The 259275-nt window shown below is 37.6% G+C and overlaps 1 protein-coding gene and 1 pseudogene across 3 annotated transcripts; one reads left to right on the top strand and one right to left on the bottom strand.

The window, feature by feature from the left end:
- Positions 1–22198: 22198 nt before the first annotated feature.
- LOC117394757 (myelin basic protein-like) lies at positions 22199–112407 on the top strand (annotated as a pseudogene).
- A 7783-nt stretch (positions 112408–120190) lies between these two features.
- Positions 120191–240885, bottom strand: LOC117394814 (zinc finger protein 236-like). 3 transcript variants are annotated; one of them, XM_033993414.3, is made up of 32 exons: positions 240696–240885; positions 237602–237744; positions 236856–237020; positions 232399–232577; positions 231423–231553; positions 229296–229468; positions 221404–221526; positions 220893–221075; positions 207005–207221; positions 203504–203776; positions 196254–196457; positions 194311–194449; positions 190670–190930; positions 189627–189868; positions 187457–187558; positions 183073–183215; positions 182462–182565; positions 164968–165119; positions 164033–164215; positions 162950–163229; positions 152795–152898; positions 150134–150505; positions 148550–148698; positions 147993–148236; positions 145974–146153; positions 140357–140515; positions 139843–140015; positions 137167–137301; positions 136666–136863; positions 124739–124868; positions 122847–123029; positions 120191–121660 (listed from the first exon to the last, which is right to left on the bottom strand). In XM_033993414.3, exons 1-32 carry the CDS (start codon positions 240745–240747, stop codon positions 121530–121532), a joined length of 5607 nt encoding a protein of 1868 aa, XP_033849305.3. In that variant the 5' UTR covers positions 240748–240885; the 3' UTR covers positions 120191–121529. The 3 variants fall into 3 exon arrangements, with proteins under 3 accessions (XP_033849305.3, XP_033849306.3, XP_033849308.3); XM_033993415.3 differs by having other exon boundaries at positions 122853–123029; XM_033993417.3 differs by having other exon boundaries at positions 137224–137301.
- Positions 240886–259275: the final 18390 nt, after the last annotated feature.

The following is a 259275-nucleotide window of genomic DNA, read 5'->3' as shown; positions in this document are numbered from 1 at the left end:
TTTCCTAGATAAATATTTCAAAATTCACAGATTATATAATTATGCAATTCACCAACAACAAAGGCACAGTACACATGATCAGGTGTGTATGGATTCATGACAAAATAAAGCTTTCAAATTTGAAAAATATTAGGTTTTGCTTTTCTTAATCTTTGCCCATTGTCTACTCTGTGCCATTTGGAGTATTATACTGTTTATTGTTTAAGACAGTATTTCGGAGTAGTGCTTGTAAGGGTAGTAGTAGGCAAACCACCCTTAAAACTGCATAATGGATAGTCTCTCAAAACCTACAATATTGTAGCATGCACGAGGGTAGGGGTCAGGACTGGTAGGCGATGCAATCTAAACATGAGGACATAAGCCAGATATCTGCTCCTGCAAGAGAGCCAGATCTTTTCTACAGCAGTCTCTGTGATATTTTTCAAGACGGGAGGTCCCAGGTTCGTCACAATATAAAAGAAACTATAATAATGTACTTGTCCAAACACATTTGGTACAGCCATCAAATTTTCCAATAATATGAATTATAGGCATTTTAAATGGGATACTGTATATTCCTACCCACATGCTAGCACATTATTTTTCCAATAACTCCATCCATGGGCTTATTATCTAAACCAGGTGTTTTCAACCTTTTTTTGAAACTGTACCCCTTCTGTTGGGAGGTTTCAGCTCAAGTATCCCTTTAATATTTCCACTCACTGAATGGTACCACGGTTGCAAAAAAGGCAGAATAATCTGATTAACACATTTCTTTTCTTCCATTTATTTAAAATGTAATTTATGTCACAACTGTTTGGGACTGACAAACTGCTGGTTTAGGACAGAATACTAAACAATAGGCTTAATTCTTAAAACATTTAATTACACGTCTTTGGATTCACAAAATTAAGACAGTATTTGGGAATCTTTGGAAACACTCGTATTCGCTTTCTATTTGACAAAATTATAAATAATCCAAAATATTCTGCACTGTAAATTTACTGTTACCATTTACTTCCCATCCCAGCATAATTATGTGTGCCATTTAAAATGTTTACAACATCAAAAACATTAACGGTCTCAAGATAAAACTGTAGTAACTAACAATGATTAAACTTTTTTTATTAAAGCCAACATAAAAATGATCCAAAGAGATTCGGTATAACTTTCTGTCGATTTGCACTTTCTGTAGACTCATTTGTAGTTTATTACTTCGTTTTTTCTTTTCTAAGTAAGAAATGTATCCATTTCAAACACCGAAAACAATATTCGATCAGCCTCTATTGCTGTTACTAAAATATTATTATTATTATTATTTATTTCTTAGCAGACGCCCTTATCCAGGACGACTTACAATCGTAAGCAAATACATTTCAAGTGTTACAATACAATTTATAAGCCGTGCCTTATAAATACAACAAAAAACGTCAAGGTATGACAATTGTGATTATTGTTTATGTTTACCGGAACATTTATGCAAAAAAAAATGCATAAAGATTGTGCTTCACTGATTAGTATTCAATTACACGACAAGTTCAAAACAGCAAAGTCCGTGAGCAGCACAGAGCGCTCTCCATAGGCAGAATCGCCAGACTCCTGCTTCACCCAGACTATATCAGAGTGGAAATCCACACAATACTAGTCATGAATACAAGTGGAAAATACGTAAGGGATAGATTATGTGTTTCCTTTTCAAGTACAAAATGTAACCATTACCAAATAGGTATTAACCCCTTTAAGACCCGAAACCTGAATAAATATATCAAAGTTGCTCGCAAAGCCTGTGATGTAGTCATGGCTCGCCCCCGAGGGCATAAAATGACAGCGTTCAACACCATTTTTCATTTATTTGTTACTTTTTCTGCTTAAAATTTTTTGCATTAATTGTGTTTACACAAATTATATGTGATATTTAAAACAATCGCTGTATTAGTTTTATTAATTACGTGTATTTGTTCACTGCAGCCTGTTTTTTCTTACGTCCTGCTGCAGCTAGTGGCTACAGTCACTCCTGTCGGCTGACTTTGTGCTATCCCCCAGGGCTACAATAGCTCCGGCTGGAGTTATTTTGTTCTTGTTTTGGCTTCAGACAAAACTTAAAAGACGGTTTGTATATTATTATTTTTTTATTTAGCAGACACCTTTATCCAAGGCGACTTACAGAGACTAGGGTGTGTGAACTATGCATCAGCTGCAGAGTCACTTACAATTATGTCTCACCTGAAAGACGGAGCACAAGGAGGTTAAGTGACTTCCTCAGGGTCACACAATGATTCACTGGCTGAGGTGGGATTTGAACCGGGGACCTCCTGGTTACAAGACCGTTTCTTTAACCACTGGACCACACAGCCTCCTAGTCATATCAGTTTTTTTCAGTTTTCATAGAGACTAAGCGCAGGCCTTTGCAACGTGTGCTGCAGCACACATACAGTGAGAGCAGCTGCTGGGCTCAGCAATGCTGAGTAGGACTAAGAGGCTGCTTGGGCTGCTTTGGCTTGCAATCTCTGCCACAGCATCTTAATGCCGTTTTGGTGAGAGCTCTGCATCACCATGACGAGAGCTGTTAGTCTTTCTAACAGGCAGGCTTCCCTCAGTCTCGTGTGGGTACTAACTGAGTGGTCAGTAACTTTCACAGGTGGGCATCCTTGTACATTGCTACCCACAGTAACTGTGAGTCCGAGTGAATCCATCCAAGGTCACCGACCAGTTCCGTTCCTAACCAGGTACCATACCGTACTGAACCGGGACAGAGGGTACTGTACCGTACCAACTACAGTCACCGAACCGGTACTGAACCGACCCGATACCATCCTGGTTCCAACCCCGTACCGTACTGTACTGTACTGTACTGACCTGGTGCTACAAGCACTGAACCGGTACTGAACCGACCTATACCGTCCCGGTTCTGACCACGTACCATACCATACTGTTGGTACCGTACCATAACGACCCAGTGCTACAGGCACCGAACTGACCCCATATCGTCCCGGTTCCGTCTGTCCCTTTGGGGTCCCAGGGGGCTACTAGCACAGATTAGCAGCAGATGATGCACTTTCCATAGCTGACTCTGAGGAGGTGCCTGAACAGGAGCTGACATTCCTGTTTGAGGACATGGAATCAGACAGCACGACCCCTGTGGTTAAGCTCTCCCTGTCGGCAGAGCTTCTGCCATTGATCAAGAGGGCCACTGCAGTCTTGCAGGTGCCCTGGCCTACAGAAGATGATGCTAGGCAGTCAATCTTCGATGACGAGCCTGCCGCATCTTCCGTGTCCCCCGTAGTGAGATTCAGTCATCCTGGGGCCACCAGGCTACAGCTCCTGCTGTTTCCCGGTCTATGGACACACTATATAGGGTGCAGGATGCTGACAGCTCTGCATCACCAGTGGAAGCTTTATTGCTGTGTTGGTACAGGCTGTAATTTTGCGCTCCTGTCCAAGGACGCTATTTGCCCCAACAAGCAGTGCCGAGACTTGGAGGTGATCCTTAAGTGTGCCTATTCAGCCAGTGAGTTCGTTGCACGGCTGGGCAACTTTAACAGCATTCTGATAGTCACATTTGCTCAGTCACATTTGCTGAGGTCCCTCTCTGACAACCACAGGCCATCACCACAACAACTGGATGAGTTGCGCCTGATCAATAAGAACCTGTTCCGTCTCTCTAAACCGGATGGGCAGGCGGTGGGTAGAAACCTGCCTGCGCTGGTAGCTACACGCAGGCAGTTTTGACTTTCTGAGGCACGCATGCCTGATGGGGACAAAGCCCTGCTGTTGGATGTCCCTATTACACCGGGGCACACCTTTGGTCCCACAGTGGACGAGATGCTGCAGCGCTCTCACCGTGTGTGGGAATCCACACACGGTGAGAGCGCAAGCCAGCAAGAGCCTCAGGCCAAGCCACAAGGTGAGCAGCGGCCCTAGGAGTTTGCTGCCACAGGCCCAGGGCCCCTTCTCAGGGAGCCATCTGGAGTATTGGTGTCAGTGCACCACAGACATCTGGGTGCCTACTACCATTGAAACCGGCTACTATCTGCAGTTCAAGCACGGTCCCCCTCCCTTTCAGGGCATGACTCCAACATCAGTCAAAGACCAGAAAGGCGCCGCAGTGGTGTCTCAGGAGGTAGCAGCTGTGCAGTTGGTGTTTACCTAAAATCCAGCAAAACAAAACATAACAGTACAAAGAACTTTCATGTTATGTCTGGTAAAATATCACTCTCATGCACAACTGGAGAAGTGACTTGATAAAGGATGTGAAATGCAGAAGCAATTAGCTGTTCTAACACGTTACTGATAATAACGTTACTCATATCACTCCTAAAGTCCAACTTCCACTGCCTCAAAGTGGCAGGAAGGTGACAACGGTTTCTCAAGATGAAGCACAGCGGGGTCCCCTGACTGTGGCAGGTTCAACCATGCTGTGAAAGCTTGAGTAACAAACTCGGCCAAAGTGGAAGGGGCACGCGTGGTGAGTTATGGCCAGTCCCCCCCCCCCCCAATGATGAAAGCACAGACAAAAACATGGCCCTCTTTCCCCCGAGGCTGGATTGCCGCCGATCAAGGCAACCGCCAGTTAGGCATGAAGGCAGAGGGTGCTAAGAATCACCGGGTTATGATTTTAGGCTGCCACAGAACACTGACCCTGGCCACATACAACTGTAGAGCTCTTTCAGTTGAATCAGGACTTCAAGAGTTGGAAGAAGAACTTGGAAGAATCAAGTGGGACATCGTAGGACTAAGCAAAGTATGGCGAAAAGATGAAGGACTACAAGAGTGGACATTTTCTCTTCTACCGAGGCACTACAGATGGACGAACAGGAGGCGGATTCATTGTCCACAAGAGAATCAAGAATAACATAGTAGAGACTGACAATGCATCAGAGAGGTCCGCAAGACTGATAGTGAAAGTTTCAAGAAGTATGAACTTCAGGTTATCCAAGTATATGCACCAACAACAAGCTATTCAGATGAAGAAGTTGATTTTTATGAAGTATAAGAACTACACGAAAATGGGAAGAGCCACTATAAGTTCATCATCGGTGACTTCAACGCCAAAATAGGAGCCCAGCAAGAAGACGAGAATTCGGTTGGCAAATTTGGTGACAGGAACAAGAGAGGCCACAGACTAGTCGAATTTGCAGAGAACAAGGACTTATTCATCATGCACACCTTCTTCCAGAAGAAACTCATCAGGAAATGGACATGGAGAGGACCCAACGGAGTGAAGAATGAAATTGACTACATACTCACCAACAAGAAGCACACTGTACAAGATGTCTCAGTACTAAACAATTTTAACACAGGAAGTGACCACAGACTTGTAAGTTGCAAAATACACCTAAGCACAGCACTGGAAAGAGCGAAACTCGTGATGACGAAATCCAACACAATCAACATAGAAATGCTCCAGAAGCAAAGCCTGGTGTTTCAACTGGAACTGAAGAATAGATTCAGTGCTTTTCAAGATCTGCAAAAAGATGAAGCAATCGAGGTAAACAAAATCTATGAGGAAGTGACGCAAGTAATTGCAGAAACAGCAAAAAACAACGCCTGAACACAGAGTACAAAATGTGACCAGAAGATCCCGCAAGAGACCTCATGAAGAAAAGAAGGGAAATGAAACAAACAGCAGCTCTGAAGTCAAAGATTGAATACATTGAGCTCTTCAAGACATTAAGAAAGCACATTACTGAGGATATACAGTCGTTCAATTGTAGGTTGGTAGAGAAAACTATTGAAAACAACCGAAGCATGAAGAAAGCAAAACAAAGACTAATTGCCGTCACCTTGTTCTGGACATTGAGACTGCAAACACGCGTGTGATCACGGACTCACACCATACTCTCTATTCGTGCTCATTGGAAAAGAAAATAATGTTTATTTGTTTATTTGTTCAATCTATCTGTTCAACTCTACCACCTCCACACCAGCTGCAATACTTGCGCAATTGCACCTCAGACTGTTGGGCCCTCCTGCCTTTCGAGGGATCACAGTTACAGAAGAAGTGAAAGCATTTCTTCTCAAACAAGCCATCGACCTCATAGAACGCACCTCTGAAGAGGAGGGGTTCTACTCAAGATACTTTCTAGTGCCAAAAAAGGACAGTGGCCTTTGCCCCATCCTAGACCTGAGGCAGCTCAACAGGTTCTTGAGGGAGGTCCCGTACACAGGAGATCGTGATGGAGCATCTGGCGAGACTGGGTCTCACCCTCAACAAGGCCAAAAGCCAATTAATACCGGTGCAAAGTACGGTTTTCTTGGGTCTCCAGCTGGATTCCCTTACAATGCGAGCCTACCTGTTGGCCACCATTCACAACTGTCTAACTCTGTTTCAACAGGGAAACTACTGATTCTGATGGCCACAGCTTCATCAGCCATCCAGCTAGGGTTACTCCACATGCGCCTGATTCAAGCGTGGCTCATTGCCTTCCGGCTACACCCCAAACGTGACAGACAACGTTGGCTGACCGTGTCTCACGTATGGTGGGTAGCCCTGTGCTGGTGGAGGCAAGCCTTTCACTTGCACAAAAGCGCAAAAATGGGAGTGATCCACAGTCGTCAGGTGGTGACGACAGATGCAACCAACTCAGGTTAGAGTGCGGTCTGGGCAGGCAGAGGAGTCCATGGGTCCTGGTCGGGTCGCTGGACATCCCTGCACATAACTGCGCTGGAACTGCTAGCGGTTCACCTCGCTCGCCAGCCAGCATTTCCTCCCAGTACTCCAGAGGAGACATGTCCTTGTCCACACGGACAACATGTCTGTAGTAGCATATGTCAACCGCCAAGGAGAACTTCGGTCCCCAGGGCCTTTTGGCTATTGACCTGGGCGAAAAGGAACCTGTTATCCCTCCGGGCTGTTCATCTCCCTGGAGTGGTGAATTGGGCGGCGGACCTCCTCTCGAGGGAGGGTCATCCGTCAGAATGGCGACTCCACCCTCAGGTGGTAGAGCGCATTTGGGAACGTTTCGGGAAGGCCAGAGTCGATCTCTTTACCGTGGCAGAGACGACTCACTACCCCCTATGGTTCTCCCTCCACCACTGCGGCGGTCCACTAGATGCAGTCGTTAGTACACTGAAGAATGCTAGGGCCTCCTCCACAAGGTCGTTGTACACCTATAAATGGAGATATTTCCAAAATTGGTGTATGGCCAGAGGTCATTACCCCATTTATTGCCCTATAGCAATCACAGTTTCTGCAAGAATTGCTAGAGGAGGGTATTTCCCCCTCTACGCTGAAAGTGTACGTAGCAGCCATATCTGCATGCCATGTCCCCATTGACTCAGTGTCCCCGGGTGCGCATATACTAGCGACCCGTTTTCTAAAGGGTGCTCGGAGGTTACGTCCTCCTAGAAAGGACGTACTTCCCGAATGGAGTCTAGACATGGTTTTGGAGGCTATCACTAAGGCCCAGTTCGCGCCTATACATTCCATAGAGTTGAAATATCTCTCTATGAAGACAGCCTTTTTGTTAGCCATCACCTCCGCTAAGCGGGTTAGTGAGCTACAGGCTCTGTTAGTGCACAGCTCCAGTTTAGTGGTAGCGAGACGTCCCTCATCTGCTGTCCGCTCATGCTCCCTCGTGACGGCTTTGATATACTTTCCCAAAATAATTGGTTGTTGGTTGTGTTTGAATTGAAAGGAAACGATAGGAAAATATTCAACAGTTCTTGTTCAATTGTATATTAGTGAAGATTTTTGTACATAAAGGTTGTCATGCTTTCATATATTTTTACTTTCAAATTAAAAAATATATTGTAACGACCCAGACAGTTGCTTTGTTGCAGGACTTGTTGTCTGTTCAGTTTGTCTTGTCTGTCTATGTTACATGTAGTGTAAGGGGAATGGGACGAGTCACGCTGATAGTGAATGGGGAGAATGTGTGTTGTTGTTTATGGGGGTTGCAGAGCATTTGAGAATTCAACACTATCTCCTTTTCTTTGACATACATTAGTTGCTTAAACGATTTCCACTATCTTATTTAATACTGTTTAGTACTGATCTGTACAGTCTACTTTGTCCCCAGCATTTGAATAATGCTAAAGTCAATGAACATATGCACGTGATGTAAACAGTCCAAGTTGCAGTCACGTGACTTTAATTTATATGGCGGATTACTGCTGAACATATGTAGCACCCGGGATGGGATAAACCAGGCAGAATACCAGAAGGAAAATATAAACTAGACAACACTACAATGTCGGGCAATGAACATTGTTTTATTAATTACAGGTGGTAAACTATACTTAACAAACAGGGCACATCTAGAATACACAGTCACAGCAAGCAGTTTGCACTGCCCGTTAATTAAAACAATAACTAAACACAGAATTACAATTTAAAACTAAAGGGCAGTGCAGCTCAATATCTGCACGGAGATGTAGCTCACCGAGAAAAAACAGCAATAAAACCAATACAGCCCGTCTCCAGCACTCCTCTAAAACTCCAATGCCTTTTAAAATACTAGTTTAAAAACACATACATGACTAAATGGAGACCAAAAACACTGGCAGGGAGCTACGTCTTTAAATTCGGTGGCTTTTTCTTTCCTATTTATCTTTCTACCACCTGTCGAATCAGAGAGCCCCGCACCAGACAAGTGGGAGAGAGCACAGCTAGGGGTGTTGCACCAGGAGAAGCTCAGAGAGGGAGTGGGATGAGGTCATCCAGGTGGTCATTGAGTCACTGCCAGAGAGTCCCGCACCGCTGGAGGGAAAGTACCCTGTGCCGCCAAGGAGGGAGCGTCCTATGCTGCCTTCTTGACCCTCTGCCTTCCAGGACGTGGCCTGTCCCTCACAGAGCCGGTTTCCTGGTTTCTCTGGACTAGTCTGCTGGTTGTTGAAGCAGAACAACTCATTCTCCAGGCAACTTCTGTCACAGAACTTCTGCGCCTTCTCGCTATTCTCCCTGATTCAACCGCTCCAGCTGTATTTATGTATCACCGCCTGCTGACTAAACCCTGTGACGATGTAATGCCAACACAATCACATCCACCACCTAGATAATTATTAGTGCACTCCCAGGTCAGCTGATGTGTTCCTACACTAATCGAGCCTCACCAGTTGAGAACTAGCTAAAACCGAGCTGCCCAAAACGACTGTAAACACTATAAGGGGGTACCCCCTTGGCATGTTACAATATTGTATTACCACCTTTATGTCTTAAACATTGTCTCTGTATCTGTACTATGTTTTTGTTAGATATGAATTAGTGGTATTTTTGAATTCTCAGTAATTTTCGTGTGCTTGTTTTTGGTCGAACAGTTAGAAATAAGTATTTAATTGCTTTTTGCAAGGAAAAGAAAGTCTGACTCATAAAAACAGAAAGAAAGTAGCAGGTAGGTTATGTGTAGCCACGTGTACACTGTAACATTTTTACACTGACGTATGTATCATCCACATATAAAGTAAATGTGGAATATTTAAGAATATCACACATGTCAATTATATATAGATGCAAAAAAATAATGGACCAAGAATTGAACCTTGAGGAATCCATTGCAGACAATATATAATTTAGTACACTTGTCATGGCAGTAACTTTGTTATGCAAGGAAGACTGCTGCGGTACCAGTAATAAAATTCATAATCTGTCTTTGAATTCATTTTCTCAGTATTTTTGACATTACAGGCAATAAGGAAATTGGACGATAATTATTTTCATCAGTAGCAGAGCCAAATTTAAAGACAGGTTTAACATCTACTTGTTTCCATCTGTTTGGAAATGGACTACTCAGTAAAGTAGCATTAAAAGTGCTTGTTAAGGGGAATTTAAGAATGTCAATTCCGTATTTCAACAGAAGAATATTGCAGTCATCTCAGGGGCCTACCTTTGAATTACTAATAAACATTAGTTGCATTTTTACATTCTTGGGAGAAAACAACCTAAATGAGAATTCCTTATTGCAGTTTTATTTACCTAACTACAGGTGGTAACATGTTTTCAGGGATAAGTTATTCAAAAGAAAAATAACATGCATAAAATATTGATTTAAAAGGTTTGCAATGTTGTCCTTATCATCACACTTAATACCATTTATAAGAACTTATTTTGGAAATTCATGTTTCAGGGCTCCTTGAAGATTTTTATAATACGTTTCCAAAAATTCAGATTTATGATTTCTAAATTTTATATATTTAATCCAGTCTGATTAACAAGAGGATAATTTAGCTTTATCCCATGCACAATCTCTAAGTTTACAAAGAACTGCAATATCAGAATTATACCAGTGGGAGATGATCCATTTATTCTTCTAGATTTCAAAAAAAGGACCACATATCATCAACTGTAGGAATCAGATCCAGACAAGCCCAATCAACCTGAAGAAGGTCAGCTAGGAATGCCTGAATATGGACATTTTTAAAGGATCTGTATCTTATAGTCCTTGGTGGTAGTTTTACTCCAGGTACCTTCCTAATACTAAAATGAATACAATGATCACTCAACAAATTTGCAATTACCCCTGTGGAGGCATAGTAAGAGGGATTATTGGTAAAAATAAGGTAACTTGTGCTAGCAGATTTATTATTTTTAGTACAGCAGTCTCCGTGTATAGGAACACCTCCTAAGAGAACACTTCGCTTAAGGCAGGGGTCTCCAACCCTGGTCCTGGAGACCTACAGAGTCTTCTGGTTTTCGTTTCAGCCGAGCTCTCAGTTACTTAATTGCACCAATTATTGACCAATTAGTCAAGATTAACAGGTTTTCTAGATCTTTAGCCATTGATGACACAGACACCAGCAACTCCCCCAGACATTGGCAACAGACCACGGGCAGCAGCACAAAAGTTCTGCACAGTCTCTCCTCCAGGAATTGGCAACAGAGTACACAGGCAGTGGCCCCAGACCTCCCATACAGCAGCCCCACCAAAATCAAAACAGGCACCAGGCACAACCCATAGACACAGGCCCTAGAAAACCCAGCAGGATCCCAATTCTCCAAAAAAATCCCAATTCTCCAAAAAAAGGCACCTCATTGATCTCACCAGAGGCTCCTGATAGTTGATTAAATAAGCCATTGTATCATCCAGCAACCTGGTCAAGAGGTATTCAGCTGGAGAAAACAGCTTGAACTTTCAATAAATGTTTGTATTTTAGTTTTTAGGTTCTGTAATTACTTAATTTAGTAGCATCTTTGTTTGAAGTACCTTGGTATAATATGTGGCATAATGTTTTCCGAACAGGATTGATATTGTATTTTGTTTTAGATTCCACAGTATAAAAAACATATATGTATATATATATACCATTTTAAGGTATATGAGCCACAAGACAACATCAGGACAATTAACAGGAATACTGTAAAGAATATGATGTAAAATTTTAAAAGGTAAAAATAACTTAAGAAGCCAGAATTCTTTCTCTGACACAGACTGTATAATGAGGGTTGGCATTCCCAGGTGGGAAGAAAGGAAAAGTGAAGGGGTGAAGGGCCCCATGAGGTCCAAGTAAAATGAAATGTTACCAGAGAATATGTACCTGGTCTTGTTTTTTAAGAAAAATGAAGTGGTTCCTGACTTTGAATGCTGTGACAACGTGACCATCGAAAACTGCTGTTCTGCTCAAGAACCAATGCCTGACCATGGGATAATATTGTCACCTTATCCAGGGCGATTTACAGTCGTAAACAAAAATACATTTCAAGAATCACAGTACAAGTATTAATACAATTAAGAGCAAGATAAAATATAATGACTTCGGTTCTAGCAAGTACAAGTTTATGACAAAATACGATTCAACGGAACAAATGAATCCATGCAGACTGACTACATATTATTATTATTTTCTCTGTTTTCTAAAGCCAAGTGCAGGAATGAAGGTCAAAGTTTGCACATGTGCAGTACGCTATCAGAATAAGTTTTCCTAAAAGTACGTTTACATGATATACATTTGTTTCGTTTTTGGAATTGAATCGGAAATTTCTAGGAGCTGTTTTCCGAAAACTGACCTAAGGAATATTCCGATACATTTTCCAAAAACTGTGTTTACATGACTTTTGATATCGGAATTCTTATGCTCATGTAAACAGAAATTGGCTAACCAATTCTCCTTTTCCAAAATACACAAACACCCGCTGGCAACCCCAGTAGTACTTTCGGTCTCACAGACTTCTCCTGATTCTAACTCCTTAGATTAGATCCTGCATATCAAAGGTTCTACACATAATCGTGGCCATACTTTAGATCTGGTCATTTCTCGTGGTTTAGCTGTTAAGAACGTCATAACGCTAGATCTTACTATTTCTGATCATCTTGCCATTCTTTTTTTGAGGTGAATCTACCAGTATTTACAAAGGCTGTACATTTAAATTCTGGGTAATGAATTATTCAACTGCTGTTAAACTTTCTGATATATTGAGCTCATTACCACTCTCTGAATCCTCATCAGTAGATGAGCTGGTTAATACCTACAACACCACCTTGACTGGTATCTTAGGTACTGTAGCACCAATCAAAACTCGGAGAGTGTCTTTTAAAAAAACCTCAGCGTGGTTTAATGATACAACACGTAAGATGAAATATGTGTGTCGTAAACTAGAATGTAGATGGCGGCAATCTAAACCGCATGTTCATTACATTGCATGGAAGGGCCACCTGGTTAAATATAGGAAGGTTCTGGCGTTGGTTAGATCATCATATTATTCTAATTTAATTGAAACAAATAAAAAAATAATCCTAGATTTCTTTTTGCTACCCTATATAAATTAATTAATCCTTCTCCTAATAGTCCTACCATTGACATTGGCTCCTCTCTCACAGCTGCAATGACTTCTTATATTTCTTTAAAAAAATAAAATACTAGACATCAGAAATGAGATTCCACAGACACCTATTAAGGAGGACTCCAGAACAATTTTACCAACTAGACCTATTAAGACTACTATTGTGGCTTTTTCTTTGATCACCTTACAGGAACTGACAGAGCTACTGTAGTTCAACATGTGAGAGCTACTACATGCTCGCCTGATCCTATTCCTACAAAACTATTAAAATATGTTCTTGGTGTTATTAATACCTACAACCATTTAAAAATTATAAATGGTTCACTTTTCTCCAGTATAGATCCCTCAGCACTTAAGGTAGCTGTGGTGATGCCTATGCTTAAGAAACACAATTTGCACCCTAAAGTCCACAATAATTATAGACCAATTATAGACCATATTTCCATATTAGGTAAGTTGCTAAAGTATTTTTTTACCATTTGAGAAATATAGCTAAATTTAGACCAATTATTTCTGTATCCGATGCTGAGAGACTAATGCATGCCTTTATTTAATCTAGAATTGATTATTGTAATGCACTTTTTTCTGGTATCCCAAAACGTGTGGTATCCCGCTTGCAGCTTGTTCAGAATACCACCACTAGAATTCTAACTAAATCCAGGAAAAGAGAACATATTACCCCTGTTCTGGCCTCTTTACACTGACTCTGTGTGCAGTATAGAATTGATTTTAAGATTATGCTGTTAACTTACAAGGCCCTGAAGGGATTAGCACCTAGTTATTTACAGGGAATCACAGGATGCGGGGCTGCTGGTTATTCCTAGGTCAACAAAAGCAACACGGGAGGTAAGGCTTTTTCTTGTAGAGCTCCTAAATTATGTTACAGTTTTCAAGTCAAGACTAAAAACACACTTTTATAAAATGGCTTTCTTATCTTAGTGGGTCTCAATGTAACTTTAAAATTGCTGATTTTGTATTATTATATGTATACTGTTATTTAAATGGTCTGATTGTGGCAATTGTATGTGTGACATGCTATACAAATGTATTGTGGTTCTTTTTTTCTGCTATGTACTGTACAGTGCTTTGCAATACTTTTGTATAAAAAGCGCTATATAAAGCAATAAATAAATACATAAATAAATAAATACTCGGACGGCAGCCCAGCTCGAACCTTATAGCCTCAGGCCTGCCCCCACCTAAGCGCAGGACTAAAGCCCCACTTTTGCAGCCAAACATCTATCCACTCAAACTCCCCCAGGCACACGCTCACGCACCCCAGGATTCAACCACTACTTGCACGCTCCCCTAAAAGCTCCCCCTCCCCATGAAACACACCAACACAACTAACCACTCCCCCCCTCTATCTAACACAACACCCCCTATTTACAATACCCTCTCCCACAGTCCAAACAACCCTGTCAGGCTTTTTTACCAATGCTTTTGTCATCCATCTTTTTTTTCAGTTTACTCGCAGTTCTTTTTGTTTGACTGACAGCATTTATTTTCTGCAATACTGATTTCCAAATGATGTCTCTCCTTGATTGGCTGTGTTTTGTTCCTTGATCTTCAAATATAATTTATTTTGCTAAATGCAATTCAGCTGTAGCAGCATGCATGTTTCAATGTAAGTGCTGAAAGCTGGACCAAGACAAAACAGAGCATAAAGCAAAGCAAAACGTCTTGAAAAATATGCCACACAATTACTCTAGTAATTATCATTATATCAGTTTTTTAGTGCCTTGTCTGGGTAGTTTTGTCTTGGTCCATAAGCATTTTAATTTATTAAAAAATATATGAAAAGAAAGTAATCATGTGGTATAGTTTTCAAGACGGTTTTGGGCCATTTTGTCTTGGTCTAGCTGTCACCCACTCCCTGTTTTAATATACATAACAAATTATATAACTTGTAGTGTGAAATTGTAATCACTTTAAGTAAAACGGATTGTTTCTCTGCATCAACACGTAAGGAAATAAATAATATTTTTATTCTCACTAAACAAATGATTAGTCACAGAAAATCATACACATAATGTAATAATACATTTCATATTACTGTTGCTTGAAAGTAACAGAAATACAACTCGAAAGAAAAAAAGCTTTCTAAGTAACTAATGTAACACACTTATTAGAACATGAATGTTAAAACATGCTCCCTTATCGAGCTATTTTTAGTTCAAGCAAATTATTGTTTTGTGTTCCTCTAGCTCCAGCAATTATCAGGAAAGCGTTATTAGCAAGAGACCTGAAAGGTGAAGTTGGTTGAACATTAATATATCTCTCAGGCTAATGGAAAATTACCATAATTTGATTTTCTGTATTAAAAATTATGGTACATTTTTCCAAATATCCCTTTATTGCAAATTACTTTTCTTGTAAGATCATGGCACCTCTGAGGATCAGGAGAGAACAGCCGTTTAATCTTTGTAAGAGCAGCAAAATGACACCCACATACAAAGATATCATTAAGTTGTAATAATCTAAATGCATAAGGTGTAAGGTTATGGTGACAGTGAAATACTTTTCGTCAGACAGGCAGTTCAATTTCTTAATGCATTTTTAGACCAGCACAGTTGAGCAAGTACTATTACTGTTCAATGGAGGGGAAGATGAAAGATGATCTCATCCAGCCACGTCAAGTCTCACCCGCTCAATGTGAGACTTACTATTTTGCATGTTATCTCACTCTCGTAAGCACAGCCTTGCTTAGCTCACACATAAAAAAACCCCCACAAAAAACATTTATTTATTTATTTTTATAAGTTACTTGGAAAATATGTCATACAAACCTCATTGCACAATATGAACACAACAGTGTAATCCTAAAGGTTAACAAACAATGAAGTACCTGTATATGGGTGTTTTATACTAAATCCAATTTTGCCGTGTGAGAGTATTCAAAATCCTGTGTAACTGAATAAAAAAATGTTCACAAAAATAAAATAAAAATCTGCCTTGGACAGGAGCGAGTGCTGCAGCTGCTGCCCTGTGTTGCTTCACATGTGCTGTTACTCCCATTATATCCATTTGTTATATAACGTCCAGTTTTGAAAGAAATGCATGTTAGAGTAAAAGTGTATTTCTACTTTGTAACATTATATAGGGTACTATACTTGGTTAAAGAAATATCTGTTTGCAAGCCATGCTTTCAGTTAGTGTTGCACTTGCTTAGTCATTTCACCTGGAAGATGAAATTGTCCCCACCCCTTCAATGGCTTTCCCTATTGACTTCCATGCTTTTAGCCATTAACATGCTTTGACCCAGAAGACACTTCTGAGGTGAAATAACCCAGGAAGTGCAATCAGATAACCAGAGAATAAGGCATAGAAACTAAAATCTCCCTTTAACCTAAAGTAGTACCAGTGCTGTTTGCTAAAGTTTCTTTCACAGAGCCAGAGACCCACACCGCAGTAGCTATAGGAACTGCGGCTGGTGAATAAGAACCCGCTCCGTATATCAAAATTCAACGGGCAGGCAGTGGGCAGGAACCTTGCTGTGTTAATAGCCGCAAGACGTCAGCGCTGGCTGCCCCAAACGCATATCATGGATGGGGACAAGGCACCATTGCTGGATTCTCCCATTACTCCAGGACACACTTTTGGTCCTGCGGTAGATAATATGCTGCAGCACTCTCATCGGGCGTGGGAGTCTACAAAGGAACTGGTGCGCCTGCTTCCCAAGCGACCTCCTCCAGTACGTAGACCAGCTCCAAACTGGTGGCCAAGGTTCCAGCAGCCTCAGAGACCGGCTCAGCCAGCTCCTGCTAAGCCAGAGAAGGTTTTCACAATCGACCCATGGCTGCGCAAAGGGGAACCTTCAATAAGTTCTGCCGTCAAGTGCAAATGCAAAAGCCTCAGGCTAAGCCTCAAGCAAAACAGCAGTAGTACTCAGCAGATGCCTGGGGTGTAGTTTGTAGTTAAGGTCTCCACACACTGGACACGATGTGATTTGTCCGCCGATAAAATGGTATTTCCACTGCAACACTACCTTTCACACCAGTGGCGATGTCATGGCAAATTTGTCGTCCCCTCCCACTCCATAAAAATATATTAACAAACGTTATTAAGACACATCAAAACAACCAGCACTATTGGTGTGTCTGTATGAGACAAAATTAGTTAAAATGTATGTCAAATTAGGTTCGGGTTTTTCAATATAATATTACAAATAATAACTCAGTTACGCGTAAATACGTAAACATACACACATCTATTATATATATAGTAATTCAACCATATTTTATGTTTTATTTGTTTTACTGTAAAGGTTATACAATACAATACAGTACAAATACATTTTTATATAGCACCCTTCACGCCATGGCATCCCAGAGCGCTGTAAAGTTAAAAAACAAAACAAAATAGCTCATGCATACACTTCAGTTACAACCAATTATTTAAAAGCACATTAGATTTAAAATAATCCACTGTTCCAACCTGCCTAATCGTAATTGGAATAGAGTTCAACAACGAGAAACACCCGCCAGGGGATGCCTGCCTTGCACTGCCCAAGGATGCCAGCCTTGCACCGCCCAAGGATGCCTGCCTTGCACCGCCCAAGGATGCCATGTCTGGATCGCCAGGGGTTGCCTGCTGCTCTGCATCGCCTGGGGCTGCCTGCTGCTCTGTATCACCTGGGGTTGCTGAAGGTCCCGCTTCGCCTGGGGTTGCTGAAGGTCCCGCTTCGCCTGGGGTTGCTGAAGGTCCCGCTTCGCCTGGGGGTGCTGAAGGTCCCGCTTCGTCTGGGGTTGCTGAAGGTCCCGCTTCGCCTGGGGGTGCTGAAGGTCCCGCTTCGCCTGGGGGTGCTGAAGGTCCCGCTTCACCTGGGGTGGCTATGTCCTTTGCTTCTCAGGGTCGCTGAGGGTCCTGCTTTGCTTGGGGCTGCTGAGGGTCCTGCTTCGCTTGGGGTCGCTGAGGGTCCTGCTTCGCTTGGGGTCGCTGAGGGTTCTGCTTTGCTTGGGGCTGCTGAGGATCCTGCTTCGCTTGGGGTCGCTGAGGGTCCTGCTTCCCTTGGGGTCGCTGCCTGCTCTGCTTCACCTGGGGTCACTGCCTGCTCTGCTTCGCCTGGGGTTGCTGCCTGCTCTTCTTTGCCTGGGGTCGCTGCTTGCTCTGCTTCGTCTGGGGTCGCTGCCTGCTCAGCTTCGCTTGGGGTCGCTGCCTGCTCTGCTTTGCCTGGGGTCGCTGCCGGCTCCGCTTCGCTTTGGGGAAGCCCCATCCACAGTAATTTAAAAACCTTGTGCAGAAGGTGACCATCTCCCGAGGTTAATTAGTTGTGCAATTGTTGCTAAATCGGGAGATGGTCACCTGTATACAAACCTGCAGCTCTCTGCACTCCGGGTGGTGGGTGTTCGGCGGAGGAACGGGAGTGAGAGAGGAGAAATTTGAAACGAAAAGAATAGGAACAGTGACAGCAATCTGCCCAGCCTGACTTATTCGGTTTTGTGTTTGTGTTTTTGTTTAAATATTTATTTTGCTCTGTGAGCAGTGTATTGTGTTTAAACATTTATTTTATTTTTGTTATTTAAAAATAAAACGGCGCAAGCGCCATTGCACCATATCTGCAGTGCCTGTATTTTCTTTCCTGCTTCTGGCCTGACGTCACCACTCATCATTGCTGTCGCAAGATGCCATTCCTATTTTTTTCGCATAGTTTCTGTGTCACTTCAGTGTCGCCCATCACATCGGAGGCAGTGTAAACGTCTTGTATCAAGAATACATGTTTTCTTTTTTTTGTTGTGGTGCAGTGTGTCATCCGACACATTCGCTTGTCACATCATGTCTGGTGTGTAGAGGCCTTTAGGGTAGACATCTGGAGCTCATTGTAAATCATTTTAAGTCATTGAAAGGTGCTCAAAAACTAAATAGAACCAGAGTTATGTGCTCCAACTGACAAGCACAGTACAAGTTCAGATCTGCAATATTTTGATCAAGCTGCCATTTGTCAGTTGTACAAGAGTAGAAACCGGTTATTAAGGCACTACAATAGTCTAAGCAGGATACCACAAACATTGAATATGATCTCAATAGTAGCAGGAAGAGATTCAGATCATACACCACTATTTATCTGGGGCTTTGTGTAATTTCATATGTTGAAACAAATAAAATGTACTTTGTAGATCCACTATACATTCTATAAAGCAAGCCAACTTAAAAGTTCATCCATTTGGATACTTTTCTTCTATCTTCTCATTTTGTAATTTCTTCTTTGTTTTGCCTTTCTTTGTACTTTTGTTTGGTCAATGTTATATTTATTTTTGTTCATTGCCTACTTTACTGTTACATTATTTTAGTATAAATGCAAAAAATAGACAAAATAAGTGAGGTGAATTATTTTTCTCTCTGATGCATTGCAAGTAATGACAGACTGTGATTCTAGGGACCAATCACTCACAATTCATAGAAAACATTTTGTGAATTAAAAAAAGGACTGGTAGGAATCTTAACTTTCTACCTAACTGTTCACTTCATGTAGATATGATATATCAGTATTATTATGTTGAATACTGTCACAAATTTGAAATGAGCTAGTGGCAATAATCCCAAATTTGGAATAGTAATGTGAAAGTAAATTACATTAACAATTTAATATTAGAGTAGGCCTTATACTGCCACCATTACTATATCTCCCTGTCTGATACTTGACGGTATAGGGAGGACTGGGCATTTAACAATATACCAAAATGTATATGAATCCACCAATGACTTGTTTCTTGAATAGAACCTAATATCCCATATGATCTACTACTTTTGAAATGTTTGTGTTATCCTTGACAAGAACAACAGCATCTTCACATTGAGAAGATGGAGTTAAGTGCTGATAATGCTGTTGAGTGGAACAGGAAAGGAATCAATCCTCATATGGTTGAGTCATAGTTTGTGTGGAAATAATGCTGCTTGAAGCAAATCCTCAGTTCGCTTTGGCTTCAGTCCAATGGGAAGATTTCAGTGAGTTGTAACTCAGAAATACATTTCTGCTGACATTTCTTCTTGAATAAACACAATCTTTTTATTGGGCATTCAATTTTATTTAAGGTCAGACACCATTGTACTTTTATCCTCAGATAAAGAACAAGGATCACAGAAAGAGAGTTTATAAAATTTGAGTTTTTCAAAAAATACTATTTTATGTTTAGGTTATTTTTATTCTCAGAAATTAAAGCCTCATTCGCAAAATCAGGTGTCCTTAGCAGTGCAAAGTGAAAACAGCTGTATGGAGTAATTATCATTATTATGAAGTAATAATTATTTTCTTTAAGGTGACGGAGAAACTATCTGAAATATTAAAAACAAACATTGCTGCACATGAATCTGAAGGCAAAAATCCATGTCAGTGTTCGCCATAAATTACACAGTTGATAAATATTATAAATAATTATCATAACACGTTTTGCCTTGCACCAATTTACCACATTGCCAGAATTTGAGCGAAAGAATTTGGCGAGATCTATGGACAATGGAATAGAGCAAGATCAGTTTCCTCATCAGGTCAACATATGATGTTCTCCCATCACCACAGAACCTTAATCTATGAGTAGGAGAGGATCCATGGTGTCCTTTGTGTTCATAGCTACATTAAGACACATTTTGACAGGATGTAAGATGGGTCTCAGCCACGGACAGTTTACTTGGCGTCATGACCAGGTGCTGCGATGTTTGGCCTTAGCATTGGAAGACAAGCGCACCATGACCAAAAGGTTAACACCAATTCCAGCAACATGAAGAACAACATTCCTCCGTCCAAGGGAGCAACCACCAAGAAAAGGTATTAAAGCCAAAACTCGTCTAGGACAACTGGAAGTTGCTAGAGACTAGAAAATGTTGGCAGTTGTTGGACAACGGCTTATTTTCCCACCTGCAATTGCCACCACTAACCTTCAACCTGATATTGTCTTGTGGTCTGGATCAGCACGCCTTGTTCACCTGGTAGAGTTAACAGTGCCATGGGAGGATGCTGTGGATGAGGCGTATGAAAGGAAGAAACTTCGGTACGCTCAACTAACTGCTGAAGCGGAACAGCGAGGCTGGAGAGTCCAGGTTTACCCAGTGGAGGTGGGTTGTCGAGGATTTGTGGCACACTCCATAACCCGGTTTCTCAGAGACATCGGATTCAGTGGTCAAGAGTTGCGACGCATAGTGAAGAACTTATCTGGAGCAGCAGAGAGGAACAGCAACTGGCTCTGGTTGAGACGAAAAGATTCTGGTTGGAGACCTCAAGCACAGTAAAAAAAAATCAAAAAAACGTTGATGTAAAGGAAGGTAAGTAAGCTGTGCTTAGTTGAGTGGGAGATGGAGGGGGGTGATGCTGGAACGCCAGAATCACTGTCGAGCCCTCTTAAGGTGTCATGGGCTAGTCGACGAAACACCAAGGATGGAAGGTGCCTACTTGAAGATTCCAGAGAAGTACCCTACTCAGCTCAATCCAGACGGTTGTCATGCTGATGCGCCAGGGAGGCAAAATAGGCTGATCCCTAGAGCCAGCATTACACTTCAGCCATCAACACCATGCAGAAGGATATCAACATCTTCAGATGGAAGGAAACGCAGATAGGTCACATTAGTTTACAGTAAAAGTCCAATATCAGCATGAAGTTTTAACACCTACTCTCATGTAATGGAAATCATCTTGTAGCATGGCCAGGTCCTGTTGTAGGTGTGTACCCAGGGTCTGGGAAGTATGGGTATGATTTAATAGAATACTATGGAGTAAAATGGCCAAGTACACCATTACTAGTAGTAGTGCCTGGTACATAATACATTTGAGGGGTATTTAGCCCCTATTGTGCATTGTTTGACTTTGACCTTTTTGGATCATTTTTTCATAGCACAGTTGTTTTTTAATACCATTTTTTTTTATAACAACATCCTTTTATTTTAGGATATCTTGAAACAAAACTCCCTCTCTACAGTAGTTACTGCATTGTGCAATATTTCTTAATGCTTGTCATTTAAGGTTTAACAAGTGTCATATTACAGAACATGACTGAGTGATACAAGCAGAGGATACAAAGCTTAGTATTTTCAGCTTCTTTGTTTATGGTGAATTGGTTCAAACTGATCAGTTATTTTGTAAGGCTTATTTAGTATTCATAAATGTATCGTATACCAATATGTATACATTTTTTTAAGTATTTATTGATTGGCACTCAAATTGTCTCAATTTTTAAAATGTTTACACCCCGCTGTGCATTTGAGTACCTGCACTTTTTTTGTTCACCCCTGTATATCATAATTAAACCACAGATATGCGTGTGTGTGTTTATGTATTTACGCGTAACTCAGTTATTATTTGTAATATATTGAAAAACCCGAAACTAATTTGAATACTTTTGAACTCATTTTGTCACATACAGACACACCAATAGAGTTGGGTGTTTTGACGCGTATTAATAAAGTTTGTTAACATTCTTTTATAACGGGTGGGGCGGGGTGAAATTTGCCATGACATCCGCACACACTATTTTCTCGTCTCTTTGCGTTCAGCCCCACCCCACTCAAGTTAAACCCTCCCTTTACCTTAATAACACAGGAAGCTGCAAGGCACGATCATACAGAAAAAAAACAAAAAAACAAAAACGAAACTACAACTGGTAAAGCGACAGATATTAGTATTTATGTTTGCAGTCTTTAAATTGAAGACGTTGCTGAAGTGACAGGCAAGAAGAAATCGAAATTATTGCCTTTCTTCTCTGGTTGATGCATTCCTTGATTCGATCGAAAATAACCTGGGTAGGTACCAATCAGGTCGAATGTACTAGGAAATGCTTCGCTTTAGGTTGCTAATGTATCCTATGTATGGCAAATGCAGAAGTTATTCTCTTGTGTAGCATGAACACAGTGATTTATGTGTATTCGTCTACTCTAAAACGTGCATTTTGAGTTTAGCTAGGTTCACCAACTGGTCGTGTTTTCTTTTTTTTCAGGTACAGTTCCGTACACAATAAAACATATATTGCAGTGATTGCCAATGTGATAACAAACTGTGTTGAATAATGTATGTTTTAAGTGTTGTTTTTTACTTTTCAAAACTGGTATTTTTTTAACACTTATTGCAGTGTCAAAGATGGGTGGAGTTGTTGTTTTTTTATTAAACTAGCCGTAGCATGTTGTCAGTTTCACAACCTTCTGTACTGTTGTGTCACGCACGCCAGCAGCCTGGTTGCACTTCCTTGTAACGTGTGCATTATGATGTGACAAATACACTACCTTTTTATTTATTTTATTGTATTAGGAAAAACTAACTAATGTGATTTTAATTTACACAAGAAATAGAAAGTGTCAAGTGAATACACAGCAGCAGCTTCCGGTTTGATGTCATGGCGTAGGCTATGTTGAGTATAATAATGCTTAATTTGTGCAATTATGTAACTACTTGTTTTTAACATTTTTATAACTGATTCAGGTCACGCGCTGCATAGCTTACCTCTGAGAGGCAGGTCAGAGAGGGAGCTGTAACTATGGATTTTCAAGTGTCCTATACAAAAGCAAACAACATTTCAGTGAAAGTAAGCATTTTAATGTGTTCGGTTTGAGGAATGACATGCGTGTTGCATTACTATTTTCACCGTGACTGAGACAGCAGCTAGGAAGTCTTCTACTGGTAGTAAGTTCCAGTGCAGCAAAAGCAGTACATGTGTGACCAAGGGAGTCATAAAATATTAACCACAATTACTGTACATAAGTATATGTAATATTAGAAATACAGGCGATATGCACAGTAAATCAGCAGTCTGAGTGTAGATACACCCAAATCTGCTGTGAAGTTTACAACTAGGTTTTACATCTTTTTACAGTACTAGGAATATAACCTGGATTATATCGACCACATATTTTAGGTGAATCTTGTGTTAACACCTGATAGATGGTTAATGTAATCCAAGGGGATTTTCTCGTACGGTCAATTTCTCCAAAAAAAACAAACAAGCTGTGGTTTATCCTGGCAGGGTCTAAATTCAAGACAAATTCTCACTTTAAGGGCAATATGTCAATTGGACATACAGTACATCATCATAGTACTGGTGTAAAATGTGTCTAAAATAAACCAGTAAGTGGTTCTTGTTAAACCAATACAATATTTGTGCAATAGTTTGAGTAAAGTCAGTGTAACTATTTTTTAATTTTTTAATTTTATTTTTTTTAGCATTTTTAGAACTGTAGTTCATGCTGATTCAGCTCACTCACTGCATAGCTTACCTGAGGCAGGCCTGAGAGGGAGCTGTAACTATTGCTCTCAGGTACAATATCCGATACAAAAACAAACAACATTTCAGTAAAATTATGCATTTATGGACACAGTGTTTGGTTTGAGGAATGGCATGTGTGTTGCATTACTATTTTCTATTTGCACTGTGAGACAGCAGCTAGGAAGTCTTGGAAAAAAAATGTTTGTAGGAAACATGCCAATCCTGTAAAAGAATGCACAGACACCCTCAGGTACAGTATGTATCTTCAGCTAAGGTGTCATGTTTCCTAGTGGCACCTCCTACTGGTAGTATGTTCCAATTCTGCAGAAGCATACATATGCTTTTAGTGTGGTTTTGATAACCTTGAATTCTGTATTCTAAGTTGTGACCAATGGATTCATAAAACATTAACCATATAATTACTGTACTGTACAGCCGTCTGAATGTTGATTAGGGATGTCACAGTATCAAATTTTGACGGGATTTGTAATCCGTTTTGAAATGGCTATTTAAAGAAATACACTCAAGTCAAGTAATTTTTTAAAAGAAAAATAACTTTAATTTAAAGTTTTGAAACAAATACAACACACTGATACTACAGTTCTATCAGGCACTACCTAACTGCCTGCTTTTTTATTTCAAATTACTGTGAAGAAACACCAAAATATTAATTTTCTGTGCACAGTCTGGAACGATAGGGGGAAAGGATGTGACTACTGTAACTGAATACCCTCTTCATCTTTATCAGTTTGGACGGCATCCTTTTAGTAAAGACAGGGGTTTTCAACTGGGGGTATTACATATTCTCTAAACCACAATGTACAATTTTTATCTTTGTTTAGCAGCTGAAAGTCATCAGCTAATGAAAAAAAAACCACACAGAATCTATCACATCCACATTTTCCACCTGTATGCATGTACGGTTTCGATTGCGTGGATTTCCACTCTGATGTATAGGTGTCTGGCGATTGTGCCTGGAGAGTTGTCTGTACTGCTCATGATCTTTGCTGTTTTCAACTTGTCGTATCAGTGAAGCACAGTGTTTCTGCGTTTTTTAGAAGTATAAATGCTCTGGTAAACATAAATAGTCATCATACTTTTACAGGTTTTGTTTATTACCATGGCTGCATTTTATTAACAGCAATAGCGACTGGTTGAATATGTGTTTGGTGTTTGATACATTTCTTACTTGCAATAGAAAAACAAAGGAAAACACAAGTCAGAAAACACAAAGCGACATAAAGTTATACAGAGTCCCTTTGGATCATTTTTAGTTAGTAATTAATTATAGTTTTATCTTGAGGTTAATGTTTTTGATACTGTAAACATTTTAAACTGCACACACATATATATATATATATATATATATATATATATATATATATATATATATATATATATATGCTGAGGTGGGAAGTAAATAGTAACATGATAAACATTTACAGTGCAGATTATTTTGTATTATTTATAATGACTTTTCCCAATAGAAAGCGAAAGTTTCCTAAATACTACCTTTTAATTATTTGCATCAAAGTTTTAAGAATGAAGCCTTTGGTTTTCTGTCTCGGCAATTTGTCAGTCCCAGACTGTTGTGTAAAATTATATATTAAATAAACGGGGAATGAAATGTGTTAACCAGATTATTCTGCCTTTTATTGCAACTGTGGTACCATTCATTGAGTGAAAATTGTAAAGGGTACATGAGCTGAAACCTCCCGACCGAAAGGGTGCAGTTTCAAAAAAAGGTCGAAAACCCCTGAGTTGAGAAGCAAAGTGTTACCTAGCAATAGCCAATCAAGTGCGTTTTAAGACATGCAGTGCCCGCCCACTGATCTCTCAGCAGAGTGCAAAGCTTAATGATGAGAAGACGTAACCTGCATGTTAACAGCCACGAACACAAAGGAAAGAAGAAAAGTTAAGGTGGGTATGACACCGTTGCAGTTAAGCAGCATCTAGGGGACTTTAAAAAAAAAAAATGGGAATACTATACAATTGTATTCATTTTTTAATACATAAAACCAAAATCCCTACAACACTATCAACTCGAGGAGACGGCAACATCTTTACTATACCATTTAAAATAAAAAATAATACAAATGTCTGTAGCATCTTAGACTTGGTTATATAGTAGTAAATGTAGACTCTTTGATTCTCTGCATTGGTGTGTGCTTACTGCGTTTCTCTTGACCGATACGATAGATAATAGCCACTGTTACTACTTTGGTTTGGTAACTTAATAGGAAGGCAGTGATGAAAAGTTATAGTGCCTTGTTCTTGCTGATATGTTGGAGTATTTGTGTTTCATTTACTGACAGTCACATTTGCTAGCGATCATTGTTCAGTAGGGCGGTTTGTATTAAATATGACGTCACTTATTTAGTAGCCTACCCGGATAATCTCATGCATGGCAGTTTTCAGAACATGATGTCAGTGTTCAATAGTTCGTTCTAATGAACACAGTGGCTCACCGATGGACAAACAGTGAATAAAAAAACGCACCCATATCACCTTAAACCGTGTGAACTCGGTAATTTTGGTATAGAAACATGGTTGCGGTTTCAAAACCATGGCAGTTTATACCGCGGTTTACTGTAAAACCGGTATACCGTGAAAGCCCTAATCTGCAATGAAGTATACACTTGTCATTTGGCAATAAAAGCGTTGTAGTGTCTCTGACTTTTTAGCCACTGAACTCACTGGTATGGATTAGGTAAGCATGCAGGCCTTGATCATTATGTATTTATGTATTTTTATTAATTATTTAATATCATCATGTAACCCCCTTGAACAGTATACTGTACACATAAAATACATGAGAATTCAGTAAACATGTCTGCTTTGCAGAATATTGATACAACTGGGTTAAAATGTAGAAAATGATTATTGTAATAGAAATTGTTTTAACTTATCATGAAGAGAGAGTCTTAGTGGACACACTGAAGGCTCTGTAAAATCTTCCAATGCCAATGTTTCCTCTAAATAATACATACAAAAAACAACAACAAAAAAGACTGCCTTAGTAAAGTTTGGTTTCAGTGTTTCAGAGGCACCATGTGCCACAAGAGGAATAATACATTTTTGAGATCCAAATTGTAAATTTTCTTTATTTTAGATTGTTTTTGGAATAGAACATTCTTTCCGAGATTGAAAGGTAATGTTCTCTCAATGGGTAAAAGATGATTTCCTTAAAATGGAAAATGCATATACCCAGGTGGATTCTGTAGAAGCAGGCTCTGTACCTGTCCAAATGGAGTAAGTTGTATACTGTAATGACTTTATAAAATGAAAAACTCTTCTGCATTGTTAACTTAGGACTTTAAATATATGCTATAAATCACAGCACTCACTGAAGTGTCTGCCGTTTCTATACTTTGCTGATTTACTGAATAGGAAAAGTGCCTGGAGTAATTCTCTAGTTACTTCTGATTCCTGGAAGGAAAATAACTGCTGATTACTTTTACAGTGGGGGCCATTGTCCTTCAAATCAAATTCCCTACACCAGTGATTCATTGCTGCATTGACTGAGCTTGACAATAACATATCCAATGCATTTCTAGCAGTTAAAAGATGGCCTTGGCTTTAATTGGGAACAAATGGCAAATGTGAACAATCAAGTGACTCTAGCCTTTACCATTATCAATGACAGTTTAAAAAAAATGTTAACTGTCTTATCCAGGCAGGGTATGAGCCAATCGACCCCTGGGTTTGGGAGGTTTTACTGGGTTATTTTTTTCTCTCCTTAGGTCTGCTTTGTACTGTACAACTTGCATTAATTAATTTCTGAGGCCACAGCAGCACCCTAGTAGCCTCCCAGCAACTCCTCTCTAATCAGATGTTACCTTAATTGGCGCCGCTATCCAGTTTTTAATGAGCACAGCTTATGCTGCTTGCATTCTGATTCCTCATGCTGCTTTTGTTTCTGTTAGCTGCTATTTGCCAGCATTAAAATCGCCAACAAAAGACTACCCGAATACACAAACAGCAACGTGACTGACTGCCGAGAAAAAATGAACAAAGATGTCTGCCTGAATACACAAGCAGCAATGAGACTTACTGCTGAGAAAAGTCGAACCAAAACGTTACTGCCCGATCTCGAATCATCCGTGACATACAGGCAGCCATCCAAAGAGTCATTAGCTTCCTGAGGAATTCAAAGAAGCTTTTACAAATTAACAAACAGCACCAGCTCAGACAGATCAGAAATGCTGATCAAACCCCCTTATTTTTCGACATGCCAAGCTATACCACAGTTTACAAATTGTGAGAAAAACAGGTGTGAGTAATCTCATATGCATATGTTATGTTCTGTTAGTTGGTATTGTGCATACCATTCTGACTTTGGTGTTTGCAATGCAATCATTGCTGTTGTGGTTGCTGGGTTACATGTTGCCTGATGTAGTGAAGTGTTGTGTCGTGCTTGCTGTTGGGATGTGGGATGTCGTAAGTGAGTGAGGGGTGTGTGTACGACAGAGACGCCATCTTAAGTACTATACAGTACACAGCACAATAAAGGAGCTCTGTGGTTAATCTACAACAACACTTTCAACAACTGTGTCAGTTTTGTAGGATACAACAGCATAACTGAGGTTGTATCTTTGTAAATGCATATTTATTTGATGTTTGTTTTTTTTTCCCCTCAAATTGAGGGTGGTAAATTTGGGCTGCGTCTTAAATTCGAAGGAATACGGTAATAACTGTACGTTGATTTGTCGAACTTTCATTCTGATCAGATTTCATTTTTGCATGCGCCACAAATCTCTGCCCATTTTATTTTGTGTCAGTGCTCATTGGTTAATCAACGAGAGAAGACTTTAGTAGTGTGACATGAAAACAGCGATATGGAGTAATGTTATTTACTTTAGTGTGGAGAAACTATTTGAATATTCTAACGAACATTGCTGCATATAAATTCGAAGATAAAAATACATATCTATGTCCGCTATAAATGACATAGTTGATGGATATAAGTTTTGCCTTGCATCGATTTGCCACCTTGTCAGAATTTGCGCTACAGTTTAAAAAATGTGATGTGTGGGATTAACATAAAAAACAGTATCAACAAATGATAGAGGACACAGATGCAGCTATGTCTCTCGAAAATAGTTCACATTTTCCAAACATTGGCCCAACTTGCAAGGTAAATGTTACATATAGTAATCAACTTTTAGTTTTGTTGTGATCCTATATTCTGTTATGAGGAGAGTAATAAACGAAAACGGTGTTAAAGTTAAATTTGACAGTTTTCACTTGAGTGTACAACTAAAAGAGGCATAGGTAAACCTCAGTAACGCTATTTCTATAGAAAGGTGTATTTTGCAACTTTGTTTATTGCGAAGAAACTGAAATGACCAAACAAACCACAAAAAATGTGATGTCTACTCATGTACTGTTTCTGCCTGAAACACACAAGAAAAACAACTACTGTGTGACATTCGTTGCTTTTATAGTTAATTCATATCATTTTATGATACAACATTGCAAATGGTAATACGTTGTTTAGCTCAAAATCGTGCCGCATGTGATTGGAACAGGAAAGTAAAAATAAGTTGTTGTATTTATTTAACTTTAAATATGTTAGTAATGTACTTTAGCTTAGATATTGTGTACATTTCTAACAATTTATATGATTGACTAACCTATTAAAATTGACCTGTTGTCAGAGAAAAAAATAAAATATGAAAGAAAAGAAGTGAAACACCTGATTTTTGTCTCTAGTTTATTTTTAGATGGGCCTGGGAATTAAGATCTAGTACAGAGTTGAGAGGGGCTGCTGTATTTATTTATTTTTTAACGAGAAACACTTTAGCTTTATTATAGAAATAAATGAAAACATGTTTTCGAAAAAAAAAGTTTGATAAACACTGCTGTAGTTCCTGATTATACAGTAGCTTTATTTTGTTACAGCAGTGGTGGGGATGTACATTATTATTATTATTATTATTATTATTATTATTATTATTATTATTTATTTCTTACCAGACACCCTTACCCAGGGCGACTTACAGTTGTATATAAAAAATACATATCAAGAATTGCAGTACAATTAAGTGCAAGATACAAAATACAATGACTTCAGTCCTAATAAGAGCAAAATGTCCCTGTTTTAATTGTCAGGGACGTCAAAAATAGACGGTTTTAGATTTTTCAGCCATCTGCTTCCTTTGGGTTGTTGTGCAGGGTTTTAGGCCAGAAAAATAAGTATTTTAAGACCATATTAGAGTGGTAATGCTAGGATGGTCAAATCAGTTAACATGCAATCTTTTTCTTGACACACATTTTTAAATACATTTTAAATACATTTGTTATATAATCTGGAAAAGCTAGAGTGCAGTGCGTACAGTGTACTGAGCAGTACAGGAGAAACACAGTGTTTCTAATTTAGGTAATTCTCAGTTGGCCAGGCAGTTCAGCTGCATAAGGCACTTGTATGTTAACCAGAGTCTAGATGCTGGTCCTCAGTTAAAAAATTGTTAATGTTCCTATATTTTGAACGTCGGTTTAACAATAAGCTACACCTTAATCATAAGGCATTTGGGGAAGAGGGACTGTTTTCACTATTGTATTAATAAAAAACACGTGCTGTGTAACTATGCCTCAAAAATTAAAATAATTTTATGTTGCAACAAAGCTGGAAACTGTACTGATCGTTTGAAAAGAAGGAGTAACGCAGGCATATCTCTCTCCTGAATATAGGTTATCAAAAACCACTTTTTTGGCTTGTTAAGCAACCATGCAGCAAAGCAAAATTGTTTAAAGAAAAAAACAAAAACAAAATAGAGGATCTGATGAACTTTTCGTGAGTGTGTGTTTAAGCCAAGAGCATTTAGATGTAACAGTCGATCGTTTTTCTTTGTAACACAGCTTGGAGTAAAGTTGTTTAGTTTTCCCTATGTTCTGTTTGCAATTATACTTGCAACTCCACTACAAAATAAAACTTGATTGGAACGGAGAAATGCCTCCATATACAGTGTGTGTGTGTGAGAGAGAAAGAAAGAGAGAGAGGGGAGAGAGATAGTTTTCATCCCCCAATGTGTGAAAATATACACACGTTGGGGATTTAACTGTTGACGACAACTTTGTTGTCAACACTTTGTGCTTAAGCACTTGTTTATTTCTTTCTAAATAAAACTCGATTTCTACCCAAATATTTATTTATTATTTCTTGATTATATATAAAAAAATCCTAGCTGGCTGAGGAAAATCACACCAAAATAAGAGACTTCTACAGATGAGGAAAACCTATGGTCTTCCATCAACAAACCAGAAATAGAACAGTAGACTGTCATGCATTGCCTGAATACTGTTGTTACACTGTAATTGTATTATATTAATTTATGCACTTAAAACAAAATGATATGATCAGTTTCTATTCCTGTGGCTTTTAGTGTTTTGTTTCATGTAATCAGCTAACATGTTATTTTGATTATTAGCCCCCTATGTTTAAAAAGCTGAAACAGCATAGAAACATACAACTTTGCTCACACAGTTCTAAACTATTCTTCACGTGTCTTCCTGCGACAGTTTAATTTGTGCAGGACTTCCTTTATAAAACCACTGCACTATTTGTTGATCCTATCAGGGATTGAAGACTTTGTTGCAGCTGGTTGTTGATCCTATCGGGGGTTGAAGACTTTGTTGCAGAGAGGAGAGCTTTCCAATGGACACCTCAACAGATTGAGTTCCAACCAGCTTACCAAGAGTTTAAGTTGCATTTTCCTCTCATGGAACTAAGTTAAATAATTGTAACACATTGTGACAGAGCGGTTGCAGTACTGACGTCACGGACCAGGAAGAAACAATACAAAAACAAAGGCACAGGTAGGTAGGGGAAACGAGACGCGTTTGCGCTCGGGTTTTAATAATAAATCAAACAATAAACAAAACACTCTATAACAAACAAAAGGGCTCGATGGCCAAAAATACATAAAGAAACAAATACCGAGTGGTACAGCGGTAGCAGTTGCTTCGGATGTATGATCTCGCTCTAAACCGTCCTCCCGTCTCTAACTCAAAGGAAAATCTCCCCCCATTACCCTGGAGCTCGTTCTTTTAAGCTGTGGCTGGAGCCTTAATTAATTATCAATAAAACAATTACCTTATTGAGGCTCCAGCCACATTCACACAGGTTTTTTAAATTTAAACAAAACGAACAATAAAAAAAACACGGCTTTCCTACCGTCAAATACAAATATAATAATAATAATACGAAATATACAAATAATAATACAGGGACGAGGTGTACCCTATCACACACATTCACATAGAATTTAATGATTACTTGTTTAGTATGCACAGCTTGTGTGTGAAATAACTTTTTAGTGAAACTTGATGAAGTTAACTATAAGTAATTTACCTCATATTGTTGCATGAATAACTCCTTTTAAAGTAAACTTGCTATATTGTTAAACAGCATACTGTTAGTATGCTTAGCATGATCTATTCTAAGATGCACCATTTTAGTTTAGGCTGTGTGTGTTTGTATTAGCAAGCTACTAGCTACATCACAGCTGCTGTGCTGCTGTGAGTGTGTGTGTGTGTGTGTTTGAGTGTAAGCAGTGTCATATTTCACTGGCTCTACTAGCTGCTTAACACAGTGTGAAAGCTGTGACTTGTGTTTTATGTTTAGACTAAGAGATTGACTTTCTGACTTGTGTGATTTCTGTTTAATATTTGTGTACTTAATAAAATACTACTACTGATTAAACATTCCTTGTGTCTTGCCAAGTTCCCTCCTATAATATCCATGCAATTGTAACCTGATGAAGGAGAGCATGGTAAGTCCTTATTCTTCATAACTGCAGCCAGTATTGTCAGTGCATCGTACCCAGTTTCAGGAGTTCTTAATAATCATAGATACTATACCTTTTGACAAGCTCAGAAGCCTTTGTCATGTTTACAGACCTGTGTTAATCCCCTACTATTTGCTACAGTGCTGAGTACTGAAGGAACATTATTAAACCAGTGATTGCACAGTCGCTGTTACACCGGGTTCTCCCCAGGAATTCTGTACAGCCGGGCGGCAGAACATTGTAGCTGGGAACACTTTTAATGGAAAAATAAACTTGCCTTACCTCATATATAGGGCATATTTCAGGGCAGCAGTGTGGAGTAGTGGTTAGGGCTCTGGACTCTTGACCGAAGGGTTGTGGGTTCAATCCCCAGTGGGGGACACTGCTGTTGTACCCTTGAGCAAGGTACTTTACCTAGATTGCTCCAGTAAAAACCCAACTGTATAAATGGGTAATTGTATGTAAAATAATATGATATCTGTATAATGTGAAATAATGTATAATGTGATATCTTGTAACAATTGTAAGTCGCCCTGGATAAGGGCGTCTGCTAAGAAATAAATAATAATAATAATATATAATACGACATAAGAATTTGAATAATGTGTTGCCTTTCTTGACTTTATCTGGTTGCGCTTTTTTATATTATACATTTTCTTTTTCATTACTGTTTTTTATTTTGGTAAATTACCATGCTTATTTAGGCACTCTATGATTTGACTGGGGAAAGATAACGTAGGGTTATTGGAGTTCACAAAAAAAATCGGTAAGCTTTTCACTTCCTTTTTAGCTTAATTATTGATTATTATTTAAATTGTTTTCTTTATGTTAAGTTTTCAGGGCATTTTGTTAATGCACGTCTATTTTTGTTTTTCGCTGTTCTACATTTTTTTAATGCAACTGTTCATTTTAACAATTTTTGTTTAACACAACAGTACTCAGCTGACAAGTGTTAAGCTGATATCCCATCATGCCTTTCTTCTTTACGGCGTACAGCCTCTATATATGAACCTCCAATATCTCTCACAAGCACTTGGGTACATATTGTTACGATATCACAACAAAATGAATACGTTTTTTTTTTCTTTTTTTGGTGCATATGTATAACTATTATGTACTAATATATGCTCTTACAGTACAATAATATGACAAAAAATCGACCGAATGATAATACCCGAAAATAATCTTAATATTTTTTTTAATAAAGTAGCCAGCACAAATATAGTTTAGCGATCTCAGTTAACGCAGGCAGGCGCATCACACGGGGCAAGGCAATCCACACACAGGCGGAGGGCATGCGCGAACCCGGGACCTCTCGCACTAAGCATAGCGCCGATATCGCTGTACAAAAGAGCCGGCTCCTTAGCAAGGAGCGTATATCGAGCTTATGTCTTTGTGATTACGTCACCTACCAGCCTTGCTGCTGCCTTCCCCCGCGCATGCTACAATAGTACTGGACAGTGGATTGCGCCTATGACTGGCTTATTTTGACCCCCTGCATTCAATGTCACTATTTTTGCTTTGAAAATAATTGGTTATTTTTTTAGCAGTCATTTTAACGTTTTAGCCTCTCGAAGTGCTTAACACTGAAAATCCGCCCGTTCAACTCTCTGATTGGTTAAATGTTGTGTCAAGACGTAACACAGCAGTCATGTGGTTCCAAGATTTTTATTTTCACCCCAAAACACGCAACTGATCTAGTCTGCTAGAAGCGAAATCAATCCTTATTGTTAAAGGCACAGTAGCATCTGCAAGACGGGCAGATCAGTTTTTTTCAGCCGGGCAGCTCGCCTGGGGAGAAACCTGTTACAGTATGTACAGATTTGCCCCTGGTGTGTATGTTTGTGCACATGTACTGTATAAACAATTATACAACATTCCTTTCTGGTTCTTTGCCAGCTTGTACAGCTTCAGTACTCTGCAGGTGGAATGATTATTGTTTTTCGAGTTTAAATGGATGTGTTAAAGTGAAATCTTATTTAATATGTATTATCATCACTTTGTAGATTTCACATTTTTCTATATGAAAGATGTAAATATTATGGCAAACCTGTTTTTTTTTTGTTTTTTTTTAATAGTGTTATTTTATAGCAATTAGCGAACAACAAATTATTGTAAGCCTTTACATATTATTGGGGTGACCTGAAAGTGTATCGTTGATATATTTGCCAGGAGTGATCATTCAATTTTCTCAACTAAAAACCATTTAAAGTAAATTTACCTTTTCCATCAGACCTGAGACAAATAGACAAATATATTTATATTTGAGATTTACTTTATAAATATGAAATATTTCAGTATTTTGCCCGCAGTCAATTAATTATTGGTCCAACGTTTTCAAATCATTTCACATTTTATACAAATAACACTCAAAAGTTGAATGAATCTCATTGGAACCCTATATTCAAACAAGTAATGTATCGTTGATCAGCTTTAACAGAGTAATTATCAGACGATAACAGAATGGTTTAACTCCTCACTGTATAGCTCATGTCTCTTCACCTGGGTAATTGGTTGACTTTGAATTTAATAGTCTCTAATAACTAACAGTCTCCTCATTGAAAACCTTCTCAAACATCTTTATTACAAGTCAGTCAAGGGGACTTGGTATATATAAGCTGCTTCTCTTCAGTTCAAGTTCAAGTTACTCACACAATACTTGCTTAAGTCACCAACATGTTATTTCTTAGATCTAGGGCTGCTTTGCATTTCATTGTACCAGACAGTGTCTTGGATAAATTCAAAGCCACTTGTAAATATTGTAAACAAGAAGTTGGCATCTCAATGAAATCTCCCTCAAACCTCCTAGTGCATCACAGGCGAAGTGCTTGTTACACACTATTCTTGAGGGTCTTTAAAACACACAGTGGAAAATAATAGGCCATACTGAACATTTTTATAAATATATTTGAATATTTATAAATAATCACAACAATATTATTTTAAATATTTAATTATTTAGAATCATATAAAATACATTTGAAATAATTAAATACAATCTATATTTATCCCAGGTCTGTTTACCATACTGTATGACTCATTTAAATAGGTTATTAGGAGACATACAAAACGATTACACTACATGGTAAGATTCACTGGAAATATTTTAGCCGTATGTACTTTGACATACCCAGCATTTGCCCCATTTAATGTAACTAACCGAGTTGCTTCAGTACCATGTGGACACAATGGTCTAGATTCTAAAAGCTATTCGATCCATAGAATAATTGTTTCAAAAAGGAGAGGGGCACACAACAAACAAACCTCAAATAAACAGCTCATTTACCCATGAAGTACAACATTACATTTTCTTTGAAAAAATCAGAACTAGCTGTATTTATGTAATTTGATAAATTACATTTTGCGTTTAACACAATTATAGTAAGTTATCATAACAATATAGTTGGATACAATTAAAAAAAACAAAAAAAAAACAGGTAGATGCCAATTAAATAGGCTCCACAAATTACGAAGTAGCTTGTCCTCAAATGAGGACAAAGGCACTTAATGGGTTAATACTGGGGCTTGCCCGACGTCTTAAGCTGTTTTTGTTTGAGGAATGTAATTTGGTTTTTTTTTCCCCCATGTAGACGATTATTCTTTTCATGCATAACACTAATGCACTTTAAGCAACTTCCTGACAAATAGCAGTCTAATATCTTCAAAATATATAGAGAGAGATCATTTTAGAGGTTTGTCCATATCTGTTTGTAAAAGGTTGCATGAATCCTTGCCTCTCCATCCACTTTCTTCACTTTTCTGGTATGCCTCCAAAATACCAGACTCCCAAATAAACAAGGGCGCAAATACAGTGATACAGTCAATACTGCTGTTACTTACACTCGGTTTGTGGGATGGGACTTTTGAGATGTTTCCCCTAGGAAATCAGCGCTGTAACTCAGACTGGTAGGCAACCACTTATCAAGTGACTGCTGGTATCACAACAATGTTTAAAACTTTTGGAATGTAATGTTTAAAACCTTTATGTAAGAGGCAAAAAATAATGAAATAATGATCTTTGAAGAATTAATGGCATCTGCAGTGACAGATTAACTTTGGTGTCTTGTATCATCTTTTATCCAATGTATCTTCCCTTAGGCACATCATTCTTTAAGAATTACTATAGATTATGGTTAATCTGTAATTGCTAGTTGACAGTGAGAGTGCTTCAGTCAGTACCATAGGACTGTAATGACTATACAGTAGTCACCTGCTAAGAGAATACCCCTCGGGAAGCAAGCAAAGTGTTCTTCTAGCCAAAGTGTTCTCTAAGATGGAGTTAGCTACCAGACACAATATGAATCAATCAATAAATAAATATGTATTACTTGTCATGACGCATGTGCATCAACATGTGAAATGAACAGAATAAGTAAAAGCAATAGGCAAGTGTATGTTAATAAACTATAATAATAAAGTAACAGACAAACTAATGTTAATAAACTAACTGTCAAACTAAATCCACAGAGCACCCCTACACACATCACAAAATGCAGCAGCAACATACAAGACATGCACATTATTTAACAGAATGTTGAAGCTACTCACCAGAATGGGAAACACCAAATTGCATTTTGACTTGTGTCTGATTACAGGTTTTTTTTCCAAGAGCTCGAACAATTTCCAACTTTTTGTAGCAAGAGAAACAGCAACACATTTTGCTGTTTGTTTACATACCATTTTGTAGCAATGAGGTGCACTCATGGAAATCAGAATACAAAACAAGTCAATGGTATCATGGTGGTTCTGGAAAGATTGAACAAACCAATCGGTGTGCCTCAAGACACTCTCGCGATGACAAGTTGCTTTTGAAAAGACTGAATAAACCATTTTAATTTAAGCTTGATGAGTTACAAAATTGGTGCCAAGAGTTATCAGGTGCTATTGGTGCCAATAAGGTGTTCCTTTAAACAAAGTTCCTGTTCCTTTAACAGGAGCATTTACAATGGGAAAAATCTTTTTTACCACAAGGGTGTTCCCTTAGGCAAAGTGTTCCTATACGTGGAGACCAAGGTTCTTTTGGGAGATCATTTGAACTATAGAATTATAGGTATTTATGCATTGTAATGATATTATGATATTTCAGTTCCTTAGAGACCAATTAATTTAATGTTTTTAGCCGGGGATAAAAATGTTTTGGAAAGTTAATTTGGAACAAATAAACATATAGGCCTGTGGCAAAGTGGCTGCTGATTGAAAACAGGTGCAGAGGTGATGCAGTGCAGAAATAATCACAAGCCAGGAAACTATAATCCGTTTTGGAAAAGGGGTCTTTATTTTGTAATTCCCGGTCTGGCGACCAAACAATAAACCTCTGGCAATACAGACCAATGTGTAAAGCACGGACGTAACAATAATAAATGGTTTGCAGTCCAAATAATAAACAAATATCCGCCCCACAATAATACAGTACACGGTCACTAGTCCGGTTGCGTGCAGTAGTGCTCGTGGTGGGTGATAACAATTATAAAGTGACTGTGGTGTGGTGTTGTTCCGGGTAGTGCTGGCCCAAGACGACAGCTCCAGATACGTGCTAGCCGTCTAGTGATTCACAAGACAAAAGACAATTACTAACAGCAACAACAAACACAAAACACTCACAAATCCTTTTTCTCTTTTCCGTGTTTCTCCCGGTCCTTCCCGTTTCGCTCTCGCTAAAAACCAGGCCGAAGGAGTAGATTGCGATTCTCTGGCCCCTTTTATGCTATCACGCATGACCCCTTGGTAAACGAGTGCAGCTGTCTCTACAATCTGCAGCTGCTATGTCATTTCACTTCCGGGTCAATACGTTCCTGCAACGGAGTCTCGCCTTCTTCCAGGCTGACCGACTTCCCGGCCCTGGGAAAGAACTGTCAGACCAGCCCGTCCAAAGAACTCTACTTTCGCTGCTTAGCGCCCTCACAGGCCGGGAGGGAGATTTACAACCAAGATTCATTATATTTCTGTCACAAGGCCTACAAATGCTACAAACTACTGTACATTACACCATATTTGAAGTTAACGACATTTTTTTGGAACCAAAAGTATCATACTGTTGTGAGAGGTTACTTTCCGATGTAAAATGTTCTGCGTTTAAGAGCTCCAGCTAATCAATAAATAAAAAATGTGTCAGTAATTTGTAGACAAACTATGCTACAATTCTTAATATATACTGTAATAATGCATACTGATATCTGCAGCCCTTACACAAGGTACTGTAACACATCATCACATCTGCACTGTGCTTTGCAAAGTATAACAGGAATGACCTACATTAGTTTAACCGTGTTTAGGAAGTCACACTAGGCCTGCACCCAGATTTTTTAGCAATAAATGGCCAATTACTGCATGTCCAACTCTTGATAATAAGCCTACTTATTCATTCTGTGATAAGTGCAATCAGTTTAGAGTATATTTAGCAGGGGCCTGATCGCTGGCACCTGCTCATTTCAATAATATTGGGTGCATGACTAGTCTAATTAGTAGGAACCAAATTTGTACCTACTGATAAATGTTTATTCATATTGCATCTACTGTTGTTGTTAGAACAGAGTAAGTATTCCATTACCTTTACCCCAGTGCTCGAATTATGGGACAAAAAGTAGGGGGGCCCTAAAATGTGAGATCAAATCAGACTTCACAAGGATATACAAACTCCAGTATGTAAATCACAATATTCTAGGACACAAAAGGCTATTATCAGAAAATAAACATATTTGTCATGTTTGTTGGATTTATTTATTTATGGTTTTTTTTTTTTTGCTTTCAAAGAAACAAAGTCCACAGCAACAAGATTTCTAGCCTTCCTGGTGATAAGCAAGGGGGCCAAAACAAGGCCCCCCAGGCACCTTTTGAATAAGACAGAAGTACGATATCCCTTAAAATAAGTGAACTCCCATATTATGAGCACTGCTTGATCCGCAGGTCAAAGTATTCTTACTGTGAGTGTTGCAGATAACAATACAGGAGAGCAGTGTAAAGGTAAACATTACCACTCCACTACCATATTTCTTTTCTTTTTGTTTTGTAAGGCAGGCCATCTTTAACATAAGGTGTGGTAAAGGCACTTTTAACATTTCAATGTACAAACTTCTTTATCAAGAAACTGTGTTTTTCTTTTTTCTTTTGCAGCCTTGTTCTGCAGAATGGGTAGTCATGTAGGAAAACATGAAGCACAAAATGAAGTGTCTGAAAAGGTAAGAACTTACTGCTTTTTTATCTGATGATCACATCATTTATATGTACTTTATGTATTTTTGTTTGCGATCCATTTTTGTTCTCTGCTGATGGTCTCTGCTGATGGGCAAATTCTTGATTCTGTTGACAAAGCTGCCCTTCAATTACAAATCCTCACGCTCCAAAGTTCAGATGTCTTGAAGGCAACATTTAGGGAAGTGGGACTGGGCTCATTACGCTGACCAGTATGAGAATAGTTAGAATTTAGCCATCTTTCTATTAACAATGCTTGGATCAACTTATCTGTGTAAATCAGGTTTTTCAACAATTAACATTATAAAAAAAAACTTCACTGTAATCTGCTTACAGATGAGCATCTCCAGCAAATTCTTCTTTTTTTTTTTTTTTTACAATTTAATTGTGCAGATTTTTTTTATATATATGAATTAAAATCAACCAATAGAAGATCTGCATTTTCTCCGTGGCAGTCCAATCGTAAGTGAGCGGAGGCGGGACATAAACAGTTGATGGTCTTGAGTAGGTTTAACCAATGGGAGAGTCAAAGATCTGCCCCTGGTTTTGCAGCTGACCAATCATTATTGAGCAGAGGCGGGGCCAAAGTATGCTATGGAGGGCTGTGTAAGAATAGCTGTATTTAGCATGATATTGCTAATATTATAGAGACCGTTATTGAGAACTTCGAAGTAAGATTTAGAATGGCTTTTTACAAATTTAACCCTTTCAGGACCAAGCATTTTTCAGTGTAATGCTCCCCCAGGACCAGGTGTTTTTTGGCTGTAGTTGACTCTCTTCCTATAAAAATTAACTAAAAATATATTTTTTACAGTAGCATTTTGGAAATGTTGTCCTTTTTTCAGAACACTCTGGGGAATATTATAAAGTACTTCAGAAACCATACAATCATTTTTGAAGTATTTTTATTATGTATTCTGCTTAGAGATACATGTATAAAAACGTGTTATTCTATGACCCGTGGGACCTTACAATACTTCCTGAAGGTTTTATTGAAAAATATTGATGTTTTATTAACAAATTTTGTTTACGTAATATGCATTATACAAATCAAAAGATCAAATTTTGCATGTGAGTGACATGTAATGTGTGATTTATAGTATTCACACATTGTCAAACAGTTTCTGTTAATAGGAAGAAAAAGAAAAAAAAACACAGTGCGTGAACCTGTCTGACGAACCTTCAAAGGTTTAAAACAGTTTTCGAATCCCTGGCTAGCGAAAACGAACCTTCGGACACAGCCCTAATTATAACTGCCTTGATTTTGCACCAATCTTCATTGGGGCAGGCAGGGTGTCCTCTGCTCACCGCGCACCAGCGACCCCTGTAGTCTGGCCGGGCGTCTGCGGGCTTGACTGTAAGCTGCCCAGAGCTGTGTTGTCCTCCGACGCTGTAGCTCTGAGGTGGCTGCATGGTGAGTCTGCAGTGTGAAAAGAATCGGTCAGCTGACGGCACACGCTTCGGAGGACAGCATATGTTGGTCAGCGCGGGAGTGGTAGTGGTGAGCTGAGCCTAAAAATAATTGGATATTCTAAATTGGGAGAAAATAATACAAATAATTGGCGACTACTAAATTAAAAAAATAATTAAATAAATAATGCAGCAGCTGCGCTAGATTAATTATGAATACCTGTACAGAAGCAATATTCAAGACATGGACAAAATTATTTAACAGAATGTTGACGCAACTCACCAGAACGGAAAACACCAAATTGCTCGGCGACTTGCATCTGATTCAGGTTTTTTTCAAGAGCTTGAACAATTTCCAACTTTTTGTAGCAAGAGAAACAGCAGTGCATTTTGCCGTTTGTTTACATGCCATTTTGTAACAATGAGCTGCACTTGTGGAAATCGGAAGAAAAAAACGAGGCAATGGTAAGATTCTGGAAAGATTCGAATAAACCAATCAGTGTGCTTTAAGACACTCTCATGATGACAAGTCACTTTTGATAAGACTGAATAATGCTTATGAGGACCCTCTGTACTGTATGTGCATGCTAAGGTGTCCAGTGCAGCTGTAAATTAGTTTTGTAATGTATAAGCTGCAGTACAGCCACTAGTAGAGTCACAATCACCAGTCCTCACTCAGATTCAAACCTAGGCCTTCGAATGCAGTACCTCCATTAATATACACACTTTTCGAAATGTTAGAAGAAGACAACATATGCGCATAATCTTCTGTTGGGATTCTGATGAATTAACAAAGCGCCTTGTAATTTATTTGTGAAAGGAAGTCTTATTTGGTTGCAGCAGCTTCTAAATTGAAAACGTTATCAATGTTTAATAATAAAGGAGAGTCATTAAGGGAAGAAAGATTTGATGTCAGTACACAAACAAACTCGTAGAGAACTCATAAAACCACACGATGCAAAGAATGTGTTTAAGTTCTTTTAATGTGTAACCTTGTTTTCAATAGTCTGGTTAAATAAGTATGGCTTCCAATTGAATTTGTTTTTGTAAAAATGTAATTGGTTTTGCATGTTGTGGTGTTCAAAGCCTGTTTTGAAGAGGTGGTGGTTACATTTTGCAGAAGCAGGTGTTTACAGTAGAGTCATTTTTGACTTGTAAGCCAAGATGTGTATCAGGTGTTAAATTTTGTAAAACAAAACTTGCCACCTCCAAAGTGCCCGCAGACACTTGTTTTTGTTTCAGGGCATGTGACTAAAGCACCCTTCTGCCTCATGCTCATGCTTAAAGCAGTCTACCACAGGATGCACACACCCCTAGCCCCCACCACCTCACAAAAGTCACCTACACCACTTACACCTTTTTAAATATCTTTCAAAATGAGTGAAAGTTAAGGCTGAAAGATTTTATCATTGCTTTGGTCACTATTTTTTTTTCTATATCATTTTTTTCTAGTATTTTGTTATTTAACAACATTAGCTATTGGTCTTTGGTCTTAACCCTGATGACATCTTTTAGCGAGCTGATAACTGGCAAGAGTTGAATGAACATAACAATCACTTTTACAGTCAATCATTTATCTCTTTCACCAGCTCTTTTACAAGAATGACACTGTCTGAACCAGCCTGACCAACTGAAAACCAACTGGCTCTGACTAGGATAGACAAGTGTTAGTCATTGCTGGGATTTACAAAAGGCTTCTTTTAATAAGAACACAGTATAGACTAGTGCCTCCTTTTTTACCACTGATGCATTTTTAAAAACAGCTGAACAATTTTCACCAAAATTAACAGCAGTAATTAACGGTACATTTGGAGATGTGGAATATTCAGTAGTAAACAGAAGTAGTACATGGCTGAAAACTACTAAATATATTAAAATGACACCGGATAACAAAATATAAATAGCAGAGGACTGTAGTCAGATTTTACATTCTAGAGTTGTGGAGATAATCTGATGTTCGGTTTGCGTCCACGATGCGACAAATCAAAAGCCATTTGTGTTCAGATTTATTTTTAAATCAGCTGCAACACCGCAGCGCTCCATTGCTGTAGAACTTAACCTTAATTCAGCCCAGACACAGAGGAGAAAAAAACGTGCACAGGAGTGACCATCGATAGTAAAACAATTGAATGCATGAAAGGATTGATACATAATCCCAGCCTTAGTACAATGGGTCCCATGGTAGGCACAGTCACTGATACCGCAGTGCACAGAGGGTTACCAGTCAGTTACTGTGGAAAACTTTTTTTAAAAACATGCGTCAACTACACTTGTGAAAAATCCCTCAAATACCACCAGGTGGTGCGTTTTGCTTTAACTTTTTTAAATACTATGTAATATAATATATTGGTGGGAGAAAGAAATAGGTACAATTAAATTAAACCTAAATATAACATAAAAGCAACATCAGATTTAGTGTTACTTATATTGGCTAATATTTATTATGTTAATACTATACTGTATGTTACATTGCTGCAATACCTATCGTGAGGTCAGCGCTGTGTTATTATTATTATTATTATTATTATTATTATTATTATTATTTATTTCTTAGCAGACGCCCTTATCCAGGGCGACTTACAATCGTAAGCAAATACATGTTGTAACATATAACAATGCGCAAGCCTACAGCAGTAAAGCTCATTATTTTATTATTATTATCACGTTCGTTTGCCTTAAATAGCTAAGCTAGAGCAAAATGTGAGGTTCCGGAGAGGTGTGGTGAGGAGATTCTATAGTCTTCTTGTTAAGTAGCCATAACAGTTTTTCAAGTTCAAATTTCATGCTGTGGTTTCGTCCGTTTTTGTATTTGTACGCAATGATCTGCCTAACCCTGCATCCAGTGTATATATGCTATGATCTTGTTTTTGTGAACTTTTGAATTGAGATATGGCCTACAGTAAAATATATATCAAAGTTAGTATACTACAACTACAACTACAATGACTAATAATAATATGCAAATATTAATCCCTCTCATCATTAGTTTCCTGATCAATTTATTTCAAATATGACAAAAAGGAAACAAAATAATCTCTGTTAGCCCTTTATCATCAAGCCGTTATTGTTTCTTTTTGAATGTCTATCTGGGCAAAGTGTATACATTCTCATTTTATTGTATTATTACTTTTGTATTCCGTTGTATCTAAATATAGGTGTGCTATATTAAATGCATCATAAACTGCTGATGCTATAAAATTGGTCACAAACAAAAAAGCAATTTTGAGCCCTTTTATAACTGGTTTTGTAAAAACACTTTTATTTTCCTTTACCAAAACATAATGCACTTTGGAATATAGACACACATGGTTGGGAATAAAACTTATTGTGTGGAGGAATTAAAGATGATGAGCTACTCTTCTCGGCATTCCATGGGGAGCAGATGGGGGATTGTATACTTTCTGGGCTCATGGGTCAGACTGGGATGGGCGAGGTACTATATATGTTTTATTTTACCTGGGTTAGGCTGGGGTGGGCGAGGTACTGTATATATGTTTTATTTTACCTGGGTCAGACTGGGGTGGGCGAGGTACTATATATGTTTTATTTTACCTGGGTCAGGCTGGGGTGGGGGAGGTGCTGTATATATGTTTTATTTTACCTGGGTCAGACTGGGGTGGGCGAGGTACTATATATGTTTTATTTTACCTGGGTCAGGCTGGGGTGGGTGAGGTACTGTATATATGTTTTATTTTACCTGGGTCAGGCTGGGGTGGGTGAGGTACTGTATATATGTTTTATTTTACCTGGGTCAGGCTGGGGTGGGGGAGGTGCTGTATATATGTTTTATTTTACCTGGGTCAGGCTGGGGTGGGCGAGGTGCTGTATATATGTTTTATTTTACCTGGGTCAGGCTGGGGTGGGGGAGGTGCTGTATATATGTTTTATTTTACCTGGGTCAGACTGGGGTGGGCGAGGTACTATATATGTTTTATTTTACCTGGGTTAGGCTGGGGTGGGCGAGGTACTGTATATATGTTTTATTTTACCTGGGTCAGGCTGGGGTGGGGGAGGTGCTGTATATATGTTTTATTTTACCTGGGTCAGGCTGGGGTGGGGGAGGTGTTGTATATATGTTTTATTTTACCTGGGTCAGGCTGTGGTGGGCGAGGTACTGTATATGTTTTATTTTACCTGGGTTAGGCTGTGGTGGGCGAGGTACTATATATGTTTTATTTTACCTGGGTCAGGCTGGGGTGGGGGAGGTGTTGTATATATGTTTTATTTTACCTGGGTCAGGCTGTGATGGGGAATGGTTTCGGTACTTGTATATCTGAATAGAAATGGTTAAAAAGTACTGCACTGGTCATTACATAATACAGATTTGTATGCAATTTGTATATAAGTTTATTCTTTTGTGTATTGCAACATTGTACCAGCCATTGTCATTTTAAAATGTTGCATCCGATTTGAATTGAAACATTGTATTTCAACCACGGTATCTCTAATTGTTATCTGACACAAAAAAGGGTATTACAGTACTCTGGTTTGAAAAGAGGCTGTTAATGGCACAGAAATTAAAAGACACCACGGAATAACAGAGAAGCAGCTGTGTGTTATACATTTTATAAAGCAATACAAAACGTTTGTGCAAATTGGCATCCACATTTACAGTATTTAGCTTCCCAAAACAACACATAACTAATCACATTCTTTCTCTTGGCTACAATGTATTCTACCGTAGATAAGAATAGTAGCTAGTGCAACATAAGGTACCAAATAAAACAGATGGTAACCTATGCTAGTGTTTATTTTCTGTATGTTGGGAATGGAGCAACGCCCAAATATTTTACACACACACACACACACACACATACATATATGTTTTGTGTGTGTGTGTGTGTGTGTGTTACAAACGTTTTGTAATGTATAAGCTGCAGTACTGCCACTATTAAGTCACAATCACCAGTCCTTACTCAGATTCAAACCTACGCCTTTGAATGCAGTACCTCCATTAATTTGAACACTTTTCGAAATGTTAGAAGAAGACAACATATGTGTATAATCTTCTGAATTAACAAAGCGTCTTGTGTGGTCCAGTGGTTAATGAAAGGGGCTTGTAACCAGGAGGTCCCCGGTTCAAATCCCACCCTGAGCAAGTCACTTAACCTCCTTGTGGTCCGTCTTTCAGGTGAGACGTAATTGTAAGTGACTCTGCAGCTGATGTATAGTTTACACACCCTAGTCTCTGTAAGTCGCCTTGGATAAAGGCGTCTACTAAATAAACAAATAATAATTTATTCGTGAAAGGAAGGCTCATTGGTTGCAGCAGCTTCTAAATTGAAAACATTATCAATGTTTAATAATGAAGGAGAGTCATAAGGGAAGAAAGATTTGATGTCAGTACACAAACAAACCCGTAGAGAACTCATAAAACCACACGATGCAAAGAATGTGTTTAAGTTATTTTAATGTGCAACCTTGTTTCAATAGTCTGGTTCATTTTTAAATAAGTATGGCTTCCAATTGAATTTGTTTTTGTAAAAATGTAATTGGTTTTGCATGTTGTGGTGTTCAAAGCCTGTTTTGAAGAGGTGGTGGTTACATTTTGCGGAAGCAGATGTTACAGTAGAGTCATTTTTGACTTGTAAGTCAAGATGTGTCAATTTATACAACAAACACTTCAAAGGTTAATAAAGTATCTCAAACACTGTATATAATAATGAAAACCAAGAACAATTGTCAAATATTTGCCATTTTATTTATATAAATGTCTTTTGTCTCATTAATCCTCACCCCAAATTAGATTTGGTAAAATCAATAAATACATAAATAAATAGTTCCATGAAACAAAGGCTAAACTTGCAAAAATAGCCACTGTTACTGTATGAAAGTTCCTAATTCCAGTTATACACATAGAAACTCATTGAGATTACTTACAGACAATACGCTTCAGGTATGTGAACTGCACAGCAATAACAGGTAAGATTACTGTTCAAAATCACACCACCTTGCAATCTAAAATAATACAAATAGTGAGGATTTTAAACTACAGATTAATGACATCTCTAACATTTTAAAAGTGCATTTCCCATGAATGTAAATAATAATAAAAAGGTATTACAAACTTGTAACAGTGGGATACATTTTACAGGAAACAGTGTAATTGAAATGGCCATATAAGCAACACAAATTTAAATATTTTAAATTGTTTATAAACCATATGGAGCTGTAGAACTTAACGGGAGATTAAATATATATTTGACAGTGCCTGGATCGCTTGCAAATACTTACTTGCATGAATAGACAACAATTTAACTCTCTGAACCATTCAGCTCGATAGAAGTCTTTACTAATGAGCAGTATTAATCTTTACTAATGAGTAGTATGAAACTTGGTGAAAAGAATTGCATCTGTTGATTTGAATACTTGCATAAATAGTATAAAGTACAGTACAATTTAGAGTTGTTATCATGTTGCACCAATTGCTGACCAAAAGGAAACGTTGTTTTTCAGATACTGGGATTTATTGAAAAGCTGTCTGACGCAGGAAGTATTGGTTTTACAGTTCAAGCTGCACCGTACGATAACAAGATATACCGTGACGTGCCTCGAGGTACCGCGGCTTTACCGTGGTACTGGGGAGATTTTCCATGGGACCCACTGTACAATATCTAGATGTTGTACATCATGATACCTAGCACATTTATTTTTTTTATAAATAAATAAAAAGATTGTCAGCATTAAATAAAGTGGATTAAAAAAAAATACAGATACTACTGTGAAGGATAAAGTGGTCCATTTTCCTTGGTACCCAGATGAATGGTGCTATTATAGGAATTACTGGTACAGTGTGTAACTAAATACCCTATTACTGTCCAGATCTCCATGCAGCAGTAATGAAATCAAGATTGCATACAGATAGAGAACAAGCCTTAACGTTAGGTCATGTTAATAGAAACCAAATTCTCTGGGGTCTGAAAACAATACACAAACAGATGTTACATGGGGAAAAAAATTCAAGTTACTGTGTTTCCAGTAATCAAACTTGGAGGTTCCAGTAAGATACAGTCCCATGTTGGCCTAGACCTTTCTTTAACTGGTAACTACAGTTCACCAACAAAAGTTAATTAAGTACTATCCATGGGTCATTTATTTGGTCTAAGAAACAGACAAATGAAATCCATTTAACAAAAAGTCACACTTTTAGCAAAAGAAAACACCTTTGAAATATTTCATTGCTCAGATGTAATTTGGACACATGTGATGGGCACATTGCAGACAGATGGGATTTTTGCACAAGGAGCAGGCAGTGTTGTAATCAAGTCACAAAAATGGGGACTTGAGTCGAATCGAATCACTGGGGGGTCAAGTCGAGTCTTTGACATGCCAAGCTCGACAGAGTTTGGTCGAGTTGAGTCACATATATATATATATATATATTTATATATATATATAGTCACATATGCAAAATACCCCAGCAATGCAAATGAAAGTGTTTTTTTGTAACACGATGACAAAATCCACACAATTCTTCTTAAAAATTCATTGAAAACAGTACAGTACCATCCTCAACCTCCTTTCATCTGGCAATGTTGATTGTGCCTATTCCCAAAATCATGCTGCTGTGGCCTGGTCTGCCCATTTTCATTTTTATGAATGTATTCATTAAAAAAGCAAAGTGTTTTTAACCAAAGTAACTCTAAAACATCTATCCAGGATGCAAATCCTGATGTATTAAATTAGTCAAACATGTCTATGAGCTGATTAACTCAATTTGGGAATTCTGGAAAACAAAGATGACTGTGCAACAGCCTCAATGATCATCTGTACCGTGTGCTATAGTGCAAGTGACTGTAGAGTACAGGAATGTAAAAAAAAGTACTGTTATTAAAGCTCCAGACTGGGTTGTTCGTGTGTTCATTTCTTGCACAATGCATTATTAAGTTAAATTTTGTGTACAAAACATTTTTATAAGTTTATAAGCTTTTACATGAGTTTGGATTCACAAGTGGTAGTTTGGATTTTAGCAAAATATGGCTCTTTTGCCAGTTCTATTTTGTTTTCTAAAACAATTATTTTTTTTAAACATAGTATAACGTTAGATCAATATATATTAAATCAGACAAAAATCGGCAGAAACCAGCCCAGCAAGATCATCACCATACAACTGGCGCTGACTTGACATGAAACAGCTAGAGGGCAGGGATGCAAAATGTTATTTTTTTTTACAAAACACTGCATTAAGAGACTTAGGGCCATATTTACTATTATCAGGATGGTGAGTATTTGGTTAAATGCGTTGTATCTTTCTGTATTTTGCTACCCTGCTGGATGTGCAGTGAGCGGGTGCGTGTAGCAATAGAGCACTGAGCATTTGTAATAGCGAGCCACCTGATGGGTGGGGGGTTCACTTTGCTTACCGTAGTTCCGTGACTGATCATACTAATTCCCTGTGAAGAAGGGGGTTAGTTAAAAAAAGTAAAATAAAAGACTGTTTCAAAGGTGGACCCACAACAGCAACATGAACAACAACAGCAGCATGTAAAAACAATAGTGGCACTTTCATTAGTGCCTGTGTGCACTGCAATAAAACCTTTATAACTGTTCTATTGTTTAATACTATTTCTAAGGCTAGCCTGTATCATTATTGAAAGAGCTCTGTCAATTTTCATTAGTCATTTTGGTACAAACAAGTTGACAGTCAATGTGACGGCCACAGATACTGTTCACTGTAATTCAATGAAACGGCGACACTTGGTGCTGATTCAGAGTACTGCAATGGAGCTGGTCTCTTCTGATACCATACAATGCTAAATAGCTGTATATAACCTGGTATATTCCAGTGGTTCCGGAACTGTTAACTTGCAGGACTTGATTGCTTGCACCGTGCGGCAAAATGCTGGGACTTGGTGCTGGTGTCTATACGGGGGTCACCAGGGACTGTTTACGTGAACCCCATGCAGCAGGGCTCTGATTGCGTGAGGAACGTGGTAATCTATTACATTGTTAGTTAAAGGTCAGTAGGCACGGATTGGCCAAGCCTCACGTAACTTGTAGCTTTGTGTTTCTATATCTGTGTCTGGGGGGATTAAAGAGGTGTGTGGATTCAGAGAGTGGAGAATCACGTGCTGTGAGCTGTGTTACTTGCTGTGAACCTGCTGCTGCAAAAGAGCCTGACAGCTATTGACCTGTGCTTCTGTGACTGTATTTTTTAATATGATCTACAACTGTACATCTTATACTTATTATTATTGTTAGTTTACATTTTGTTTCAGTTATTTATATATTTTTCTATTTATCCAAGAATGTATATAAAAACAGTATAAACCATGGTATCAGCAATAATTGATTCTTTTTCCATTACATTTCAAGAGGCAATAAACCTTTGATCAATTGCATACTGTTTATCAAATCTAACCTTAGTGATTTTGAGAAAAGATAGTGGCCACCACTTCCTTGATTTTACTATGTACTGTATACCATGACACTTGACTTCCAGTATTGCATTTCAAACCAAAAACTCTCAATACCTTCATCTGCTGTTGTCGTAATGGAGAGGTTTTTGAGGCTTTTAGATATTACTGAATCATGCACTGATTTCTGAAACAAAGAATACATAAATCACTGACTCCCATCAGAAATGCAATTTATTTCAAGTGATATACAAGGTAATGCTAAAAAATACACAATCATGTTCTACAGAGGTTGACACTACCTGTAACATATAACCAATTGCTGCAGATGGTGTGCTTTGTAACAAATAATAAAGGTTATTTGTCAATATAAAAGCAATCTTTTTTTTTCCCAATTGAAAATGTTCATCTTTATGGGGACAGTATAGCAGGATCATTTGCCCAGCGATGAACCCAAGAAAACATATACAAGTCTTTACTGGTTATTTACCCCAAATTACATATAATGTGTTAATAATGAATTGCCTCAGGCCTACTCTGGAGGAACCACCCTATTACCTTTCATTTATAAACCCAAACTTGTCAGCTCCAGGAAATTATCTTGAGTGACAATAACTAGTACAGGCACATTCAGTAAAGAACGTGAAAAAGTGAATGTACAGGTTAAAATTATTTGTATGAAACTTGGAGTGTATGGAAATATAGCCAAATCCAATAGGAGAGTGTATGATACAAGTTTGATGATGTAAAATCAAGCTGGTGTGGGAGGTGTATTTTCAGCGTAGTAATGACTTGGCTTCTGTACTGATGTAACCCATGATATTAGCAATTATGAAAAGTTTGTGACAGGCAGTGTAAGTCAGTGTCTAGTGATTGGATTTAAAAAGTAACAGCCCTGTAATTAATGCAAGCCTCAACATACATCTCTCAAATAAGGAGATCAGTTATTTAGCAGCACCATTTTAGAAACACATACCATTTTAAGAGAGTTTATTTTCCATCACATATTAAAAGCTCTTATTTAGAGTGAATCTACCCCTGTATTTTCAGAACATCACTTACAGACCATAGATTATGCAGTACCTGCAGTCCTAAAATTAAGGCATCAGTACGCAATGGTACCCACAGGTGTAGATCCTTGCTACCTGACCCGAGCCCAACGGGACCCAACAATAAGTGTCGGGTTCGGGTTGGATGTAGTTTGTATAATGTAGTTTGGGCTTGGGTCGGGTCCTGCAGGCTTGTCTGTAAGCTGTAAGCTGCCCAGAACTGCGTTGTCCTCTGACGCTGTAGCTCTGAGGTGGCTGCATGGTGAGTCTGCAGTGTGAAAAAAAGTGGTCGGCTGACAGCACACGCTTCGGAGGACAGCATGTGTTCGTCTTTGCCTCTCCCGAGTCAGCGTAGGGGTGGTAGCGATGAGCTGAGCCTAAAAATAATTGGCTGTGCCAAATTGAGAGAAAATAATAAAATAATTACAGATTGCTAAATTAAAAATAAATAAATAAATAGATTGCCTAAAGAAATGACCATGATGGGGAACTGGTAAATCCTGGTTGGTCAGGGGGAAAAAAAAAGGTCCAACTGTACTAGCTGGAAAAGTGACAAGTAGCAATAAATATTTCAACTCACAAAGGTGCTTTAATGTTTTTTAAAAATCCAGGATTTTATCAGGTTTTTACTGGAAGCCCCACATGATAACATTGACTGCTAGCTAGTAGAAATGTATCCATGGTTACTGTAACTCACAGTATCAAGACTGCTGGTTGCCATGTGCAGTAGGTGAGGCCTTAAGATACTTTAGCTGGCCTTAAGCCAGTAGGGCTTCAGAAACACAGTGGGAGACATCAGTGTTAGCTGTATACCTTTCAGTAAAACATATCATTAATGTGTATGAATTAGGCACTGATGTTTCATCTTTTCATATCTAAATGAAAATAGAGGAGTTAAGGCATGGAAAATCCTCTGCCGGTGAAATAGAGAAATATGTAGCTTTGGATTAACTGCAGTGTAGAAACACATGGAATGTGGGCAGATAAATACTGTGGAGGGTGTATATTTTCAGGAGGGGCTATATCTTTAGAACAACCCAGTGCCCTGCTGTTTCACAGTTCTGTGTCTTTAAGTATTAGTCCACACAGATGTTTAGTACTCTTCTAGAACAGCCTGGTTCACTTCCCTGGATTCTGCAGTCCTATTTCTGACTTGCACTCTTGTTCTGTTTCTTTACATAACTAACATTCATTAGACTAATCTCTACATACAACTGTCATTCACTAGTGGCTGGTTTTTAAAATGAATTTATACTTGTTTTCAGATTGGACAATAAAGATTGTCAAAATATTACATCAGTTACACAAGTCTATTCCTTAAGAATTCTGGAACTTTTTAATTAATTGATAGTGCTTATGGATGAATTTTCTACCATACTGGAAGTATTTATGTGCCCCGAGCCACAGGCGAGAGGAAACTGCTGAGTTTTTATTTATTTTTTATGACTGGATTAACCTGGCTCTGTTATTGTTTTATTATTATTATTATTATTATTATTATTATTATTATTATTATTATTATTATTATTATTTCTGTCCTTGTTTGTTGAGTACCCTTAAAAATCATATACAAACCACAAACATCATTTATATTGCAAGAAAGGAAATGTATTTTTTTTTTAAGTAGCCTTTTAACTTAATTTGCCGTACATTGTTAGTGAATTGAAACGTCAAGCAGCTAGTTAAGCGAGCAGTCTGTGGAGTCTGAGCTTGTTATTACTGAAAAAGGAATGATAGATTGCATGCCATTCACAAATTGAGCAGTAATGAATTTTAAATACATTTATCATGTGTTTTTTTTTAAAATTTGCTAATAACAGTTTAGACATACCTTTACATAAAAGATAGCATAACTAACTGTACATTATTAGTTATACAGTTAGACTCAGTCTTGGGTCAGTGTTTAGAATTCTTCCTAACTCTTGCCTTTTATTCAGGTTGAATCAGAAGAACCAGGACCAAGCCAAACATCTGAACCAGAATTGGCTGATGATAATGAAGTGTTTGGTATGTAATACAATTGTGCTTTAAAAACTGATACCAATATTACATTGCACTGCAAATCCTTACCAAAGCATAAGTGTAGATACTTTACTACACTTTACTGATTGCAATGGAGTCGTTCCGGGTACTTGCAACTATGAGCTCCCCCTAATATGGTCGCCTTCCGGTTTCCACCTACCGTGTAGGCGGCTCATCGAGGAGGCAGCATACCACCATCCTTACACAGCGCCCTTTCTGGTTGGGAGGGAGATTTACAACATTGATCCTTTCTCTCTTTATCACATTACCTAATGAGCAAATTACATTAGTGCTAGGTTTTAAATTGTGAATTACAGAAAAAAAAAATTGACAGAGGACTGTGAATTATTAACCTATGGGGAAAATATTGGAGGTAGGTGACATTTATAGATGGCAATTAAACACCCGGATTCATGGTGTGAATGTATAAGTTTTTTCTTCCAAGTACATTGTTCTGACCTGAACAGTTCACAAAAACAGCCACATAGGAATAAAAGGATCAACCATAAATAGGATATCTCCAAGAAACAGCTGTAAAAAAATTATTTTAAAAAAAGGCATCTACAAAAAAGGATCAGCCTTATAAAGATGTGATCTTGAAATAGACAAATTAAACAAGACACAATTGTGACTAATTTGGACCTCCATTTTTATGTGTTCACTAGTTTTTAAAAGGTTAGTACCAGCTGTGTCTTGTTCAAGGTTAACCATATACAACTCACCCTTACAATCTATCACTGTACCTTTATATTTGTAACAAAGGGCATGTACAGTGCCTATAGAAAGTCTGCACCCCCTTTCAAAATGTTCACCTTTTGTTGCCTTATAGCCTGGAATTAAAATACATTAAAATAGTTTTTTTTTAATTTATCTACACATCCTACCCAACAACTTCCAAGTGAAAAAAAAAAATTCTAGAAAATTGTAGAAAATTAATTAACCCTTTGCGGTCCATTTATTAATCGCGCGTCAGGCACGCCAGGAATAATTAATTTTCACACGCGCAGTTAATTTTATACGCGCTGTTTAAAAGTATTTTTTTTCACAGTCAAACGGGTTTAAATGGCCCTGCATATCAACAAAGCACACACTAGGCATCTCCAGCCCCTCCCCAGCCTTTTGTTTGCTATAGCGTTCAGCTGTGTAAGAAATAAATAATAATAATAATAATAGTCGTACATACCGATCGATCATCTCCAGATCACTCGTTTTATCACCAAACTCCTCAATAATGCGATCAAAGTCATTATTTTATTACTATAACATCTGAAAAAAGCTCTGCAAATATCCATGATAGTCTCAGTGCGCTGACGCACTTAGCCAGCTTGTTTATTATGGACGCCCATTATCTGATACCTGATACCATGTATGACTATTCATGAAATACGCCTTTTTTTTTTTTTTTTTTTTTTTTTCCGACTTGTCTCGGCTCCTGTCGCTACCACTCGGCAATTGAATGGTTTTCTCGGCTTTTTCCGGAGAAAAAACGACTAAACACCCGTTTATTGCGTTGCTATAATGATGTCGGACCCAGTCCGACAAAGGACCTGTGAGGAATAATTGCAATGTCGGACCCAGTCCGACAATGGACCGCAAAGGGTTAAAAATAAAAACTGAAATAGCTTGGTTGTATAAGTGTCCACCCACCTTGTAATAGCAATCCTAAATTAGCTCAGGTGTAACCAATCGCCTTCAAAATCACACACCAAGTTAAGTGGCCTCCACCTGTGTTAAATTGTAGTGATTCACATGATTTCAGAATAAATTCAGCAGTTCCTATAGGGTAGTGCATTTCAAAGCAAAGACTCAACCATGAGCACCAAGGCGCTTTCAAAAGAACTCCGGGACAAAGTTGTTGAAAGGCACAGATCAGGGGATGGGTATAAAAAAATATCAAAGGCCTTGAATATCCCTTGGAGCACGGTCAAGATGATTATTAAGAAGTGGAAGGTGTATGGCACCACCAAGACCCTGCCTAGATCAGGCCGTCCCTCCAAACTGGATGACCGAGCAAGAAGGAGACTGATCAGAGAGGCTACTAAGAGGCCAATGACAACTTTGCAAGAGCTACAGGCTTTTATGGCCAAGACTGATAAAAAAAACACTCAGGAGATTCTGTAGCCATGTGGCAAAAAGTTTTGTGGTCTGATGAAACTAAAATGGAACTTTTTGGTCTAAATGCAAAGCGTTATGTTTGGCGCAAACCCAACATAGTGCATCACCCAAAGAACACCATCCCTACTGTGAAGCATGGTGGTGGCAGCATCATGTTATGGGGATGTTTCTCATCAGCAGGGACTGGGGCACTTGTCAGGATAGAAGGGAAAATGAATGGAGCAAAGAAAGCTGAAACTGGGACGGAAGTTCACCTTTCAGCATGACAACGACCCAAAGCACACAGCCAAAGCTACACTCGAGTGGCTAAGGAACAAAAAGGTAAATGTCCTTGAGTGGCCCAGTCAGAGCCCTGACCTAAATCCAATCGAAAATTTGTGGCATGACTTGAAGATTGCTGTCCATCAACGCTCCCCAAGGAACTTGACAGAGCTTGAACAGTTTTGTAAAGAAGAATGGTCAAATATTGCCAAATCTAGGTGTGCAAAGTTGGTAGAGACCTATCCCAACAGACTAACAGCTGTAATTGCTGCCAAAGGTGCTTCCACCAAGTATTAACTCAGGGGGGTGGAGACTTATCCAATTATGATCTTTCAGTTTTGTATTTTTAATACATTTTTTTCTTTCTCAATAAAAACTTTTTTTGCGCTTAACAGTGTGGGGTATGGTGTGTAGATAAGTGGAAAAAAATCATAATTTAAATGCATGAAACTCTGAGGCACTGACACAACAACATGTGAAAAAAGTTCAAGGGGGTGTAGACTTTCTATAGGCACTGTAAATCTGCCATTTGCACAAAGCCTTTGTCATCTAGTTAATTTGGTTGATTAATTCACCTGCTAGGACTTATTTGGTATTACTTTTGAGTCAACCAACAATAAAAGCTCTGACCTGCATTTCTTCTTGCCGGTTGGACACCTGCTCTGTAATGCTGCTTAGCTATGCTGTAGAAGTTGCTTACAGGATAATTCACTGTTTGAAACCACGGCCCTGTATCTCTCAAGTCCACATTTATTACAATCCCAAGAAAGGGGAAAAGTCCTTTGGGCCATTTTTTCTCAGATCTCAAATTATTTTTCAGTTACAGACACTTCAAAAGTGCAGGTTCATAATGCCAACCTGACTACCTGCATAATCAGTACAGTTAAACATTGGAAATCGTCTCAAGTAATTGTATGAATTATTATATACAAGGGAAGTAAATTTAGACTGGTGTGAAGAAAGAAACAAAGAGCGTGAAAGCACATTGAGGCTGTATGGTGAAGGCCAGTGAGCTTTTTGTAGGTCACACAGACCTCAGTTTAGGGTCGAGGTAACCATAACTCATCTTAATAATCTATCAGCATACATTTTTATTTTAACAAAGGATATGAAAATCTGTTATTTACATGGCACGAATCCTGCACCCTTTTGTGGAAAGGTTCAAATTCTTTATCTCTTTCATCCTGGTTCTTGTTTTAGTGATTCATTGTTAAGAGGAGTGGAAATGTGTGCATTTTAAGTTCACCATTGATATGTATAATTATTACAATAAAGTGTCATGCATGTCTTTTAATCTTAAAATAAATGCATACATTAATAAATAAGTAAAATGTGCTTGTTTTTACCACTAAAGGGCACTTCAGTTAATTGAATAACAATTTTGAATAACTAAAGCTACAGTACTTTTTGTTAGATTTAATTTCAACTGGTCAGATTTAGTTAAAAGCAGATACATGGTTTTATTATTTCATATTTAGTTAAAATCCATCATAATGGAAGTAGATATGTTTTTTGTTTTAGCTTTTTGGCTGTACAGTTCATCTGGAAAAAAAAAACAGTTAAAGTGAGATTTGGTTTGAGCTCCAGTGTTGCTTAATGAATTATACAAGTTTAACATGCTATATATTGCTGGGAAATGTAAGACTGCTGAAATAATAGTTTATGGAATTTGATAGTTATTTGACTTTGTTTTGCCTCTCATTAATGGGTTATTTGTATAATGTATCATTTTAGAATGATCACACAGCTTTGCCGAGTCGGATTTCTTGAAACAAAGGCTTAAGGAAGCTTGAGGCATTTTATATTGAAAGATGGTAACAGCTTGTTCTAACACAATTTATTGCAGTTTAGGTAGACAGAACCACTCACCCGAGATTCACAAAGCAACAGTGAATTTAGTGCTGTATAATGGAGTTTCTGCTGTATTTTTTTGTTAGTTTGATATAAGTCTCGATAAAACTACATTTTAGTGCAGGGTTAATTAAGAAAATCAAGAACTGGCCTCTCACTATTTATTTTTAGCCTCCTTCAATCAGGGTGCTAAGGTCAGGGATTTTACAATTTATTTTTTTTGTTTCATTTTATTTTATCAGTTTTTTTCCCCCAAGCCTTAGTTTAAATTCTCTTTGATCATCCTTTGTCTTCCTGTGCAATGACAGGCCCAGCAGCTCACCCTGGAGTTATTTGCATCTGTTCTAGCAGCCAGCATTTCAGTTGGCAGCTACATACTGTAAACCAATGCATCTCTTTTACTGTCTCTGTGGTGATGTTATAATTTTTGACTTACTCTTTGCAGTGAAACTTGATCAATACCATCAGTCGATCAACTTCCAGGTCTAGCGGGCTTCTATCAGACAGTATATTCCTGCTGGGATGTCGCAGCATCAACTGTGTGAATCAAACTTCAAAATCAATCCGCACAAGTGCTGGCTTTTTCATTTTGACTTGCTGTAATGAAAGCTCAGTTCACATCTATTGGACAGCAAATACTAAACAAAGACACAGTTGGTCCAAATGTAGGTTATTATCCACCAAAATCAGCCAATCAATACTTTGTACCACAAAAGCAATCAGTTCTGTATCCGCAACTGCCAAATCAGCCAATCACAACCTGTCAGCTCCACTGGAGCTCAGCATCTTTCAACAACAACAAACTGATGGAGCAATGACACTGGACAATTCAGTATTATTGCTCCATTTATAAGAACATAAGAAAGTTTACAAACGAGAGGAGGGCATTCGGCCCATCTTGCTCGTTTGGTTTTTTAGTAGCTTATTGATCCCAGAATCTCATCAAGCAGCTTCTTGAAGGATTCCAGGGTGTCAGCTTCAACAACATTACTGGGAAGTTGGTTCCAGACTCCCACAATTCTCTGTGTAAAAAAGTGCCTCCTAGAATTTTGAATGCTTGAATCAGATCGCCGCCTAGTCTTCTTTGTTCAAGACTGAATAGATTCAATTCTTTAAGCCTGTCTGCATATGACATGCCTTTTAAACCCGGAATAATTCTGGTTGCTCTTCTTTGCACTCTTTCTAGAGCAGCAATATCCTTTTTGTAGAGAGGTGACCAGAACTGAACACAATATTCTCGATGAGGTCTTACTAGCATTGTAAAGTTTTAACATAACTTCCCTTGATTTAAATTCAACATTTTTCATTATATATCCCAGCATCTTGTTGGCCTTTTTATAGCTTCCCCACATTGTCTAGATGAAGACATTTCTGAGTCAACATAAACTCCTAGGTCTTTTTCATAGATTCCTTCTTCAATTTCAGTATCTCCCATATGATATTTATAATGCACATTTTTATTACCTGCGTGCAGTACCTTACACTTTTCTCCATTAAATGTCATTTGCCATGTGTCTGCCCAGTTCTGAATGCTGTCTACATCATTTTGAATGACCTTTGCTGCTGCAACAGTGTTTGCCACTCCTCCTATTTTTGTGTTGTCTGCAAAGTTTGCCTACTATACCAGAATCTAAATCATTAATGTAGATTAGGAATAGCAGAGGACCTAATACTGATCCCTGTGGTACTCCACTGGTTATCTCGCTCCATTTTTAGGTTTCTCCTCTAATCAGTACTTTCTGTTTTCTACATGTTAACCACTTCCTAATCCATGTGCATGCATATCCTTGAATCCCTACTGTGTTCAGTTTGAGAATTAATCTTTTATGCAGGACTTTGTCAAAAGCTTTCTGGAAATCTAAATAAACCATGTTGCAGTTATCCATTGTCGATGTTGCATCCTCAAAAAAGTCAAGCAGGTTAGTTAGACACGATCTCCCTTTCCTAAAACCACGCTGATTGTCTCCCAGGATACCGTTACAGGGGTGGACAAATCACTACTAGGTGTGGAAGGCTGATGGGCTACCAAACGGTAAACTATGGTAGCCCACATTTTTCAGTAGATAAATATTTCCATATTACGCTTGCAGGTGTCGTCTGTGCAGCTTATTTTTCGTGGCTTGGAGAAAAAACAGCCATGGCCTTCGGATAATCTTATTCAGAAACGGGAAGTCCGTAAACTTCCAGGCTGTGTTTCAAACAAACACTCACATCTTTGATATTTAACAAGTTTGATTTGCCTTACATTGACACTTCAACACACAAATATTAATCCATGCAAGTAAACTAAAAACTGATCATTGGAGTAAGTGTCAAAATACATGAAAATACTCTCCCATATGGATTATTAATAGCATTATACTTCTTCATTGGTAATTTACGCTATTCACATTGTGTAATCATTAGTTACACAAAGCATTTCCTTTAGCGTTACAAATCAATCAACCTATTATTTATTTTTTAAAGATTGTAAACATACCATGGTCTGTGTTGTACAGCCATTGACTGCAGTTCAATGTAAAACATCTACTGTTGACTTTCTGTGAATGGATGGAGTAACATCAACATTTGAACTGACTTTAAAAGTACAACTAGGTATCCTTGTTTTGAATTACTTACAGATTATTGAATAAACAAAGTAACTTGACTTAGATTCATCTGATGTCAGTACTTGATGGCTAGTTGTAATTAGTAATGTTAAACTATTGTAATGTTGGAATGTGTTTTCTATTGTTTGGCCAGGTTACAATATTTACACTCTTAAGATTATTTTATAAAGGGGGCTTCCGAGTGGCGCATCCACTAAAGGCGCTCCACGTGGAGTGCAGGATGTGCCCTGTAGTCTGGACGTCGCGAGTTCGAGTCGAGGCTATTCCTTTGCCGACCGAGGAAGGGAGCTTCCAGGGGGCAGCGCTCAATTGACACCGCGCCGCCAAGGGGGAGGGAGGACCAGGTCGCACACCAGCGGCCTCTGTAGTCTGGCCGGGCGCCTGCGGGCTTGACTGTAAGCTGCCCGAGAGCTGCATTGTCCTCCAACGCTGTAGCTCTTGGGTGGCTGTATGGTGAGTCCGCAGTGTGAAAAAAAGCGGTCGGCTGGTGGCACACGCTTCGGAGGACAGCATGTGTTCGTCTTCGCCCTCCCGAGTCAGCGCAGGGGTAGTAGCGGTGAGCTGAGCCTAAAAATAATTGCTCATTTCAAATTGGGGCGAAAATATTTAAAAAAAATAATTGGCAACGACTAAATTTATTTAAAAAAAAGATTATTTTATAAATATTATTTGTTAGAATTAAACAGATGTAGAATATTTAGGTTGCTATATGATAGGTGTTATTTTATTCTGAATACACTGCAGCAAAAATTATTATTTGGTGGTTTGCGCAATATTATGCTACTGTTGCTTTAATTGGAAGAGGTACGCGCTGTGACGTTGCTGCTCATTGAGTTGTGTATTTTAATTCAGTAAACAAAAGGAAAAACTTGTGCCTAAGGAAATTGGGTATTGAACGAAGAAATCTCGTCTTGGACATTGTTTGTACACTTTGTGAACCCAGCTAAACTTTACCGGCTTACACTGTTATGCTGTCTGCTTGTACACACGCATTTGCCTTTTATCCTTGGTAGTATAAGGGACCAGAGTTCGGGTAATCGAATACACAAAATGGTGCACCTTGTGTATTCAAATAGGAAACTATTTGAAATTCCCATCCCTAATCCTGATAATAAACACTATTAAAACAATATTCATAATACAAAATAATAACAATCCTTCTCAGAGCATTGTTGCTTGTGTAGCCTCTCCCAAGTCAGCGCCAATCTTGCAGAGTGATACAAACGAGTCCTGGAAAGATTGTGAATGGCATTTTTGACCTGAACACATCGCATCCCAAATCAAAAAGTTCGATACTATCGCGCATCTGGGTATCCATCGGGGCATCTTAATGTGAGACTGGATATGATGTAAACGAAATGTTGAATTCACAACAAATAAAGCTGCCGTTTTATCTGCAAGCCTGGGAAACTGACGCCAAACCAGGCAGAACGTTTCTTTTTTTTCACTGTCATAATGAAGCCAGATGAAGCCTCCATTCTAAATGTTTGTCTTCATTTTTATTTTTCATAATTACTTTCTTTATGATTTATTGATTTCACCGCTTTCCTTATGGCTTATTGGTTGCTTAGTTGTAGAAAACCCGACACAGCACTTCGGTACGTAGTCTCAGATTCTGACTGTACAACAGATATGACGTGCGGCGGGAAAGTTAGGATTAGTTGGTAGTTATGTTTTTTAAAAATGGTTTGTAAATTAATTTTCTGATTTTTGGCACACTACTTGTAGTAGTAGTGTTTTTATTTTTCCTCACGTGCCATTTATAGAACCTAGCCCCACCTTTTACCAGTCTTCATTAGTGAAACCATTTCATACAGTTTACTTTTATATTTTGGATGTTGTTCCTTTCGTTCTCTTGATGTTGATTTTGATCATCTAAATTTTGAAGTGACTCAAATTTGTTGGATGTTTTGATTTCTGGTGGTTGTGTTTGACAAAGTTTCTTTTTTTTCCCCTGCTTCTGGCTACCAGAACCCAGCTGTTTTGACCCTCTTCTATCTCCCTGGTGGCTTACAGGCCGTTAGGGGTGCAGACTTCCAAGAATTGTGGGTTTGCCAGCTCCTCAAGCTCCTGTTGCTGTCTCATTTCCGGCAGCTGCATTTCTAGCATACTTATTAGTTTAAGCAAGTCCTGGATCGTGCACACTTTACACTCTCTTGGTTTAGCTCTGCTATGTTTTCTTGGATTTCCCACAACATGCAGGTGTCACAGACTACTGACTTGAAGGCCATGTTGTTGTTGTTTATTTATTTATTTGTTTGTTTGTTTGTAAGTTTAAGTTTAGTTTCTGCAGCTGTCAGTCTGCTTTCAAACTGCTTCTAACTGCTCTGCACTCCGATTTTACTGACAAGTGTTTTTTTGTTTGTTTTTTCAGAAGAAGAAAAGCAAATACAAGTATTCAACACAATTGTGGTCGCTATCATGCCTCTAGATTCGCTAGTAGATGCATTAATTTGTTTACTACAGTAACTTTGTCTGATAGCCATTGTATAATAACAGTGATTAGAGATAAGATACTGTAAGTAGTTCCCAGAATTCTCCAGTTTTCCCATTTTAAAAACTGGGTGGAAAGAGTTGAAGGAACCTTAACCTTGAGGCTCTAAAATAAGTTGTTGATTGATTAGAGTTTCTTTTCTTTTTTTTTTTTTGTCAATATTGTATGGTAGTAAATAGTTTTAAACTGTAAAAACTTCCAGACTTTTGATATTTAAACAGTAGTTTGACATTTGTTAGATGGTGCCTGTAAAAAGGCAGCTATTTTTGACTGATACTTTTAAAATTTCCAACAGATGCTTTGTGTCTGGTTGTTAAAATTAAATAAAAGGAAGCAATCCTAATGACTGGGGACTATGCCAATGTGGGCCGTTTTGCCTAATGGTGCAACTTGAATGCAATGACTCTAATCACTGCCTTCAGCCTATTATTTTTTACAGAACACACCCTCACACAGTTCGATATATAATATATTGTGGAACAGAAGCAAAATGAGTATTTTCTCATTTTATTAACTCCTAAAGATTTTTGCGAGAAACTTAATTTTAGACACAGCCATTTCTTAACAAAAATAGGGTGTCAGTGGATCTCAAAAGTCTAAACTACAGGAGGATTTGTTGTGTAAGTTGTAGAGTTTTTATTAAGGGTTGCTAGGCCACATCATGGAGCACCAATAAAGGGAGGGGGTAACAGGTGTCTGTTCTCAGCTTTATACATTTACAGTTCATGGTACTGAGAGGAAAGGCTTTGAGAGAAAGAATGATTTTTTTTTTTTTAATCTGACAAACCTTGATGGTAAATCGGACATTCTGCATGGAGGAACAGCCAATAATTAACTTCTGCATCCTTATGCAGCGCAACAATGTGTTAAAAAAAGAAATACGTCAGTCATCAACCTAACTACAAAAGGCTTTCATTTAGATTCTGCAATTTATTTAAAGTTTCAAAACAAAACTAAAATGAAAAAAAAATTGCACTGGATACTTGAAATACCTGTAGCGTTTTAACACAAAACAGTACTAATAGGGACCGTTTGCCTAATAATTGAAATGGACACCACCATAAAAAAAAAATAATAATAAAAAAAAAATCATCCAGATATATAAATGTTGATTCAGGCATGTGAAATGATCATTGTTCAATTACAGTTTATGGACATTCTAAATAAAGTAACAAAAGTAACATTCTAAAATTCAGGGAGCAGTTGTGTGTATTGTACAAGGAAAATGTACCTTTTTGTGTCCGTAATTTAACAAAACTTTACCATAATAGTCAAAGCCTGTTTCTGTGTGGTGGTATAGCTGTTATTACCTCATTGTGTTTTTTTCAGATTCATAAATAGGGTTTACTGTCATGGTATTTCCATTATCATGATGGGGGCAGTTCATCACAACAATCCCTTTTTCCTCATTTGCATACACTTCAACTGATTCATAAAACAATTTGTAAAAGTAGTTTTACCGACATAGAATATACCACATACTCAACTGCTGACAGTAATAATATAGGCAGAGCCGGTGCCTGGTTTTTGTGGGCCCTGGGCAATGGACCCCCACCCTCCCACCTTCATCCCCAAATCAAAAATATTTTTCTATCAAAAAGGTTTTTCATAATCAGTAGTCCCTCGCTAAACCGGACCTGTCTGGAGACACGAGTTGTCTGATTTTAAATAAATAAATAAATAAATAAATAAATTGTAATACATTTCTACAGTAGGCCTATACAGTAGTAAAACCAATGTAATACCTGATGCGCACTTTTTTTTACTATAGCCTACCGGTAACACAAAATAAATCATGCTGCTGATTACTGTACAGTGTGAAAATAGTAAATGATTATTTTTTAATTAAAACTAAATGATTTTAGCGCATCTTCTTTTTTACTGTAGCCTACTTAGTACACAGAAAACAGAACACACTACAGAAATAATATTTTTTAAATTTACATAAAATATTTGACAGTGTACTTACCACTAACAATGGAAACTATATGTTTAACTGCATTTTTTTGTTTTTCAATATGCAGTTCCTTATGTTGCCAGCTTTTCTATGCTGTGTATTCGCGGCAGTGATCTCACGCTCATCTTAGATTCCCATTTTATCCTCTACCTGCACATTTCCAAAACAGATCAGCTTCGGCAAGGTCAATTTATTCAGCTATCAAAAAATGACTCTCCTCTATGCCCATATGCTTCCATGCAGAAATATATCGCAGAACGCAAACCTATTTCAAATTTTGACCCCCTGTTCATCGATTCAAGCCGGACTGTTATATCCAGACATTGGTTCTCATCTGTCCCCGTTGGTTTCCAGAGCAGGACTTCCCCGCAATTCTATACTCCTCATTCATTCAGAATTGGGGCAGCCACATCAGCAGCAAGGGGACGACCCTTCCCCCGGGACCACCAAAGGTTTCCCCCTAATAAGAAAGGTTTTTTTTTCCTTTCCACTGAGCGGAGGGTCTTCACATAGTTAGTAGGGAGCCAGTCACTAACCTTCTTTGTTGTGTAAAATGTTTTCTTTTTTTCTTTGTATATGCATGGGCGGTTGTTTTGTTTGTATGCACTTGTAGAAATCTTTCGCGGGGAGCCGGGGCTCCGTCCTTTGGGGGGTTAGGGATCTCACATTCTCCAACCCTTGGTTAAGCTCTGCTTCCTTTACCTCCGCAAGCAGGTGGTGACCCCCGGCCAAACCCAACATTTTAGCATCTCATGAGCTATCTCTACCCTCACAATCTGAGGAGCTAAGCTTATTCTTGCTAAACCTCGCCGTAGGAGCTCTTCCTTCGTAACACGAGGCTCTCTTCTTGTTTCAGGTTCTCTGGGGGTGCGTCTCCGTCCAAGCTTTGGAAGCCTATAATTCAGCTAATCGAGGGCAGTTCTCTGAGCCAGAGTTCCCTTTTCTTCCTTACTTTCAGGTTCTCAAGCCTTCTCTGCTGGTGTTAAAAACACCAGTGGAATAGCCACCACCAGTGCAAACAGGTTCTCTATGGAGATGTGCTGCTTTCTTTAACCTTGCGTCTTTCATCCTGTCCCGTCACCTCTTTTGCAATCCAAGACACTTAACATTACATAAGACAGCACTGACATGTTTTATAATCTCTATCTACTTTTTTTCTCATTTTTATTGATGTACTTTTTTTCCAAACAATTTCTCTGCATTTACCACAACCTTTCTCTAAGACTATTACGTTTTTGAGTGGAGAATTGTGGCTTTGTTTGCCATACTGTCAGTTTTGTTGACGGAGTGGGACAAGTACAGTGGTGGTTGGAAACACTGTGATTTTCCATTAGTAACATTTCAGTAAAACAGAATCAGACAAAAAAAAACGTAATGATGATTAGGAGTAAATAGCTTTAAGAATCTAGCCCACATTCTTATCCTGCTTAAATAAAAAAGAACTGAATTAAATACAAAATTTGTTGGAATACAGTAAAAATACAGCAGCATCTGACAATCAGACCTTGACCTGGCAGTCTCTTCATGTTCATAGTTAAGAGGTTTGGCTTTCTTTCTAATGGTGGCAGTGGCACAAATTGGCAATAATTGCTGAGGATTCTCATCCTACCATATGTCGCTGCAGTCTGTCAACTGTGAGATTAATTTAAAACATGTTTTTTAGGTTATCTGTCACTCCATCTTGAGTGGCTCATTTGGAATGCAGCCATCTATCTAGCTGTTTGTCTGTGCTCCTATCCCCCAGGTGTCTAGGCAAGACATTAGTTCAAATTAAGCACACGTTGAGGCGAACATGACTGCTGAAGAGCAGTTTGTCATGCTGGGCAGAGTGAATCGTGGATGTTTGTTTAATGTTTTGTCAGTGCAGAGCCAGACAGCAGACCGGATTGCTGCTTGAATGCTAGGTGGTATGGTTCTCTGGTTGTTAATAATGTGAGAGGTACCCAAGCTTTCTTACTGTAGCAGGAGATGAAACACAAAGGCTCGGTCCCTATCGGTAGTTTATAAAGTATTGTCCATGAACTAATTTCAATTCACATAACCTTTCTTAACTTAATGTTACAATAGTGCTGATGGAACTTGCAAAAGGCTGGAATGGTTGGGTAGAATGGTACTGCGGTATTTTTACGTACCTGTGGTTTTAACCCATACACTTAATTTAATGATCAGATTACCATGGTACCAGATCTGTACCAGTGTGCTTCTGCATCAATGCCACCATGCAATATGTCTTACTCAACTTGACTATTCAACCTGTTACCACTGATAATACTGTGCGCTAATGGTTCTGATGAAGTTTGATGGTGTTATACCCAAGTGGTATATTTGAAACTTTTCTGTAAGGACTTACAGGTTATATGAAACTGAAACAAGGGGAAATTGGGGTTAACTTGTGGATAGCTTTGTATGCGTTGTTAAATATATAATTGTATGTATTTCTTTATGAGGGGGAAAACTCCTACCCTTGCACAACAATCTAGAAAATATGTTATTTTGCAAGTGATGACTTGGTCAGAATAGAAATTATGTGGATGACTTGGTCAGAACAGAAATTATGTGGACTAGCCATTGTCACTATATTAGCTTGCCACAATATTAACAATTGTGATTTAAAAGTTAGACTATAGGAAATAAGCTATTCCAGAAGTACATGCAAGGTGACACTGTGCATGGAGAATGCTGTACCCCCACAGTGTAGACATCACTATTTATATAGAACTTCTCCTTAGACCTATTGGATCATTTATCATTTCCATAAGTTTGTGGGACATGGGAAAACCTACAATTTTTGCTTGTTTTTTTTTATTGTCCTTGGCAAAAAGCATTAGAGGAGTTATATACAATGGCATCAGAGTGACAAATGCATCAAGATGGCAGCAGGTTTACTTTCTGTTCTCTTTAAATACTGCTTTCTTTCCATTTTTCATTCTCTGGAGTACTTAATTCCATCATCTCTTGCTCCACCAGCAGGCTCCCGGATCTCATCAATCAGGGAGTGTCACTAGAGTGCAGCACCTAGTTATTACAGTGATGCCCCAACTTGTTACAGTATCTATGACATTACTAATGTTTCAGAGTTGTAACGGTGACAGGCTAATAGCTTTTTACATATTTTATGAGCATATTCTGGATAAGAGCTGTCCACCTTAGAATTCTCAATCTCAGCTTTACATACAAGTTGATTAGTCACTCATGCAGACACTTCTGTGAGGGGGTGGGGGACATGCTGGTAGTGCATTAATAAAACAAAACATTCACTGAGTAACGGTTATGTCCTCCATAACTCTAAATAATATTGTTTAAAATAAATGTGGTTATTGAAATAAAACAAAGCTACAATGTTTTACAGGGCCTTGGTAGCTATCGACTTTGCAACAGTATTGTATTTCGCTTGATTCATGGGTTTGCATCAATCCTGAATTTCTAAAAGAGCACTGTCGAAACTGACGGGTTTAATTTGTTGTTGTGTTGTTGATTGTTGTTGTCTGTAGCAGAAGAACTACTAGAAAGTGTATTTTGAGAAGTGAAAGCATGTTTAGCAGCACGCACTAGATGCACTTCTGTGATACTGGAACCCACTTTTTATAGAACAGAAACAAAAAATAGCAAGTGCAATAGTGAACTTTTGTTGTTTAAAGATTTCTTATTTCTATCCAACGAACCGTCAGAAAGTTTAAATAAAGTAAACTTTCCATTCACAAGTCTTTCAATTTGAGTGCTTTGCTACATAATGCGGTTCCGTGACTAATTTTATATTCAAACAATGACTACACTCATTGAATCCAGGCAGGCACGCAAGTGTATTAAAATGGTGCCGCAGAAAATTAATTACATTATGCTAAGAGGGAGAAGACAGAGGAGTGTGATTAACGTGTGTTAAAAAATGTATCTCTCAAAAAATTTACCAATTGTTAGCCCTAATGGAAATAGAACATACTTGAAAAAGGGCTGCCTTTTTGAAATTCAATTATATTCTGGCACAAGCTGTTCAAATATAATGAATCACAAAAAGTTTAAATTATTTTAAATACACTTTTAAAAGTTAAATACAGTACAGAAAACTAAAATTAAAGCTTTTTTCTAGGTGGTGTAAAAAGATTTACTAGTCACTATAGTCACTATTTAACTTTTTGTTTCATGAATTTGCTTTTACATTACCTTTTAAAATCACAATGTACTCTTAATGGAACATAGAAAGCATATACAAGCCATGCACACTATTTCACTTGTGTTGAGATACAGTATGGGGTTTAATCCTAACATTTTCTTTTTAATGTGTTAATCAGATTATTTTAAGGTATTATAACCTTACAAGTGGCTGTAAATGTTTACATCTCTATAATCTACAGGGGTTTACAGCCTCGATATTTACAGTTGTTATGCAAAGCCTGTAAGATAATAAGATGACACATGCCACCAGTAAATAATAAACACAAACATTTGATCGACCTTGACCCAGAACAGCTGTACAAATCAACAGGCAAAATCAGTAGGTCAAAGTGACATCCATATTTTCAATTATGGTTATTTATGAGAAGAAAACATGTATTAAAATTCGAGAAAATGTTGCAACAGTTAAAACAACTTAGAGAGAGAGAGAGAGAGAGAGAGAGAGAGAGAGAGAGAGAGAGAGAGAGAGAGAGAGAGAGAGAGAGAGAGAGAGAGAGAGAGAGAGAGAGAGAGAGAGAGAGAGAGAGAGAGAGAGAGAGAGAGAGAGAGAGAGAGAGAGCTTCATAAAAAGCCATGGAATTACATTTTCCATAAAGCTAGATAGTTCAGAATTGTGGCCTGTTCAGAATTTATTTACCCAGAATAGATTCTTAATTTCAATGTATGTATTAGCTTAGAAACAAACATGAAAAAGTTGTAAAGCATGGGTTAAGCTTATAAACTGCTGCACTATCGTGGCATACTTCACTACTAAGTAATTATTTTATCATGTCAAGAAGTACATGCAAAAAAGGATTCACATACCACCAGTATCCATGAAGATACCAACCCTGTATTATTATCCTTTGCTAAGGATATAGTGAGGCACCTCTACATCCATATGTCACACTTCTAAGTTTTATAAAACATTGCTTATCCAATTGTGATGAAACTTGGTAGGGACATTATTTTTCTGAAGTTATTGAGGGTGTCAGAATCTGTGGATATACCTGTACAGTACAGATATGGAGTACCTTACTGCAGTGATTCTGTAAAGTGCCAAAGGGCAATGATATAAAACACACATCTTGACTTCTTTACTTTGTAAAGGTGTACTCCAGAGTTTATGAATGAGTGTTTATAATTGTGAATAGCCTGCTAATGGTTCTGCAAAGGTTGCTTCAGCAAAAACACCAGTAATAAGCCAAATTAACTGCCTTTACAATCTGGCTCCTGGAGTGCTGGCCCAGAAATTTCACAGTCTTTGTATTTTACTGATAATAACAGGTGTCACCTGTGGTGATTATTTCACACAAAAAAGAGAGAAGTGCGCATTCATTCATGTCTCAAAAATCAGTCTGGTCTATTTATCTCTCAGTGAGGTTGCTGGCTGTGTTTAATTGGAAATCATTCTGGTTGAAAACCAGACTGGCTGAGAGCAATGCAGTAAAAAAAAGAAAAAAAAAACCCTGGGGGTAAAGGGGCTTTCTATCTCAACTGTGTAAGTGCATTGTGTTGGAGTAGGTAGGAATAATGTTGCACATTTATTTTTTTAATTACACTAATTAATCGTGCAGCTTCAGGAATAGGTAAGTGATACTCCCTGTGTAATTCATCAATTACCTTTGTTGGAGGAGTCAGCATTGAGTGGCTTTATAGAAATCTACCTCCCCTTACTGTATTAAAAGCTTATATGAAACGCCTCTTGCATTGCGTTTTCTGGTAGTAGCTACCACTAACTGGTACAAGCACTGGTACTGTTTAAGCAAATCACTAGAGTTGCTGCTGAAAGGCGGATATTGTTGAAGGGGTCATCTATCACTGCTGCTGTTTTCTACAGTTTGACACCATTGTTCTTGGCAATACATTGTCACTCCCAGTGCAATAGGTTTCATGGCTTTAGAGAATATAGGCTTTTCTCCTCACACTCTCTATCCAAGCCCCTTAAAGTGAAACTAGCCTACTTATCTAATTATATTTCACTTTAAGGGGTTATATTTAAGGTATATTTCAGTAAAACTCATTACTCATTTAAAAAAAAAAAGATGATTATCTCTTAATCAGTTTAGTTGTTGTTTTCATTTACAAGAAGTAGGAATCTGTAATGATCAGCACTAACAGTTTTATACTGATCATGCAAGAGACTAACACTGGTTCAAGAAAAAAAAAAACCTCAAAGCTCTTAAAGTCCCTTTATTGTAATTTGACAAAAGTCAAGTGTTTATTGCCTACATTATGGGCCTAAAAGACCCAATGTTTCCATGTAATCAACGAGGGCTTGCATCACACTTTCATCAAGAAATGTGCATCTATTGCGTTCATTTCTAAATTGTCAGTCCTTCCATCTAAAGAAAGTGCTCAGGGGATAAAGGATCAACATACCTGAGTTGGCATGTTTCTATTGATATTTGGCAAAATCTCTAGCAGCAAAGTGAACATAATACTATGTTATTAATGTCATGGTAATCGATGGCTGCAATTTGGCTTGTATGCAGCCAAACGCATAGAGGGCTTTTACCAAAAACATTATCCTTAATTGTACGCTTTCGAAATAAACCCAAAACCATGTCAGTTAAACTAAACCGTGAAGGAAAGAACATGAGCTCTGCAAGTTAAGAATCAGGCAGCAGTGAAAAAAGTGAACTGTGCTGTAAAAAAAACAATGCATTGTATGTTAACTGTAAATAAAATATATGCAGCTACTAAACAAAAAGAAACATTATTTGTCAAGCTGGTGGGTGCTTTTGGAAACTTGCTGCTCTTAGATGAGATTTTTAGCCTCTGTGGGTTGCTTGGACTTTTGCCACATACTTCTCATGGTTTTAGAATTTCGCCCATTTTTAGTCCCACTAGCTTTATCCATGGGCTTTTTTGTTTTCCTTCAAGTACCTTCTGATCCTCGGTGAACGGTCAGAATGCCAAAAGTATTTTCGAAACAAGAAGGACATGCTGTGGGGCAGTCCCACTCACTGCATTCTTTTACTCTGTGCTGTCACTGTGGGTGCTGTGCTACTCCTTACATGTAAATAGGCAGATTGTACATGATCTCATACTGCATGCAGCACCAACAGTGTTTAAAGGCTTGTGGCAAAGTGGCTGAGTGGAAACAGGTGCAGGAGTGTGGTCCGGTAATTAAACAGACAGAGCCTTGTCATCCAGTTTGGAAAAGTGAATCTTTATTTTATATTCCAGGTCTGGTGACCTAAACAATAATCCCCCAGCAATACACAACAATGTGTACTGCACAGGGTAAACAATAACGGGATTGCAGTCCCAACTAATAAACACAATATCTGACCCACAATAATACTTACAGGGTCACCATTGTGATTCTCCGTCCCCTTTAATGCCGTCACACATGACCCCTTGGTAAACGAGTGCAACCGCCTCTCCAATCTGCGGCTGCCACGTCGTTTCCCTTCCGGGTCAATGTGTTATTGCAACGGAGTCTTGCCCCTTCCCTTGGCCGACTTCCCTTGAACCCTGGAAAAGAACTATCAGGCCAGCCCATCCAGGGAACTCTGTTTTCGCAGCTTAGCGCCCTCACACGACGGGAGGGAGATTTACAACCAAGAATTGTATTTCTGTCACAAGGCTACATTTTAAAACTTCCTAAAAATATATGCATTGATTGTGTAACGTTTTGTAAGCCCTTGCTTTGATCAGCAGTGCTTAATACCTATGTTGTGTGTATTTGAGATTCCATTACAGTTACAGAGACTATTAGCTTCAGTGCCTGACAGAAAGTGACAGCCACAGGGGTGTGCATAGTGTCAAGGGTGACAGTACAGCAGCCAAAATGCAGTTTGTACACTAGGTTCAGATGAGCTTGGTAACCAATAAAGAAACTAAAAAGAAAAATAAAAAAAAACACCCAGAACGTGTGCATGCAGAAATCATGTGTACTTTAATCCGTCCCTGTGTAGCCATGAGAGATGTACAGTAAAGTGCATTTTAACATTTCAGCTGATACATAATATTTTATCCCACAAATTAAGTTTATCTTACTTAAGATTTAAAACATATAACAATGTGTTTGTTTCACATTCCATCTTCCACTGTCCTAAACTGTTTTCAAATCTATCAGATTCTCATTCATGTAAATTTATTTTACCCTTTTCTCACACAAAAGGTACCGATTCTACCCCTGCCCAAGAACTGCAACTCATGTTGGAAGGTATTTATTGATCAACTGTTTTTCAAAATGTAATGAGTGCAGAAATTGGAAGTTGACTGAAATTTTTTCTCAGGACTTCTATTGTATATATAATATATAATAAGAGGCAACAGATTCTAGGAGATGTCTAGGAGAGTTTCATTGGAGATTTCATCATCTGCTGTGGTAAATATTGTAAGCATGATATATATTATTTACCTGTGGACTCATTTTCTCCATAACACATAATAATTGCAAACTTTAATTGCAGAATGAAAGCTTCCATATAAAATACATATTTTACACAAATGATATACAATCAGACAGACAAGTTAAAATTGTTTTAAAAGTGTTTAAAACAATTTACTTATGCTGGCATTCATTTCAGGATGCAACGAAACGACATGTACACGTATCAGAGCCTTTGATTCAGTCACAGGCATTAAAATTTGCAAAGGATTTCAGTATAGGGTATAAAAGATAGCCCTCTTTTAAGAAACCACCTGTGTTAAGAGGCCACTATTTGACTGTCCCTTGAGTGGTCTCTTAATACAGGTTTGACTGTATATGAAATTCTCAGTCACAAAACCTCCATGCACTACTGAAAATAAATAAATAAATAAATACAATGAAACAAAATAGTGAGGTGTGGTGCAGTCAAACCCCTGCTTAGGGATACACTGCCAAACATCAACACTTTAAACCTTCCTAGGTTTAATCTTCATCCTTCGCTTTTGTCAGAAAGACATTTCTAAATCTTAGTCAGTGCTATGCCTAAACATCACTGTCTCTTCTTCACAAACATTTGGGATGTAACCCTAATCGCTGGATTCACTATGGCTCTATGATTCAATGTCATTCATATCTGTGTTACTGGTGCACATACTCTAACGCTCCTGAAATTCTACAATTTGTGCTCCTAGTTTACGTTATCCCCATTCCCACAGGCTATGCATGCTTCAATTGACACATATCTTCATCACTTACTCCCCTGTTAAAATCCAGTCTCTTTTAGTAATATGTTAAATACAGCAAGAATGTTATTGTTTTATTGTTCAGGGTAATGTATGCCATGCTTCATTTCCATTTGCCTTGTAGACAGCCTCTGAAAAACAGTAAGGTGCCTTTCCAAAGTATTTGGTGAATTTCATTGTTCTGGATTAATTAAAACAGATTTTGATTATTAAGAAGCTCTTTAAGAGTGTCACATATGAGAGATGTTTATAGAGCAGTAGAAGATACTGCACACATGGGTTATAATTCCTGCTTTCCAGACTTTCCAGTGCCCTTTGTCTATAAATGATTAGTTACTTTGTCAAAATATACCCTGGGATACTCCAGCAAGCCATCTCACCAATGTGTATTTTTTACCAAACACTAAAGTGTCAAGGTGTGCTGAAAAACTACTTCTACAGTGTGATGTGTTGAGGGCAGGTATTTGCTTAAAGAAATAGGAGCCTATTATAGTTTATTCTTTTAAATGAGCCAGTTTTTTTTTTCACAAAGGAAAAGCACATCCCAATTAAGTTACCAAACCGGAATAAAACTATGTAAGACATTAGACAATTAAGACATTCCACACAATCAATAATACAAATTGATGGAAATACTTTTTTCAGTCTCTTACATTATATAGCCCAATATTAACAAACCAGCTGCCTCCCCATCACAAAGGTGGTGCATCTTGCATGATCTCTTTAAATGTATCTGTAATAAAGTGCCTCGAAGGATTTTTATGGAATAATGGTTTTGTGTTATAAAATATCAAGAAAGCGTCATGCAAGTAAAATCAAGTTACCCAAGGCCATTATATAGCTTCCTGAATGACTTGGCAAATTACCTGACTGAGTGAGTGCCAGCTGGCTTCCACTAGAAAGAGTTATTGGAACGTGTAGATTGCCATATACTGTATGAAACACTGCTAAAACGGGGGGAGACTTCTGTCAGCTTGGTAAAGGGCATATTTGAGGGTACCGACTTACAGTACTAAAAAGGTTGGCTGTCTAACAGCAAAACAAAAACTTTGGCAAGATGGATTTTAATCATCAGTTAAGTCTTAAATGAAACCATTACTTATGTATTGATAACTTCCTTGTCTGTTGCTTTTGGGGGGATTGTTGTAAAAGGAGATCCATGATTTAAAACAGTACTATATTCAATAAAAGAGTATTTAGTCAATATTTTAGTTGTTCAACCTTCAAACCTTGTTTAGGCATTTACATATGGATACATACTTTATATAGTTTCATTTAAAATAAGAATGTCTGTATGAGTGCATGACTTTCTATGTACTAAACTACACAGCTAACCTAATAGACCATTATAATCAACATACAAGATTCTGAGTTTCTTCATTTTCTTTTAAGTGTCAACCAAGATACAAGTAATGAATTACCAGTACAAGTGCAGTTATGTTTTTCAGGTTCATCTTCAGGTGGAGATATATTCCATAATATTGTTTAGACAGCTACTGTACATATGTTATTCAGGATAATATTTCATACTTTTCTGAGCATGAGTTTTGTATTTGTATTAGAAATAAATATGCTAACTTTTCACTGGAGTGAAAGTTTAGTACAGCTCTGTCATGCTATTCAATATCTCCATTATTACTAAACATTCTTTATGTAAATTAACTTCTGTTTATAAACTATGCAAAATCAAAGAACAAAAACATTCTGATTAATTTTTCTCTGCATCTTTTATCATAGTGGAGGTGCCCATATGTTTTAAAATTGTAATGAAACTTTGTTCAAACTTTCTATAGCACAACTTATCAGAGCTATCAGAATTTGGGGATATACTGTATATACACTTTTTACAGTGTCCGTATATACACTTTTACATTGTTATACACGTATTTCAGCTTGGTTAGACAGGGAAGCAGTCTCGTGTCAATCCTCTTCTCTAACTGTACTGTTGTGATCTCTCTCTCAATGTCTCTTTCTCTCAACTTTTTAGTGACACAGTCCCTTTTCACATTCTGACTGCATGGATGGTGGGTATTAACCCTATAGTACTCATGAACGTATTTTATTACTTTAATGTGTAAATTACTGTTGCTGATCAATAATTGCTTGCATTGATTAATTTGTGTATATGCCCAAACTACAAAACCAATAAACAGAATTAAAAATAAATAAATAAATAAATAAATAATTGAGTACCAGAACCAATCATTACAGACAGTGATATTGTGGATTTGGGAAGATATCCCATTTTACCTGAAATTGAAAGAAAAATAACAAAATAATCCACATGCAGGTTGCCAATTACTTTATTAAACACCTGAGCACTGTACATCTGCTGGGATTTAGGCTATTTTTCTCCATGAACACTGCAACAGTAGAATATCTATCTGAATTATCTGTCCTTGAAACTGAGGCTAACCTTGAAGACTCAATTTATTTGTCTTTTTGTAAAGCTTCTCATATTGTATATCACAATGTATTGTTTGACATCATAGTTAATCATGGTTTTGTATTTCCAGTAGTGAGATACCTTAAAGGTGTAGTAGCCAAGGGTTTTCATCAATTTTCCTACCCTCCGTTTCCAATAAGTCTATGTTAAATGGAAAACAAAAGTAAGTCATGTTGGCCCTGCTCAGTCTTCCAGTGTTCTGAGTGTGAGAAACTATTACATTGCAAGAGCAGGGTGATGCATTATAGTTTTGCTGTCCAAACTGCAGCCTGAAAGCAATGCAAAGCATTAGAGTAAGGGAAAACCTGCACACAACAACTTTTTTGGTTAAACTTTTAAGACCTATTTAATATTCACTTTGACAGAGAAGTACATTGAATTCTTAATTTTTGATGTAATCAGCTTCTTGTTCATCGAGTTGTTTTTAACTTAAATCACCTTCATTTTAAACATTAATGGCAGTCCATTTTATTGTGTGTGCTTGATTACTGCCTGATGGCTCCACTTGTTGACTAGAGTGCTTTGCCAGCATCATCCAACATTTATATACCAGTATTCTGCTCTTTTCTAACAATTCTGAATTTGCACAATAAGGGCTCTATGTATCATTGATTTTTCTTTTGACTTTTCAGTTTTTTGTGACTTCGTAGACCTACCCGCGATATATTAAAATCATTTTCACTCCCATAACTTAGTTTCATCCCTGCTGCTGTAGTTTAGTTACGACTGTTCGTTTCAAAGTACTTTCGTATGCAAGTGTACGAATCTCATTATAATATCGAGGTTTCACACTTACCCTTGATGTATTATCATTTTTTCCTGATTTACGACTTCAATTTGTGCCTGTTATTTTACGCATGCCTCTCACTGGCGTAGAGCTATTCGTTTGTGAAACCTCCTGTTTAAACGTTTACAGGCTTTTAGTTACTTTAAAATAAAGCACCTTAATATAAAATAAACCACAAACATATATTTATGAATAGTCTATATTAAATAACAATGGCAATAAATGCATTTTGTTTTGGTTTCTTTTATAATTTAAGGTGCTTTATTTTAAACTTCACATTAATAATGGAAGGGAAACACGGAAACAAATCATTGCAGAGTTCTTTAAACAAAACCTGAAATCTTCTCAGTAATTAATTTTGTCGTGCATAGAACACTGAAATAAGATGAAAAGTATTTACTTATGTAGGCTACTGTATGTACTGTACATTTTTCTTTTACACAACTAAAATATACATAGACTCAAACAATTTTTTTCTGCAATATTCTTAAATTAAAGCACTGAAAGCGTAGGGAAGCATGGTTAGGGTACAGACGAGTACAAACATGGTAAACTGGAGAATTACCATGCAAATTTACTATGGTAAACTTCCATATATAGAAAGAAGCTTAGTTTTCTTTATGCTTTCAGTTTTTGGGGACCCTTTCTTTTAGATCTACATTTTGGTTTGTTTTCACTGTGCCTAGGGTCTGCGCTACATTTAACACATCGCAGTTGGTCCTTTTTTTTTTGTTTGCTGCTGCTTTCTTTTTGTAATCCTTCTAAGGTCATGTCATTTTTTTATGTCTAGTGTCTGTCGCTTATAGTGTCCCAGTGCATTTATTTTGTTAGTTTACTTCTTTCCATGTTTCTTTTCTTAATGTTTTTTGGCCCTGCGAAATGTTAAATAATATTTCTTGCTTTTTTTTTTTTCATTTCACTAACTAACAGGTCAGTTTCGTCTTTGTGAAAATTTGTTTTCCTTTTCTTTTTAGACGGTGCCATAGTTGCATCAAGGCTGGAGTGCAGAATCCATAGCTCGATCCTATTATATTTGCCTACTACTTCTTTCTGTTCACTATACCACTCATTTTTTTCCCAGAAGGAAGTTCTAAATCTTGCCTTTCTGTGTTGCGAATCTATTTATAATGAGATGCTGCAAATTCGTATCTCTTCTGTATAATGAGCAGTAATTGATGGTGTCCGTAAACCTGCATTGATATTACGGTAGTTGTTCACGAAAAATAGCTGTTTAGTACATTGCACTCAAAAATACTACGAAGGACAGAGGCTCAGAATTTGCAGTATTTACGAACACATAAGTAATATTAGTACATACAGCCCTAAAGCTATGGAACTTGTTCTGTTGTGTGTATTTACATTTTACAATCCAGAATATTTGTTTCAGAAACAAACCATATTTTTTTGCCTATTTTATATTATCGTGGTGTCTGGTAATTACACTTTTGGCATTGATAAAGTAGTATTAAAGTAAATAGACAATAAAAGTTACTTTTCTGTCTGAAACAAATAGGAAGTTAGGAAGTTGTATCATTCATGTGTAAAGCCAGTGTATACATTGATGTACATAATGCTAGCAGCTGCCATTTGAGGGATTTGTTTGCCAAATTAATTTGTTTGAATTGGTTTACCTCAGTAAATGCAAAGCTTAGATGTGGACATTAATAACATCAATTCCAATATGTTTTACCCTCTGTTCATTTGGGCATGTAATCTGGTCTGCAATAAGCAGGAGGTAATTCTAGTATTTAGGCATTATAATGTTTTCTCATTATTGTAACGTTTCATAAGAGATGGTGGTTTGAGCCCCAATTTATAAATTTACAAAAAATTAAAAGCATGATAAAACAATATTAAATTGCTGCTTCTAAGTATTAGATAAATCCAAAGTAAATATTGCAGGGGCTCCATTTTTGAAAAAACAGTGAGGGTTCAAACTAAAGGGAACTCTACTGGTGGCCATGGACACTACAGTATTGGAATGAGGAAGTGCAAAAGGAATTAGAACTTCCAGCAACTAGGAAACAGAGCTGGGCTTTTTAAAACAGTTAAAGCACTTTCCCAGGACAAGAAAAACAATTGCTTATTGTGAAAGAGTTCCCTTCCACTCTTGTTTGTTTGCCCCTTTTATAACGTAGACCCGACACACAGATAGATGGTTAAGCGCTTTTACGCGCACTTTTATTCAATAGAAATTAAACCAAACACAACAAAAACCTAGCTCACCCTGGAGCGCTAGCTAATACACACAGGAACCTTACTACGTACGGGACACCTAAGCTGTTTACCTGTCAAAACAATAACACCAATAAACCTTGCAGTCCAGCGTTGCAAGATAACAATAGTACTCACACAAACTTACTCGCCCTGAACTATGGCTTTATCCTCTCTACAGCCAGTCTCCTTCCTTTAGCAGCCCTGAATGAATGATCTGGGGGGGGTTTACCCACAAAAACAGGTATAGGCAGCTAGCGCTGATTTACAATAATCACCAAGTGCCAAAGCAATTAACAATTAAACAGATTAACAAAACAGGATTTTAACCCCCTCCCTGCTCGATTAATAAATGAAACTGTTAAACTGTAATTTGAAGCATTTCTTCTTTAAATATGCCCATTGTGTCTTAATCATCCAAACCAAGCAGGCTGCTTGTTGAACCAACTTGAGTCCAAAATGAAAAATAAAATTGACTGTGATAAACTTGTAAGGGATTCAGCATCACATATTTGAGAACTAGGCACGTGCAGAATACTCGTTACTCGTCTTTAAGAAGTATTTATCAGCAGGTATCAAATAAATCCCTTCATAACATGTTGATTTCAAAACAAAGAAAGCTGTCTCCCTCACGTTTCCAATTGCGTACCAATCAATGGCAATTGTTTTAAAAGCCAATTGGAAGATTATTTTCCTGTCATCTGGGGCGCTGACAATTAAAAGTCACTTTACAGCCTTGGTACGCCAGCACGACAGTAAAAACTGAACATGCAAAATACATTATAAATCATGGTAAAAAATGGGACTGCTTAAGAGACTTACTTATAATGGTAGATATTGCATTTTATTAACCTTGGTACACAAAGAGAACATATAAACTAGGGGTGGGCAACGATATGAAAATTTTATATTGATATCGTACATGTATTTCGATATCGATAGTGTCGAAGTCTTCCAAAACACAGAAAAATATAATAACGCAATTGCAATATGAAGCATATATACATATAGGCATTAACAGATATTTACATAAGAAATGCAGTAACTTACTTTAACTTAGCTTTGCTTCACAATATCCGTGGAGAAAAACAAGGTCTTGTTATAGTGTATTACTATTCCATGCCATCATCAGCCACCTCAAAACCTAAATATTTATATACTTCACTGCGCAGGCTAGCCATTCCTGAAGTAATTAATCTTCTCTGCATATAAATGCACGACATATCAAAAAGTACTAAATGTTGAATTATTTTGAGATGTGTTTTGATGTTTTAAAAGTACATCTCATCTCAAAATAATCCCTATAGTGCTTAATGCAGCATGCAAATAGTGTTTGGTACCTTGTGAGCACTTTCTGAATGGAAGAAAAAAAAAATATATATATATATATATATATAATATATATATATATATATATATATATATATATCAAATTATTTAAGACAATTTTCCTGTTTTATTATGTTTTTTTGTGTTGTTTGTTTTTAGGTGTGTATCCCTTTAAAAAAGACTGTCATGTTTCTTAATTAGCTTTTTGAAAAAAAAAGTTATAGTTTCCGGTAAGGGATTGGCCAGTGAGAGGTGAAGAAACGAGAGCATAGCATAGGAGAGGGTACACAGGTTGTGGATTTGTTGTTTTTCTTGATTTTATGGCTATTGAATGTTTGAAATACATTTGTTAATCAGGTTCTTAGAAAAAGAAAAACACCAATTAATGGAATAAAATGGTTAAATAATACCTTAGTGTGTGGTGTTTGCATATGAGACTGACAATGATTGTACAGGGTTTGTTGTATGTTAATATAAAACAAACTTGATTATACTGTGTTTGTATTTTTAGCAGTATTAGCAATAAAAAGTATGCCTCTGCGAGCTTACGTGAAAATATTTTTATTCCACGATATCGCGATATGGAAATTATCGATATCAAACGATATTGATATCATATCAAAATATCGATATTGGTGCCCACCCCTAGTATAAATACAGTAGTGATGGCATTTAAGCACACCGCTGTGTAGATAATTATGTAATGTCTCCACTGAAACCTATTGGCAGAAACTACACTTATAATTTCACGGTGTAGATCTCACATGCAGAATGATAAAAATGTATACATGTTTAAACCAAAACAGATCCTACATAAACAGATTTGACTCCTGCGCTTAAGGACAGGGGTGGCAAAAGACATTATGAAACTAGGGACATAAATAGAATTATGAGAGGTTATTATCAAAAACTGTACTCTTTTGATTCTACAGACTCAATTACAAGTAGACACTTTATTTATTTATTTATTTTTTTAGGGGGGGATGGATTTACTCTCCCATTACTTGCAGAGGATCAAAAAAGTAGATTATGTAAGATTTCTCAGGAAGAAATCCTAGAAGCTATTCATACTTTGCTAAGTAAGAGGGCCTCAGGTCCAGATGCATATGGTGCTAAATTTTATAAGACATTTTGTAGACTCAAGCTCTTTACCTCCAACACTTAACCAAGCAAAAATGTCCCTAATATTGAAAAAAAAAATAAACCCACTGATGAATGCCCTTTATATAGACCAGTCTCACTTATCAGTGTTGATAACAAAATTCTAGCCAAGATACCTGTGCTGACCCAGTGGACAGTATTCTTTTAAAACTCCAAAAAATGTCAATCTTCTTATAATCTGGGTAATTCAATATCTATGTTTATATCAACAAGACAAACACATTTCTAGCCAACTTGCAAAATTTCACACAAAAATAGATGCAAATCTTATCGTACAAAAACAGGTTTTCATCAGACTGGATTCTAGCGAACAAACAGCTGTACGTAATGATGTCACAAGTTTTAAAAAATGATTATCACATACATTTTCTTGATCTGAACAAAAAGTTTGCTGCATCCATCCATCTTTTTCTATTTGCTCGCTAGACAAGCATATAAACTGTAGCGAATAACCAACCTCGCTGAGCATTCTGGTTATATAACGTGTAGCCGGGCTGAAAATGGACCAAGAAGGAACAATGTATTTTGAAGAATTAACTGAAATTGGACAAATGTTGATATATTAAATATGGACTGGAGAGGCGGGCTATAGTAGAGAATTATTGACCCGAGGGAAGACTAATGCTTCCGACAGGGAGCTATAATGCCCGAAACTGCACCCTGGAGGCAACAATAGTCTTCCTGAGGGGCATTTAATTTTCCACTATGGCTGAGTCTGCAATACATATTTAATATATGAATCCCTTAAGAAAATAAGTGAGGCAAGGTTGGATAATAAATATGACTTTATACAATTTCCAAAGAAGTGGAAGGTGTATGTTTCCTTACAGATGGATATACCCCATCAGTGAATGCTCTTGGACTGTGTGCTATATAAGTTTGCCTAAACGAATCAACACTTCTAATTAGTGGATTTTGAAGATGTCGCACCCATGGAGTATGTTCTAAATCCCCAGGAATTATGTTTTTCCATTTGTATTATACATATAGCTAAAGTTTTTTGTTTTTTTTTATGACACAGCATCCTTTGTTTGCAATAAATAACTGTATACAGCAACACAAAGAACAACTGTTGTGAAAATATTAGTATGCAGAGTCTCTGGTGCTTTGTTACTGCATCTATCTTAGTACAGTATCGACATTGTTCATGTGTCTTCATTTGTATTTTGTGAATTGAGACCAAGGCTGAAATTCTGCAAATTTATACATTATCACTGTTAGCACTGCTTAAACATTCAAACATTTTGAAATCACACTAAGCTATTAAGTTTGTACTCTTTTTCTGACTCATCTATTGCTGTGTATTGCCTTTAGCTGCAGTTACCCACTGTCTGGAGGATCAAGGCAAATGTTGCACAAATTTGATTTTCTTCCTCAATATGAAGGTTTCATTTGTGTCTTTTGTGATAATTAAAGAAATCTTGGTATCCCAGATTGTACTTAATCAAATTCCACCCTGCTTGATTTAACTAAATCTGGTTGCATCCCTCCTTAGTGCCAGATTAGTACTGACATTCTTACTGTAAAGTGAGCAGCTTCTACAAGACATAAGAGGAAAGCTAGGATGCTTTAATGAACAAAACATTATTTCATGTTAATTTATAAAACTGTAATGTATGTGATATTCACAAAAATTGCTTTTTTAAATTCACATTTAGGCAGCTATTCGCTTGTAACATTACTTTGTTCCCACCCTGTTTGGAATCAGTAGTATCATCCATCTTTTTAAATGTGAGTTGAAATTGTTATAAAAGAAAGATATAATGAATGAATTTATTCAGTGTCAAAATGGAAGAAATATGTAAAGTCTGCATGCTAGATTATTAATACTTTTAATTAAGGATGCTGTGTCTTTTAAAACCTCCCAATCCTCCATGCATTTTCTATAAAATAACTTATCTTTGGGCCTTTTTGCCTCAAGAAATGAATAAAAAGGGTCTAATTGTTCCCCTGCTGTTTTTCATAGGCCAACATTCATAGATCACCCTTGTTGTTTGCAGGACATGTAGAGGCAGATGTGAACCAGAACAATGGGACCTCCTCTGAGAAGACAGCGGTGACAGACTCCAAGGGTGCAGCAGATACAGAGAATGCCTGGAACGAGGCCAACACAGCTGACCACGCTGCAAGTCGCCCACACTTGGTCCGCCTCTTTTCCCGGGATGCACCAGGCCGCGAGGACAACACCTTCAAAGATCGCCCATCGGAGTCAGATGAGCTTCAGACCATCCAAGAGGACAGTGGAGCAACTTCCGATAGCTCGGATATTACTGAAAACGATCCAGAAGAGTTCCCTCAGGGCCACTGAACACCACAAATGGCATCTACAAGCTCCACGGACCAAGCGAAACACGGAGGCAAACCCAGGGGACAAAGGGACACTGGTCTACTGGACCAGCTGGGAAAATTCTTTGGAGGTGAACAAGAAGGATCTAAGAAGGGATCAAAAAAGGTGAGGTTTGAGAACACAAGGACACAATTCATCTGTTCTTTTTAACACACTTGTATTAAGGCATAGCCAGATCTCTGTAAACTAAAGGGAAAAACATCTCATTTAGTTTTTTTTGTTTAGTTTTTTTAAGTTCATTTATCAAATGATGTTATATTAACAATAGAAGAAAACATGAAACATCCTTGTATATAGTCACTGGCGAAATGGTATGGGTGTGGTTTCAGAACTGGTGTGGCAAACAAAATTACTTATTGATGTATCCAAATGATACATGTTGATAATATTTAATAATCATAAACTATTAAACAACTGAGGTATCAGAAAAAAATTCATAATCTGCAATTATAATACCTATTTTCAGTGTCTGCTGTCAAACTGGACGGTATTCTGTATCTGTAGATAATGACACCACAATACAAAGGTTTTTTTTTTTTTTGTATGTTTGCTTAAAGAATTATTGAATACATCAGCTGTTTCTTGAATTTTATCTTGGTTTATTTGCTAACAGGGAGGCATATCCATTTACCAGAGATTTCTTAAACAAATTCAGGGTACAACATTTTTAATAAAAAACAAGAAAGTAGTTTGATTTGCTGAGAGACAGTACAAATAAATACAACCAGTAATTACATGATTTCTAGAATATCTGCTATACTCCAGCGCAGTACTTTGTAGGGAAGTTTGCTACTTTGTTTACTAAGTTTTGTATTGTTACTGACGTGGGTGAGAAGAATTTATTTAATTGTAATAAAAAAAAGTTACATTTTGTCAGTATTTTTTTTTAAATAGTAATTAATAAGAGACTGACAGCAAGACTAAGGACAAATGTGTTTTCTTCTGCTTCATAGCAGCACCATTTAATGAAATGCAGTTCATCACTCTTCTGCTGAACCAGGTCTCATTTAAGCATAAGTTTTGCAACTGCTGAGTGGTGCTGCAAGTTGGAAGTATTGAATGTGATTCATTCACAATTTAAACCAATAGTGCAAGTACTTGATAGGTCTCACTTTTTTGTAACCAGAAAAAAAGTGTTTTTGTAGTTTATTGTAAGCTGTGTTTGTCGATCTGTCGAGGTACCATTAATACTTCTCAGAAGAAAATGAAGCCTTGAAACCTTGACACATTAAAAAGTTCCATACCTACTGTATAAGCAACTTACTCACAGACTGATGTACGTGCACCAGAGGCTCCGATTAGAACTGTATTACCAGCCATTTTTCCAAGCAATCTCTTAATAAATTAATTTAAAATACATTTCAGGTTATATAATGGGGAGTAATTCTGAAATGAGTCTTCTGCTAAGATGATTTTAGTTTCCCTTTAGTGTAGAGGACTATATATCTTTAACTTGGAGGCTGACTCTCATGGGTTGCCTTTTAATGTAACACTGCTTCATCTGTGGAGTGTCTAGTATTGCAAATCATTGTAATTCCTTTCTTTTGTCAACTGTTCTCCCGAGATCACATTAAGCCCATCTAAGCTGCCCACACTCTGTAATTAGAAAAAAGCGAAATAACATTCCCTTTGTACTGTTCAAACTTAGAGTTGACGTTAAGATAAAGAGTACTTTTAAACATTTTACACAGAAGCATCTTCTTTTCCCTCTGATGGCGAAAGCTAATTAAATAACTTATTTTGGTTGTTTGTTCTTCCTGCAAGTCCTTATGAGACAATGGGGATTATCCATCAGCAACATTTTCTGTACAGTGTATACCATTGACCTTTCCTTATTTTAAGTGAGCTGCAGTGAAGTGTGTTACATTGGTGGTCTTCAATGCAGAGATACTAATGTTGTGTATGTTCTGTAGTAAGTGAAACTGTCAGCTCTTAGCATACAAATCAGAAAGACCTGTTCCAGTTTGTGACTTACAAATCCTTATCTGTAATAGAAATCTTTTAGCTTGGTCGAACATTCTGCTTTGTCATATCTAAGTAAGGTTTTCTGAAACTGATGTTTTAAAGGGGATGGTTATCACTTTTTATACTATTAAATTTTATTTGTCTAAAATTGTACCGATTTGATTTTGACAGTATTTTTGTTTCGGTATCACCTGCCAAATTATCATTACCATTTAAATGTATGAGCAAAACCTGCTGCTGTTAAGTTTTTCAAAAGTATTAAGCAACTGTCTTCATTTACTTTTTAATTAAGGGTGTTTTTTTAAGTATTCTAGTGGTAAAGATGTGGGACTTTATATTGTGTTGTAATGAACCACAATTGCTTAAAAGTATTTCCTTTGTGAATTGGTTACTATTATCTTTGCTTTTTCACTGTGTAAAACCATTAGTTAGAAATATCAGAATCCAGGGGTGTAGCAGATACTGATAAATTGGTCATAAATTACTATATGGTTCCCTCCCACCATATCCCTGTTGGTACGACTAAGCCCTTTTAATATTTTTATAACCACTGAACCCCGCAATTTTGTACCTAATAATTGACCTATAATGCATAATTCTACAATGCTCAATAATGTATCTGTTGCACTTTTGTATTCAGTTAAATTCATGATACACGTTTGCTGTAGTCTACTAATACAGATGTCAATTAACCATTTTATTTTACATTTTTGTATAAAAGCCATGCTTTTAAAATAACAACAAAAAAAGAAACCAACAACAACAACAAAAAAATCATGTATTACTTGTGTTCCATTTTTGACTGTAACTCCAAACCTGATTTTTATTCTTGCTTTTGGGTGATTGCTAGAGCTTACAATCCTGTATTAAAACTCTTTAAAGAAACACTGTCAATTGTTTTTGCATGTGTGCTGTGTGCTTCTTGTTTAACACTGCTGCTTGAACATTTCAGTATCTGAAAACCGTCCCCCAAATAATGCTGAAAAATAATGAGGAACTAGACAATTCTGAATAACCTTTGCTATAAACACATAATGAAAATGTATGCAAGGCTTTACCAAACAGTCATAAAAACAGTCCATTCTAAAGCAGATATGTTGTACTGTGGGGTTGTAAGGTCCTACAAATAATATTTTCAATTCTACAGTGTGCATATTTTGTAATATACAAAAAAGATAAATGATAAAAATGTTTCATTATGAACATAATGTATTAATCCACTAATTTTTTAACACACGTGTCGCTAACTGCGCTTTGTAAAGGGAGGTAAATTAAAAATCCTATGTATGACAAGTACTGTATTTTTATACTATTTATTATGGTTTAGTTTGTTTGGTAATTGTTTTGATAGTGGGAGTGCTGTGTTTTTCCACATCAAGTTGTAAATGATAACATAAGTGTGTACACAATTGCTATAATGTTGACCTGGCTTTATAAATTAAATGAAAAAGGTAGATGTATCCATCAACAGCATTGGTTATTTAGCCATGCAATGCTTATATTGGTCCAAATTTACCGTCCATTCAACTTGGGATTTCAACAGTGAGAAATTCCTTCAGTCCAATGCTGATACAGGATGATGCATTGTCCAAAGTCAGCATCTGTTTACAGGTAGGTAATGTACTGTAATATCCCCTTTGACCGATCAGTCTAAATGAATAGATTAGATCATTCAATACTGTTCAACATTGCTTAACATCTGATTAATTCCACAAAGTCAATGTTGAACAGTAAGTAATGTCAAGATTGGTCTGCACCACCTATCCAAGGAGTCATTCATGAGAAAACAGTTTCTTTCACTAGGTCCTCATCAGTTAGTTATTTTCACATGCTATTTGGTAGATAGCAGCAAAGAATTGGTGGTCCAACATGTGGGCTCAATGGGGTATAGTGTTTTCACCCAATTCATGACAGACCATTAAAGTACATGGTGCTAACAAAATAATCCCACTAAATCTTACCTAATATATATATTGCTGTAATTGTGCATGTCTCAGATTTTCCTCTAAGGAAAACGCACACATTGTGATAAAGATTAATTCAATTTTTTAATGGTAACATCTGAAGCTGTTATAGAAGAATATTTATCCAACACTCCTTGCAGATACTTCAATGCTGTACAGTACTTCTGGTCAGCTTTGTAAATTCACATAAAGGAATTAAGTCAACATTGTCAGTCATAGGAAAAGCAGTAATTCGTACTTGCGCGCACGCACACACACACACACACACACACACACACACACACACACATATATATATCATATAAAATGCACTCAAGTAGAGTCATTGTCTAAAAAACAATTGTTTTTCCTACAAGGACTGTAGCAACTGGTGTGTGTCAGATGCGTTCACCAGTTTTATTGCTTACAAATACAAACATTACAAATCAAATACACGCTGAACATAATGTGTGCATTTTCATGTAGGAAATGTGATATCTGCAAAGTGATGGTAAGATTAGAGGAATTCTTTTTTTTTAGCTCTACGTACTTTACAGATAGTCACTAGTAAACTGTGTTTTCAGGAATAGAAATTCAGATCATAAAAATACTCCATACTTTGTATATAATGGGTGACAAATTTTGTTTCATGTACATCATGAAGCATTGTGTGGTTTTCAAGATGTTTCTCCCAAGAGATGCTCACAGTGGAGCCCTCAGAGATCAAAGTAGTCTTGAGATTGCATGCAGTTTTTCATGATGCGTGATGAATATCTCATGAGACGCAAGACAGCCCTCATGAGTAGCGGTGCACCGATAAAGATTTTCTTATTCAATACCGATAGCTGATGGTCATCTACCCATATCAGCCGATACCAATAGGATACCGATAATAATAGATAGTGCAGGTAAGCTATTATAAATTACTAGAACAAGACATAGGGCCTATATTTAAACTGTTTTATAGTTATGAATGTTAAAAATGAACAGATATTGTTTACCTGATGTAATTATGACAAAAACGAACAGGTATTTAGTTGCATTTACTTCAGAAAATGAATACAAAGAATAACTTAGTATTATATTGTGTGCTTGGCAGCAATTTATACATTTGTTTTACAACACTCACACAAAAATAACAATTTGCATTTGTACTAGTAAAAACACTTCTGTATAAAATAATATATAAAGTGACGTTAACTTTTATAGTCAAACATTGCGTATTATAACTTCGGCCTATTATTATTATTTATTTCTTAGCAGACGCCCTTATCCAGGGCGACTTACAGTCATAAACAAAAATACATTTCAAAAATCACAGTACAAGTAATAATACAATTAAGAGCAAGATAAATACAATGACTTTGGTTCTAGCAAGTACAAGTATGACAAAATACGATTCAATAACGGAGCAGATAACAGTGTCAGTGATAGTTACATCAGGATATAATTAAATTAAATAACACTTGACAGATTACAGTACTCTAAAGTACAGGATTAACTGCAGTAAAATAGGGGGCAGATAAGAGCAAGTAAAGCGCATTTAAGGAAGAGTGAGAAGTGTCCAGAAGGAAAAAAAGGTGAGTTCTACAGGTGCTGTCTGAAGAGGTGAGTCTTGAGGAGGCGCCGGAAGGTGGTCAGGGACTGGGCAGTCCTGACATCTGTAGGAAGGTCATTCCACCACTGCGGGGCGAGGGTGGAGAAGGAGCGGGCTCTGGAGGCAGGGGAGCGTAGACTAGGTAGAGCCAGTCTTCTAGTGCAGGAGGAGTGGAGAGGTCGAGTGGGGGTGTAGGGAGAGATGAGGGTCTGGAGGTAGCTGGGTGCAGTCTGGTCAAGGCATCTGTAGGCTAGTACAAGAGTCTTGAACTGGATGCGAGCGGTGATCGGGAGCCAGTGGAGTGAGTGGAGCAGTGGAGTTGCGTGGGAGAAGCGAGGCAGAGAGAACACCAGGCGAGCAGCGGAGTTCTGGATGAGATGGAGCGGACGGGTGGCGGACGCAGGGAGGCTAGCCAGGAGGGAGTTGCAGTAGTCTAGGCAGGATAGTACCAGGGCCTGGACCAGGAGCTGGGTGGCGTAGTTGGTGAGGAAGGGTCGGATTCTTCATATGTTGTTCAGGAAGAATCGGCAAGTGCGTGCCAGGGTGGAGATGTGCTGGGAATAAGAGAGGCAGGGGTCCAGGGTGACACCCGAGGTTCTTACCTGAGGAGGAGGGAGAGAGTGTGGTAGATTCCAGAGGAACGGAGATAGAGAGATCAGAGGAGGGGGAGGAGGGAAAGAACAGGAGGTCAGATTTAGAGAGGTTGAGTTTGAGGTGATGCGAGTGCATCCAGTAGGAGATAGCAGACAGACAGGTAGAGATATGGGAGGGGAGGAAAATCTGAGCATCATCAGCAAAGAAATGGTATGAGAAACCATAGGATGCGATGAGGGGGCCCAGGGAGCGGGTGTAGAGAGAGAACAGGAGAAGACCCAAGACTGACCCTTGGGGGACTCCTGTTGAGAGAGGGCGAGGGGTGGAGGTTGCTCCACGCCAGGTTACCTGGTAAGTGCAGTTGGAGAGGTAGGAGGAGAACCAGGCCAGAGCAGTGCCAGAGATTCCCAGGTCAGCGAGAGAGGATAGTAGAATAGAGTGATCGACAGTGTCAAAGGCAGCAGAGAGGTCAAGGAGAATTAGGACAGAGGAGAGAGAGGCAGCTCGGGCAGAGTTTAGTGAGTTGGTGACAGACAGGAGGGCGGTTTCAGTGGGGTGAGCAGGGTGAAAGCCAGGTTGGAGCGGGTCGAGCAGAGAGCTGGCGGTGTACAGCCTATATTGTAGTAGAAAAGAAATGTAGCCTACGCAATGTCAGCTACAACAATGTTAGTTAAATTCTTATATTAAGCACACACTGCTTAAAAATGCAACACAACTTAAATCGTTCACTTAATCAAAAACAAAAACATATCATAAAAATATCCGGTTACAAAATTCAGTCAAACTTGAATTCGTTACTTAACAAAAAACGGCACAGTAATCAATTCCTGCTTCAAAATGCCACCGAATACATCAGTAGCCAATGTAGATTAAGCAATATAAACAAAAATTACAAAAGGTCATTTTGAAGTACATTGTATAATAATAATAATAAGAATAATAATAATAATATTAAACCATCAATGTTATTTAGGATTCTGCCTTTTTTTTTTAAAAAGCATCAGAATAATATTCTACTTACAATTCATCATTGGATTTAATGTATCATCAAGTTTGTTTTGCAGCACACAACTCACGATCCTATTGTTGTCTTCAGATATAAAAAAAAATCCAAACACCGCTCTTTTGCGACATATTTCCTGCAGGATGATCACACGTTACACAGCACTTGGAAAATTACTATCTCAATGTTCTTGCATCATTAGTAAGTGCGTCTGCAAAAACATTACATTCTGTGGTGGAAGGAATTCAAGCATGAATATTGGTGTACATTATCGGCTAAAATAACACAAACTGCCGATTTAGCTGATTGTGTTTTTTTTTTCTTCCTTATATCGGTGGCGTGCCGATAGGCTACGAATTATCGATGCACCCCTACTCATGAGCATTTGTCATGAGGATTATGTACATAATCTCAATGCCTTTACATATAGGCAGCAGTGTGGAGTAGTGGTTAGGGCTCTGGACTCTTGACCGGAGGGTCGTGGGTTCAATCCCTGGTAGGGGACACTGCTGCTGTACCCTTGAGCAAGGTACTTTACCTAGATTGCTCCAGTAAAAACCCAACTGTATAAATGGGTAATTGTATTTAAAAAATAATGTGATATCTTGTAACAATTGTAAGTCGCCCTGGATAAGGGCGTCTGCTAAGAAATAAATAATAATAATAATATTTCTGTATAACCAGTATGTAAATGATTTTATAACTATTTTGCCCATCCCTAAGTTTAGTGAAATGAGAGGTGTGTTGTAAAATGAAAACATTCATAAACAAATCACTGCGAAGTTGAAGCTATGCTCCCATATAGAGTGGGTGGCAAATCTGAAGACGTGAAATCATAACTCTCATTGCCTAAAGTCATGCCACCCACTAGGAAAACGTGTTGGGACTTTACCAGAATAAGTGGGTCCTGGCTAGGACCAGTGCCTTCACCCTCTGATTTCCAGAGGCCCACCATTGGTACAAGACATTGGACCAATTCGTTGAGTATGCAAAATTCTAAGCTATGGACACTTTGGCAGCTAGAACATGAGTGAGTTTAAACTACAATATGTTAAATGATAAGATACAAGGAAGCAGCTGCAATTTTTCATGAATAGAATTGTCTTTTAAGTATCTGCAAATTCCAAATTTAAGTATTAAATGCAGCAAGGAAATAAAAGAGTGTTAGTAGAATTAAAGGCAGATAATAGATGCAAGAAAATGATATAGTTATTCAGGTTTTCTATAAGCTTCAACAGAATCAAATAAAGGTTTAAATACAGTGTTAGGATTAGAAATTGCCTGAGGTTGAAATGTATTCACATCCAAGCTTTTAAACCAAAGCAGCAGTCTGACAAGACAGAAATAGGAAATGTGCTATCAGGTTAAAAAGAGAAAACTGTACAGCTGAGAAGCATCAGCATTACAATGAAAGCCAGCGCTATTGTGCTGTATGATGTGGACCAGGGCAGTAAATTTAACAACCTAAACAAAAATCCTGGGGCAATCTAAATAAGGGCAAAAATCACCCATAGCAACATGGAACTGCAAGTTGCAAGTTACATAGAATACTGTGTGAACCAATGTACTGTTGAAAGTCAGATTGATTACCCTCTTGAGACTTTCTAGGATATATTGTAAAGATCTAAAAAAAAAAAAAAAAAAAGAATAGTGTGAGCCTTGGATTAGGTAAAAAGAAAATTGTATCTTCTTTACAGTAGTCATTCTTCACGAGGATGCTTGGAATATCCAAATACAATGCATTTTATTTGTAAAATCTAGGGATTCAAATAAATAGAATTCACACCATTATGTAGACATAATGTTATATTCTGTTATATATATTTTTTCTGCATTTCTACAAATACTGAAACATAAATACATTCCACTTTTCATTATTAAGTTGTGTTGAAAAGGTTAAATATTCAAATCATTTAAGCAAAGGGTGTATGTAACAGGGGAGATCTGTGCTGACTGTTTGGCACGTGCATGGTTCTGCAGGAAGAGGGCAGCAACCCGTAAGATCCACCTCAGTCATGGCAATGACACTGCGAGGTGGAATGAGGGTGTGTGGTCTCTCCCTCTCTCTGAATGTTTGGGAGGCAGGCCTTGGGGGATTGCTGGGCCCATAAAATAACGCTCTGTTGTTCCCTCAGGTCGGCCCCTATAGGACGACAAACGAGCGAGCGGAAGCTCTATTGACGGACCGAGAACGAAAACAAAACAAAATAAAATAAAATAAATATAGGGGTAGCGGAGAAACCATGGGCAGGTCCAAAAGTATAGACCGTAGTCTGAGAGAACGGTGGAGTGTAGGACAGAGACTCGGACCGTGCGGGTAGCGACGGTCCGGGAAACGCTGCAGAGTTCAGCACCTTTATTTTTTAGTTTTGTTAGTAGTGTTTTGTTTTCCCTTTTTCTTTGTGCCTTTTGTTTTAATTATTATTTTGAGCACGTGTATGTGCACAGTGGAAAAGTGGGGATATTATCATTTAAAACTGGTTGTGTTACATAATGACATTCATAATATAAATAGAACCATTAATCTTATATTACACCAAAGACAGTACAATATGGTTCAGCAACACTATTAAAAAAATAACATCAGTCTCTCATCTGACTATTACTAGAGAACTTCATCATGTTCCAGAATTATCTGTTTTTTGGTATTTTCATATACTTTTGAAGCAAGTGCAAATGCAGTTTTTCAGAGAGAGAAAAATGTTTTTTTAAAACTATGCTCAGAAGAGGCATGTTTGTATTTTTCATAAAATGCAATGACGGTTTCGTGTAATGGCTATGTTTTCGGGAAATGTGTCTTTCTTTTGTAAAGTTGTAATAGTGCACGACAAATCATTTGGTACTGACCTGTTTAGTAAATAAAGAGTATAAAGAGATACAGGGCTCCTGTTTTGTATGTATCCCAGTAAGTACAGGATATAACTAACCAATTTGGTGCACACAGATTACTGCTCCTAGACATGAAAATGTGACATAAATATCTCCTGTGTGGCTTTTTCTTGTCTCTTCCAATTAATTACAGTTCCTGAAACCTGACAGGCCAAGTCAGCAACATAATTGACCTTGTATTAGATTTTTTTGACATCAGTGCTGTCAGGGATGACTGGAATGTATATGTCTTAGAAGAATCTCACAGTGTTAAACCTCAGAATAATTTCAAACAAGTACATACTTTCAATGTTTTCTTGTTAATCTAGAGTCTCTTTCACACTGGCATGCTCAACCCGAGTCGGAACCTACCCGGATCAGGACCCAGTGTCATGCGGGTCGGCTACGTGATTTCACACTACTTTTGATAAAGCAGGGTTGACCTGGGTGACAGATGCAAGTGCACAATGCGCGTATCAATGTCCCGGAAGTAGCTTGTTACAGACGCTTCCATCCAAGCTTCTCTGGATTGAACCGTCGGCCCAAATGTTGATTAGAGCAAATGTTTCTTCATCCGTGCTGCAATCTGGTTCACGGTGTCATGGTGTGTCTCAAGCAACAAAATATGGCTAAACAGAATAAACAGAAGTGGAACCTTCAATGCAGGCGCGGCTGTTTGTTATGTCGTCGGCTTACAAACGGCCGTCATGCATTTTTTCTCGCTCAACCCGGGTCCAAGCGTGTCAACCCACATCCTGAGGTGGGTGGCTGGGACCCGGGTAAACCCAGGTACGACCCAGATACGTGGTTTCACACTACGCAGGATTGTGACCCAGGTAGCCAGAACCCGGGACAGGACCCGGGTAGGAGTGCCAGTGTGAAAGGGGCTTATGTAACATAGAACAGCATGATTTTTTCTCAAAAATGAATTTCCTTTTTTCATTATTTCTCCTTCAGATGCATAGGGATATTACTTCCAGTTAAGAGTTAAGCAGTCAGATGCAGTTTACCAGTGATTATGCAAATATATAAACAATACTGGAATTATTTTCAATTATTAAAAAATAAAGAAATAAATAAATAACATCTGAGGCAGGGAAAAGCCATTATCTGATTTAGGATCATTTAAGATATTTGTTAAATGTGTAATATTCAGATACACTTTCATTACAGTATTTTATGCACTGTATCTATACAACATGCACATGTTTTTTACTATTGAGATATCTGTTGTATGGGGGGCTCCCAAGTGGCGCATCCAGTAAAGGCACTCCGCATGGAGTGCAGGATGCGCCCTATAGTTTGGACGTCGCCGGTTCGAGTCCAGGCTATTCCACTGCCGACTGTGGACGGGAGCTCCCAGGGGGCGATGCACAATTAGCCGAGTGCCACCCGGGGGGGGGGGGGATTAGGTCGGCCAGGGTGTCCTCGGCTCACCGCGCACCAGCGACCCCTGTAGTCTCGCCTGATGCCTGTGGGCTTGCCTGTAAGCTGCCTAGAGCTGCGTTGTCCTCCGACGCTGTAGCTCTGAGGTGGCTGCATGGTGAGTCTGCAGTGTGAAAAGAAGCGGTTGGCTGATGCTGCCGGCATACGCTTTGGAGGACAGCATGTATTTGTCTTCGCCCTCCCGAGTCAACGCGGGGGTGGTAGCGGTGAGATGAGTCTAAAAATAATTGGATATTCTAAATTAGGAGAAAATAATAAAAATAATTGGCGATTAATAAATAAAAAAAAAGAGATATCTGTTGTATGCAGTCCACTGTAATGTCACTGTTGAAAAAATAAAGTCCATCCAATTGATCTAGTGGTGGATCGAAAAAATGCCCCAGTTTAAATATTAAATTAGGACAAAACCTGGCATTTAAAGACAAAAATATATTAAAGAGATGTATAAAGATACAGATGTTAGCTTTGCCAAAGTGTCCTTTGAATAGTTTAGATCAAATGAATACAATTGTTATATAAATAGATCACAACATATATATATATATATATATATATATACACACACATACACACACACACACACACACACACACACACATATATATATATATATATATATATATATATATATATTATACAATGGCAAAAAAATGTCCTGAGCTCTGATTGGTCAGCCTTGCACTCGACCCGTGATGTTAAGCCAGCATAACATCACGGGTCAGCATACATTTCAGCAAGCATTTTTTAACATAAAAAATGCTTGCTGGAATGTACTTTGCAAACCATGTATTCCAACATGCTTTTTGCCATAACCATTTAATGTACATTTGCCATGGCACATGGCTCAGTTCTGCCTGCTTTACAATGTTGGCAGGTGTATGAGTAGATGTGTTGTTGTTGTTTCAGGGGGTATCTGCAATGAAATCCAGCCAGTTAGCAGCTTCACCACAGAAGACTCCTCAGCAATCTGGTGCCCATGCCAGACCAGGAGATGACAGCCGTGTAGTGAGCTTCTTCAAAACCATTGTAAGTACTTTAATACTGTTAATTCATTTCAGATGTTTTACGACACTCACTGGTTTGAAGGAACAGCTCTTAACTACAGAGTAGGGGAGAACACTACTTCTTTAGACATTATTGAAAGTGTGTGTGATTACAATAAGCACTCATGGCTCAATGACATGCTCTACTCAGTTTTCACAAGTCAAACTTGGATGCACAGGTTATGTATGTCCGAGATTTATATTGTGAGGGAGGGAGAAAGATCAGTACTTATCTGCATGATAAGACAGAAGTATAATTAAAAAATATGACCAAAAGTCTGACAGACCAATATAAGAAGGTATAAATCGATAGTTTCATTTCATTCTGAAAGTAGCTCATCATCATTATCATCATCCTGATCATCATCATAACTATTCTTATCTGTCTTTCAGGTATCCCCAAGGACCACACCTCCACCAACAAAGGTGAGAAAGGCTCACTCTATTGCTCTTGTGTTATATTGTCATATTTGCGAATTAGCACACAACTGTAATGGGTTTGAAATATGAAACACAGTTCATCCAAAGGTGGACATCAGTGTTTTAACACGCGTAATGAATCTAGGTACAAAAACTCCCGGAGTTATCTCTACTGTACCTGAGCACATCAAATGGATTATTTTCCAATAGAACCAAGTCTTTTTCTGTGCTTTTAACTTCTTTTTTCTGACACAACTCGAACTACTGTGTAACATTTTCAACCGTATGTTGATTTTATACCACCATTGTTTCTTGGAGATGAAACGTCATGACACTGTCTCTGTCTCTTGCATGTCCAGGGGAGAGGATTATCCCTCGCGACATTAGGCTGGGTAGGTGATAAATGCATTCATTCACAGCCATCTTGGTAACCAGGCCAACCACAACTGCATAGCCATCCTTTCTCAAACCTTCTCAAGAATTCATCATTTGCAACTTTGTTTTAAATTTTTACATAATTTCTTCTGCAATGTGATTTTCTTTTAAAATGTTTTTTTCCCCCTTTGCCTCACTGGTTTCATTCATTTCAGTAGCTGCTACTTCTACCGTTTATAGATTTTAATGACTGATTCAATTATTCAACCATTTGTGCAGGGACATCACATTCTGCAGTATCTGTTTCAAAAATAGATTATATATCTTTGTGGACATTATTTATTTTTTCCTGTGTTTTTATTTCAGATGGAGAGGGTTGTTCAGATTTAATTTCTGAGCTTTTTGTGGTTTTTTTGTGTGTTTTTGTTTGTTTTTATGTTAATATATTACACTTAAACCTTAGTATAACTTTAATCTTTAAAAGGGTTTCCATCAACAGAGTGAATCACACTCCTGAATGCATTGCAATGACTATTTATTTTTTATATCACACTTTTAATCACAATACATACTGTACAGCTATGAAAATGTTAGCAACTTCATTCTTGATCTTCAAATGGCTTACCCTTTTTATTCACTAGTTGGTGGAAATCATAAGACATGAATGAGCAAGATCAGGGTAGACAGTGGCAATTATGGCACAGTCTAGGGCAACATTTTGATATCATTATTTTTTATGTTGCTTTGCAAACTTTCCCCTCTTTTACACAATATTTTTGCAACATTTCTGCAATGTTTCTGGGTCGGATTTGATGCAGGATGTATTGGTTAATGATTTAAACAGCATTTAAATAGATCGTAACACCACCTTGTAAACAATTAAATAAACTGGTGGTATCTAGCTCATTAAAATTGACCCTATAGTACCTACTGTACGTAAAGTAAAAAAAAAAAAACATACATACATACATTTGCTGTCTTGACCAAGCTTCTTTTCAAATAAAATTAGCTCCCAGCTGTGGTGATAAAGTATTTTCTCTGTTCCAACCATAGCAGTGAATATGTTTTTATCACAAATGTGTTGGTAAAGAAATTTGCAACACACAAGAGGCAGACACAGTGAGTAGAGTGAGGCAATTACATAGAGCAGAGGCAATGATATTTGCTTTCTGACTGTGAGGAAATACCTATATTTCTATAAACAATAAGTATGTGTTATTGATGACAGGCTTTTGGAGGCCTACAGTATAACCAAGACTGTCATGTTTTACATATATAATTATTTTATATTAACCATATTGAGACATTCCATGTTTAAATTTGTATTCCCACTTTCCTCTCAGCAGGAAGGGAAAAGGTACTGTGAATATATCACAGCGAGTCTTGTGAATAACAGGTGTCCTTTAGATATTATGGGAACAATTGACAGTTCTACTTCATACAGGGATAACTCCTTAACCCTGGAAGATATGTGATAACAACATACTGTTTTATTATTATACTCTTTAGGCATTTGCTTTATCATCAGGAGTGCACTACTTGTAAACTACTGCTGCACTCTGCAATGTGACACATGTTGGGATAGCTCTACCCTACCTACCTGTAAACGCAATACAAGGCTCATCGGCTTCCTTTATCTTAAGTCTTAAAAAACTACATGCATTAGAAGACACTTTTTTCTTGAAATGTGTAAAATGTAAATGAACGTCATTGGCTATAAAAGAGAAATTACATTAAAAAGAGATAGGTAGAACTGTTTAAAATGATCTATGGCAGTATTCACTATTTCAAGACCCTTTTCAATGTTTTTGGAGAGGATTAGAAGTTTATTCTTCTTTTTCAAAACTCTGTTTAACCTAAGAGAACATTTAAACACTTTTTAAATTCAGATTTTCCCCAGCTTTTGTTGTGCAAGTTGTTTTTTCTTTGGCTTTACCAATGCCAAGCCTCTAATCTACCAAAGAAGCTCAAGGTTAATATTATTAACCTAGTGCCAGATCTATACCGAGATGAAGATATAAATACCACTCAACCAGTTCATTATGCATGCTATGTGAAGTTGTAGAATGAAAGCATGTATTTTATATTCTTGTGCATTGTATCACCAGGGACACATTCCTTTCAACACATGAAAGAATGTACTCTAAGCAAGAAATAATTACTGATTATAGATTGGTTTTCATAGCAGTGGTCTTTCTTTGAAACCCCCCTTTTCAACTTAGGTATAAAGGAAGGGCATGACAGTATATGCATAGTATTAAACACAGCCTAAACTTGTCATAATTAGAATTCATTCAAGTGACTCTTCTTATCTAGGATGGAAAGAAATTGATTTTTTTAGTGTGCATGAAAAGTTAATCACACTGTTTTTTCAGGCTTTTTTATGCAGAATGTTTTCACAGTCTGTAGACGATATATTTGTTTTTTTCACCTTGCATGTGCTAAATTGTAACCAATTGCTATGGTTTTTTATGTGTAGTTGTATTTTATTTTTTTAACATCATTGGATTGGCCTTATATGAATTTTACAACTCATGTTAACAAAGGTAGGGGTTGGTATAAAAAGCATAATAACTCCTGAGTACAATCAGCATCTTTTCTTTTTAAAGGAAGCACACAAAGTTACAAAAATGTGGATTTCATCATCATTTCAAAGTTGTACCTTGAAGTAAAATGCTTTGATTAAAATAAATTTGAAATCTGAAAATGGTTTAAAATAAATCCAAGCATAAGTAGTACAATTAGCTCACAAGATGTAAAAATAGGCCAGCCTTTATAGGACTGAAAAACAGATGAAATCTAGATAACAAGCTGCATTAGTTTACATAAATTACTTTTGCCTACTTCTGCTTTCTTTTGTTGTTGTGTTTTATTGTTACAGTTTTGAAAATACTGTACTTTTAAAATACAAACATGTTTTAAAAATATCTATGTATTGTAACAGTAGGTTATAGCATTGTTATTAAAATACAATCTGGTGGCTCTGTTTGTTTATGTCATAACATGTGGCTAATTATGAACGCTAGTCTTGAGCACAGTTATCTAGATTAAATCTTGCTGAGTTCCTTACAAATCCCCAGTTAAATGTATTAGGGATCGTTTATTAGACCCCCTGAATGTTACACACTAAATTTGAACAAGCCACCAACATTATATGCAGACATGTAAATAACCAAGGCCTCTCATTTCTTATTAGCAAAAGCACTGGCCCCCATTCTGTTTTGCTGAAGATATTTTAAGTTTCTTCCCATATTTTTTTTCAAGAAATGCTGCAATGGAGTGAATCCAGCCTGCATTGTAGGATAACTGGAGGCAGCCATTTAAACTTTTAATAAAGGGCTATATTTTGAAAAAAACACTGGCTTGAAAGTAAAATTAGCAAGAAAACAATAAAGAGATCTTCACACAATTAAAGGTGGGTCAGTGATCATTTTGCAGTTGCTAATAAGTGACAAGAAAGATGATCAAAAACCCTTATTTTTCAAAGTCACAGTGTATTGTATTGTATGCTTATACACCATATTTGTGTAATAAAGAATGCTTGCCTGTTATGTTGTTCTGCTTTCAGGGAACCGATGGGCAAAAGCAGCCTGTGCAGGCAAGATCACAAGAGACCACAAGAGCAGCTCACAAAGGGCACAAGGATACAAGGGGAGATGGCCAAGGAACCCTTTCTAAAATTTTTAAACTGGTAAAGTAAACACTTATCCAAGATCATCTATCATGCACCAGTATGCACATGAAACATGAGTGGAGGTTAAGAATGAGGTTGTATAATGCCCTGGTAAGACTACACTTTGAACACTGATCATTTTTAGTCTTCACTATGCAACTACACTACAAAAAAGGCATTTCAGCTTTGGAAAGAACTCAGGAAAGACTACAGTAACTATTCCCAGGTATTTAGGGTATTTGTTATGAGGATAGATTGAGGGAATAACATATTTAGCCTAGAAAATCGAAGGGTAAGGGAAGATGTTTTTAAAATCCTAAAAGGAGTTAACAAAGTCAATTTTTAAAAAGATCAGGACCAGAGGACAGACTTGGAAATGGAGTGGATGTAGTATCAGGACAAAGTGGCAGTGAGAACAAATGAGCAGAATGGTCTCCTCTTGTTCATAACTTTGCTTATGTTGTTTTGTGTGTACACTGCCAGCAAGCAGCTAGCCTACGTTTTATTGGCTCACGTCCTGGAGTATAGCAAATGGTGAGATGACTGCTATAAACAAATAGTTTTTGCAGATGCTCACCTCCCTTCTTGAAATAGTGCACTTGCCATTATGTCATTGTATGAACTAAATAAAAAAGGTTGATACTGCGATAATGTCAGCCTTACTACTACTATCTTCTGCAAGTTCCTCCTTTGCGGAGGGCAGTGGCGTAACTTTGGTTTCAAAAGTAAGCAGGGCGGGGTGGGGACAGTTTCTGTAGTTGGGACATGCATGAAGATTATTCTATCTGAAATAATAAAATATGTTACAAACAAGTATAACAAAACACTGTATCTCTTGTATGTCTAATTAAAAGATCCAAAGATTCCTGCGGCAATCATTCAGAACAATAAATTGTTGGCACAGTGTTGTCATGGGTGATGAGTGTGGCAAATAGTTCTATTATTCAGTCACTTCTGTCATGGAATTACGAAGCCATGACTTTAGTCTTCGAAAAGCACTGAAGCTCCTTTCAGATCAGAGCCTTACAGTGGTGGCCAAAGTTTCTTCCACACCAGGTCTTTGTTCTAACCCAGTTCTAGATAGTTTAATTGAACCAATTATACCTCCATCCACACCCTAAAGTAGTTATCTATCTCATTTTACCTGTTAAACCTGGAGTGGAATAGCTCTCCAGGACTGTGATTGGCCACCCATGCTTTAGTACAACCGGCTCCTGAGGCAGCATTGAGTGCTACAGTGAGTGTGGCACAATGCAGATTTAATGAGAGGGATGAGAATTGCCCTTGAAATATATTTCAAAAAATGTTGATGTTTCCCCACAATTGAAATACAATTAAATACAGTTTTGCTATTAAAAGTATGCTAGTACTGTATTTTTATAAGAAAAGGGTGTTTTTAAAAAGTATTTTCAGCTTCCATCCATTTAAAATATGCAGATGTAGCTTGAACGTCAAACCACAGTGTATCAACGATAATGTAAATAACCCCAAGCGCCAGAGAATGAGTTGCAAACTTTAAACGTGTTCATGTTTACAGGTAAGAACTTAACTTTACTGTGATGACTACGATAATGTTTGTTATGGCAACTGTTTATTTATTAGTTTAAAAATATTTAGTAAAATGTGGCCAAGAGTGAGGTTTTGGAACATTGATAAATAGAGATGCAAGAGTCTGTGCAATGTATTTAAACACGCAAAATAATTTAGAATCTGTAATATATCGTGATTAATTTGGTATAATAATTGTGTAAAAAATTATTGGGAATGTACTGTATTTAGTTTTTATTGATGTATATATTTATTTGCACACGTGTCATTTTGCTGTTAACTTTCCTGTTTCAATTTAAAATGAAAAGTTAAACTGTAATTAGACAGAAACCTCAGTGCGATAACATTAGTAAACAACACAAGCTATGGTGAATTACAATTTTAAACCATTTTCCTGTGTTTTGGATAAGCAATGTAGTGCATCCTCCTCGATCTTTGGCCATCCGTTTGCCATTTTCCCCCAACATTACTGTGATTTCAGGCTGTATACAAATGTGTCATCCGGGGTTTTCAAACTATGCGCCACATATGTTCACTTCTCATTGGTCAGTTTCTCTAGTTAAGGTGTGTCCAGCTCCAGGATTGGATCAACATTACAGATCAGTGGAGCCTGATCCAGATCCTAGTAGTAAAACACCATCTCATGACCTGGGTGTGATCCCAGGTTTCTTTCCATTGGCTTCTATACTGACTAGTGATTATACCAATACATTTTTGTGAAATAAAAGTTTTAGTGCTCCTGAATGTGAGGGGGATATTTCCCCATCACTGAAAAAGTGAGGGGGACATGACCCCTGCATCCCCTGTGTAAATTATGCCTATGGCGTAGTGTATAAAAATAGAAATGTAAATGTATACAGCAAAAGCATTTATTTTTCCAAATGCCAGCTTTGTTAAAATATCTTTTTCAAGGAAATACATACTAATAGACAAGCTAATGCCCTTATCAGTGTTAGATACTTCACATTTTGTCAGCTTATAGTTTTATCTCAGAAGGTATGATTAAAGGTTTGAATGGAACAATTCATTTTTTACAGTAAACTTAAAAGTGTTAACCTTTGTTTGAAACATATAAGCAAAACAAAAACTGGAAAATCAGATAAAGGAGTATTTGCATGTTACCTATGGTTATACAGTATGCAGTTTGTTATCTGCAAAATGTAGTTGTGAGATCCTTTTTCCTGTCTAATCCTACCATAGTAGAGGCTGTTTTGTAGCACAAAGTGTTCTATCTATGGCTTCCAACCCTAGTTCAATTGTTTCTGTTCCATCTGCAGGCAGAAGCTGCAATTATATACACGTCATTATACTCAAAGATTTTGTTTGTGCAGGCCTAACAACCCTAATTGGAAATCACATGCTAAGATGTCATTTAAAAAAAAGAACCACAAGATTTTAATGAATGCTTATTTCAGCTGTTTTATTTAACCCATGTGCAGTACTGTATTGATGGGCAGTGTCTTTGTGAGGGCTTTGGGTTGAGGTTGTTTTGCAGCTATAGTTTTGTTTACTTGAGATATTTTAAGTGGGTGGATACCAAAACATCTTAATTTGGGTATTTTATTTTTGGTTTAAAACACCCTTGCTATTCATCAAACACACTATTATGTACAGCAGCATCATGTTAAACAACACATGTATCTTAGGACACACTTGATAATAATAAAACAAATACTACTCATTGTGCATAACAAAGTGAGAATCTATAAAAAAAGAAATATACCGGTAATACAGAAGGGACTCAGTACTTCAAAGAGACATCAGACTGAAACTTCAGAACTTCCATATTTTAATAATCTATGGCAATTTAAAGAAAGTCAGCAGGGTTTAACAAGAGAAGTGCACAAAAAAGTATTTACTTTACATTTCAAACTCTGTATAAGGATAAGTATGCTTGGCAGCTAGTTGTTTTGTCAAATGAGCTGTGCAATGCAGTTTACTCTTAGTTTTTAGGAGTTTTTTTTTTATAGCAGCAGCCTTTCCTTGGTTGGAAACTGGACTTTTATTGCAGTACTTGATAAGTAAAAAGTATTTTCAGTCCCAAAATGTGTTCAAGTAGTGGAATTCAAGTGGAATCCTGTTCATTATTTTCTGGTGACTTTATAGAAGTGGAATTCAGTCGTGTCCCCATCAGTCCATTTCAATCCAGAACCATGTTCCAAATTATTTAATTAAACCCCAGGTTAAATTAAAATAAGTCGAAAGAAACCCCAAATGCAAGTAGAAAATCACCGCAGAAAATCTGTATATTTCACAATCCTTTTGGTGTTTATTGTTTAGGTCATCCGAACATACTCAAAATAACCATTTTCTTAAGGGAGAGAAGTCTCATTGCTGATTTTTTTTTTAAAAGATTTAATTCTCCAGACAAATACATGGGGAGATTTACCAATATTGACAGTTTTCTTTGGCATTTATTAATTAAGGATGTGTAACAAGGCAATGGACAGGAAGTATCTGAATACATTTAATATGCGGTTAAGAGTAGCTGTTTTATTTCTGGACCTTTAAAAGTCTAACAGCAGGCTAAATACATATTAACAGACACACAAATAGGGTACAGACAATAAATGAGGGTACAGACAGAATGCAATACCAAAGGAATGAATTATTAACACAATTTATCTTTCTTTTTAATTAGACCACAGTACTATTGTACACAAAGGTTCTTAAACAAGTATATTCTTCAACCCATCACTCCTGGGAGATTGCCTGTTACTGTATGTATTGAATATAATTTGACAGAGGGTTTTGTTTTGTTTAGGGCACAGTAGATAGTCAGTGAATGAATGAACTCTGCATCAGCTACATTTCAGCACTCTAGTGCTAGAGACATGTTTGCACAAATCAGTGGAATTTATTTAATGGTGCCTGGTACATTCTGGGTTGCTATACATAGTCCTTTCATTCAGTTGGTTTCACATTCAGGAACCAAATTGTCAGTTCCACATACTTCTTTTATCTATTCATGCTCTGAGCACACTCTTTAACTCAGGGGAGATGTTTAAGGAGATAACAGAGATGTTTTGGACTCCTATAAGTGGAATGTTTGTGCACTGACTTACACATATTAGTATATCCAGACAACATTTAAGAAATCCAGTGAAATCACACATACCCATTAAATTTGAAGTTTTAATGAAGCAGAGCAGTATTAGTATTCAGTTTATTAAATGCTTAAAAATGGATTGAGTGGTTACAGACCATGTTGGATCCCAGCTAATAGGCAATCTGGGTGGTCCAGTCCCTTTACAAACTTACCAGTGTTAACACTTCAAAACAATTATGGTTATAACATGTTTTGCCCTTGGGCCAGACATGCACAATTCTAAAACGCCCACCACTAAATCCTAAAACATCCAATAAAACACTCTCTAAAGCTAAAATATAATTCCTATCCATACAGCAATGCTTCAATATAAGTGAGATATAAATTCAAGATTATGCTTACCTCCCACTATATGGAAGAGTTTGTGTAGAGTATAAGTAAAGACTGTCTTCGAAGGCAGAGGCTTTTGAATACGACCACACAGCAACCAGCTTTTCAGAGATCTTCAAAAGATGGACCAAACAGCTTGTGTTAGCAAGTTGAATTATACTTGACTGGAGTCTTGCCTCAACTTTTATAGAACTTTTCCTCCACTTTGTGCATCAGAAGACTTAATTAAATCTAAGCATGTGGTCTGTTTGGCAGCTCTTATCTTTACGTGAATAATATATTTATAAAGTCCTGGCAACTCCTTTAAAATTAATTGTTTGTGATCTTATGCTCTCTACATTTCTAATCTCTAAAATATGTGAGGTAATCCTCGAACTGATAACATATTTGTCCGGTACCATAAAGTTCTTATTACTAATTAAAATACAAGTATATACAGAGAGATGTTTTCTAATATATAACACCAGCTCTGTTAATTGGTCCAGTCTTGGTCTAAAATATATTTCCTTCTCAACAGTAGAAAGTTACTCTTCAGTGTGTATTTAATAAACTTTTCATTTATAAGTGTGTTCAACAAACGTGGCTTCTTTAGCTAAAAATTCCTTTCCTCAGCAGTCCTTGGCAACTTTATAGATAAGGATTCAAGAGGCCCCCCATCCAACCGGAGTTACTTTTAATTAATAAGAAACTCGACTGTAAGCACATTCCTAAATCCATCGCATGAAGTCATACTTTTGCTAGATTCAAAAGACTGCTCATAACAGTATCTTCTACAGATAAGAGGCCTACATCCTAATCTGTACTAACAAACTGTCATTCATTTTATAGATAACATAATGAGGTAATGGGACATAAGACCATTAACTCTGTTTTCTAGTACCATGAGGTACTTCTCGTTAGTTAATATAAAAGATTATACATGGTAAAAGGACCTTGAATTTGGACAGCTGCTGACCAATAAATTCAGTTTAGATGCCAAAGCTTATTCCCCTTATCTCCAAATGTCTAGTGCTGCTTCGCTCAAGCAAGCAAAGGCTAGAGGCCCCTTCCAGTAAGTTTTACTGTATGCTGATACAGACTTGTAGCTTCCAAGGTTATTAAATGACGTCATAGCTTGCAATGAATTCTTATTTTCAGCCGTTCCAGTTTTCCTGTAATAATACTTCAATTTTTCTTATTACAGCAAAACCTTAAACAAGTAAAACATTGTTATTCTGTTTCTGTTAGATTGGAATGCCTATAGAGGCTTTGTGTTTAGCTTAAAAGATGCTTCCAAACTAAAGTTACTTCTTTTCTGATAAGAAATTTCACCTGTGAACACATTTTCAAGTTAATTAAATGAAGTCATAGTTTTGCTAAATTCTCTCCTCCCAAGGTTAACACAGGATTCTGCACCAGTAGCTCTACAGATAAGAGAAGGGGCCCATGTCTCAAGTCTGGGCAGCTTCAAGGACGAATATGCATTCCTATAACAAAGGCACACAGACAAGCTTTTTTCTAACATTAGGTCATTGCTTGGTCTTCCTTTTGCTGCAATGGTTTTTCTGTTGGCTTTATATCCTTTAAAACACAGTACAGAATTATTAGAATATTCTAACATCGTTACAGTTTCACACAGTATTTGTAATCACATTCTCCAAATGTCCAATTTGTATCCCAAAGATCAGCCTGCTTCCAGCAAAAAGTCATTGATATCTTGGAAATGTATGTAAAAACACTTGATTAGGCGCTTCCTTTGTTTCCTTTAAAAAATGCAGCATCGTTCACTGAAAATACAAATCTGTGAGTATCTGTAAATTGTTTCACGCAGTGTTTACATGTAGCTATATAGGTCAGCGAATGAGATAGCTGAGCTAGCAAGCATGTAAATCGGTGACTGCTAAAATTCAAAAAAATTGTGAGTGAGCTGTTTCCTGTAAAGACAGAAGAACAAATGCATCGGAGAACAGAAGTTTACAAACTTACAGAGGCTTTCTTTACAACATGCTGTTTGTTTTAGAATCGTGGAAAACTATTAAAGCCTGGTTCATACAGCCTTTCTTTTGCAGATTAATGCGAAACATCAGGCGCAGACAGCTAAGCTGTGCCGTTTCACTATTTGATGTATGGGACGCATCGTGTTGCAGCCCTTTTGACTGCAAAAGTGGTCATATAAATACAATACTTTAAATACAAACTGCATTTGCATAATTGGATACATTTACACTTAAGTAAATGTGTTGAGTTTGTACCTCTATGTACCTCTATGTACCTCTATACAACAGATAACCCGAAAGGCAGAATTTCAAGAATTTTAGAGATAGCCTTTCGTGCGGTACTTTGTCAAATGCTTTTTGAAAATATAAGTAGATGATGTCATACACACTATCCTTGTCCACTCTAGTAGTCACCTCCTGAAAGAAATTTAGTAAATTAGTTAAACAAGATCTACCCTTCCTAAAGCCATGTTGGCTGTCACCTATAATATTATTACTATATAAATATTCCTCCATTTTAGTCCTTATTATTAAATAAGACAAAAGCAGCCTTGTACTGTCCTTTTCCTTTTTTTAAATTCTGATCCAAAAATAGATGGCTCACAGAAAACAAGGTGTACTGCATGTTGCATAACTTGTTTTGTTGTCAGCCAGAAACACATAACTGACTAGTGTTTCTCCTCTGAAGATGTTCTCTGTATTTTTGGGTTTTTTGTTTTTTTATTCTGTTTGGTCAAAAAAAATAAAATAAAATCTAGGCTGAAGAGTATTATTTTGATGTTCTTATTTATTGTTGTTTTTATTTCATTATTGCTTAATGTTTTTATTTCTGTTGGAGCAGATACTCAGCCTTGTTCTCTATACAATTCTAAATGAATTCAATATAAACTCAAAACCTTTTGAGTATTTTTCATTTCAAGTCTGCCCCTTTGGTTCCACATGTCATTTTAATAAGAAAATCTATCTAATATGCAACATGTGATATAAGAGGTCTCACATTGGCTCAGGTGCTTTGTATGGTGGAAGCATTATTTCAATACAGATCTTTGCTATATGTCAAAATTGGTCATCTGACTACAGATTGCTTTTACAGTGAACCAATGTTTTATCATATAAAAAAAACGCTATTACGTTCAACAGGAATTAATTCATAAGGCATTACAAAAAAGTTAGCGAGTATAGCAGTAACTTAGTTTCTATCTGTTGAAAGTTTTTTTTGTTTGAAAACTGTTAATCTACAAGAATCCAGATTGTCAGAATTCCAGTCAAGGTTATAATATGCCTCTGATGAGTATACAGTATCAAGTATACAGCTGTAAACATTGAGATAACTGTGTTTTTCTCTGTATGTCTGCTTTGATAAAATGGCTTGGACAGACTGATTGTTCAAGACCCATGCAACTGCACTGCCATCTCATACTCATGTCATAAGATAACACTCCCCAGTCTTTACACAATTCTTGTAGTATAATACATATTACACAACGTCCACACACCCTGGTGAGCTTTATTGCTTACATACAGTAAAGTTGTATGGTTGATAAAGGAAATAGAAAGTACAGAAAAGAGTGTGAAAAACCATGGTCAGACTTGGGCAACTTAAAATGACTGTGCAACTGTACTGTGGGTAACTTATATTGTATTAACATTTTGTAAATGTTCAGAAATTGTTTTTTAAATGATTTAACTAAGCTTCCTGTCTGCATAACAAAAGTGAATGTGTTTCATCGGCACTTTCTGATACATAGTAACCTTTTTAATCTTTAATGTGGGTCCCTTGAATTGTAGCACTGATAACACAGCAATACCAACTGCTGTATTAAAGCTCCAAATGAATCAAATATATTGGATAATATAGCCTAATCACTGTTCCTGTACTGAATTAAGACAGTTTTGTTAGAGGGAACTGGAAAGTAGCGGCATACTGAATTTGAAAAGGAGTGTGATGTTACAAATAAGAACAGAAAATTAGAGATGTTATTATTTGAACCGTTGTTGATCAAATGCTGCATAATTACATAACCATTACAGCAGGAAAACAGCAGACTCAATAGGTCTTTGAAGTGAAATTAGCAGCCAGCCACTTGTTTAACATCTGAAGGACCTTTCATTAGAATGGCGTAATAAATAATGCATGTGACACCTTTGCCCTTCCTCTTCAGTCTTAAAATGTTTGGTAAACGAAGAAAGGCACACGATGGCATTAAGCATTTACAAGCTTTGTAAACCTATTATAATTGTATTTACATGCTTTGTAAACCTGTTATTATTGTATTTATATGCTTTGTAAACCTATTATTGTATTTACAAGCTTTGTAAACATTTTATTATTGTATTTACAAGCTTTGTAAACCTATTATTATTGTATTTACAAGCTTGGTAAACCTATTATAATTGTATTTACAAGCTTTGTAAACATATTATTATTGTATTTACATGCTTTGTAAACCTGTTATTATTGTATTTACATGCTTTGTAAACCTATTATTGTATTTACAAGCTTTGTAAACCTTTTATTATTGTATTTACAAGCTTTGTAAACCTATTATTATTGTATTTACAAGCTTGGTAAACCTATTATAATTGTATTTACAAGCTTTGTAAACATATTATTATTGTATTTACAAGCTTTGTAAACCTGTTATAATTGTATTTACAAGCTTTGTAAACCTGTTATAATTGCATTTTCTTTCTTTTTTTTTACAGGGAGGAAAAGACAGTCGATCCGGTTCACCTTCTAAACGCTGAGGATCCTTAAAAAAAAGAAAGAGGTTATGAAAAAATAATCTCTGCTTCATAATATAACTCCTACCCCTTTCTAAAACACATTAATGTAAAGTTGCCATGTTTTCTACATTGCAACACAATCTTTAACATTTTGCCTGCTGAGATTTACATGCAGTAGTGTTCAGTGAGAACTGTTGGATTCATACAGTGACCTCGACCAAAAAGACACCTGTTTGTTTATAGAAGTACGCTCCACCCGTTGGTTTTGACATGTTCTTCCTGTTTTGTTTCATTTTTCTTCAAAGCAATTTTGCAACGCAGTAAGTTTTTAGGATGCACCTAAAACCTTTAATTTCAATCATTTTCAGAAGTATCCTGTTATTATTGCTTGACAGCTCATTTGACATAAATACTTTTGGTATAGTTAACAAGATAATTTGTTTTGATGTAAACTATTTTAGGAAGATAACAGGCCTGATGAGTTGACCACTTGTCTATTACACTAATAGGCTTCTATTCCAGAGTGTAGATCTCAGTATTCCACTGTTGCTTAACAGAAATGTGGCTCTAAACTGTGACTGTTTAACTGTTGTTTTATAATTACAGTATATACTGTAATTTGCTAATACATTATATATGTTGAATGAATTACTTTATGTACTAAACTCTTAATGGGTATGGTGTTGGGTTTTTCCAGCCATATAAAAAAGAATGAAAGCTCTTCTGAATTGCACTATTTTATCAATGAAATGAATTCAGTCCTCTAAACCCCTGTTAATGTTCCTATTGTGTTATTTAATCTGCTTCAATTTATACAAGGACTACAGAAAAGCTAGCTGACACAGGATTTTGTACAGAAAAGTGTGTTGTGGAGATGATGATGTGTTTGTACATAATACTAATGCAGGCCCACAAGTAACTTCCTACAGAAATGTACCCAATTGTTACCCCTAGAGTAACCAAGCCAATGTAGGGACATCAAACATGGAGCATGCAATAGATATGAAAGAAAACTGAAAATCGAGAAAAGAAAAAAACACTGTATTAAATTGCTATCATGTCAACTCAGCTGCTTTACCACAGATACTTTCTCAAAGTTCTCTGCATGTAAAAACAAGTTCTAATAATGTGTAACAGACTGGTGAACCCCCCTTTGCATGTAGTTCCTGTGAATGAATGTAAATTAAAGCTTTGAAATACTATTGTGAATGTCCAAAAATAAAATACTTGCCTTTTAACGTAAAAAAAAAAAGCTTAAGGTCTTTATTCCAGTGCCAGCATGTCATTTCTCAAGGTTGATAAAGAACAATTATGATGGATAACAATTGAATCAGGAAGGCTGGTCAGTATTCTCTTGTCTTTCCCACTTAATTTTTGATAATAAAAAATAGATTAAAATGTAAAACAGGGGCGGCCGGTTAACAGTGTTCACTTGCTCGCCGAACCCCCAGTCTCTTATTAATGAACTGTGCTTCCCTTCTTCTGGGTGATGTGTGTTTCATTTCCCCCTTTCACGTGACACTGGCTCAACAATGCCGTTCATCCCATCTGTTTAATGGGCTGAAGCTGGGCTGTGCTCGCTCAAAAATGCGAGCACCCAAATCCGTCGTGCACATGCACAGTAGCAGCCAGCCATCAGCCAGGACTGGCTGATTGGCTTAAAAATATCTGGTTACCAAACACGGTGTTCAGGCGATTAGCGCGCGTGCGCCAAAACAACAAAGGCTATAAATATGAGCAGCACGACTTCGTCTCTTCTCAGTCTTGCATGGTGTGTTACTTTGTGGAAAGACAGAACATGTTTAAGCTGTTTAAATATTAAAGTACAACTTTTATATTTGTCTAACTTCGTCTGACTTTAAATTAATGTTTATGATACTCTTATTTGTTCAACTTCGTTCTTTTCTCAGTTTTAATCTGCCTTATTTTGCGCTGTCTGTCCCTTTTTCTCCCGAGGCTGCTGCTCTTCAGCAGTGCTTTAACTTAAACTCAGTAATATATTGCTGTGTTTGGCAATTTTCTTAGTTTTTTTTTGTTAATTTACCGACCACTACTCCCTGTTTGGGGTAATCAGTTATTAAATATACCGTACACTATATTTGTATTATTTTAATATTATTTATATAATATTATAACATTACGGGTAGTGCCCTTATGGAATCAGACGGATGCAGTGATTGTAGAAAACGGTGACAGCCTGTGTTTATTTAGAATAGAAATAGAGGGGGAAAGAGCACAGGGTAGGCAGAACGATGGGGGGAAGGATCGAGACACACTGAACTGCAGCCGCAGCTCCTCAGGACCGGTCTCTCAGACTTCCGTCCGGCTTCCCTTCTCTCTCTCAGTCGCTCCCTCAGCCAAATAACCATCCGTCCTCTCCCTCTCACTCTCGCTTCCCTCAGCAAGGTCTAAGGGGGAATTCGCACCATGACGGGTAAAAGGCCTGTGTCGTGGCTGACTGTAGTCATAGGATGCTGATTGGTCCTTCCTCTGTGTCACTGTCGTTGCTTATCCTTTCACCTGTCAATTCCTTCTACCCCTTGTATCCAGCCCGCTGCCCTTTTATACTGCCCCGCCCCCTCTCGCTCCTGAGAATCCTCTCAGTAGCCTCCGCCTCTCGTCCAATCAGCACTCCAACCACCTGTCCATCACGTAGGTCCTCCAAGGATCTTTAAGGGGCCCACCTCTCTTGAGGTTGTTACAATATTTTATAGGTGTTTTACTGTTTGTTTGTAGCTGATTAGTCTTTTATTGTGTCTATATAAATTATATATGCTGGTTCCTGAAAATCTACTTCATTGTTAATTACAGTGTTTCTTTTTTTTTTGGTTTTGTTTTTCTTTGGCCTTAATTGTGACTTCCATTTAAGGTCTATTTGTTCCTGTTCTTGGTCTTTGAACTTGGGATTGATTTAGATTCAGGGACAACTTAAATTGAAATAAATACTCATTCAAACTGGAGTACATTCGGTGTGTTTTAGTTTTATAATCTTTTTATTTTTTATTTTTTGGTATATTGCCAAGTTTTAATATTCTAAGTTAATCAAAAAGAGAAGACATGAATACAGTAGAATTTTTGCTTGCTAATAATTTTGCTGCAATTGGGGGAAGTGCAGAAACTGCAGATCAAAAGGTTGGGACCCAGCAGACCTCCAATAAAATTAGTGCAGGTGAATAGTGACAGAGGACAGGCATACACTCGAACCTTTAACGAGTCGTGGTATAAGCTTAGGCCATGGGGTTGTGCAAGTGAAAACAACAATGCACTATTTTGCTTTCCTTGCCTCCTTTTTGATAAGGCTTGAGGTGATACTGATGCAGCATGGTTAAGAACTGGAGTTACAGACTTGCAACATCTCTCCTCTAAATTAAAAAAACATGAGAACTCAAGAGTTCATAAGACATATGAAATGCGTTTAAGTATGTTAGGGAGACTGAATATTGCTGTTCAGCTTAGCATTGTGACCGAAATGCCATAAAGAAGCCCAATGAAGAAGTGTCCAAAAACCGACAAATACTTGTGTAGCATCAGAGTGGGTCATAATATCATTCTGTGTGTGAAAGTAACAGAATTGAAATATACAGAGGGGGAATCTTAAACCATTATCTGTATCTTCTTGGTTTCTGGTCACAAACTCCCCCACTGACAAAGAATGCTTTTAAAAAGAGTCATAAACTAACTGTTGAACAAATGGCTTATCTTCACGATCACTGAATGACTCTTTCGGTGCCGCAACCCAGACAGTTCTGGGTGCTTTGACAACTAAGACAGGAACCAGTCCATCTCATAAATCCAGCCGACAGGGGGCGGAATAGCGGACCAATGGAAAAACAAGGGGTTGCATACGAACGAGAACAACCAATGAGTAGCACTCCACGTGGACTCAGGCACCACCCAAAATAACCAAACTATCCAATCATAGGGGTAAAGAGAACATTACAAAAGTATCAGCGCGACACTCAAACAGTGGTCCCGACACGAAATCCAAGGTTCTGATACACAAACCAGTGTGAACTGTGATCTGTGACAATCTGGAGATCCAGCCTGCGACCAGTTGGAACAGAGATAAGGTTTTTTGGATACTCTAATGCGAGATAACTATTCTAGTGTTTGCCTTGGTGTGGAAGTCCTCTGCGTAAGATGTCTAAAATCATAAAAGTATTTGTAATCAAATCTCTAACTTAGCCCCGATTGATCACCGGAGAAAGAGTTGGATGAACATTTGAAGTCGACATAAATTGAAATATATTCAATTTATTGAGCTACCAGTGCTGGAGTTTGCGGTGGAATATCCCAGACATAACTGGATGAAGAGTGCACATATTGGTGGAGGAATTGCTGTTTCAGTTGAATACCTAAATAGTTAATGACCCTAATTCTTTGCAAAAACATTTCGTTCGTACCCTGAAGTGGAGACGAAACGCGAGGAAGGCAGACCCCAGAACCTGGACCTGTCCTTGCCAGCGAGCCTTCGAGCACCTGTATTGTTGAAGACACGGATCAGCTGGATGAGGCAGCGCATGTCCGTTAAGTATTCAATGAGTAGTGTTTTAATCCTCTTATGAACTCAAGAATAAGCAGACCTTAAAGTAAAATTAATGTTTTGTTTTAAGTGGAATGTAAGAAAAGTATTATTGCTTTCAATTCATGCTTTGAGTTAATGTACACTATAGTATTTGTTTGTATGTGATTTATACAAATTGATGTGAGTTTCATAAGACAATTCTGCATTTAAGGCTAGAATCCAACTTTAGCTGTCTTGATAATAGATCATTCTCGATAGGTTGTCTTGACACAAAGAGCATCTATCTCTCAAGAGTGAGAATTTCCTTATGAACCAAAATTAAACATATGAGACTGATTTAACGATGCTTTGATTGTCAAAGATTAACGAAAGTAAATATTTGTGTTACTAATGATACCCCAGTTAAGACTAACCTTCATCTTAAAGAGCTGTCAGGAATGCAGTTGTAACCTTTAGGGAATCTCCCATAGATTGCTTTGGATCGCTAATCAACCAGCGGGAGTGGGGTGTCGTTGTTTAAGTGGAGGAAATATCAAGAGGAGTACATAAAATATGGCTTCACCTATTCAGTTATTTAAAACAAGCAGGACCCACAGTGTGTTTTATGTTTAGAAGTGCTTGCACAAGATAGCATGAAACCAGTAAAACTGAAGAGGAATCTGCACACCAAACACGACACACAGGCCAATAAGCCGGCAGATTATTTTCAGCGAAAAGAAAGACAAATGAAAGGTCAATGGGATTTTATGAGCAAACAAACAACAATCCTTGCATGAGCACTAATGGCTTTCTACAAAGTTTCCCACCTAATTGCTAAATGTAAAAAGTCACACACAGTGGGAGAAATGTTAATTCTTCCTGCAGCCATGTGTTGCATTATGCATGTGGAAAAATGTGCTACTCCACGTAAAGCCAACAACATAAAGGTTCAGCTGATCAATCGGGTAAAACAGAGCCCCAAATACGCCTTGCAACTCAGTGACTCTTCAGACAAATCCATTTCAGCTCAGTTTTGAGATACTGCCACGACGGGAAGCTGCAAGCAGATTTATTATTTTGCAATTCACTTCAAGGAAAGACAACGGGACAAGAAATATTTTGCAATCTTGACAACTTAAAGCACAAAGAAGGACTGCAGTGGTTGTGGTGTGTTGGTCTACTCTAGACAATGTGGTAAACTTATCACTTATATTTGAGCATCACATTCACTAAATGTGATTGAAAAATGACAAACTGTTTTAGAGCAGGTGCAGACTTTTTATTGTGCTGATTAACAATTGACATTTTACTGTCTAAAGTTATGGGGGGGACGGGGGATACTGTGAAAGTCACAGGCTAGTAGCGTGTGTGGCCACTGTTGGAAGCAATACAAGCAGTACATCTGCGCCGCATGCTTTGCACCAGGTTTCGGATGCTGTCTTGTGGAATCCTGGCGCATTCCTCTTGTAGTGCCTGGATAAGTATCTGCCTTTTCAGTGGTCTCCGAGCCCTAGAAGCCACACGTCTCCCAGTTCGTGGCCTGTCATTGACAGAGTGTGTCTGGTTATACCATCTCGCCAGCTTTGAAATTGCTGGCTGTGAGCACCCATGATGGTGAGCCACAGTTCGCTGCCCTAGTCCAGCCTCCAACATGCTGATTGCACGAAGGCGCTGCTCCCTTGACAGACAGTGTCATATTGGTGTTTTTCTGTGATTTAATTTATTGCTTTTATTCAAGCTTGCAATTCAACAGCTGAAATCACTCCATATCCAGTGTCCAATCAACTGTCTCACTAATTAGGTGATTAAGTGCATATGCTTCAGTCATAGTCAATTGTCATAGTCAATTTGTAACAATTGTAAGTCGCCCTGGATAAGGGCGTCTGCTAAAAAATAAATAAATAAATAAATAATAATAATAATAATAATAATAATAATAATAATAATAATAATAATAATAATAATAATAATAATAATAATAATAATAATAATAATAATAATAATCACTCAAGCGTGTCAAGGTCAAGGATGAATGTTTTCGTCAATGTCAATGTCCATAATTTTTTTCGAAAATAAATGTGTTATAATAGTGATATGTTTCTTTTGATGCTCAGTATATAAAAAAGGCCAACAAAATGCTCGGATATATAGTGAAAGTGTTGAATTTAAATCAAGGTTCACGGGGCGTGAGCTGGGGTGTAAGGATAGAGTAGAAGAAGCAGAAAGGAGTGATTAGTAGGACAGGGTACCAGCTAGAAAGGACTGGACTTAGGATAGAGGAGTGGGCTGAAGTCCTGACTAGTTGCAGACCGGTGGGCCCAGACTTGGAAATTAGGATAGAAAGTGGTCGCTGACTGAGGGCGACAATGCCGACACATCCTAGGGGCAAAGGACCCAGCAACCGAAAACAAATACGTGGGTTGTGACTTGAGGAGCCTCCCCTTGGGAGGAAGTCAGTCCCGGTAGACCAGGACATGAAAGGAGGTAGAGAGAGAGGCTACCCAGCATCTGAGACTTCTGTAAAGGGGCGCTCGTTAACCCGATTGGCGGAGACTTCACGCTACCTGAGACCTGAAATAAGGACAAAGCATGGAGGTTAGTATGGGACTCGAGCACTGAGAGAGGCCAGATCCAAAAGACTATATAGAATATAGAGCCTCAAGGTGAGGTAAGATAACTGCAAGAGCTGCAAAAGGACAGAGTGTGGCTGCGGGGTCCGCTCTGACTCACATGGTGAGAACCCCCCTGAAGGTAAGGGAGGCAGATGCCTAGCCCTGAGGTTGGGGAAGTTAGACTCACTTGCCCCCCAGAGACGACCGATGCGAAGGCATGTAAGAAGGTGGAGGAGGGGAGGAGGAGGAAAATGAAACACTAGACACTATATAGTGAAGGTGCAAGTGATCAGGGCTTAAATAGAAAATAGGTACTAATTGACAGGAAATGAGAGGCCCCCAGCTCCACGCCCCCCGAACTACGCAGCTAACATGAAGCAATGTTAAAACTTTACAATGCATTAGTAAGACCTCATCTAGAAACAAGGACCAAGGGTCACAAGTGGAGATTAGATAAAGGGGCATTCAGAACAGAAAATAGGAGGCACATAAAAGATTAATTCTCAAACTGAGCGCAGTAGGGATTCAAGGAAATGCATGCACATGGATTAGGGAGTGGTTAACAACTAGAAAACAGAAAGCATTGATTAGAGGCGAAACCTCAAAATGGAGTGAGGTAACCATGGGAGTACCACAGAAATCAGTATTAGGTCCTTTTCTCTTCCTAATCTACATTAATGTAAGTTAAAACTTTTTATCGACCTGAAAAAAGAAACAAGGACCAGGGGTCATAAATGGAGATTAGATATAGGGGCATTCAGAACAGAAAATAGGAGGCACTTTTTTACACAGAGAATTGTGGGAGTCTGGAACCAACTCCCCAGTAATGTTGTTGAAGCTGACACCCTGGGATCCTTCAAGAAGCTGCTTGATGAGATTCTGGGATCAATAAGCTACTAACAACCAAACAAGCAAAATGGGCCAAATGGCCTCCTCTCGTTTGTAAACTTTTTTATGTTCTCATATTCTTATCACCAAATAGCTTGATTTTTGTTTCATCACTCCACAAAACCTTTGATCAGAACTCGTATCCATCATTCAAATGATGTTTTGCAAACTTAAGCAATTGTCCTAGTGATGTTTTCCTAAGTGCCTTTTTTTCGCCCTGCGACCACTGAGACCTTCACCATGTAATACTCAACCTATGGTTGAAATGGAAACCCCAGTCCCACTTGCAGCCAATTCACTTTGAATATCTTTGGCAATCAATCTCAGATTGTTATTAACCTTCCTCACAATTCTTCTATTTGTTCTTGGTGAAAGAACCTTCTTTCTTCCAGACCGAGGAGCGTTGTGACAGTACCATGAGTCTTGTACTTCTTGATAATAGAAGCAATAGTTGAAATTGGGATACTCAAATGCTCGTAAATCTTCTTCTATTCTTCTCCAGCTTTATGACAATAAATGTTTTTCTGCCTAAGGTCTTCAGATAGCTCTTTTAAAGTGATGTTTTGCGGCTGCAAAACACCCAAATCAGCATTTTGCACGCACAAACTGTGTTTAGCGGCTGTAAACTGGGACTTTGGCAGCCACTGTCCTCCTGGTAAACCAGACAGCACTGACTTTCTCTACTATTGAGGACCATATGGCCTCTTTGGTAGCATAACCTCAGTCATACAGACTCTCAGCTCCTCCTCAGAAACAGAGGAAAATGGTGCAAACACATTTTTTAATAATAATAGAAAAATAATGTCTTAATGTTGGCAATGCATTGAAAATGGAGTGGGTAAAAATGAGAGAGCAAAGAAGCTGAGAGGTGTAAAGACCAGCTATTCGAAAGCAATATAAAGGGTTATCAATGGAGGGAAGAGAGCTGAAGCTGATTGAAAAATATTCAGAAAGTCTTCAGAAGGATACTATAACTAATAACAACATGTATCCAGTACTATAAATACAGCAAAACAAAAAGTAATATAAAATGAGTTTTGTAAAAAGTACAGAATTTATTTTCACGTTAATACTTTAACATAACAAAATAACGTCTTGTCACAAACTATACACCTTATGTAATGTACACAGACAGCAAGTGTTTAAATAAAGAAAACATCAGTTTAAATGCCATTCCCAACACTGTCCTGTAAACAATTTCTGAAATACATATCCAAACTGTACAATATTTACATTAAAATAAAGTGTTTTGTATATCACACTTTTTTTAGAGGTTACAGTATGTTTTTACAGTAAAGCTGTATTGGGTTTTGCTATCACACAAGTACATCTAAAACAATACAAATAACTTGCAAATGAAAACAAAAATAAAAAATACATACTGGGACAAAGACCAATAACATATCCCAGAATTAGGCATCTGATGGGTTCATTAAAAGAAATTATTTAAAAAATACTAGGCTATACAGCTTTGAATTTGCTAATGTTTAATGTAATATCTGTCTATAAGTGGTTGTTTCACTGCTCATGGATATTTGGCATGTTGTATAAAGTCACCTGGATGTTATTTCTGTAATTAGGCCAGTATATTAGGAAGCTGTCGCAGTGTGTCAGAGATTTTCCACTGCAAATCTTAACACACCCACTGTTTCAGGAGGATGAAAAATTACTGGTCCTTTTTATACTGGCCTCTTCAAGGCATTCCTTAAAAAGATTAACATGTTGGTGACTTTATTAAACATACCCAATATATAGGCAGAAAAAGCTGTATATTATTTAGCACACGTACAGTATCATGGATACAAAACTAATAGTATGCAAATTCAGAGGCTATAAAGCATTCCTTTAAGCTGCAAAAGATAGTAAGAATGACATCCAGTGCTTGGATTTTAATGGCATAGATTAGTACAAATTAGTATGTTGGAAAGATATAGCTTGTTTGCTCAATTCAGCACAAACAAAAATAAAATCTTAAATTTCCATAATATTTAGAGCAGGTTGGAAACACAATTACACAAGACGTCACGGGTACAGCAAACACACAGTTGTATTATTACTGGATACAACGAGATTTTATTTATTCTGATCTCTTTTTCTATTTGCAGTTTTTTTTTTGTGGATTTACACATATATATGTAAATCCACCAAGACTCACCAAGACTTCCATGACTGCTGCCAGAAAATATTATCAACCACCTTATGATTAAAATTCGTAGGCTATACATCCTTCTTGAATCACCTAACAAGTCACTTTTATATAATACTTTAAAATAAGTGGACAGTTGCATGTATTTTCAGAATTTCATTATTTTGTAAATGTATGTGTTTTGTGTTTTCCTCTAACAATGTAAGTTTGGCTTTGCCAGGAAACTATCGAAACACATTTGCTATCCCACACTGCCATTCATTTGAAGAATCCTGGACCACATCCTCCAAGTCCAGCGCACGACTGTCACCTTCCTCTTCTTGTTCCTGATCTATTGTAATTTCTTGTCCACTGCCTACAAAAAGTAAAACAGGACATTTATTTAAATATAATAACAAGCAAAATAGAATGTTAAACCACTAGCTAAAGTCAATGTTAACACTTCCCTTTGGCACATGTAGTACAGCCTATATCTGAAAGCTTCTTGGTCCAGAAACCAATATCACATGACAGCTGGTAATTCTCAACTTTTATTTTAACATAATGTTTCCAAAGTAATCATAGAATACAGTATGTGTACCAAATTAAAAGCTGATTTCTTTCCTAGCATCAGTAAGTCAAAATGTTCCATGGATAATATGGACCGGGCCATAGACACAAAAAACCTTCAGATGTTGGCTTAAAATTTGATACACAGATGTATTTGAAAGAGCAACAACTGTTATTACGATATATTTAGAAAATATACTGTACTGAAAATTTAAAAAAAACATTTTAAAAAGTTTGTTAAAAAATCAAACTGGGCTCAATGCCAAGTTTTTCACAAATTCATTTTCTGGGCAATTTACTATGAGAATCTGAGAGAACAATATTAAATAGCAATGCATTTAATATATGGTTTCTTAAGTAATTAATTTCAAGACAGTCTGACATTCATGTCCTCATAAAGTGGCTTATAATGTCATCCTCAGTAATGGTATAAAAAAAAAATCATTACAAAACGGAAATGTTTTGCAACAATTAACTGTATTGGTATTATGCTCACTGAGAGTGGAACAATGTGTATAGGTAGACAATGTGAATCACATTGTGCATCATGATAGAAGAGTATGCTGAGCGATTTTGGAAGTGGCAGATTAAATTGCTACTCTTTAAAATGGCTTTGTTAAAAATTTGCTGGTGGACCCAGATTTTTGTTGTTGTTTTAGGGCCCTTTCATACCTAGTTCGTTTATAAAGATGCAATTTAGAATTCACTTAAAAATGAACAAAAAAGTGGCCATTTTGCTTAGATTGGTTTCACACCTGAAAATTTGAAATGAACTGCACAGCTTGTTTAGTATTAAAATGGTACAAAACAGTACCACACTGAAAAGGGCACACCATGAAAATCCTTCTATTTTGTAGGTTGACAAAGGGTACATTTTGTCACCCTTCAATGTGCCCCATCTGGTCAACTCAGCAGAACCAACACCACATGGTGCCATTGGAAAGTAACCAACAAAATTATAATTCAAAATTTGAACACGTGGGAACACTTACACTCACCAGAATATCCATGAGACCTTTTCATGTGTAGCTTCATATTGCTCTTCTGAGTGAACCCAATACCACAGATTTCACATTTGTATGGCTTCTCCCCTGTATGTTTGACCATATGCACCTGAAGCGCACTCTTCTGGTTAAAGGCTTTATCACACTGAGGACACTGAAATGGCCGTTCACCTGCAACAACATGAACAGATAATGAAATATTTAAATCATCCTTCATTGTTTTTTCAATGGTTAATCAATTTTGAAATCTGTTTTCATGGCAAATAATATACAACCACAAATTAACAATACTGTTTACCAGACAAAAAAGGTTGTTTTTGGATAGAAAAACAGAAATGCATAAAATTACATTTTCAGATGAATGCTCTTGAAAGCATTTTTAATAAGCAGCATGCCTACCACTTTAGAGTAAATTGAACCTGTTTTGTGGCTCAGAGGAGTTTTAAGAGCACAATTACAATAATGCTCCTTTTAATTTCTATTAAAAAAAAACACTTGTGGGGGTTAGTTCTCCTTTTGTTTTAAAGCACAGATAACCCATTTTAAGAAAACCAAACTGCCAAAACTATATGTTTAATACAAAATACAACCAAACTGGACCCTAATCACAAACCTTTAACTAATGAGTTATTTAAAGACAGTTGAAGAAGTCAACAATAAGAGTTAAAGGTGATTTTAGGGGCTGTTACCATTATTACCTCTCACTAGAGATGAAATCCCCTGTGAAAGGGATATGTTTGTCATACTTAACATTGTTGCATATATTGGGAGATCTGCTTATCCAACTATAATGAAACTTTAGTTTAAGTTATTGAGATTATCCGAATCTGCGGATATATGGAGGTGTCTATCTGTTTGTTCATTGATCTGTCTGTATGTGACATTTACAGTTCTACTTATCAAGCTATTATTAACCATTTAATTGCAATTTCATATTATATACTATTCTGTAAATACAATTGATATATTTCATGGTCATCGATTTTTTCATCGTACTGATAGCTCTAATTTTTAAGCCGTGGCAAGGTGTGTATGTTATACATAGGGCTTCTGTTTTTTTTCTGGTTTTATTAATTGCATGTTTTGGTGCTTATTTTTAGCTGTTTTTGAGTTTTATGTAAATCAGTTTTTTTTCGGGGCTTTCGTTTTTGATATACTGTATGAAATTAGTGTTTTCGGTTACTTTCCAAAATGCTTGAGTGGTTTTTTTTTCTGTCAAAATATGTACAGTAACTCGACAGTACTTGCACACTTAAGTTGTACCTTCTTTCCTTTGCTGTCTTCCACATTCATCTGGAGTTTTTGTGTGTAGGCATTTTTGTACATTTCGACACAATTCTGTTAAATCCTCCGTATCTTAACTGTAATACAGCTTGAAATCCCACTAACAAGCCTCCATCCTGATTGTAATCTTGTTTTAAATCTTGCAAGCAGAGTTTCCAATAGAATAAGAATGTGCTGTCTTTCAGTATTTGGGGCGGGTTTAAAGTATTGAGAACTAATCACTGATAGATGCAAGTGAGGAAGGCGGGACATTGCCCAGCAGCACTGAGAAATGTATTTATTATTTTTGTAGTAGGTTTTATTTTTTAATGGGAAAAGGGTAAAGTCAACGTGAATAGATTAACCATTTCCACATTTTTTTCCGGTGTTTATTGGCTATCCACCGATTTCATTTTTTTTGTATCGGGGGTGTTTTATCGGGTTTTATCGGTTAAAACAGAAAACCAGAAGCCCTAGTTATACAGTACATGCATACATACACACATAAAAAGAGAGTTCAAAGGTAGGGCATGTAGCCTTAAAGGCAATTTATTCAAACCCATTACCTGTTGTCAGCCTAATTTTATGTGGTCTATAAATAAAGGCACTTTATTTACCTGTGTGAGTCCGGTTGTGCCTCTCCAGTTGGCTGGGTTTAGCAAACGCCTTTTCGCAGTAGGGACATTTGAAAATCTTGGGTCTCTGGGAGCTGAGTGAGGGTCCATCCTGGTGAATATGTTCATGCTCCTAATGAAAATATATAAACAAATAAAAAAATTAAAAAATGTTTTCCAAATTCTGATACACATTTTTGCCATAATGTTAATGCAAAAGCTATTTGTGTTACAAATTATTTATGGCAAATATAGATGTAAACCTTTTGTTCCAATATTCCCTTTTCAATAAAAAAAAAAGTTTTGTTCTAAATAAATTTCTTAACTATAAAATATCCTTTTAATAAGTTTGTGAAAATGAACACACAATACAGCTTTATTCTTTTTTTTTCATACTTATACATTATAGTATGTGCGCTACACATTTTTCCTACAATGCATTTACTGTTTTTTTTTTTTCTCAAAGAAAAATGTTGATATGGGTATGAGTAACTATATTTGTTGTTTACATGTTCACTCTGTATAATTTTTTTTTTTTAATCATCACATTCAGGTTACTTTTAAGAATCAGAATTATAAACTTTAAACCATGATGAGATGACTGAAACATGGATATAAAAAGTGAATCAAAGCTACAAAAACAATACATTATTTAAGATAACATTTTTTTTGTCCTGGTGATCCAGATTTTGGGCAGAAACAGTAAAGCAGATTTCTTAAATCTTTGAAAGATATATAAATTTTGAAACAAGATTTATACATCCACACGCTTATACAACTACAATAAATGGTAAGCATGAGAATCATCTATTTATTAAATCGGAACTGCAGCCTTTAAGCATACAGTATAACAAACAACTGGTAGAAACCAGACAGACCAGATAGAAAATGTAGAGAGACAGTAAATTAAATATATTGTTTTATCTGAAGATAGATAAAATAGATGGTGTCGTACGTACAGGCATTTTCCCCGTGTTTGTGTCCTACCTGCAAGTCAATGCTGTTTAAAAAGCTAAGTTAAATAGTAAAAAAAATAAAATACAAATCTCTTCAACTTGGCCAAACACAGTACTGATGTACAGTACAATGTTCTGAAGAGTTTAGTCTTGGAAAGGGAAAAGTAACTGCTGCAGGGAGAAATTACTGTCTCCTCTGCCTTCAGAATGGCAAATCTAATTTCTACACAGCTGTTGCGCATGAGATATTGAAAAAAGTAAAATGTCACTCAGCTATAGAATCAAGATTACCTCTCAGGCCTTATTTTAAGGTACTGACATGAACAGCCTAAATACACACCAACATGGTGAGCACCAAAGTAAATTAGACATGTAGTCTTCAGTCTTTAATACTACAACGTTAAAACTAATTAACGTATTTTCGGTTGTGCTATCATAAATCGCCTACTCACAGTAGAAGACATGTTCAACTACAAGATTCAAATTTTCAATAGGCTTCGGGCAGGATTTTCAAAAACTAGTGTTATTTAGTAGCAAGTGATTTTCAAACTAAATTTGTTTAAAATGAATCTGTTAATACTCTGAAATTCCTCAACGACTAGATAAGGGGAACTAGTTAATCAAAATGTTAACGAGATCAAGAAAAATGAATGGAAGCAGAATTCGTTGTTATGGAAACTACTAGCGTACAGGGAGACGGCTCTCCAACCAGTGAGCAGCAGCCAAACGGAAATAAAATAATGAGAACATCTATTTTGTGTATAATTTGTAAACTTCACTTAAAATTGTGTATTTTGTCATTCAGAATGTACACTTATTTAGAACACTTCACATATAAAATGCTGATTTATGATTATCTGGCATGTGGGTAAAAATTGAACTGCACGGATTTAATAAGAAAAAATAAATAAAATCCCATTAGTCATTTACCCTCATTTCGGGGGGATATTTTGCCACAGCTTATATATTTAAATGTGCATTTTGCAATCTTTTTTGGTTAAAAAGAAAAAAACACCTTTTATCTTTTTTTTTTTGGATGGGGCAGTGTGTGTGGTAGACTTGTCAGCTCATGAAGTGTAGGCTATGTAGGCTTGGTTGGAATTTACTTTTGTCTGTATTTTAGTATGTAGGATTATAGCCTATAAATAAATACGTTTGAAACGCCATTTATGGTTGTAGTTGTTAGTTATTGTACATGTATACCATGATGTATGTAACATGTCATTATATATTTATTAAGCTTTAAAAATTATGATAGAACTCCCTAACCTAATACACAATTTGTTCATAATTTTTGTTTGGTGAATTCCTCTAATCATGCATTTTCTCTGGTACTCTGCTCGCCTCCGCGATAAATACTCAACATGATTAGAAGTAGCCATCGAACACTTACAGTATTAGAACATTTTATATGCATACAAACATGTGAAAGTGAACATGTACATTGTACATGAAGTGTGGGGAGAGTCTGACAACATTACAAATACGTTTAGGCAAAATCCATGTAATATCCAATATGCTGTTTTCAATACCACGATTTCATTTACTCTTAGGTTTCTATTTGTATAATTTAAATAAAATCTACAGTAGAGGTCACCTGTTGTATAATGTACGTATCCAGAGTTCAGCTAGGCTACAGTTGCACTGATCATTTCTTGGTACAGTAGTAACATTACACTGGGGTGCAAATAACGGTATATCATTTTCAGCAATACAACAAACATTCCGTAAGGTTACAAATGGTTAAAACAAGTGAATAAATCTCATTCATAACCACAAGTATAGAAAAGGCTAAAATATTTTCATAACTACAAATACTGAATTATCTAGGTAGTCTGTAAGCAATGAACTCTGGTCCTGTACACTTGTGTTAATTCCATTTCAGTACGTTCAAAAGTTCCTACTAGTTTCTATTTAAAAAAAACACATTTAGCAACTCTTCTTGGTTTACTTTTAAACATTATATTTAGTTTAACTTTCAGTTGTTAACAATCAATGTTATTTAAAGTTTCTAATTATTTCAACTCTACCCCTTGCTTAAACATTTAACCTATAAATGTTCCAGTTGTTTGTCCACGTTGTGACTGCTTATTTTATTACAGTGTTGTGTGGCACACTGCCGTTACAGATCCTGCCCTGTGTCCGCTCTCTCTCTGTATCGTTGGTGTCACAGCTGTGGTCTGTTAAGCCCTGGACACACTGTCCGATGCGATCAATAGCGACGTGATTTTTCAGTCGCATCGGGCAGTGAGTTATGCTTTGCGAGGCGAGTTTACAGCATCGGCCGATCGATCGCACAATTTAAACCGCCCAAACTAGACTGGGACAACTAAGCTGTTTGCCCAATACAAAACTCAACACAGTTTTACAAATTCACACATTAATGTGTACACACATTACTCACGTTTGTTTATATATATATAGCAGACACCTTTATCCAAGGTGACTTACAGAGACTAGGGTGTGTGAACTATGCATCAGCTGCAGAGTCACTTACAATTACGTCTCACCCGAAAGACGGAGCACAAGGAGGTTAAGTGACTTGCTCAGGGTCACACAATGAGTCAGTGGTTGAGGTGGGATTTGAACCGGGGACCTCCTGGTTACAAGCCCTTTTCTTTAACCACTGGACCACACAGCCTCCGAGTTGTCTGCTCGGCAGCAGGGTACACTCCTTCCTGCTTCCTTACTCAGCAGTCCTGAATTAACAAACTGTGAGGCTTATATGCCCCACAGTAACAAGTGTGGGCAGCTGGCTCTAATTTACAATTATCGTGCAATCTGCCAAAACAATGAACAAATAATACAATTCAATAAACGTGCATTTGCACGTGTCCTGCCCTGTTACAGTATTATGTATGTATGTATTAAAAGAGAGAAAATATATGCATGTCTCCAGTCACGTTTTCACGATCATGCCATCTAGACAAAATTGTAGATAGTACTGTCATAGCATTGTTTTCACCTATTGTCACTGATTTGCCCCATTACCACTGTACTTTATGCATCCAGGGCAGGTCAAACATCAGAAAAAAATCACAAATTATGCGTCCCTTCCTGCGACTTCAATTGGGCAGTGTGTGATGTCCACTCGCAGTGTGTTCCGGGCGTTACATTTCTGTTTCAAGGTGAGTTATATACTCTTTCGTTAATTAAAACCCTCCTTTTCCACGTGCAAATTAACTCCTGATAAATAATGACAATTAACACCGATTTGCTTTTAAATTCCCACACAAACAAAAGAAATAGTCGCAAGAAGTACTGCTCGTTAAGATATTAACATTATTTCGTAAATCAACGTTAGCATGATTATTTAATAACGAGATAGGCATAACGACAGCTTGAAAATGCCAAAATCAATGCTACATACCAATTTGTTGATTAACACTGGAGTTATTATTTACGACCTTTTGAAAACCTGCCCTCCATGTTTTAAAAATGTAAAACAGATGCTGGTGTAGAACACATAACTATTAAACTCAAATAAACCTTGTACTTTTCACTGGAGAAGAACTGATTGAAGCAGGAAGTATATTTAATATATTGTTTTGGCTAATGTCTTCACCAGTTTTCCCCAGCAGCTGTAGAAGAGGGTCCGAAAAGAAAGCTGTTTAGTTAATCTTGTTTTTCTAGTAAGTTAAAAGTAAAATCTTAAAATCAAATCTAAACTGCCAGTGCAAAGAGGCCAAAACAGGGGTAATATGTTCACTTTTTCTGGTATTAGTCTGGATTCTGAACAAGTAAGCAAGGCACCACACATTTTGGGATACCAGACAAAAGTGCATTACAATCAATTTTAGATTAAACAAAGGCATGCATTAGTCTTCTTAGCATAGCCATATTTCTCAAATGATAAAAGGATACTTTAGTAACTTTCCTAATATGAGTCTCGAATGATAGATCAGGGTCAAAGATGACCCCCAAATTTCTAGTGGGTTCTGAGAGCCCACTAGCATAACCTCAGTTTGATCAGAATTCAACACTGAAAGTTCTGAGACATCCAACACTTGATGTCAGCAAGGAAAACAGCAGTATTTCCTGGCTTTAAAGACAAATATAGCTGAGTATCATCAGTGTAACAATGAAAGTTCACTCCATGTCTGTGGATAATGTAACCTAAGGGTAACATATATAACAAAAATAACAAAGGATCTAATATAGAACCCTACGGCACACCACAGACAACTTCAGACAATGCCGATTTCATCTCCCCACCAGAGAAGAACTGAAACCTATCAGAAATATAAGACCTGAACCAAGATATAGTAGGACAACTCTGACAATCCCACTGAGCTTTCAAAACAATGCAATAAAATGAAGTGGTCCACAGTATCAAAAGCAGCGAAGGAGAATTAAAATTGAGGGAAATAAAAAGTCAGCGCTTATCAACTATTCTAACAAGTGTTGTCTCAGTGTTATGTGCAGCACGAAATCCAGAATGACATTTTGCATATAAGCTATTGAAATGTGTGTAATAGATAGACAACAATTCTCTCTAGAAACTTGACAGATTGGGGATTGGCCTATAATTATTAAGGACTTTGGGGTCCAAGTTAGTTTTCTTGAGCAATGGTGCTAAGGGAACTATACCGGAGGAAAGTGATCCATTTATAATTTTTAAAATGTGAATATTAATAATACAAAATACATATTTTAATAGTTTAGTAGGAATGGGATCAAGAGCACATGCAGTGGGTCTCAGATGCAGGACTAGCTCTGTCAGTTCTTAAGGTAATCAGAAAAAGCCTTAGCAGGTCTAACTCGTACAATTGTGGAAGAATCCTCCGTAATAGAAGGAGTCTGTAGAATCTGATTTCTGATGCCTGGAATTTTATTTTTAAAATAATTGAAAAGGCAATTGCAGCTCTAAGAGGAGCCAGTGTTAAGGGTGGGAGTATGGGGGCAGGGGAGGGATGGGAAGCAAAAATAAATCTAGGATTGTTTTTATTAGTTTTGATTAAATTAAAATAATATGTTGATCTAGCCAACGTCGGAGCCTTCCTTTACCTGATGGCTTTCCGTACAAAGTAATGAACCTGCAGTTCAAATTCCATCACATTTCAATTTACAAGTCATATCATTAAACCATGGTGAGCTTCTTTTAAGACATACAAATTTCAACTGGAGCTACAGTATCTAAAGCCAGTTAGAATCACTATGTTCAGTGTGGAAGATAGTGGCTCCAACTCCCCTGCCCTAGAGCGTGCTTTCTGGAAAAAAGTATAATCTGGAGGAGAAGCCTCAATCAAGGAAACATTGTGATTAGCTACAAGCCAAGTTTTAGTTAAAGAGAGAATATCAAGGTTATAATCCATAAGAAAATCACTGATTAGAGCTTTATTAGACAGAGATGTAACATTAAAAAAAGCCAGGCATGGATTCGATCAAGAACATTTGATTGAGCAGAGGTAATAGGGATATGAAGATTAGGGTTAGGGTCACCTCTGGGATTACTAAATGCCAATGAGTAGCGGAAGTGGTAAGATACTTTAACTTATTTTTTCCCTCTTTCAGCTCAGTGCACACCTTTTTAGATTCCCTCCCTGCCCCAGTTCCGAGTTTAAAAAATTTACTAAGTGTTTTTCAATATCCGCAGCTAACCTACTTGCACCTGACCTATTTACAGCCAAGTATTTATAGACCTAATTCTAGTGAAGTGTTCATCCCCTCTATCAATAACAGATAATAAAAATGACTATATATATATATATATATATATATATATATATATATATATATATATATATATATATATATATATATATATATATATATATTGTAAGACAGCAGGGAGGGGGTTAATTTCCTCCCTGCAGAAAAAAATGTGAAAATGCACTCCCAGGGCAATTGTTAATTGATTTATTGTTTAATTATCCCCTGCACTTGGGTGGCAATTGTAAATTAGTACCAGGTGCAGGGTATAAGAGAAGAACAGTTACTTAGTTCGAGGCTGCTGAGTAGAAGGAGGCAGAAGAGGTGCTCTGCTTCCGAGCAGTCGAGAAAAAGGTGGATGCAGTTCAAACCGGTGAGGTTTTGTTTTGTTGTTCTGTGTTTGGTGGGGAAACGGCTTAGCCGTCCCACTTATAGTCAGGGTGTTCCGGAGAGTTTAGTTAGTGCTCGTAAAGAGCTAGGTGTTTGTTTTGTGTTTGTTTCATTTTTGTGAATTAAAAATAGCGAGTCAGCGTCAGTTTTTAAAGGGGAAAATAACCCGTGTGGAAGCAGCTCGGTTACTATATATTATATGTATATCCTAACTCTTTCAACTTCCTTGGTAATGATTTAAAATTCTCTTTCAATAGCTCAGATTTTCCATCTCTAATGTCTTATGTACCAACATATACAATGACCACTGGCTCTTTCTTATAATCATTTAATAATTTGTGCATTCTTGATTTAATGTCCATTACTTTGGCTCCAGTGAGGCAAGTATCATCCCTGTTTAAAGGATCTTAACGGTTAAAATCACTGTCTGCATAGCATATTATCAATCGATCTTTATTAGTGTACTAACAGCACCTCACCCTTGTTTTCATCCATCACGCAATTGTCATTGATCAATGCCTGAAATCTATTAGATAGATCAATCTAATTTGTTTATCGACTGCTCAGCCTCAGCCTCCCCTTCCTACTTTTCCTAAGTCACCCAGTCCCCACTCACTTTTCAACTCCCTCTACACATACACTTCCACTATCTTGTTGCAACTCTGAAATGTTGCATGGGTCAGGCACATTCATAAGGTTAAAATCAAAATAATGTCCCTACTCCAAAGCCAAGCTAAGTCTCTATATCACTTTTATTGAAACAGAATAAGGACCCTCTTGACTGTGGATCGTGCTGCCCGATATCACTTCTTAACGCAGACTTTACAATTCTTGCTAAAACCCTAGCCCACCATCTGGAATCAGTTCTCCCCTCCATAATCTCCTCTGACCAGGGGGTTTGTGCAGGGAAGACACATTAATCTTCGCCGTGTCTTCAATACCATATATACTCCTTCTTCTCTCTTGCCTGAGGTTACTGTTTCACTCAATGTGGAAAAGGCGTTTGACCGTGTTGAGTGGGATTACCTATTTGCTACTCTACATCGGTTTGGCTTTGGTCCCAATTTTATTTCATGGATCAAGCTTTTATATACCTCCCCCTCGGCCTCTGTTTGCACAAATAACATGCAATCTAAATATTTCCCTCTCCACTGTGGTACAAAACAAGGTTGCCCTTGAGAGCAGAAGGTATTTCTCTATGCTGATGACCTTCTTTTATATATTTCTGATCCTATCTCCTCTCTTCCCCAATGCCTTAGCTGTATTGGAGCAATTTAGCAGGTTTTCTGGATACCTACACAAGAGCAAACTCTTCCCTATCAATTCAGCTGCCCTCTGTTGTCCCCTTGATAATTTCCCTTTCAAAATTGTGTCCAATAGTTTCACATATCTGGTAATCTCAGTTACACGCTCGTACAACAAGCTTTTTAAATCTAACTTCACTCCCCTAGTAGAGCACATTAAACAAGGCTTTCTTAATTGGTCCATTCTACCTCTTTCCCTAGCAGGTCGCATGAACTCTGTCAAGATAAACACACTCCCTAAGTTACTCTACCTTTTTCAATGTATCCTTGTTTTTATTACCAAAAAAGTTTTTTTTTAACACCCTAGATTGAATAGTTTCTTCGTTTATCTGGAACAAGAAATCTCCCAGAATCCGCAAATAATTTCTCCAAAGAATAAAACCAATAGGGAGTATGGTTCTACTTACCTTTCAATTTTACTATTGGTCAGCTGACATTCAAAATCTATTGCATTGGCCAATAAATTGAAAGCAAACATGGCTGAAAAATGAATAGCCTGCTATACATTACTGTCAGCATCACCTGATTGATCCCCGCTGCATAGGAATCACCTGCCTTACAGTATCTTAAGTCTTCATTACTCATTTTTGTATTTGATTTGTGTCGGATTTATTTTCCCTGTTTTAATTATTTTAAAGCACATGCTGGATATACTGAGATTTTATTTATATCTTTTTTATGAGCAACAGTGTCTAAATTCAGATCCCCATACACAGTACTAGAAGTACTATATCAATGATGAGGATGACTGGAAATCACATAAAAACTTAATGGGAATCTCATGCACTAGTCATAGAATCTGAGCAGGGAAGTACATCATCACCCAATGCAATGCAAAACCCATTGAATCTCTTTAACAAAACAATGTTTCCCGACCACTGTAAAATGAATACTCAATCATGTCATGAGCACTAAATTCATGAAGCACAGTAATGAAATCTTAGCGGCTTAATGAATGCCATTTTGACCAATTCGTGAAATGTGTGAGGGGCTATGGGCCGATTTCTTGACGAATGCTGCCAGCAGCCAATAGGACAAGCTAGCAACAATGGCGACGAAGAGAAAGGTTGTGCCCCGCAAGGTGTGGAGCCTCGAAATTGAGGAAAGGATGGTGGAGATGTGGCAGGAACACCCGTGTGTCTTTGACATAAGTGACATTTCCTATCATGACAGCTCATTGAAGGAACAAAGATGGAGGGAAATTGCTTTGGAACTTCAGGTACCTGCTCTCATGGCAATCAATTTCTACAGTCGCTCGTATTCGATATCCCTTTCAAACCCCTACTGTATGCTTGTATTGCTAATTTAATCAAAATACGAGGAGGAGGGGTGCGCGTCTGTGTGTGTGAGAAATAGAGAGAATGTAGATTACGTTGTTGCATATTTAAACCTATGACAAACTTGTAGTAGCCTACTATTAAAGTTGTATTCTATTAAAGTTGTATTCTAAGTCTGTTCAAAAGCGCAACATTCGCTCGTAGTACAGATATTTATTAGTTTAAAAGTCTTCAAATTATTCATCAGAATTTGGCATTCTGATGAAGACCGCTTGACGGCCAATCTCCCACGCCAATCTTTTAATCTAATATATTTTGTACTACAAGCGAGTGTTGCGCTTTTTGAACAGATTAGATTTTATTATTTTGGATGCACCTCGACTCAGGTTGGTTCAGAGCACAGACATCAAGGAAATAAATATTGACATTGCTATAATGTTATAACTGTTATAAATGGGTTTTTTTTATCGCAATATTGAACATTTATGCAGTCTATGGCCCTACAGTATAATTTCTCATGCTGGAATTTGCAGAGTGTGAAATTAGCAATATCCATGGTCCTGCCGTGTGTGTGTTTGCGGTCTGACCACAACACGAGAGGTCCATGCCTATAAGATATAATCAGGTGCTAAAACGTAACAAAAACAACTGTAAAGCACAGGATGCTCATGTTGAAATCACAAATGTATCTGTACGTCCAAATGGATCTTCTCCGCGTTTTCTTCTTTTTTTCTGTGCAAAACAATGCACGGACAACAGCGATCGCCTCCTCGCTTGAGTCCATGATTCTCCCGAATGATGTCTACGATTCTGTAATGAAAATAGGCACAGTCCGCGACAAGATATCTTGTGTAGTGTGTGTAGCTTGCAATCCCTGATCTACAGTGAGAAATCGTAGCTCAATCGGTAAGTGTGAGTGGCGCTGCGTCTCCCGATTGCAAAAATCGTGCAGTGTAAGCCCGGCTTAAGTCACCTTGGATAAAGGCGTCTGCTAAATAAACAAATAATAATAACAGTCCGCTCCATTGCAGGACTTTTTTTCAACCAGTTCCTTCATTATTTAACTCTGCCCTGCTGAATTTCAATTAAATAATTAAGGTCCATGTTAGAACAAAGTCTTACTATGGAATGGAAGAGCCAAGGTTGCCTACCCATGTGCTAGTTTAAAGTAAGCTCTCAGTTTGCACGCTCTTTATTTGAAACTTTTTAATATTCTACCCCCATTTTTCTCCACAGTTTAGAATGTTCAATTATATTCCTGGCAACTCCCCACAACATCTTAGGAGAATTGAAGGTCAGTGGGTGTCAACTGATCCCACCTTCAAGCCAATAGCTTTTTTTTACAACCGATGGACAGCTGATGTTGGCGCTGGAGGCCAGCCCTGCACGTGTCTGTGTGACAGGGCAGAAGAAAAGCCCTGCACATAATTACAGGTGGCAGGGCTAAGCTCTGCACGTAAATGAAATAAGTTGCATTTATTGTATTATGATTTAGAATGTATTGTTATGATTTCAAACGTATTGTGGTGTACTGTATTATTATTTAAAAGGAAATGCATTGTTTGGGAACAGGTGATGTATTTTGTGTTTATTTCAAACAATGTTTTGGTTTGTTATTGATTGGTTTAAATGTGGTCTGGCAGAGGTGGTGTTAGCAGCTCATCTCAGCCAGACAGCTCATGCAAACAAAAACCCTGTGCAGAAGGTGATCGTCTCCAGATTAATCAGATGATTAATTTATTGTTAATCTGGAGATGGTCACCGGTATAAAAACCAGCATCTTTTGCTGGTCGGGGTGGGTGTTCAAGAGGAGGAATGTGTGTGTGTGAGAGAGAGAGAGAGAGAGAGAGAGAGAGAGAGAGAGAGAGAGAGAGAGAGAGGTAATGGCAAAGGAACGGAAGCGAAAGCAAAACAGTAAGAAAGCAAGCAATTGCTACTGGTGCTGGGCAGACCAGCACATGATTTGTTTGTGGGATTAGTGTGCGCGATTTGTTTTGTTTAAATATTTATTTTTGCTCTGTGAGCAGTGTTTTGTGCAAAACCTTTTTATTTACTTTTTGTTTCAATAAGAATGGCGCACCAGGGCGCTCTTTCACCCGTAATACCTGCCTGTGTGTCTCTCTGTCAGCTTTCTTGTCTGGGAACGTCATCACTTGGCCAACCTGTCACAGTCTGTAACAGACTACGCAAATGTATTGTTCCAGTATCACTTTACAAAATTTAAATAAATGTTTGCTATAACATGTTCTCTCTTCAAAACTGTATATAGGACATAAAGATAGTGAATATGACTGCACTACAGGCAGAATTAATGGAATTAATCTATTAGTTGTACCCCTTGTTCAGTTTACCTTGAGATGTGTAGCCCTTTTGAAAGCTTTGTTGCAGATTCGACACACATGGCACCTCTCTTTTCCATGGGCCTGCTCGCAGTGGCGTCTCAGCATGATGCCTGTTAGAAACACCTGGTTACAGTAGAAGCACTGGTTCAGCTGGCCAGACTGTTCAACTTCACTGTCCTTCGTGAGGTCCCTGGTAACCTCTGTGACCTGCAATTAATTAAACATTGGAAATTTTAAGCAAGTTTCTTTGTAACTTTGAGATTATGCTGTTTGATATTCCTGATTCTTTCACACTTAGTGGCAATAGCAATTTATTTACCTCTAACAGTTCTTAGCCCTAAAACTGTAAACATATATTGAAAATGCACTTTAAACTTCCTTAAGAACTTAAAAAATGAATATTGTGCCCTATTACTAATAGTCATATGCTTTTGAGAAGGCTTCTGATAACCAGTGGAAAAGTTACAAATCATTAGAAGAAAAATGGTATATAATGCAACTAGGCATTACCCGATAGACATTTGTGTCATCTAGAGTTCCAGCGGTACCATGGGTCGGATGGCTTACCAGTATTACTTGCTGTGGAGCAGTTGTGGGTTGCCCTTGAAGACTTGAATCCCCAATAATTGCAGGGAATTGCTGCCCCTATTAAAAAGTGAATTACAGTCATAACCTCCTTCTTTCTTGGTACAATCTGCTATGGATGTATATACTTTATTTTAGATTATACCTTTTATGCAATTCATATATGTATATTGAAAGACTATGTAAGAAAAGCATTTTTCCATTTATGCAGAAGGCAACGGTACGGAAGCGTCCTAGTGCCAATGAAAAAAAAAATGAAAAAAAAAATCTCCTAGCTAGGAGAAAAAAAGTCCTACGTAGGACTTTTTATCTCCTAGCTACGTAGGAGGGATGGGGTATTATTATTTTGTTTATTTAGCAGACGCCTTTATCCAAGACGACTTACAGAGACTAGGGTGTGTGAACTATGCATCAGCTGCAGAGTCACTTACAATTACGTCTCACCCGAAAGACGGAGCACAAGGAGGTTAAGTGACTTGCTCAGGGTCACACAATGAGTCTGTGGCTGAGGTGGGATTTGAACCAAGGACCTTCTGGTTACAAGCCCGTTTCTTTAACCACTGGACCACACAGCCGGAACGAGCCAGAACGGTACTTTAATGAATTCAATTGCTTTAAAAAACAGCATAGAAAGTAACACACACGTGAGGAGAATATTTTAAAAATCAGAACCGTTTAGTAATGCGCTGTCATTAACCCGTTCCGGGCCAGAACCCTCTTTTTATCACCAAAAACCTCCTGGAACACTGGGTTCCGAAGCTTCAAAGACGACGAAAATTATACACACAATACAACTAAGTGAGGACATCATAACACTACTGAGAAAACCCACCGAACCGACCTTTAACTGCCCGTTCCGTGCAATAAACAGCTGTATATACAAAACTGCCCGGAACACGGGGTTCCGAAGCTGCACAGAGTATGAAAATGATACACACAATACAACTAAGTGGGAACAACATAACACTGCTGAAAAAACCCACCGAACCGACCTTTAACTGCCCATTCCGGGTAATAAAACAGTGTATTTATTTTGTTTGTATATGATCTTCTCTCTCTCTCTCTCTCTCTCTCTCTCTCTCTCTTTCTCTCTCTCTCTCTCTCTCTAGAATTGTTTAGAATTGCTGGTAGCCCCTAACTGTAACAGTTATATGTGATTAAAAAATAAAAATAACACGTATATATAGCTGCAACAGTAAAACAACATTTATTTTTTGCACAATTTTTTTGTTCTTCTTACTTACAATGATAAAAAAAAGTATTTAAATGTATTTAACATATTCATATATGTGCATAGGCTATATTTGATACAAAATGGATACAATTCAATTCAGTGCAAAGACAAAGGCAAGCAAACACACTATCTTACAATTAGGTAGTTTACAACATGTAAGGAAAAACAAGCAAACAAAGCAAAACAGTTTAGATTTTAATATTATGCAGGGTGACTTCAAATACAGAAACCTTGATGCATTCTCCATTTTCTTCTTCAAAAAAATTAATTTGTTTTTACATTGTGTGTCATATGCATAAATAAATAAATAAAATAAACAGAATAAACAAACTAACATGTTTGTGTTTAATTTGGGAACCTACCGTCTGAATACGAGAGAGAAATGAAACAATGTATTCTTGCTCTAAATGAGGTGCTGCTATATTAAAACTATGTAACAGTGTAATGCCTGAGAAAGCACGACTGAACCCTTGAAACAATGTATCGAATTGAAGCATTTGGCTGAAACGCTGCAACTAACAGATAGCACTAGTTTGTGCAATATGAGAATTGAAACGAAATTGTGTTTTAAATAAAATTGACTATTTTACATCCCTGGCATTTTTATTGTGTCTTTGTGTTGTACTTGGTCAAGACCTTATCCTCTGGCCCAAATGAAAGAACCTGGTGCTAACAACCTCAAATCTTTAACTTAATCAGATTAATGAGAGAGAGAGAGAGAGAGAGAGAGAGAGAATAAATACACTGTTTTATTACCCGGAATGGGCAGTTAAAGGTTGGTTCGGTGGGTTTTCTCAGTAGTGTTATGAGGTCCTCACTTAGTTGTATTGTGTGTATAATTTTCGTCGTCTTTGAAGCTTAGGAACCCAGTGTTCCAGGAGGTTTTTGGTGATAAAAAGAGGGTTCTGGCCCGGAACGGGTTAATGACAGCGCATTACTAATCGGTTCTGATTGTTAAAATATTCTCCTCACGTGTGTGTAACTTTCTATGCTGTTTTTTAAAGCAATTGAATTCATTAAAGTAACGTTCCGGCTTTTACCCCATCCCTCCTACGTAGGACTTTTATCTCCTAGCTATGACTTTTTTTTCTCCTAGCTAGGAGATAAAAAGTCCTACGTAGGACTTTTTTTCTCCTAGCTAGGAGATTTTTTTTTAAATTTTTTTTTTTTTTCAATGGCACTAGGACGCTTACGTACAACAGCATAAACAATTTGAATGGAATAAAAATGCTTGTGGTTGAGACTGACCACAATGTTACTGAACTACTGTTTTAGTTCTATTAAAGATCTGGAGGGATTACAGTGAGGTTGGTTCCAGCACTAACACTAAACTACTTTGAAAACAGCTGAAGCAATGTGGTGCTTACCTGCGGAGCAATGTTTAGTGTCACTGTGTCGAGGCTTCCAGACAGCATGCTCTGGGTGTCTGCCAGCGTCAGTGTAACAGTGCCATCACTTCCCATTCCAGCGGAAGACATTACAAGGTTCTGAGATGCCACTGGAGGTTGGGAAAGTGATGCTGTAGGTGGAAGGCTATTAGCTGTTGAGGAGAAAAAAAATGCAGTACAAAATGTCAAATGTTGTAATATATTCCAATATATTAATTTCATGAAACCTTAGAGATAATAATATAGAATAAAGTGATGTTGTCAGAAATGAAATATCAGTAATACTTATAGTATACTTTACTTGAACTAGAGAAGTGTATCTGTACGTAGTATAGTTTCTCATTCAATATGTAAGTTATTCATGGTTTTGTCCACCCTACGGGACAATACAAAATCATTACACTGTCAACATTTGTTATCCAGACAACAAATAAACTGCTCTGAATATATCTTCTATGCAATAACATTTACACATATGTACCCAACATTGTACCTATAATTCCAGCACTGGTTGGACTCTGAGATAGAAGCTGGTCATTGCCTATTGTCAAAGTTGCTCCATTAGGTTGGTTATTCATAGGTGCTGTCAACCTAATGCTCCCATTCAACTCAGCACTTCCAGAACTGTTGTGTTGATGGATGATATCTTGACCTAAAGAGGAGAAAGGAAGAAGCAATGTCATAACACTGTCAGTAATTAGTGGACAACACTGATTCAACACAATTATATTTCAGCCCAAGTCTGACAAAGTGTAAGGGGAGAAGCCCTTTGTGTTAATCCCACTCTGCAAAATATTACGAGAATGACAGCACTCTCTTCAGGCCTAGTTATTTGACAGTGGTCAAACACGTGAAAAGCAGATCATTCAGATGCCTGACCCACCTCACCATCCTAACTGTAGGGAAACAATACTGCTAAATTATATATATATACAGTGCCTTGCGAAAGTATTCGGCCCCCTTGAACTTTGCGACTTTTTGCCACATTTCAGGCTTCAAACATAAAGATATGAAACTGTAATTTTTTGTGAAGAATCAACAACAAGTGGGACACAATCATGAAGTGGAACGAAATTTATTGGATATTTCAAACTTTTTTAACAAATAAAAAACTGAAAAATTGGGCGTGCAAAATTATTCAGCCCCCTTAAGTTAATACTTTGTAGCGCCACCTTTTGCTGCGATTACAGCTGTAAGTCGCTTGGGGTATGTCTCTATCAGTTTTGCACATCGAGAGACTGAAATTTTTGCCCATTCCTCCTTGCAAAACAGCTCGAGCTCAGTGAGGTTGGATGGAGAGCATTTGTGAACAGCAGTTTTCAGTTCTTTCCACAGATTCTCGATTGGATTCAGGTCTGGACTTTGACTTGGCCATTCTAACACCTGGATATGTTTATTTGTGAACCATTCCATTGTAGATTTTGCTTTATGTTTTGGATCATTGTCTTGTTGGAAGACAAATCTCCATTTCAATTTTAACCATCTTCCCTGTCCCTGCTGAAGAAAAGCAGGCCCAAACCATGATGCTGCCACCACCATGTTTGACAGTGGGGATGGTGTGTTCAGGGTGATGAGCTGTGTTGCTTTTACGCCAAACATAACATTTTGCATTGTTGCCAAAAAGTTCGATTTTGGTTTCATCTGACCAGAGCACCTTCTTCCACATGTTTGGTGTGTCTCCCAGGTGGCTTGTGGCAAACTGTAAACGACACTTTTTATGGATATCTTTAAGAAATGGCTTTCTTCTTGCCACTCTTCCATAAAGGCCAGATTTGTGCAGTATACGACTGATTGTTGTCCTATGGACAGAGTCTCCCACCTCAGCTGTAGATCTCTGCAGTTCATCCAGAGTGATCATGGGCCTCTTGGCTGCATCTCTGATCAGTCTTCTCCTTGTATGAGCTGAAAGTTTAGAGGGACGGCCAGGTCTTGGTAGATTTGCAGTGGTCTGATACTCCTTCCATTTCAATATTATCGCTTGCACAGTGCTCCTTGGGATGTTTAAAGCTTGGGAAATCTTTTTGTATCCAAATCCGGCTTTAAACTTCTCCAAAACAGTATCTCGGACCTGCCTGGTGTGTTCCTTGTTCTTCATGATGCTCTCTGCGCTTTAAACGGACCTCTGAGACTATCACAGTGCAGGTGCATTTATACGGAGACTTGATTACACACAGGTGGATTCTATTTATCATCATTAGTCATTTAGGTCAACATTGGATCATTCAGAGATCCTCACTGAACTTCTGGAGAGAGTTTGCTGCACTGAAAGTAAAGGGGCTGAATAATTTTGCACGCCCAATTTTTCAGTTTTTTATTTGTTAAAAAAGTTTGAAATATCCAATAAATTTCGTTCCACTTCATGATTGTGTCCCACTTGTTGTTGATTCTTCACAAAAAATTACAGTTTCATATCTTTATGTTTGAAGCCTGAAATGTGGCAAAAGGTCGCAAAGTTCAAGGGGGCCGAATACTTTCGCAAGGCACTGTATATATATATATATATATATATATATATATATATATATATATATATATATATATATATATATATATGTTCTGTTGTAAAGATGTAAATCTGGATGTTAAAATTAGATGACACGTGAACATTTTAAAGTTTGTTCTTACTGAGGAATGACTTGATTGGGCAGACTAAATCTTATCTTGGTTTAAGGGGTGAAGAGAGCAGCATTGGATTGGTGATCACGGTTTAGTTCGCGCTTTACCTACTATATTCTTATGTATCTGCAGTTATGTTCGTTACAAATGGTATAGAACTTCAAACATTAGAACAGACTTCACATCCAGTTACAACACTGTTTGATCTTGGTGCTAAAGGCCTGCTATAGGTAAGGACAAGTCTAACAAGGAGAGTATCTCTATAGGGTTACCATGCACCATTCTTTATTGATTTATTTTTCTATAAAAGCAGTACAACAATTCAGTATTTTAAATACTGTAAACATTCATCATATGCTCCATTATATACAGCTATGGCCAAAAGTTTTGCATCATTAGAATGTTTGGATTGATACATATTTAAAACTATAAATAACTACATGAACATAATTTAGATATTTTATTTAACATCATCCAATCAAAGAAACTACAAAATGATACCGCAAAAGTCTACCAGAAGCCATAGTAGTCGTGCAATACTTCATGTTAGATTTTGAACTGTCACATTTTTCAATTTTTGTCAATTTTTCGTTAAGTGTATGGAAAGCGCCAAAGCGGTATGTAATTCAATATGTTAACATAACTTTATTGAGTAGGTTTCATTCGAGTTTATGAAGCAAAATGTGTTAATTATATTGGGTGATGCAAAGCTTTAGACTCACAATTAAAATATATGACCTTCATACACCATATGAAAAATTTCCCCCAAGCGATTTATAATAGTCTGCGTAAAATAGGCAAAAACTAAAATTAATGTTTTTTCTTCTACAGATATACATTTGAAGCCTAAATGTCTGCTGTTATAGCAATTACCTAGTTATTCTAACAAACAAATACACAAATCCTGTACAGGATTATGGGTACATTCACCGTGTGTTTGTTTTAAACTTCAATCAATCTCTCACGACTACAGTTACCCAGAAACCACTCGAGAATTCAAGTCAAGTCAAGTCTGTAGTTGGTTTAAAAATTATTTTTGAAAACGGCCCTACTCAGTGGATATGGACAGTTGGAGCCCTGTCACATATCCGAAATCACTGCACTGCCTCACAGAATCTAAAGTACCGGTAGCCAGTTACAGGTGTACAGTAACTATAAAAATGAGTGACCAATTACCAGCAACAAAATACCAAAAGTAGTAAGCAGACATTCTGATTTGGATGAAGAACAACTAAATGAACTGGAAGATAACAAATCAAAACAAAAAATACCAAAAAATGTATACTCTTTATACTCACTAACCCTGACTGTCACATCGAATAATTTCTTTTTAGAGGTTTGTAAACAGTACAGAAAAACACAAAAGACTCTTCTGCACATTATCCACCCTTCTCCGACACAGACCTTGAAAAATTACTGAAATCCGAGACATCATTATTTTTTATTACTCCTGTTTTGCTGAAACAAAAGCGTCTTGCACGCACAGAAAAAAATGAATTCAGTGCCGTCTCAACTCCGCCTCCTGGTGGATCTTTTCAATAGCAATGTGCAATTCAACACATCAAAAATACAGTAAATACTTACTTTTGCTTGTTTAAATTAAGTCAATCTACTCAGCTTAACTTAGGTTGTAGTTCAAAGTTATAAATGGGACTACATTTGTGGTCCATTTATTGGTGGAAGGATATTTAATTAAAAAAAGAAAAAAAAAATTGGCCCTAAAAATGACTTTAATATTATTTTTTTAAATCCACCATTTGACCTGGATTATAAATGCAATAAGCCCCTTCAGTGTTGATTCCTGGGAGGCAAAGAGATATGTCTCTGCTCTCCAAAACCTCTCCCAAATGAGGCTCACCACTTCAAGGGTGACCTGAGGCCACCGTAGTGGTTGATGTAAGCTACCACTGTTGTGTTGTCTGTACGGACAAGCACATGTCTCCCTTGAACCTTCTGCAAAGAATTCTGCAAGGCTAGGTAAACTGCCTGCAGCTCCAAAACATGCCAAGAGGGGTTCCACACACTTTGCACACCCCTACCATTTCACACAGTGTCCCAGCCCAGGTTTCAGGGTCTAGTAGGTAAACACCCATTAGGTAATGGTTACATTACGTACTTGAAAGGGAACTTGGATTACAGTGCTTGGGGATGTTTGGTAAAGTGCACTACTTGAAACTGCTCTTTAGAGCATCACAAAGTCTGAATCAGTGTGGGTATTAGGAATTCACTGTAGTGGATCATAATGAGGAAAGTACAAAAATATTGATTTAAAATAAATACCAGGATGCATTTTTGAACAGCACTTCAGTATATCATTAACCTTCAGATTGTTCATGTTTTCGTAGTGTGTTCCCATTAGCAGTTCTAATTAAAGACGTTTCCAATTTTTTAAAATACATGTTATGCTCTTTATTTTTTTCTAAAACCACATTTAGAGCTTTTAACAAAAACTGTTATGGTTGTCTTAATTGTAGAAATTAATCAAACAATTAAGGTATTATGAACTCTTATGGCCTGATCAATACTGTATTAAACTAAAGAATGGCACTCTAAAGAATGGTACATCAAACTCATAAATGCTGTGACTGACTCAATTGTGTAAATAATTAAAGCAAAAGCTATTACACTGTGATCAATCCTATAGTCTCCAGAATTGGGGGTTCTTGTCGTCCCCCAATTCCCCCCAATTGTCTGTGACATTCATCCTCCACCATGAATGTAAATTCAAAACTAGAGCCGTCGGTAACATGTTCACCATTACCTACTCTATATCCACTTTGTGCACATGCAAAAATGTACATGGCATACAGACATATGGACCGATGCATTTATATAACCCCAGACAGATAATCTCAATAATTTGTACTAAAGTATGTCCAGACCAAGTTTCATGGCATTTTGAATAAGAACTTTTCTGGATACAAAGTTAATACTTGGTGTGTGAGATATACACATAGATACAGACAGAAAAATAGGGTGCCTCCATAAACACCAGGATTATGATACTCAATAACTTGTGATAACGAATGTCCCAGTTAAGTTTCATCAGAATCTGACAATGGGATCTCTATATTAATAAACAAATTTAAGTGTGAAATACATGCATCCAATACTGTGCATCCCCCAGAAATTATAAGGAGAAAATGCAAGGTAGTAATCCTGGGTAATCAGGTGTCTGTATTTGTTTTAAAAATAAATAATAGGCAAAGAGAAGGAGATGTGTTACCTTTTTATTGGACTAACTAAACAATAATTATTATTTAGTTAGTCCAATAAAAGGTATCTCCTTCTCGTTATCTATCACCTCTGGACTAACACGGCTACCATTTAATCTAACAACGATTGTAAAATAAACAATGTCATTGTTGTTTTGTTTTTTTTGTTTGTTTTTTTACTAGTAGCATAATAAAAAAAATCTGGGATAGAATATCCTAAGGCTTTAGGACTGCCCCAGTTTTCATATTTTCTCAAACAATGTATTGCATTTTCATTACCTGAAATGGTCAGTGTAATCTCTTGTGAAGTCGTTGATGAATTAGTGGAGTTGGAGCCAGTTGCTTGTGCAAGGACTTGACTGAGACTGGAGTTATTGATTGTTAATGTAATCTCATGCTGGTTGTTGGAAGATGTCACCATACCCTGCGAAGTCATGACCTGTGTGAGATCCTGTGTACCTAAGTAGAAAGCACAAATACAGCACTGTCAGGGAACACACAGCTAAAGGCTTTAATAGGCTAAAATATGTAGTAATGTTTGACAGTAGAATAGACTTCTAGGGTTAACTGAAACAGTTGTCCATGCAAGGGAACTTCTTAACCACAGATCTTAACTGTTCCAGCATGGTTTATCAAACATGGCTTTGAAATGTACAGTATAGTAAATATGACTTGGTAGCCTTCACTCTAAACCCTATTTTTATTTTTTTTAAATATAGTGCTGATTGCGTTCCTCTTAGGGGCTGTAGCTGACCAAGTAATTCAATACATCTTCTCAAATGTGCAACTGAAAGAAACACATGCTACAGCATGAATGTATTCTCATTTAAAAACATAATGGGTTCTAGTCGCAAAACACTAAGGACATGAATTTAGTGTTTTATGGTTTTTATACACAAACAGTCAGGGTAAACAGTGCATTGAAACTTGAAAATAAACTAACCCTCTCCTCAGAACAAACTTGATATCTGGTACTACATTAGGTTAAATAAATCAGTTTGTAAGCTTTCATTTCAGATGGTGTTGCTCTTCCTTGGCACTTCCAACCAACCATGTTTTTCACCTATTGATTGACGTGCTTTGCAGTCAGTCTTTCTTTATTGCACATTGAGATGCTTATGTAGCGTATTGACCCCTTTAACACAATAAAATAAAAAGGTCCTTATGTGCCCTTTAAGGTATTTTTAAAAGTCTTTCAACATACAAAACAGGAGATTTTGCAATAACCCCTGAGAATTAACTAGAACACATATAATCACCATTGAACAAGAACTTCTCTATATTTATGTAAAAATGAATATTATTATTATTATTATTTATTTCTTTGCAGACACCCTTATCCATGGCGACTTACAATCGTAAGCAAATACATTTCAAGTGTTACAATACAAGTAATACAATAAGAGAATATGCTACATACAAACAAACAGAAAGACAGACAGACAGAGTGACACTAAATACTGCCAGATTCTCTTCATGAACTTAACTGCTTTCATCATAATACTGCTCTATAGATCACGGGTTCCCCAACGTTCATGGCAAACAGCCTCCCATGCCATCAGGTATCTTGACAGATCCAAGAATTCACAGAAATGTGACATTTTGTTAGCCTTACAATCACCATCTTTTGTTGTATGATGGTACATACTGTTAGTAAGGGCATTAGAAGTGAACTAGACAAGCGGTGTGACACACAGACAGAAGTATTTATGCCTGTCTTCTCTATATCCCCATTGCTAGGGATGTGTCCCCAGTGGGAATAACAAATGTAACTCATAAAGCCATCTCTATGTGTATTAGGCTGCATTTAATTCAGTGTCTTGCTTGGCCAGATTGTCTGAGCAAAACAGTAATGGATTTTACCACACCATTCCATATATTTTAATGGGAGTGTTTTGTCAAAAGTACTTTGTGACTCATCCAAGCCAAATGTAATATCTGAAATGTCCTTTTTGCTCAAAAGTTAAATTGCTGACACAATGACCCTTGCTAATTGGAGATTATATCCAGATACAGCTCATATGTAATGTCACATTAACAGAGTGGCTGCCACACTGTATTTTGACTTAAAAAAAATATCTAATTCTGTTGCAATTACAGTTGCTGCTGCAGCATTAAAACACCTCAAATGATATCAGAGACAGACGTGACCTTATCTAATACACCTTATGAGCATAATGGTGGGAACATACCCCCTTAACTCAAAAATCAGAGGACCTTGGAATGGAAGCAGGAATTTTTTTAACATGAAGGTTTTCTAATGTCCTTCTGAAAAAAACTAAAACAAAGGCTACCTACCGCTGTTACTTGTAGTCAGAACAGAGTCTTGTTCTGTCAGAGTTCCTATGGTAATATTGGCTGATCCCACATTTGGCTGCAAGGAAAGACCCGAGAGTGGCTGGATCACCACATTAGCAGGCACTGTGGAATCCCCTGTTTGGAGATGGCCGCCAGCTTGCTGGGTATGGCTGGAGTCTCCTGTTAGGTGGTGGGTCAGGATACTGCCTTGCTGCAGGGTCTGTTGCAAAATACTTGGATCTATCTGATTTAAAGGGAGGAAGGAAAAATTCTCTAAATCTGACACATAAGAATGTTACATTTTATTAGTTCATCCATTCCTTCAAAAGACTCATTCTTGGGTAAAACTGTAATAAATTAGACAAAGATTTAGGCTAGTAATGAAGAAAACACTGGCAAGGAAGAAGGCAGTTGCTTCCACACATAAAGAAGACACACAATTTATTAAACATAAACAAATCTCCATAGGTATGCAAATGTTTTTTGGGTTTTTTTAATGCTGTTTTGCCAGTAAAAACAAAAAGTCTTTATTTTAAACAAATCAGTATTTCGCTTACCTGGAGTGTTATGTTGTTAATATTGGTGGTGTCAATGCCTGAGATCTGGACATTTGGTCCCACTAGGTTAGTGGCAGAAAGCTGTAGCTGTATACCCTCTAGTGTGGCTAAGCCAGCTTCCGTAAGAGACACAGTGAGATCACCCCCTGCTACATAGAAAAAGAGGGAGTTGAGAAATTTAGATAACTTTCATGCTTCATTACTTAAGCATTAGGAGGGTACAATTCAGTGACATTTATGTTATTAAAATCATGCAAATACATTCATTGGAAATTACTTTCAGTAGTTCAGAAAAAAACAACGCTTTTGACGCTACTTAGAAGCCCCGCTGTTTAGATCCATTAAATAGACCATTACCTCTCTTAATTGCTTACTTTCAGAACAGATTGAATCCATGTAAACTCCATTTAATATATTTTATTTATTATCTACACTGAATGTATTGTATTGTTAGGTTGCATTTATCATGGGATATGATGTACGTGTTCTATGTGCCAGCTATAAAGTGCATTCAGACTGATTTGTCTATCATCAAGCAACATCCAAATGCCCTTGAGGCTTATATAATAACATCAACCCTTATTGGGCAAAGGTTAAGTTGGGTTTTAACTGTCTTATTTTTGTAGAGGAGAGCTAGCATAAATAAAGAATACATAAAAAGGTTCAAATCAATACCCCCTTTCAGTCAGCTTGAAGACAGATGGTTGGGTACAATAAATTCCAAATTAAATATGCCCCAACGTCTTACCATTTCTGTAACTAACGAGGTAGGTGAATGTGATACGTTTAAAGCATATTAAAATGGTGTATTATCAAAGTTTAAGCACTAAGACTGGTGAAGTGAAGTAGAAGAAAAAAATATGCCTGGTAGAGTTGGAGAGAAATATACTGGGTCTTAGCAGACAAGTCATACTTTCTGGAGTATTTAACCTCTTGGCAGTATCTTAAATATTAACAATCCCTTTTTTGGTAGAATTTCAACCCTACAAAAACTCAGTGCCTCATTTTTACTTTATTTTTTTATATAGCAAAACGATTGATACAAGTTACTACATAATCACTCCAGTGATCTTAGAAAAGATGTCAGCCTCTGCAGCACACTTTTAGTCTTCATAATCCCTAGAAAGTAAATTTCTTCCCGTAGCAGATTCTATGTATTAAGCAGTGGACTTGAGGGGCAAAAAACTCTTGTAGTGAATACAACCTTTTTTTTTTTTTTTTTTTTATAATTACCTAAAACTAAACATATTTTCAGGTTACTACTACAACCCTCATACTGAAACTTTCCTGTTTGTAAAACCAAATTATGAAGTGCTTAATATTACAAACACGTTTTTTTTTTTTTTTTTTTAAATAATATCCTTGTACTACAGCAAAATTTGTCAGAACAAAACACATTTATTACAGTGCACACTTTGCACCAATATTGTTTAAGTAAAAACAACGATGTATGTTGAAGCTTACAAAGGCAACACACCAATATTTTGTATCAATATCATATCTAAATACCTTTGCCATTAATCTTGTAACATTTTTAAGAAAAACTGCTGTAAAGTGCTGGAGTTACTACCAGTGAGCTTTTACCTGACATAGAAGCTGGAAGAATGGCTTGTCCAACAAGCCCTTGTTGTAGCAGGTTCTGCTCAAATTGGCTCGTGAGGACAGAGTTGTTGGTGATGTAGACATTGGGGTCACCGGGTGAGGTGTTAAGCAGGTTGACTGGTGGGAGAGCTTCTGTGCTCTGGCGGTCACAAGGTTTTTTATTCTTCTTGGCCTCTGATGTTGGCTTGTAATGACATTGTATGTGGGTCTTTCTGTGGCCAGATGTTCGGAAACGCAATTCACAGAAGGGGCACTTGAACGGCTTGGAGCCTGTGTGCAGTCGCATGTGCACTTTCAAACTGCCCTTTGTTGAGAAAGATGTGTTGCACATGTGGCAATTAAAGAGCTTCTGACCTAGAACCAAAAGATTAGATTGGGAACTACTAATGTCATACTGAAAATGTGTTACAAATTTGTGAAAAAAATAAAAGGGCAAGAAAAGAAAAGAAAGCACACACACACACACACTAAAATGTTGCTGTATTTAACTCTCACCATAATAACATTAACAATGGAATGAGTTTTATAAATCAGTGTTGACAATATTAAGATTTAGATATACTTTCTTTTTCAAATTCCCTTTCCTTTCAGTTTGTATCCTCTCTAAAATGTACATTTGGACCCAAGTAACACTTCCTGCTTTAAAATAGAATAATTGCACTCCAAGTTTTTAGTGAGGTTTTATTTCAAATAAATAAAATTTAAAAAAAAACCTGTGGTGGATATTTTTTGTAGTTTTTCAGATTCTATAGCAATGGTCTTAAAAACAGGTTCATTATTTATTTATTTATTTCTCCTGGCCTTTTAACTTGTTCTTGTTTTGGGTTTTTTTGCATCTAAGTGCACCTAAATATTTCATTTTTTAAAATGATTATGTGAATTATTGTTTTATGTATTTTGCTGGAAAAAGAGTGATTGCAGACTAGTCCAACAGCACCCAGTATGCAGAGATTTTTTAAGGTCATTAAGTAAGTCCATGTACAGTATACTAATGAACTCAACTGTGAATATGTTGTGTGTTTTTGTTAGTAAACACTATGTTGACTATCTGTCTTAAAGTGGTCGAATCTAACAAAATAATTCCCTAAGTCTTACCTGTTATGCACTTCCATTTGGTATATAGGTCTCGAACATGCAGCTTTGAAAAAAACGCATGTTATAGCAAACATGCATTACCATTTAAAGTTCATAAAAAAGGTGGTAACATGTTATAAAATTAACATGCATGTTTGCTATAACGTGTTTCTCTCAAAACTGCATGTTTATATACCAAATGGAAATGCATGACAGGTATTCGGTCTCTTTTCTTGGACACATGGAGCAGGTTTTTGTTAACCAGGCACAGCCCATCCAGCTGTTGTGGTGAGGGCCTGTGGTTCTCAGAGAGGGACCGCAGCAAATGCAACTGGTAGGCTACCAGGATGGTGCTGTAGTTCCCTAGCCGTGCTGTGAAACGCATTGGCTGAATAGGCTCTCTTAAGGCAGGCAGCGTCCTGGGATAGGCTACTTAGCTTTACATATTTTTCACAGCATTCCATCTAATCGATAGAGGCAGCTCAAGCCATTTTAAAGTAAATTAAATTAGTAATTAAATTTAAAGTAAATTTCATTACGACCCCCAACACGTATGTGTGTTTATTATTTACAGCTATGCCCAAATGTTTTGCATCACCCTATAGAATGAACTAATCTTGCTTCATAAGGTCGAATGAAACATGCTGAACAATGTTACGTTAACATACGAAATTACATACCCCTTTATAGTTTTCCATATACTTAACAAAAAACTGACAAATTGAACAATGTGACATTTTGAAATCTAACATGAAATACTGTGCTACTATTATGGCTTCTGGAAGACTTTTGCAATGTAATTTTGTAGTTTCTTTAATTACATGATGCTAAATAAAAGATGTACCGGTAAATTATGCTCATATAGATTTTTTTTTAATTGTACTGTATGAGAAACAGATTTGAGATGTTATTGTATGTATTGTATTTGAATGGATTGTGCAGGTATTTGCAAACTGAGGGAATACAGTAACAAATAAAAGCATAGATGACGTTTCTGCAGCAATTTAAAAATACATCAGTAATTAAAATATAAATGCTTCTTATTGATATTAAATTATTAACTAATACATATCTTTTAAAAAAAAAATGTTGGGACTGCCAGACTGGCAACATATATACAGTAATATGTGTGAAGTACAATCTGTGGCACCAGACACAATGTGAGAAGCCAAGAAGGCAGCATTAACTTGATTTTGCACTGCACATGCTAACTGTAATTATGAGAACATGACTTGCAAAATATAGAGGTAAAGTGGTAAAGGCTGTGTGGTCCAGTGGTTAAAGAAAAGGGCTTGTAACCAGAAGGTCCCCGGTTCAAATCCCGGCTCAGCCACTGACTCATTGTGTGACCCTCAGCAAGTCACTTAACCTCCTTGTGCTCCGTCTTCTGGGTGAGACGTAATTGTAAGTGACTCTGCAGCTGATGCATAGTTCACACATCCGAGTCTCTGTAAGTCACCTTGGATAAAGGCGTCTGCTAAATAAACAAATAATAATAATAATATTGTGTATGCTTCAATGCTGTCATGGACAACAGTGTAAGCAAGAGGAAGAAGGGTGTTCACTGACCTGTGTGTGTCTTGACATGACAGTCCAGAGTGGATTTTACTGTAAATCGTTTCCCACATTCATCACATTTAAAGGGCTTTTCACCAGTGTGTATACGAATGTGTCTGCAAGGGAGAGAAATCAAAATTAAGATCTAAATAGTGAAGCAAGTATTGCATCAAAATTAGCTAGTCTTACATTTCTTAGAACTCCTTGGATAATAATACACAATTATTTCAGTTTTGGCATCCTCATCTAAAATTACTATATAGAGCTGTGGTGTTCCTTTCCAAGCACAACAGTTTAATAAAACAAATCCCATCCTGTATCCTGACAACATTAAATATGTGTGTGTCTACAGAATGTTTCGCCTACATGTGAATGACAGCTAAACATAATGGTGAATGTTGGAAATCCCCCAAAAAATTAAAAAAATAGCTTCTTTAAAATGGATGAATAGATAAATTCTTGAATGCAATTCTTGTATGTGTCATATTCAATCCTACAGTGTATTGTTGTGTTGTTGTTGTTGTTTTTATTAATAATAATAATAATAATAATAATAATAATAATAATAATAATAATAATAATAATAATAATAATAATAATAATATTGTTTGTTGAATTTTCAGTTGGATTTTGTGCAAAGCTTTATATAAGATTGCACCGTAGAGAGTACAAATATCTTAAGAACTGTCTAATATTTTACGTCTGTATTGTGTGTCCTTGTGGAATAGACAGCGAGCTCAAAAGTCTTGTCCAGTTTGATTTGTGGTTTGCAAACAAGCTTCTTAATAAAATGCTAAGAGCCTCTTTAATTAACATATTTTTTGTACTGCATCACAGCCTATTAATTGTACATGATCCATGTGATATATTGAACCATTTCCATAAGAAAATCTGCATTTCCATTAGCGGTGTCAATGTTGCGGTGCCACATATTTGTAACATCATAGGTCACGTTGCATTTAAACCCTGAATGTGTTTATGTTTTTCTGTAGCAAATGTATTGCATTTACAATAGTGAAGTCCAATTATGTAAATGCAATGCAATACATATAACATAATCTGTTATAATTACCGTATAAATCCTATCCCCATCATAAGCTCTAAACCCATTGTACTTGCAAAATATGTTTGGCTTTTTTATTTATTTATTTATTTATTAGTGAAATTAACAAATTGGTTTTAGGGTAATTTCTTCATCTTGGATTTGTTTTATTTTAACCACATATAATGTATTTAATCATCAAAACGTACTGAGTCGTTAACTATATGTTAACTTTAAAGTTGAGTTCGGCGGCGGGAGCTGGAGCTGCTCTCCTATTTTCTCCTGCCTATCAAAGCTATCTGCCTATTTAAGCCACGTCACACTCTATTTGCCTTCCAGAAAATGTCTGTATTGGCCACGTTTAGTAATCTGTTGGCAGTGGAATATATTGCTGTTTTTTTATTTTGTTGTACTGCTGCTACTACGACTATGGAAGTACAATTACTAGTTGAAAGCCCACTACTTGTTCTTGTTTAGATTTATTTGTAACACCAAAATCATTTACAATGACACTGACCTAGGATAAAGTGCTTTTGAGGGGTCTTAGATTGCTGTTGTAGCTTTTAATTTCACATGTGGTCACTGATGTAGTCGTATAGTCGATATTCTTCATGTTATTCTCAAGTGACCCAGAAGACACAGAAAAATAACCTTGCAAGTAAGAAAACAAGCAGAAAATAATGCTACCTTGTTCCCAAAAAACAAGGATATAAATAAATTGGGGACAAGCAATTTAGGATTAGTCATGGCTTGTATATGCCGCTGTTTGTTTTTAATGAATTGACCTGTTAAATAAGGAGTTATTTAAACAAAATGACAGTTACATCTATTTACATCTATTTAATCTATTTTAATAAATGTAGTCAGAACTGTATTTTACTGTGTTTTTTTTAACCCTTTAAGAACCATTATAGAGCTGACTGCAACCTGTAGGTATTACACATTCTGAGGTCGAAACGCCAATGGACCATTTTTTTTTTTACTTGTGATAAATGTTTTAATTTGCATAAAATCTTACATGACTACAAAAATATGATTAAAGTAATCAAGTAAAATACATAAACAAAATAAAAACAAATAAAACTAGAACTGCCAGGCAGTTTTACGGCTCCCAAACCCCAGTACTAGTACCAAACACTTAAGCAATTACTGGAAGAAACGAGTTTAGTTCTTGATATTTGACAAGTTTGAAATCAGTAACGTCACCAGTTCTCCAGAAGATGATTTTTAAAGTTTTTTTTCCAAAAAATGCGTTGGGCGGCCATCTTGGTTCACGCACAAATACAATTTTTGAAAAAGTCAATTGTACTGACACAGGCATGATGGTTTTCAGGTTTGGAGTTAATCAAGTAAACCGTTTTTAAACTGAAGCAGTTTTAAATTTAAGACGTAAATGTACGTCTGGCAGCCACATTGTTTTACAAAATATCACCATTTTGACATATTTGTATTCCATTGTCACCGGGACGATACCTACCAAGTTTGGAGTTTGTTGGTCAAACGGCTTTCAAATAAACGCAGTTTCCTGTTAGGGGCGCGTTTCAGTAAAATTTGTGGCAGCCATTTTGATAGTAAATTTTATCGCAGCAACTTCAACTTCGCAAACTTGAAGTGGGTTTGGTTGCTGATATGCCAAGTGTCAGATCAAGCACTTCACTGGTTCCCAAGAAGACTTCGAAAGGTTTCTAAAAAAAATGCGTCAGACGGCCATTTTGGTTCCGGTCAACACCATTTTTTTTAGGAGTCAGTTGTGTTGATACAATGACAGGGATGATGCTGGTGAAATTTGGAGTTAGTCAAGTAAACCGTTTGTCAACTGATGCAGTTTTAAATTTAAGATTTAAATGTATGTCTCAAAAGAGCCAACTTCCCAGTGCTTTGGTATGATTACCATACCTTTGTCAATGGAAAGATACATGACTGTAAAATAGTGTTTTTAGAAACAGTAAGACCAGCTAAGAGAATTGTAAACTTGGTTGCTTTTCTGCAAAGGAGAATCCGCCCTTAACCAATACATCATCAGCAAGCGCATAAAAGCTCTGTGTGTTATTCTTTCATGTCGCTTCTTTTTTTTTCAGCTGCTCAGTCAAGCACTGGGAGGCCGAAACGGGAGTTGACTGCTTAGAGCCTGGAGGAAGGGCTGCCCCCTAAAAAATAAAAAATATGCGAGTAGGGTTTTTTTTTTTTTTTGGGGGGAGGTGGCTTATAGCCACTTTCTATCTGCGGCACTGGGATGCATGTAACTGTTCATGCATTTCCAGCCGGCCTCGAGCAGGTAGCTGTCGGGCACCCACGGACGAGGCCTCCAGCCAAATTTATCTTTCACTCTGGCCCTGAGTGCCCACCACAGTCATCGGGCCCTGAGCGCCCTTCACAGTTCATAAATCATCTGCAATTGCAATCTTCACCATTCATTCATTGCCATTCATTCATTGCCATTCATTCATAGCGGATTTTCCGTGCTGAAACTCCTGTTCCAGCAAAGTGGAAAGAACCTCATTCTAGAAGCCAGCTACAGCAAAACATTCCCAGAACATGTAATACGTGCCAGGTGTATCAAATTCACAATTAGTGCAGGCAGAATATAGAATAATATTAATTTGAAAACTAGGGCAGCAGTGTGGAGTAGTGGTTAGGGAGGGTTGTGGGTTCAATCCCAGGTGGGGGACACTGCTGCTGTACCCTTGAGCAAGGTACTTTACCTAGATTGCTCTAGTAAAAAACCCAACTGTATAAATGGGTAATTGTATGTAAAACTAGTGTGATATCTTGTAACAATTGTAAGTCGCCCTGGATAAGGGCGTCTGGTAAGAAATAAATAATAATAATAATAATAAAACGCTTGCGAGGAGTGGCATAAGAACGATGAATGAGTTTGACATGAATTAATTGGTGTGCAGGGTTTTTAGAAGCTATAAAAGTATTCTTCCACACTGCATCCCATTCATGTATTTCACCTGTTTTTTATAACCCTGATTATTATAAAAAGGAGCCCACAAGCATGGGTTATAATGTGAATGTAAAGATACTAAAACTCTTGGACAATGGACAATTGTTTTCACAAAATGCCTTGAAATCTGTTTAATTCAGGGATGCTAATGATTTTAAATTTTGTCACAAAACTTGCTGAGGACCTTCTTTTGCAAAAATATTGAATGTATGATAATCTGAGGTGTATGAAGGTTGTTTGGCTGTCCAACTGTCTGTCTGTATGTCATATTTTTAAAACTTGCTATGAGTAATATACTGAGTGTAACATAATCTGGGGTTATATGGATGGCCCCTTTTGTTTGTCTGTTCTGCATATCACATAATTTAGCACAGGATATTAAAAGTATCAGAATCTGTTTTTTTTCCTTACATAATATTGAATGCAAACTTATTTTGGGATATTTCACAGCGTTCACATGTGCCCAACCCATCAATATTACATTTTACTAAAGTAACTGAAGTTAAATATGCAGTGTGGTATAATCTCACATACACTTTTTATTTTTTTTGTGGTCACTTGTGTATAATTGTTTTGTTTTTAAGTAGATGCTTTTATTAAGTGCATCTGCTACTGTGCCAACATGTAGCTGATTAAATGGCAAAGAGCCGAATCCTTGTGATTCTACTTGAGTCTTGCTGAGACAGTAAGCGTGTCTATGTGATTTTTTTAAATAAACACTTGTTTTTGAAGCTGCTGTATTCATGCAACGGTAAGTGGATTTCGTTACCTCGTCTCCTAACTGCAATGAACTGCATAATAAACAGAGAATACTCCCTTTCATTCAAACCACAAAGGACCAGATTTACTAATCCTTTGTTCCAGTGTATAGTTTCCCTCAATTTCAACCACGAAAAGGCGTATGTTTTTGAATTTAAAAAAATTGCATTATAGCTACGGGGAATTGATTCAATATTTGTATCAAAATAATCAAAACCACAACAAATTATTTTACAACCAGTATTTTCTTTACCTGTGCATGGGATGTGGAACTCAATGATTACTATAAACAACATACTGTAGAAAAAACAAGCGTGTCGTGAATCTGGGTTAAGGCCAGCATACACTGTACTACATTCATCCAACTAGCACATGTATTATGGGACAGGTTGGACCAAGAATGTATAGCTTACTACAGGTTACTGGAGGCCAAATACTATTTTTCATGTAGAATAGAATGGGAAGGATTTCTGTTTACATACTACACCTTACAATTTGTAGTATGCATCAGACAATATGTCATGAGATGCTTGTGAGCAGGTGATCAGGTTGCAAATCTTATTCTTACACAGATATATAAAGAGTATTAAACAGATGCATTTTAATTTAACAGCATGATACTACTATGTTATTAAAAAGATGAGAATACAATGTTATTGATTTCATTCCATAGAAGCAGAGGTAATTTATTTGTATACTTTTATTTGTAGCTTCTCATAAGAAATCAAAATCTCTTGAATTTTTTTGTTTTACTGTTACACTACAGTAGTCACATTTATAGTGATCAGTTTATTTTAACTGTATAAATCACTGCGCTGGAATAACATTAATATGTTCTCTGCATACATTACATTATGAAAAAATATAAATCTGTACAGTATACATAGTGTTCCGCGTTTCCGGTTTATTCCGAATTTTACCAAAAAATGACACGATTTTTTTTTTAACTGGACGTCGGTTTTTATGATTTTTGTCTATTATTCAATATTAGCCTGGGTACTGGAAATACACAATATTTTGATTAAAATGCTGTTTTATTTTGACTACGACATTGTAATAAGCAGCCCTACACTGTATCCTAGGATACAGCAGACGTTTAGACGTCAGAGGATCAAATAACGTTCAAACGTGGTTCTCTGTCACTTCACATTACTGTGCAATGCGAAAATAATAAAATATTATTTCAAATTGAAACAGAATGATTTTAGCACATTTTCTTTTTTTTACCGTAGCCTACTTAGTACACAAAATAGTTCATGGTGCTGCATTGACACGTTATAATACTATACAGTGCTGGATGAACATATACTTTAAAGATAATAGTTAGATAGTTTAAAAATGAGCTAGGTTACATAGACAGGAAAGCTTTTTAGTGCACCATATGGCAATTTAAAGGGGACCCTGTGTCTTCTCAGAGATAACATTTTGGGATAAACTTCCCTTAACTTTATGACGTTATGACTTCATGAGTAAAACATCAAAGAAGCTTTGATGTTACGTTCACTTAAAGTAATAAAAAGAAAGTGGACCACGTGGTCAATGATATTATTGGTTGATAGGAGGCCTGTAAAACTTGCGTCAGTATGTAATTGTATTTTTGATAAGTTAAGAAAAAAATGTCATACGGAAAGCCTATATTAATTCAAACGTTGTATTGTCTTGTTGATTGTATTATAACTTGTGCTTAAGGAAAACAGAGTACCCAGCTGCTCTACTGTATCTAATAAAATACCTTTGTTGAAATCTACAACGGAGTTCGGAATCACAATTATTTCTACTCACAGATGCATGAAGGAGAGAAGTCAGATAACAAACTTGAATTTTATGAATTCTACATACAGTATCTTACTGCACACATTTTATAGAAATAAATCATTTTTTTTAATTTACAGAGAACATTTTACAGTGTATGTGTTGCTGCAAGTAAAACTGTAATTATTGTAGTCCTCTTCTTGCGTTTTGGACCATCATTATTTCTGAAAGCTTCTTGCCCTTTTCCAACCGATGGACCGCAGTTAGTTTAAACTCTGTAGAGTATGAGTTTATATACCTTCTTTTAAGCATGTACTTAATTTTTGTGATTTAGTAGGCTACTAGTATCTGTTGTTCTGTTTATTTTAACCCGTCTTTGTGTCAGTATAACAGCCGTTTTTCATTTTCAGTGTCTTTGGATCATGCAATTCAGTGACCTAGTGTCAAACGTAATTGGATATTATTGGGGGACATACTTTGTGTCCGGCATATCCAAATGGACGGCATAAATGCTGTCTGTATTAGCAAGGGAGTACTGTACTGTACAGTTAGCATTTTCCATAGACAAAATAGCCACAGGTGCACTGCCTTGCTGTGTAATTATTATTATTATTATTATTATTATTATTATTATTATTATTATTTATTTCTTAGCAGACGCCCTTATCCAGGGCGACTTACAATTGTTACAAGATATCACATTATTTTTTACATACAATTACCCATTTATACAGTTGGGTTTTTACTGGCGCAATCTAGGTAAAGTACCTTGCTCAAGGGTACAGCAGCATTGTCCCCCACCTGGGATTAAACTCAAGTCAAGAGTCCAGAGCCCTAACCACTACTCCACACTGCTGCGTAATAATAAATAAGTGTTGTGTATGCTACCTTGTTTTTAGATGATATTTTTACAGCACCTATATATCTTCACCTACTAACAATTTCAGAACACCCCACTATTAAAATTAATGAAACAAGAGTGTGCTGCTACAAATGTACTGCAAATAACATTGCTACATTTAGACAGACCTTAAAACAAGACATACATTGTAGGAAGCATTAGTACCACCTGTATTCTGCTACACTGGATTATACTATGCTACATCATGCAACAATACGTACTGTATAATACAAAGACATCTGCCTTTAGGAATTAGAACAACAACATGTTGTTCCATTCCCTGACACAAGCCTTTGCTTTATATGCTCTGTGACAGAGAGCGAATGAATCCGAGTCAACAGTCTCCCTCCCGACCTGTGAGGGCACGGTATAACAGGAACAGTGTGCCCCGGACAGTCAGACGTCGGCCATCCAGAAAGGGGGCGAAGCCACAATACTAGAGGTCAGCACCTTACTGCGGCAGGCGATGCGTCAGTCATGGATTGGAGGAGACGTGATTGCACTCGCTACCAAAGTAGGCGTAACTGAAGATATATCAGGGTGTGTGGCTGAGCGATCAATTCCTTTGTTATTGTTGCGAAACGGAGCGCTGAAAGAACCATACAACGAAACTGTGAGCGTTTGCAGTTGTTTTGTTAATTACTGTTTATTTGTATTTAGTAGACGGCTAACAGACAGAGCTTTCTCTGTTCCAGCCAGCATTAAAACCCGGATTCCAAATACTGTACGAGTCACACTGTGTATTGCCACCAGCACTGGAGCACCGCGAAAAAGGACGCAGAGCTGTGCCTGTATTCTTGTATTATTATTATTTCGGTACTGAAACCCTGTTTTGGGGGGCTCCCGAGTGGCGCATCCAGTAAAGGCGCTCCGCTCAGGATGTGCCCTATAGCCTGGAGATCGCTGGTTCGAATCCAGGGTATGTCACAGCCGACCGTGACCGGGAGTTCCTAGGGGGCGGCGCACAATTGGCTGAGCGCTGCCCGGGTAGGGAGGGCTTAGGTCGGCAGGGGAATCCACGGCTCACCGCGCATCAGCGACCCCTGTGGCCGATAGGGCGCCTGTGGTTCTGCAGTGGAGCCGCCAGATCTGTGTTGTCCTCCGGCACTATAGGTCTGGTGGCATTGCTGTGGATCTGCAGTGCGAAAAATGACGGCTTGGCAGGAGCACGTTTCGGAGGACGCGTGTTCCAGCCGTTTCCTGAGTCGGCGGGGGGGTTGCGAGCGGTGAGCCGAGGATACAGATAATAATTGGGCATACTAAATTGGGGAGAAAACTGGGGTAAAAAATTGGCGACGACTAAATTTAAAAAAAAAAAAAAGAAGAAGAAACCCTGTTTTGCTTAGCTGTGCAACTACACAGTGCTGTGTAGTTGCCAGCATTATTATGTAACACCGCCAAACTGTGAAAACAGTTAAAGAACTGTTTGGACCGTGAACACTGTTTGTTGTCTTTGTTTGAGCACTGCATCACCTCTACACCTGCGCACTACAAGCCACTTTGCCACATGCTCATAAAAACTTTGTATAATTATTTTCTTTTACCCAGTGAAACAGTAGCTTTAAATTATATGGCAACAACCAAAACATTGAAAAGCACAAGTGGAAAGTACATAGTCATACCAATATCGAATTGCTTATTTACACTTCCTTTTTTATTTTTTAAGATTGCAGTAACAAACAAGATGATTAATCTCAAGGTGGTCTTCTTAGAATTCTAAGTTACATCTCCATTCTCAACAACAGTGTACCTCTCCAAATCGCTAAGAGGGTTATCTTTCCCTTGCTTTCCACTAATTATGCTAATATTTCAATACAAACTCTTAACAATTCCATTATTTTGTTTTAGTTAGATTAATGCTTGAATCCATAACATATGTTTTCATTAAATCCTTCTAGTCATGGCAATACTTGAGATCCTGGGTCTTATTCTAGTTCAGTATTACTGCATTCAATTGTGAAAGAGGAGCTCATCTATCTGCAAAACACCTCTGCCATCAACATCCCATAGACAGCAGGTTTCACAGACTCGGGTGTTTTCAGTGAAGGTGAATTGTTGGACAGTGCAGTAACAGTTGCAAATTTACTGCAAATACACTGGCCACATCCAAATCCGTGAAAAAAGCAGGCAAGATGACTAGGTTCCACAAAACAATGGAAAGGCCTATCAAGGTCAGCAGTCAGAGCCATATCCTTTATTTAGGCATTTACAGTTGAAAGCCTTTTTTTAAAAAAAAAAAAAAAAAAAAAACAACAACATTCCTGGAAGAAAAATGTGTGCAGTCTAGACACTACAATTTTTTTCTACTGTCTCAGTTCTGCCAAATCACCTTCACGGAAGATTTCACTGAAAAATCTTCAGACAACGTCAGTACAGTATGAAGGTGATCAAAGCTTGTTATTGTCAAAGGGACCGTCACAACATTACAATACATTGCAATTTTGAAAAAAGGCACTTTTGCCTGAGTTTTCCGACAATATCACACCACTTGGCTCATACAATAGATCTCTCCTGACCCTAGAGATAGAACACTTCTGGTATGTGAGACATGTACCTCGGGTTATCTCCTAAGCCTATAAATGCTGCTGAACTTTAGACTGTAACCACTGAGGAATGGAACTACACTCCACACGAATACATAGCTACTATAATCCAACAGGATACAACAATGAGTATCTGCCTTCATAAGGCATCAGGTGGAGCATGGGGACCAGCTGCAATCCTGAACAAATAAAGCAAGCAGGAACAGTTAACTTTTCTTACCTCACCAGATCACTGGGCTTTTTAAAGCTCTTTGGACAGAAGTTACACAGGTTGGCATGCTTGGGCTCGGTTTCCAGTTCAACAGCTTTGTCTTTTATCTCACTAATGCGGCCCCTCTCAGCTGCCGACTGGGCCAGGACCTTTTCGGAAACGGTGGCATCTTCTCGAGGCTCGTTCTTGGCAAGTTCAGCTGCCTGCTCCTCTGTGAAAGTGACGATCCCTGTTCGATTCTTTCTAAGCAGAGCTCTTTCTGAATTGTCATCTTCTTCTAAAGGCATTACTGCAGATCAAGTTGCAAATAATTAAAAATCAAAACAGGCTTAAGTTATGATGACAGAAAAAGAAAGAAAAACCAGGAGGATGTAAACTAATATTGTTTAACTTATCAGACTATTAAGGTACAGTAAAGTTGTCTATTCAGTATTTTTCATGACAAAATTACTTAATTATTCTTAAGGTTTTTACTGGTTACTGATTAATTGAATTTGAAATGTTAAACTCCCCTGAATAGTCAAAATACAGTATTTAGGAAATACCAGTTAGTGTAAATAACAATAATTCAGGTTTTATACATGTATCATCTCAAGTTACCAAAGCTTCTTAAATGGTAGACAACATGTACCAAAATATCAAATTCTAGAGGAGTGTTTATGGTACCAATAACCGGTTCACTCTCAGAAAACACATCTCAAATATCTAAAAAAAATAAAATAAAAAGAAGCTCTGTTTAAAAACAGTGGGGCTAATTAAGTTCTTGCACTTTTAGCTTCGTTAAAATATTCTTAAACCAACACAATTGTAAAACTGAATCTGTGGGAAGGAACACAAAACACTGTACAGCATCATTATAAGACAAAAAGGGCGAAATGGTTAACAATAGCAGCACTTTAGGCCAACTTAATTAAATTATTCGTGCCTGTAAATTGTCTGGGCAATTTATTCTGACAATTATTAATTGTCTATGAGACTTAGTTAAAAATGAAGATACAACACTTGCTCACATTAGTAGTGTTTGAAACTTTGGAATTTAAGTATGAAATGTTGGATGTTAAGTTCTTGGTAATATCCTCAGAAAATGCATACCCCTTGTTCCTATAAAATGATCCTTCTTCATGTGCTTTCTGCACAGAAGCATTGTCCGAAAGGTCTCCTCACAAATTTGGCACTTGTAGGGTTTCATATTCATATGTATTATCATGTGCCTATTAAGGCTGCCATTGGTGGTGAAGGAAGCATCACATACATTACACTTGAAAGCCTTGACACCTAAAGTAATAGTAGAGAAAAGGGAAGGAAAGAAATAAGTTAATATTCCTGAAACTTTCATAGTCAATCAAACACAAAAATGTAACCCTTATAAAATGTTTGCACAGTACATTTTCAGTTTTCCCATGCTTTCCCCATGGTTATACTATGACTTTACCACATTTGATTTATTTTAAATTACTTTTCCATACCCTTATGGCCTTTACAATGCTTAACTACAGCTATGGCCAAAAGGTTTGCATCACCCTAGAATTAGGATTGAGACATAATAAAAATAAACAAATAAAAATGTTATTAACATAATGTCATGAAATAAACTACAAAATTATATCACAAAAGTTATGTACATGTTAGATTTTGAAATGTCACATTTTTCAACTGTTGTCAGTTTTTCATAAAGTATATGGAAAACTACAAAGCGGTATGTAATTCAACATTATTAATGTAACATTATTCAGCAGGATTCATTCGACTTTATGAAGCAAAATTAGATACAATTATATAGGGTGATGCAAAACTTTGGGCCATAGCTGTATGCTTAGCCATGCATTCACTATTATATGAGAAACTTCTATAATGAAAATCAATATACAAAAAGATTCTAATTGTTTCTGTATTTCTTGTGTGAAAAGTAAACCTATTAAATAGTTTAACTACACTAAGATAAGGGAATTGCAGTTTGGAAATGTTTATTTTAAACTCAAGACATCAGTTCAACTCAAGAGTTTATCCTTTCACCTGAGACCTTTTACCTGTATGTGTCTTTAAGTGTGATTTCAACACTCCAGCGGAAACAAAGCTTCGACCACACAAGTTACATTTGAAGGGTTTTTCTCCTGTGTGTGAGCGAACGTGCTGCTTTAAGTGGCTGGACTTCTTGAAACCTTTGTTGCAATACATGCATCTATGAAAACAGTAACAATCATAAAAATGTTTAAGCATTATAGAACATCGGATAAGGTTTATAAAGGGGTTTACTCTGAAGTGCAAAAAAATATAAAAACAAATTAAACTGTCAATTCAGAATGATTATTTAAGGACTCAAGAGTCTAAGTGGGTTGTCATTTCAGGCTAAGGAATAGAAAAAAGGGTATGTGGCAGTGAGGGGGTTGTTATAGCTGATTCATAATCACCTCACCAGTACAATTTGTACTGTTTAACTCCCACTTCTTTCTATTAATATAACATATTAAAACCTTCAATGGATACGTCACATGATTTCTACTGCCACATCCTCATGTAGTTCCTAATATGGTCCAATCTGTTTCACTGTTGCACTCTGTACTTGCAGCTAGTTACTTTTATCGCATTGCAAAAGCTTGTTATATTCACTCCATAAATAATACTTAACCCCTTCTCTGCTGAGGCCCTTGAAATGTCCTGTGCTACAGGCATTTTTGGAATTTGGGACTCTCCTGGCTTACATAAAAATTACTCTATGTTCCTTTTCAGGTACCTCTGTCAGACTCTGAAAGTTTTTGTGGTTTATTTGTACATGTGACCAAAAATACAGCTATTATTGTAAACAAAATGCAACGTTTTCATAAAATGTATTATACCTGCATCACATCTAGGCCCTGTCCACACTATGCCTTTAAACCGTATTAGTTGCACTTAAGCCGGCTTAAAAGTGCTAAATACGGTTTGCGTCCACACTACGCAGCATTTAATACCGTACTCGAGAACCGGACTCGAGACCACCTCAGGAGGTAGTCTCGAGACCGGTTCTAATTAGATCGCATCAGGTAGTGCAGTTTATCAGAAGTGTGGACGCTGTAATACCAAACTACATTTTTTGTGTATCCTCCAATATCCCAAAATGCTTTGTGGTATGTTTGGCGAAATACTCAGAGCAGGCGTCTGATGGACTTGCTATCAGTGTACACTCCGCACTAGGTATTCATTTTTATGCTTCAAAAAATCTGTCAGGACATCTCTGTTAAACTGGTGGTGAAAATAATAAAAACACAACGTTAAATTAGGCGACTGCAAAAATGAAATGCGAGTTAAAAGTAGGATCGGGGATGAACAAATTACGTAATGTGTCAGCTCTGTTTGAAATAAAATTAAGAGGACCAGAATTAGGCTCAGGCAAGGTATGAAGGTAAAAACAACGATTGTTTTGTAATTAACAGCTTTTTCTCAGCAGTTTAATTATGAAACAGAATCAGCTCAATTTGTTTAAGGGGACTTCACCTGATTAAAAATAAAACACAGCACAGAGTGCTGGTTTTGCCATGCCTCTGTTTCTTGGCTACCAATTGATGGGGAAATCCCTTCTGTTTTGGTCTTATTGTGCCACAAGCCATTGTTTGGGATGTGTACAAAACCCTAAACAGAGGGATTCCTGTGTAGAAGCTGTCACATACAAATGGTAGCCCAAATTTAGGGGAGGAAAAACCATATCCCATACAATTTTCTCAGTGGTCTGCAACCATGGGGGGCAGCCAGGTGGCTCAATCCGAGAGTCCTTCCCTGTGTACACTGTGAACCGATGAGTGTACCCAGTGGAGCTCTCACACAGTTTGTACAGTTTAATCCCATAACGGGCACTTTTCATGGGAATATACTGTTTAAAAATGAGCCTCCCCTTGAACAGAAGGAGGGACTCATACACAGATACATTTTTGCCAGGTGAATATGTCTCTTCAAATTTATTCTGTAGGTGATCGAGAAGGGGATGCAATTTGAAGAGTCTGTCAAATTCAGGATGGTCCCTCAGGAGAGCATTAGAATTATAGTGTACAAAATGTAAAATTAATTGGAACCTGTCCTGGCTCATGGTGGTATGGAAAATTGGGCAAGCGTGAACAGGGTCAGTGGACCAATATAAATCAATTCTAGGTTTATTCACCAGTCCCATCAGAAGGGATAAACCCCAGAACTGTTTCATTTCAATTAGATTAGTGGGGACCCATTTGCGCACCCTAGAATATTGCCCCAGGTTGTCCCCATATTGTGCCATGTATTGCTGGGCATACAAATTGGTCTGAATAACCAAATACTCAAAAAAGTCATCAGTGATGAACAACTGGAAGAAGTCAATTGGGGTCAAGTCAATCCAGTTGTGTTCACCCTGGTACCTAGTGTGCCAGAAAACAGTGGAATTTGAGGCTGGATGTTGTTAGGTGGGGTCCAATCGTAGAGTGGCTGAAATCCACCACCCCTTGGTCCAGGACCTACTGTACCTTGTTCTGGTAGGGGCTCAAAATTGTTATTTCAAAAAACAAAAACAAAAAAAAGAAAATAAAGAAAAAAATCAAATGACCTTGAAACAAAATCTGATGATGAAAAGTTTTTTTGGGGGAACGGCAGAAAAATGTAATGGATAAATAGAGGGATCACAAAAATAATATTCTTAGAAAAATATGTCAAATAGATGCACATGTAAAACAGATTGTGCGAACGATCAAACTCACTAGACTAGTTTCTCTCCAACACCAACTAAACCAGACACAAGTCTGAGATACAAGGTTTCATGCACAGTAACTATATAGCAAAAACACGTGGTTCCTAATGTTTGTTTGTTTGTTTGTTTGTTTTTTAGCCTGTGATCGCTGAGTTTACACCATGGGATGAAAAAAAAATTATAATAATAATTCGAACTGCAGTACCTCCCACACACCTGATACATTGCAATGGTGTCATGTGATGACAGCCAGGAGCAGGAAGCATCTTCCTCTACGCTCATATAAACAAAACAAATACAGTAGGCAGATATTACAGCTAATTTCATGAAACACAGGTCAATAAAACAGCTACTAATCAAAAGGTAAACATTTTTATTATCAATCCACATTGAAAAGAAAACGAAAGTTACACACAGACTGTTTTAAATTCATTCGGGATATTTCACAGTACAAGCCAAAGATAGCCACCGCTTGCCTTCAAATAGGCTGTAAATTACATTTAACAACTGTGTCACATTAAATAGAGTTTGTCTGTGAAATATAGTGAAATTAAAGCCAACGACTGAATATGTTATGTAATAACTCCTCAATGAGTGACCCCGAGTGAAAAAACGGCAATCCATATTTATTTATTTATTTTTTTTTTTTTTTTAACCATGTATTTCAATTAGACGTACTATGTATGTCCTTAGCACTGGGAAAGCGATTTTTTGGACGTACACAACAGGTTAATACACATTGCAACAGGAAGCGGTTAACATGTTAAATTCACAATATCCAAAAGACAAGATAACAGAATGTTAATTTGACCTAAATGTACACCTCTGAATTGAATTTGGTTATCAACCATCCTTTAACTTTTTTACTAGCCCAATCTCAATAAACTTATCTTTTTGTTTATATTGAAACTCTCAAATGTCAAGTAAAATATAAATTATTTTTTTTAAACCTCATAGCCAAGTAGAGGTTATGGACAAAAAAGAAATATCACTACAATAGGTGTAGGACCACTATGGCTAACTAGGATGGCATGGATTTGATACAAGAATTTTGAAAGGTGTTTAATTCCAAAACATACACTTATCAGTAAAAATAAATAAATAAAAAGGTTTCAAATAACAGGCTGGTGCAACCAACAAACAGGAAACTTTTAAATTGCTTTCCGAACATGACAATCCTATAAGATCCAACAGTATCTCTGATAGTGTGGGCCTCATTCACTAAACAGCAGTAATGTGTTTTGCCCCTTTACTGCGTGCTTTGTACACCTGCTGTATTCACTGACCAGTGGCAGGTAACCTGTGGAAAAAAACGTGTAGAAAAAGTACCGCGTTCGAGTAATTTAAATATAAAGAATAATGTTAATGTGTGGAAATGTATGCAAATTACGGCACAAAATACCACAAGGGAGGTATTTGATATGCAAGCCATATTCACTTAAGGGCGCTAACTTTACTAGGTGCCTCAGCGTGTGTTAAAAGTACCACTTATTGAAACCAAGCGGTGTCACAGAACTAGCAGAAGAGCTGCACAGGAGAGCGAGCAGAAGAGTCAGGGAGAGAGTATCTCAGACCAGGCAGACGTTACTAGGGCTGTTTGACGAGGAGGTAATAACTAGATACAGATTGAGCACAGATCATACTAGACTTATATGTAGGACCCCAGAAAATTCACGATATCACGAATTTCATAGAAATCGTGTATTTAACTGCCTACCATTAAAAATATGCATTTTATTTTACTTACAGAATTTTAAATTACTCTTCACCTCCCCTGTTCATGTCATACTTTTATCAAGTAGAAGCTGCGCTACAGTAGCTGTACACAGTTCGGCGTCAAAGCCGTTCATTTAGTTACTACATCAAACAAATACCGGCTTCATGATTGTAGAATGACATAACATGCGAGTCAGAGGCGGGAAGTTTAAAATGGTTGTTTAGATAGTGTTGATTTATTAGCTTGCAGTGTATGATTAACATTAAAAATGCAGACAGCTGACAAATCAAGAAAAGCTAAATTAATTTCAACAGAAGATCAAGTTCAGAGCTAGGTAAAGGGGACGTTGCATGCAGATGGGGTGATTCTGTTTTGCTCAACTTGTTATGTGTCTTTGGATCATCTAAGAAAAGGTACTATTGACAAGCATCTTGACAGAGCAGTACACAAAAACAAGAAAATCAAACTTGAAGTTCAGGCTAAACAATTACAGAGCAAGCAGGTCACACAGGATTGTTTAAAAAGAGCACAGAATGTGGTGAAACACACAATGTCAACACGTTTGAATTAGTGGAAGCCTTTGTGCAGCGAACATATCGATACAACAGCTGGTCGATGAAATATTACAAAGTTTTTTTAATGAAAAAAATCCTGAATTTGTGGAGCCGTGCATAACAGTGACACACGCAGATGAGAGTATCTCCCTAAAGTGTATGCAGCACATGAAGAATATATAATTTACTGACAGTATCTGTGGTTTTAAAACTTCATAAAAAATCATTTCTAATTAATTTTATGAAGAAAAACACAGAAGCTTCGGTTTTGTCATTTCAGGTTTGCAGTTAACATTTCTCTCGTGTTTAATATTTTGGGATTAAAGGCAACAAAATAGTCTATGGGAATTACACGGTCATTGTAATTAATGTGTCAACGTACGTTTTAAAGGTTTACAAAACTCGAACATGTTGCTGAATATGTCATTCAAGGTCGTTTTTAAAAAATCAATTGTGTCTGCTTGTTACTTTTTTTGCAGCTAACACAGACCATTTTAAACGACTGTTGTTTACAGCAAAAGTTTGTTTCATTTTAAAAGATTGTTTCAATAGCGACTTGAGTTCCAATGTTACAGTGTACTCGTACATCCTCAGACAGTCCGGGATACATAAAGATTACGAGGCAGGTGTATATGCAACACTTTTGGCTATGTTAATATATTATATAGTCACCATGTACTTGTGATATTTAAGCAGGCTATGCTTAAAATAGCTTTACAGTATACAAAAGAAACTGTAATTGTCCAATAAATGAATGTACACAGAGTGCGAGTTGAGGTGCAGTCATAAATACAAACAATCAAATGGCATCTAATTTTAAAAAAGTGATGTTTCGCCAAACACCTTTTGAAATTTAAATAGTGAACTTTTAATTGACTGAGCGAGTGCTTTGCTGACTTTTGATTAACATTACAAAATAAATCAGAGGAAGATCAAGTTGAACAAACAAATATTTATTTGATCTGCAGAGTTAAACATAAATGTCCCATTAACAAATACTTTCTCTGCTTTGACTGTCTTGCAGGACGCTGTGATTTGGAACAAGACCCCCGCCCTCTTCCTACTGATTCGGAACCAAAAAGCCTTTCATAATTCCCCACCACTACTTCTGCTAATACATTTACCTCCTAGTCTGTAAACTTTAGATTCCTCACTCTGTCCTCCTACACTATAATACAGTGTGTGTAAACCTCATGCATAATTCCGCTTGCTGAATTTTGTGCGTTGTGACAACTTGCAAATGAATCATTTAGCTTGCTTTATTTGTGCATATGATTAGCTTAGTGAATAGGGCTACTGCAGGTTCATTTTTGCGTGTGGTGTGGCTTCCCCCTGTCAAGCGATAATTCTGGTCCTTTACCGCCATTTAGTGAATGAGGCCCTGTGAGTTTCTGATATTATTCCTCTATTTATGCATGGATACTTTATTATGATTTTACTAATATGTAAAAATATTTTATACTATATATCAGAAAATTATTGCCCCCAAGGGGCAATATTGTACCTGGAGGACAGTATTGCCTTCCTGAGGGGTAATTATTTTCTGATATATGGCGAAAGTGGCAGTCCATATTTGTTTTATGAAATATTTCTCAATTCATGACTAAAAAAGAAACAAAACACAAGTTAAGTGAGGCAGGATCTTTGCCAGCAGCTGAGACAGGTAGGAAGCAAAAATCAGTCAGGATGTGACATTGAAATATATATATTGGAAAGGTTTCAAATTATTCATTTCTTTGTTGTCATGTTATTTACTTCAACAGGAGGCGCGCTGGCTGTCGAGACACTGTGGCCGTGATTGGGAGGGAAAGAAACATTGACAATGCCAATTGGAACGGAAACATTTTAAATAAAAAAAATAATAATTACACTTACAGGAAAGGTGTCCTTTTTTCCTTTCAATTGATGAAGATGTTGTATATTTTTTAATGAACCAGTAGAAGTAAATATCTCTGCACAGATGAAGCAGGAGAGTACAGCGGGTGTTTTCTCTGTATAAGGGAGCCTTCCGAGAACGTTCTAGATTTAGGAGACAGTGTGATGATGTAATCACGTTCAATATTGCCCGATACATGCAATATATACCGTTTTTTCAGGCAATATTGATTTCTATAGACGGCCATGTGACCTCCTTTTGACCAATGCAAGGAATGAATTAATTACAGTACAGTACTGTACACACTCGTGTAATGTCCTTACTCTTTAGTAAACATGTAATGAAGATTCAGATACACAGGTGGGTCTCAATTCACATGAACTTTATTCCATGGTTTATTAGTTAACATTAATGATCTTTATTACTATTCTCCTGCACTAATCTACCACTCTGCTGCTGCTGCTATTCTCGTCGTGTCAATCCACACACTGCCTGTCTAATCCTTCCGGTTCTTGACCTTACTTCCTTTGTGCTACTACACGATGTATTACTTAAAGGGACAGAATTAATAAAATAACCAGAACAATAAGTGAGAAAGGCAGAGTTTTGTTTGGCTTTCATTTTATATCTGAAATTTAGGTTAACCTTATTGATTACAGATCTGATCTCATTTCATTTCAGCTATAGGTGATAATGAAAACAGCGGTGTTGTGTGAACTCAACATCAGTTGTTCACGTCAACAGGAGATTTAAGTATAAACATGGATTATGTGGGTAAAAGGTGCAGCATGTGTGAAGACACAAACATAACTGGAAATAAACTAGAGTCATGTATTTTGGAATCTGCAGCCATTACCTTACACAGACTACATCCTTATAGCACCTGCACTGTGCCTTGCTTAAGACAGGTTTACAGATTGCCTGATTACACTAATGAAGGCACTAGCCAAAGCCTGCTTTATAAGTTGTATATTATAATTTATGATCTTGTGATTATGGATGCTTAACAGATTTTCTTGAAAACGAACAGTAACCAATTTTGTACCTAACTATTTAAATAATAAAAATAATAATAATAATAATAATAAGATTGGCTCATTGGTTCTACTTGTATTTTTAAAAAGGCCAAAACAGAGGGTGATTTTTTTTTTTTTTTTTTTTTAAGGCTGTCAGGATTATATAAATTTAATCTACATACAAGATGACCGACCTGAAAGATAGCGTCATTTTATTACATTGCACCTCCCTTCTTGTGACTGCACAATACAGTAACAGTAATTAACAAGCAAAATATAAAATGTTCTGTATTGTGATAATAATTAGTTACAAGAAACTATATTATTCATTTTTTCTGTTTTTTATCAAACATCTTTCTATTTAAATTATTATTTTAGTTATTTTTTCTTTATATATTTGTAAAAAATAAAAGTATATTTAAATATCAGGAAGAAGGAATCTGATTTTGCAACAGCTTTATCTTAAGAAAAAACAAACAAATGAGGAACACGAATCCCATTAAATTAGTCTAATCTCCCAACTACTAAATCAGGCAATAAAGAAAGTCAAGATCAGTTAATGTACAGTACTTCATTTCTGCTCTGTGACTTCATCTTGCGATTGAGTAATTAGTTCCATGAACTCTAATTAAGCCTTTACATGAATATGAATTAATGCTATCCGATCTAAACTGTAGGGAGAAAAATCCAATAACTTACGCTGATTGATGACAACTAAATATTTACACTATGTAACACAATTTTTGTTCCTGGGTAGTAAGTGTTATTTCCTAATTGCTTATGCCTCAAAAGTATAGAAAATGGCTATTATTCCACACACACTTTGCTTTTGTGACCAGGACAGTGATATTTTGAAATTTACATATTTCCAATGAGAAAACGGGCAAATTTGTGTCTTTTCGTTCACATAAAGTCAGAAAAAAACAACATATGAATCCAAATTAACATGTATTTATACTAAAGTAATACAAAAATGACTACAAAAGATTTAGAAGTGAGTAGTTTTTCGAGATTTACGATTATACTGTAAATCACTTTCACGAATCAGCCCCCAAATGTAGTCTCCCATCATGTTCTCGTTATACTGTCCTTGGTAGCAGCGTTCAAAGTCCAGTATATTCTGGTGGAAGTGCTCGCCTTGCTCCTCCGAGTACGCTCCCATGTTCTCCTTGAATTTATCAAGATGAGCATCAAGGATATGGACTTTGAGGGACATCCTACAGCCCATTGTGCCGTAGTTCTTCACCAGAGTCTCAACCAGCTCCACATAGTTTTCGGCCTTGTGATTGCCCAGGAAGCCCCGAACCACTGCGACAAAGCTGTTCCAAGCCACTTTCTCCTTACTAGTGAGCTTCTTGGGGAATTCATTGCACTCCAGGATCTTCTTTATCTGTGGTCCGACGAAGACACCGGCTTTGACCTTTGCCTCAGACAGCTTAGGGAAGAAGTCTTGAAGGTACTTGAAGGCTGCCGACTCCTTATCTAGAGCTCTGACAAATTGTTTCATAAGGCCCAATTTGATGTGCAGTGGTGGCATCAGCACCTTCCGGGGGTCCACCAGTGGCTCCCACTTGACGTTGTTCCTCCCCACAGAGAACTCGGTCCGCTGTGGCCAGTCCCGCCTGTGGTAGTGCGCCTTGGTGTCCCTGCTGTCCCAAAGGCAAAGATAGCAGGGAAACTTGGTAAAACCGCCTTGGAGACCCATCAGGAATGCCACCATTTTGAAGTCTCCTATGACCTTGATGCCATCTCAGAAAAATGCAGATATGTATCCACTTAGGCAGCTGGAACTAAACTGAACTGGTGGGCTTAAGGCCCCTGTATTTATACTACTATTTATATTACTGGAAAGTTCTAGAAAGTTCTAGAAGTTACTCCAAGTTTACTCAGCACTGAATCTATCTGGAATGTTCTGGAAAATAGGTAAATTTCAAAATATCACTGTCCTGGTCACAAATGCAAAGTTTGTGGGGAATAATAGCCATTTTCTATACTTTTGAGGCATAAGCAATTAGGAAATAACACTTACTACCCAGGAACCAAAAAAAAAAAAAAAATGTGTTACACGGTGTTATCAACTAAAGTGGTTTGTGAAATGGCCCAAGAAAAGTTATTTTTTAAAAGAAATAAAATTTAAAAATGTATATTTTCACAAGAGTATAATCTGAGACAATTACCTAGCATACCGTATCTTAATTTCACCCTTTCATACATTATCAGGTGTTTTTTCAAAACGCGCTAGACCACTTCAGTCCTAAAGCATCCAATTATCATTTGCATTAATTTGCAAAGCTAAAATGTGTTAAAAACTGCTGTCATTTCTCTGAGAACACAGATTCCAAATATAATGAAAATAATTAAATGAAAAGTATAGAGCACTAGTTTATAGATGGAAAAAAACAACTCTGAAAGATGAACTGATGCAGAGGGCAGGTAAATCGTTTTTTCTTCTTTTAATTATGAACACAGAAATCAAAACACAAATCACACATGGTTGTTTTTGTTTCTCAAATCACTGTTTAAGGACAGATATTCAAAGATTTTGTGAATGTACTACTTTTATGCAACTTTGCTGTGGACATGAATACATTTAACCACTTCAACACCATGACGTACGCACGTACGTCAATTGAAAACCCACTTACAGTACCATGCCGTACCTGCGTACGTCAAGTTTCCCATTCTATTCTGTTTCTCAGTCTAACGTTTCAGGTTTCATTCTCTAAAGCAAGTACTGTGGAATGTGCAATGAAAGTTGGGGGAGGGTCAGGTGACATTTTTATCCAATTGCGTTTCATGTAAAGATTCCAATCTAACTGTGGGCGTTTAGAAGGCTGAGATATATTGCTGGAAGCCATTCAGCTTTTACAAGTATATATAGTGTTTTAAATTATTATTTTTTTATTTATTATTAGTTTTACTTGTTTAGTTATAGTTTATATAGTTTTTAGCGAAAGCTAAATATGGCAACGTATGTGGTCTTTCTATAATGAGCAACAGGAGTGAAGTTGGTTCGGAGGATTTCGATACCAGCGACAGTGATGCTGACTTATCACTCAGTGATTATGATGAAGAGGATGTGGAGTCAAGAACAATACAAACTGTATGAAGAGAAGAGCATGCAGCTACTTTACAGGTAAGCCAGCTGCAAACGGGAAGCTGTTTGGTTTGAAATGGCAGTGCTGTGACGAAATACTATCAAAACACAGCACTGGGTACAGGCAATGCGGCAGCCAGATCCATCACAATGCCTGTGCAAAGTAGCTGTGTACACGCATTTGTGACTATCCCTCCAACACAAGGGAAGCAGACACTGTTAAAAAGGTACAGGGTCTACTACAAAAATGAAAACAAAAGCAAAGACAAAAGAAAAATGTGCAGTGGTTGCGAAGGCAATCCCGGGTTCTGTTGTATTGAACATTTCAATAAATGGCACAGAGCAAGTCGATACTGGCACACGTTTTGATGTTGTTTTTATTTGATAATTACTGTTTACTGATTATTATTATTATTATCGTTATTAGCAGCGTTTTTGTTTTCATTGTTAAAAAGAAAAAAAAAACGTTTTTATCTCTACATTGAATATGGGTATGTAGTACACAGCAGCATAAAGGGTCAATGAAAAACACAGTTTAAGTCATTTATTTGTGTTAACATTTTATATGTTAACATTTTATAGCAATTACAGGTTTGAAAACATTATTATTATTATTTTCAAAATCTGGTACCTGGGAAGGGTTTTCATTTTTACATCTGGAGTTGAAGTGGTTAAATTAATCTAAACAGGAATTTAATGGCAACTCAGACTGCACCCAACAGATTCAGATTCATTCATGCGAGCGAACAAAAAAAAAAAAAAAAAGTGTGATAGGGGTGGATAGAAAAGTATCCTGTACGATAAATGATACGCACAAATGCAATGGAAATACTTTCCAAGCTAATTTTTAGGGATGGGAATTTTAAAAGTTTAAACGTCTAAACTCCAAAGAAGTGGTTAAACGTTTAATAATAATATGCTAGATGTATAACCAGTCACGTGACAAATGTCACCAAACGCATATTTATTTCTATGCATTAATTGTAGTAATTTATCATCAGTAGTCCGTCGCGTATCCGACTGCTCTAGTGCCACAGTAAGGGCGGATATTATTTGGCAATTGGTGCAACAGAAAGATTGACACTGGGGCGGGTTTTATTCTCGTCGATATGGCACTTCATTGGTGCACTGTGTGTGTGTTCATGCCTGTAGTAGGCATGGTATGTTGTCAATTCCACGCTGGGTAATAACGTTAATGACAAGCGTTATTTCTGAGTTTGTTCTATATTTAAAATGGCATCTCTAAACAAAGGAAGCCACGTTTGGAAGTAGTTTGAGGAACCGGCCGAGAAAACCAAACAAATTATGCCAAACAAAATTGCTGTACCACAAAAACACAAGTTCAATGCTTCACCATTTTAAATGAAAACATTCAGTATTACTGTGGCTGGAGCTACTGATGGCAATAAAAAGCAAACATCCATTACAACATTTGCTATAGATTTGGCCAAACAGGGCGTGATCACGTTATCCCCTATGAGGACAGTGCGTGTGAATCGTGAATGCTGCAGTTCTGAAATCGATGTAAGATTATACCAATACTGTGCCGACCCATAAAACAATAACAGCGAGACTGGAAAAACTAAAAGAAAATCGTGCTGCAGCTGTTCATACAAAACTTTCAAAAGGGAGAAAAAGTTGCAATTACCACAGACTCGTGGACCCCATTCCCCAATCTTCCCATAGGTGGAAGGCTTTTTTCACTTGAAATTGTTCTGTAAGCTTTTGGACCAAACAGCCGTTTACGTTTAGTACAGTTTGTATTTGTACGTTGGAACTACTGCACTAAAGTAAAGGACCTCTGAGACACACTTCAAACAGGTAGGCCAAGCGTCTCTTTTAACAATTTAATGTAAAGTTGTGTAGATACGTGAATTTGAATACTTTACGTTATTTAGTAATACTTGACCATATACAATTAACTGCACAAGACAAACATTATATTAATTACTTAATATATTATGTGAGTGTGTGTTAGTTTGACATTTAAAATAAGACTGTTGGGAGGTTTATGTACACTAGTACAGTATGTAGAGGAGAGTGGCGTTTGATTTGAGTAATCGGAAATTGTAATGCTCAAGTACTCGTTTCGAGCAATAGATCTCAAAAATCCCATTGCTACTGTCAAAGCACAAACTTTTAAATCTCTGAGGCAGACTTTTTAAATTCCAAATTTTGTATTTTTTTGTAAGTATTTTTTATCAATTGTAAGCACAACTCGCTTTCCTGTAGCCATTTTGCATTAGTGCTGTACAGTGGGTGATGTTCGTCTCTTATAATTTTTTATATATTTTTTTTAAACCATATAATTTTGGGCAAAGTTACTTATAAAAAAAAACTACAACAAAAAAACTTAATAGGTTCCTGTTTTTGTATTGTTAAATTTAAGAAACACACTATTCTAAAAACATTATACTATCCGAAAATATATTCAATATGTATATAGTATATAGTTCTATCTCCACTAGCAACTTTAATTGCAACCATAAATATAAACATTTCAATATATACTATGTTTTATTTTTGTTTGTTTGTTTGTTTGTTTTTTACTTTGTAGTTAAGTCTTTGCAATGTTAAAACATTATTTGCTTATTCAGGGTTTCTTTGCTTAGAAAATACTAACCAGGGCTGTCAGTATCAGAATGTAATATAAAGAGTATGTGTTTGTAATTAGATATGGTTTAAACGTTTAAACTGATACTGCAAAGCGTTTAAACGTTCATAAAAATGTACCAAAAGCACATCCCTACTAATTTTATGAGCTAGCACTTTTTTCAGTCATATGGTGGTATTTACATGGTCAACACAGCACATCTCTACCGGGACTGGACACTTAATTAAATCTTAATGGCATATGTCATTTGTCAATCAAATCTACAGCTATGGCCAAAAGTATTGCATATAATTTTAGGATTGAGACATAATTAAAATAAAAAAATACATGATTATAATTTAGGTCTTTTATTTAACACCATTTAATCAAAGAAACTACACAATATATTGCAAAAGTCTACCAGAAGCCATAATAGCAGTACAGTATTTCATTTTTCAGTTTTTGTCAGTTTTTTGTATATGTTTCAGTTTTTGTCAGTTTATAAGTACATGGAAAACTAAAAAGCGATATGCAATTCAATACGTTAACGTAACATTATTCAGCAGGTTATTCCACAGGCTTCATTCAACTCCGTCAAGCAAAATGATTTAATTATATAGGGAGATGCAAAACTTTTGGCCATAGCTGTACTGCTAATTCACTGTATTCTAATAGATAAATCACAACTATACAATACTGGCAAAATACAACAACGTAGCCTCGATTTACAATGGTCTGTACCGTACAACGAGATGTTTATATATATATATATATATATATATATATATATGACCCATAATATTGTTATAGTTTGTTACATGATGTAACTACTGCTTGGAACTTTGTCTAAAGAAAATCACCACAATGCACAAACAGTATTCTCAAATCACTGTCAGCCAAAATGCTACAATCTGTTCCTGTTCCACATCGAACAAGCTGAATGTGTCAGAGTCTGTCTGCCTCACAAAATTCAGCCTTAACAAACGGATGGTCAAAATTCAGTATTTAAAAAAATACATGCTTTTGGGATATTAATTTGTTAAGTTTGTTCATAGAATTATGTTTTCGCTTATGAGTTACAACTAATGCATTTGTACTGTGGGCTAGGTTTTGAGATCTGTTTTCTTTTTTTTTATAGAAACTTTTGTATTTGATAACACTCATTTAAAAATTCAATTGATGCCTATGATTAATACGTTTTGTGACAAATTTGAAGCTATTCATTAATTTCAATATTAATTCAATCAAGTTATTATTCAAATTGATTCATGCTGTTACAAAATGGATTTATTACAATGTTTTGATCTACTGTTACTTGCTTGATTACTGTCTTGTTCAGTCATCTTAAAATAACATTAGAATATGTTTTGTTGAAAAATAAAAATAATGTTTTTGACCGATTCAGATTTTGCTGCTGATATATGTATTTTCAAAAGGTTTTCTTTAGGTTGTGCTGCTGAAGCAGCAGGGCAACTGCAACAAACATGGACTGTGTTATGGACTGGGGAAGGGGTTGTTACTCATAATGTGTACCTCTTTTGTGGGCTGCTGCGTGTGAGTGTGTTTCCCCAGCTAGTGCTGACCCTCTAAACTAAATAAAAACATAATTAAATATAAAAACAACAAAAGACACATAAAATGTCCCCTTTTTGTTTGGGACAGGATGATTTTTAGCAGAAATATTTCTGATCTTTGATGCACCTGGTGTCTTTCATTGAAGACATTTTAAAGAAATCGTGCAGCTTTGTACAGTGTGTTCAATCATTTACCGGAAGCAAACTAAACTGGCTGCCAGGTTCCTAAATGCAGTGTAACAGGCAGTGCGTCAATAAGGCAAACAATTGCTGTAATTATTTTTACACTATTCTTCAGAAATGGGAATTTTCACTGGGAACTACATATTACACGGCAGTGAGTACATTTCACAGAAATCGTGAAATCCGTGATAAAAATGAAAAAATACAGCCTTAACCCTTGTGAGTTCTAAAATGCACTGCCGGTCCTACGCTTGATTATTACGAGTACAGCGTACAAACAAGCTGAAAGCTATATGTTTGTATGTATGTAATGAACACTGACGAAATACAGACATGTTTACCGTAAATACATAAAACAAATAAATATAATGTTTTATTTTGTCATAGGGAAAGGTTTTGATTAAAAAATAACAGGTAGACAATAAACAATGGGTTGGAACAATCACAACATGTCCTAACAAAAAAAAAAAAGAGAGCGAGCGGTAGAGAGAGAGACACGAATAAATCATATCCGGGTAAACAGGTGGTGGGGGCGAAAGGAGTGAGAGTGTCTAATTCTTCAGCATCAAGGAGTAGCAACGCACAGAGCTTGGCACCGCCTCTTCGCTGGATGCCTGTCACTTGATGTTGATGGTAAATATTCTTCACTTACGTCTTCACTGACACACACGCTGACATCCGATTCATTGGAAGAATTGTATGTATTTGAATTTAAATCAGAATCTGAATTCAGTATTATTTCTAATACTTCTTTCTCACTGAGCAGTTTTCGCCAGTTTACAGACATCACTGACATTTTTGTTACGGTTTATTGTATGTAATGCAGTCAGTATCTAGCAGAGGGCGCAAGAGACCAATAAAAGGTGTTACAGAAACCTAGCGTTACAATATCTTGTTATCAGAAGTTTTGTAGTCTCAGTAATTCAAGTTTAAAGTTGAACAATGTACCGGTACGTTTGTACTCCCTGGGGACCAGAGAGCAGTGAACATACCAGTACGTTCATACTATTTAAAGGGTTAATTATGGGTTCCTACCAGGCAACATTAAACAGAACCAATAAGCATAACAAAAATAACAAATAGCAAATAGAATGTAAGGTTTTTTTTTTTTTTTTGTATACATTAGTTACTTTTAACCAATTTGACACAAACAGTGAAAGCTACAACAAGAATGATTCACAGCAATGAGTAAAATGTGAATTTTGATATTTAATTGCTGTCAAAATGGTTGTCATTTTGTAAACCTAAGCATGTGGATACTAATGACTTTGTTAAATGCAAATAATATTATTATTATTCTTTATTTCTTAGCAGACGCCCTTATCCAGGGCGACTTACAATTGTTACAAGATATCACATTATTTTTTTTACACATTATTTTTACATACAATTACCCATTTATACAGTTGGGTTTTTACTGGAGCAATTTAGGTAAAGTACCTTGCTCAAGGGTACAGCAGCAGTGTCCCCACCGGGGATTGAACCCACGACCCTCCGGTCAAGAGTCCAGAGCCCTAACCACTACTCCACACTGCAGCCCAAACATCGATGATGATAGTTTCTCATTAGGTCTGGACTACTCAAATTACCCACCCACACTTATCCACATACACAGGAGAGAAGGTTTGTGTCATGTGTGAGAAGTTGTAAGAGGAGCTTGATTAGGGCAGTATTTAATAATTTAGCACCAGTAGGCTCTCAGGGCAAAAAGGGGTGAGGCTGATAGGCACGATCGATATTTGTTATTTAAAATGTTGACATGTGAAAACCCACACTCACAAGCAGGACTGCTTAATGGCAGTGTGAGAGACAACAATAATAGTTTATGAATGTTTAAGTAGGAGTCCGGATATTATTTATTTCTCAACAGATACCCTTATCCAGGGCGATTTACAATTACACACATGACATTTGCTTTCTTACAAGATATCACATTATTTTTACATACAATTACCCATTTATACAGTTGGGTTTTTACTAGAGCAATCTAGGTAAAAGTACCTTGCTTAAGGGTACAGCAGCAGTCCCCCACCTGGGATTAAACCCACAACCCTCCGGTCAAGAGTCCAGAGCCCTAACCACTACTCCACACTGCTGCCCTATTGTAAAGAGCATGTCAACCCCAAATTAAGCGTCAGCAGAATTCCAACATAAAATCTACTTTTGTTAACAAACGAAAGAGAAGATAAATGGTAAAGGTTACAACACATAACTACTCTGCACTGACCTGTATGCACGTCGGCTGTTTTCATCGCTTTCCTCCTGGAAGTCTGTCCGTTCTGTCTGGAGATGAAGGTCACTCTGGGATGGCTCTTGAAGAAGGCGACTCGTCTGTAAAACAATGAATTTAAATGAACTTTGGAGAAATAAATACTGATAGTGCTTACTAATAGGAGGCTGTGTGGTCCAGTGGTTAAAGAAAAGGGCTTGTAACCGCGAGGTTCCCGGTTCAAGTCGCACCTCAGCCACTGACTCATTTAACCTCACTTAACCTCCTTGTGCTCCGTCTTTCGGGTGAGACGTAATTGTAAGTGACTCTGCAGCTGATGCATAGTTCACACACCCTAGTCTCTGTAAGTCACCTTGGCTAAATAAACAAATAATAATATAAATACTGTTTGTCATTTAGGTTTAGCATAAACTACAATCAAAGCACCTTAACACAGAGTCAAACAATTAAAAAAAAATAAAAGTGCAATTGCAAATATTTTAGAAATATAAAAACTATGAAAATGTAATATGAAGTAACTGACAGACCCCATTCCAATACATTTGTAGCAAAATATTTTTATATGTTGTGTATACGGTGTTAAAGTGACTTCTGCTCATTTTACTTACCACCTCAGCACTGGACACATGAAGCAAATTCTGTTGATGGAAACTGGAAGACAGGGCCTGGGATTCCAGTGTGCTTGAGTCCTGTAACTGCTGTACTGTTGAAAACTGTGATTGCTGATTATAGCCATCAGTTATTGTAAAACCTGGGAAGGACAGAAAGTTACAGCCTGGCTCTGTTTCCAAAAGAACAGTAAACACATTTTATTGACCACATGTATCATACTAGCTGCTGCAAATGCGACTGAACGTTTCAATTTAATTTTTAGTCATAGAAGAGGCATACATATGAATTGTATCTGTAAAATCTATCAAAAAGTCATGTATCTGGCACTGCTACTCATACGGACGTATTACTGCAGCCCATGTACCCCGAAAGTCAACCTGTCAAGAAACTTTAACAGAAAAGTGAAGTTTGATTAACGCTGCTGAATGTCACCTCCAAACATCACAAACACAGTATAAAAAAAAATCATGTATCTGGCCCTGACACTCATACAGACTTATTATTACAGCTCTTGCAGTGTATGTGCCCCTAGAGTCAACCTGTCAAGAAACCTGAACGTTGAACGGGAAGTCTGATTAATGCTGTGGAAAGTCAACAACCAACTACACAAACATAGGAGGCACAGTGCCTTACCATACTGTAAGTGAAATGTGGACAGCAGTTGTTACCAAGCTTTAAATGTGAACTACATCGCTTAAAAAATATATTTAACATTAGGACAGTACCAAGATAAGTTCATCTGCCAATTTTCTGTCTGTGACATGCAAATTACATTTATTCATTTATTTATTTATTTTGTTTAAGAAGCAGACCTATAGTTTTACAACAGTTTTCAATGTATAGTGTTTGTTGTAAGCAAATTCAGTACAGAATTATACATTTTTAGTACGGTATTCGGTTACTGCCTACAAATGTATTGTCCCATTAATTGCGACTTTTTCACTAGTTAGTATCCTAATTCATTCAGTCCCTGTTTTCTCTGCTCACTCTGCATTCTCTGCTGCAGCTGTAAATGGAAAATTAGAGCCATCACTAACATGTAAAAACAAGATATCCATGACCTACATCCACTGTATGCACATGAAAAGAAATACATACACAGACAGACTAAGGAATGTCCTTCGCAAGATTCATCACAACAGGACAAGCAGTTCTTTAGATAAATGGTTTTTAAACTTTTTAGGCCCTGTACCCCTTTCCAAATAATCTAGTCTACCGCATACCCCCATCTGACTTAGGGTCATAATAAACCTATGAAAACAGGAAAGCATGGTCTTTTCTCAATTACTAGATTAAGTACTGTAAATGGAAAACTGCTGTTAAAAATGAACAAAATAAAATACAATTAGTTAACCACAGTGCACATGCACCAACTAAAGTCCAAAAAAAGGTTATGCTTCTGAAAAACTAAGGTTCCAATTTAAAACAAAATCAAAAAGCAATTCTCAACAAAAGACATGCATTTCTTCCAACAATGTAGAAGTGTAGAGAGAAAACTTTTTTTTTTTTTTAAAGTTACAAATATAGGGTTTTTTTTGTTTATCTTTTAATTGAAATTGAATTTTATCGTTGAACACTTGACTGAGAAAACATAAAATGCTATGTGTGTCTTGTGCAGCATTGAATCCAGCCAGAATAAGCACATTGTTCTGAAGTGAATATTTCAAAAAGCTAATTTGTTGAAAGCAGAAAGGGGATATTCTGTTTGTGTTAATATTCTGGTCATGTTAATCAGCTGTAAGACAATTAAAGCTTGTTGATGGGCACTCGCTGTATGATATGAACACACTCAATAGGTCTGGAGTAGGGAATCAAATTCCGGACACTTTTCCAAATCCCAGGATTTAGGGATTGATTATTATTATTTTTTTTAATCCCACGACTCCATTTTTGTAATAATAATAATATCGTGCTTTTTCTTTTATTGATAATCACCTGTGTGGAGGCGTAGGGTAATGCATTCACATGACAAAGGAGTTCTTCAACAAATTAATTAATAATGAAAAAACACATACAAGCATTGCAAGTAAAGTTAACAGTCGTGTCACTCCAGCTCCAGCGCAGAACAAGTTAGTGATTTCACCGGCGGTCCAGCTGCCTGCTCAACTCAATAATACTGTTATTTATAAATGTAAACGTAGATAAAACACTGAACTGATTAAACTACTAACACTGAACATTTAAACTCCAGAAAGTAAAATTACCTAGCAAATACTACACAGTTTTAAAAGCAGCAACATCATACAATGACAATCTTTATTTGAGTATTTTTTTTTTTGTTTAGCCCACAGACTGCAGTAACCACCAAACTGCTTTTTAAATATGTAAATTAGCCATGTGTGTGCTCAACGCTCACTCATGTGTAGAAACGTACACCAGTACGGCTGTGGTTTTATTTGAAAGGAGATTTAACACTGTTGATTTGATTGATAAGTCACAAAGTACTACAACCTGGTAAAAAAAAAAAAAAAAAAAAACGTTGTCCGCAATTACAGGATTGTTCTCGCGTACCCCAGTTTGAAAACCACTGCATAATGTATATTATGTTTGGCAATTTTGATCAATGCTGCCAATATGCTCTGTTGTGCTAAAACTAAGAACGAAGATGGAAAGCAGAGGGGTATGCTGTTTATTCAAAACACAAGAGGTCTTGGTGGTGAAAACTGTTGTCTAACATCAGAAGTGGAAACTGCTTTTCAGAAAATTAAGTCAGAGAAAGAACCCTTTAATTTGTCACGCTCTACTTGTGATATTAATGAATACGTTATTAACATCTGAATTACCACCTGAAGAGCATGCAGTACAATACAATGCTTTCAATCCCATGAGATGCTCAGTGCCAGTAATAGGATGAAATCAAGTATGAATTGAAATTGAAAATAGAGACATGTCCACTTGTGGATGTTAATTAAAAGTTTCCATCACATATAAAAGCATATGATAGGAGTTTGACTGAAAATATTGTAATAATTTGGATTTTTTTTTTGATTATGAAGCCATCTTAGAAGCTTGTACATTAAGAAATGGGCAGCACAATTGGTTAGGTGTCAACATTTTAAAATTAATTCTGTTTCTGCTTTAGAAAACGCATAAGCACAGGAAACATGTTACTAGATCTCCCTCTGCACAAAAAATGCAGCAAAACCTTTCCAAAACTATCCATTAAACTTTTGCAAATGAAGCGTTATGAAAACAAATCAATGTAAACAGATGCTGGTTTTCTTGAGTACTACTCTTCAAGGCTCAATAATAGCTAGTCAAATCTGACACGGATGAATTGAGTTCATAGTTGCAGGTATTCTACAAGTAGGGCTTTTGGCAAAGCATTTCCAGATTAGAAAGCAAATGTCATGTGTGTCAACCTAGGTAGCCAATCATATTAGTGCAACTACATCATTAGGTATCTTCACAACTCTCAATGGAAGCATTTTTGACAATGCAAAATCCTCCTTCTGTCTATCCCAGTCACCATATTAAACAAAAGAAAAACATAAATCCTACCTGTTTTGCACTTCCATTAGCTAAAGAGATCTCAAATGTGCAGTTTTGAAAGAAACATGTTACAGCACACAAGCATTGTCTTTGTGAAACATGATATCTGGTTTTACTTAGGTTAAAGGACACTGTTTAAATGCCTTATTCTTGGGCTATCCGATTGCAGTTGCACTTCAACCATTTCACCTCTGAAAGCGTCTTCTGGGTTATAGCATGTTGCTGACAGTGAACAGGGAAAGCAGCTGGTTGGTTAATGACAAGAAAGAAGCTATTAATGGGGCAGAACAATTTCACCCTCCAGGTGAAATGACCAAACAAGTGCAAGACAAATTGAAAGCAGGGCTTGTAAACAAAGATGTCTTAAACCAAGTGTAGCAGCATATATCATACTTGAAATAAAAATACACGTTTACTATAATATGTGTTTCATTCAAAACTGTACATTCAAGACTTATAATAAATGAATGGAAGTACACAATCCTATAATCTAGTAATAGAACCATCTTTTATTCCTGAACTACTGCAGTAATATGCATGTATCCAAACCACAAACAGGGCCACTCGATCTAAATAAAATACTCTGGAGGTCCTGAAAGCTAGTGATTTCATAGTTCATCTAATAAACAATATCAATTCTTTAAATCTATTACTGTACAGCTGTATTCTCTAGTGATCACTTTTTTTATCTAAATAAAATGGCATTTTCTTAAAAAAAAAAACATTTATGTGAGATCAAGTGACAATGCTTATGTGAATGATAAGTAGCATTATACATTTTGTTTTTCAGTTAGCAAACAAATGGCTAATGGAGCACTGTATGAGAACACAGACAATAAAGGTCTTTTGTGACAATGTGCAATGAGGTTGAATGTGCATAACAGTTACCTTGTGTTAGTCCTTGCTGGTCAAAGGCTTGCTGGGTTATGGCCTGCTGTTCAAACTGGCTCATATTCTGTGGAAGAGCATGCTGGGGTGTCACAAAGGTATCTAGCCATGCATGCCAGAGGGGGGAGGGAGGGGGAAAAGCAGACAATGTTAGTAACTTGATAATAGTCCTAATTCATAATGGGTGGAATATATAACCACATAAGTATATAGTAACAGTATTTTGTGGTATTGTGGTAGTTTTACAGTTTTACCATGCTTTTCACATAGTTATACAATGCATTTACCATAGTTTACCCTGATATTATTATTATTATTATTATTATTATTTATTTCTTAGCAGACACCCTTATCCAGGGCGACTTACAATTATTACAAGATATCACATTATTTTTACATACAATTACATTATTTTTTACACATTATTTTTTACATACAATTACCCATTTATACAGTTGGGTTTTTACTGGAGCAATCTAGGTAAAGTACCTTGCTCAAGGGTACAGCAGCAGTGTCCCCCACCTGGGATTGAACCAACGACCCTACAGTCAAAAGTCCAGAGCCCTACCCACTACTCCACACTGCCATGCTTTACCATTCCTCACTATTCTTTATAATGCTTTACTACACTTTGCTATGGTAAATTGCTACGGGGTGGTGTTGTCTGTTGTGTTGCGGTAATAATAGATGCATATGGGAAAATTCTGCTCAATGTTGCTAGTGTTTGATAAGTCACAATGTTATCAGTAGAACATTAGTGTTTAGATAATTGGAAATAAAAAAATAACTGTTCCAGATCTGTAACAGTCATGTTTACACTGCAGAAGCGAACGTGTGAAGTAGCTGACATAGTGACAATCACATTTTCAAGACAGGGACATCACTAAAAGTTGACTACTATATAATTGTTGTGTAAATATATGAATACTATAAACACTGAGTAACTTTCTGTCTGAATCAACAAGTGCAATATTCTAATTTCACCTTGGCTAATATGTATAACTTTTCAAATACTGGTTAATTAAAAAACAGTAAAAAAAAAAAAAAAACACAATATCCACACAACATCCAGTGTAGTTGTGTTCAGCAGGTTTTGTGTTGGGTGTTAACTCCCCTGGAAGACTAGGCCAATGGCAGAGCTTAATTTCAACATGTTTTGTAATGTTTTTTTTGGGTTTTTTTCCCCCACACGGTTCGCTATGTACATGCAGAATGCAGCAAAATGAATTGTTTATTTCTTTTTATGCTGGCTGTAACCATTTTCCATCTAGCAAATTACCATACTGCACTGAAAAACATCTGCTGATTAGAAAGTATTTGAACTTATGTGTGATCTTCTTTCAAAACCTTTTAAAACAAACACTTGTATTTAAAAAAAAAAAAAAAAAAAAAGAGAAACAGGTATTGTGAATAGCTAAATCTGCCATCTTGTGTTATGCAACAGCAAGATTCATAATGTTTTCCCTGCTGGCTCAGTCAAAGAACAGCACATAAACATGTACGCATTGTATTGCTTCTTCATCCTGTAGCAAGCACTTGGTCAATGTATCTGTCCACTGCTCAAGGCAATGACCTTTCAGTACTGGGTTTTACTCGATTTAAATACACTTAGGGCCAGATGACTAAAAGTCATTTCTATCTAACTGGTACAAAAAAAAGTGAAATAATTCTGAGCACATCTTCTAGTACACAGACCTCAACATTACAAATGTAGGTTACTTAAATGCATTATTGTTTCTAAATTTGAAGTCTCAGACATTTATGTAAGTAGGATTATAAGTCAATGGCTAAAACCAAGTCAAGATACTGAGTATCTGGATATATATTGGGGTCAATTCAAGTGATCTAAATGGTGGTAGATTTAAATACCACCATCGTTAAATCATTAAATAGAACTTCAACATATTTTAGACGTTAGATTTGCATAACACAAACATTAATTATCTCAGTGACACTATTTAGAGCCGCCACTGTTTAGATCAATTAAATAGACTGTATTCATTAAAAATAAAACAGATTTTTCCTAGGTCACACCACCTTCTAGACCAAATGCATATTGGCGCTTGTACACAGATTTTACAATACATGCCTCTGATTTGTGTCCCTCATTAGGTCATTTTTATAAATAAATGATGCATTATCTAATGTGACTTTTAGGATTCCTGATTACCTTCATCCTGCACCAGTGGTTGATCATTAAGCTGCTGTTCCAGCTCAGCTTGTTGGACACCAACTACTTGCTGCTGACTCAGGCCTAGCATCGCCTGCTGCTCAGTACTGACAGAAGTCGGCTGATGCAGTTCATCCCCCTCGATCTCAACCTGCATCTCAGAAGTGACAGCCTGCTGCCCCATGGAGTCGTCCAGGGAGGTCTGCTGCTGCTGCTGCTGGAGCTGTTGCGCAAGTTCATACCTGTTTTGCAAGAACAAATGAAGAAGTCACTGAGATTGGCACCTACTGCCATATTTGCTCCGACCAAAAGACCCACTTCAATTCTAATACAAAACAACAATGACTGGGGAAAATAAATAAATAAATAAATAAATAAATAAATAAATGGCAGAAAAAGGTTTTTTTATTAAGGATTTGTAAATGCATTTTTGTAAGCCATATAGGAAGACAAATATATTGAGTATAAGGTAATTTGACATCTGGATGGTAAGACAAATAAATAGATATATAGCACATGGTTAAGATTAAATTCCTTTTGATTCCTTCTCAACTATGCTTCTCAGTACTGTGTTGTATTCTGATCACAATAGCTAAGCAGTATGTAGATTGGTCAAGACACTCTCACAGATGGCTTTATTAGGGCACTTTTCTCTCCAGGTTAATATTCTATTAAGGAAATATTTGGAGGAAATAGTTAAGGTCTTATCCTGTTTTCAGTTCACATAAGATTATTTCTCAAAAAGGAGCAGAAACAGAAACCTTAGTCTGTAGATTCCTAAAACCTTTAATACGACAAAATGTGCCAGTCTAGTTTCATGGCAATCATGTTTTCAATAGACTTAAAATTAAACAGAAACTTAATAGGAACTGAAACCTTATCGAAGACCCAGTAACTTAAAGGTTTGAAATAGCAACAAAAAAAAAATTGCTCATCCGGTTAATCACATAGAGGTAAGCATTGGGTAGTTATACAGGAATTTATAAAATTTTGACTTGCTTTAATCTTTAGTTAATTTAAAATAGCAGATGATGACCACCTACCTATGTGTTTTCATGTGTTTTCTACAATTTGGGGAGGATTTAAAAGTCTTTTGACAGTAAGGACACATGTAGGGTCGTAGGTCACTGTGGGTTGCCATGTGACGCCTTAAGCTGCCACTGGTGGTGAAAGTGCTGTCACAAATCAAACATTTATAGGCCTTGAGTCCGGAATGTGTTCGAATGTGAGCTTTAAGCACCCCTGAAGATGCAAATCCTTTACTGCACTGGAGACATTTAAATGGCCGTTCTCCTGTATGGGATCTGGAGAAAGACAGAAAGAGTAAACAGTGTTTTCCACAATGTAGCAATCACTCACTTCAATCATGTGGTAAGGTGTGCTGGCTTAACTAAAGCCTTAAAGGAATGCAAGCCTATTGTTTAATTTTGTTCAATGATTAGGCTTAATATATTCAATCATGCATCAGAGATGAATACAAGCTTTATCTTGCTTTTCAATGTTTGTTAGAATTACTAGTGCAAGATCAGACGAAAAACACAATACATTTTTTCATTACACAAAAAATGCCTCTCCAAACATTTTTTTTTTTGTACACTTTTGTATTTATGTTGTGATATGAGCATGTATTTTTTTTTTTAAATACAAGCATCATGTTGAACGGACCAATTGTTCCTTTAATAGCAAAATTACTCGTGCCTATGTGAGTGTGACGTGCATGCAGAAGCAAAAAGGCTGTGATCATGATTAATATTTTTTTTAAGTAATATTTTATAAAATGGTTTGAATTATGGTTTTCAAACGCAGAGTACTTTATGGGGCAGTGCAAACAATTGCGGTTGCAAAATCCAAATTGCCTAGCGGCCAGGCAATTAATAATTTTGCACTGCAGCCTATGGAAGCTTAAGAGCAATGCAAATTACTCAAAACACACAAATAATGAGCTGCAATCATGATAATAAAGGATTGCAATGAACGCTGCTTGTGCATCGGGCTAGTAAGCGCTGTATGAGATTTGTGGAGCATGAAAATAAAACCAAACAAAAATATATGAGTAAGGGCACCAAAGAGTCTTTACGGCTGAGGTCACTCAGCATGAAATTGAGTTATTTGGAAAAGCCTCTGCCAACATCAGTTATGCTACCAAAGAGGCCATATGGTCCTCTATAGTGGAGAAAGTCAATGCTGTCGGTGTTACCAGGAGAACAGTCAACCAGGTGATAAAAAGGTGTCAGGACCAGCGGCGGTGAACAAAAGTCGCAACACAGCACAGGCATGTAGCAGGAACAGGAGGAGGGCCGCCATCCAAATCACATCTGATGCTGCTGGAGAGGCAAGCAGATTGGACAATCCATCCCAAACAAAGTGACCCTGGGTTTGAATATGTGGGGTCTTCTTCGTCTTGCCCTTCTCCTCCGAAGGTTTTCCTGCCTGTCCTCAACAAGAGCCAAGCGTCGCCGAATCAAGAAGTGTACCACAGCAGCCATCCTGAGGCCAATGACAGGTCTCTGAAGGTGTGTGGTTTTAATTAGTCGCTTCTACAATGGTTTGCCCCTTGCAAAGTTTTAGAGGGTCAGCAATTGCCCAAGTGCAAGGCAAAATCCTTACATTTCATTATAATGTATGCACATGAATAGTATTCCAGACACCTTTCAATATAATTTGAGGCAGCAGTGTGGAGTAGTGGTTAGGGCTCTGGTCTCTTGACCAGAGGGTTGTGGGTTCAATCCCCAGTGGGGGACACTGCTGCTGTACCCTTGAGCAAGGTACTTTACCTAGATTGCTCCAGTAAAAACCCAACTGTATAAATGGGGAATTGTATGTAAAAAAATAATGTAATTGTATGTAAAAATAATGTGATATCTTGTAACAATTGTAAGTCGTCCTGGATAAGGGCGTCTGCTAAGAAATAAATAATAATAATAATAATAATAATAATAATTTAAACTGATTAATGATGGCATAATGCTAATTTGATAGTGGGTGCAGAATACCAGATGAAAACCATTCCTTGCATACGCCGAATTTTTTGTGACTGCTAAAGTCCCACTTTACGCCAGCTAAACACAGTTTTTGGCAGCAATATGGAAAATGCTTAAAAACTCAATGCTTCTAGTCGTGCGTCGATGGCTTGGATAAAATGTCCCTTTCTGAGATCACTATAGTTCTGCTAATTACAAATCATTCTCGATAAAAAAAATTATGTTTTTAAGATATGTGTTGATTTCTTGCTTCCATTTATCTGTAAAAAAAAAAACTAAAGCAATAAAGAATCAAAACTTACCACATCTTGGTTTTTACAATCTAGCTAAAAGGATTTTATTATATATTGCTGATGAAAACACTATGTAATGGAAAAATAAAATTCACGAAAACAAAAGTTTTTTTTTTTTTTAAACAGGTCTATAGAAAATAAATTAAACAGAACTCAAAAAGCAATCCATCTTCTGCCTATTATAAATCGCTAACCTAACAAAGCAATTATTTGAGTGACAATTAATTAAATATGCAGTATAGTTACTGGTTATATCCATAAGGTAGAATTGCTTACCTTCCTAACTTGAGTCTTGCATAAGTTTTCTTTCAATAATTACATTTCATTAGTATTCACTAAAACTGCTTGCATGTGACTTGCTTTTTTAATATACTGGTATTGTTGAAAAACAGCTTGCACCTTTAATGTGTTGCACTGCAAGGGTTGAATACTGCAATTGTTCTTGTTTCAGAACAAATATACTAACTGCATTTCTTATCTACAAAAAAAAGTTTTGCACTTTGTGGCCTATGTGGAGACAATCTATTCCAAAGAGTCAGGAACGAATGGTTGAAATAGAAAGTTGGCAAGTCCATTGACTACTCTATTATTTTTAAATGTACTTATTTATTTTAAATGTGGGCTGAAATACAAAACTTGTTCACCATGTGTTCATAAAGTTTATTCAAAGCCACTCTGTTTTGTTAGAGAAGTTATTATGATGCTGAAATAAAGTTTCTGTATGTAATCAGTCTGCATCCAGTTGTTTGATTTCTACAACTTGTTTTTCAAACCCGAGACTGGTTGCTATTGCTGTTATGGTTACTGTATTGCCACTGACACCAAACACTATTCTCAATTTTTTGTAACTTTATTTGATATACTAAATTTAAATAGATAGATTCAACCTATAGGATAGCGAACAAGCACTTTACTGTAGTCTACATTATAAGACAATATTCAGAGGACGTGTACCAAAACTGAGATTTTCGCAGTAAATTAACGGTAAATTACATAAATTAATATTGTATTTACCAGTACATAGTTGCCAGCAGATGAACTTGGAACAGAGATTAAACATAGTTTGAAATATAACATTTGAGGTCCTTTGCCAGAGATTAAGGACTTCATATTGACCAATCAGGTTAAAGGAAATCTGCAACCCATTTTCCAATGTTAGATAATGCACTTTAAAAGATACACAGAAAATAAAATAAAAAATAATAATTCCAGTATGATCTGAAATGATTGTAAAACTATATTTTACTTGCCTATAGCTTTTCCACAAATACAATAAAATAAAAGTAATATAATATAACTGCTTTTTTATATTGCTATGACTGCATTACTCCAAGGAGAGTAACCAGATCTAAGGATACATCCCATTTGTTCAGTCTTTTTGCTATTTCTCCCTTATTGCTGTTATCTTACCTGACATGTTGCTTGAGATGACTGGATTTCTTGTATGCTTTGTTGCAATAAGGGCATTTATAAGGCCTTTCACTGTCAACTATGTTTGAATAATACGGTAATGTAAAATGGTTACGAGGGTTTTGGTTTTGTAGAAGACCTGCGGAAAAAATAAACAAAACATTGTTGGCCCTTTTATCATTTTAGAGAATGGAACAGCTTGTATTTTTCAAACAAAATCACCTCAGCAGCATGCATGCTAAATTACTGATATTGTGACAAAGAAGACTGAAATCAAAGGTCACCTTAAATCTATTGTATGAATCTATGGTATGAATTTCTAAAACTCCTCAAAATAAAACCTTGCCCCTTGAGAATATTGGCTGGATTGAGCCTTAGGCATATAGAGGATAATCATTGAATTTTAATGGAGTATTAGTTAGTCCACAAACGAGGATGGGAGAATAATGATGATCCCTCTAAAGGGAAGAGCTGGTTTATTATTGCCATCCTTATGAGTGAAATAAACAAAGCACTCCATGAATGTTAATAGAGTGTCATATAACAAGTACAAAGTATAAAAGGATAAAACCTATATATAACAGCAGAATTCGATCAAGTGCCACATCTTCTTAGTAACACAGAATCATTTGGAACAGTGTGATTAGCCCAGTTAATCTTTCGTTGGGTCTGAATAAATGCAAGGTAGATTGTGTTTTATTCAAATCAGGAGCATTGAACGTGAAAAAAGATGTTTCCATGCAAGATATTTCAATACTTGTTGTAGAAGTATATTTATAGTATACATAAATTTTATTTATTAGGACGTGTATGATAAAAAAAAGCAGAGAGTTGCATTTCAAGATCCCATACATATCAATATGACCTCACATCTGGGTTCTGTCTTAAATGTTTATTGTCAGAATAAACCTAAGACCTAAGACCAGTGTGCTATACGTTGGGCGCCTCATTTTGTGGAAGGATGTAACCTGTCAGAATGGACTACTATACTATCTGCACACAGAGCCTAGATATGTGGTCCCATATGTAAGTGTGCATCTTAACTGGCACCTATGTCGCAGGAGACAATGCCCTGCCAGTCTTCAATAATGTGACAATATCTCGGATAAGGTGTAATCTATCACCGTTTTGATTACATGCTTAGATATCTTCAGGCTGTAAAGGACAGCTATGAATAGTCAACCTGCAGCGTTGTATATTCTGTTGTACTGTTGTATGTGTTGTATTTGAAATGTATTTGCTTACGATTGTAAGTCGCCCTGGATAAGGGCGTCTGCTAAGAAATAAATAATAATAATAATAATAATAATAATAATAATAATAATAATAATAATAATAATAACAACAATTGACAACAAAAGCCACAATAAAAGTGTGTCTTGAAGCTTAAAATTATTCTATTTATAGAAAGAATGAAAAAAGCATCACAAAGTCTATGAATAGATCAGAGGGAAAAAACACAGACAATGAAAAGATTTGCCAATAACAGGGGTGTTACCCTTATAAAACTTTACCACAGTATTTGTGCAGTTTTACCATGGTTATACTATGCATTAACCATAGTTTACCCTGGATTAACATGTTTGTTTTTGTTTTTAAAGGCTTCCCTATACCATGTTTTCACTATGCTTTATTACACTTTGCTATGCTTTTACTGTGGCAAACGTTTATAAGCATAGTCAGATAGAAAAATGCATTTTTGGGAAAGAATTTAGAAAGCCACAAATATACAGTAATATAATATGTAGCTCAATATACATATACTGTAGTTTTTTTTTTTTAAATGTAGAGTAAAATAGCAATTTACATAAAAACCTCAAAAATAATGTGTTATTATAGAATGCTATTACTTCTTTGGCATTTTATTGAAATCCACAGTGACCACCAAAAAAAAAAAAAATTCTCTCCCCGTTAGGACTAATCTCAACATACGGCACACGTACCTAAGTCAGTGATGAGGATGGGTTCCTGAAGAGGAACATCTGGTAAGGGGAGATTGTTCTTCACCACTCGTACTTTCTGAGGCTTCCGAGGGTATTTCTGTTTCTTCGCCTGCATATTCTTAAAGTGGGAAGCAATGTGGGTTTTCCTGTGCCCTGAGGTACGGAAAATCTTCTCGCAGTGGGGACATGGGAATGGTCTCACACCTTGGAAAATTAAGAAAAAAAAATGGGTAACTAGGTACACAATATCAGAATCATAATAATGTACACAAAACATAGACATAAAATAAGATACAAGACAGCTCTACTCATGAAGCATAACTGCGCAAACTGTGTGAAGCAAGAAGCATTTTCACTAGATGGAGAAGTTCACTTTGAGATGCACTTCTAACATATTTAAAATACATTTCTATTTACACATATCCCTGTGTAGCAGGGGCCATTGTGTGTTCCCTAGGCACTTAGAAACCTTCTACAAGATGAAAGATGACAAGAAAAGTGCAATTCTCATGAGGCTGTGCAAGATAAATACAGCTCCTCACTCTCTTGTACTGGCCTAACACATGGCAGTGAAGCTGCTGCACATGAAGTGATAGGGTATCAGAAAGCAGCAATTCAGAAAACAAACAAGGTAGAAAAAGATCTTCAGCACAATAATGTTAAAAGGGGCATTGACAGGGTGAGTGGTCCACTGGGACCAAGACTTGTTTTGTTTATTTTGTGCTGGCTAACAATAAAAATGCGATGGACTACTTTTTTCACAATGTCCAGTAAATCATGGTAATAATGTTTATAATGCTAATAAAAAAAAAATATGTTCAATATTTGGTTCTCATTCCTTTAAAAATGACAGCAAAAAACAGGTGAAACTACTAAGAGGCGCATCAAGTATTGTACAGTAAACTATTTGTTGTAAGATTAGGACGCTTTTCCTTTAAAATCAGAGGCGCTAATAAAATACATTTAAATAGATATTAGTCAGTTGCAAAGTAATGATTAAAGGGTACAAACAATAAAATTCAACTCCGGATTTGGTGACAACAGATGACTAATTGCACTGACAAGTTCTAAGTGTACTGTACTAAAAGTACATTAATCATTTGACTGTTGACATCTTTCAGAGATCTAAATAACAACAAATTCTACATCATTTGAAAAGTGTTGCTTCATTGCTGAGTTACAAACTGAAAACATTCACTTCAATTACTGCAGCAAATTCTAATCTACAAACAAAAGTGGAATTTAAAATGTCAAAGAATTATTCAGTTATAAAGTGATTTAACTGTTCAGAACATGATGCCTCTTGCAACTGCAGCCAACATTTTTATCTTTGAGATCAGTCCAAATTCTCAATTAGAAGGCAATGAAAAAAAACCTTTAAAAGAAAAAAAACCCACAATGTAATGTAAAAAACACAGAAGGATCAAAAGCTTACACTTCCAATCTCTCTGTTACTTAAGTGTTCATGTACTTATGCAAATCTGTTTTCTATTTTAATATGTATGTATATATATATATATATATATATATATATATATATATATATATATATATATACACACACACACACACTCCTGCGACTGGCTCACTGTCAGCAACTAATCCTCTGAAACTCTCAAAATGAAAAAGGAGTTAGCCTGATCATTCCCAGTTTCAAAGTTACTAGTTTTAAAATGCATGGACATACAGAATCTAATTCTGTGGTAAAGGCTCATTACCAGAAAAAATAAACCTGATTATGGATTAAATAAGACATGGATTATGGAGAATAATGTAACTAAATAAATAAATAAAGGATTAAAACTTTAGTGATTCAAATCTCTAAATTTGAATATGAAATAACAATTGAATATTATTATTTGTTTATTTAGCAGACGCCTTTTATCCAAGGCGACTTACAGAGACTAGGGTGTGTGAACTATGCATCAGCTGCAGAGTCACTTACAACTACGTCTCACCCAAAAGACAGAGCACAAGGAGGTTAAGTGACTTGCTCAGGGTCACACAATGAGTCAGCGGCTCAGGTGGGATTTGAACCGGGGACCTCGTGGTTACAAGCCCTTTTCTTTAACCACTGGACCACACAGCCTCTCAATATTGAATGACCTGACATGTTAAGAAGGCATTTACATTTAGCATTTGTCATCTAGCAGCTGCTCTCTGCACTAAATGATGCAGTCCTCAGTAGGAGTCCTTTAAAAGATACACTTGTAATAGAGATGTGTGTATCATGACACGTTCAAAAGGCACAACATAGCTACTTGTATGATGAATAAATTAGATTTTATAGATGGTATAAATGCTTGCTCCCTAAATCATTGTTCCCTTTAAACAACATAGGTCATCACGACCAGAACCACAATATTTATAGTGTTGCATAGTGTATGTATTGTGACTTTAGTGCAGAGTTATACCTCTAAGTGAGTAAAAACATAAATAAAAATATAGACTGCTAAGGATCTTTTATCCCGTGTCAGTTATGCCTGCTGCATGCCACGACACTGTAAATACTAATAAAGTTAACACTGCTTTGTTTTGAACAGAAACAATTAGGGTTGGATTTTGTAACATAATAGCAATAAAGCCATTTCAGACAGTGTATCAACACTCATAGCGTATTGACCTTCCAGCTTTGTTCAGTTCACTTTTCTTCATAGACGTTTCTAACCTTGTATTATGTAGCAGGGTAAAAAAAAAGGGGTTAACAAGATATCCTTACATCTGTGTTCAAGTGATTCATGAGTTTGAGTTTGGTAGTCTAAGAGTTTGACAGTAGTCCACAAGAATACCAAACAATCCAGGATAAATGTCACTATGCAAACAGAAAAGCTAGTATAGGGAATGTCACTGCTAGTCCCTGCTCTCTGTATAAATGTGCCTTTAGTCTCCAGTGCTGCCATATGCAGGACATATTTATGTATTTGAGTTAATTACTATGTCATGTTGTCTTATCAACAGTTCCATTTTCTTCTATGCTTAAAAATAATCACATTTAAAATTTGAATGTATGTGCGTGTTGTGCTGATTTTCAGAAATAAAAAAGCTTGAAAAATAAATACTCACTCCATGAATAGAAAACCATACTAATAAGCTGACAGTGCTTTATGTGATAACGTCTAACCTTTGACAAACAGTCATGTTCTGAATAGCACAGATGCAGAAGGTAGTGTTATTCTTTAGAGGAACTGTGGATTCTATTCAATATTCTATCTGCGAACCTGTATTAATTTAAATGGATTACAATTAATATAAATCCAAAACAAACTTATTTTGTGTAATTCATAATTTATGCAACAGTATGGAGCACAAATATAATCATTTAATCTGTACACCTAGCATAAAAACAAAAGAGATATTATACGTTACAAGCCTTCATTTTCAATAAAACATTGTAAATGAAATGCTGGCTTCTCTGAATCTTCTCTAAATGTTAGCCACAAGGTATAGAGTTAGATTTTTTGGCAAATCTTGGCACCATTACGGACACAACTTGTATCTAATCATCAGATAAAGACATTTTTAATGAATGTGGTACTCATGAAAGGGGCAAGATTTACAGATTTAACTCCTGTTCATCCACACAGCAGGCAGAGCATGCATAGGAATTTAGTCTCACAGGAACAACTTTCCACAAATCCCATGCTTTAGTTCGGGGATTGGGAACCAGCGTTCAAGCTTTGTTGTTCCGGCACTCGTGTCGTAGTGACTCAATAGTTGCTGGGCAGATTTTGTACAGCAAGCACTAATGAGTCACTGGTTGCTAGGCAGCAGTATACACTTGCTGCTAGCAGACAAACGCGTCACAGCAGCATGCACATGCTCAAGTAGCGATGAACGCATCACAGCAGTTTACAATTGGTTAACGTGGCAGGAATTTAAGATAAGAAAAACATCATTATGGATACATGTGTAATTCGAGGTAAAGCTTCAGCTCCGACGGCAGAAACAAGGCTAGTGACGATTCTGAAGCAACTTTACAGCGACAAAACAGATCTTTGAAACGTTTTATGACTGACTCTGCATGGGTGACGATGGCTAGTTATAAAGTGAGTTTGATTCTTGCGAGACGGAAGAATGCATTCAGCGATGCAGACATTGTGAAAGAATGCTTGATTACGTGTCTCAAAATTATTTCAGAAAATCTTCCTAAAAAAGAAAGGGATGCAATTCTGCAGTAGGCAAGGAATGTTCCAATCAGTCCAGCAACAATCGTGTCCGGAATAAAGTTAATGGCTGAAAATCTGCTTAAATTAGAAATCAGTGAGTGCCTGTCTTTCAGCATTGTGTTGGATGAGTCAACAGACATTATGGATATTGCTCAGCTTTAAGATACCTGACAAAAGATGGGGCAATAAAAGAAGAACTGCTTGGCTTATATCCATTGAAAGATCACACCAGAGGTAAAGACATTATGGACGGCTTTCTTGCAGTTGCACTGAGATTCGATCTGGATTTGGGAAAACCTAGTGCTGCAGCAATGAGTTCCTCTGCTGTCGGATTCTCAGCTTTGCTGCGACAGCACCTGTTGGATTTGTTACACACAGACAATCGGCTGTAGGCATTCCACTGCATTGTCCACCAGCAAAGTTTGTATGAGCAGATGGGGCGATCTGATACAATGAAAGACTGCATGGATAAGGTAGTGAAAATAGTTCATTTCATCTGCGCAAAAGCGCTCAATCATCGTCAGTTTTGAGAGTTTTTGCTGGAGGTTGATGCTGAATACAAGGAGATCGTATTTTGTGCTACGTTGGTTAGGCCGGGGTAATGTTCTAAAGAGATTTGTCTCTTTGCTGCCGCTTGTGATTGCCTTTCTGAAAGAAAAGCAGAAATTCTCAAAATTTTCTGTGTTATAAAATGTTGCTTGACTGAGAGACTTTCTGACAGAGATCACTGGACACTTGAATGAACTGAATTTGTCATTGCAAGGGTGTGACAAAACAGTTGCTGATTTGGCCAAACGTGTCTGCCAGTTTCGACAGATTTCTTTATCGACCAAATGACTGAGTCTGATTTCACTAATTTCCAGTTGTTGAGGGGTGGTGGCAATTTCGAAAACAAGCGCTATGTCACCTGGCTGAAAGAACTGCAGATTATATTTTCCCATTGATTTCAGGTTTTCAACAGGATGGATCTGGTATTCTCATTTCTAAAAGATCCTTTCTCTTTTGCAGTTAGAAATGTGAAAGTTTGAAGAACTGTTATCACGGAATAGACAGCAATTTGAAAGTGACTTACTTCTTTGCAAGCCTCAGACGACGATGCTCGGTCATACATTCTGAGCACCTGGCCTGATATACTTAAATCAGAGGATTATGCTGAAGTCAAATCTGTTGGTGCCAGTCTGTTGTCTGTGTTCGGGTCAACTCACCTCTGCGAAGCCACGTTTTCAACAGTGAAAGTTCTCAAATCAAGGCTTAGGAACAGACTTAGTAAACTCAATCTGGAAGCAAAGTTGTGCTGTGAGCAACTCACTGATTTCGCATTGATAGTATAGAATGTATTTTCTAGTACTTAATTTCCCAGACACTGGAAATGTTTTGTTTTTCATAGTTTAAAAATGTGTTTAAATAAAGTGCTGTTACTGTTGAATGTTTATATTTAAAAAACACTGTTTAATATATTTTTTGTTCAGTTGTGTTAGAAAACTTTTCCACAATTTTTATTTATTTTTTGTTAATAAATACATTTTGTACACAAATAGTATTGTACACTTTTAGCACTGTATGTGTGTGTATAAATACACACACACGCACACAGAGTCAAACCCATTTACAACATACCTGGGATATAACGTACACACGGATATAAAGAACCAGTATCATGGAACCGAATAAAATCATATTAAATCCTGCTTAAATTCTCCTTTTAGTACGTACTCTGACAGTGCATACTTCCTGTTATTACGCACACACCGCGATGGCACGCAGTGGTCTGTGCAGCGCATATTGCGTACTCGTAGGCCTACTTCTTCCTGTTTGAACTTGACCTTGCTCTTTATTACTGTAATTTATTCAGTATTATCATGGTCAGCGCTAAACAATCGTCAATTTCACTTAAGGACAAACTGTACATTATTGGAGAAATCTTAAAGGGACAAAAGCAGTCAGAATTATGTTGTCAAAGAGCTGAAGTTTAAAAAGCAGCAGCAGTCGCTGAGGCAGTCGTCTAAGGCCCTGTCCACATTAGAGCAAAAAAATTAACAACCGTGTTCAAAACCGATTTACCTGAACCTTAGCCCAGCAGTGTTAGAGCGTCCAGATTGCTGTAATGAAACCGGGTTAGTTTAACCCAGCTGTTGTTGAAAAAACACTTTGCTGTATGACTGTATCCCAGAAACCACTGTAATGTATACACGTTCTTCTTTCTTTTTTTCCCCCTCGTAAATGTCGTTGTTTATTTTCATTGAACACGGGAGCAGAACGGAGGATCTACGAGAACGTGCCGAAGTAATCAAAAGGAGAATAATTCAGATGGGGGAAAAAATGCCCATGCCATAGTAAATAAATTAGATGGGCATTTGCACAAAGGGAAAATCTGGGGTGGATAAGACATTCTTTAATTTAATTAAAAGTCACTACAGTACATTAGCATATCTGACTGTACCAATGGAATATGACAAGAATAAATCCTCCTGTATTTTAATTAGGGCTTTATTCTCGTCTCATGTAACCAGAGGGATTATGGCAACGTACTACCGCAAAGCACTAGGGGATATCGGAGAATACTGTGTAACCAGACTTGTACACGGTTCACTTCCAGATTACAGTGAAACCAGTTTATCTAACCCAGTTATGCCGAAAACCAAGTTCGAGACTACCAGCTAAGTAGGTTTCAAACTCGGTTGTTGACTTGAATATTATTTTTATTATTATTGTTATCATTTTTATTATTTCTATGGAGCATTTCTATGTTGATTGCGTTGGATTTCGTCATCATGAGTTTTGCGCTCTCCAGTGCTATGTTTGGGTGTACTTTGCATCTTACAAGTCTGTGGTCATTTCCTGCCGCTGCCTTGGTCGGGGGTAGTCCAGCCTCTGGGGAATGAGGGCCATGTTTTTGCCTGTGCTTTCATTATGAGGGGGTTGGCCATAACTCACCACGATGGCCAGACGGGCTGGTGAGTGCCCCTTCCAGAAGGGGAGAAGGGGAGGGCCTGTGTCACCACAGTTAAACTGTCTTTGGGGAAAGTTAGACATCTCTTTACCTCATAAATAACAAGACTGAATACAATTCTGAATGGTTCGTACCTGTATGCAGGCGCATGTGGACCTTCATGCTCCCCGACGTGGAAAAGCACTTCATGCAGAATTGGCACTTAAAAGCTTTAATGCCAGTGTGTGTCTTCATGTGAGCTGTGAGGGTGCTCTTGACTGCGAAGGCACGGAAGCACTGCTTGCACTTGAATGGCTTCTCATGTGTGTGGATGCGGATGTGACGCACCAGGTCACTGGGCTTCTTAAATTCTTTGGCACAGTAAGGACACACGTGCCACCGGATGCCGTTTTCCTCTCGGATAGAACCTAGGACACAAGTCAAGTGAAACAAATTAACACAAAACTAGCTAGCTGATGATTCAGGGATGGAATTGCATTATCAGCTTCACCTATGCCAGGTTTTAATACAAGTTTGATTAGCCACAGTGTATAGGTAACAATCACAGGTGGCATTTAAACTCTAAAAACTACATTTTCCTTGTTTTTGGAACTTCACACAAACAGTGTATCTGCTCTGGGTTATACAGTTACAATCTCTGATGCTTGATTATAACCTTGTCAGGTCACACACTAGCAATGAAATTAGCTACACCATAAATTGTGTTTAAATTTTAAATGGGCAAAGCAGCAATCAACAAATTCAAGAAATCACAATCAATCTACATCATTGATAGTTGTATAAAGACATAATAGATTGGCACATTTTAAAATCGGACCGCAATTTGACACATCTGTTCTAGGATCCCCCTCTTGTTGTCTTTAAAAGAGGAATTTTAGGGATCGTCTGGTTAAAACTGATTTGCCTCCCTCTCCTCAACAAGTACTTTTAACACCTATCGAGCATGTGCTCAATGTAACAGCACTTTGGAATGCCATTCTTTCAAACACCCATTTACTGGTAAAATGATTCCTATTAAAGTTATAATCTCCATATAATTGCTCCACAAAGGGAGTGATATACTTGATACAATGCCCTTGCACTAAAGAGCACTAAACGTGCTCTTAAAACTAGAAAAGCTGAATATCGTAGCACGATAAGATGTAAAAATGAAACCTATCCAGTTGCTGCCCATTTTATAGAAGCCAAACATTCGATTTCATCTCTTAGATATTTTGGTATAGAAAAGGTTGTATTTTCAAGGAGGGGTGGTGATTTTGATACTTTTCTCTTAAAAGCTTTTTGGATCCATAATCTAAAAACTCTTATTCCTAATGGTATGAATATTGATTTTGATCTTAGATTGTTCCTTTAATTCATTATTATGACTATTATTGTGCATGATTACTATTGATGAATTATGCAACATTATTCAATTGATTCTATACTTATTAATTAATAACTTGTTTCAATCTATTATGTCTTTATACAACTATCAATGATGTATATTTGATTGTGATTTCTTAATTTGCTGATTGTCAACATCTGCTACTTTGTCTATAAAAAAACAGTCTATTAGTGTTTTTTATAACCTGATGAAGGCTTTGCAGCCGAAACATTGGTTTCTTTCTCAAAACATTTTGTAAACGTTTATGAGTATGTTTGAGTGTGCGGCTTCCTTTTTTTCTTCGTTGATTTATGCTTTGCTCCGTTGTCCGGCACCTTGGCTATGCTGCTTGGGTGTGCGTCTACTTTTTGTTTTTCTAAATTTTAAATGGAACATAAATGCAAATAAAATCACTATTACAGCGAACCACTATTAAACTACAGCTTTCGCTAATTTAAATTTTAATGTGTGTTTGTAAATGTTTTATATTCATTCTCAAAGGTGTGATAAATTGCAAGTTTAGAAACATCATTGCAGTGCTGTAAAATAATACCATATAAAGTGCAGTGAAAAAGTATTTGCCCGTCTGATTTTCTGCATTTTTGCATATTTTTGACACTGAATGTTATCAGATCTTCAACCAAAACCTAATATTAGATAAAAGGGACCCTGAGTGAACAAATAACACACAAATTTGATACATATTTCATTTACTTATTAAAGAAAGTTATGCAACACCCAATGCCCCCGTCTGAAAAAGTAATCGCCCCCTTAGACTCAATAACTGGTTACGCCACCTTTAGCAGCAATAACTGCAACCAAACGCTTCCTGTAGTTATTGATTAGTCTCTCACAGCGCCGTGGAGGAATTTTGGCCCACTCCTCCATGCAGAACTGATTCAACTCAGTGACATTTGTCGGTTTCTGAGCATAAACTGCTCGTTTCAGGTCCTGCCACAACATCTCAATGGGGTTTAGGTCTGGACTTTGACTAGGCCATTCCAAACTTTCTTGTTCTTCAACCATTCTGATGTGGACTTGCTTGTGAGTTTCGGATCATTGCCTTGCTGCTGCCTAGCTGCGCTTCAGCTTCAGCTCACGGACGGATGGCCTGACATTCTCCTGTAGAATTCTGATACAGAGCAGAATTCATGGTTCCTTCAATGATGGCAAGGCATCCAGGTCCTGATGCAGCAAAGCATCCCCAAACCATGACACTACCACCACCATGCTTGACCACTGGTATGAGGTTTTTACTGTGGAATGCAGTGTTTGGTGTTCGCCAGACATAACGGGGCCCATGTCGGCCAAAAAGTTCCACTTTTGACTCATCTGTCCATAGAACATTGAACTCTTGAGGATCATCGAGGTGCTTTTTGGCAAACTTGAAACGAGCATTCATGTTCTTCTTAGTGAGCAATGGTTTCCACCTTGCTACTCTGCCATGAATCCCATTTTTGCCCAGTGTCTTTCTGTTGGGGAAGTCATGAACACTGACCTTAGCCGAGGCAAGAGAGGCCTGCAGATCCCTGGATGTTGTTCTAGGGTTCTTTGTGACTTCCTGGACGATTTTACGGAGAGATTTTGGCAGGACGGCCACTCCTGGGAAGATTCTCCATTTGGAGTGGTTGGAGCCCCAGAGCCTTAGAAATGGCTTTGTAGCCCTTTCCAGAGTGATAGGCATCAACAACTTTTTTTCCGGAGGTCTTCAGGAATTTCTTTTGTTCGTGGCATGATTTGCCTCTAGAACCTGTGTGCTGACAACTTCACTCTGATGGTAAGGGCCAAAGTTAGTCAGATTTATATTGGGCATGGCTGGCCCAAATCAGGCCTGGTTGTTAACCAAAGTACTCAAACAGCTGACCCTAATTATCCCTTTAATTGGGCAATAACTTTTTCACACCTGAAGATTGCATGTTTGATTACCTTGCACACCAAACAAATGAAAGAAGCACCAAACTTTGGTGTCATTTTTTCTCTCAGACTCCCTTATATACTACTACAATCCACAAAAAAATCTGACCAAATACAATGTGAAAAATGTGCAAAAATGCAGAAAATCAGGCAGGGGGCAAATACTTTTTCACGGCACTGTATCTTGATTATTAATATATTAAGATATTGTCCAGATCTGGCAATTTACTATGAAGTAGAAACTAAGGGTGCAGCTTCTTGGGCTGATAGAGACATATGGTGAAAACCTTTATGTAGTTGTTACTTTGAATGCTCATTTCCTTTGTCACATTAAAGGCATTAATGTGTATATTACCTGGCATTTGCATGGGCTTTTTATAAACCCCTTTCCTCTCTTTCCTAGTGACTTTCTCTGAGCTGGATTCTTTGTCTGGGTCCAGCTGGTCAGCTGGTACTGGGAAGGTGGGAGCATCCTGGGATTGGCTCTGGGACCCCAGAGTTCTTGCCCCAGTGCTGTTTTGGGGATGGGACTGTACTGGTATAGCACTCAGACCACTGTTCTCCAAAGCTTGCTAAATCCAAAAAATATAAAAGACCATTAACAAAACACAATCCAAACGTTCAAGTAAAAACTATGATAAAATGCCAGATTTCAGACATCAGTTTAGTCGTACTTACTTCACATAATCGTTTTTCTTAACCCATGGTGTTTGCTTCTTAATCTTTCCTCATTATTAAGCAAACCGGTTTCATAAAAGACATTTTGGTTTCCCTAAATCAAACAGAATGATTTGATAACCGAGATGGTCCATGAAACACTAAACCATGGATGTAGAATTTTATCTAAACTCAGGTGTTTTTTTTCTTCATTTTATCTATCAAGGCTTGAAATGAGTTTCTGTTTTGATGTTGGTGCCCAGTGATGGTGTGCTGTCAATCTCTTTCATCTGCAAATCCCTTAGATAATCAGAGAGAGAGAGATTCCGGTATAAAATGTAGATATCAAGCATCCCATCAGGACACTAGATTTAATTTGCCTTCACCTATTTAATTTAACTTTTTGGCTTCCATGTAGCATTGAAGCATCAGTCAACACCGCAGAAAAATCTGTGGCAAAATCCAATAAGTGTTCATAAGAGAATGTTTTTTTTTTTACATTTTATAGTCACACTCTGTCTCTGTATTCAATTTCAAACAAACAGAAAATATTTGTAACTTTGTCTCATTTTATGTAGAGTAGCACTTTGGGAACATATAGGGTATTTTACAGTAAATCTAACAGAAAAAGTAAGAAGGAAGAATAAACACGGGACATCATGATTAATTACTGTATCATATTGTAATGGGTAGACTGCACTGCAAAACATGTTTACTAACAGTAAACATGATTTCAAATCATCAAGGTATTTGTAATAGCTCTAGTAAATATTACTGTATTTGACATGTACAAAAAGAGCTCAGCTATATATACTTGTGCATTTTTTTATTATTTAGCACATCTTTATATGGCTAACCAGTTTATATATAAATACTGATATAGACAGACAGATAGATGGACAGATACTAGTAGATTAGATAGATATATAGTCAGAGATAATTAAAAAAGAACAAACAGCTCTATATCCAATGAGAATCAGGGTGCAATAGGATGCTCAGCAATCACTAGAAATTAAAGTAGTAATTGATAATCTGAAAACTCACTATTTTATAATTATTAAAATATTCCTCAGACCCTTTACTTACTAAATACCTTGGTATCCCTGAATAGATAATCATCTCCTCTTTAAAAATATGCTAAATATTTTAATGAGCAAGACATCTCACAAGCAGAATGGTACGCCAAAATAGTCTTCTTTTATTTCTAGAAAAGCAGTAAAACTGGGGATGGGGAGTTTGTTGACAGATAATTTCACTCAGACTACTTGCTTACTAAATATCTTGGTATCCCTGAATAGATCATTGCCTCCTCTTTAAAAATATGCTAAGGATCCGTCTCACAAAATCAGTGGTACCCTAAATAGGATTAATTTACTAACAATGCTGAATGACTGGGTGGAGCATTTGTTCTGTATTTTAAATTATTTTCCTGGGGGATGACTTGCCAAGACTGGTACAGTATTCAATGTACTGTTGTCCTAGGCAGGCCTTAGCCAAAAACCTATTTTTGAGGGCAAAGAGAAAACGTCATCCCAGTCATCCTGCATTGGCAGTAAATGGATCATGTCTGGGGTACCACAGCACCTGCTGGAGACTGTTCATTAAAATCTCTTACATATTTTTAAAGAGGAGATGATTTTCTATTCCGATACCAGGGTATTTATTGTATTAAATTTAAAACTACTGCCAAATGGCAGAAACATAGGCGATACAGAAGGAAACAAAGTACGATCCCTTTATCCTGCATCTGACTATATGTTATGCAAATCAGTCAACTAGTTGATTTATATATATATATATATATATTTATATATATATATATATATATATATATATATATATATATATATATATATATATATATATATATATATTGTAACCCGGTTGGTATTAGTTACGTAATGTGTAGGATAGCCAGAAGGTGTAGAACAGGGTGAACAGATGGACGCCACACAGGAAATGCAAAACTACAGTAACTTTTATTGTGCTGCTGCTCTTTCTGCGTTATCCACAACACAACATAGAGTGTCCCTGTAGTCTTGAGGGAGTAAATCATACACGTAATAAAGTTCAGGATTGTCTCAGGTCCGTCGCTCACCATCCACTTAAACCTCCTGGCGTGGAACTGCAAGGTGAGTAGGTTCAGCTTTCTAGTGGGCACTCCCAACCCTTATAAACCACAGTTACTTTATTCCTGCGTTGCATACAGTTCCTCCAGTCCCCTCTAGAGGCAGTGCACAGACAGGCCACCCCTCCTCCAGCGAGTACGTTGGTTCAGCTCTGCTGCTCCTGGGTTACAGAGGTCCTGTACTGCAGGGTGGACACGACTGCCCCTCCTGGTACTTGGTGGAAGTCCTTTATATGCTGCAGGTCTTAAAGTTAAAAAGTATACCGTCCAGAGACCAATCCTAACAACTAATAAAACAGTACTTCAAATAAAGCACACGGTGTTTTTTCTTCCACTGTACACCGTGTGCGCCAATCTCTGCTCCTCTCAGCCTTTGTTCCCCGTAGCTCAGAGGTATAACCGTCACTGACTTATATGCATTGTAAATCCACTCCGTTGAGTAAAAAGAATTAAACACGCTGTTACTTCACGTCCCACAAGAACAGACGCGCACTTTCTGTGTGCACAAGCAGTGTGGTACTTCCCAGCAGCGTCCTCGGTGTTGTTAGTGCACCGCAAGAATCTTAACAATCAGTCAGTCCCACAAAGAACGCCAGTTCCCTGTACACATTAACACAGGCCGTCTGTCTGGTAACAGCGAATGAATAACAATGCAAAAACCTGGGTTTACATACCCTTCCTTTAAGCCTCTGTACTTCGTCCAACTTAAAAAGACGTTTCAATTGCTGGTTGTTTTTTATAAATCCGAAGTGCCTCTTCAGGTTAATAAAAGAAGGCTTACAGCTTTCCTTCTTCATAAACTGAACTGTGCTTCGTTGTTCAATTTAAATCTTCCACCGTACGCCGTCTCCAACTACTTCAACAAATTTAATATTGTAGATTTTCGCCGTCTCTACAATCAACACGGAACTCTCCACCGTTCCTACGACCCCCCTCTCATTAGCTTTGCCAGTCAATTTAAACCTGCGCTAATTACCCGGTATGCATTGACTGGTCACGCTAATGATTATGGGTTCTGTAGTTCACTCTATCCCTTACTTCTCACAACGGGATTTAAAAACAACCAGCAACACATTCATCTCCTTTATACAGCGATTTCATTTTGGTACAACCGTTCCTTTTACTTCCTTTACTTTATTGTACCCTCTGTATACCTCATTCCTTCTACATATCCTCCCACTCAGCTCTAACCTACCGGTTCGAGCGACCTTACTACCCCAACAATGTATTCTAGAGAGGCCATCAGCATTGGCATTCTGCTTACCACTACGATGTTCAATTGTGAACTTGTAAGGCTGTAAAGCTAGAAACCATCTAGTTACTCTCGCATTCCGTTCTTTATTTTCCTTCATCCATTTCAGCGGCGAGTGATCAGTGACTAAGATGAATTCTCGTCCTAACAAATAGTACTTTAAGGACTCAATTGCCCACTTCACAGCCAAGCATTCCTTTTCCACTACTGCGTAACGAGTCTCTCTAGGCAAGAGCTTCCTGCTTAAATACATGACTGGGTGCTCTACACCATTCTTTATCTGCGACAGTACTGCTCCTAGTCCTATTTCAGACGCATCTGTCTGCAAGATAAATTTATTTGCAAAATCAGGTACCGTTAACACTGGTTCACTACACAATATTTTACTGATCTCACGGAACGCTGCCTCCGTCTCCGTGGTCCAGTTAACCTTATTCAAAGCTGACTTTTTAGTTAAATCAGTTAGTGGTGCTGCAATGGTTGAGAATTCTGGTACAAACCTCCTGTAATACCCTGCCAAACCTAAAAATGCCCTCACTTGCTTTTTCGTTTGCGGGGTTGGCCAGCTCTTTATGGCTTCTACCTTATTGACCTGAGGTTTGATAATACCACCACCTACCACATACCCTAAATACTTTGCTTCTTTCAAGCCTACATAACACTTCTCAGGGTTCGCTGTTAAACCTGCGTCCCTTAAGCTACCCAAAACGGCTTCCACCTTTTTTAAATGATCTTCCCACGACTCTGTAAACACGACAATGTCATCAATATACGCAGAGGCATACTCTAAATGAGGTCTTAGAACTTTATCCATTAGGCGTTGGAACGATGCCGGTGCGCCATGCAACCCAAAAGGCATTACCTTATACTGGTACAATCCCCACGGTGTGGAAAAAGCTGTTTTCTCCCGTGCACCCAGTGTTAATGGGATTTGCCAATATCCTTTGGTAAGGTCCAACGTTGTTAAATACCTCGCCTTACCTAGCCTCTCAATAAGCTCATCTACCCTTGGCATGGGGTAGGCATCAAACTTTGATACAGCGTTTAACTGTCGGAAGTCATTACAAAAGCGCCAAGTGCCATTGGGCTTAGCCACCATGACAATTGGGCTACTCCATGGGCTATGCGACTCTTCAACTACGTCTAGGGTTTTCATTAACTCTAGTTCTTTCAGAACATCTGCTTTCTTTGCTTCCGGTATGCGGTATGGTCTGACTCTAACTTTAACACCCGGGGCTGTCACAATGTCATGCTCTATAACACTTGTTCGGCCCGGTGTTAAGGAAAACACTTCACTGTGCCGTTGTACCATTCTACGTACTTCTTGTACCTGTTTTTCTGCAAGGTCCGGTCCTACGTTTATTTGACCCTCTTTACCACCTTTCTCCATATTATTTTCTACGGGTGTCTCTGGACTGCGAATTGCCTGTCCAGTTTCAACTGTTAAAGCTTCTCTATCTACCCATGGCTTTAATAAATTAACATGATATAGCTGTTCCTTCTTACGCTTATCATGTTGGCGCACCTTATAATTTACTGGCCCCACTGCCTCGATAATTTCATAAGGTCCCTGCCAATGGGTAAAGAGCTTACTTTCTGGAGTAGGGACTAACACCATCACTCTATCTCCAGGGTTAAACTGACGAACTTTAGCCAATTTGTTATACTGCACTGCCTGTTTCCTCTGTGCCTGTTTAAGGTGACTAGTGACAATGGGAGTGACCCTATCTATCCGGTCCTGCATTTGGATAATGTGGTCCACTATATTTTTACCTACTTTGTTTTGCTCCTCCCACGTTTCTCTGGCAACGTCTAATATTCCCCGTGGTTGACGCCCATACAACAATTCAAATGGCGAGAAGCCTGTGGAAGATTGGGGTACTTCTCTAACTGCAAACATTAAGTAGGGTAACAGTAAATCCCAGTCTTTCCCATCCTTGGATATCACCTTCCTTAACATTGATTTAAGGGTTTTATTAAAACGTTCTACTAATCCATCCGTTTGTGGATGGTAAACAGATGTTTTAATTGGCTTTATTTGCAGCAATTTACACAAATCTTTCATCAGCTTACTGACGAACGGGGTCCCTTGATCCGTCAGGATCTCTTTGGGGATTCCCACCCTAGAAAATACCTGGATTAACTCTTTGGCAATGGTTTTTGATGCCATGTTCCGTAAAGGAATCGCTTCAGGGTATCTAGTGGCGTAATCTAAAATTACCAGAACATATTCATGTCCCCTAGCTGATTTATTCAGCGGACCTACCAGATCCATAGCTATCCTTTCGAAGGGTACCTCTATAATAGGCATAGGCTGTAGAGGAGCTCTGAAACTAGGTCTGGGGCTAGCTCTTTGACATTCCGGACAGGATTTACAAAACCGTTCTACTTCTTTGTTAATCCCTAGCCAATAGAACCTTTGCACTATACGTTGTAATGTTTTCTCACTTCCCAAATGGGCACCAAACAAATGATTGTGTGCTAATTTTAACACTAGTAAACGATATGCCTTGGGTACCAACAGCTGTTCTACTTGATTACCATTAATTACCGTAACCCTATACAACAAGTCATTTTTAATGAGATAATGCTCTTGTGGGTTAACAGTTACATTCTCCACGGGCACATCATTAATAGAAACCACTTTCTCTCTAATGTTTATTAGCGTGGGATCCTGCGCTTGATCCCGCCCAAAATTCCTGGTTGAAGGAGAAAATGTATCATACCAATTATCTACCCCACCGTCATTTATCTCCACAACCTCTTCACCAGTTTCCTCTAATATGTCACTGGGGGAGCACTGGGTGCTTACACCTTTCCCCGCCCTTTTTCCAACTTCTCCCACCAAGACATTTCTACCTGGTGACACTTTCCATTTTTCTAGGCGTCTTTGTCGACGACTCTTATAAATTTTATGGGGCCGTGGCCCTTCAAACAAGGATGCATCGCTAAATGGAAACAACGTTACTAGACTCTCATCAGTAGTATTCCCTACTGTACCTTTTAGCTTTGGGCATGCCAATTCCCTCTTTATGGTTACCAGGTCTTTGAATCCTGGATAATCTCTACCAAGGATTACACGATGGGGTAAACTGCGCACCACACCCACTCTCAGAGTGTACACTTGCCCTTGAAATAACACAGTAGCCAGAGTGGTGGGGTAACATTTCACATCCCCATGTATACATGTAATACCTATGGTGAAATTATTGTCCAATTGGTTTGTAGCTATTAAATCTGCTGCTACTAAAGTTAATGAGCTACCAGTATCAATGACAGCGTTAACTATGGTTCCATTTATACCTACTTCTGCTACATAGGGAGCTTTGCCTTCCAGCTTCCCTGGTATTACAATGCTACCACAAAAGTGATGCCCCATATTGCACTGCATAGGCTCTTCCGTCTGCGGACAGTGCCTAGCAATGTGACCCATTGCATTACATTTATAACATTTGTAAAAAGAGTAATCCATTCCCTCTCGTTTACATGTTATACCACGCCCCGCCCCCTGCATTTGTCCCTTCACGACTGTATGCCGCTCTTCATTACCCCTTGTAGAGGGCTTACCCGTCTTGAAGTAGGCTCGCTGCTTCCTTTCCACCGGGTCAGGTGTTGAAGTTTTAGGACTGGGGTTCGCAGTTGTGCGCACCAACTCTTCGGCCGCTAGTTGGCGTTCCACCAATGAGATAAACTCATTCAGTGTAGTTGGATCTCCTTGGCCCACCCACTTTCTCATAGGCGATGGAAGGGCTCTGAGATATCGATCCATCACCAGGAGATCAATAACCTGGTGACTGCTGTTCTCATCTGGTTTTAGCCACCGCTTGGCTAAGTGGATGAGATCAAACATTTGCGATCTTGGCGGTAGTGACATCTTGAAGCTCCATGCGTGATATTTTTGGGCTCTCAAAGCAGTAGTAATCCCAGCCCGGGCTAAGATCTCAGCTTTGAGTACGTCGTAACTGTCAGCTTCCTCTTGAGCCAGGTCAAAGTAAGCTTTTTGGGCCTCTCCAACCAGAAAAGGTGCGACAATTCCGGCCCACTTATCACGTGACCAGCCCTCTCGTATTGCAGTCCTCTCGAAGGCTAAGAGATAGGCCTCGATGTCGTCTCCGCTTGTCATCTTGTTCAGGACATGTGTTGACCTGATTGATGCATTGGTTGCAGATGGAGTAGAGGAAGTAGGGGCTGTAGCCACTTGTTCCAACCGTTGAAAAATAGCCACTCTTTCTACCCTTGCTTCATGTATCTGTTCATTCTGCAACCGGTTTGCTTCCTGTTGCGCACTGGCCATGTTTATCATGGTCTGTAGCAAGACGTCCATGTTTGCCATGTTCAATGGTGTTCTTCGGTCAGGTGGGTACTGTAGTTGAATCCTGCAGTTTTGGCTATCCCACCGCTGCCACCAAGTGTAACCCGGTTGGTATTAGTTACGTAATGTGTAGGATAGCCAGAAGGTGTAGAACAGGGTGAACAGATGGACGCCACACAGGAAATGCAAAACTACAGTAACTTTTATTGTGCTGCTGCTCTTTCTGCGTTATCCACAACACAACATAGAGTGTCCCTGTAGTCTTGAGGGAGTAAATCATACACGTAATAAAGTTCAGGATTGTCTCAGGTCCGTCGCTCACCATCCACTTAAACCTCCTGGCGTGGAACTGCAAGGTGAGTAGGTTCAGCTTTCTAGTGGGCACTCCCAACCCTTATAAACCACAGTTACTTTATTCCTGCGTTGCATACAGTTCCTCCAGTCCCCTCTAGAGGCAGTGCACAGACAGGCCACCCCTCCTCCAGCGAGTACGTTGGTTCAGCTCTGCTGCTCCTGGGTTACAGAGGTCCTGTACTGCAGGGTGGACACGACTGCCCCTCCTGGTACTTGGTGGAAGTCCTTTATATGCTGCAGGTCTTAAAGTTAAAAAGTATACCGTCCAGAGACCAATCCTAACAACTAATAAAACAGTACTTCAAATAAAGCACACGGTGTTTTTTCTTCCACTGTACACCGTGTGCGCCAATCTCTGCTCCTCTCAGCCTTTGTTCCCCGTAGCTCAGAGGTATAACCGTCACTGACTTATATGCATTGTAAATCCACTCCGTTGAGTAAAAAGAATTAAACACGCTGTTACTTCACGTCCCACAAGAACAGACGCGCACTTTCTGTGTGCACAAGCAGTGTGGTACTTCCCAGCAGCGTCCTCGGTGTTGTTAGTGCACCGCAAGAATCTTAACAATCAGTCAGTCCCACAAAGAACGCCAGTTCCCTGTACACATTAACACAGGCCGTCTGTCTGGTAACAGCGAATGAATAACAATGCAAAAACCTGGGTTTACATACCCTTCCTTTAAGCCTCTGTACTTCGTCCAACTTAAAAAGACGTTTCAATTGCTGGTTGTTTTTTATAAATCCGAAGTGCCTCTTCAGGTTAATAAAAGAAGGCTTACAGCTTTCCTTCTTCATAAACTGAACTGTGCTTCGTTGTTCAATTTAAATCTTCCACCGTACGCCGTCTCCAACTACTTCAACAAATTTAATATTGTAGATTTTCGCCGTCTCTACAATCAACACGGAACTCTCCACCGTTCCTACGACCCCCCTCTCATTAGCTTTGCCAGTCAATTTAAACCTGCGCTAATTACCCGGTATGCATTGACTGGTCACGCTAATGATTATGGGTTCTGTAGTTCACTCTATCCCTTACTTCTCACAACGGGATTTAAAAACAACCAGCAACACATTCATCTCCTTTATACAGCGATTTCATTTTGGTACAACCGTTCCTTTTACTTCCTTTACTTTATTGTACCCTCTGTATACCTCATTCCTTCTACAATATATACTCTCTTCTCACTACATAAATAATATGTGATCACAATGTGAAGTGAATGTCAACCATGTGCTTTCACTGTGTGTTGATCGCACATTTAGGAAGCATGGATACAGTATAAATAGATGCACATACACTGAGGAAATTGCTGTCAGAAGTAGCACAAAGTGCTAAATAAAATATCTGTTCTGTTCTTGCACGGGAAGTCAACATTGGCCCTTCAAATCCTTAGTTTTTAAATGAAGACAAACCAGGTCCTAAAACACTACATCATTTAATCATTCATATTAAACCTGCAATGGAATGTCTCTCTAGGACTGGAGACATCCCCTGCATTAGGGGGAAAAAACTCCTGCAATCAGCCATTCATTTTTGTGCAACTTAAAGAGTAAGTAGCGAGGTTCTGAAGAATATAGTGTTATATGTCCCCAAGTGTTGCTACAACTGTTTAAATAACGTACCTGTCATTATTTTTTTTCATTGTTAACATCCTGACAACTTTTAAATTGTCAGCTCTAGTGCACTTGAGTTTGAGATCAGTGGTGTGTTCTCTGATCACTACCGGAAGTTCAAAATAAGTGTATAACATTGTTCATTTGTTTTATGATTTTAGGCATTTAGGATTTAAAGAGCAAGTAAAAATTACTTATGTGTATGAAAAGTAATTACAAAATAATGTATTTATATCAGAAATTTAAAACCACAAACTTGTCTTAGCACACAGTATATTTCAAAGGAAGTAAAATCCACATATTTAAGCAAACTCTGTTTGGTTTTGCAATAATTCCACACAGAAACAAGTAGTGAAAGAAAGACCGAACCAGACACTAGAGAGTGACACGGGAATAAAACTTCAGTCCTGTCAAAAATGTTCCTGTCCCATCCCATCCCATCCCATGAAAGAGTCATCATTTCCAATCCTGTCACATCCTGTACCGTCCCGTCCCGTTCCATAACTTTTTTTATTTTTAATTCCTGTCCCAACCTGTCCTGTCAAAAAAAATCCCATCCCATCCCATCCCATGGAGGTACAGATATTTTTGTATTCATGTATAAAATTAGGTTTTACAGGGTTTTGCTTTTTTTTTTTATTATCATTTGTTTATTTCGCAGACGTCTTTATCCAAGGCGACTTACAGAGACTAGGGGGTGTGAACTATGCATCAGCTGCAGAATCACTTACAACAACAACTCACCCGAAAGACGGAGCACAAGGAGGTTAAGTGACTTGCTCAGGGTCACACAATGAGTCAGTGGCTGAGGTGGGATTTGAACCGGGGACCTCTTGGTTACAAGCCAGTTTCTTTAACCACTGGACCACACAGCCTCCATTTAACACTATACTACTATTAATTTGTTTTTAGTTTTTTCAGAAAAAATACAGTACAAGCACAATGTCTTTATAAGCACAATGTGCAATATAATGATGTAATATATAAATTCGGTAATATAAAAATAACTGTTTAGAGTTTTGTGTGGCAGTTTCAGTTTCTAAACCGGTTACTAAGCAACGCGGCTCAGAGATTTTAGTATGTCAGTGAAATACAGTACTATGAACCATTCATTCATTAAAAAAATAAACAACAAAATAAAAAACATGGTTTCATAAAAGTTCAGGGAGTATCCATCATGTATTTATTTATTAAAATCGTAGTATTATACATACCCCTTCAAGGTAGCGCCGTAGCAGAACCTCCAAAATAGTAGCTGCTACGGCCAAATCGTAGCCGTTGGCATACATAAGTTTGAACACACATTTCCATTGGACTTGAACTTCTTAAAAATGGAATTTAGACAGTTTTCTAAAAATAACGAACTTAAGTACCGTGCCTATTTAAACATAGATAGATAATCACAGCATGTACTTGTGTATTTGCACGTGTATGTTTGTGTGTGTGTGTGTACTTTTTATCTGCATTTTGTCTGTAAACTGTCAATAATATTACTTGACCACAGTTTTACAGAAACTGATTATTCAGCAAAAGATCTGACCGGTACATCTTGTAGCTCATATAGTGATATTTCTTGTTGAATAAAGACTGAATCAGCAAAACAATGCACATACAATGAATTGTATATGCTAGGTTTCAGATCGATCTAAGTAAATGCAGAAGACATTTTACAATGCTATAACATATACTCACTGTATTTCGTACACTTCGAGTAAAAAAGGAGATCTTACATGAAAACATAGGTTGTTTGTACATATATATATATATATATACAGTACTGTGCAAAAGTTTTAGGCAGGTGTGAAAAAATGCAGTAAAGTAAGAATGCTTTCAAAAATAGACATGTTAATAGATTATATTTATCAATTAACTAAATGCAAAGTGAGTGAACAGAAGAAAAATCTAAATCAAATCCATATTTGGTGTGACCGCCCTTTGCCTTCAAAACAGCATCAATTCTTCTAGGTACACTTGCACAAAGTCAGGGATTTTGTAGGCATATAGTCAGGTGTATGATTAAACAATTATACCAAACAGGTGCTAATGATCATCAATTCAATATGTAGGTTGAAACACAATCATTAACTGAAACAGAAACAGCTGTGTAGGAGGAATAAAACTGGGTGAGGAACAGCCAAACTCAGCTAACAAGGTGAGGTTGCTGAAGACAGTTTACTGTCAAAAGTCATATACCATGGCAAGACTGAGCACAGCAACAAGACACAAGGTAGTTATACTGCATCAGCAAGGTCTCTCCCAGGCAGAAATTTCAAGGCAGACAGGGGTTTCCAGATGTGCTGTCCAAGCTCTTTTGAAGAAGCACAAAGAAACGGGCAACGTTGAGGACCGTAGACGCAGTGGTCGGCCAAGGAAACTTACTGCAGCAGATGAAAGACACATCATGCTTACTCCCCATCGCAATCGGAAGATGTCCAGCAGTGCCATCAGCTCAGAATTGGCAGAAAACAGTGGGACCCTGGTACACCCATCTACTGTCCGGAGAAGTCTGGTCAGAAGTGGCCTTCATGGAAGACTTGCGGCCAAAAAGCCATACCTCCGACGTGGAAACAAGGCCAAGCGACTCAACTATGCACGAAAACACAGGAACTGGGGTGCAGAAAAATGGCAGCAGGTGCTCTGGACTGATGAGTCAAAATTTGAAATATTTGGCTGTAGCAGAAGGCAGTTTGTTCGAACGAAGGGCAGGAGAGCGGTACACGAATGAGTGTCTGCAGGCAACAGTGAAGCATGGTGAAGGTTCCTTGCAAGTTTGGGGCTGCATTTCTGCAAATGGAGTTGGGGATTTGGTCAGAATTAATGGTCTCCTCAATGCTGAGAAGTACAGGCAGATACTTATCCATCATGCAATACCATCAGGGAGGCATCTGATTGGCCCCAAATTTATTCTGCAGCATGACAACGACCCCAAACATACAGCGAAAGTCATTAAGAACTATCTTCAGCGTAAAGAAGAACAAGGAGTCCTGGAAGTGATGGTATGGCCCCCACAGAGCCCTGATCTCAACATCATCGAGTCTGTCTGGGATTACATGAAGAGAGAGAAGCAACTGAGGCTGCCTAAATCCACAGAAGAACTGTGGTTAGTTCTCCAAGATGTTTGGGCCAACCTACCTGCCGAGTTCCTTCAAAAACTGTATGCAAGTGTACCTAGAAGAATTGATGCTGTTTTGAAGGCAAAGGGTGGTCACACCAAATATTGATTTGATGTAGATTTTTCTTCTGTTCACTCACTTTGCATTTTGTTAATTGATAAATATAAACTATTAACATGTCTATTTTTGAAAGCATTCTTACTTTACAGCATTTTTTCACACCTGCCTAAAACTTTTGCACAGTACTGTATATATATATATATATATATATATATATATATATATATATATATATATATATATATATATATATATAAAGCTTGTAAGCTCGAAACTGAAGATTGGTCCATCTGGCAAATAGACAGCAATTTAGCCAGCCATCGGCTGGAAATGAGAAGGCCGTAAATGCAAAAATTACCTTTACCTGGACGTTATAGACTGGATACAGTATAATTTATCAGATACGCAGATATTTAAAACGTTGCTTCAGTACCGTAACTTAAAACACTCAACACAAGTTCAATGCTTGATCTAGTAAAAACTTCATAAAATAGGCACATGTTTTGTTAGGATAAAATGTAGTAATGTGCAAAACTTTTTTTTTTTTTACTCTACTGTCTCAAATAAGGTTTTTTTGCACTTTAAAGAAAGACTGTGGTAAAAAAAAAAAAAAAAAAAGGCTAGGACTGCTTGGTTGTGTGGTTAAGGTTAATGTTATGACAACAAATGCTTGGCTGTAAAGGATTAAGAGGGAAAAGGGCAAGCTTGTAATAAAGATAATTTAAAGTAGTTTAATAGAATAATTTGCCCCACCTGTAGGATGTCCTGATTAATCCCGGCCTCCATGCTAATGGACTGCACAGGTTGCTGAGCCTGAGTGTTCTCCCCTGTCACCTGCTCTGACAGCTCGAGCAGCTGCTGGATGACGTCTGTCACTGCTTCAGAACCCTCCACACCAGGAGCCAGGTGCCCAGTGACCGCCCCATCTTGCGGTTGCTGCAGGGACAGAAACAAAGTAGGAAGAATCTAGGTGATCTAAAGGCAAAATCTAAAAGTGTGAGAATGACACTGCATCAATTTGCACAAAAGCGCTCCTAACTATCTCTGTAACATTGTGCCTCATGTTTATTCTTCCTTTAAACTGCAAACTAGAGATCAAGAGATAGCCGTCAACTTCTACAGTTCAAACTCCTTTTCTCTGTACCCTTAAATGGATACTGTTAATCTGAGATCAAACCTTTGCGGCTTTGAAATAAACAATCTCTTAACATATTCATAAGTAAACCCAATCAACTGATGTAATATATATATAAGTTAAAAGTACCTGACAATTTTGTGGAGGGTCTATGAGGGAGATGTGCATTTTGCTTATGTGTGCATTTAGGCTGCCAAGTTTCTTGAACACACAGCTACAATCACAGCATCGGAACAATGGAACTCCCTTTAACTTTAAAAAAAAATATATAAAAAACATTATTAGTACAAGTATTAATGTTACCTATAAAAAGAAGCATACATTGGCTTGGTTTACATGCAAAAATTAAGTCCCACCATCTTGTCATGCTATTTTGTTAGTACCTTTCAGCCAATTTGTTTAGGCAGAGAAATTCTCCTTCAAAATTGAAATCACCTAATTAATATTAAAATATGGGATGGTATATTTAAATGTTTCTTTCAGTGTTCCGATTTGGCCTTGCGTGACTACTGATATCCTGCAGCTTTATTTGACCAACAAATACCATTTTTGCTACACATCCTTTGACTGCATATATATTTATATACATATTATACACATACATATATAATATCTACCAGGTTTCCTACAGAACAGTCGCTACAGCAATTCTGATCCGTATGATAGTCTATGAACAGAGCTAAAATCCAGCACTTTAGTTTAATGATGTAAAATACCCAGTCAAAATGTTTAATGTTCTTCTTAATGACATAATGTTCTTCTTCTTCTACTTCTTCTTCTTATTATTATTATTATTATAACTAGAGTTGCCAGCAACTTTACAGCTTCCAATAACAGTACCAGTACCAAACACTTTAGCAAATAGTGCAGAATGCCAGTACCAGTACCAAACACTTTAGCAAATAGTGCACAATGAATACATGGGTTACTATATGTGTTCCATAGTAACCATGACCCATAAGCCAGTTTTACATTTGACCTTTAGGAGAGGTCAAAGGTCACGGACAATGACATTTTTTGATAGATCATACATGGGTTACTATATGTGTTCCATAGTAACAATGGCCCTATCTGCACTCTACAAGGAGTTATTAACCAGTTTTATAAGTTGATGATGTCATCCAACGTGGCCGCCATGTTTTTTATTGTAGCAACTTCCCTTTATTATTATTATTTATTTCTTAGCAGACTCCCTTATCCAGGGCGACTTACAATTGTTACAAGATATCACATTATTTTTACATACAATTACATAATTTTTTTACACATTCTTTTTTTTAATACAATTACCCATTTATACAGTTGGGTTTTTACTGGAGCAATCTAGGTAAAGTACCTTGCTCAAGGGTACAGCAGCAGTGTCCTCCACCTGGGATTGAACCCATGAGCCTCCGGTCAAGAGTCCAGAGCCCTAACCACTACTCCCCACTGCTGCCCATTGCTGCCCTTGAACAAATCTTGAGGACAACCATACTAGGATCATGTGTGCCAATTTTTGGTTCAATCGGACTAGCGGTTTCAGAGACGAAGGTTTTTGTAAGCCAGTTTTGTATGTTGATGATGTCATCCAACATGGCTGCCATGTTTTTTATTGTAGCAACTTCCCTTGACCAAATCTTGAGGACAACCATAGTAGGATCATGTGTGCCAATTTTTGGTTCAATCGGACTAGCGGTTTGGGAGAAGATCTTTGTAGTTTGTGATTATGATGTCATGCAGCATGGCCGTCATACCACACAACCTCTCAGCGTCTTACAAACACCAGTTATTCTTGGACTAGCCCTCAATGAGTATACAAACTTTCAGCACTCTGTAATAAGTGGTTTTCGAAAGACGTTTTCAAAATGCTTTTTTTTTCAATCCAATATGGCGGCCAAACCATGTGACCTAGGACATATGTTCAATTAACATTTACCAACTTCCCATAAGCATCTAACATCCTACCAAATTTCGTCAATTTTCAAGCAACTTTTGGCGGAAAGAAGAAGAAGAAGAAGAAGAAGAAGAAGAAGACGACGACCTGCAATAACACTAGATGTAAGATTTTTTTGTTCCAGTATGGGGGAGCAACACCTTGTGCAGCTAGGTTGCAACTCACATCAACAATGCTGAATGCAGTTTGTGTGCCAATGTTTCCATTACAGTAATACACTGGATGTTTTATAAAGTGACATTTGAAAGCTTCTCTTTATTACCAACATTTGGCCTTTCTAGGGGAATGTGCTAATAAAAATGTGTTACAACAGCCCAATATGTCACACTTTAATCTGTTAATATGCCATCTGACAGTGCCACCAGTTTAGAGACGGGAGACATTTATAAAAGCCCAGGGGTTTATTAAACAGTTCATTTTAAGCCCAGCAAGTGACATCCTGTTATTCACAAATTCAATCAACCACCTTAAAATTATTTTCACTTCAGGTTTGATAACTTAACTGTTTCTGCAAATCTAAATGCAATTAAGATGTAATTATTAAGAAAATTAACAATTAGCATTCATTACAGTACATAAATCCTTTGTGATGTCATCCTCTGAAAATACATAATAACACCAGATTTTTATGCTATATAATAAATAGCTCTGATTCACGTTCTGGTGTGAGGTTGCTACAGAAGCAAGATAGCAATGGGGTCTATTCAAATTGAAACAATATATAGTTTAAACAATAATGATTTATTCGTACAACATGACAAAACAAACAATAAATGAACATTAGGTAATGGTTCTGATGAGCTAGCCTGTATCCACGTTCACAAGTGTTGTTTTAGGCTGGTTCCTGAATAAATTACCTTCATAATGGAAACCTTCGGTCAGGAGATGTGTCACTGAATTTGTAGTTTCAATCGAATTACTTCGATTACTTTGTGTCTGTATTGTTAATGAAGGCAATATGATCTTTAGAAGCATTGTTTGTGTACCATTAGAATGCAATATGATTACAGTATTTGTAAAATGACATCAGTTTTATAAAGTGTGTATTTGGAATTGGAGCAGGGTTGGCAGTACTGGAGTTGTATTAATGTATTGATTGAGCACTGAGCCCTGCTCTGGAAGATCAGGTCTTTACAAAGAAGTTTGTTTTTACCACATTTGCAATTAATTATCCAATCCATTACTGTATTATTTATTGGTTTTATTATCCTGTATCAGTGATTAACCAATCACAGCCAAGTGGTGACAACACGTGCTTGACAGGAAAAATCATGAATGAAACTGTTGTCTACGGAGGTGTCCAAGCACCCAGAAGATCCCTCCCACATTTCCCTTTTTGCCTTTTATTTTATCATTTCTGTAGTGTAGTCTCCCACCTCCATCGCCAGGAGACTACACGCTGCTCCCACCTTCGTCGCCAGGAGACTATGCGCTGCTCCCACCTTCACCGGCAGGAGCAGAGCAGCAGGAGCTGTCTCTACCTCAGCCACCTCCACCGCCAGGAGCAGAGCAGCAGGAGCTGCCTCTACCTCCGCAACTTCCACCAGCAGAGGGTCAATGCCTGCTGGGTCCACTTCCACCAGCAGAGGGTGAATGCCTGCTGAGTCCACTTCCACCAGCAGAGGGTCAATGCCTGCTGGGTCCACTTCCACCAGCAGAGGGTCAATGTCTGCTGGGTCCACTTCCACCAGCAGAGGGTGAATGCCTGCTGGGTCCATTTCCACCAGCAGAGGGTCAATGCCTGCAGGTATCACTTCCCCGACCACCATCTTCACCCCCAAGAGGAGAGGAGCAGGAGTTACTCTGTCTTCATCACCACCAGGGGAAGAGGTGCAGGAGCTGCCTCTCCCTTCACAAGAAAAAGTACCAGAACATGATGCTGGCATTCCTCAGCAACCACTGCATAGTCTGCTGAGGGGAGCACAGCGGAAAACAGCCCGGCCGCAGCAGCTATGAAGAGGGCCAGCACCGCCGCAGCCACTGCCACAGTGGCCAACCACAGCACCACGACTGGTCCTGACTCCGGCACCGCCCAAGGATGCCTGCCTCTCTTCGCCCAAGGATGCCTGCCTCTCTTCGCCCAAGGATGCCTGCCTCTCTTCGCCCAAGGATGCCTGCCTCGCTTCGCCCAAGGATGCCTGTTGCTCCGCATCGCCTGGGGCTGCCTGTTGCTCCGCATCGCCTAGGGCTGCCTGGTGCTCCGCATCGCCTGGGGCTGCCTGGTGCTCCGCATCACAGCAGGAAATACTGTGGCCGGAAACCCACCACGTGGAGCTGCCGGCCACGAAGAAGGGGGAGGAGGTCCGGAGACCACCAACCCCAGCAGCAGTTTCGCTGCCGGAGATCGTGGGGGAGGTCAGGAGACCTGCGCCCACTGGAGCACTTTCGCTGCTAGAAGTACTGTGGCCGGAGCCCCACCATGGGGGGCTGCTGGCTTTGGAGAAGGGGGAGGAGGTCTGGAGACCACCAACCCCGGCAGCAGTTTCGCTGCCGGAGATCGTGGGGGAGGTCAGGAGACCTGCTCCCACTGCAGCACTTTCGCTGCTGGAGATACTGTGGCCGGAGCCCCGGAAGAGGGAGCTGCCGGCTACGAAGAAGGGGGGAGGTCAGGAGACCATCCCCCAAGCAGCCTTTCCACTGCAGGAGTATGCCATCCCGCTGTCAGCATTGCTGCTGACAGCCTTACGACCTGTGGGCCCCTTGAAGCCTCCGGTCCTGGCCCAGGACTTTGTGCTGGACTTTTGGGCTTTTAAGGGGGGAGGTGGCCGTTGAGGCCATGTGTGCTGCGCACAAGGGGGGGTATATGTGGCAATGTGCCCCGCCCCTGTGTGCGTTTGTGTGTTATATGTTATATGTTACGTGTGCTGTGTTAATGTTGGTGTATAGAGATGGCTGCACGGGATATAAATGGGTGTGTGCAGCACGAGTTATTTAAAATGTATAATTGGATTTAGGCACAGGATTGCACATCACTTCACGTGCATTTAAAGTAATTAATATGCAAGCACGAGGTTGCACAAAATTAATTCACATGCTGGGATTCAAGTGAATAATTAATTAGTAATTGAATCCCGGCACAACAGTATATATAGGTGCACGTTTCACTGACTCGGGGTTGTGTGTTCGGTGAGTGGAGAACGGGTGTGGAGAGGAGAGAAAGTAAAATAAACAAAGATAATAATAATAATAATAATAATAATAAGTATTTCACTCACCGTGTTTGTTTGTCTGTTCGTGCACTGTTTACTGCTTTATCGTTTTGTTCGTCTATTTATTTTGGCGTAAAGTGCCGTGTCCTGTTTTCTGTTTGTTTAAACCTTTTATTTTATGATGATTTCCATTACACGAGAGTAGATGTTAAAACTTCATGCTGATTTGAACTCGGCTCTCGCCAAGATAAGCACCAACTAAGACGTAGCTTTACAGTAAACTAATGTGATCCATATGTGTCTCCATCCATTTACGTTTCCTTCCATATGATGATGTAGATATCCTTCTGTCTGGTGTTAATGGCTGAAGTGTAATGCTGGCTCCAGGGATCAGCTTATTTTGCCTCCCTGGCGCATCAGCACACACAACGGCTGCGATGCTGGCTCCGGAGATCAACCAAAGTGCGGCCTCCCCAGCGCATCAGCATGACAACCGTCTGGATTGAGCTAAGTAGGGTACATCTCTGGGGTTTTCAAGTGGGCACCTTCCATCCTCAGTGTTTCGTCGACTAGCCCACGACACCTCAAGAGGGCTCGACGGTGATTCTGGCGTCCCAGCATCACCCCCCTCCGTCCCCCACTCAACTCAGCCCAGCTTACTTACCTGTCCCCAGCCAGAATCTTTCCGTCTCAACCACAGCCAGTTGCTGCTCCTCTCTGCTGCTTCAGATAAGTTCTTCACTGTGCGACGCAACTCTTGGCCACTGAATCCGACGTCTCTGAGAAACCGGGTTGTAGAGTGTGCCACAAATCCTCGACAACCCACTTCCACTGGGTAAACCCGAACTCTCCATCCTCGCTGTTCCGCTTCAGTGGCTAGTTGAGCATACCGCAGTTTCTTCCTCTCATACGCCTCATCTACAGCATCCTCCCATGGCACTGTTAACTCTACCAGGTGAACAAGGCGTGCTGATCCAGACCACAAGACAATATCTGGTCGAAGGTTAGTGGTGGCAATCTCAGGTGGAAAAATAAGCCGTTGACCAACATCTGCCAGCATATTCCAGTCTCTAGCAGCTTCCAGTTGTCCTGGGCGAGGATTGGTTTTAACACCTTTTCTTGGTGGTTGCTCTCCTGGGCGGAGGAATGTTGTCTTTTGTGTGTAATGTTTTGATGGAACAGGTGGCAACTTATTGGTCATGTTACGCTTGTCTTCCAATGCTAAGGCCAAACATCGCAGCACCTGGTCATGGCGCCAAGTAAACCGTCCTTGGCTAAGAGCCACCTTACATCCTGTCAAAATGTGCATTAATGTTGCAGGTGATGAACACAAAGGACATGAGGGATCCTCTCCTACCCAGAGGTTTAGGTTCTGTGGTGATGGTAGAACATCATATGTTGACCTGATGAGGAAACTGATCCTGCTCTGTTCCATTGACCATAGGTCTTTCCAGCCAATCTTGCGTTGTTCCACACTCTCCCATCTCATCCATTCTCCCTGTTTGGCCTGGGAAATGGCCTTTATACACCTCATCCTCTCCTCCTGCTTTTGCACCTCGTTGACTACCAGCTTACTCCTTTGAGCTGGGGCTGCCTTGTGCCATGTAGGAGGAGTTGAACTGAAACCAAGACCCCCTCTTCCATGCTGAACTTGCCCCATGATATCACCAATTCGAAGGGCAGCCTTTGCATCTTCCACAGCTTTCTTTGCCGCCCACTTTCTTCCAGTTTTCAACACAGGTGCTGCCTCCCTTACGCATTTATCGTGTGACTCTACTAATGTGCACTGTTTACTGCTTTATCGTTTTGTTCGTCTATTTATTTTGGCGTAAAGTGCCGTGTCCTGTTTTCTGTTTGTTTAAACCTTTTATTTTATAATAAACCGGCGCAAGCAAACGCCTTCATCATTTCATTTCATCTGTCTGTGTGTTCATTTCCTGGATCTGACAGCACCACTCAGCCAGCCGTGTAACAGGGGGGCATTACAGCTATGGCCAAACATTTTGCATCACACCCTATAGAACTAACTATTGCTTCATAATGTATAGTGTAATGAATCCTGAATAATGTTACGTTAACGTATTGAATTACTTATTACTTTGTAGTTTTTCAAAAATTGAAAAATGTGACATTTTGAAATCTAACATGAAATGCTATACTATTATTGTAGTTTCCGGTAGACTTTTGCTATATCACCTTGTCATTTCTTTGATTGCATGATGTTAAATAAAATATCGAAATGATATCCATATAGTTATTTTTTTTAATTATGTCTCCATCCTAACATTCTGTGGGCAGCAGTGTGGAGTAGTGGTTAGGGCTCTGGACTCTTGACCGGAGGGTCGTGGGTTCAATCCCCAGTGGGGGACACTGCTGCTGTACCCTTGAGCAAGGTACTTTACCTAGATTGCTCCAGTAAAAACCCAACTGTATAAATGTATAAAGTCGCCCTGGAGAAGGGCGTCTGCTAAGAAATAAATAATAATAATAATAATAATTCTAGTATGTAAATTATATTTGAGTAGATAGCCTACGGTGTGGTACTGACTACTACTGTATTGTGCCATTCGATTTTTTTACAATACAGTAAGAAAAGTCAAGTCGCGTACTGTATACCGCTCATGTGTGCCCAGGTGCGGACTAGCAGTAGCAGACCGTAAAAATGGCCAGCGGTGCTTGTATGTCCCAGGCTTTACTTGGAAACTGTTTGTGGTATTCAGTTTTCTCTGTTTTAAAGTGTTATTTGAAAACTTCATACATTAATTGGTATCAGAATTCTCTCATCAGGGAAACTGGGGATAGGGGTGTAATACCTGTCCACCAATTAATACAGTTTTAACATAATACATATATTTGTTCTTATTTACCCTTTTATACATTCTAAACCATACTAACATGTTAAGACTGATTCCAGTTGGTAAACAGAAGTTTAAACCTACCTCTGAATGGACCCTTTGTATGTGAGAATGAAGGTTTCCCTTCTGTGAAAATGATGCTGGGCAGAAACTGCAGAAGTGGGGTTTTTCTCCTGTGTGCCGAATCATATGGGTCTGCAGCACCACCTTCTGGTTAAAAGCTTTCCCACAGTGTGAGCATTTATATGGCCTTTCACCTGAAATAAAAGACAGTAAACATAAGATTGTACCCTGCAAATTACTGTCTTGATAAATTCTACGTTTATCAAGGTGGTTACAGGAAACCTTTCTTTGAAACAAGATCACTGAGGTAAATAATCATTCATTTTCAACCTAATTTTCATTGACGTCTTATGCAATACATTGCTACAGACAATCAGGAATGTGATGAAGATAAGATTTGTCAAATGAAGAACCTTAACTGTGACTGTTGTGCAATTAATTTGCTGTTCTGTGAGTGGTCTGACCCCTCCTACCTTGTCCTACAGTATGTGTGGTTTAGATTTTACAGTCATGCTTACATTTTGTTAAATGTACTTCCTGTAAATTTAGACTGTACTTTCATAACAACCATCTCTAACCAACTGTTCAAGTAAATTGAGTTTACTACTTTTCTCACATTGCTGGATGTTGAATTTGCAGACAAATTCTAGTTCAACAACATTGGTGTGTGTGAATATAATGCTCATGAAAAGGTGAAGAACCAAAGCACTGGCTACAAATCGTGAAACCTGTGATAAATCATGAAGAAAATACAGCCTTAGCTATAGTCCCTCCCTGTTTCTTCAGTTCTGTGTATAATGTATGCAGCAGCATCACAAAAATGAGTGCGCACCCGTGTTGTATGATGAAGAAAACCAACGATTATATATATACACACACTGTATATATATTTTTTTCTTACACTTCATTCAAATAAAATATTATTTTTAAAACGCTGATCTCACTGCAACTATCCCACAGACTAGTGATTGCTCACAACATCACATTTAACTAATCTGTTAATTTATTTTCAGCATATGTCTGCCTCACAGTAAACATTCCTGTGTTATTGCCACTGTACAGGAAGTACGTGTGTAGAGGTGTTCTGTACAGCAGATCAGCAAAAACCATTTCAGACGTGTGGGGAATGTAGGAATTGTAGTTTTACATGTTCTTTAAATGTACAGATTTTACACATATAATCAATCAATTTTTTTTTTTTTAACGTACAAAATTTTTTTTTTTATCAAAACCCCTCAGCCCTACATTTACAGATTGTGTACCATAGCTACCAGTATCAAAATGCAGGTACCAAATAGCTTAGTTGTTAAAAGTCAGCATTTTTCATGACGCACCATTAGCTATATTAAAATATTCCAATTTAAACAGGGTAAAAAAAAAAAACATGTCATTCTCATTTTTTGTTTTTTGCTTTAATGACATGTTGATACCATTCCTGCCGTCACTGAAACTTGCAGGACAGTACCTGGTAACGGAGATAGCCAGTTAAATCCACCTAGTCTTAAGCAACCAATCAATGAACCCGCTCATTTGCTTGTCTTCGACATAGAAATAGAAGACAGGATAGAAGAGTTTGTGTTTTTCCAGTAACACCTCATGAAAATAGATGGGAATTTTATGAAAATAGTCATGGATGTTTCCCGGTTCACGGCTTTTGTGTACATCCCTGAATAACAACAACAACAACAACAACATTTTAATACCAAAAATACTCTATTTTAAAAAAAAGCAATGGCGACCACTAATGTTCAGCTCTTGCAAATGTTGATTTAGTGCTCAATACAGCAGTAACAATGCTGTCTCTCTCAAAAACTGTATGTCTTACCACAATGTTGTCATTTATATAGTTAATTAAAAAAAAAAAAACTTTCTTTCACAAATGAAAAATGTATTTCCTAAACTCTAGTACATTTTTTCACTTTCTGTTGTTTTCCTTATAGTAAACATTACCTTAACACTAAACACTGTGGCAAAAACAAATACTAAACCGCTCTAGGATAGCTATGCATGCTGAATTCACATGGAAATAAAAACAAACAAAATGCATCAAATATCCCAGATGTATAATTTCCAAAAATAATATTTGTTTAAGGCATAAGGTGTAGTTTATTTGCAGTATATACCGGTAATATTGTTTTGGTAACTTACCTGTATGTATCCTAATGTGACGCACAAGCTGACTAGGTTTTTTGAATGTCTTTCCACAGTGCTGGCATCTGTTTGTGAACCCACTCCTATCAATGCTTCTCTTGTAATTTCTGGTACTCCCGATAATTGGCCTAAAATTAAAGCAAAAAGATGTATAGTACAATGCAAATTCATTTGTTTCTTTATTTCAGCACTGTGAAATGTTGTTCTAAGCTCCAATGTTTGTGACACGATGTATACCATTTGAGGAAGTATGAAAGTAAGAAAAGAATGTATTCACGTGCAGACAAACAAACAGGCAGACAGGAAGCTTATTATTATATCACCAGAATCTGATACACTCAGTAACACATCTAGTCTTCCAAGGTTCAGAGCCCTCCTGGTCACGGTTCCAACTAAGCCCAAAAATACTGAACCAATTTAACCTGCTTCCAAGGTCATAATCAGTTTATTATTTAATGATAATCCCCTAGACCACATTTGTACACCCTTTGCTCAAAGAAAGTTGTATGTATAAACAACTGCCTCGACCAATTCACGTCAACTTCAAAATGAATGAATGAACAAAGTTTTAAAACTGTGAAATATTAGGTTTGGACACTAAAGACACAAATGTCATGACAGGTTTGAGTGTGAGAGGGGGAAACACATTCCATCCAGCAATATATTCCGGCCATACCAAATTTCACCTCCATCCAGGTCTTAGTCAGTTTATGTTTAATGATAATCTATAAAGTTTGCAATTGAATGGTCCTTGAGAACCCCAGTAATTACCCTGCGGCAAGAACTACATCAGAATCTGTCTGGTTACGCAAACAATTCTGTTTGTCAAGGTGAACTTACAAACTTACAAACTTGCAGCACGAGAAAAACTGTTTGAGCCAGTTATTAAACTGGCACATCTCAGTTGTTCAGTTGCCCCTACTTTTATGTATCAGCTCCCTAGTAAGGAGAGTGGGGTTTCTCTGGTCTTTACCTCATCTTGTAATGCGATTTCATGTGTTCCTTTAGAAGGGAAGACAGCTTAAACTCCTTGTGGCACAGTTTGCAGTCGTAGGCCTTACTTCCTGACAACTCCTTTCTGTGGTCTTCCAAGTGCATGGACAGTTGGCTCTGCAGTATGAACTCGTCCCCACACTCTGAGCAGATGAGATTCTATAATTTTTTTTTTTTTAAAAAAGGAAACATTCCAACAACTTAAATTATTCCTGGTTCAGTATTTCTGTCAAACTACAGCAAAGGAAAAATAATCTGAAATGTTTATTGCATGAAAGAAAGCTTATTCAATAGATACCTGAACTGTGCTGATATTCACAAAGCTGTAACTGTTATTTAACATTATTTTCAGTCTGTTTAAATTCATTTTGTTAAAAGCTGGATATACACTGGCCTGTTGTTAAAGATACCAACAATAGTCTCAAAACATGGTCATGATAAGTAAATAGTTTTTGTTATATATCAAAAGAGAAAAGTTGTTTATTGTATTGATCTAAACACCACCACTGTTTAAATATTAAAATGAGGACAAAACCAGTGATTTTACATTTTAAATCAAAAATACATTGAAGAGACATTACACTATGTAACACAATTTTTGTTCCTGGGTAGTAAGTGTTATTTCCTAATTGCTTATGCCTCAAAAGTATAGAAAATGGCTATTATTCCCCACAAACTTTGCTTTTGTGACCAGGACAGTGATATTTTGAAATTTACCTATTTCCAATGAGAAAACGGGCGAATTTGTGTCTTTTCGTTCACATAAAGTCAGAAAAAAACAACATATGAATCCAAATTAACATGTATTTATACTAAAGTAATACAAAAATGACTACAAAAGATTTAGAAGTGAGTAGTTTTTCGAGATTTACGATTATACTGTAAATCACTTTCACGAATCAGCCCCCAAATGTAGTCTCCCATCATGTTCTCGTTGTACTGTCCTTGGTAGCAGCGTTCAAAGTCCAGTATATCCTGGTGGAAGCGCTCGCCTTGCTCCTCCGAGTACGCTCCCATGTTCTCCTTGAATTTATCAAGATGAGCATCAAGGATATGGACTTTGAGGGACATCCTACAGCCCATTGTGCCGTAGTTCTTCACCAGAGTCTCAACCAGCTCCACATAGTTTTCGGCCTTGTGATTGTCCAGGAAGCCCCGAACCACTGCGACAAAGCTGTTCCAAGCTGCTTTCTCCTTACTAGTGAGCTTCCTGGGGAATTCATTGCACTCCAGGATCTTCTTTATCTGTGGTCCGACGAAGACACCGGCTTTGACCTTTGCCTCAGACAGCTTAGGGAAGAAGTCTTGAAGGTAATTGAAGGCTGACGACTCCTTATCTAGAGCTCTGACAAATTGTTTCATAAGGCCCAATTTGATGTGCAGTGGTGGCATTAGCACCTTCCGGGGGTCCCAGCCGTACTCATCATACTTCAAGGCGTCCAGCAAGGTCTTGATGCTGTTGTAATCCTCTTTGAGGTGCACCGAGTGAGCCAGGGGAAGAGACGGGTACTTGTTACCATTATGGAGCAGCACGGCTTTGAGGATCCTGGATGAGCTGTCAATGAAGGACAGTATAACGAGAACATGATGGGAGACTACATTTGGGGGCTGATTCGTGAAAGTGATTTACAGTATAATCGTAAATCTCGAAAAACTACTCACTTCTAAATCTTTTGTAGTCATTTTTGTATTACTTTAGTATAAATACATGTTAATTTGGATTCATATGTTGTTTTTTTCTGACTTTATATCTATACTTTTGAGGCATAAGCAATTAGGAAATAACACTTACTACCCAGGAACCAAAAAAAAAAAAAAATTTGTTACACGGTGTTATTAGAGATACTGCTTTTGTCAAAGTCATCTTGTTTTAAAGTATGACTATTTAGATCCGGTATTCAGATAAACTGAGTTTTGGCTACTTGTGCATTTGGTTCAAAACTAACTCGAGACATATTATTGTGTGGTAATATATTCTGACCCACATGGACTGGAGAGGAGGGCTATAGTAGCACATTATTGACCCGAGGGAAGACTATTGTTACCGACAGGGGGCTATAATGCCCAAAGCCGCATGCTGAGGGCATTGCACCCTGGGAGGTAACAATAGTCTTCCCGAGGGGCATTTAATTGTCCACTATGGCTTAATCTGCAGTACATATTTAATATATGAATCAGTCATGAAAATAAGTGAGGCAAGGTTGGATAGTAAATACGACTTTATATATTTTGTTTAAATATAGCTGATACAGCATACGTAAATAAATAACAGAAATAAATAACAGAAAATGTTAGCAAAGTTTTTCTCCGTCTGGTTTGCTGCATAATCCAGTTTATATCCCGCCCGTCATATTTGTTTTCGTTGAGTTGAATTTGCTTGAATTTCAAAAAGTCAGAACACAGTGACAGTGACGTTTTAATCACCACTTTAGTGTTTGGAGCATCTTCGTTTGTAGTATGTTTTGTAATTAATTTTCTGTTAAGTCACAGAATCGCTATTGAGCCGTTTTTTCACATTTCGCCATTTTCTCTTGTTGTGAGGAATGAAGATGAAAAGGTGCAGGACTGACAGTGATGTGAACCAATCACATGACAGATGGAGTTTAAGGATGTTAGGGCAATAGTTCAATCTATTTTTGCTCCTATGATGAGGTTTTAACCAATCACAGGACAGAATTTCCAACCACTGACTACCACTGTCAAAAGTTTACATACACAAATGAAAATGTGTAACTTCTAGAAATTTCTCGAAAACAAATAATTATAGGAAAAATATTTTGTATCAAAAATTTTGCTTTTGTGGATGAGGAAAAAAAGTTACAAGAAATAGATGTCTACAGTTATTTATTTCAGCAATTTTCTTGCAAAACTCCAAGTTTTGTAGAGGAGGGTTTCAGATGATTGGCCAATATCTTTTGGTATGATATGGAATCCATTTTACCATGTAATAGAACTAAATTTCTTGTGCCATTAGAGGAAAAACAGCCCCATAGAAGGATAGTACCACCTCCATGCTTGACAGTAGGTATGGTGTTCTTTTCTTTGTACGCCTCACCAGACTTTCTCCAAATGTCTATCATCGTGACCAAATTGCTCGATTTTTGTTTCATCACTCCACAAAACCTTTGACCAGAACCCATTTTGCAAACTTTAAGCGATCGTCCTCATGACGTTTTCTTAAGTGGCTTTTTATGTGACCTACGACCATTGAGACCTTCACCATGCAATACTTGACCTATGGTTGAAATGGACATTCTAGTCCCACTTGCAGCCAATTCACTTTGAATATCTTTGGCAGTCAATCTCCCGATTGTTATTAACCTTCCTCACAAGTCTTCTACTTGTTCTTAGTGAAATAACCTTTTTTCTTCCAGACCAAGGAAGCGTTGTGACAGTACCATGAGTCTTGTACTTCTTGATAATAGAAACAATAGTTGAATTTGGGATTTCACTCAAATGCTTGGAAATCTTCTTGAACCCTTCTCCAGCTTTATGACAATAAATAATTTTCCACCTAAGGTCTTCAGATAGCTCTGTACTTTTTCCCATATTGAGTTATTGGTAATGGCAGCAATCATCTTATGCCTAACCCTTTTATACTCTCTAAGAATGTTCACCTACAATCCAGCACTTTCTAGAATTAGGTTCTGCATTATCAAATTGAAATTTCTAGCAGCTTGTAGACAATACTATCATAGTATGAATACTTTTGAATTAGCATTTTTTGAGTTTTGAAAATAAAATGCTGAAATAAATAATTGTAGACATCTATTTCTTGTAACTTTTTTTCCTCATCCACAAAAGCAAAACTTTTGCTACAAAAGATTTTTCCTAAAATTCTTTGTTTTCAAGAAATTTCTAGAAATTATACATTTCCATTGTGGTATGTTTAACATACATTTGTCAAGGGAAAGTGTGTTTGAAAACAAACAGTGGATGTACAGTATAAGGATGCCATGGTAACTACACTCACTTATTTCTATTTAAATCTATTAATGTGTTTATGATATAATTTACCTCATAGTTACACACAGCGCTCCAGATAAGCAGCATGCTGGGTGTTGAAACAAATATGAATCTTTTGCCAGTCATTTCAAGACAAACGACCACACTGCAGAAGACATCACAATGTGTGGGATAAATCACTGAGTGGTGACTGCCAAGTGGTAAAATATTCTTGGCAGTCCTTAGCCAAAAACCTATTACTGGGGGTAAAATCAAGATAAAATGTCCTACACAGTCATTCTACAGTAGGAGGTAGTAAGAGGATCATAGTTGGGGTACCACTGCACTTGTGGGACAGATTATTAAAATCTCTCATTGTTGTGGTTTATCATAGTACTATGTACAGGCACTGGTCTCCTAATCTGGGATGTGCAGAGTACAAACAACTCCCATGTGAAAGATTAACTCACAACCACAGCCCTGGCTTCTCACCTCCTCTTTTTCATGCAGCATGATGTGAGCTTTCAGACTGGCCACTCTTGAAAACTTCTTGTGACACACTGGACAGGTGGGGTCCACTGAAGCGTGTGTGGACCTGTGGAGGGTCATGTTGAATTCCACGTTGAAAGACTTTGGACACAGGTCACACCGGTGCGGCTGTTTTCAAAATAATAGGAAGCTGTTATCTTAAACACAGTGTTGAATAAACTAGGTAGAATTAACCTTATTTCAGTATTGACCAGCAGGTGGAGCCATTTTATATACTGCAACTCAACTTACTAAAATGAGAAAGAAAGTAAATTGCCCTGCAGCAACTTGTATCTTTAAAAAATTGCCTAAAAGATAATAATGATTGTACTACTTGTCTTTTCTGGTCATTTTTACATTTCTGAGCAAATATATTCAGAAAAAAAACCTTTTTACACTGCACACATTTTTATTACTATACCTGGATTCGTAAAAGTTAGGGTGGGTTTAACTTTCTCAACTATTATGCACTGATGAAGGCATTAGCTGAAGTTTATATCTTTATTTCTGAACTTGTGATTTATGAATCTTTAAAGTTGGAGCACAACTTTTGTTTTGACGTACAGAGAATGCATTTGAATATACACAATGTTAGCAATGTTCTATATGTGTACAACTTGCTAATCAACAAAAACATTTTAAATGATCATTTAAAACAAGATACTGTAAATACTCTTACATTGCATTCAGTTTCTTCATTGTGTACTAACCTTGTCATTTTGCCCATGATCCCGCAGATGGCGCTGTAGCAGGCTATCTTTAGTGAAAGTCTTAGAGCACACCAAACACTTGAAGTCTTTGGGCTCTGCGTTGCTGTAACCAGAGTTTTCTGCATTTGGCTCTTGTTGTCCATCTGTGGAAAATGGAGATCATAAATCATTATTATTAGATATACATTAAAGGGCTAGCAGTCAATTCAGACATTATAATGAGATGGGTAGTATATAATGTACTATCCTAAAATATTAAAAATGAAATGCATATATCATATTTAATTTGGAAAGTGTGTGACATTTGTACTGTGTTAAATGTTTGACACCTCATAACATCAATGTGGGAGCAAGTAAGCCTATTATTATTATTATTAGTCGTAGTAGTAGTCATAGTAGTAGTCGTAGTAGTATTATTATTATGCCAAAATATCTGTGTGGCGTTTAATGAACAAAAGCTACCAACACCTTTTTGTGGAAGGTTGTAATGACAAACACTTCTGCTGAAATATGCACTAGTTTAAGAATTGGTGAACAACATGTTTATAATTGTATTAAGCATAACTTATACATAATAATGGTCCAATATATGATTTTTTTCCCTTGTTATTTAGAGGATATTTATCAATACATTTAATTAAGTGAAACTGTTTAAAATTCTAAAAATAGTAATTAATTCAACAAATAAGTTAGGAAGATTTTATGAATTGCTGAACAGCAGAAGCTTAAGGTAATGGGAGGAAAATCTGAAATTTGGCATGAAAGATTAGAAATTCCTTGTCCTCACCTTGCCAAAGGAAGTATGCAACATTCGGTATTGTGTATGTGAAATAGCAATAAGTGTATGTGGACTGCTTTAATGTAGAAGCCAAACAGCAAGTGAAGAAAAACACTGATTTGAGTGGTGTTGGGAGCTGTGGTTTATTTCAACACTTTTTCAGTGGTCACAGTAAAAACATTTCTAATTCAGCCTAAACTTATTCAAAATTTTGGTTTATTACTTTGTTGATTTTTGTATTTATTTATCAAACTTTTAAAAAGACATCTAACTAGAATTGTGAGTTGTTGTGAACAACTCCAAAGCATCTGATTGCATAATCTAAGCGGTATGTCCTAATATCAGATCAAATGGTCTGTAAACATGAAGTAAAATGGAAATGTGGAAAAGATGGTATCATAGACAGGTTAAAGACAATGTGGTACTGTAACAGTAACGTTAACTGGACAGCAACTATAAAGGAACGCTATTGAGAGAATCATTGTATACAACTGTGTATCAACTATAAAGAACCTATATGAACGCATGTACAATGAAAGGGGTCTTTTTCACTGGACAACACTGGTAATGGAACTTGTAAGAAAATCAAAGAATACAACGATGTTACCAAACATTAACAAAATAATTCAAAATGTTAGGTCAGAGTTGTTCATTTCATAGTTAGCAAAACAACAAGCATGAAACGTTGAAAAACCCCTGCAAATATGAAGTCTACATCCAATGGCTGCTGAGATACAAGGCACTGAGGTGACAGCAGTGTTGCAAAACAAAAAAAAACTTCAGTAGGTGCGGCCGCAGACTGACAACTCATATAAGCTCCCCTTTGGGGATGCTTAGTTATTTATTTTATTTTTTTAAATGCATATTTATGTAATTAATCAATTAAAAACCCTACTTCTGAAATACTTTCAATTCACTTTTAATATATAAAATACAACAGAAAGGCTTCCACGGACACCATAAAGTAATAAACTGTGGCCGAAGCACTGGCTAAATTGTAGTTAAACTTAGTCTGCAATAGACACTTAGCTGATTGTATATATATATATATATATATATATATATATATATATATATATATATATATATACATATATATATATACATATATATATATAAACTCAAAAGACCACTAGGTTTAACTGGATGCACCTGGTATCAGACAAATGTCTTGTGCCCTCTTATCACTTTATTTATAAGACCAGTGGGATCTCTGCAATTCACTTTCACAAGGTAGTTTGGATTCAAATGTAACAAGGAAGTCTGACCTTGAACAAAAAGTTAGGAATGTATAATACTGTACAGCACGCAAGGTATGCTGATAACTTCCTAAAATTACTTATTAACCAGAAAGGGACTTGGAATGAAGGGAAATTAAGGAAAAATATACATTTGTGACAGATGTGGTTTGAATGTCATTAAAAAAGAGACTCACATAAAGCTGCTGACAAACACAGTATTTCAATTAATAAAAACAAGCTACTACACATTACAGTATTGCTTTGTCGTTATTTTATTATTACGTTAATCTCGTCAGAAACCATACAGAATATAGACAATATAGAAACAAATTCTAGTACCGCTCTTTATGCAAACTGCTTCCGATTTTGCAAAATACCTTTTTTTTTCTTTTTTTCTAGACTACGGAGTACAGTAACTTAATATTTGCCTTACGATTGCTTAAGTTCTATCGTGCATCGATTTTTTTTCGAACACAAAATATACTGTATCATCAGCTCATTTCTATACAGCAGTTACGTCATTTCATAATAAGAACAAGTTAATACGTTTAACTATATGTATAATCTACTTAAACTGCAGTAATAAATTCACTTAAAAAAATAAATCCAACCCCAAGTTTAACTAGCTCTACTAGTATCTTACCTAAACTATATAGTACAGTACTACTTCTGCAAAACATCTGCACATACAGAAACAAAACAACAGATCTGAGATAACGTAAGCAGCAGCCCCCGCACGACATTGAACATACCAGCTATTTTAAATACTAGGTTGACCCTTTACAATCCGCTTATTTGCACTTATCAATTCAGTGTTAAGGGAGCATTTGGCAAAGGGTGTAAATAAGAATGAATAAGTAGAGCCAGATAAACGTTATTAATATCATTCCGCCTCAATCATTACTTTAGAGCACAAAAGAAATGGCCACCGACAGTACTAGTGTATCCGGGGACTATATACACAACATTTAAATATTTGTTTCTCGGAGACTCAGCCACTTGTCAGAGTCATGCTAACATGGTTTAAGAGATTATACAGCACTTTATTTATTCGAGGCAGTTTGGTACTGTTTACCTGTTTCGGCGTTGATTTTGTTCCTCTGTTTGCGAGGTCGGCCCCGCGGCATAGTTCCAGGTTTTGGGGCGGGTGTACTGTGAACGATTTGTATTTCAAAATGGCGGCCTCCCCAAGCATTCTCGGCGGAGACAGTGTTGAATTAGAAACGAGCCCATGAGGGTCAGTTCCGACAGTAGAAGAGGGAGACATCTAGTGTGAACAGATGAGAATAGCTTCTAGTATATTGCTCAAAAACAGTGTGTCTGTATGTAAATAAAAGCTGCAACTATTGATAAAGTATGCAGACCTACCAAGTCTTGCTCTAATTTAGGAAAGCCTTTTTTTTTATATAATATGAATGTTACAATTTTTGGGACCACCTGCAAAAAAAAAAAAAAGTTTTCCAGACACAATCTACAACTATACATAAAAATCAAAACCATATTGCCAAACTTATCATAAGGAAACAGGTCATGTTCTATCTATTTGTAGCTCCACTTGCACAACAGCTATGAGAATGTTATGTACATAACATTTTTGAAAACGTATTATTTAGAAAGGAGGAATCCAATTTTGGCCAAACCTTTATTCAGTATATATATATATATATATATATATATATATATATATATATATATATATATATATATATATATATATAAATTAAAACACTGTATACACGCCCCAAAGCCCAAATCTTGACAAACGGTATTATCTCTGAACCTTTTTTACTAGGCAGGGGCACAAGGCAGGGATGCCCCCTCTCCCCACTCCTGTTCGCTCTGGCTATTGAGTCTCTTGCAATTGCAATTCGATCCAACCCACAAATCAGGGGTATAATGTATGGTCCAACAAAATACAAACTCTCTATATTTGCGGATGATCTCCTTTCGTATGTGTCTGACCCAGATACTTCATTGCCTGAGGTGTTTCGGGCCTTCACTGACTACAGTGCGGTTTCTGGTTACAAACTGAATTATGATAAAAGTGAAGTGATGCTTCTCAATAATAGTATTAACTACAAAACTCAACAGTTACTTCAATCTTTTAAGTGGAGCCCAAATGGTTTTATATACTTGGGGGTACAAATAACGAACTCCATAAATAATGTTTACCAGGCTAATTATTTACCACTGCTAGATAAAACAATTAATGATCTACAGAGATGAGTCGACTTACTCCTATCCCTAATTGGTAGGGTGAATATTATAAAAATGAATGTTTTGCCTAAATGTTTATATTTATTCCAAACAATTCCCCTAAAAATTCCAAACATGTTCTATATTAAAATTTAAAGAAATTATTTCTACATTTCTGTGGCATCATAAACATTCTAGAGTGGGGTCTTCTACACTTCAGGCCCCATTTATTAAGTGGGAGCTAACTCTACCTAATTTTAAACTGTCTTACCTTGCTTCCCAGCTTTGTGGTATATGGGTATGGCTCAATTTGGACAGTCAATCCAACGTGGATATTGATAGAACAACACATCGCTGGTCCCATTCCACTGAGTGCACTTCCCTTTATAGGTGCTAGAAAACGTATGCTAACAATAACTAAATATATTGAATACATTCAATTGTTGGTTGGACAGTCATACACTTCTTGGCCTCAATTTGCACAATTTGTTTAAATACACCCCATTTAAAGATAACCCCTTAATACCCAACGGCATAGTAGCATAGATGGGATTTTTGGAATTTGGAGAAAAAAGGGAATTGAGTACCTCAGAGACTTGTATAGGGGTAATAATTTAAACCTGCAAATTAGAAACTGGGTGAAAATAAACTCAAAACATTTTTTTCCTGAAACCTACCGAGTCCCCATTGGAAAAATATATTTTCAACATTTTATCCCCCAAAGGGTTAATCTCTAGTTTAGCTGTCCTGTTTTATAGTTAGGTTCCTGTGTTGTGTTTAGTTAGTGCTCATTAGAGTTAGGTGTTTATTTTGTTTGTGTTATTATTAAAAAAATAGCGTGTCAGCGCTTTTGAAATCAAGTTCCTGTGTCCTGGGTCTATTTTTAAATGGGCAAAGAACCCGAGTGGTGCAAGCTCGGTTACAATATGTGCATATATATATTTTTATATGTATATATGTATGTAAGTATATATTGGGTCCACAACTTACAGCGGATAACAATTGGTGCTCAAATGCAAGGGAAAATGTAGGTATGTGTATGGAAATTATACAGAATTGTAAGCAGATGTTTATGTATGTATATGCATATATTAAAAAAAAAAAAAGATAATAGAATAGAAACCGCTGTAACCTAGGTAGTGACTGATGCATGGTAAGAGAAGGTTTTTGTTAAAGATGACTGTAATTTTATTTTAGTGGGGTGGCTAAGGGGGGGGGGGGGGGCTGTATTATAATGTTTTATTAGTTTTTGCCCTACTGTAAGGAGGGAGGGGGGAGGGGAATCAAGTGCTGAATCTGCTCTATTGTACTGTACATATTACTGCAGACTCAATCTGTTGGTCAAATTATGTGATTTTTAGAAAGTTTAAGGAGTGTTCATATCTTTAGGAAGCACATATTTACCTATAGAAAAAAAAAAATTTATTCTGCACAGTAGAGTTAGTGAAAACCTGACACATCTGCTGATCACTAACTTTTACAAAGGTAAGAACGCTTCATTATGTCTGTTTTTACTGTCATGATGGACATGGATACAGAGAATATTCCATCTTTGAGTTGAGGCTGCAAATAACTACATATATGTATTGCAGTTAGCCAAAGAATATGTTTACTGCTACCGAGGATTGTGCAGCATCACGGATAACCAGGTAAAGACTATGGCTCTGGGATTCATTTCAAGAAGGCGTGCTCGGACACCACTGTGCTGTCCTTTCATGTTGCTGCCATTATCGTAGTCAGCTAGGGGATTCCTTTTTGCCTCTGGAAACCGAGAAGTGTCTCCGTTAGACCTGCACCAGTTGTCACTTCTGCATTCAGAAAACCGAGAAAATGCTCTTTGGTGCTCCCACTGCCATGCTCAATATGCACAATGGGGAAAACAGCGGTGATCATATCAGCATGGCTTATGTCAAGTGTACAGTTTAAAATTACGGCATAATACTTGGCTATCTTGATCCTATTTACAATTTCTTCAACCACCTTGCTGCTCATCAGCTGTATCAACTCATTCTGAATGTTCTTCCCAAGTGACAGTGCAGTTCTTTACTGATCCAGCGTACTGTACATGCTGTTTCATCAAAAGGTCCAACTTTGCTATAAGCTTAACCTGAGCCAGAAACTTTCCATTATCATGTCCATACAGGCATTCATCTGTACCATGAAAACCCATGCAACGCTGAGTCAAGAGCTGAACAATAGTAGGCAGGCACTATACCAACGTATGCCAGTACTGTTGTTCACTCAGAAATAGGGGTTCCTTCTCTTGATCAATGGTCTTGTATTCAAGTCTTATTTCAAGCTTCTTCCACTGCTACATGCATGTGCTCCAGAGATGTCTCTTGAGATTAAGTGCTTTGCCATCTCATGCCATGCTTGAAACCCTGCACAAGCCAAATGATGTCCTGAACTACTAAACAACCTACAATTAAAACAGAATAAAGCATCCTGTCTGATAGAATACAACAGCCATGCTTCTCCATTGGACACCTTTTTGTAGTAGTTTCCAGTTGTGAAGTGACGATTGTACTGAGAAGAATCTGCTGGAAAATGTAAGTTTTCTACCTGAAGAGGGCCTTGTCTAACCAAATCTACTTGTGTCTTGTCATCCATTTTTGCTGGCCACATTCCAGGATCTGTGTTCAATGTGGCTATTAGCTTGTGTGGTGCTGACTGATCCTGGCTGCTTTCTCCTTCACTTAGCCTTACTTCAGTGAAGCCTTTCTGACTGAGCCTAACTTTCTCCTTTACATTCTTCCACTATACTGAAAACCTTTAGATTTTTTTAATAATGCTCCCTATTGTTTCCTGCCCTGCTTTCTCTTTATGTTTTTTTTTCTTTCTTTTGGAAGCACCATATATATAGCTTCTATGACGCGCCATCATATATAATCATTCACTGCAATACAAGAAAACGTAAAATAAAGTTAGATCAGTTTTTCTGTACGTGTAAGTTTTAATATGTGTGTAAGGCTGGGCTCACACTAGACAACGTAATAAAAATGAAAAATGACAAACCTGACAACCGTTCAGACAATTCTGTATACATATGTGGCAATGTGCCCCGCCCCTGTGTGCATTTGTGTGTTATATGTTGTATGTTGCGTGTGTAAATGTTGGTGTATAGTCATTGGTACACAGGATATAAATGGGTGTGTGCAGCACGAGTATTTAAATTGTATAATTATATTTACGTTTGTTAAGTGTTAGTGCGTTTTGTTTGTCTGTTTTATTTTGGCGTAAAGTGCCGTGTCCTGTTTTGTGTTCTGTTTAAACCTTTACTTTGTTAATAAACGCTGAGTGCTACCATTTGCACTCAGCTTCTCATCACCACCGTCTGTCTGTGTATTCCTTTCTGGTCTGACGCCACCCACTCCAGCCGTCTTTGTGACAACATATAAATACCCTGAGACACACATACCTACTACGTATAAATATTGATTCACTACGGAAGCCATGAACCTCAGAAGAACAATACAGAATCTTGTATGTCCATGATACTTTCTCGTATGTACATGATAATTATTAGGTACATACGTGATACTTTCTCGTATGTACATGACAATTATTAGGTATGTACGTGAAAGTATCACATACGTACGTAAATTAATATCAAAGACGCCTGGGATTTTGGTGTCATACTTCCAAATGTAACTCATCGTGACCCAGGACCTATCAATTAAAAAAAAAACAATATAGTTAAGCTTTTCTTCTGCAACTATTCTTTCCTAATATATACTTGAGTATTATGAAACAACCCAAGAAAAAAACATAAATATGTTCGAACAGTTTGCTTATCTTGTGGGTAAAGTCCCTAGTCTATTCACTGGTCTGAAATACAGCCTGACATTATAACATAATTCTAAGGAGTGCAATTATAACCTACAACATAACACAATGGAAAGCATCATATACTACATAAATATCTTGAGCAGAGAGATGGTGCGGCAGGATAGTGTCAAGGCCTAAGCTGTTACCGACAAGAATCAGAGACTCAGAGACAGAAGCTGCAGTGAAGTATTGTTGCGCACATTTATTTCACAAACACTAAACACAGGAACAAATAAACAGGGCACGAGGGCCAAAACAAAGATTCAAGCAAAACAGGACTATGTAGGCTAGGCATTCGCCTTCACCACTGTTTCACACACCTCACTCCCTCTTCCAACCAAAGGCTTCTCCCTGCTTTTATACAGGTGGCTATTCTCCAATTAGCACTCAATTACCAAATGGAGAATGGCCACACCTCTGAGTGTTGGCAGGGACAGAATTAACTCCATCCCTGTCAACCTTACTTTCCCACACACACTATTTACACAAGCAGGGCTTTTGCCCTGCCACAGAATCCCAAAATACAAAGTGTAAGCAAAGAAAAACAGTACTGAATAAAAGGATTGTTTTTCTTTAATATAAGCAGTATCTTTGAAAGTAATTACTGTATCTGGGCAAAGAATGAGCATCTACCTGTCAGCCTATAGAAATGTATGGTGTTTGCAATCATTTGGAGTGGTTTTGAGTTGTTCCAGAATAATATATATATATATATATATATATATATATATATATATATATAGAGAGAGAGAGAGAGAGAGAGAGAGAGAGAGAGAGAGAGAGAGAGAGAGAGAGAAAGAGAGAGAAAAAGTCTACACCCCCTTTCAAAATGTTCACCTTTTGTTGCCTTATAGCCTGGAATTAAAATGCATTAAAAAAATTTTTTTTTCATTGATCTACACATCCTACCCCACAATTTCCAATTAAAAAAAATATTCTAGAAATTTGTATAAAATTAATTAAAAATAAAAACTGAAATAGCTTGGTTGGATAAGTGTCATAACAATCCTAAATTAGCTCAGGTGTAACCAATCGCCTTCAAAAATCACACACCAAGTTAAGTGGCCTCCACTGGTGTTAAATTATAGTGATTCACATGATTTCAGGATAAATTCAGCAGTTCCTGTAGGTTTCCTGTGCTGGGTAGTGCATTTCAAAGCAAAGACTCAACCGTGAGCACCAAGGAGCTTTCAAAAGAACTCCGGGACAAAGTTGTTGAAAGGCACAGATCAGGGGATGGGTATAAAAAAATATCAAAGGCCTTGAATATCCCTTGGAGCACGGCCAAGACGATTATTAAGAAGTGGAAGGTGTATGGCACCACCAAGACCCTGCCTAGATCAGGCCATCCCTCCAAACTGGATGACCGAGCAAGAAGGAGACTGATCAGAGAGGCTACCAAGAGGTCAATGGCAACTTTGCAAGAGCGACAGACTTTTATGGCCAAGACTGGTCAAAATGTGCATGTGACAACAACATCCCAAGCACTCCACAAATCTGGCCTGTATTTTACTCAAGAAAGACCACCTTGAATCCCGTTTGAAGTATGCAAAAAAACACTCAGGAGATTCTGTAGAAATTTGGCAAAAAGTTTTGTGGTCTGACGAAACTAAAATGGAACTTTTTGGTCTAAATTCAAAGCGTTATGTTTGGCACAAACCCAACACAGCGCATCACCCAAAGAACACCATCCCTACTGAGAAGCATGGTGGTGGCATCATCATGTTATGGGGATGTTTCTCATCGGCAGGGACTGGGGCACTTGTCAGGATAGAAGGGAAAATGAATGGAGCAAAGTACAGAGAAGTCCTTGAGGAAAACCTGCTGCCCTTTGCAAGAAAGCTGAAACTGGGACGGAAGTTCACCTTTCAGTATGACAATGACCCAAAGCACACAGCCAAATCTACAGTGGAGTAGCTAAGGAACAAAAAGGTAAATGTCCTTGAGTGGCCCAGTCAGAGCCCCGACCTAAATCCAATCGAAAATTTGTGTCATGACTTGAAGATTGCTGTCCATCAACGCTCCCCAAGGAACTTGACAGAGCTTTAACAGTTTTTTAAAGAAGAATGGTCAAATATTGCCAAATCTAGGTGTGCAAAGTTGGTAGAGACCTATCCCAACAGACTCACAGCTGTAATTGCTGCTAAAGGTGCTTCCACCAAGTATTAACTCAAGTATTAAATAAATACAGAAATCTTACCTGTTGTGCACTTTTGTTTACTATGTGGATCTTATGTGTGCAGTTTTGAAAGAAGAGCATGTTATGGCAAACTAATACAAATTACTTTGGGTGAAATTCCTGACATGACATATAATATTTGTTACATGATCATATTCTGAAAAAAAACTGGAGCATTTTAGTAACAATTAATGAAAAGACAACCACAAACGACACTGGAACTCCTAATCCATTACACTACAAAGTTTATGCTGAGAATCCACAGGAAATTGCAGGATTTAGCACACGTGGAAGAGTGATATCGCAAAAACAAAGGCGTGGCCAAGGTAAAATACCAAGGTAAAATCATTGCAAAGTGTACTAAAGTATGGTAAAGGAAATTGAACAGAACACTAACCCCCTTACAGAGTGTGTCACAATCTGTTTAAAATCCCTTGTGTTCTGCACAGTATTGCATTAACTGTTGAATTCAATTGACTTAGAGGGTAGGCAAATTCTTTCTGACAATATAAAACAGATGAACATTTAAAATAAGGGATGAACACATTTTCTTTTATTTTTTTGTTATGTTTTTTCTCAGGTGGAAAAAAGCATTGTGCATTTTAACAGCGCCATTTAAAAAATAGTTAATTAAAGCAATTCCTTTGTGTTGTGGGGTCCAAAGATCCCAAATGAAAAGCGTGAATGAGATGTACAGTAAGTCTTAGGAGAATATATGATAATATTTAGACTAAGTTAGCATACAGACTATTACCTTTGTATTATTTACTGTTTGTTACTTATGAATCAATTCATCTTTTATATAGCGCCTTTCATATCACAAAACGCTTTACAAGATGCAGTAACAACAAGAAAATCCATAATACTTTAAATACAGAGAAATGCATAATACATGATATACAGTAAAAAAAAAAAAAAAAAACACAATAAAAAAATGCATAATACATGAAATACAGTGGAAAGTGCATAATACATGATAGTAACATAATACATGAAATAGTAGCAGCAACACAGCAGCTAATAGCAGATATCAGGCTTAAAGAACATGGAAAGCAAGAGAGAACAGGTGGGTCTTGAGAGTTGATTTAAAGTGACGGTGGGAGCATCACGCACCAGACCGTGGAGAGAGTTACAAAGAGTGGGAGCCATGAAGCTAAACGAGCATTCTCTAAGTGTGGTGCACTTCTGCTTGGGGGTAACAAGCAGGCCAGAGTCAGAGGACCTCAGCTTGCGGGCAGGGACAGCAGGTTGAGGAGGTACTCGGGACCTATGTGATGAAGGGCATTGTAGGGCATTGTAGTTGTTGCCAATTATTTTTATTATTTTCTCCCAATTTGGAATGGCCAATTTTTTTTTTTTTTAGGCTCAGCTGACCGCTACCACCCCTGCGCTGACTCGGGAGGGCGAAGACGAACACACGTTGTCCTCCGAAGCGTGTGTCGTCAGCCGACCGCTTTTTTTCACACTGCGGACTCACCATGCAGCCACCCAAGAGCTACAGCGTCGGAGGACAACGCAGCTCTCGGGCAGCTTACAGGCAAGCCCGCAGGCACCAGGCCAGACTACAGGGGTCGCTGGGGCGCGGTGAGCCGAGGACACCCTGGCCGACCTAACCCTCCCTCCCCCTGGGCGGCACTCAGCCAATTGAGCGCCGCCTCCTGGAAGCTCCCGTCCTCGGTCGGCAAAGGAATAGCCTGGACTCGAACTCGCGACGTCCAGACTATAGGGCACATCCTGCACTCCACACGGAGCGCCTTTACTGGATGCGCCACTCGGGAGCCCCAGCAGGAGAGTTTTGAAAGTAATCCTGAACTTTACAGGTAACCAGTGCAGCTGAGCAAGACAGGGGGGGGGGGGTGATGTGATCACGTTTTTTACATCTGGTAAGGATCCTGGCAGCGGCATTCTGGACTAGCTGCAGTCGGTTTATGGTGCGTGCTGGAAGACCACCATATAGAGAGTTGCAGTAGTCGAGTCGAGAGGAGACAAACGCATGACAGAGTATCTCCACATCTGGGAGGGAAAGGTAGGGAGGGACTTTGGAGATGTTTCGAAGATGGTAGAAGGAAGATTTGACCATGGAGGAGATGTTGGCATCAAAGAAGAGGTTGCTCAAGAAGTACACCAAGGCTTCGTACTGTGGGGGAAGGCAGCAGCAGACAGTTTTCGAGGTTCAGGCTTAAGTTGAGTTTTAGATCCTACTAGAAGGAGTTCAGATTTGCTAGTGTTCAGCTGAAGAAAATTGGCAGACATCCAGGCCTCGATGTCTTGAGCCGAGAGGAGGACCATGGCAGAGGAGCTACCAGGGTCAAGTTTTAAGTAGAACTGGGTGTCGTCAGCATAGGAGTGAAACATGAGGCTGTGTTGGCGGATGAGGTGACCCAAGGGAAGCATGTAGATATTGAAGAGAAGGGGCCCAAGAACAGATCCTTGGGGGACGCCACAAGTGACTGGGTTTGCAACACCACTGCATCCAGCATAGAAAACAGACTGCATGCGTAAGAGGACATCCAGGAGAGACAGGTTCCAGAGATCCCAGCATACTTCTGAAGGTGGTCAAGAAGAATGCCATGATCTATGGTGTCAAAAGCAGCTGTTAGGTCAAGGAGAACAAACACAGAGGGAGCACCAGCATCAGCATTGAGCAGCAGATCATTCACAATCCGGAGCAGAGCAGTTTCAGTATTGTGATGCGGCCGGAAACCAGACTGTAGAGATTCAAGCAGATTGTTGTCCATGAGATGTTTCATCAGCTGACTGGCTACAGCCCTTTCGAGAGTTTTTGAGAGAAAACAGAGATTGGAAATGGGATGGAAATTAGATAAGTCAGCCGGGTCAAGGGAGGGTTTTTTGAGTACCGTTGTAACTCGGGCAAGCTTAAGGGCAGCAGGAACTGAGCCAGAGTCCAGGGATAGGTTGAGAGTGTGCAAGATCAGAAGCACAGAGACGGACAAGGTTAGTCGTCCAGGGGTCCAGGAGGCATGTGGCAGTAGTTGATTTCAACAGTAAGCTGCAGACATCAGCGATGGAGAGAGGAGAGAAAGAGGAGAGTGCAAGAGGGGCAACAGGAGGAGAGTCAAGGTGGTCAAGTAGTAAACTGGGTTTGTGGTGGGCGAGCGTAGAATAGATGTTGTCGATTTTGTTCTGAAAGAAAGAAGAGAAATCATGACAGGTAAGAGAGGAGGATTGATGGGAGTTGGATCTGTCCGTGGCTGGATGTAGTATTTGGTCAATGGTCTTAAAGAGAACACTGGGTTTACCGTGTCCCATAGTTATGATTTCAGAGAAGTATTTCACCCTGGCCACGGCAAGCGCACGCCTGTAGCTTGCGAGATGGTCGGTCCAGATCTCTCTGTGAACCGTTAGTCCAGATGACCTGCACTTGTGCTCAAGCTTGCGGCAGTCAGATTTAAGCAGTCGAAGTTCGAGGGTGTACCATGGGCAGTTTCGATCTTTCTTGATGGTTCTGGTTGTAAGCGGGGCAACAGTGTCAATGATATGAGGGGTTGTAGAGGGTCACCGCATCATCAACTGAGGACGGGAGAGCACCAGTTAGAGAGGATGCAGAGACACATTCTGAGAGTTTGAGGATTCAGCAGATTCTTGGGACAGAAGGAGACAACAGTATCAGTAGCAGAGGAAGGAGCAGGGAGATTAATATTAGCAGTTATTAAGAAATGGTCAGAGAGAGACATCTGAGACGGAGAGATTGGAGACATCAAGGCCCTTGGTGATGAGCAGATCCAGGGTGTGTCCTCGGGTGTGAGTGGGGACGTTGACAGATTGAGAAAGTCCAAGACAGTCCAGAAGCGTAGTGTCAGTCACTAGGGGGGAGGAAGGCAAGTCAACATGAATGTTGAAGTCACCTAGGAGTAGGATTTTGTCAGTTGAAGTGCAGACAAAGGAGAGGAATTCTGAAAACTCGGCAAGAAAAGCAGAGTTGTTCTTAGGTGGACGGTAGATAACAGTAAGGGTGAGTGACATGGGAGAGGGGAGCTTGATGGCGAGATGTTCAAATGAAGAAAAGGCAAGCAAAGAAAGAACTGAGGAAGCGAGCACCTAATTTGCAATAACAGCAGTGCCCCCGCCTCGGCCAGTGAGGTGAGGTTTGTCAAAGAGGGAATAGCCCTTTGGGGTGGCTAGATGCAGCGAGTGCATGTCATTTACAGAGTGCCAGGTTTCAGCTAGACAGAGAAGATCAAGATTGGTATCGGTTATAAGTTCACTGCGAAGCAGAGATTTGTTAGTCAGAGAGCGACAATTGAAAAAGGAGATTTTCAAGTTTGTAGCAGGCAGCTTACCAAGCATGTCAGTCACATATACCCCACCATGACTGTAAATTTAAAGATTGATGACTGTAACATATCAACATATTTACATAACAGTACAGAATAATAAATGACAATTAAAGTTGTATGGAAATTGGATATGTGGTATTTGAGAACTAGATGAGATAAGCAAATGAGGTTTAAGTACAGTATCATGGTAAATTATATTAAAATTACTGAATTATCTTCGAATAATTTACAGTATGTGTGACAAACAGACATACAGGTAAAAAAGAGACACCTCCATATATCCCCACAGTCTGATACTCCCAACAACATATGCTAATTAATGGCAATAAAAAGTTTCATCACAACTTAATAAGTGTTTTTCCAGATATATGCAAACATGTAATCATGACATATAGACTGGACAAATGTACGGACATCCCCATATATCCTCAATATGCTCAATAATGCTAAATATTCAACACTGTACCAACTTTTATCACAATTGAATATGTACTTTTCCAGATATGTGGAAATGTCAAAACAGTGAAATACTGTACATAAGTAAAGACATACTACTACTGCCTGTGGGAGTAATAAATTTTGAGCCGTTAAATAATTTATTTTTCAGTGTATAATGTGTGAATCCCAATTACTTGTAAAATTTGACACAACTAGCTCTATGACAAAACACGGGAATGCCAATTATTACAAATATTTGTATTCATTGAAGATTACACAATCTGTATTGTAATATTTTTGAGATTCAGATGAAATCTGTCATCAGACAGAAGTGCAAGTTTTCTGATGGTGTGGACTTTTCATTTCTGTTTATTCTAAATTGATTATAGCACTAGTGGCTGTCATTAAATATGCATGATTATATAGGTCGCATCTTAAATAATTAAAGAACAATGTATCAATATACTTCACTTTAACTGATTCCCATCTGCACATGAACAAAGAAAAAAAGCACAGTAATTACCAATATAGTTAACTTATCAATATATAATATATTAAATAAATAATTAGCTGTTTATTCATTGCTATGGTGTCCAAAGTTGAGTCCCTATCCACAATTTCCTTTGTTTCTGTGCCAACAATGAGATCACCACCCACCCACCTGGAGCATGCTGATATGTGAAAGTTTATTTATTGAAATTTACATAAAAGAGGGCCCTGGGGTCTGTAGGCAATTTGCACACTACTAAATAATATAGCTATAGAGTTGATAGTACATCATTTTATAAAACCAATAGAAGACCTAGTGGTAAAAATCAACTATATAGACTTTAAACCACTTCGGTAAAACCGAAATTATATTCAAACTCCAATTTGTTCCCCTTTGCTGAAGATCATTTTAGTTGTTTGTACACAAGATTCCTCCCCTCTTAAACGTCTTATCATTACATCATTGCGTGAGCCAAATAGGCATACCCCTTGTACAACTTGATGGATTATGTTATTAAAATGGCATCATCTATTTTTGTTATTGCTCACTGTGCAAAATAGAAATTAAACGGGTATTGTTTTTTTTTTACCAAATATTTTTGCTCCTAACTATAACTTTAAACGTACAACCTTAAAACATTAAAGATCCTTGGTTGGAGTTTCAGCAGTCACTGTCTGTGCAACCTTGACCTCCTTGTGCATTAGTCTTAATTATATGTTCCATCTCGCTTGGCCTTCCCCATCTTTCAGTTGTAATTTTAATTGTATTGAGTACTGTGTTTCATTAATTATTTAGTTTTAGTATTTATAAGTTACAGAAGAACTACAAGCTCAAGCTACAACATTGTGCGCTTCTGTATGTGAGCTTCCTCTGCCAATACAGCACTTGTTTGAATGCATTTAAGCTTAATTATAAACTCAATTCCTATTAAACATTTTTGTTAGTAATTTTAATCACAACTTTCGCTTTCTTTAAAAGATTTATAAGATACAAAAATCAATTTAGTGACCTGGCATCTGGTATTTTGAACGTAAATGTTGTGCTTGTTTGAATTCTTCAAATTATAGTCATTAGCCTAAGGACTTTTGTCAGATCTTTTAGAAAAAATTGATTACTGTGTGCAAGTCCAAAATGTGATAAGAATCGGTTCCTCAGTAATATGCAGTGAATCAGACTAGGCATCCATGTTGAGTCTTGGTAACCATAAACTTAGACTGGTCATTGGGGATGTGCAGTAGAACCAAAAAAAAAAAAAAGCAGGAACAGGAATAAGTGTAATAATAGATAAGAAATACTTATAGTTATCAGTCCCTGATATATCACATTTGTGTAGTAGTGTTGTTTTTATGTTGACGGGCTGTTACTCCACCTCATACAGTCCTTGTCTGGGTGGGCCCATTTTACTTTTTCTCCACTAGGCCCCTCCACTACACCCCAATCTAAATAGCACAGAGATGCATTGGCAGTGTGTCTTTTTCAGAAACAAAGGGGGTCCTTACACAGATGCACAGATGTCATGCCACAGGAATGATATGACATCACCTTCTGACTAGTCATTTTGGTTGCTGTGAATGCATGCATGGATCAAGTGCAACACAACAAAGCTCCCCTCTTTGAGTAAAGTCAGTTTGCAAAACATACAGGAACTGGTTTTCAAAGCACTAGAATACCATAAACACCATAAACAAGAAACTTCATAAAATTGCATTGCTGGTATATTTAAATTAATAGATCTTAAGGAACAGCTTTTGAGAAAAATAATACATTGAGTTTTGTTAAAACTGTTTGTTTCATTCTCAATACCAACTGAAAGGCAACATAAAAAAAAACAATACCAAACAAAAAAAGGCAACTACCAAATAACAATTATAATCATTTACCCATTCATTGCCTTCTATAAAAGCAATACTCTGTCATAAGCAAGGAAGGGAATGCATTGTTATGGTTTGTTACTGTTTATGTCACAAGTGACTATAATTAGTTGGGATTGTGCATATTATGTTTTCCTTTTGTATTTATTATATTATTTTGGTTTCATTTGCACTTGTTATGTTTTACACTTTATTTTTGTTCATTACAAATGAAGGCACTTTCATTACTTATTTGATTTTTGTGTTATGTATTTATTTGTTAAGTATGTATTATTATTTGTACAACAGCACCGGTGAATAGAAGGAGAAATTAGTCCCATTCCCCAATTCCAAATGCAGCCAGGTGTTTTCCATTTGCACCAATTAACTAGCATTGACAGTCCATTATAAAAAGGAACCAAAAGTACAGAAAGGAGAACGTGTGGTTCCAGGGGGAACCGAATGGAGGTCACAGGAAGTTGGCCAGTTTGGCAGACAGACCTGGATGGTAAACAGCAAGGATCGTTTGGAACTTTAAAGGGAATACAGAAAGATATAGACACAGCAGTCCGATAGAAGGATGGACCGGTCAGAAACTGATAGCAAAGCTAACTATTTATCCTTGAATTTTACTGTTGAAGTGGTGCTTTTTGGATTAAGAGGACTGTTAATGTTATTATGCCGAGGACCGTGTGGCATTTGACAAATGCTTCGGAAGTAAAAACACTTGGCAGAAATATTTAGATTACCAGTATTAATGGTGGTTTGACAAGGTGCTGTATTGCTTCCTTTCGAGGTACCCCCCTCCATAACCGATAACCCGTAAGAGCAAACAGGCACCAGCCAAGGGACGGATGGCCAGCTCCCTGTACATACCCGAGACGCGAGGTCCTACACTACCTAAGTAGGGAGGGCTGAGATCGGAGTCTACATGGTGAATGACCAGGGACACAGAGGTAGTGTGGAGATTAAGTGCTATTTGTTCTTCCATTGCAGGATCCTGCGTCGTGGAGCTGGAGAGGGGGGACTGAGCTTGAAGGGAGCTAAATACAAGCCTTGCACCGGGACAAACCAATGGATTAGGAGGTTCTTCAATCGATCGACTTTACCTTTCCTTGTTGGCGTTTCTACTGGAACAGTGTTTGCGACTTGGGTTAAGTTCAGGACCTACAAACTGAGTTTTCTAGACCTTTTGAGGCCCAGGTGAATATACTGGAACTATCATTTCACCAAACTGCTGCTTATATTCGGGACTGTGTTGTGAATACATTGTGTGAAGTGGAAGAATTGCAATACTAATATCCCCCTGAAGTCACCAGTAGCCTGTTAATAATGTTTTATGGAAGGTTTTAGTGGTTTTACTTGGTGCACAGTTTTAGGTGTTTTTAGAATAGGTTTTGTATGGAAATAACATGCAAGGTGGTTGAAAGGGGGGAGTTTGTATTCAATTGTCTAAATTCCTGTAATAAAGAAATCCTTATTTTACTTACCTGTTTATGTGGTTCCAAAACAACCTGTGGGGAAAGGGTTATAAAGATAATTATAAAAATGTATATTTACCTGGAATTAACAGTATAGAGGACCCTGACATTTATTCTTTAATGCAGGTCTTGGCAAATGTTGTCATGGGAAATTATTGCCAGTCGGTATAATTACTGTAAAGATTCCCATGACAACCATATTACATCCTTTCCCATCCTGGTAAGCATCAGCAGCATGACAACTGATAGCAGTCCCTGACTATCAGTTAACATACGTAAAATGGTTAATATTCAGTACACTAGCTCTTTATACTGGAGGTGTAGACTGTGTTATTGATACTTCCATACTGTGCAATGCAAGTAACGTGAAACACCTGCATTATATAGAACACATTTTGTGTCTTAGTTGTTAGCTGTCCCTCCTGTAATGATCTCTTTAAGAGCTTTCTAGCAAACCTGCCTTTAGATTTATTCTGGATTGGCTTCTGTAGTTCAGCTTAGTTGAAGACAGCATGTGCTTGGGTAAGCATTAGCTCAGATCCTGTTCCCGTGTAAGACGGGAGGAAAGGGGTAAAATGAGATTGCTCGTTAAAGTAATGTTAGATTTAGGTTTATATGCATGTGTGTCTTATGAAACCAGAAAATATGATGTAATGTTGGACTATCTTACTTAAGATTAGGCAGTCCAAGGAGTGCTAATCATGGTCCGTTAATGTTTTCTAAAACATACACCAGTCACCTGCAATACAAGCACAGTCATTAAACAGTGCCTTTTTATCTGAAGCATTAGTCAGGGCTAGGCTTTGTGTACCCTGAGGTCACTTTAAATATTAATAGCTACACAAACAAATGAAATACTGAAATATGCATTGCTGTAATCACTGTCTGTTTAAGTGGTAATATAATAAACACTGGCCAATGATGAATTTTGGTAGACGTGAGGTAATGTGACTTCTATTTTGCTTCTGACATCTTAAAATTAGCCTTGTGGGGAATGACAATAACAACCTTTACAAAAACAGAATTAATGCAAACATATACTGTAGCAGGATATAGTGTATATACTGTAAAAATATACTGTAGCAGGATATAGTGTATATCCCTCTATGGCATGGTGTTGCCCTCAGGCAACAAACTACCTTTTTGGACCTCACACCGTCCCTTTAATTTTGTTTAATAAAAAAAATATATAATATCACCTGACATGTCTGTGTCCAATGAAATGAGGGGCTGAAGTTGGTGTGGCCTTTTGTCTGGGGGTGGAGCAGTCCTTTCAGGAAGCAAAGCCGCATGGGACACAGTGCCACCAATTGGTAAGATAAAATCACTTTTTAACATGTTTAAATTGAAATAACTTTATATAAAAAAAAATATATGCATGTGCATGAGTATGTAAAGAAGTATGTTTGATTGTTTTGACTTATTTTGTTTTTATTTATATACTAAAACTGTGTTTTTTTTTTTTTCATTGCCTCAGGGCAACATTGTGCAGTTGGACCACTTTTGTTCGGGCAATATCATGCTAAAGTGTGGAGATGTGCTCGGATGCATAATTATGACCATAGTCAATGTTTTTACTTTACTATCTACTGATACTTACAGGAAATGGACACAAGAACATTTTATGGGCGGAAGGAACATGATCGAGCAGTTAGGGTCATTCCCTCTGACAGTGAGGACAGTGAGCTTGAGGAGATTGACAATGAGGACAGTGAGACTGAGTCTGAGGATGAAGATGTAGCAGAGGTTGATGTTCCACGCCTACCCCGGTGGAGAACACCCCACAATGCATACTTCAATGCTTACCCAGAATGGCAGGGCCTGCTTTCAAGATCTGATAATATCATGCCCCCCCCTCCAGTACTTCAAGCAGTTTTTCTCTGAAGACATTCTGGAAGTTATTGTAGGGCAGTCAAATCTATATGATACAATGTAACGCAAACAAGCCCCTTAACCTCACTACAAAAGAATTGGAGCAGTTCCTGGGTATTGTGGTGTACATGTCATTGTTTGGTTTACCATGCACCCGCATGTTTTGGAACAAAGCCTGCCGAGTGTCCCAAGTAGCTGACACCATGATACTGAATAGATGGGAGGCCATCAAAAAATCCCTGCACTTCAGTAACAGTGAAGAGAGACAGGAGGAAAATGATGATCCACTCCACAAGATCCGACCACTGGTCACTCATCTGACCTCAAAACTGACGTCAATCCCAATGGGTGAGAAGCTGGCTGTTGATGAACAGATGGTCCCATTCAAGGGAAGAAATAGATTGAAGCAATACCTGCCATCAAAACCAAAGAAATGGGGCTACAAGATACTCGTCTTGGCTGGCTCTGATGGTGTCCCGCACAACTTAGAAATCTACACAGGGAGAGTTGTACAACCCCCTGAGCTAGCAGATGTGGGAGCAAGTGGCAACGTTGTCCTCCGCCTGGCCCAGCCTATACCCAAGCAAGAGAACTACAAGCTCTTCTTCGACAACTGGTTTACGAGTGTCCCTCTTGTGCTCACACTGGCTCAGCAGGGAATTCACTGCACTGGTACTGTTCGTGGCAACAGACTACCAGGCGTCAACTTGATGTGCGATGCTGAGCTGAAGAGAGCAGGACGTGGATCTTTTGAACAGAAGATGGCCATGGTTGGAGAAACCACCTTGCACGTTGTGAAGTGGTACGATAACCGCTCAGTGACCCTTCTGAGTGATTACACTGGAGGCCACCCTGTCACCGAGGTTGACAGGTGGGATCGCAAGCGAAAGATGATCACCAAAGTCCCCTGCCCTGCTGTGGTGAAAGAATACAACAAGAATATGGGTGGGGTGGATCTGCTTGACTCACTGATTGCACTGTACCGGAACAAAATCAAATCAAAGAAGTGGTACCACCGGCTGG

Source organism: Acipenser ruthenus, chromosome 3 (genome assembly GCF_902713425.1).
Source record: "Acipenser ruthenus chromosome 3, fAciRut3.2 maternal haplotype, whole genome shotgun sequence".
Taxonomy (NCBI): Eukaryota; Metazoa; Chordata; class Actinopteri; order Acipenseriformes; family Acipenseridae; genus Acipenser; species Acipenser ruthenus.
Note: the sequence above shows the minus strand (reverse complement) of the source record. Positions and strands in the feature narration are given on the sequence as shown.

Coding starts and splice junctions, on each gene's coding strand:
- LOC117394814 (XM_033993414.3), bottom strand. CDS start 240,747: ATGCCGCGGGGCCGACCTCGCAAACAGAGGAACAAAATCAACGCCGAA. Junction 237,745..240,695: donor CAAAATCAACGCCGAAACAG/GTAAACAGTACC, acceptor CATTTTCCACAG/ATGGACAACAAGAGCCAAAT. Junction 148,699..150,133: donor TCTTCCAGCTTCTATGTCAG/GTAAAAGCTCAC, acceptor TTTTCTATGTAG/CAGGGGGTGATCTCACTGTG.